The following is a 288,358-nucleotide window of genomic DNA, read 5'->3' as shown; positions in this document are numbered from 1 at the left end:
ATAGATGTAGCGTTATAGTTTTAAAAATATCAATAAACAACAAAGCAATCCAGATTCCCTGGCCGCAATAGACTGAAATGATAACATTAAAAGAAATACAAATAAACCATGATAATATCTCGTGAATAATGTTGATTAAAACAGCTGTTATAGGGCTACAAATACCAATACTGCCACAAATTTTGAGTTAAGGGGCCGTGTTTTTTCTTTTGTCTATATCCAACGGTGAGGGATTAACATGAATGTCTATCTGACGGAGCCCCCGTCGAAAAACAATGCAACAGGTACACCTCTTTCATTGGAACTTGACGCCAGGGGTCCTTGACCATGGGTCAGACATTTGACGAGTAGGGAGTGAGATTGTGTTGATTGTGTAATACTCTTCCCATCATGGTTATTCTCAGTACAGCTGTGGCATCTTCATTTGAATTTCTTTTCTTTTTATCCTATGAAAGATGTGAATCATTATTATTATCGCCAGACCAAATCAGATTTCCCCTTCTAACAGTTTTTGTCCTTGTTGTAATTTATTAGTCTCTCGAGCAAGATTAGTCTCTGGAGTTGATGGCCTCCTTCTTCCTGAAGGAGTGATTTTGCTCATAGACAGAATGTAAAAGCTCAAAGACACACAACAATAGGTGTGTTGCAGTTCAGCGGCTGAATCCTTTGGACATGCTCTGCAAAAGTGAGCCTTTTGGAGGAACTGAAGGCCAGGCTGAACAAGAAAAAAGGTGTTACATATCGTAATATATTGAAATATATATATAGACTATTGCGAATGTATTTATTTAAGAAACTTAACTCTGGTACAATACATCAAATGGTGACAGTTATGTTTAATATTGTACATGGCCCATAACAAATAAAACAAATAAATAAAAAAAACAGCGTAAAAATTATGTCAAAAGAATATGACATCACCTGGGTCTCACTAGGCTCGTTTGAGATGAGCCAGGCCTGCGCAGAATCGATCGCCACCCAGTGCATGCTGGGTAGATTTGTGTCCGATGTGATCCCGACTTGCTCTGACGTCATGCACACGTGGGCAACGATATCAAGACGAGGTCAAGGCGGCCGCAGGTTTTAGAGCCGGGGATGGGAAACGCCGGCCTCTCAGCTGATCTAACAGCTGATTGGTTCAGAATCAACTCAACATGATGACGTTTTATATAAACCTTTTATAGTTTTTGAATTGGAGGGATTTTAATTGCTATTTGTCTGATTTAAAGGCTTATTATTATTATTATTATTATTATTATTATTATTATTAATATTATTATACACATGTTGTGTGGCTGATAGTGATGTTTAGAAGTCAGAGAGACTAAACCCGTTGAGATTACAGATCATCTACAGTCTGTTATTAACATCAGCAAAAGATCTCCTGCAGAGCATTTTAACAGCTACTCTGTCTTAATAAAAACAACCAGAGACTGCGTACAAGCTGATACATGTGTCTGATAACATTTTAATAAATCGAAATCGGACCCAACATGATGTGAGTGTTTCTGTCACTCCGTTCAGACTGAAGGCTGCTGGAAACAGCTGGAAACTGTCCGACCTGACCACACCTTTTTGTCACCGCCCCGGCTGCTGCCAAGTTGCATGAGACCCAGGTTTACGGTTTGTTCACAGCTGTGGTGTTTTCTTTGAACCTGCGTAATGGTTAACATATCCACAACTTCAATATATTAGCAACATTAGGCCAGCTAAGGCCATGATCAGACTGACATTAGTCCTGAATGAGAAAACTTAGATCTCTTATTCCTTTTAATGGAGCCAGTCTGGTGACACAGTGAGGATGCCAACACAGAGAGCTCCGACAAAAAACAACTGGTTGTCCTGTCAAAAATGTTGAACCAGGCTCTTTTGCCACAACTCAATGTGACATCATATGGCTAAATGCTGCGGTGGCCAATTATATGTGCAAGCGAAGATTCCTTTTAAAAACTTTGTAGCATAAATAACTTATTTATACGGTTTACCTCCCAATACAGCAGAAAGATGAAATAGATATGATATGATTCCCAAAGATGTCAAATCCTGCCTCAGAATATTCTAAACTTCACATAAAGTACATGAACCAAAAGATACGCAAACATCCATTAGTTCTGTGCTGGTGCTGGGGCAGAATTTCTCTAAGCTTTAAAATGGGGCAGCCCTTGTTGGCCTAAACTATTATTGTAAACTGTATTGTAATATTGTAAACTGTTGCATACTGTGAACATCACAGCAGGAGGGGAGTCAAAGTACATCCTTGTCAAAGACGTACGTCCACCTTGAACATGCAGGAGTGCAGACATAGCTGTCACTCTAACTCTGCAGGGACCAAATGGGTTATAGCAGCGACCCGGGCAGCTCATACACCCACAACACCTCCTACAGGAGCAGGGGCAGGTCTAGAGGGGGGGCCCAGGGTGGCACCTGCCCCCCCCGGTGCTCAACCAATCCATTGGGCTAGAGTGCTGTCAATCTGACATATTTGATTTCCATTGGCTCAGAGTAATGTCACTTTGCTGCGTGTTGTGCCAACTGCTGCCTTTCCATTTAGTAAATGGATATATACTTTAAACACACATTGTATGGCAACTGTGTACTTTGTTGAAATTTTGAGGCCAGTTTAGAAATAGAAACATATTGAACTCCCTGTAGAGCACTTGTTGCTGTAAGAAATAAATTGTGTATTGCACTTTATTTCTGTTCTGTTTCCTGTTATCTGAAAACTGTGTACAGTGAGGTTTTCTCTGTTGAAGTTTGAGGAAAGTTTATTGTAAGTATATTGCATTTTATTTTTTATATGGTTCTGTGAAAAAAAGAGGCCTTAAGAGCCCATAGAAAATGTGTATTATATTTGGATACACAATTTGTTTCAAACAAAAACAAGTGAAATTAATAACAAATGTGATGCGTTTTATTTGAGCAAAATTACATTGTGCTATCCTATCCAATATTTTTTATATTTCTAAGCAGATTTTCTATGCTGTATATCGATTATATCCCCTGAGCACCCCCTGACTGATTATTGTGACACAAAGTTTTCAGTGATTTGGGTATCATTTCACAATAGGAACGTTTGTAGATTTTTTAGTTTTGATGAAATTGTTTTAAGACTTAAGTGTTTATTGATTTTGTCTCCTGTTCTTAAACCGAAACATTATCGGTTGTGCTGACTGTACCTCATGTTGTGTGTTGCTGCCAAATATTGCAACCAAAACTGTTTCTGTAGCTATTTTTGGGTAACATAACAAACCCTAGATGACTAATGCAGTTGTTTATGCAACCTGGCGTGTCTAGATGACAAAACAAATGTCATCTGTGTCTGTACACAAGTGACTGAATTTCCTTCAAAAGTTGGGTGATGGGTACAAAACCATCCAACACACTGGAGGAGGCATGCATACTTGCAGAAAATTATAAAATGAACACTACAACATGCACACAGAATGTACTGCACTGCTCCTGTTACTCTACCAAAAATATTCTGCTCACAGTTTAGGATTACAGATACAGTATGATATCAACAATGCTCTACCTCCACATACACTAACATAACACATGTACACATGCACAACTTTGACTCAGATTTTACAAGAGGTGTCCTACATGGTGACCTAAATGTGAAAGTAAATGAAGCATAACTGTATTAATAAAATCAGATCACTCTGCCCTATTAACATTATTGTCTTAGTTGCATAATAAAAAAAGCTTTGATGTGGATGTCTATTGAATCTCTATTAGCAGCAGTGCGGACCCCTCTCATCTCTGTGAACAAGTACAAAGATGCTTACTGTACCTGAAGGAAGCAAAGGAAGCTAATTTTCAGGGTTTTCCAGTCCTCAATCATAAGAAAATTGTATTGATAAAAAAAATGCATTTAATATACATTGTATAAAATCCATTAGCCATTTTAAGTAATACAATTTATTTAAAACCATCTCATAAATCTACCTTACATTCAAAATATTCTATTCACATATTTAAAGCATTTTTGTAGAGGTTCATTATGACCCTGAAAAGTTGAGCTAGCTGAATGAAAAGTACTAGTAGTACTAATTATTGGTATTTATAAATGGAACAGAGAAATCAACTAGCTAAAGCCACTTTAATAAACAAAATGTAAATAACACATTTCCATGTGAATGCATATGCAAACAGTGTGCATGCAAATTACTTCACCTATGTATGTAATTTTTTATTCATGCAGCATTTGCGTTTTTTTGCACACAAATGTTTGCATTGTGTGTGTATGTGTATGTATGTGTGTGTGTGTGTGTGTGTGTGTGTGTGTGTGTGTGTGTGTGTTTGTGTTTGCATGCATGTCCGTATGTGTCCCCATCTCGTAAGTTAGACTATGTGTCTGATATCTGACCTGACAGTGGGTCCACGTGGATAGCCGATCACTCTTGCTTCGGTCTGTCTCCAAGGTTGTGATGCTGCACTGTACTCTCCCTGTGAGTAGCATTTAAGATTTGCTAAAGGGAAAAGGAGAGAGATTTAAACACTAGACGTTTTCACATACAGTAATTGTATTTGTCTGTGTGTTATTGTGGTCATGTGCTGTGTTGTTTGTCTACCATGCAAACTTCCCTATTACGGGCAATAACATGTTTAGCTTGACAGCCTTCAGAGGTAGTAAACTGCACACCTGGAATTGAAAAAAATGATGAGGTTGTATGTAGTAAACAAGAGACACGGCATCATGCTGATGTAGACTGTGACCTGTAGGGCGCAGTAGGCAGACAGGAAAGGACTCTAATTGAAGAGTCTCACACAATAGAAATATTGTCACATTTTAGATGATAAGGTCTGTACCCAACACTGGTAAAAGATAAAGTGAAACTTTACTGTAACAATGGTACTGCAAAATATGAAATTTAAATTTAAATTTAAAAAGAGTAGAGCAAAAAGGTGGATTACACAGAACACTGATGACACGTCAATAGAACATTTTGAGATGCCTGATGAAGTTCGACGTTGTTGATCCGGCATCATTTATCTTGGTGCCACACACCTTGCATGTAGCTGTTGGCTTACTGCCACTATTTACCAAGTTATTGAAAGCAAAACTAATGACAAAAGGCACAAATTACGGGAGGACTTGGTGTCCTCATCCTCAATGCATTTTTTAATATGTGAGTGCGCGCACATAGGCATAGTGCATGCGTTACGCTGCACATTATGGCAAAGGGCAGGGGACATGCAGCTCGTCATACGTTTCCCCAATGTATATGCACCAATAAAAGAAAATAGAAATACATAAATAAATTTAGATTTAAAAAGCAATAATTGCATGAAAACAGGTTGTTGACGAGTCTCAAAGCTTGAGTCCGAGTCAAGTCTGAAGTCTTTTGGGTCGAGTCACAAGTCAAGTCTGAAGTCAGCTGTTTGTGCGACTTAAGTGTGACTCGAGTCCGAGTCTCAGACTGGAGTCCCCATCTCTGGTGTGTGTGTGTGTGTGTGTGTGTGGGGGTGTGGGTGTGTGTGTGTGTGTGTGTGTGTGTGTGTGTGGGGTGTTCATTAAATGGCCACATCACCACTCCAAATGAATATTGCTCTGTGTGTGCTGAATGGGTAAATGAGTAAGTGTATGCTAACAACCTTGCTCAATCAGTTTATCAACTTTATAAGTTGATAATATACCAATGTTGTGTTTACAGCTTGTTTCCTCTGCCCCCTAGTGGCAAAAATATGTTAATAAAGGGGCAAGTTTTATCTATATCATGAAGTACAGAACACTGCTGAAGTTTGCTTAGGGGTCATGGCCTATGATTTTCACACTAGCCAGCTAGTACACAACAAATGTTTACACGAGTGCAAATGCAGAATGATACATATAGGCATACAGAATGTGATGAACTGTAGATTAAGTCTTTTTCCAACAAAAGTTGAAAACTTACATCCATTCATCAGTTCTACTCTTTTTTCATTATTCACATTATTTCAGTTCCCCCCGTTGTATTATAAAGTGTACTAACACATAACAAATGCAATACTGTAAACATATCTAGAAGGTTGAGAACAAAGCCACACCTACTAGATTTACATATGACGGCTATAATGTTAAACAGCAGGCCCAGAATTATAACAGAAACAGAAGTGCTCTTTCTATGATAAAAAGCTTGTTTTTAAGGGTTGAGACCCATTTGTAACATTCCCACAGTGTTAATGTATTCCTAAATTTATGAAAGATCCTTTAACTTTATTTAAATGTATGGCAAAACAGGTAATTTATGTCAAATTTGTCTGTTTCTGTGGTTTACCTCACACGTTTAACGACAGGAAGACTTCAGGCACCCTCTTCACATGACCTGACATGAAGCTATCCTCAGCCTCCGTTGTTGTGTGTTTTGTTTCCCACATTTGTGGAGATAATTGTACAGCAGAGCGAAGGAACAAGTCAGACAATATTTTCCTAATTAGGCTCTCTATCAGCCAGAGGGAGCTGAATCTGCAGCGGAAGAGATTTTACGTTTTTATCTAAGAAGTGCGTCTAATGACTCTTGGTATTTGCCCCGCGGTGTCAAAGCAAATGTACTCCTCCCTATTCAATTTCAAGCACACTAAGCACATTTCATTTAATGATAATACACATCAATAATCATTAGGGCGTGGTATAGTGCTAAATTATGATCCAAAATTGGAGGAAACATTTTGGCATGCAGGGATACTGTATGAGAGCAAGAATAGGACTATCCTGATTCTGGATAGTTCGAAAACTATTTATTTTCCCTGAAACATCCAACAGGTGCAGGCTCAGGATGATGATGCCTTGCTCAACACTTCTGTTTCCTGAATGAAATGTATGAGCAAAGAGCTCCACGAAAGCATGGCTCTATATATTACAGCACTTTTCAGTGCACTTGTTTGTGCATGAATTTAGCTTGTCTAATATGGTAATTGTGTTTATGCTTAAAAAAACAAACACACACATGTGCGCACTAAGAGAACCCAAAACAAGACCAAAAGTCTGCAGCCATGCTAAGAGCTTTGTGAGGCTTTATTTAGGCATAGTGCCACTTTGAGTTAAATGCCATCATTTTAGTTTAGCGTCAGCATGCTAACATTTGGTTGCTAGCACTAAACACAGTGCTGATGGGAATGTCATCAACTTTGCATCTACTTTGTCATAAACAGAAGTATTGGACGAATTAAAATTTTGACCTGATGATGGCGCTAGAGTGGTGGATCAGAGGTCACGGCACACATAATATTTTTTTATAATTTCTTGATTAACAAGACAGGATTATAATTACATTCCAGAGAATCAAGGAGGACACAGGGACATGTGATTTAGGGGGTAGTGGGACATCACAATGATTTTCCAGGTTATAAGGGAAAACAGGGACTCTGCTGACTAAACTAACAGCTGACAAGGCATCCAACTCTTCACTGAGAGTCACATTCACAGTGGGAACATTACACCCTAATGCATGAACTTACAATGGTCAGCAGACAGGGGCAGAGTGTTTTGCTCAAGGACACTCCGCCAGAACACATGGCTGTTGGACACGCTAAGTGCCACGGAAAGACAGAAAAGGCAGTGAGAACAGAAACAAACGTACTTTTGCCAAGCTGAGCCTTATCAAAGACAATTAGCTAGTTTTATAATTTGTCAGTTATTTCTCTTTGAGTTCATCCTCTACAAATGACATCCTAATTAATTGCAGGCGAGCTGATAATAATAATTTGTCTCTTTCAAGATTGGGATTGTTTGAAATGTTTCTGGACAAACTGTTGATGCCTTATCAAGATCAGAGCTTTATGGCTGATAATAATCCATTGTGTGGTGATGAAAGAGCGGCTAAATCTGGGGACTAAATACATGGTGAGAAAGTGGCATCACAAAGAATGGGATCTTTAATTAAGGGATTTTACACTAAAATCATTTTAATTGTGTTGGGGGAGGGGAGTAATCATCACTTTAGGTTGAAATTGATACTTTCTAAATACAATCATAATATTTTCTTTGTTTTTAACATTGTTGAAATGCTGGGTTTTTTTTTGCTTACCTTAAAGGCACCGAGAAAAGACCTGGTTATTAACTCTCTGTTGCAAACATCAGATTTTCTCTTGATTGTATAAAACCACTTCAACCTTTCCCTCCTCTTCCCACTGAATCATATCCCCTTATCATCTTCTTGTACTCGCTCTAATATGCTCTTATCTGGGTAGAATAACTCCTTTAGCTTTCTCAGTAGCTCAATTTCTTTTCCTGGAACTTCCCCCTCGCATGCTCATTCAAAGTAATAATGGAATATGCTATGACATCAAGTCCCTGATTATTACGGTCATGTTCTTGATGTAGAAATGAAGCACACTCTACTCTCCCACTCAACCACTTCAGATGAGAGTCAGCTACATGTCAACTGAAGATGAGCATCTCAGTCGTGCAGAAATAGACCTCTTTCTTGATTTGATTGTTTTCAGACTTATAGTCTCATAGTTTTTGATTGGTATGGCACAGTAAGGCATTCTGGTTTGAAGAAACCGTCCTTGTCCTTTAAAACATTTCAGTGTATTTTGGCCAGCCACAGACAGGTGTATCGACAAACACAACAAGCTGAGTTGGTCTCAGAGGAGCTTCCAAAGGATCTGTACCACACACTTGGTTTCAGTGAATTTAAAGCCCTTGAGCTAAGGTAAACAGAAGAGTTGAATTCTGTCCAGAATGTGGAAAACATTAAGAGCTAGACTCGGACATCCTACTCTATAAAGCTCCTGTTTTAAGAGGGCAGTCAAGAGTCAGATGAGAACATCGATAACACTCTCAAACATGACAGTGGTTATCAATCTTCTCATCTAACTTGCAGCAAGAAAAGTGAGTTAGCTTATTTCCTAAAATGTTAACTATTGCTTTAAGATTATTTATTTTTGAAAATTGAAAGCTCTTCATTACCAGACACTCTAGCTTCTGTATTTTTGCAGTCCTTGTCTTTAGTGGGCCCTGAATGGATGGACTGCCTACATCCCTTTGACCAAGAGTTGACAGAAGGAAAGTGGGATAATTTAGCACAGAATAATAAAAATATCAAGGTTGATTAATTGTGTTAAAAGTGTTTTGTTTAATTTTGAAAGTGCTTTAAAGTCATAATGTAGGCCTACTTGTGAAAGCCATAGGACATCATTCATTTCTAAATCATCAAATCATTTTTGAACTGATGATAAAGACCAGACCTGATATCAGAATCAGAATCAGAAAGGGCTTTATTTCCAAGTACGTTTTTGCACATAGAAGGAATTTGTCATGGTGTTGTTGGAGCATGTCACACATTCTCAAATATAAGAAAGATAAAAAGAATATAAACAATATAAGTATAAACATATACACACAGTATGTATTAATAACGATAAAATAAATGTAAATAAATAATAAAATAAATTAAACAGTAGTAAAAAGGAACGCTACAGCATAGTAGGTACAGTGGCATGAGGAGCCAGAGGTGGGGTGTGGAGAGAGTCAGGATGGATTCCGAGCCTTGTTGATAAGGCTAGTGGCGGAGGGGAAAAAACTGTTTATGTGGCGTGAGGTTTTGGTCCTGATGGACCTCATCCTCCTGCCAGAGGGGAGTGTCTCAAAGAGTTTGTGGCTGGGGTGGGAGGGGTCAGCCACCGTCTTTCCGAGTCCTGGTGGCGTATAGGTCCTGGAGCAGCGGCAGATTGCAGCCAATCGCCTTTTCTGCAGACCAAATGACACGCTGCAGTCTGCCCTTGTTTTTGGCAGTGGCAGCAGCGTACCAGATGGTGATGGAGGATGTGAGGATGGACTCAATGATGGCTGTGTAGAAGTGCACCATCATTGTCTGTGGCAGGTTGAATTTCTTCAGCTGCCGCAGGAAGTACATCCTCTGTTGTGTTTTCTTGACGATGGAGCTGATGTTCAGCTCCTACTTGAGGTCCTGGGAGATGGTAGTTCCCAGGAAGGGAAAGACTCCACAGTGTCAATTGTGGAGCCAGAGAGGGTGATGGGGGCAGGTGGGGCTGGGTTCCTCCTGAAGTCCACAACCATCTCCACTGTCTTTAGAGCGTTGAGCTCAAGGTTGTTTTGGTTGCACCAGGTCACCAGGTGGTCAGCCTCCCACCTACAGCCTACAGGCGGACTCGTCACCATCGGAGATGAGTCCGATGAGGGAGGTGTCGTCCGCGAACTTCAGAAGCTTGACAGACTGGTGACTGGAGGTGCACTCTAAAAGAACTAAATGAACCAAATGTTTTCACTTCAAGGACCTCTAAAATGACACAAATTAGACCACAGACCCCCATTTGATAAGATTGGGTCCCAGGGTTACCTGTCTTACCAGGATTTTTGCTTTGAGATGTTTTATTACAGGAAATGTATGAAACCCATGACCAAAATAGTCACACATTCTGTAATGCTGTTACTTATGGATGGAATTATACTGAAAACAAATAATTCCCCTTTTTGCCTGGCATCCCCTGGAACCCCCTCAAGGACCCATGGGGGTCCCCGGACCCAACTTTGAAAACAACTGCTCTAGAGAGTTGACATTTGTCTTGGACTTGTATATTGTGACTAGTGAACATCTCTGCTGGCTACAACATGAGAACAGAGGTAGTCAAAACCTGGACATCTACTGTATGATATATTACCAATTCCAGGCAAATACATGTTAAGAAAATGGCAACATGTCTTGTTTTTCTCTTCTTTGTTCTTGCAGTGACAACATTCGTATGTCTAAAATGTAAATTAAATGACAGTGGTGTTTTTCAAACAACCTGTAGAAATGGATAATTCACTTCCTGATAGATAAATGATACAGAGAACTGATTATAACTGATATCATTATTGCCTATGTCAAAAAACAACAAATGGTCTGCAGCTAAACACTGGCTTCATCAGCGGTCACAGCGGCAGATTTATGAATAAAGCATGGCAGGGTTAGCCACCCTCATTTTCATGACTACTGTTCCTGCTGGCAGCGGTTGCTCTTGCAGGGTGGTGAGGTTGGATGTGTGTGTGTGTGTGTGTGTGTGTGTGTGTGTGTGTGTGTGTGTGTGTGTGTGTGTTTTTGCGACAGAGTCATTCATCTCACTGACACACTGAACCCTGCTGACCTACAGCCATACAAAGGTTTTTAATAAGTGAAGCCATAATGTGAGCAATCTCTGCCAAGGGCTGCTAAATACCCATCACTGATTGGATGACCCCTTCAGATCTTTTGTTGTGTGACCTGTGGCTCACAGCAGTAATCATCAGGTTTGGGCCGTAGTCGAAGAAGCCTGTACTTTGAAACGCACTAAAACGAAGGATTCTGTCTTTATTATTACATCTGAATGTTGAGGTTAGGACAGCACATTTTACAGCACAGTCTGGAGTGTGGCTGTATAGTTTGTGACTACAGAAAAGCAGGAATCAATGACTGTAGTCCCATTGTCACAGGGGCAATAGTGAATAGCATTTCTACCTTATTTTGTGTTTGTCACAAATATTCCCACTTGTCCCTCTCTTTTTTTTTGTCCCAATCATGATGAAATCTTTGAGAGGTGAGGAAATTCAGTCAACTGTTTCAGCCAAGCCAAAAAGGTTCTGGAGACTGAGAGACGTGCTGCCGCTTTGAGCTTTGGGTTGAAGTCATTTCAGAGCAGTAATGTTCCCCTTTCTCTGTAAGCAGGTTACCTATATCCACTCTGTCAGCTTTCTGAAAAATCCTCAGCAGGGGATTGCCAGCTATAAAGTGTGCATTAAACAAATCTATCACGGAGCCAGATCATTTGCTGGGACTGGCACTGGTGTCCAATAATACAGTCTGCTTTCTCCAATTTCAAATGACAGACAGGGAAATGGGCACAATAAACACATTTTACCTCCCAACACAGACTCTCTCTTTCTCCCTCTTTCTCAGGCTTTCTCTTGTTACGGTTTAATCATCACATCTATCTCTTTCATATTGAACACGGAGAGTTTTCAATTTAGCCAAGCTATCATTATGTTTCCTATTTCGATTGTCATGAGAAAAAGAAAAAAATCATCTAAGTGTTGATGGCCTGTTTTGTTCTTTTATTGTATCACTGGACTCTCTCTCCACCGGGACTGATTTGCGTATGAATGTGTTTTTATGTTTCACCATTTTAATTTTGCAGCAGGAAAACCTTGGGCACTCTGAAATGGGTCGGTAGAACATTTATAGGTGTGCTTCTTGAACAAAATAAAGGATTTGCACAGGGGAGGACAAAAGAAAGGGCTCTTCCTTTCAGGTGAAAGGATGCAGGCTGTTAGGTTGCTTGGAGAGCTGTGGGATTATTTCACTGTTTCATGTTGAACGTTATCATGGGCAGGCAGACTGATGTGGGCTAAAACCAGCAATGCATCACAACACCTAACCAAGGTCAAGCACTTTCTCTTTGTCTGTCTCTCTCTGCCTGTCTCCTCCAGTCCTAGGGAGATTTGTTCAGGAAAAAGTGAGATGAAATGTCAAGAGCAGAGTGATTGCCTGGAAAAGAGAGATCCTAATTAACTCTCTTTGGTGAAGATCACCCTCTGCCTCTCTCACACCGGGTGTGCCCGTATGAATCTTTCATCTCATCCTCCTTGCCTTGCCTCTGAGGACAAGGCTCCGCTCGCAAAGCCAACCAAAGGACAGACGGATACAAGGAAAGCAAAGGTCAAAAAATAAACAGTTCGGCTGTGAATGACAGACTCTCTCTGGAATGGAGACAGACAGGAAACCAATCCCTGCAGGACTATATCCAAAAGCACAAGCAAGTTACACAAACACTGAGTCACAGAAGAAGTGACATCAACTAGTGGCCTGTTATGAAAAATAAATGATATTGACCATACTCAATACAAGGGATATGATGTGGTTTGTTTTAGACCTTATTTCCTGTATATTTAATACTTTACTTTGGGAAAGGAGTAGGCTACAAAAAATGAATTGTTGTGAGCTGAAGTGATTTGCTTGTCAATGTCTTTGAAATGTGTGTTTAATTGGTTGTCTCCCTTTCATATTAAATATACCTTTGGGTTTTCTCACTTTTCACTGAGTCGGAAAAAAACGCAAGTTTACTACATTAGTTGGTGTTATAAAGTGCTGCAGGAATGAGTCCTAAACCCCGGAAATTAGTTTTTGAAGTTCACGTTTGCACTTCCGGTTCCCTTGTGTCGAAGTCAATGTTTTTTTTTTAATGGGTTTTTGGTTAGATGCCTGAAATAAGGTCTGTGGTTAACAAAAGCCTAAGATATTTTCACATTTTGTTTTACGACCTAAAATACGTCGGTACCATACTGTGAATGTTTCATGTTGTACGTTTCTTAAAAAAGTTAGTGGTGTACCACAGAGCCTTTTTTCTGCAATATTCCAATGGAAAAATCCCACTGGCTTTTTGCTGAGGGAACCAGGGCGATGCTAACTTCCGAGTTGGCCTACAAAAATAGTCTTCCCTGCAGCACTCTATTGAGCTTTATTTAATATTGCAATATTTGACATTAAAGCTATAGTGCGTAGTTTCTGTCGCCCTCATGAGGAATTCAAAGTAATGACAACAAAAAGGTCGGGGCATCCACATGATACAAGCCTTCAGTCACACACCACGCTGCTGCTAGTAGCCAAGGAGGACACGGAGGATTAAAAAAAACATGACTGACTCTTCAGAAGAGGTCATTATCTTCAATCGAGTTTCTGTACGGGAAAGTCGCTGGACGCCACAATCTTCTGAGCATAGTCATACTGAGAAATCCAGAGAGAGTTGTGTGGAGCTGATAGTCTTAATTAGCTTTGTAGCAACAACTTGAATGTAACGGACGTTCACTAATGTCAAAAAGTTACACACTAAAGCTTTAAATGCTAACTCACAGATCCTCACATTCACATTGTGAAAAGCTCAGACTTAAGGAGAAAGATTTGTAAAATATTTTTTTATATCGAAAGAGTGCAATTTTCAAATGGTAAGAGGCAGGATTTTTATTATATCTTACATAATTAACAAGCGGTAGTTTACTCAGTTGCAGTTCAAAACACCACCAGAGTGATTGGGTCTTGTGGTAGCATAAATTAACTAGCTGTTTTTAGACAGCTAGCTAGCATGAAGTTTAAAGTGGCTATATGTAACTTTCAGTTTGTGTTGATTTCAGTGGCCCCTTTGGACAAAAGCTGTGGTATTTTTACCACACCTGCTGTCGTACAGATCAAGGAGTTAGTGTTACCAGGAGGTCATGTAGTTGCGATGAATATGTTGCTCAGACAGAAAATCATTTATTTATAAGAGAATAAGTTACAGATGCATCGTTGCATTTCAAGTGTTGCTACGGTAACTTAGCCTAGTTTGGATGTATCGTGAGATAAACCTGGGGCCTGTTTCACAAAAGCAGAATATATAAATCCAGGATAACTGATAAAGCGAGGCTTGACCTAGTCTAATCTGTGCATCCTGGCTTGGTGTGTTTCACGAAGGTCAAGCCAGGCTGAGGAGGAGAGACTAGGTTGAGTCAGGCTGAGGAGGAGAGACTAGTTTGAGCCAGGCTGAGGAGAGACTAGGTTGAGCCAGGCTGAGGAGGAGAGACTAGGTTGAGCCAGGCTGAGGAGGAGCGACTAGGTCTAGTCAGGCTGAGGAGGAGAGACTAGGTTGAGCCAGGCTGAGGAGGAGAGACTAGTTTGAGCCAGGCTGAGGAGAGACTAGGTTGAGCCAGGCTGAGGAGGAGAGACTAGGTTGAGCCAGGCTGAGGAGGAGAGACTAGTTTGAGCCAGGCTGAGGAGAGACTAGGTTGAGCCAGGCTGAGGAGGAGAGACTAGGTTGAGCCAGGCTGAGGAGGAGAGACTAGGTCTAGTCAGGCTGAGGAGGAGAGACTAGGTTGAGCCAGGCTGAGGAGGAGAGACTAGGTTGAGCCAGGCTGAGGAGGAGCGACTAGGTCTAGTCAGGCTGAGGAGGAGAGACTAGGTGGAGTCAGACTGAAGTAATTCAGATAGATGCGCGTCCACGGCTTTCCTCAAAAGACCGCGAGGTCGATCACAGATTTCCTGATGCCAAAATGGAGAATAATCATTGTTCATACTTTATACAGAGTGAGCAGCAGCTTCTTGTGGAAGTATGATGACGTGAAACACATTATTTGTATAAAAAGAAAAGAAACACGGCCGCTGTAATGAAACAGTGAGAGAAAGCGTAGCAGACGATCACGGACCGACTGAATGTGTATGTAGCCTAAATCTACATTAACTGACCACTGCTCTGAACTGACACCGTCATAATCATTCCATTCAAGGATTAGGCTACTAATCATTTGCACAAATTAACAGTTGTACTCTTTGCCTTAAAAGTAAGCAGAAGATAATGTTACTCAGGAAATTTACCATGAAGATCAATTTTCTACAACGCTAGAATATGATGTGTAAATATCTCTTTCACTCTGTTTCTCCCTCTCTCTCATGGGCTAAAATATAAATTTCCTAAGTCATATTAACTTCCACTGCTCACTTTTAATGCAAAGTGTACAACTGTTTGCTTTTGCAAATGACAGTGACTCATTGAATGGTTTCAGTTAAGAGCAGTAGTTCATAAATGTATATTTTTAGACTTTCATCATTCAGTCGGTCCGCTATTATCTGCCACGCTTTTCTTTTTTATAGAGGACGAGTTTCCTTCTCTACATATTATATGCCTTGCTCCCTTGTATATATGGACATAGAAAATAAAGACACTGAAGAAATTGGACTCTAAAATCTAGAAACTATAAAGATAATTAAGTGATAATCCCATGCACACTGTAAACATGAATGGAACAGAGTATATTCATCAGTTATTTCCCCCCCCCAGCAAAACATAAGGTCAAAAACCATTGGGGTGTCCTCTCCCTGTTGTTACATGAATGTACAGTAGTCTACATCACTAGATAGTTACTGGTCCAGTGAACTAAGACTATCATTTGGGAGGATTGTACAATTAGGATATGTTCTTAAAATTGTACAATCCTCCCAAATTATAGTCCCAGTTTACTGGACAACACACATTGTGTGCTAAGAATGCCAAATACAATGCAAACATGATCCTTATTGTTAAAGAATTCAAAAAAATTTATCAACTAAAATAATTCAAGGTGCATTGGTCAACTATAGAAATGTAAAACATTGTATGTGTTGCCCTTAGTAACAGACTTCATTTAAAACACATTTGAAATGTTATCAGCCTTTTCTAATTATCTCAACAACTGCCATAATATATTCATCAAACTTCTAACAACAATATGAACAGCAATCTTCATACAGCAATATAATAGTAACAATGACTGTCACATGAATAATTATTAAAAACAATTATGGTCACAACTTTAAATAATAACAGTACTTAAATGAACAGCAATATGCACCTGTTGTATTTTAATCCAGGCTGATAACAATAGGGTAAAACCACTGCTGGTGAGCCTGGTCAGGAGCAGGCTAGCTGTTAGCCTGGCTGTTAGCCTGGTCGGGAGCAGGCTAGCTGCACAGAATAAATCTCCATGGTGATTTATGTGCCTCCGCTTTCGTGAAACCGAGTCAAGGCTAAATTCATCCAGGATAACGGGGAAATCCCGGCTTAATCCCTTATCTTGGTTTTGTGAAACAGGCCCCAGGTATCACTGTCACTGTGTTATGAGCCAAAGCATTGAGAGATTGTTGTAGCAACCAACGTAATAATAACTTAATAACTTAATATTGCGCATTTCATGAAACCCACGGACACTTTACACAAGTACAGGAGGACAAGAGAAAAGAAAATAGTAGGCCAACACAAACACAGACTAAAAAGAATAAAACGTGCGTGCTAAATGGATTTAATACAGGCTACTGGCGTACAACCACATCGCACAATCTAAAGTTATCTTATGAATGAAATAGACATATTACATACCTGAGGGCCAATTCAGGGTCGGTTTTGAATCATTTACAATCCAGTAATTGTCTCCATCTGTTGAAAGTCCGACCAAGATTGACATTGGATTTTGCCAGTTCTCTTTCCCTCTCCCTTTTTATCCTTCTCCTGTGAGGGCCCTGCCCCAGTATCAGCCATAACTACAACAGATAACTTCTCAAATACAGGACCTCCAGGATTCAGATTTGTGAAGCAGTAGGCCTAAATCTGTAAAACTAACATCAACATTAGTTTAAGGACCTTAAGTACAGAGCTGACAACTATAATTAGGGTTTGTCAGTCAAATATTAAAGAGTCAGACATTACTTGGTATGGGACAGTAATTTTGTTCTATCAAACAAAACTAATAAATGGATTTTACCACTACAACTGACAAACAATTTAGCAGTTATCAACAAGTATAATGCTTACACAATGTTGATTATATGATTGATTATATTACATAAATATGATTGACTGATTAAGTACACTGCTAATATAAGATCTAATGAGGGATACATTGGTCAATTCTTTTTTTAGAAAAACAGCCGAGTTTACTTAGAAGTTGGCCTTTCTTTGGTTTGAAAAGGAGAACCCTCGGGGACGTCAAACAAAGCATGTTGTCTTTGACTCTGGTAAAGGATGAGAACCAGAAGGTTTCGGATCCATCAGAGGCCCACAGAGGAGCTTTCTCCAGGGATGGATCATAAGCAGCCTCCTGCAGAGATCAGAGCTCAAAGCCAACCAATTATATCTGAACTTACACCTCTCTCTCTATTTGCGCTCTGCACTAAACGACTGTAAGCCCAACATTGCTACTGGCTGGTGTATTCCAGGTACTTTTAATACAGTCCATCACCACTGACAATGTATGTACAAAAGCTTCAGAGGCTATGTCTGTACATTTACTTGGCAAATAAAGAAATGTGGATCCTCATTCTCATCCTCAATGGAAATAAGCATTTGCCTAAACAATACATTGGTTAAAAAATAATTGACCTGCATTTATCGTGGGCGTGAACACAGATCTTTTATTCATCTTTGTCTGTTAAACATTCTATTCTCTATCTCATTTAATTCATTTAGCAACATGCTAATTCTGCCCACATAAATCTAAACAGAGTTGAGGCTTTTGACGAAACCAATGATGTATTAAATTGATGGAGCCCTTCATTGCTCAGTATATTGAAGTGGGCCGTATCTGTAAAGGTCAAGTGATTCACTGAGATATACTGAGGTGCCAAGAAGTCATCCATCAAACACGACATGGATGTGGCATGCATGGTTAATGAAGGCAGGCCGGCCATCACATGTATCATCTGTGCTTTGAGTTGATTGATGGGAGCTGAGCAGATACCTGTAAAAAGCATCTCTTGTTATTATTATTATTATTATTATTATTATTATTATTATTATTACAGTGGGGATTACAAAGTAGACAAAGTATGAAAAAAGTGTCTTATTTATGCACAGGATTAGATTTAGTTTCCTTATCTTCATAGAATCTGGTAGGGTTCATTATATTGATCTGTGCCTGTTTGCATGGATTGGCAATAAGCTGATTGAGTCATGTTTCTAAAAATATGCAGAGATGAGTCATGATGAATGAGTCAATTTTTCTGTGCGCATATTACTTGATGCACATTAAGACAAAATAAACAGTAAAAACCCAGTAAATGACTGCCCAGCTTGTGGTCTGAGGTAGGACTTGATTGAATGAGATGGCGTCTGGAAAGCGAAGAGTCTTCCACTGATGTTTATCGAGGAGGATATTGAAATGGGAATGGGTTCTGTATTATTTGATTTTCTGACTCAGCCACATTTTCCCCCTCATGGTAAAATTGCATTTTCTGTAAATGTGCATACCTTATCGAAATCTTGCCTTTCAATTTGCTTCAATATCTATTTTTTTAATGGGGCAAAGTCTGTACATTTACAATAAATAAGAAGTCACATTCACAACAGTAAAGTGTGGTGACGGATGCCTTACCAAACCAAACGATGAAGCAGCACAGACTACATGTACAGACAAGGTGATATACACTATATTGTGTAATTTTATATTTCAATATCAATACTGTCCTTCTGCATTACAGTGTTTGTTATATGGTCTTTCCACGTAAAACTGCTTCTCTACAGCTATCTCATTTGAAATATCAACCTGCAACATGCACCTACCTTTTACTGTGATGCCTTGCAAACAAACATACTGGCTATTAGCATACACCCTGTGTTTTCACACTGCTGTGTGTGAGCAACACAGCAGTACTCTTGTACTGTGTTGACTATTAAATGACAGGAGGAAAACCTTCATACATAGCTTCAGTAGCGCATGTTTAAGTGTCTGCTGTGCCTTGTGAGTAGTTCCCACACATCTGCATGATTTAGGAGCATCAGCTTCAGACTTCCAGGGGATCTGCTTTTACTTTTGTATTTTTTAAGAATTCAACACCAACAGAAATATTAGAAGAAATTGTAATAATAAAATATTGTGTGCTACTTGTGTAGGCTTTGTTTACCTCTGTATATGCTTTTAGATCAAGGACCAAATATACTAAAAGAAACACCTTTTTATCTCTTAACAGAGTGTACAGTTCTTTAATGCTTGAAAAAAACATACTGCTTTTATAAAAAAAGGATCATTCTAGACCAATGCCAGGCCAATCCTTACTGTGCTTAGCCTTTAATTTGGTGGGTTCCCAATTCTCTCTGTGTCTGTATTAAATTGACTTAGTTAAATTCCATCTTCAATGGGGACTTACTGCAGATGCTGTTGTTTTGGCACTGTGCCTTCCACTTCATCGTGCTTGTAGAGCCCATTTTAAATTAACTTGAGTCAGACTGGTGAGAATGTCGCCAGTTGGGATCCACAGACCAGCTGGACAAATGTGGGTAGAGAAAGCAAATGTTACGCCCTTTTTCTCTCATACTGTTATCAAAGTTCCCAGATTCACTGACACCATATTGCTTTAAACCCACCTGTGTTATGTGTTACTGAGGTTTTGGTGTCAGTTAGGGAAGTCCCGGTCAAGTTTTTTTTGGCCCTGACTCTTTTTAATATTGGGTTTCTGCCAGTACAGAGTCTGATTGGATACTTATATGTAAAATACATACACAGTTGTTTAATCTGTACGAAAGCCAAAATGTAAGAACAACAAGTTGTGGTTTTGTGGAGAGTTATGTGCTGGAAATATTTCCTACACAGGCCTTTGACTTCCACGTGCTAAGATAAGCTACTCCTAGCTCTAGCTTCTTTTTTAGTGTAGGCTACAGACATGAGAATGGTATCAATCATTTAAGAAAACAAATATATTTCCCACAACTATACCTTTGAAATAGACTGTGAAACTGGCATCATCTTTTCCCTAACACGTTTGTGCTATTGTGAAATAGTTGCATATGAACATAATTCTTAGGAACTAAGGTAGCATGGCGGAAGAAGAGATTCCAGTTTCTCTGTAAAAGGCAATAATTCACTGCAGCTGAAAGAGATGTTTTCAGAAATCAAAACATAAAGTTCATAACTTTTCTATTGGCTGTGGAATGACATTCTGTGAAATGTAGAAAATAACTAACTGAAGCGAGGAAGAGTTGGTACATAATAAATGAACACTTCATCCCAACACCAAAAATGCGTTGGCCGTGATAACAAATGTGTCTCTGAGGCTGGTGCTATCCCTAAATGGAAAAACAGCATGCATGCCTGTCTGCTGCAATCACCACTTACAGAAGCATGTGGCTAAAATAAAATACAATGTTGCAACAAAAGGTAAAATGGGGTTTCATTGTGTTAAATGGGATTACAATTTAGACTGGTAGTCTAACCGTTGTGCTCTTCCCATCCCTGCTGTAGTTTCTGCCTCACCAGGGAGTACTGTTAAGAATCTGCTACTAGGTTTCTTCTCATCTTTCTTCCCTTCTTTAATCTTGACCTGAGTGTTTTGGTTTTACTGAGTGAAGTGTGTTTTTCAAGCCTTGGTGAAGGAGAGACAAGGTTCTTTGAGTCCCAGCAGATCTGATATGTTTCTGATGAGACCCCTTAACAAACTACACCCTTATTTGAAGCTCCACATAAAGTGAGATCTTGATGTCTGTAGGATACAGCAATATGCTTCTCCGTGAACTTTTGTGAAGGTTTTCTGCTGTCGACATTATCAGGCTTGGTTAATAACGAAATACATGGAATGGCCTTATGTAGTTTCGATAAAAAGGTAACTATACTCCATTAAAAGTTACAGGGAAAAAAAAATACATAATCAGATTACCAATATATTTAGTAAATGTGGGGATTATTAGCAGGATTAGAATTTTAAAATACATTTTTAAAATAAAGAAGGATATACTACATACACATCACGACAAAACTTCACAAGTCTCACACAACACAGCTCTGGTCTCGAGTGAAACCATAGATAGCAGTCAATTCATTGCCAACTTGTCTATGTAGTTTGGGGTGAGATTCGGTTTTGGGAAAGTCTGTGCATTTGATGAGTACAGCCATCCAGGTATCTGTTCCATCTGCAGTCTCTAACTGGAGTTATGGTTCACACCGCTAAGCCACAATTACACACGGCAGATCCCCTTGTTAAATGTTGTGCAACCAGCATCAGACTGTTGTAAAATAACCACAGAAGCCCCTGTCCTCATGTGGACATCAAATGTGTCATTTGGATTATCTAGGCTATTCTACAGTTTTGTTTTGCACAACAAGTGTGTTGGAGACGGACACATTGACATTACCAAAAGTGTTTTTGGGACGCTGCCGATGCACATGGCAGGGTGCACTTGACTGCGATCTGGCACACAGTCTGTATGTTATGTTTTTTTTCTGTTCAGTTTTGACCGATATATAATATTTTGATACTTTAAATTAGGGTACTGACTACATTTTTAACAGGTAATTGTGTCAGAATACATTTTAAAAGTAACACTCCCAACCCTGGTTATTATTATTGGTTATTACCCACAGTCAAGACAAAAACAACATTTAGAATGAACAACAATCTGGGCACGATTGCATTAGAATATTTTTGAGTTTTGATGTCATCACAAATGGCTTGTTTAATTTTCTAAAGACTTCAGTTAGAGCCACCTGTACAGTAGGTTTTGAGCATTTTAATTACGAATATTTGATTAAGCACGGAGGCAGAATGAAGCGTCTCCCAGTTGGACATCTGTCCTACCTAGTGGCTTATTGCTTTCCTTTATAAGAGAGGAGGTCTTACATTAATGAGGCCTGTGTAACCAGACAGCAGTGGAGTGAAGAGGCCTTGCTTAGTTCCATTATCTGCAATTTTAATATTAGAAAAGAAAGATGCAGGTGCCTTTTTGAGATCATTCAGGTGACTTATGTACAGGTCATAGTAAAGGTTAAGGCTCTTGGGAATAGTGGCTTCAACACAATATGGTTCATTTTTATGTTGGTTTTGAACAAAAACTGGCATCTGCAAAAAACAGGATGAAGCAGAGCAAAACAAATTAAATTAGAAACAACGTACCTGAACAGAACAGAAAAAGGAAAACAATGAATAATGTTATGTATAGTGCTCTAGGTAGTCATTCAGCGATGTGCTTTATAATGAACAAGTTTCCTTACTCAGTAACAAACCCTGTGCTGATCATAAATTCAGTTATGTCAAAAAGTAGGACACATTAAGTGCTACGTTTACAGGGCTGAACGCACCCCTTGTCCATGTTTGTATATAACCCCCTTGTTTGTCATTTGGAAGTTAGGTCTGTTTGGTAATGTTGCTTTTCCTTATTCTGTCTTATTTTCTATACAGCCATTTTACCATATTCAAAACATGTCAGAATCAAATTGAGAATAATGTATTGAAAGAAAATACAGGGGCTCAATGTGTGTTTTTCACAGGCATTTTGATTTCCTCCCACAGTCATGAATATCAGATGGAACATTTAGAACATTTTGGCCTGTGATAGACTTTTGACCAATCAGGATGTTTGCTGGGATACTTCTGACCACTGCTATCCCACACAGAACTCAAGCTGCATAGAATTTGGATTTCGGTACCCAGTAATTTTGTAAGACAATGTCAGTTTGATAACTGACAATGCCAATTTGATAACTGAGAACAGAACAGCACGGCGGCTTCTATACATACAAATTGAACATAGTGCAGCTTTGAATACTACAAATATTAGAAAATTTATCTGCTTTGATGTCACAGTAACAACAGCATTCGGTCATGCTCAGACTCCATGTCATGGAGAACATGTTTCCCTGGTTGATCTGTTAGTGGTCAATCCCTCGGGCGTCTTCTGATGTCCCTCTGACACTATCTGCTATACTGCAGTCAGACAAGCAGACTCCATGACTAGGAAATCAACCAGGAGACCCCCCCCCCCCCCCCCGATAACATCTCCCTGCCGTGTTGCTAGCCGCCATAGCATTCGGCAGCTACTATTCAGCACTCCATCCTATTCATTCACAACCCACAGAGGATAAGAGACAGACAGTGTGTGCCACATGCATGTGAAAGCAGCTGACTGTGAGACTCAACTGATAATCCTCTCAAAATGGTGAGGGATAGGCGGTATTTGGTAATACTATAGCAGGTACAGTAATAGTAAGGTAGAACTGGATTAAGGTAGACCACCAAGCTGACATGTGGTAGCATTGAAATTATGATAATACATAATTGACTGTCCGCAGACAATTATGTATTATCAAAATTTTTTGCATTTCTCCAGTATTTTGAATTTGTACTGCAGTAACTATTTTAAACACTAGCTGTCAGTATTACATAGTGCACCTTAATCATTGTTAGACATTAAAAAACAAATTAAAAAAACAGATCTTGGTAAATGCAGCTTTCTTTTTAGGGGGGGGGGGGAGGCTCCATGACCCTGTCACAGCCCTCTCTGCAGACCCTTCCTTTCAAACACATGTAAACTGTCTATCTCATCTATAACCAACACTCATCCCTTTGTAATTCAGCATGTTTATTCATGACATGACTCTCACTGTGGCACATCAAGAGGTTGCTGGAGGAAGAGTGGCAGGGTAATGTGAATTTCCACACTGACAACATGTCAAAGACAGTCAGACACAAAGGAATAAAAAAAATGCCCACATTCAATTGCAGTACAACGCCTGGGATTAGACGCAACTTCTAGGAAAGGCCCGCCCGACAAAGCAGCTCGATTGGTTAGGATTAGGCATTGACCTCGAGTGGTTAGGGACCTGAAGAAATCTGGTTACGTTATCTTGCGTAAGCATGGGCGCCTGGCCAATAGTAGTGTGTGAATGCTATTGAAGGGCGGCCTTTCTTAGAAGTTGCGTAGGTTCCATAATTACGCGCCTGGGATGGTGATATGAAATGAACACTCAAGGCATTATATTTGATATGTGCAGAGGCGGTGCATACAAATCACCTCATCCAGGTGACAGCTGTAGCACTGCACATTTCAGGGAAATAAACAGGCTCTGTTCTCCATCGCTGATTCACTGAGACAAGCCAACATTAAAAGACAAGTTCGTATTAAAGACGTGCAGAGCAACAATGTCACATCATGTAGACAAATATGGCAAACCCTGGGACTCTACTGCCTGTGGCAGTGCATGCTATCTGTAGCTTAAAGCTATGAAATCGTCCTTTTGTTTGCCGAAGGATGGCAGAGCAGGAAACAGAACATACAGAGAAGGACGACACATGACTCACAGTGGGTTTCCTCTATGTTGGGCCTGTGTTTGAACATGAAGAGCTGAGGAAATAGCTCTACTTCTCCAACGCTAATGGAGCCTAAGGTTCGACACGCTGAATAAGTAATATGAGGAAAGTAACTCCACCGTGGCCAGGGAGAGTCTTCTAAGCCTCTATACATAATTTAATCCAAAAAGGAAAAAGAGGCTCTTTTCTGCTGCAGAAGGTGCTGTCAGGTTGTTGCATTTTGTTTTTCAGCTAACTTTGGCAGTGACAGAAAGCAGTATTCTCTTTTCTAACAAAGGGAAAGCTGGATTGTAAAATGCAATCTCTGAAAGAAGAGGGCAGTTAAGAATAAAAGATAAAGAATCTGGCTGTGTTTGTGTGTGTGTGTGTGTGTGTGTGTGTGTGTGTGTGTGTGTGTGTGTGTGTGTGAATGAGTGAGCGGGTGGGAGGTTGGCTCTGAAGAGGGCGCTTGGCTCTTTGAGTCTGATGTACTGCTACTGTATACACACACACACACACACACACACACACACACACACACACACACACACACAGAAGTGAATGTGGGTAAGAGTTGAATTACTGAGCTGTGAGCTGTGAATTTAGAGCATGTCTAATCTGTATATCACTGAAAACATGAACCAGCACATTCACAGCCATACAGAGTGGGCAGTTTTGCTGTGCACAAACAAGCACATATACACACACACTGATATACACTCTCTTACACACACACACACACACACACACACACACACACACACACACACACACACACACGGCATGGCAGAACATCTAGCAAATGCCTGTGAGCTGCCTGAGAAATGATTTGTGAAAATCCTACTGTTAATGGACTATAGATCTTTAAAGTATTTGCACTAAGATAGGGGCAACGGTGCTCCACTCCAAAGAGGGAAGAAAAGTCTTCAAACATCATCATCATTCACAGCCCTCAAGTTAATTGGGTCTTAATCCTTCCATCACACATCCATAATCCCAGATCACAATGCCTTTATAGGTTGAAGGCCTGGACTTCTGCACAGCAATAAAGTTATGCAGACATTTAAGTGTAATTAGACTCCAAAGCTTTAAAGTTTGGTGCAGATACATATATTAGAAGGCCAAAATAAATAGAATAGTCTCTTATTCATGACCCTACATGTCAAGACTATGGGCTACAAGAGTCATATATAATCTACCGAATGTCCTGCTCTGAAGTGGAATATTAATAGTAAACTCATCTTCAGTCACCACTGTAGAGTGTCCTTAACACTATTTAATCCTCTGCTCCCCCATGACCTTAACTAAGATACACATACTCTATCATAAGTATTTTTAACATAAAATGAGTTCAGTCTTCCCTGCAGGGATTTAGTGTCAAACTTCCACTTCATGTCATTCACAGCGTGTGAGCAGCCAGTCAGCAAGTTTACAGCTGAGTAAATTCACTACTTTGTTGCAAAATAAGAATTTGTATAGAGGTGTGCTGATATGGAAACTGTAACAGTAACAAGGATCAGAATCAGAGTCAGAATCAAAAAAGCTTTATTGCCAAGTACGTTTTTTACACATACAAGGAATTTGTTTTGGTGTTGTAGGTGCATGTCACACATTCTCTAAAATAAGTTAAACAAACAGGTTAAACAGAACAAACAATAGAAGTATATATATATATATATATATATATATATATATATATATATATATATATATATATGTATATATATACACACACACAGAATGTATTAAAAATAAGAGAGTAAGAATTAAGATAAAAAGAGCAGATTAGTACATACAGTAAGTATGTACTAATCTAATTAGTAAGTACAGTGGCATGAGGAGCCAGAGGTGGGGTGTGGAGAGAGTCAGGGTGGTTTCCGGGCCTTGTTGAAAAGTCTAGTGGCGGAGGGGAAAAAACTGTCCTTGTGACGTGAGGTTTTGGTCCTGATGGACCTCAGGGGAGGGGAGTGACTCAAAGAGTTTGTTGCCAGGATGGGATGGGTCAGCCACAATCTTTCCAGCACGCTTCAGAGTCCTGGTGGCGTATAGGTCCTGGAGCGGCGGCAGATTGCAGCCAATCACCTTCTCAGCTGACCGAATGACACGCTGCAGTCTGCCCTTGTCCTTGGCAGTGGCAGCAGCGTACCAGATGTTGATGGAGGATGTGAGGATGGACTCAATGATGGCTGTGTAGAAGTGCACCATCATTGTCTTTGGCAGGTTGAATTTCTTCAGCTGCCGCAGGAAGTACATCCTCTGTTGTGCTCTCTTGACGATGGAGCTGATGTTCAGCTCCTACTTGAGGTCCTGGGAGATGGTAGTTCCCAGGAAGGGAAAGACTTCACAGTGTCAATTGTGGAGCCAGAGAGGGTGATGGAGGCAGGTGGGGCTGGGTTCCTCCTGAAGTCCACAACCATCTCCACTGTCTTTAGAGCGTTGAGCTCAAGGTTGTTTTGGTTGCACCACTTCACCAGGTGGTCAGCCTCCCACCTACAGCCTACAGGCGGACTCGTCACCATCGGAGATGAGTCCGATGAGGGAGGTGTCGTCCGCGAACTTCAGAAGCTTGACAGACTGGTGACTGGCGGGGCAACCGTTGGTGTACAGGGAGAAGAGCAGAGGAGAAAGAACACAGCCCTGAGGGGATCCGGTGCTGATGGTCTGTGAGTCGGAGACGTGTTTCCCCAGCTTCACATGCTGCTTCCTGTCAGAAAGGAAGTCAGTGATCCACTTGCAGGTGGAGTCAGGCACACCTAGCTGGGAGAGTTTCTCCTGAAGCAGAGCCGGGATGATGGTATTAAAGGCAGAGCTGAAGTCCACAAACAGGATCCTGGCGTATGTTCCTTTGGAGTCCAGGTGCTGGAGGATGTAGTGGAGGGCCAGGTTGACTGCATCGTCTACAGACCTATTGGCTCTCTAGGCAAACTGCAGGGGGTCCAGGAGGGGGTCAGTGATGGCTTTGAGGTGTGAAAGCACAAGGCGCTCAAAGGACTTCATAACCACAGAGGTCAGGGCGATGGGTCTGAAGTTGTTAAGTCCTGTGGTCCTTGGCTTCTTGGGAACAGGGATGATTGTTAAGGACTTGAAGCAGGCTGGCACGTGACGTGTCAGGATAACAGAGTGGGTCACAGAGAATTTTGAGACAGTGTTCAAATGCTGTAGGGTTTGGCATTACATTTATGGTCATCTGATATATCAGTTTTCAATTAAAAAAAATACCGATCCATGCTAATCATTACCCCATCATCATATAACCTAGTAAATTCAACCATACCATGCCATTTTCAGAGCTTCTCATAGAGCAGGCTGAGGAACTAATCACTGTGTCTGTGGTAATTTGGCACAATATGATCTACATTCAGCTGGCTAATCAGGGTGCAATCAACATGGCAGAACACTTGCTGCTCACAAAAGCATCATTAGGATCAGCAAATAAGTGTAGTAAAAAACAAGCACTGCCTAATAGTTTAATTTTAGCATTTTTAATGTATAATATCAAGTATAATATAATGCCTTCTGATCCATATCTCATGAACTCATATTCATACGTTATGTACTTAGGTGTGCAGTGTGTTTTTAAAAGGAACTGTGTCTTAAATTCTGTTTACCTGACCACATATTTAAAACAACTGTTATTTTTTCTGCGATTTCTTCACCTTTGCTTGTAGTTATTTAACTACCAAACACCTCACTTCAACACAGCTTGCAGTTGCTGTATTTTTGTTGCTGTTTGTTGTTCTACAGATAAAATAAAATATATAAGTAAATACATCATATATAACAAATACAAGGTTGTTTATACATTTTACCACAAAAATAAAGTGCAAAAATGTTTGTGAGATCCTGGACAGTCATTTCACAGCTTTCTGAGCGAGCTATAGATGACAGATAAACTAGCAGAATGACACACACCCATAGGTTTCTGAGGCCTGGATTTGGGGTCACTGGCCTTTGCCATCTTGACAGTTCAGTTACTGGTGACACTAAATCTAGAATTAGTGAAAAGGGATGAACTTTATGTGGATTGCTCCCAAATTTGTTCATATTATGAGTTATTGCAATAATGATTTACAAAATTGCCACAAATACATGACTCAAAAGACATTAAAGGTGCCCTGTAGAGTTTTAATTTATGTTTACTTTCAGTATTTCACATTGTGTGTATCTTTGAGGTCTTACAAATGTGTTAAGTGCATTTCCTTCCTCATAAAACATTAGCAAAGCAGATTTTTTGAATAATTTAAATCATTCATCATTTATATTCTTTACAACAGTTTTTTTCTTCTCCACTGCCTTTCTTCGTACATTTCAATGTTTGTTGGCACATTACTGCACTAAACTGTGAGCACTGTTGCCAGATTGGACTGACAAAAATAGCCCAATTAGAGCCTCAGAAAATGGTTTGTATGTACTGTATGTATGTATGTATGTATACATGTATGTATGTATAATACATTAATGAAGAAAAAGCATCAGTCCTATTGCCTCCAGCCTTCTGTTTTATCAGTATTAGGCAAACCCTAATATTGCATTGCCAGACCTATCTCTTCTGCAAAATAGTCTTGGGAAGGAACTTGTTTTGGTGGAACATTTGCATGTAACGTTAGGGAGGGAGCTCTGGAATGGCTAATTCCCTGCAAAAGAAAACGCCACATAAAAAATAAAATTAAGTTAGCTGTTCACATAATACAGTAATGTTAGCTATTCAAATTAGCTGGATACCTGGTAAATTGTCCTACATTTTCCATAATGCAACCAATATCATCATTTTATTTGACCCTCCCTGGCTGGTAAATTCCCATGTTCATCAAAGACCATGCCTCCAGTTTGTAACACAAGCTTGCTGCTACACATTTCTAGTCTCCTAGCTCACACAGAGATAACCCTGATGACATCATCAAGGTTATTTTTATCAGACATGTCAAAGCTAACTGCAGAGCCACAAAAGATAAAAGACATCTTACAAGTGTTCTAATGGGCTGAGTAGTACCAGCCGTGACAAGTGAACTGACCTTTACTGTATGTGTAAAATCAGAGGAGTTCCCCTTTAAAGCTACATTGTGTAATGTTTTGAGTTGATTCTTAGCAAAAAAAAACCTTTGTTCTTTCACAAATATGTGCTCATTCATGTGTAATTACTTCCATCAACTAATCAAAGAATTCTCGTAAGCATAGACTCTGCCATTTAGAATCATTCAGAATACATATGAGCGAGTCGCTCAAATGGCGGCCGCCATGTTGCAACTCTATCTTTAAAATACATTAGCCAAAGAGGGACATACCTCCGCCTTTTGCGCTTTTATACTCAGTGGCACCTTGACGAATACCAGGGAGGGGGAGAAGATTACTCGCGACTGCCGGCAGATTTGAAAGCCTGTTGAAGACGCAAGATCACACCTATTCTCGAGGACATGTAACAGAGTCGCCAAGGAGGTTAAAAAGATAATTAAAACGACAACACGACAGGAAAAGCAACAAGACCAAAGTTAATATTGGAGGGGCTTTTCCAAGATGGAAAGAGCTCATAAGGAGAAAGGATTTTAAAAGGGACACTGAAGTTGCCTGCTTTCTTCTTGACAGGTAATTCAGCCTATTTGTGTAAATTCAAAGTTTTACAGTTGCTTGGCTAACTATAGCATGGTTGATATCAGGATGGCCGAAAGCCTACACATCTTCCGCCGAAGGCTAAAAACGCATCTCTTCCGACTACACCTCGGATAAAAAAAAAAAAAAAAAAAATCTTGAACTTGCACTTTCGAACCTGCACTTTCATATGTCTCTTTGTAGCTTTGCCTATTTAAAGCTAATGTATTTGCACTTACTACTCGTGGTCTGGAGTTTGAACCTTCACAGTTGAAAGCACTTAATTGTAAGTCGCTTTGGATAAAAGCGTCAGCTAAATGACATGTAATGTAATGTAAAAAACATGTAATGTTGTGCATAACATCGTGATTTCCCTGATAGACAACTCACGTCATGTACAGTTGTAACACAGACTAGCTACAGCTAGAACAGCTGTGTGTAAACGATGGAGATACTAAGAGCTAATTTCGGTTTCATTGACAGTGTTCATATTGGTCAGAGAAATATATTAAAAACACAAACCTCTGTTGCTTCTCTCCTTTGTCTTTGAAGGGCTTCCACTCTCTCCTCGTCATCGTTGGAGAATTTCTCTTTAGTTTTTCTTTGCCTCACCGATCCACTGCCACCGGCTCTGTCTTTTGGTTTTTCTTTACCTTTCCCTCTTCCTTTAGCTTTCCCTCGCACCTCTGTCTCATCAACTGATCTCTGGCTCTGCTCACGGAGAAAAATATGTAGCCTACGCTGTAAACATTGTCTTACACTATTAATCTTGTACAATAAACAGAATAACGATAGCACTGATACTCGTACTGGAAGCCTTGTTAATCTTTGCATATGGCCACCGTAGGAGTTAAAACGCGCTTGGAATGGGAGGGGCTAGAAAGTAATATTCAGTTGGTTGTCATAAACAATTTCACCACTAGATGGAAGAAATTCTTACACAATGTAGCTTTAAGTTGCATTCACACACTCAGCTGTGGTGGGAAGTTAAAAGGAAAGGACGCACAGTTGGTTTCGTCTAAACTTTCATGGGTGCTTCTATTGCCTCTCACGTATTGTAACTCTATTCATTTACCAGTTTAAGCTGACAGTGTTTTTATAAGCTACCAGTGGACAATGAATGGTTACCATTCTCCCCTCACAGGAGGCATTTTTCAAAATCCTGATTCATGTATTGTGTCTATAGTTTACACATTTCATAACTTTTATTAAAACATTCTTTGTGACCTTGTTTTGAAAGGTATATTAGCTATTGCAACTATGTTTTATTCATCCTCATGTAGAGGGACAGAATGTACAATGTTGTCTATACTCATCAGGTCTAATCAACATCCCCCATCTGAAATCAGAGTTGCTATGGCAACAGCTTGTGTAACTTCCACTGTGGGACTTGTGAGTACCAGAGAATATTAATTTAGCTTTGTAAGTTAACATGTGTGTTGTATGCTGCAGGAAAATGGTATTTGGTCCATGGTGTTGGGTTAATTAACAGATAAATAGTTACATTATGGAGAAAAAACAAAGCTGATAGTCTCCATGGAAATGGCTGACATGTTGCTCAACAAGCTTATCACATTTGTGGGTGAGAGATGCAGAAAGGTCTCCATATCTGTCTGCACTGTTTGTTAATAATAAAACAGCACCAGGTTTATATTCAGTCTTTACAAACAAGTCTTATTTACGTGTTTCTGTTCAGGAACTGTGTTGATCAAATGATGGAAGAAAATAATATCACCTCAGCTAGTATTTCCTAATGCCTTGTTTTTATCATGTTTTATCATATACTATATATTATACCAATACATTATTATGTGTCCCTCATTATAAAATGGGTAGCACAAATCAAGCAATCTGATTGGATATTGGACGTAATAACCAAATACAGCGGATATGAATCGAATTCCTTTGCGCAATAAGTTTAAGAAAGAAAACTAGAACTGCAAGCAGTTATGACTATCCCTTTAAGTGTACGCTATATTTAGTATATTTTCTCCGCTTTACCTTGCCATCAGACAGCCTTTTACGGTGGGGAACTGAAGCCGTTAGCTATGCTTATACCTTGCAGAGAACAGTAGTTGCTCTTCTACCACTGCCTCCATCGGTTAGTTGCTTGTCTACTGCTGTCTAGATCGGTTTGTTTGTTTGTGTTATTGCGTGCCTTTATTTAGCATTAAAGGGATACTTCACTGATTAGCATTAAGTCTTTGTATCAGTAGAAACCCGGTAGCCGAAAGCCTCTGATGACACAAAAATCGCCATTTAGCATCATCGGAGGCATTTTTGCCCAGAGGCTATGGACTACAGCCAGCTAGTACCGCATGTTTTCAATCCGACTGTCACTATCCGATGCGAGACGAGTGTCAGCCATCTTGAAGCTAAGCTAAACAGTCTCTCTCTTTTCAGCAGCAAACTTTTACAACAATTATGTGCATTCAAACTATGTACATGTGTACCACCGGGATACATTGGTACAGATCGGAAAATATGCAGGACACTTTATTACAGACAGGATACTCGACACACTACGCAAGCTTTGCCTGCTACGGAGACCAGCACCTCAGCCTGCGGTGTCGCTCGATGCCGCTAGCTGGGTAAGGGGACATGGAAAGTGGTGTGTGTGAAAGCAGAAACATGGACCGAGGGCAGGAGTTCAAGCTAGGTGGAAAGCTAACGCTAGCCAGCCACCTGTTCCATCCATCCTGCTTGTAAGTGTCTGCTCATTAGACAACAAACTGGACTACATCCAACTTCAACGAAACTCCCAACGCGAGTTCAGAGACTGCTGTGCTTTTGTTTTGTGGAAACATGGCTGAACAACTGTGTAACGGATTCCGCTATCCAGCTACCAGGCCTGCTAGCCTTCCGAGCAGATGCTGCTCTGTCGGATAAGACTCGTGGTGGTGCAGAAATGGGGTGCTTTTATCCAACTACTACTAACCGCTGGTAGAGTTTGTGACTGTTAAATGCCGACCATTCTACATTACACGCAAATTCACAGCTGTGTTTATACTCGGTATTTACATCACACCAAGTGCTAAAGCTACCAATGCGTTAGCTGAACTGGTGAAACGTTGTTTTGTGTATATGGTTGAAATGACAATAAAACACATTTGAGTTGACTTGACTGCCTGGCGTGGCTTGGGAGTGGACTCGTAGGGAAGCGAAGCAAGTGCATTCTGGGAGTTGTTTTTCATCCACGAGAGCCAAAAATACATTTTCTAGCTTTTCTCGGTCTAGAAGGCACCGACTTCGAAAACATTTTCACATTTCTACTAATAAATTACACAATTTAATACATATTCATCTTTCCAGTGGTGAAATATTCCTTTAAGCAAAATAATTGCTGTGCTAAAAGTCATTGCTAGCTGCTAGTGAAGGCTATCGTTACCTGTGCTGCATTCCATAGCAACCATCTCAGTATGTGCAGACAGCTAGACCAGGAGGGTCTATTTTTATTGTGAACATGATTATTTATTAATAAAAATCTATTTAAATTGAAATGTGACTATAACATACTTTTCACTGCGCTACACCAGGAGGCGCTGTTGCTGGATAGGGAGTATGGACGGCCACAGTCTGAGGTAACTTGCTCTGCAATTAACAACTCACATGTTCCCCCTAAACAGGACACCAATTTAAGGGAGATGTTGAAACAACAGATTATGGAGGATGAAGGGATTTACCCAGGAACTGGTGAAGGAGATCAGGCCACTCCATTCACCCACAGCTGACTTACTACCTCCAGTGCAGGCCAGAAGAGATCCCCCAAAACCATCCTATACCAATGAGCAAGACGAACATGGCCGATTTGTCGCCAATGTAGACGAGCAAGGCATATTGCCAGGTTTTGCAGGAGTAGAACCACAGTTTCCCAGCCAGATGTAAACTAAACCTCCCTGCTGCTGAGTTCCAAGGGGCAGCGGGGGATGGCTTGTTGGGAGAGTTAAGGGCCACTGAAGCATTCGTCGGGCAATGCCCAACCAAAAGAGTAGCTATTGAGGGAGTACAACGGGTATTAGATTCAGGGGTCAGAGGTAACCTTGATGAGGCAGAGCTTATTTGAGCAACACTTTACTCAGTAGTAGATTCTAAAGTTGAGAGCCACCAATAATCTTGAGATCCCATGCACAAGCTATGCTGTGATAGACTTTGAGAGAGATAGGATCAAGAGACCAGGGTGGGGCGTTAACGATGAACACACTACTAAACCCGTCCTTATTGGAATGAACGTAGTAGCGGCCTGCTGGAGTGCACTCTTTAAGTGTCCAGGAAGAAATGCTTTCTCCCCTAGCCAGCTAACAATCCCGAAGATCTGGAGGGATGCTTTGCGACCTGTCATCGCATGGAAGCGACTGTGGAAGAGGATGGGACACTGGGATGTGCCCGGCTGGCTGGCCACCACACCATCAGGGTTCCCCGAAAGAGCGAAATGTTGGTGTAGGCACGCACTTGAATGGACATCAACGGGAACGATTACTGCGCCATGGTGGAGGCGCTACCAGAGACCAGCAGCATGGGCGTGACGAGGACACTGGCAGTAGTAAGTAAAGGATGAGTCCCTATACGTGTGTGCAATCCTCACCCCTACAGCCTGTCTATAGGTTGACATCAGCGACTAGGGAAATTGTATTGAGTGGACGAAGCTGATGTACATGGGTCCCGTGGGTGAAGACAACGTCGTCGAAGTGGGACTGGTGGATGTCACCGCACCGAGCGGTAAAGTCGAGAGCTACCAAAAGAGGTGAGCGATATAACTAATCAATTCAATCAATCAGTACAGCAAAAGGTAGAGCTTCTTTGTAGGGCTATATTTCCAATACAATACTTACCAGAACATTCTCGTTTCTTTTGACTTTTTTACGCATATTTCCTGGGCTCCCACCCACGATCAGACCGCTCAAACTACAGAAAGGGCTTTATGGACCCATGTAATACAAACATTTGGCTGCCCGGCCCGGTTCCATTGTGACTGTGGCCCCAATTTTGAGTCTACCCTGATTAAGCAGCTGTGTGATTCTTACGGTATAACCAACCATTCCGTGGGAAATGTCACACTTTAACCAAACACTACTAAATATTCTCCGCTCCTTAGTGTCAGATAAACAACACTGTTGGCTTGAATACTTGCCTGAGTTAGTTCATGCCTATAACAATACCCCACATAGTTACTGATTACACCCCCTCCTATCTTATGCTTGGGCGTCATCTGCAACTCCCAGTAGATGTAGGACTAGGTGTAGGCCCCCAACAGCCTAGGTACGACTGGGGTAGCTGGCAATGCATGAAAAGTGGGATTTGCGTACCCATAAACGCCCGTAAACGCCTGTAAATCTCCCTAATTTTCGGCAGTTAAAGACAATTTACAGCCTGTGAACGTCGTATTCGTCTGTGCCAGGTATTGACGGAAACGAACCATGCCGTATGTGGAGAGCTCCCGCGGAGGTGCGAATGGCTCTAATTAGCATATGAATAGCCTGGCCAGAGAATGTCTGGAATTTCCTCACTCAGTATTGGATGAAACCACTCCTTTTAAACAGGAAAAATCACTCGTGATTGGTTGGTAGGTCTGTCACTATGGGTCATTATAATATATACTGTATATATATATATATATATATATATATATATATATTTATTTATTTATTTATTTATTCATATTCATATATGCTATGTTGTGTATTCATGTCATTGTTATCCTACGGAAAATTATTTGCCAGGACCGTGCAGTTTATTCAAAGAAAGAGCTTTATTAGCACAAACACAAACACACAACTATGTACAATAAAGTGTAGGAGATCTGCCCACACAACAAATGGCCAAGCTCACGAGAAGCCCAAAATCCTACAGCACCGTGAAGCATCTGTCTGCCGCGGCCGCCTCGGAGCTGTAGGTAACTGGCGGCATTCTGTCTGAATTCGGTCCATTTTGCAGACGTCTGTGGTGTGTTGTCCTGTACTTCGGAATCGCCTGTAATCTCGACTACAGCGTGGGACAGAGCTCGTGAGCTCCTGGCTGCACAATCCATCCAGACACCCCACCAACGATGCCGTCTTCCTCACTGCGTATGGACACAACACATCTATTAATGCACTTGAAAAATAGTCCCATTGACCAAAGATGGATCTAATCTAATAAGTCGATCGACTGCGTACTGTCTCGTAATGTCTTACAGGCAGCTGGAAAACAATTAAATGAGAGTGGTATGAATAAAAAAGCGTATTATTAAACAAGAAGGAGAAAACAGTAAAAGTTACTTACACACAATGGTGTCATTATCAGCACCATGTAGCCTAAATCTGGACTTCAGCTGACGGTAAGGTAAAAATGGTACAAAACAGCTAGTTAATATCGTATTAACTTTGAGAAAATAAATATTGAAGGGTCACAACACAATTTTCAAAGAAAACAATGAAATAGCGCAGCAGCATTTTACACGCAACCTACCTCAGCAATACAAGACGGTGTTGTAAGGAGGAGACGGAAGCTACGGCAACTTAGGAGGGACAATAGAGGCGCAGTGCAGCAACAACATCTCCGCAGGAAAAAAATAGCAATATGATAAATAAATTACACTCAATAAGATACAATTCACAAATACCCAACAAATCATTACATGATGATTAAAATTAAATTAAATATAAATTGGAAATAAGAATTAATAAAGTGCTATGACCAGCCATTAAAAAGTAGTTTATAGTTGTTAATGTTGTGTCAAAAGGTACTGCATTCAAACATGTTATTGCGCAAGTGTCCTGGCTTCATCCCCATCCGGACAGACATTTTTATGGAAAGCCAATAGAAGTTTGGAGCTTGCAGGGAACAGACACGTCATACCCAACATAATTTCTGACTGTTGAGTGCATTACTGGGAGATGTGTGGTTAACACATCCACTGTGCATTTAAGCAAGACCAGTGAAAAGGTCACTGTAGTGCTAAGCAAGGCCCATGTCAATTTCTGACAATTCACGGCAGTTTTCTGTGTTGCCTGTAAATTGCTGTGTGCAGTCGTAAACCTGAACTTTGCTTACTGACGAAAATCCCAAATTACGAATGGCTCCTTGACACAGTGTAATCCACTCATGTCCTGCCTCCTGCACGCTCTATCCAGGCGCCACCCCTTGATCAAACGGAGTATTTCCAGTAGATGAAAAACGCATCTGACACAGACATTCTCCTGTTGTGTGCTACATGTGTGAAAGGGAAACTCTGGACTAGGTTGGGACCTGATTCCTCGGACATAGTCCTGAGTTAATTTGTGAAAACAGCTTATCTGTGCCCTCCACTGTAGAGCAGCAAATAATTCAGAAGCTGGATTCACTGTCTGGGTTCAGCTTAAGAAGAGAAGCTAAATCATTGGATAACATAATGATATTTCTATTCCTATGTGCAACACAGTGGAATATGTAGGAATGTGTGAAAAATACCCAGGCATGTAAGGGTGAAGTTACTTCATACATGTGCTGTTGCTCCCTCATGAATGAACTTGAAAAGCTCATGTAGGAGCAGTCAAGGTATCAATCCCCATCTACACCTGCTATTTAAATGTAATCTGTGTCAGCTATTGTTGGGTTTGAAGTCCCAGCTAGCCTCTATGTTTCCCATGTCCCTGCAGCAATGCTCTGACCCTTTGACTGACAGGCCAGTGAATGCGGGGCAGTACCTGGGAGCCTGAGAAGCCAGGGATTGGACATGAGCTCTGTGTGTGCATTCTAATAAGACACTGCCTTCCAGAAGGATTGGACTCACAGCAGTCCAAGGTTAATCTAGATGTCAACACCTGCTGAGTGTGCAGCGGATTGCTGTGGGGTGACATCCCCCATCTTACCCTCCGCTGTGGAAACTTAATGCGGCAGCTGATTTCATCCTCCCTCCCCTCCTACTTGTAGAGGTTGGTACTTCAATGTTGCCGTCCATGACTGTTCCTCCTGGCACTTTGGCTGCTGACCTGCTTACTTGCTTGCTTGATTGCTTCCTATCCACTCTGGCCACACTCCCAACCTCCTCTATGACATTCTCAAACACTTGAAGTGTTCATCTTTTACGATGGCATACATGGGGGGGGGGGGGGCATCAACAGTATCACCACTTGTAGTTTATTTTTTTTTTTTAACTATGGTCATTTCTAAAAACGTTCCACCATAGTGAAAACATTGCGTCTGTAAAAAAAAAGAAAAAGAAAAAGATTTGTGTGCACACCATTCAAATCCAGCCAGAATAGCAGACTCCGTCACAATTATATAACTACTATATAGAATTGTAACTAATGAGCGTGAATACATTCACAGCAGAATACATTCCAGACATAAATAGTATCAAAAATTTGATTTGAATCATCAGGATTTCAACTTAAATAAATTGTCAACCACAAGTTGCCCAGTAGTACTGCAGGGCATCCATGTTGTTAATATGCACTTTGATATACATATCTAATATATATATATATGATATACAGATATTTTCCAAAATAAATGGTTTAATCAATATCTAACTTTACATTTCCCATCTTCTGTCAATGGAAGGACATTCAAAGCAACACAAATTAGAACAAAATGTTTCTCTAAACCAGAGTCAATTAAGTTACATGAAAATTACAGCTAGATTTTACGAAATTGTGGCTTAATTGCTGCCTACTTATTCACAGGAAAAAAACTTTTATATAGATTTATAATACTATATATTTGCAATAGCAAATAATAGTGTAATTTTCCTCTTTTGCTCAAAGGCACTCCAACAGCAGAGTGAGGGAGAGATCCCATGCAGATTCCTCTTGCTGCTTTTTAAAGGCAGTTTGTTATTCTAATCAGCATCAACACAAGCCCTCTAGACTACCATCACCCTTTAGGTATTCAGTTATAATAATTAATATAATAAAGCAGCAGTTAACGAGCAGCCTGAAACAGTAGTACACTTTTAATACTGTACACACTGTAGTTTGTCTGAAGTTCAGGGGTTTATTAAGAGATGCAAAAACAGCCAAAGCATCATCAATGACTATCACCCACTTGACCCTGAACAATTACTTTGACCAAATGCCGTATTTAGGAGGCACCTAAAGTCCCAGATTCTCATTTCAGTGGTAATTGTCACCCATTCCCCAACAGTGGACTCACTTAACCCCCAGAAACCTTCTGAATCTTACCCCCTTTTCTGCTGTCAAACTCTCTTATCTAATCCTCCCAGCACACTACCCCTTCGCATTTTGTCAAAATTCATTTATTTTCTCTCCAGATCAACCTAATTAGAAGGAAGGCTTGTGGTGAAAATACGTCTTTATTGCTGTCATCATCAATATCACACTCCTTATCTGGGTCACTGCTCACTGATTGGCTGCATGGCAAATGGAGTGGAAATTTCCCATTTGGTTTGGAGCCTTTCATGTTTCAAATGCACGTGCACTGGGGAAACAATGTGCATATTGGAGGGTGCAAACAGTTAACAGGTCTCCTTTTCCTACAATCACCTTGTTGTGGAGAGAAAAGAAAGAGATGCAGAAATAGAAAATAGGCAAGATAAAGGTTAGCCTGTCTTCTGGGGACTGAAGGCTCTATTCAATCACCCTTGATAAGAAAGCCCTGGGGATTAGTCAAAGGCATTCTCCCTGGGTGGTGAGAAGGCTGCTCTGGGTTCAGGTACTCAGCAAAAACACTGTTTACAGTGCGATAGCACCGGAAACTGCTTTGAGGCAGAACAGAAGATTATCATTTCTCAACTTATCAAACGGAAGGAACTGTTTTTGATCAAATAGCGCTAGGCAATTTTGCATTCAGGGTCAGTACAATGTCTGCGGGTAAGAAAACAGCAAGGTATTGGATTATATAATGAGCTTCAGTGTAGTTTCTCTTTTTGTTTGTATAACCACTTCCTCACAAATGAGCTTGCCTCCTCATCTTTCCACCAAAGAGCAGATGCAGAGAACCCTCAGCCCCCGTTGTCTGTCCTTGTGTTTTCTATTACGCCGGCACAGTTATCAATGAAGTTCAATACCTGCTTATCCAAGGCAAGCTGACACAGCTGAATACAGTTGAGGATTATTTTGACAGTATGAGACAGGCCATCTTCAGTGTGGAGAGTGCATCATTTCCTTGTAGTCATTTTGCTTTTGAAAGACACAGATGATGGTGAGTCAGACTGAAATACTTCAAGGTGAATACACTCTTAAAAAGCAATTTCAATATAACCCCTTTTCTGTATATGTATATGATATGTATATTTTGCTCAAATGGCTTGGCTGTGTTGCTGCACTTGACAAATGATGCTGGAATACCCCGAATCAATCTGCCTGAAAAACACAACAATATATTAACTTTGAATACACACTCAGAAGGAGCTTTCATTTCACAAACATGAGAGAATGTTGAATGGTTGACCACCACCAGGAAGATGGTAAACCACCAGAGTCAGCTGGTGTGTATGATATGAAAATACACACCAAGCAGCAAAAAATACTGTTTGGCAACTGGAGAACCAGCAGCAGTTGCAGATTGTCTTCCTTCTATTTGGTACAGAATCATGCTCTAAGTTTTGGAACTACAGCATCCATACAGACTGTCCTGACCCAGAACACGACCATATAGGTTGATTGCGCAAGCAGGTCAAAACAACCCATGATTACATTTCTTGTTATGTGGCGACCTCTCATGGCTGTAGTAATTATTGCAAGAGAAAACGAGGAAGCGAGTTGACTAGTATAAGAGCGCCAAATTCTGCCTAAGGAGGTAGATTTGGGTGGTGGCTGGAATAAACAAACACAGGACTTTCACTGTGGAGACTGGGGTTCCTGTCCCGTGTGAAACCATAAGGTAACGCTCCCTCTTAACAGTGAGTTTCATCGATATATGATATGACTTTTTTCAACATACTATTCAATGACTATTTCCCACATAATATACTATTACTTTTTATCACTTTTTTAGCATACTATACTGTGACGTTTTTCGACATGCTATTCTGACTTTTTTCAATCTACTATACTTTGATTTTTCGACATACAATCCTATGACTTTTCATGACTTTTTTTAGACATACCATACTATTACTTTTTTTATCACTTTTTTCGACATTGAATACTACAACCTTTCGATATACTATATGTTGAATTTTTATCACTTTTTTCGACATACCATACTATGACTTTTTTATCACTTTTTTGACATACTATTCTATCACTTTTTATCACTTTTTATGACATACTGTGCTATGGCTTTTTCCCACATTCTATATTATGCCAATTGACATTATGACTTCTTTTGACATACTATACTATGATTTTCTATAACTGCTTTCAACAAATGTTATTCAGTGGCACGGTGGCTCAGTGGTTACCACAGCTCCAAATAGGAGCTGAAGGCTCTGAGCCTTGGTTCGATAGCCAGTCTGTGTGGACTTTGCATGTTCTATCGACATACTATGCTATGACTTTTTTTAATCACTTTTTCGACATACTATGACTTTTTAATCACTTTTTTCTATATACTCTACTATGACTTTTTTTCGACATACTGTACTATGACTTTTTTTATCACTTTTTATGACATACTATACTATGACTTTTTTATCACTTTTTTCTGTGTTCTGTGTTTTCAACATGTACGCAATGGCAAAGTGGCTCAGTGGTAAGCACAGCTCTGAGTAGAAGTTACAGCCTTTGATCGTTGGTTTGATCCCCACTCCCATCTGTACCTTTCTGTTTGGACTTTGCATGTTCTCCAGACTCTTTCGACATTCTATGCTGTGACTTTTTTATCACTTTTTTTGACATACGATACTATGACTTTCTATGACTTTTGTCGTCTTACTATACTATGAGATTTTTATGACTGTTTTCAACATATTTCATGTGGTGGCACCTTTGCTCAGTGGTTAGCACAGCTCCAAATAGCCACTCTCTGACCCCGTATTCGATCCCCAGTCTGGGCTCTGCCTTTTTGTGTTGAATTTGCATGTTCTTAGAGACTTTTTCGACATACTATACTATGACTTTTTTATCACTTTTTTTCGACATATGCTCTACTGACATTTTTGAACATACTATACTATGTCTTTTTTCAACATTCTATACCATGACTTCTTTTGACTGTTTTCAACATAGTTTATGCAGTGGCACGGTGGCTCAGTGGTTAGCAAAGCTCCAAATAGGCGTTGCAGGCTCTGACCCTTGGTTCGACCGCCACTCCTGGCAGTACCTTTCTGTTCGGACTTTGCATGTTCTTCCAGACTCCTTTTATCACTTTTATTTTACATACTCTACAATGACTTTTTTCGACATGCTACTGTACTATGACTTTTTTCAACATTCTATGCTATGACTTCTTTTGACATACTATACTATGACTTTTTTTATCACTTTTTTCAACATACTATACTATGAATTTTTAAGGGCGTTTTTCGACATGCTATACTATGACTCATTTATGACTTTTTTACCCAGGCGCCCTACTATGACTTTTTATGACTGCTTTCAACATTTATTATGTGGTGGAACAGTGGCTCAGTGTTTAGCACAGCTACACATAGGCATTAAAGGACAATTCCGGCGCAAAACAAACCTAGGGGTTAATAACAGATGTGTACCCACTCTGTTGCTCTCTGGGACATGTTTTCATGCTAATCGAATGTGTTTGTAGCTTGAAAGAAGCTAATGCGGAGCGCTGATTAGCTTACAATGCTAGTATTTGGGGCACAGGGAAAGTAAAAACAAATAGCTATTTTGTACCACTAAAAAGGCTCAAAATATCACCACACTTGAACGGTAGCATAATGAGGGACCCTAAATGTTAACTGAAGCATTGAGAACATTGTAAGTGTACAGACAGTTTATTAAAAAGATAGTTTAGAAAGACAGTAGCTCCCAAGATGGCAGCCACCTGTATACGAGAATGCGACTGTCTTTATAATCTTTACTTTTTTATGACTTATACTATGACTTTTCACGACATACTATACTATGACTTTTTTTGACATTCTATACTATGACTTTTCACGACATACTATACTATGACTTTTGTCGACATTCTATACTATGACTTTTTAATGTTCCACAAACTAAAACAGAGTTTGAAAAAAACTGCTTTTTGTTACAGTGCTCCAACTTCATGGAATGAGTTACAAAATCAGCTAAAATTGCAGGTTTTAATTTCACATACTGAATTCAAGTCCCGCCTACATCGAATATATGAACATGTTTGCGCAAGACTTTTTTCGACATACTATACTATGACTTTTTAATGGTTTTTCTTCAACATGCTGTACTATGACTTTTTATTACTTTTTATTACATACTATAGTATGACTTTTTATCACTTTTTCTGACATACTATACTATGACTTGTTCATGACTTTTTTGGACATACTGTACTATGACATTTTTGACATACTATACTATGACTTTTTTGACATACTATGCAATTACTTTTTTATGAGTTTTTCTACATACTACACTATGACTTTTTTCAACATACTACACTATGACTTTTTCATTACTTTTTTGACATACTATACTATGACTTTTTATGACTTTTTTTGACATACTTTACTATGACTTTCTTATGACTTTTTTTCGACATACTATACTTTGACTTTTTTATGACTTTTTCTACATACTACAGTATACTATGACTTTTTTTCGACATACTACATTATGACTTTTTTATCACTTTTTTCGACGTACTATACTGACTTTTTTATTTATTTTTTATTTGACTATGACTTTTTAGTGGTTTTTCTTCAACATGCTGTACTATGACTTTTTTTCGACATACTATAGTATGACTTTTTGTCACTTTTTTCGACATACTGTACTATGACTTTTTTCAACATTCTATATTATGATTTTTTTGACATGCTATACTATGACTTTTTTGACATATACTATGACTTTTTTTCGACATACTATACTATGACTTTTTTTCGACATACTATACTATGACTTTTTTATGACTTTTTTTCGACATACTATACTATGACTTTTTTATGACTTTTTCTATATACTATAGTATACTATGAGTTTTTTATCACTTTTTTCGACATTTCGACTATGACTTTTAATGGTTTTTCTTCAACATGCTGTACTATCACTTTGTATGACTTTTTTTCGACATACTACGCTATGACTTTTTATCACTTTTTTTCGACATACTGTACTATGACTTTTTGATATACTATACTGCAACTTTTCTATCACTTTTATCGACATACTATACCAAGACTTTTTTTCTACATTTTTTTTCACACTTTCTTTTTTAAGATTATTTTTTGGCTTTTATTGCCTTTCACGATAGGACAGATTAAGAGAGGAAGTGGGAGAGAGAGGGGTAATGATCTTGCCAACCAGGCAAACCCGTACTATATTTTTAACCTATTTTATTTGGTGGCATTGTGGTTAGCCTATCGATCAAAATATGGTCAACACCAGAGACAGAGATGGCTACTAACGTTACGTTACTAGGTAAGACACCTAGTACAGACACCTTGTTTTTTCGATAACGTGTAATAGCAAATACCAAGCAAGGTTGACAAATGTTCTATTTGGGGCTGTGTCTCCTTTTGCTATTGGGGTACGGAATTTCTCGTTTCTGTTTGTGTCCAGATCCCAGCTGACAGGCGTTACACCGAAATCTGTGACCCATCAGATACCCACCAAAAGGTGGGTATGTGTAAGAGTGTGCATTGGGCGCACATATAGGCTGCAGCACCCCCCAGTATGTTCCCGCGTGCATGGATAGGGAGAGCTAACTTTATTGTATGTCCCCAAGCAGTGACATAAATTCTCCTTGGACAAGGCCCATGAATTTGTGTGTTCTCAGTGTGATTACCATAGACTGCATATAAGAATGGACCAACAGATCCCGTTGCTCTGGGCGGAGACCAGTGAAGGCCGCTAGAAGCACTTTTCTGGTGATGGCTAGGGTTACTGCGCAGCCTCCAACTGAGAGAGACGACGTAAATGTGCCGTGAGCAACGTGTCTGAAAGTTGTAAGTCTTCTGGTAGCTGTGCCAAGAGAAATCTCAATCATTCCCAATCTAGCAGAGACGGAGAGCGTAGGTATATGTAAGGAGATAACATAGGCACAGGCTAATTATTGCTAACTAAAATGCTAGTTAACATTAGTAATTACACTTAAACAGCTAATGTGAGACGAAACTGCCTGCGCGCTTCTCCTGTACTATACGGTAATTCCTCTACTATGAGACAGTAAGTCTCGTGGTTATGACCCAATCGTTAGCCTATTTTTATAAAAACGTCTGCTACGGAGCCATAACGTGAGGTACAAGGTAATGGAGCCTTTTATACATTGTCGTGTTTCTTGAGAAATAAACAATGGACAAATAGAGTCTTTAAACGCTTCAGATGTAAAGTTATTTGCTGTCAAAGTGGCGCCAAAATGAATGGCAGTCAATGGGATGCTAACGGGAGGTGATGGCTTTGTAGCATCAAAATGGTGCCATAGGAGGTTCGCGGTCCGAGGAGAAGCTGACCCCCTTGGTGATTATGCCTGTACTTAGAGCTGTCTATTTGTGATCCGATCACTAAGGATTTTAATACCAGTTCAAAACGGAGCCTCTCTCTCTCCATATGTATATGTTTGTCTTTCTCTATCAATATGTCTGTCTGCTGTAAATAAGTAGTGGCACAGATAGGCAAAACATTTGAAACCATTCATTTCTTACTCTTTATTTTTCATCCTTCTTTCCCACTTTTGTAGCTAGTTATACTGCTTCAGCTGCTTTCAATGTTAATCAAGTCATATTTAAGAATTCCCTTTTCCTACTATTCTCACTTCTTCACTTTCTTCTTATGCAATTAGGCCAGCAATCCAGTTTAGCTTTAGCAATTTAGCTTTTCAGCATTCACAAGCATTTTCTCCAGGAAATGCATTTTCTAGTTGTATTTATGTGACTTTTAGTTAAAATGTTTGTGACGTGCTTACGATTGGCTACCCTGTACATATTTCTCAGCTGATGTTCCAGGCTGCAGTTATAGAAGTTGAAACTGGACACTGGAGACACTTCAGACTAAACCACAAATATGAGCATGCACACACACACACAGAAACCTAAACACACAAAACACTGTGTAATTGTAAATCAATAAACAATTAATGTAGCACCATTATAACACACTGCTTACTGACCTCAAATCCCTCGGCGCTGACTGCGTCTCTATTTTCTGTTGTTTGTAAGAGGGCAACTGAAGCAATAATGGAATGGCTGTCCTCTCATATGCAGACACTCCTACAAGTCTCCAGAACCACATGACGATAAAGGTTGTTAATTCCTACCACCTTATATGACCCTCAGGAGTTTTTCATAAACTTGCGCCCCTACAGGTGGCAGGAAATATGACCCACAGGAGCATTTTCTGTCCTTACATCTAAACCCGAGAACATAAAGCTCGCAGTTTTAAATACATTAACGTTGTTAAACGGCCGCAGTTTGGTTAGGTTTAGGTACAAAAAAACTACTTAGTTTAGAAAAACGTTGCGGTTTGGATTAAATCATCTGTTATGTAACTTAACTTCTGGTTACGCACGTGACACAGAACATGAAGTAGTTCTGTTTATTCTGTAAAGAGAGAAAAAGAAAAAAACTTACTATGCTGTTGACTTTTTTAAATGGGCCACGAACCCTGGTCTCTTGGGTAAATGTCCTGCATTTGTATGACCTATCCAGCACCCCAACCTACCTTTTTGTGCAGAATTTGGCACTCTTATACTCACCTTACTTCCTGCTTTGCTCCCTTTATAATTACTGGTGGCCGCTAGAGGGCGCTGTCATTATAAACGTTAATATGAGTCGTAATTGCTGCTTGAACAAACGACTTATGGGAGCGTTTTTCGGGGGAGGGCAGAGTCGGACACTCGCCAGTGAAGCCTCAAAGTATGTAGCAACCATAAAGCTGAAAGTCTTTCTTTCTTTTTCAGCATTGTCAGACTGTGATGTTGTTTTCATTTCACTGTGATGGACTATCTTAAGCTATTTGAAACCCTGAACACAACACATGAATATATGTTCATATGTATAGGCATAACATGATGTTATTTTATTGCAACGTCATTTTTGTTGCTCTCTCTCTCCTCATTTCCTGCCTGGCTCCATATTATCAGCTGACCAATAAGGTAGTTTATTTTTTATTCTTTTAATAGGGTTGTCAAACAATCTGTTCTTTCTCCTCAACACGTTATGCGCCTCTGAGAAAGGCACTTAATCTGCAGTTGTTCCAATGCTTGGTTAGCTGGTTAGCTTCGTTAATTAGACACTGCCTGATCTCACTGTTCCCTGGATACATTTTACTACTGGTGTTCAATAACTGGTGTTCGACTAAATGTTACTAAAAGTTACAGTATGTTGTTATTTTTTATTTTGAGGAACAGGTGTTATTGGATCAAGACCACTGCATTGGTGAGGCAGGGAGGGCTTAATAAGGGCCTTTGGCAAAAAAAAATAAAAAATAGGTTATACTGGTTCAACCTTTGCTGCAGCACATTCTAACCTCTTCTGACAATGCACCGAGCTGGCCAATTGAATATATGAAAGTGCACTTTTTTTAGGTAGAGAAAGGTAGTTCAAATGGAACACATGATTATCTTTCACGAGTGTTTGATTCTAGTGTCTATGAATATGAATATTAACAGTATAATATAAAGTTAAAAAACAAACAAACAATACCATTTATCTTTACTAGATAAACAGACATGGTGGGAGTACTTTTTTCAGACTGTCTAGTATGGCTTAGGCTGCATACATTTAGGTGAATCTGCACTATGAAAAGTCATGCTGCACTAGCTAATAGAAGTTCCTGCTGTTATCTTTACAGACATATATGACCTGGATTACGTTTGATACTGAGGAAGATCTTCAAGTTGTAGGGAAGGTTTTTAATGAGTTGTCAGCAGATTTATGGACGTATATGGAATATATCATCGTGACTGAAGAAAGTAAAGGTTTTCTGATTTTGGAAAAATTTGTTCATAATTGACCAACCACAATAAAAAAAATAAAGAACACATTGATTGGGCCACGGAGCTGCCATGCAAGGAGGTGGTCTGTCCATCTTTACGGACACTCTGACATGTGGATAGAAGGAGCCAAGGATTGAACTGCTAACCCTGTGATGGACCACAGCCCCCCCTTCAATACACGTTGCTATCTCTTCAGAAGTGGCTAGAAGAGCAGCAGACGCACACTGAACACATGATGTTCAGCTTTGTGAGAGATTTAGATGAAGACAAGATTTTGTCAAATTTACACATCTTTATAAGACAGGACAAAATGGAAAAGGAGATCGTCTGATTGTTTGAAGACATTTTCTTAAGAGAGTCACATTAATACAAAGATCTATCATGGAATACCAGTACTTTATATACTGCAGTTGTTATACCACATTTTTATATTCTGTAACGTGTACATGGTAATATGCCAACTTTGCTTCAAAAAGTGTTCAGTTAGTTCATCCAAGAAAAGAAAAAAATAACTTTTTAAACAATATTCAACTCACCATGAAAGGATTACAATACCCTGCAAATGCTCACGGTCTGTGTCATAATGTCTTTAAGCGTTTATCTTTACCACAAGAGAATACACAAAAACTCAATGCTTTGGGTAACTCGTTGGATTTGATCCTGCTTTTCATATAAAATACTTGAAATAACTGAATGCTCATTAATGATTTACATAGTCCCAAGGGGAACAGAGACAACACTGTGATACTGTGAGAAGTCATGTCAGGATAATAAGGAAGAGATGTGAAGAGTTCCACTCCAAAACGCTATATATCCAGATACAACATAAAATAAAATTGTTGCCTGAGGTTTATCATTCAGTGTCTAAGAAATCTACAGAATTCACTCAGTAAAAATGAACTCATTTCGAGCACTTAATTAGGAATGAGTCTTTAAAAGTAATTTCATTTGGTTTTTTTTTTTTTTTGTTGCTGTTATGCATTTTAGGGGTCATGTTAATTGCCACATTTTGGAACAAAACTCTTCATGTTTTCCAGTTCATTAAATACTAATTATCAAAAATATGGAATGCGCAATACCACACAGTTAGCTAATCTGCTTCAGTGATTATTATTTCTGATGTACCTGCTTCAGTGGCTCCTCTCTGGTCGTAGCAGAAGGGGTTTTTAACAAAGCAATAGATGCTAAACATGCAAAGGCCACGAGTGCGAGGAAGAAAAAAGTGACTGCAAGTCATGTACAGTTGATGGAAAAGAAATCAGAACAGTAAAAACAAAATGTTTTTAATTATTTAGTTGTTCTGAATGGAATGTGAGGGGGAAAAAAGCTCGTGCTCCTTTTCGGCTTGTGAAGTGACAGGATCCTTATGGTATTAACCTAAAAATTAGAGTTAGATGACAAGATCGATACAACTCTTGTGTCTGTACAGTAAATACTGAGCAACTTCCAGCAGCCTATGTGTCCAGTCTTTATGCTAGGCTAAGCTAAACGCCTACTGGCTATAGCTTCATATTGATCTGACAGATAAGAGAGTAGCAGCAATCTTCTTCATAACTCTCAGCAGGAAAGCAAAAAAGTGTATTTCCCAAAATGTCTAACTATTTCTTTTAAGTTACAGATTTTCTTTTTGTATGCGAGGCAGCTCACCTGCAGGACAAATGATTCATACTTCCAGTTACAAAAATGTTTTCTTTAGAGTGGAAAAGCAGTTTCACACCAAAACGCCTAACAATGACAGAGCAGTTTTTCAAAGCGTGTGTATGTGTTTGAGGGGTGTGGTGTAAGATATTACTTATCAACGCATTATTCTTGCAATAAAAAGCAAATGAACTGGAAAGGAATATGAGGCTTCATCACCTCTTTGGAAAAGTGTCGTGTTGATGGCTGCGAGTCGTCCCCCATTCTCCAGAGTCTCTGTGATTCGGTGTCAGCTGACTTTTCAAACTGTATTCACTGCCATTCACCTTCACCACATAAGACAACCTACCATCACTGACACAGGTAATTCCCAAGATAAATCTCCTCTAGATTAGGATGAAAACAAATACCATAGCTTTATACTTTAGCCACCCAGATCACAGTCAGAAGAGGAACCAAAATAACACCCGGAAAAATAAGTTAACATAATTTTGACACATAGAATTTTACAATATGTACATTATTTTTTAAATTAAAATAGATTTGTCGGTTGTCTGATTGGGTAGGTCCTCTACAGCGCGCTCCTTTTTTTCCCCAACCCTCCAGTGTTATTCCACAGAGGAGTGGAAGAGTTCCCATTAAAAGCTCCGTTCCAGCCAGTCAGAGTGCAAGTAAGGCTACCATCGTCAAGTCCCTGCCAATAGCTTGTCGGTGACGTCTTCGGACAGGGCCGAGCCCTTAGCAACACACATGGCAGACCCTTCAACACCCTGACAAAAAGAAATAAATATAAAATATATGTAATATTTCTATATATATTCATAAAACCAAACCCAGGATAGATTTTAACTCTGATGTATTCTCTCCATAATATAACTGTGGCCATTTTCCTTTTGCCAGTCCACTGTACTTTGTATCCATTTCTGTGTATTTTTGCAGTTTTGAGAAAAAAAAAAGAGTCTTCTAAACCTGTACATTTTATACGCAAGTAAACAAAATGTAAAAGTGCGTGTTTTTTGAATACGTTTTATCCACTATATCCAAAAGTGTTGCAGGCACTTAAGTCCTTCCCAAACATTGTAGGTGTTTTTCGACAGTGGAGTAGGTTGGTTTGGTTATTCCTGGATTGGTGTGGGTCGGTCTGTCTGTATGTCTCTGTCGTTCTGTCTGTCTGGTGAAGAACGGGCCACCCCAGGCCACTGCTAGCCCAGGATGTCCAGGTAGACCGGCGTGGCTTTCCCCATGGCGAACAGGACCTTCTGAATGTCCTTAATGTTCAGTCGCTGCTGCGGTTCCCTCTGCCAGCAGCCCAACATGATGTCATATACCTCCTTAGGACAGATCCGTGGCCTCTCCAGAACCCGACCCTGGGTTATGCACTCAATAACCTGCAGAGGAGACAGGGCAGTGGAGTGAGACAGATGATTTCCACTGACTGATTGCTTTGGTTTGGTCATAATGAGAAACCAGTGACACTGAGCAGACTGTCCTTTGAGGTTTGAACTAATGAAACTGAGATGAAAATATAAACTGTATGCATTCATTCTTAAAATTGTCCAATAATAAACAGGAAACAAGATTGTTTTTTTCTGTGCCGCAGCACAACATAACAATAATACTGACTATCCATGGGGTGGATATTCGAGATGTTGCTAAAGGAGGGATTGATCAGTTCTTTGTTGGACTTGTGCTCTAATTAGCCAGATGACTCATTGCTGTTGTGACAATTTGACTTCATTTTGTGTGTCAATTCCAGGCCAAAAGCATGGATGGGGTCTATTTGTGTGTAATCACTGTGGCTGCACTGAAGAACTGCACAGAATTTTGTATTTATTTCTTAAAGCATTGTCACTTCATACAATGTATTTTCTTAGGTAATGAAACCAGCTACGACATATTTTTCTTTTTACAAAGATTTTCACTTATAAAGGCGTAGAATAATTACCAATACAGCTGAAGAGGAAGAATGGAATCTCTCCCCGTAAGACCTATTATGGTGTCATGCAATTTCATGCTCTTGCAAGCTAGCAGCACAACAACACGGTGTCAGAGCAAAGCATTTGATAATCTACTGCTATCTGAAGCCTAATTTTCAGGAAAGAATGCACAACAAACCTAATCTGTGTTTACATAAATATGATTTCACTGTTTTTTACTCAAGAGTGTCAACAACAGTAAAAACCAGAAAAAATACTAAATATTACAACAACCAACTGGGAAAACCCTATTCTATTGTTCTTAGACACTCAACTATACCTTTCTGTTATTGTGCCTAGACTCTTTAAAGAGATTGGGAGGCAAGCTTTAAAGTTAAAAGAACCATCAGATTGCAATACTGTGCCTGACTCACTCAGATCAAATTACTTGTTTCTTCACTTAAAGACCTCTATGCTTGTTTACACTAAACCTTCTTGTTTATGATTGTATGTAGCTTCATTTGAAGTCTATGAGGACTCAGTATTTTGACATAGATGACTCTTGTAGCAGATTTAGCAGATGTGGTTTTAAGGTGTAGGGACAGCCCTTATGTGTATGTCCTTATTGCTGTTACTGTGTTCATTGTTCTGTTTTGTTGGATTGTTCAATTCATTATCATAATTTATATTCATATTATTATTTATGTATTTATGTTTAAACGTCTCTTAACGTCCATGTTCTGTGCCTGAGGACCCCCTTGAAAACGAGATGGTGCATCTCAAGGGGTTTATCCTCTTATTCAATTTTTAAATAAAAACAAATGTTAAGAGGGAAAAAAGCACTGCTTTCTCTCTACTGTTACATTCTGTTTCTCATGTCTTCTTTACCAAAGGATGAGAGGCCTGGTAGACAGACTGCCTTGAGACTTAGACTGCGGGGATATAGCATCAATTCCTGCAAAGACATATGGCTCCTCTTTGCAGAAATTCCCAGATCTCAAACATTACAAACAACCAGTAGTAAAGGCTGCAGTGGTCATGGCAACAGCATCCTGCCAAACAGATGTTGAAGAAAATGATCGCTAAAATGAATGACAGAGAATCTTGCTAATTTACAGCTGTAATGCTGTTGTAACCTATAGAAACGTGTTGATAAATTCACTCCCTAACAACATGGTGATGGTTATGTGGTTGCAGAGGAATTTCCACTGATCCACTGATTTAGCATTGCACTCCTAATACATTGTTGGTCTCATGATGGACAGTTAAAAAAAGTATTAACAAACAACAAACTTTGAGTATTGAAGAAAATTTGGATTGTGCAATAAGGCAGGCCTGCTTGGTTCTGTCGGGGAATAATTGTAAAGATTTACAAAGAAAATGTTCACGTCATTTACTAACTGGACTTTTTGGAACAGATTAGTGGGATTGCTGTTGACAACATACACACGGAAAATTACGTTTAACCATGTATCCAGCTGATTTAAATAGCTCATGTTACTGTATTGTGTGAACAGTTAACTTCATTTAATATTGTATGTAGTGTTTTCTTTTTCAGATGCAAATGTTCCACCAAAACAAGTTCCTTCCCGAGGCTAGTTTGCAGAGCCAGCGTCACTGTATACAGAGTTTAGCGCCGCCCAAGAGGACTGTGATTGGTTTAAAGAAATGCTATCCTTGGGCGTCCAGATAGCTCAGTTGATAGAGCGGGCGCCCGTATATAGAGGTTTACTCCTCGACGCAGCGGGCCAGGGTTCGACTCCGACCTGCGGCCCTTTGCTGCGTGTCATTCCCCCCCTCTCTCTCCCCTTTCATGTCTTCAGCTGTCCTGTCAATAAAGGCCTAAAAATGCCCAAAAAATTATCTTAAAAAAAGAAATGCTATCCTAGAATGTATGTGTGCTGTAGCCAGACATTACTTCACAGCGCTGTGGCGATAGGTCTGGCAATGTGAGGCTACTTAAAGCCTGACATGATGGAGTTTTGTGTGATTTTTTCTCCCACAATTCTCATGTGATCTCGTGATATCGCTAGTGCAAGGTAAGGACTATGTATGACAACAGGATCAGCTGCTGCATAGAGAGCCAGGCAGGAGGGTCACTGCTGAAGTTGGAGACTAGTTCATCCTTGACCTCTGGTAGCTCAGGTATCTTAGCAAAATGTTAACATGTGATGTCCCCTTTTATTTCATCTGAAGTAGCTTCAGATTTGTTACATTATCGTCTTCTCTCACAGCCTGGCAGAATTGTATATATTCTGTATCAGCTTGTTCCAGCTCTTCATAGAAGCTTTGTGTTTACACTGAGTGATATATACAAACCCATGTTTTAGTTTTTTTTTTTTTATGGCTGCACTATTCCATCAAATGTCTTGTGCATCATTGTATACACATTCAGCCTGACATATTTGGAAATTACGCAATCTCCTTTAGAATTTAAAATGAAGTTCTGTGGGTTTGAAAAATGTTTGCCAGCATGGCAGTTTGTAATGTCTTTTTCTTCCCTGGATAACAGTATTGGAAAGCAGTGGAGCCTATAGAACCTTGTGGAGAATGAGGCCTGTTTGAAACAAGTTCCCACAGTACACAGCTGATCATTTATCATTGTCACTGATACCCATTTCTAATTGTTGCTGTAATGTATCATTGCGTAACTTGTGCAAATCTGAATAACTGAAAAATAAGTACAATATTCCAGTCTAACATTACCTGAAGACAAAATTGCAATAGCTAAAACAGCTGATGGTGGCTTTTCACTTTTATGACTATGACATAATACGGTGCTCATCTCATTACATTGTCATAAGGTTTTGGCAATGTAGTTTAATCAGCTGAGTGTTTCATTTAGAGTGTCTCAAAAATCTTTCAGCTCAAGATGCACAGAAATGTGGTTATACCTATTTGTGTCAAGCCCAAGAACATATTGATGTTTCAATTGAAATACTTTTAAGTGCAATGCATGCCAGGTTATTCTTTTAGGTCAATTTAATTTTCTCAATTTGCGCGCTTTACAGGAGTAATCCTAATTGAATTTTATTGATTCAAAGCAGAGCTTCCAATGAAAAAACAAGCCAATCATAAGTGTTATGTAATGCAGCATCTTGTCTGGTGGCATCAATTTATCACCTCGTTGGGCCAGCTCGAGTCTCAAAAAGAGAAGATAAACAACACGAGGCAGTAGATTAAGATCCAGAGTGGCAGCGTTCATTTCAATCTGATATTAGACAGCTCATGCGTTCCCTTCAGCTCTTGATGCTCTGTGAAGGAACGCCAAGCTATTTGATTCCTACTTTAAAAACAAATCAATTAATTTACTGTTTCTTTGTGATTTGAAATAGACACATTTACTTGAACGAAAAAAATAAAAATCCTTTAACATTTTTGCAAGTTGGATAACCTGAGGCTGTAATTTTCAGTGTGTGCGTGAAGGCCTGCAGTATGTTCTTTGTTAATAAATAAGGTTTATCTAAATGCTTCAGGTGCGTTGTACCTCGTTGTTGCCCAGCTGAAACCAAGGCTGCTTCCCATAGGTAAAGATCTCCCACAAGATGACTCCAAAGCTCCAGACGTCGCTTTCCGTGGAGAATTTCCTGTACATGATGCTCTCTGGGGGCATCCAGCGAATAGGTAGCATGGTATGTCCTCCAACCTGAGGAGAAGGGACAAAAAACAGAGCAGAGGAGATATTTATTGCAAATGAAATGTTGTACCTAAAAAAACAGATTAGAAAATTCAGTCATCAACACAACTCCCAGGCGTCTGGGGATTAACTGTCCTTGCATGTAACTGATACGACGGGCTTAACATCTCATGAATGTCTGCTGTGCAGTTGGATGTTGACACTGACACAATACAGGAAAATGCCGACTTATCGGCCACCTGCTCTGTATGTATTGAATCGCAGGATGCGAAATTCTTAAGGTTATGATATTAAACCTCCCCTTTTGTTCTAGATGGAAAATAGCAATCTGCAATCCCTTCTCTGTAGAAGTACTAGCACAAAGCAGAGGATCAGAGTCTCAAAGCGTGGAATTGAATGTGTTCTAATCAGTGTTTCAAATAATTCAGTTTCAACCAAGGGGTTAAGAAAACCGCCGAATGCATGCTCACATGGATCCTCATAGTAAAGAAGTTCATGTGGCTGCTAATGTAAATGTGATTAAACTCTACATTCCAACATGTAAACCTCCTGCATTCATATGAAGGCTTGCATGTAGCAAAGTGTCAGCTGAGATGGTATACATCTAGCCTGGTCCTACCAGACTCTGGTACTGTAGCCTGGTCCATTTCATTTGTACAGAGTCTGGCCTCTCTCCATTGACAAGTGTTAACTTCCTTGAAGGCGGGTACTCTGTTAAAGTTTAAAACTATTGGATCTGCCCAGAGCCACTCTGGATCTGCCATAACCAATCTGCTAACATTTGGTCGTGACATCAGCTTAACATCGCTAGCGTTAGCCTTTGCCAACTCATTCACCACTAACGGAGCGAGCTGGAAAATCTAACTTTTCCCGAACCCCGTGGGGAGGAGGGCCACAACATCATGGCCACCAACACAACTCAGCAAAGATTGTTCTTGCTCGGGCTTTAACTTCTGGATATTCGGCAGTGTTGCCACAACGGACCGAATGCCTTTGCTCGCATGTAGCGCACAACCTCAACATCATCGTTCTCAGCCACTCCGTCTGTTTGCTGATTGGGCCGCCAAATATTTGGTCTGAGAAAACCCAAGAATACACCGCAAACCCAGACGGAATACTGAAGGAAAATGAAAACTGAGCGGAAGTACGTAGGAGGGCGGAGCCAGGCTAGTATACATCTGCTGTAAGCTCTCTAATGTCTTCAAACCAGCAACACATGAAATGAAGTCTCCCTTGCTGTAAATCCTCTGAGGCTGGATATTAATCGATTAAACAATCCTCCATTAATCATCCTTGCTCTCAGCTTCCATTAGCAGGCATTGTTTTAAAATCTATTTCTCATTCATGTCGCTTACAGTGTTTTAATGAGCTGGACAAGACTGATGTGGGAATGAGCAGCAAAGTATTGCAAGTTTCAGCTCAAAACCCTCGGACAGTATTAATTACAGTGATGATTGTGAAGCTCAGGAGTCACTGTTGGCAGATAATGTTATTAACATGCTGCTGTGATTTGGTGTGACGCTTGCTGCAGAATGCCGAATTGCTGCTGTGATTACTTTCCATCCTAAGATAATTGTTTAATAGTACAAAAGGTCGTCTTGGGTTAAGTTGTTTTTCTTCCTTTTTTGGTCAAAGTTAAGCTCAAAATCAATTTCCATATACTGTACAATAAATATGATGGTTGGCTACTGACTTAGGACACATTTAGTAAAACAGTCCTACAAAAAATAGAATATGTGGTATCTAAAAAAAGCTGGAGTAAGTACAACAAAAATGTAATGGAAATAATGAAATCGGGAGTACAAATGGAATACTACAAAGAACAAAAAAAAACTACAAATGAATTGATAGGTTTGAGTAAACAGTTAATAAATAGCCAATAGAGTATATCTTGCAATATACTGTTAAACCTAATACACACTCCTACCTGATCATGTAAATACATTTAAACATTCAATCAATTTAATTCCAAGTGTCAATGTCAGTTGTTTTATAATAACACTGGGAATACATTGCAATATCTACAATAACTATTATATGGATTTTGTTGTCCTAATCACTTCCTTCCTTGGTGATTTGTGCTGCCATTTAGTTGTTATCTGATGGATATTTAAGCCCCTTTGAGTTTTTCTTTTAATCTCTTAGTCAGTGAAAGTACTCCTGCAGCGTATCAGGTCACACATCCATCATCGCAAACCAGCCATCCATCCATTCATTCACGGATCCATCTATCCAACCAACCATCTATGCGCCAGCTATCCTTCCCAGCTCTTTTCTGTGCTTAAGGGCACTACTTTAAAATACCATCAGCTCTGAAATCATCATTAGGACAACCTCTTACTGTAGCTGCATTCGCCCTCACACGGCTCCTCTGGGTTACAACACAATCACATTCATTTAATCATAATAAGCTCTTCTCCCAACTCCATTTACCAGCTCCAACATCTGTGTGCCTTCAGCTGTGAGCATTGCGTTGCATTTTAAGTATCGAGAAGAGAAGAAAAAATCATCTCAAGTCTTACTAATTACCTCCTAGTTCCATAGCGCGCTCATTGCACATTTCCTTTGAAAGTCCAACACAATCTCTGCGTGTCAGCTTGACACGGCAGATGAATCTTCTGGATGTTTTTTAAGGAAACATGAGATTTGTCATTTGCCAAAAGGCTGCTACTTCCTGGGCATTCATACGGAACGTCCTCTAGTTTGTTTGTACACTTCATCAAATTTAGTTGCTGAGTGCGAGGTCTCTGTTTGATTGCCTTTACTCGTCCTTCATCTATAACCTTCTCCGGGGTCCTGGATTGGGCCGCACCAGTTATTTGTAAATTATTACTATGCCGCCGTTGCTTGGTTCTGTGTGAAAAAACAAAGCCGGCACAGCAGACCTTCATTGCGACGCTGTTGTGGAGTTTCTGTGTGAAAGTGACTGTAGCGTCACTTTAAGAGCAGCTGATGCCACCGGCTCCTAAGAGACCTAAGAGTCCACCATTGACACCTAAAGTAAAGTGTACTCTTTAAACAAAGAGCTTTGAATAACTGTTGTTAAACTCAGAGAGCCCAAGACATTGCCTTGAAGAAGTGCACCATTCATGGTTAATATGTCTTAGTACAACTTCAAGGTTCTTTATCCTCTCAATATTGGATCTACACTATGGTTCTAGGTTAGGGTTATGGGTTAGGTGTGCCATATTGACCCCCTGGACCTCCTCAGTGTTACCCCTTGTTATGAGTGTCTTGTAGAAGTCAATAACTGTGTGTAGCGTAGAGCGTTTACTGCACAGTCATATCACAAGACTGCATGCCTTGCTTCACGAATCGATATTTGTACACATAGCCTGGAGGTCAACAAGACCATTAGAGACAGTTTTCTACAACACCTATATGCTGACTGTGAATCAAAAGCACACTCCATTAACCTCCAGAATGTCCAACTTTTGTCTTAGAAGTGTTTCAGAAAAACAAACGGAGTGCATCATTTCACTTCCATTCCTCTGTCATTTAATGCTGTAATCAGTCTTTAACTCTTTCTTCTCTTTGAACAAGTGATTAGATGAAAGTGGAACTAAAGCCGTGACTTCAAAAATAGTCTTGAAACGTTTATCAAAATAAGTGGACTTTGGATTTTGAATTCCTATTTAGTTATGACAGCGACATTTTGTCATGTTGAATCGATTTACTCCTGAGCACACTGTGTTTCAAAAACTTTTTATTTTCTCACATTTATGTAAATGGTCTGCTGAGCAAACACTTATTTTTCAGCTCCATCTTGCTTCACATTAAGACATTTACACACATTTATGCCTCAGAGCCGCCCAGTTCAACCCCAGTCTCCTACTAATCCCACCAGGGGTTGAGTTCCCTGCTCAATTGCATCTCAGTATATCTCAAGGTTGTAATCTGAGGAGAGAACACTTTTGTGTTGTTTTCCCCGGATCCTCCAGTCACATTTCTGCTTCTCAATAACTTGTCCGAGGGCATTTAAGGTGTTGGCTGAATCTCAAAGACAGACACATCCTTTACCTCCTAATTTTTCAAACTCCTACCCTGTCAGCTCCCTCTCCCAGATTACACCAGTCTGATCCACCACCACCACCCTGGAAGCCAATCGAAGCGGTTGGTGTTATCCTTCAGTGATAAAATAGTAATTCAGGTAAATATAAATTGAAGAGGTGTTTCGAGTAAGGTTCCCTTTCTCTACATCTTGAACACACACAGTATTTATTGACAGCCCCAGAGTGAATTTCTGTGGTGGGTTTGCAGTAGTTTTCCCTCTCGTTCAACCTTAAACTCATTTGCTGGGGTTCCGCTGCAAGCTAATGGCCAAATGAACACTGACTTATACTCCACCTGGTCTCATTAGACATGACATGTTTAGCATTGTACACAACATTAACTCAATATCTATGCTGAGACCAGCCGCCCCCGTTGTGTAAAAGCTCTGAGCCGAGCCTAGCTGGGTGGGCTGAAAGTGAGGTGAAGGAGTTGGCGAGGGGCTGTATACCAATCTGTCCCCCTGTGGAGCTTTAGAAAGATTAAACAAAATTAATTAAGTTCCTGTTAGTCTAAATGACTTAACTGAGGTCCACCCAGCCCATTGCATGCAAGGCTAAAGCTCATCAGATGCATACTAATGATTAAACCGCTGCTGCTGTGGCGAGGGCATTAAAACTGGCTGACTCTCTGCTTCCCAAATGATTGCAAGCTATCACCTTGGGTTTTTGTCACAAGGCCATGGCAATTAGCTTGGAACATGGAGGAAAAGGAAAAAAGGCTGAACACATAATAAAAATAAAATAATTGCCCCAGTAATTATCCTCATCTTTCTCACTCAATGTCACATCGAGAAGCTGGCAATGCTCTGCGGGGAGTGAGGAATGAGTCTGGGGCTTTTTTGTTGTTGCTGTGTAAACTGGATTAGTGCTCTGCCTGTCCCACCGTAGCAGGGGAGTGATTGGATTAACGGCGTGGAGAGCACAGCAGCATGGCAAGGGGATAGATTACTGGCCCACTTGGGCTCTTCGATGGGCGCTCTGTGGCCTGCAGAGAGCCCTGGGAGGCCCCAGACATCTTAAAGGGCCCCGATAACCATCTAGACACACTCTCTCTCCCTGCTCTAACCACATTGCTATCTCTGCTCTCCCAGCTCAAACAGCAGCAAACACAAGTTCCATTTTAGAGGCTATGATGTCCATTAGGTTTCTACCTGCTGCGCTGCTGCCAAGTGGAGATAAAGTGGCATCTACTCTTTCCGCAGCATGCCAGCGGGTGGTGAAAGTTTCTGAAGATTTTCAAAACACACACACACACACACACACACACACAATTGCTTTCATGCAATTTCACATTCACATTTTTAGTATTTAGCTCTCCACACTGGGTTGTGCAATTCAATGTGTGGATGAGCTCCTTAGTGTTGCTGACTTTGTAACTGCACTCTGTGATGCCGGTAAATTAGACGATAATGCATGGGAGTGCCTTCTACATGGGTTCAATTTGGTGATAAATGAATAACAAGACTAAGAGTCTACAGACATGCTGGTAGCTCTGTGAGGCTAAATTTAGGCACAGCAATGCTTGTGCTAAATGCTAACATCAGTGTTCTAAAATGACAATGCTGAAAATGTTACACTTTGGTTTTTGTATGGATTACAACATGTAACGTGTTCATTGGTGAGCTTTGGGGGTTACCTTTGAACAGAGCCAGGCTTGCTGTTTTCCTCTGCTTCTGCTTGATGCTAAGCTAAGGTAACCAGCTGCTGGCAGTAGCTTTATATTTACTCTACATGCATCATCTAAGTCTTGCCAAGAGAGTGACTGAGCATATTTACCAAAATGTTGAACTTGCTCAAAAGAACTGTATTTCTTACGCTCTCTAAAGGCAGACTTCCTCTAAAGTCAACAGTAGCGCCTTCTTCATTTCTTAGATGTATTACTCAATAAGAGAGTGATCATGTCGGGAGGCAGGAATGCTAGGCTAAGAAAAAAAAGAAAGGCCCAAGGAGAGAGGCAAAAAGAGTTTTTTTCATCCCTTCATGCAGAAGTAATACATATGGCCTGTGTACTCATTAGAACCAAGCTGCACTCAGTTTTGAGGAGCTTGTGCTTGTTAAATAATGCAGCAGAGGAATGGCTGTTTGATCCTTGAAACAGAAGAAACCTGGGGAGCATTTTTCTTCAAAGCAAAGCAGTACAGGTAAGTGGAGGCTTCCTGGCAAAGTCACAAAGAACACTGAGTCCTTGAAATGGAGTCATTCAATTATAACATTGTTACTGTGTTTGAGTGTCATTAGTCTGATCCACAAATATTTATTTCCGGGCCAAATGTTAAGATTGTATTGCTGTTGCCTTCTATTATCTTACTAAGGTTAGCTGGACACAGGCTTTTGTCTCAAAACCACCCTCCTTTACATTTAGACAATCATCACTCATGGAAATAAGAACCATGAACAAACTCATGCCATTGCTAAATGAAAACACGCAGGATGCAAGCAAACATTTGCACAAAAGTCTAAAGATTTTTTTAATATTCTCAAGCAAAAAAGTAGAAACTGGAAGCCTCTACATATTATCCTCGTTGTATCCTCTGACAGTGAACTATAAGTCATGATATAGCTGTAATGAGCTGTTTTGAAGCCATTTATCTCCTTGTCTGGAACATTTTCAGAAAGTCAAACTGAAAAACCTTTGTAGTGCTTTTTTATGTCACCAGAAATTGAATTTAACACAAATTACAAAAATGCAATTACTGTATAAAATCAGTGAGCAGCTTTATTGGACCCCTGATTCAACATAACCAATGACTATTGTACAAATACTACTGGGTATTATAAGAAAAATGACAGACATAAATTAGTAGAGATGCACCAAGCAATCTTCTTGGCTGATTTTTTTAGACCATATTTGACATCATACACAAACATTTTTGTAACTTTTCTTTAATAATTTCATATTAGAACATTGAGTATTAAATAACTTTTAGATTGTCTCCAAAACTGCAACAGGTTACAAGACTTTCTGTCACTCAAACAAATCTTACAATAATAAGTGCTACCTAAAAGTAAATTGCAATATATCCCACTTTACCTAATGGTCTGAATAAGTCGCTAGATTTGCCACTAGTCGCTTTTTAGAAATAAAGTTGCTAATAGGGTCTGAAAAGTCTGAGACAAATGTCGGTTACTGTCTGATGTGAACCATCGCGAGGTGCACGTGTGTAAATTTGACTGGCACAGAATGGGCTATAGCTGAGGCTGGTCACCGGTCATGGCCCATCAATCAGTCCATCTCTACAAATTAGCTGTCAAGGGCCATCATGTTTACTGCAATGCATATTGTACTAGTAACTCTGCTCTGTATTAAAGAAGACATGCAATACTGTAGAAAGAAAGCTGCCATTACACTGTGAGAAAGTAAAACATCTATTAATGATATTTGAGAAGACATGGGCTCCTCCATCTGTCCCCTAGATGCTGTTCCTGAAACATTTCTGGTAAAAAAAAAAACAATATTTCACTCAGTCTTCCTACTTTAATGCATAGGCATCTTTACTGTCATTTATACCTTTCTAAACATGCATAATTCAGTGCTTCACTCTCTGAACTCAGGAAAACATTACCTGACATATCGTGAGGCAATGGTATAAAACACCTACATAGCAGATGCCAGTGCTGCCGGTGGCCGGTGCAGGATCTGCAGGTGTCTCTTTTGAAACAACACAAAAGCGCATTCAGAGCAGGCGGAGCAGGAGGATATGACAGATGGGTGTGATTTAGGACAATATTCATCTCTTTCTTTAGGTTGTTCCCTCCTGCTGCAAAGTGTCTCGGGAGTCCCAGAGGGCAACAAGCATCAATGCGACTAGTCAGCGATGGGAGGATTGTGTACTTGGCAGGGCGCTGCTATTTATAATCACTCAACACAGGGAAAGTGTCCAATACGGTTAGGAGCTCTTATCTCTGGGCTCTGTCAATATTCCTCTGTGTAGGCGGGCAGTGATGCTATCACAACGCACCAAACAGCAGCGTGAAGCTGGGCAAGGCAAGGCCACACACACACACACACACACACACACACACACACACACCCACACACCACCTTAAATTTAAACTGACACTTTTTTAACAAACCATTTCTCTGGTTTCTGACTAATCCAGCATACATATTTGCAAGAACTATTCCTCACTGCAGTGTGTGCATCTGTGTGTGTTGATTCATTAAATTATTCAATAAATTATTCAAACGTCTAAACCTGAACCAATGCAAATTCTTTGGATTTATTTTTTATTTTTACTATGTATCTTGCTGCATATTCCCCTTTTATCACACTGCGGTCCTTTTCTCTGCTAACTCCGTTGTTAGCCAGTGCAGAGAAAGTGTAGATACATGTGGAGTAACCAGCTGCTTCTTTTCACCCGTCAGTCTTATGTGCTCGGAGGTCCAGCCCGCACTACACAGACACCCTGAGCTACCAGCACGAGTCTTTAGTGTAGTGTCAAGGACATGGTCCCTCACTGGCTTCCTACTTATGAATATGACTGAGTCGGGCAGCTCAGTACCCCACAACACCCTGACACTCCCTTATTAATATACTGTATCTTTCACTCACAGTCACTTACATAATCTAAAAGTATAGACATACATATGAATAAGAATAGAGTACAAAACCCAACTAACACAGCTTCTTATTTCCCTGTTAGTTCTTATATCTGTTGAAACCTCTTGCAGCTACTCTTTGTCTGTCTTTTGACTGAACAGTTGACTCACAGCACTTACAGTATACTAGGCTTATAAGTGTTCAGACAAAAACAATCTGCTGAACCAATTAATCTTTAAACTGAGCAGTGAGTGCCTGCTAAATGAGCTGTGACTCGGTCTTTACAGACAATTAGATGAAATGTTCTTTGCGCCAAAACAAGGAAACACAGTTTTGTCCTGTATTTGTCCAGAGGGGCCCAGTACGCCCACAGTTGACATCATTTGGTGATCTTAGCAAAATTAAATAAATACATAACAACAAATTTACCTGACCTGCTAATATACGTGTTATTTGGCTGTTCTCTCTATTTTATTTACCAATTTAAACCATTTTTACTGGTATGACAAATATTAAATGATGTACAGTATATTGCCATAGCAAATGTTTTGTAATGAAAACATTAAAAACTTAATTAGATTGAATTAGACACTCATGAAAGGAGGGAGAAATATGCCAATATAGCCCAAGAAACTCCTACTCAAACCTAAATATATGTCTCGTAGACTAACTTTCTCCTGGCAGAAGTAAAACATTTTTTAGAGGGTTTTGTTTGTATGTGCATCTCAGGCTACTACAGTGAGCCCAAACATGAATTCATAAGCCTCCGTGGAATAATAATTATTCAGATGAAACACACACAAAATCCCTGTGTGCATACTCCTATTATTGGAACAGGGAGACTTGATGCTGCACAAACCTACATGCAAGATGAATAGCATAAGATCATAGTAGTAACCACAGCTACCATAAAACTGGCCTACATGAAGCCGCCAGTGTCTAAACATTCAATTATCCTCCTCCACAAAGAGCTTATTAGTGTTCAAGACTGTGAGTAGAGTATTTATATGGCATTGATGCTAAACCCACAATAAGGTTGGACTATTACATTTCAGGAGTGGGGCTGGAAAATAAATATATGCCATTAAGCTATGTCACAGAGCACAAGGAAAGTCTGTGATATTCTGTAATTTAAATTGTTTCACATGAGCACAAAATTTAATTCGGTTGAGAAACTGGTCTTAGATTAAGAAAATGTTGGAATTTACGTATGTTTGAGTTGTTAAGTTTTATGTTATTTGGTCTTAAAAGCCTCCCTCCCACTGCTCTGCTGTGATCAGAGATCTTTAAACAGAAATATGAATGACCATTTTTAATAAAGTCAGAGTACGGATTTGTTATATTCCTGTCCTCATTGACCACCTAAAACTTGTCTATCCACAGGGCCAAAACACACACACACACACACACACACACACACACACACACACACACACTTTTGCCATAATTCTTTAACAACCCAAACAAAATATTCAGATTTTAATAATATACACACCACACAGATGGTGTGCATGGAGGAGCAATGTACCAAACACTAAAGACATCTCACTCAAATTTCCTTACAAATCATTTTATGTGTGCAGAGCTGCTCACCCAGCAGGCAAGTACTTCATAACTGCTGGCGTTGCCCCCAGCACGGTCCGAACTGGCCCAGCTGCCACGCTGGGAAAACAAAATCAGACGCACCTAAAGTCATTTCACAAGACCAGGCTGTTCAAGGGATCCAGATATGTAGCAGCCATCATTCCATAATTTCCACTTATTTATTCAGCAAAATGCTAAAATCTTCAGCCCAGCAGTAGCCGCCTGGTTTGCAGTGTTCAGAGTTGCTAATAGTGTTAAACAGTAGAGAGGACATGAATTGGAAGCTATATAAACAAGCCTCCAAGCATCAGGCTGGAGGCTCCTACCACACTTCTGAACCTCTTCGTCCTCACAGGAATGTATGAGGGCTGGTGTGGGAGAGCTGTTAACTCGCCGTAGAAAAGGAAACAAAAACGTATAAACAAAAAAACAACCCAAAAAAGAGCAGCAGTCTTGACCCCTTAGAAATATATTTTTAGTTAGCAGGCCCAAAGGATTTATTTAGGGTTGATTTGGACTCAATTACAAACAAAGTAAAAGTATTGTGAACATCCATAACTAAAATTTCCTTTTTTTGGTTCAGGTGGAGTCTAGTAAGGCGTATGCCTTACTGCATGTGCCTTGTGTTAAAATGTACAGGAAGGGACATAGTAGGGATGTAACGAGACCCGGTACTTCGGTAACAAGTCTGTACCAAAATTCTCAAAACGTGATGGCACTCTACAGTACCGTACATACCGGGGGATACAATTCTTCCGGACCTGACGAGGGCAGTATACGCCTAAGTGTTGTAGTCTGCCGCTAATTGCTGGAGATGAAAAAGAACGACCACCAGCACAGAAAAACAGAGCACCTCATCTCCGCTGCCGTGCAGAACGGCTTGACTGCAGACAGAAAGTAAAGTCTGTTTCTCTCTGCTGTTGTCTGTCACAACGTTAGCTGCGATAGCTGACATTAGCTAACTTTAGCGCTTGTTTTAGCCGACTTCTATAACGTCAGTAAAGTTAACTTTAACCTGCACGGTTTTATATGAAAAAACTACGGTGGCCGACAGGGGCAGACGCCCTGCAACTTAAGAAAACACACGCAAATAGACAAAACACAAGTAAATTAAGAAAACAACTTCATTAATTTGACAACACATGTGCAGCATTCAGCAAACGCACTGCAAATACCACAACACAACCAAATACATAAACGCACTGCAAATAAAAAACGATGCAAAAAGAAAAGCACGCAAACCCCGAAAAAAGAAGCGATGCAAAAAGAAAAACAACTTCATTAATTTGACAACACATGCGCAGCATTCAGCAAACGCACTGCAAATATCACAACACAACCAAATACATAAACGCACTGCAAAGACACACAACACAACCAAATACATAAACGCGCTGCAAATATGAAACGATGCAAAAAGAAAAGCACACAAACCCAGAAAACAAATGCAACAAAAAAACGCTGCATCCAGATTACACAACGGAAGTTCTCCAGGCCTCTAGAGGGAGCAGCTAGGGGAACAGCTGGATTTTCAACCCCACGGGGAGAGAGGGAGGGAGAGAGAGAGAGAGAGAGAGAGAGAGAGACTGTAAATATTAAATCTATGTTTGAGATATGTTTTCTCTGGTTTGGTGGGTGTGTCTCGGCTCAGGTCCCAGCTGATACTCAATCAGCAGAGACGTCTGTAAACTCGTGGTGATAAAACATTAAAACTGCATCAGCGTTTAACGTTGACGTTTGTTTAAGCCATATTACATGAGAGGGTTTCATTTCGAGGTCCGAAATGACTGAAGTGTAGGCCTCCTCAAGTGTAATATTGTGATTATACAACAACGGTTACCAACAAAATAAGTGATCAATCTGTATTCATATTGTGGAGCAATTCACTCTTGAAATACAAAAACCAGACAGGATGTATAGTCCCTCCCTGTTTAGTAAACCAGCCAATTTACCGTGGGATTTATCAAACTGAATAAATCCCGCCCGCACATATAAACACAAAACTGCTTTGCTAACTCCAACGTGTTGTAACTAAGACATCTGCTGAAAAGGTTATTGTATCATCAGTATGATTGCCGTACTGTTTAGTTCACAAACATCCAACACACCAAAGTACAAACACAGAGCGGACCAGACGTGAGCTTTTATTTTGAAAAGCCGAAGCTCGGGGACAGCACCAGCCGGGAGGGCATGAGACGGGAGCATACACTGTATATTAATAATATATTATGTTATTAATAATAATAATAAAAATAATAATATGAATTTCATATCGGTTAATAACAGTCGAAAATCCAGCTGTTCCCCTAGCTGCTCCCTCTAGAGGTCTGGAGAACTTCCGTTGTGTAATCTGGATGCAGCGTTTTTTTGTTGCATTTGTTTTCTGGGTTTGTGTGCTTTTCTTTTTGCATCGTTTCATATTTGCAGTGCGTTTATGTATTTGGTTGTGTTGTGATATTTGCAGTGCGTTTGCTGAATACCGCGCATGTGTTGTCAAATTAATGAAGTTGTTTTTCTTTTTGCATCGCTTCTTTTTTCGCGGTTTGTGTGCTTTTCTTTTTGCATTGTTTTTTATTTGCAGTGCGTTTATGTATTTGGTTGTGTTGTGATATTTGCAGTGCGTTTGCTGAATGCTGCACATGTGTTGTCAAATTAATGAAGTTGTTGAAACAAAAAAAACTGAAAAAAGAGTGACATGAGACTGCCCCCCCCTCCCCTCAAATGTATAAATAAAGGAATTAACGCTCAATTATTTTTCTTTTATTTATTTATTTTTTTACACACCGTGGTATTGACTTTGGTATGGAGTATTGTGTACTTTTGGTGGTATCGGTACTGACTACTATATTCATGGTATCGTGACATCCCCAGGGCATAGTGACATTTTTTCCATTTGAACATAGGTGGAACATAGTTTCTATGGAAAACATATTTTAAGTGTGGCAAAAATGAACATTTCTTTCATCTTTATCACTTTGGGGGTCTGACCTCTGAAACGTCTCTAGCCCCCCAGTATTTTGATGGAAAAGACAGGCATAAATTAGAATGGTGGTGAAGTCTTACCCTGTAGTAGTCACTGCTGTAAATGTCCCTGGACATGCCGAAGTCTCCAATCTTAACCAACAGGCCATTGCCCACCAGACAATTACGGGTTGCAAGATCTCTGTGGACAAAGTGCTGTGAGCCCAGGTAGACCATGCCCGAGGCAATCTGAGTGGCGATGTGCAGCATCTGGGAAAGGCCCAGCTCTCCGTTAGACTGCAGTGGCTGGCCATCTACCAGGATCATGGCGTCTGGGCCGTGGGCTCTGGGTTACAAAAAAAAAACAACACACATTGATTTGATTTGAAGAACTAATATTGATGATGGAGTCCTCTCTTCTCTGTTTTTAAAGTGAGACTAGCGGCCACTGTGGCCAGAAGTGGAAATTGCAGGCTAACTAAATGTTCTGAAACAGTCACAAGTAGTGAAGAGTCCTAGCGTTACTGAACTGACTCAGCAATGTCCGTCATGAAGCAATATCTATCTAGAGTGGGCTAACATTAGCCACAATACACCTGTGGTTATAGACCAAATAAGTCTGCATCAGCCTGTATTGACTTGTGGTATGTTTTATTGCTTAGGAATTAAACATTTAATTTCTCATGGAATATTAATATAATATATTTGTGTCATGTCTTCCTTTATTTTATTACATAATCTCACTTTAACAACTGGAAGTGGGAACCTTTAGAGCCTTTTCAGCACGACAGACTGTGACATCACTGCCCCTTTAAGAAGTAACCCAAAGCTCCTTAGAGTCCTAATAAACCCTTGTCCTGGCAGTGTTGGTGCTTCTTTGTATTTTTTGAGAATAATTAACATAACAAAGACAGACTGCAAGAAATATTAACACACTAACTATACCCTGCAAGTACCCAGGCAGCTTTATTTGCAATGATAAACTGTTAAGTGTCAGTTTCTATTATTTTTGGGGCTGAGTCTTTGGTGGTTTGGAGCAGTTTTTGCCACAATTTTGCATATCCCAGCCTGTCAGGAATTTTAACCAAGGCTCAGGAATTTCATCAAGGTACTCTAAGTTGTACATTTACCAGAGCATTTGTGGGTGACAATGAACAACTCATTTCCTGTGAGAAGGTCCTTCTCGTCACTGTGACTACAGCTGGAATTTCTCCCACTCTCTCTCTCAGGCTGTCTTTCTTTTACCATCTCGGTGTGGAATAATTCAGCCTTACTGTAGAGGGATTAGTAGTACTCTTCCTTAGTGTGTCTTTCTACCTCTCTTTTACTTCAGAGAAATCTACTATTGGCTGAATGAGTGCAGGTCGCCCTCTTCCTTTATCTGAAGGTTGAGCTGGACGCGCACATCAGATACTCTATTCATTCCTACCGATTCCCCACACATTTCATTTGTTAAATGTGACCAACAGGACAAATAGACCAGAAATCAGCTGCGTCTTGCACCTTGCATGAAAGAATTTCATCATTCGCGACATTGCCTTTCATTTCAGGAATGATTTCCCAACAGAAAGTCTTCACGCACTCTTGAATCACATACACACTCAACTGTAACATGTCATCTTTTCAACTATTGCACAAACTTCAAAAACAAGATAGACCACACACACACATACACACACACACACACACACACACACAGCTGCTGTCAATGCACTTGAAACAACACACTTCTGTCCCAGACTCCTCTTGTACGCACTGACATCAACTCCAGTGAAGCTTCCCATTACCAAAGGGCTTGCTGTACAGGCATCATGTCGCCTTTGTTGAAGCTTATCAGAGGTCACTTCCCTCGGTACAGACTGACATTACAGAACAAAAGCTAAAGCACTCATGTTTGCTAACCCAGAAAGCTGTGAAGTTGGCTGGATATTGCATCGTATCAAGTTTTACACTTACTTACTGTTAATACGTTGGTGGACAATTCTTTCTACAAGTCACACCAGTACCTTGAGTGAATATGCCACCCACACACACACACACACACACACACCAATTAGGCTTTCACCCACTATAGTTTGCTACTGTCTGTTCATATGATGAATTTCTAATTTGCTCCACCAGCATACCCTGATACATTACGGTTAAATTGACTTAACCTTCAGTGAAGAACTGACCTGAGGAATTTGTTGAGGTCTCCATGCTTCATGTATTCGAACACCATGATGAGAGGATCTCCGTCTACACACACTCCGTAGAATTTAACGATATGGTCATGCTGCAGATTGGTCAGCAGCTCTGCCTCCCTCTGGAAGTCCTTTCTTGCCGACAGGTTGGGATCTTTCAGTGTCTGAAAGGGAAAATACAAAAGTAATCTTAACGCATGGAAATGGATGGTGGCCTGTCACAGTCCAAGTTTGGCGAAATCAACCAATGTATCCATTGTAGTCCTTAGCTCATTACAGTCCATTGTGTCAGTCATTTGTCTAATGGTAAATTCCAGTGATTGATGATGGAAGCCAGGTATAAAACTATATATACTGTAACTCCAGATAAATGTTGTACGTTATCATTATAATTATACTGGTACATAAATTGCTTGTTCATTCTTTGAAGCAAAACATATGAGGGCAACTTCCTGAACATGAAATTGAAAATGTTTGACTACAAATTGATACATTTTAATCATGGTGAGGTTTAAGACCAAAACCATGTCCCCTGTAGAGAAGGCATATAATAAACCCTGTCCTTGGTTTAGCCTAGACGTCCGGCCCTTCCAGGAACACACCTTAAATTTGTCCACATCCTGTGTCTGGCCCCAAACGTGTGCAACATTGTAAGTTTTACCCTGTGCTCTTCATCTTTTGCCTACCTTTCTCTATAATTCAATTAGTTAACTCCTCTTTGGTTTGAATCGTCCATTCAGTACACCCAAATTGTCCTTCAATTTGGAGCCATGCTAAAGGCGTGGACGTATGGTTGACAATGTCTGTAGTTCGTCAGTCCTTCACTTTGGTCCACACTGAAATATCACAACAACTATTGGATGGATTGTCACAAAATTATGTACAGACATTCATGGTCCACAGTGGATTATTCCCACTGACTTAATCACCCCACTTTTCCTCTAGCACCACAATGGGGCTGGCAGATTTGTTTTTGAGTGAGATGGCTCATCAACTGCTAATTGATTTAGCATGAAATTTGGCATAGATATTCAAGGTCCCCAGTAAGTTCTAACAATTTTATGGCTGTAGACGTCTCATGTTGTTGGCCTCACCATCGTCTATTAATTCCTGATGATGGACATTTCGTCAGGCATTAACCCTTCCATAGTTTTCTACAAGATATTTAGATAAAGATGAGAGGCCCTATGTGAGGGCTTAACACCACAATATACAAGGTTGGACGTCATACAGTATCTTTGGAACTCTTTCTTTATACCCAATCATCTGTTCCCTTTTGTTACTGCTTCCAGCTCATGTTGTCGATGCGCTTGTTTGCCCACCTCCTCCTTTTATCCTACCAGCACAAGCTTGACTCCATGGGAATAGAGAAGATAGCAGGGGGAAAACAGTTGCCGTTGGATTTTTGGGTTCGTCAGTCAATGGTAAACACAAGATTGGGCCTACACAAAATTCTGTTAAATATAAAATAAAATATATATATATATATATATATATATATATATATATATATATATATATATATATATATATATATATATATAGGAAATATATATATATATATATAGTATATATAAAGCTTTGAAAATGTGAAGTAGTCTGTCCTGATTGAACAGCATTTAATCTGTTATTTAGTAATACAGTGTACAGTAGGTGGATATGCATTATATCCACCTAATAACCCTGTACATAGTTTTTAGGCAGCTGGCTGAAACAACTTTACACAAAACAAATTGATCTGATTGGTTCACGGATCAAGCAGGGAGTGCCTTGAACTCCTTTGAAGTGGAGTACACAACAAATCTTGTAATATGTCAATTGAAGGTGCCAGTATCAGATAAAAGGAAAACAAATCAAATAACAGTAATAGCATGCTTTATTGCAGCCTCTGTTGGAGAAAAAAGACTCTTGACACATCATCCGTAACAAGAAAACACAGCAAGTTGCCTCTCTTGATCTCCTTGGCCTGGAGTCCTGCTTTCTCAGCGTGCTGCTGACGTTATTACAGATGGAAAGACCTTGGGATGGAAATACATTTATTCATATGTGCTGTTCTTGCAGTGAAGTGCTGGAGGTGGTTGAGATGTACGGCAGAGTAGGTAAAATGGCCATAAAACTCTATTACCAAATCAAACCGCACTCTTAAGGAAATGTTTTGTGTCTGGGCATCCCTCCAAAACAATACTGACTACAATAAATTGAGGCAACGCGCTGCAATGAATTTTCCCTTTGTTGACCTTTAAGTGTATTCAGAGAGCCTCTTTCTGCTTTATCACATACAGGAACATGTCCAGATGAAAATGCACATTGCATTGTGTTGCGTTATTGTGCAAATAAAGAAGTCATTGTAAAGGAGGCTTATTATAAATGTATTCTGTAATGCTAAGAAAAGGAAGTGACAGCCAGACTCTCCATCATCTTCATCTTAACTCCTCCACTAACTTTTCCTGTCTGGAATGTGATCGCCTCTTTTATTATTTTCCACAAAACACTCACTGTCAAGGTCAGGGCGGTTTTCTGACTGAATTTTCTTTTTCTAGGTTTGCTGAGTCTGCAACCTCATACTCAGTATCACCCTGCTTCACATTCATACAGTGGATGCATATTCACACTGGGAGCTGGCAAGCACAACCTAATGTTGAGCACTTTGAAAGCATTGAGAGCCACCACGCATGTGCAATGGTTCTCAACGCTTTAAGCTCTTCAAAACAAAGCATCATGTTCACTGGAGTATTAACTTTGTTTGACAGTAATTGCAGGTCTCTTGGCTGATAGTTAAACAGGTTTTGAATGGGTACAAAGACAGGTAAAGACTGGGGAACCCAACCCCCGGTAGGAGAGCCCTTAGCCACCAAACCAACCACTTTATTTATTTTTGTCTACATTGTGTCTCAAGTTAAAGATGCCAAATCTCCCTACTAACAATATTCATTCTTGATTTTCGTATTAGTAAATGTCTGTAATGCCAACCTTGATCAGTGACAACTATTGTGTAACATGGTAGTGATTCAACCTACTGTACACCATGTTAATGGGAGCTAATGGCCTTTTTCCATTACATGGTACCAGCTCGGCTCTACTCTACTCTACTCGGCTCGACTTGACTTGACTGTGCGGTGCCCCGTCCTCCTTGTTCCATTGCAGATTTAGTACCTCCTCATGCCTGAGGTGAGCGTGGCTGGTCGTCATAGCGATGCCGCAGGAAACTGCCGTGACCTAACGCGACACACACACACACAGAACGTGGAAGGTGTGTGTTGTTTTTGACTCTCAGCATGTGGCTGTTTGCCAGAAGACACATTTAGTTTCTAAAGAAGCTGGAGGCAGCAAAAAAAACACCGCTGGCTAAACTATTTAAAAATGGCGGGTTTGTTCAGGACACCCCCGTCTGTCTCTAGCAATGATGACGCAGTGATTAGTGAAGATTCTCTCTGACCAATCAGTAGTCTGCAGGTTTTCACCTCACCTTTTGGTATCGCCTCAGCTTGCTTGGAACCTCAATGGAGGTGATACTAAATAAAGTACCTGTTGGCAGATACCAGGGACTTTTTTTTGTAATGGAAAACCAAAAAAGGCGAGTAGAGTCGAGGCGAGTCGAGCAGGTACCATGTGATGGAAAAACACCATTAGAGAGAACAATGGTAGGGATTTTCTGCGATCCCCCGCTGAACCTTTTTTTCCTCCCAAACTGTCATTTTCAGTAATAGTTAATAGAAAATATGCTTAATCACATTCTTGCTGGGAGTTAGAAAAGAAGATTGATGCAACTCTAATATGTGTCCATTAACTATACAGCAACAATCAGGAGACAGTAAGCTTAGCCTAGCTTATGTGCCACACTCCAGTCTCCCTATGTAACACTAAGTAGTTTACTCCATAGTGAGCAGCAAATTGGGATTTTGGACTCATACTAATTCTCATAATTTTGCGTCATCAGTAACAGGAGTAGAGTTGCAGAGTTGCTTGTGCCAGAAGGCTTGCTAACTAGTAGTCTCGCATTGCCAGACCTTCCTCCACAGCACTGCAGAGGAAGGTCTGGCTAGTCCACACAACATTCCTGGATAGGAGAAAAACGTGGTCTAGCATTTCTTTAAACCAATCACAATTATCTTGGGCGGTGCTAAGCGCCAGACGCAGCAACGGTGCCTCTGCAAAATAGCCTCATGAATGAACTTGTTTTGGTGGAACATGTGAACGTAGGGAGGCGAGCTCTGGAATTAAAATGGCTGTCGAGTGTGTAATGAGAATTCTACTGGTGGTCAGTTGGCTCGGAGGGTGTTTCTCAAATCAACCGAAGTTTAGGATGCCAATACAAAGAAAGTGGGAGGTGAGGGACATGCCACCACTGGTGGCACTGGAACAATCCCGTAAATGAAACGTTGTCTATATAGACTAGCTATCTAGTGACTATTGGTAGGACTAGTGGAACCAGCAGATGTATAGGGTGATGGTTGTTGGACTGTGGAGTAGGCAATGACATTCACATTAAACTGCTTATCAAGCAAGTTGGGCCAGCCACTGTAACCTAAGCAGATACAGACACAAGGCCGGGTTATGCCACTGAGTGTCTTCTCTTTGCTTGGGTAAGAGTAGGATTTAAAGGCAGCTTAAAGGTAAGTTAGCTCAGAGCTAGAGAATGGTGTCAGAGGGCTCACTAGATTTATGATGGCACAGCCCACTGCAGGACCTAGTGATAGGTCAAAGTGTGATTCAACATGCCTACTGGGCTTACGTAGGAAGGCTCACCTAACTTTTGGCCCAACTGCACGTGTGCTTTTCAAATCTATAAAAAGAGACGCACTGCATTGCATTGTGGGGTTGCTAGCAGTAAGTAGTGTACATGAACACTACTTGTTTTGTTCCATTGTGGAATTATTGAAAGCACTATATTGAAGATAAGGATAGATGTTCCCCCTGTTTCCAGTCGTAGCTTCATCATATTTTCATATGGATATAAGTGGTGATCTTCTTCATCTTTTCTTATCCAACTCTCACAAGAAAGGGAATTGAGAAAATGTATTACCCAAAATGTCAAATGATTCCTTTTGTGCTTTCACAACACACACACACACACACACACAGAGAACACATACCTTGACAGCTACCAGCATCTTGTCCTTGGTGGGGCTGAGGTTGTAGCACTCTGCCAGGAAGACTTTTCCGAATGCTCCTTCACCCAACTCCCTCTTCAGGATGATGTCTCTCCGCTTTATATGCTGGACAACTAAACCACAGGCAGGAAGGTATTAAACTTAAGTCAATTATTATAGGACTACAAAACATGCTAGATATTAGAAAAATATATTTAGAGGGATAATTTCACCCCACATGAATGTCATCATCTCTAAAGCAGGAGAATTGACACATGCAAAAGAGAAAAAAGAGAGGCAAAAAGGAGACCGAGAGATTATGAAGCAGTGAAAGACAAGAGAAGCAGAGAGAAAGAGAGAGAGAGAGTACTGGCCTCTGTATGTGCTGTACTGTGGGTGCAGCTACTTTGTACTATTTTAAATTCTAGTCAAGATCTCAAGTTTCTAAAGACGCAGTATTAAATATATCATGCAAAATAACAAGAAAGGGATTAGAAAATGATGCACAACACATCTTACATTTTCTTTTTGATGTAATCGTGAATCCATAAAATAACATCTTGAATATTTGAATATTTCTCTCAATACAAGTGTGATACAGCTTCAGTGAAGCAGTTACCGAATATGTGACATTGTCAAACTGCAAAAAAAAAAAAAATGTTTATTTGACTTTGAAGCTACTTAAAAGAGAATATTGGGAACATTAGGGTTCAAGTGGTTTTAAATCTCCAAAGTGAGATGACACTGGACCTGCAGAGCTGCAAATCACTTATCTGGATTCCTTGTTTTTTTTCCTGTTGGCATTGAAACAATACAGGGGGACTTTTTCTAATGAGAACAAAATTGTAAAATGTCTACTTCTGAAAAATCTCTGTGAGGTAAAATAAACAACTAGCTAAGCTCTCTCTCTCTCTATATGTCATATTCTATTCTTTCCTAATAACTCTCTCTAACAGGATCATTTTAGAGTTACAGGATATATATATATATATATATATATATATATATATATATATGCATTTAAGACATTGTGACCTTCAATCTTTATTTTTATTAACTGCAGTCTTTGTGATCATAGAACTGAAGCGTCCTGTCCTATTGATTAGCCTAACAAAACTTGCAAGTTGACCACAGTCATGAGAGTAAGAGGCAGGATAAGTGAGAAAGACAGATAGAGGAAGAAAGAGAAATAGTAAGACAGAAATATGGAGCCTGGTATGTTTCAGGGGTAAAACTTTAACCCTGATATCTGCCAAATATGAAAGAGTTGAAAAAGTGTAGGATTCGCTGGCTCCTGATAGAACTGCTTTTTATGCCTTACTCTGAATAAAACATGACAGCTTGTAGGTTAACCATTAAAATTCAACTGCTTTTATAATAGTGTACACATAAACACACTTATATATTTATACATACAGTATAGCATAGTCTGGGTGAATACTTGATTATGATTGGCTGCAGGGTGTACATTAAAAAGTGATACAGGAGACCTAAGTAGTTCCAGTGAAACTGTCTGTTTACTGTTCCAAATGAATGCGCTACATAAAATAAAATAAAAATCTGAATATATTATTTGCAACACTAAATGAAGTCCTTCAGTGCCTCTTCCTCTGAACACTACAGGATGTTAGTAAGTTACACCGCCGGATCTGAACTTACTTCACATTTAGAGATCATCTCAAATCCCATTCATTCACTGTTCAACTCGCTACTTCAGACTGCAGCCGACAGTACACATGGTGTATCATTTGTTGACAATGACATGGCTTGATAGCTAGCCTCTCTTGTTGTTATACATACTGTCAAATTATATTTACTGATTGTCAACCGTGCACAAGATTATTCACTTTGAATCTTGCTAGCATCACATTAGCTTTCTGGCTAAACTCTGGCTCATAGCTGAGCCAAAGGGGTGATTTAAGCGGACTAGAAATAACTCCCGTTGCCAGGTCGTATCCAAGGTCTGTTTTATTTACTGGAGAAGTGGACAACGTTTCCATTGCATAAGAACCTTAAGGGATGGGAATGATTGTTCCAGGTATTAGTCTGAACCTTACCAGGGAAACAGAGTTATTATTTAAAATAACTGGATTTTAATTGCAAAATGCATGAAAATATAAATTAATGGTCATAAAAATGTTCTTTGGCAAGTGACCATGGTATATGCCCTTTAAGGTGTCCATAATCAGGAATTAATGGCCTACCGGTTGTCCATTAATTCCTGATAATGGACATCTGGTCAGGCATTAACCCTTCCATAGTTTCCAGATAAGACATCTAGGTAAAGATGTGAGTGCTTGTACACTGTAGTAGTTATCTCTCTGCCTAAAGATATGAATGAAATGAAACAAGCTTGTTTAATGCTCTGCAACAGGAGAAAGAAAACAGGTGAAAGCACTAAACAAAGTTATTAAATCAAATCATGATTCAGAAATTAAATTAAATGTGAACCTTTGGAAATTCTAATGGTTGCAAGCAATCGGTGTCCATATTTGTTTAACCATAATTAATTATACAGTACATGAAGGGGAATGCCACCATTTAAAAAGTCATGTTATTTTTCATGTCCCAGGACAGAATAGTCAGTGTTTGTGTAATGCTTTCTCTTTATCTGATCTATACCATAATGAGCTTAAGATTTCACTGCAATGTAAAACAGAATGTGGCGCCATTGTACAACTTTGACCTACAAGGCCTACAGAGTAGATGTTCTAGGGGTCTTTTTTTAGTAACCACACAAATTGTAGTATGAATTGCTGCTGGCCTTGGAAGTAACTTTGGGTAGGGTTTCTACTGTAGGTCGTAGTCTAAGCTAGTTAGCCAGGCATGCTAACATTCACAGCTTACACAGACAAACACACCGTCCTTAAACTTTTGCTGCCGTTTTTGGTTTTGGAGAGGGTAAAAAACACTATCCAAACTCTTTACACACACATATATATATATATATATATATATGATACAGCCCCATGCACAGCGCTTGACAAGCTGCACTGCCAGTTATGCAATTGCTAAGCAATAATTGGACAACTGCTGTTTGGGGGAAATGGTTTAAGTCAATGTACTAAATACAGTATACAGTAAGTACAGCAGACTATATCTTAGGTGTAATTGGGTACCACACCATGATGTTTCAGTTCATTTATTTGAAACCTGTGATCCCGTTATACAACTTATATAGGATTTTTTTAGTAACCACACAAATTGTAGTATGAATTGCTGCTGGCCTTGGAAGTAACTTTGGGTAGGGTTTCTACTGTAGGTCGTAGTCTAAGCTAGTTAGCCAGGCATGCTAACATTCACAGCTTACACAGACAAACACACCGTTTAATCCATTCCTTAAACTTTTGCTGCCGTTTTTGGTTTTGGAGAGGGTAAAAAACACTATCCAAACTCTTTACACACATATATATATATATATATATATATACATATATATATATATATATATATATATATATATATACATATATATATATATATATATATATATATATATATATATATATATATATATATGATACAGCCCCATGCACAGCGCTTGACAAGCTGCACTGCCAGTTATGCAATTACTAAGCAATAATTGGACAACTGCTGTTTGGGGGAAATGGTTTAAGTCAATGTACTAAATACAGTATACAGTAAGTACAGCAGACTATATCTTAGGTGTAATTGGGTACCACACCATGATGTTTCAGTTCATTTATTTGAAACCTGTGATCCCGTTATACAACTTATATAGGATTTGCTGCTAGAGATAATAAATGGGAGGCAGCGGCTCCATTTATTTCTTGCAGAGTTTGCTGTAGCTTTACTTAAAAGGAGTTCACCATGTGGCGTAATCTCTAGAATGTTTCCTTATTCATAGACACCGATTACTAGTTCAGTCGGACCATTCCTCTGGGTTTTTTCTTCTTTTATGTCATTTCTCCAGAGTCACCATCTGGTCTTCTGTTGAGAAGGCGATTGATATAAAAATGTCACCTGCTCCTGGTGTTTCCGTCAGACAGTATCTTACACCCTTTCTGAAATCAGTGTTAAATATGAAGACATGTCCCAGTTTTAAAGTAGATCACAATGCAAGTGTCTGCAGAAACTGGCAGCCAGTTTGCCGGGTGAGAGCCCCACCAGGGGCACTCACATCACTGCTGTCAAAGCTTCATCCTCTGAAAATCTGCTTTCCATGAGCTGAAAAAAACATGTTGATACACATTCATTTTAATTCAAAATGTGACTGGATTTTGAAAGCCAAATGTCTTCACACTTTCTCAGGTGATAAAGAAACAGAGATATTTTTCACAAGTCTCAAGAGTTTCCAGACTTAACATCTATCGCCCACTGAATCCTATCTCTACTTCTCCACTAATGTACTTTCTTTAAGACATATGAATAATCTTTTACTTTAATTCTCTTCCGTGCACTCCTCCATCGTTCATGATCGTTCAAGGATCACTGTTGGCCTTATTATCACTTGCCTGTCATGCTGATGATCCAGGTATTGAAGCTTATACTATTGTTGCACCCAACATTAAGCTTTTCTGGATGAGATAGTTGTTGAAATGCCAAAAAATGTGAAGGTTTTCATCTATCAGCAGGTGGAGGCTCAGAAACTGTTTTAACCCCACAATGCCAGAATATAATATGATTTTTCTAACTTTTACTTAGAAGTTAGTATTTGAGTGTTTTCTTGACTTTTACTTTTCCTTTGCAGTGAGGTGAGGTGATTTTATAGAATGATTTCTTTTTATCTCACAGCATCTGTTTTAATCATATCTTATCACTTTTATTACAATATCTACACTTTTATATTTGTCATTATGCAAAATAACTCAACTGAAGCACACTCATTGGAACACTTACTTCACTATTTGAACAATTCACTCTTCTGTCTGACATGTTTGCCTACTATCCACATAGTCTGTCCTCACTGGGTGCTAGATTAATTTATTCTGCACTTTTACTCCATGAAATGTAAAAAAAAAAAATAGAAGTTACAAACTGTGATCTGTTATTACCGTTCAGTCAGAAAACCAAAATGTGCCTTAACTGTAGTGTCAAAATGTGTCAAGAATGAACTGCAACTGAGTAGAATAACTGATGAGAACTCAACTTATAGCTTGACAAGCTATGTGGACTCTTCATCTGGTAACAGAACACCAGTGTCCCTTTTCATCTGTTTAAAAACATGTAATCTTGTATTGAAGAAAAACTGTGTAAAACTGCTTTTACACATAAAAGGTGGCTGACAAGTGTTAGAGAGTGCTAACAGTGTGATTACTGTACATCAGAATTAAAGAAAATAAGTTCTCCTGGATAATGAAAATGAAAATCACTTTTCACTCATGCATCAAATGCAATAAGATAAATATTCCGCATCAATAACCTCCCTAGTTGTACCACCATTTCTGCAGTGGAGCTGCCCCCTCTGACACATTCAATTAGCCAATGCAAATTAAGAAGTGTTTCAGTCTCATAACATTAGTTTGAGACTGAAACATAGCTTGACAAGCTATGTGGACTCTTCATCCGGTAGCAGAACACCAGTGTCACTTTTCATCTCTAACAACTTAGCAACTTTGTCACCAGATTTGGAAACTTTTCAAACCCATGTAAATACTTACATGGAGACTCTATTAAGCAGGCTGATACATTGACATACATTGCCTCCAATAATATAATACATTACAGGGACATATTGTTATACTGTAAGAGTAAGACTGATGTTGACATAAAAATGAACCCATCCATCAGTACATGGTGATTGCGCTGAGAGGTTTACTTATAGACCAATTCGGGTAGAGGAGGGACGTAAACAAGCTGCCGTTACTGCGCTGGCATCTCACTGTTATTTATGATAATTTACTGTTTAGCTGTTTTTGCCAAGAAATATGACTGGGAGATACTGTGAAACCTGTCACATGTTGAAAAATATAGTCACTGAAATGCTGTTGAAATCTACTTTATAATTTAAAACACTGTAGCTAGACGGGTTTGAATAGATCTTCTCTCCTGCAAATCACCAAACACCAATTACTGGTCGTGCTGTCGTCAGTTAAGGAAAAAAACCTCTGATCCCAGAAATTAACTTTAATTCATCTCCTGCACTCTCTCTGTGTCCTGACCAACATTTCACTTTTACAAAAATTCACATTATAAAACAAGAAATTGTTGATTTATAATCATAAACTTGCAAGTAATGCTGGCATGGTTGCTACACAGAACGTCCACATCCAGACGGGAGAGACTGGCCAAAAACACATCTTTTCACTCTCAGAGGTTGTGTAACCATTTACAAACTAATGTTATGAGACTGAAACACTTCTTAATTTGCATTGGCTAATTGAATGTGTCAGAGGGGGCTGTAATCAACAGAACAGCTCTATTTTCACTAGATGCATTTAGCTCAATTCTTCCACTGCAGAAATGGTGGTACAACTAGGGAGGTTATTGATGCAGAATATTTATCTTATTGCATTTGATGCATGAGTGAAAAGTGATTTTCATTTTCATTATCCAGGAGAACATACATTCCTTAATTCTAGTGTACAGTAATCACACCGTTCACACTCACTAACACTTGTCAACCACCTTTTATGTGTAAAAGCAGTTTTACACTGTCTTCTTCTTCAAGACAAGATTACATTTTCTTAATCCTGAGTGACTGTTCCCATTATTTCTTTCCTCCCCTCATGCAGTTAAAACAAACTTGTTTAACTTATGTGGACTATAATAATAATACTACTTAAATGTAAAACAAAAACAAAATAACAAAAAAAACAAAAAAACAGAATATTATCATCACAGCATGGTGGTTGGATTGGCCTTGTAATGTATTGTTAAAGGACAATTCTGGCGCAAAATGAACCCAGGGGTTAATAACGGATGTCTGTCTCTCTCTGGGACATGTTTTCATGCTAATCAAATGTGTTTGTTGCTTGAAAGAAGCTAACGCGGACCGCCGATTAGCTTACAACGCTAGTATTCGGGACACAGGGAAAGTAAAAATGAATCGCTATTTTGTACCACTAAAAAGGCTCAAAATATTACCAAACTTCAACGGTAGCATAATGAGGGTCCCTACATGTTAATTGAAGCATTGAGAACTTTGTAAGTGTACAGACAGTTTATTGAACAAAGAGCTGCGGGAGCTCCGTGAAAGGGCTACGAGAGAGAGAGCGAGCTATCAACACAGCCTCGTACTTCAGGAAACTGGTGGTGTACCTGAGGACATTGTGAAGCTATGGCCACCCAACAGGAGTGTCTGCGTTGCACGGAGTGGGACCTGTTGCATCGCGACACCCAAGAGACGCAGTGTTTGGTACAGTCTGAAGATTTCCCCTCTCTGATAAATAGGGCTGTACATGAAACTTTTTTCCATGTCCCGAAAATAAATTGGGGACGGCGACCCAGACTGGAGGGACCAGATGGACAGTTATCCACTGAGTAAGTACACTAGACAAGTTTACATCGGTGCAATTATTTCAGATATATTGAGCAAATTGCTTTTGATTTTAGTTTGCATCGCCAGCTGTCATGACTGGTTTCCGAAGTACGAGGCTCTGTTAGGGCTAGGGTTTACTTTCCCTGTGCCCCGCAGCCATTTACCCAGAGTAGCACGCTGAAGAGCCCTGAGATTAAATCTCCATCCCCCAACTTAGCATCATTCATTTGTCCTGGCTCACCTGAGGCCTAGACGCCAGCAAACATTCTCCCTGGAAGCTGAGAGACTGCGAAAAATTTTACTGAGCTAATCAGGTCAGGCTGCTCGGAAGGGACAGATGTTTAATATGTTGTTATTATGTTTGTTATGTGTGTGTGTGTGTGTGTGTGTGTGTGTGTGTGTGTGTGTGTGCGTGTGTGTGCGTGCCTGTGCGTGCGTGAATGTGTGCGTGTGTGCGTTTGACAACAACTACCTGCCAACTTTCCCCAGTTTCATTATGTGTGTATGTCTCTGTGTGTGTATGTGTGCGTGTGTATTTATGTGTGTGTGTTTGTGTGTGTGTGTGTGTGTGTGTGTGTGTGTGTGTGTGTGTGTGTGTGTGTGTGTGTGCGTGCGTGTGTGTGTTTTTCTCGATCTAACTGCCAACTTTGTGCATTCATGTGTGTGTTTCTGCCTCACAGGTGTGTGCGTGAGTATTTTTCTGCCTGACAGCTTTCCTGAGTGTGTGCGGTGGGTCGATCGATGTGTGCCTCCTGATCATTGACAACATGTCTTTTGCAGGGTGTATGCTTTAATATTGAATTTATACTGAGGACATCCTCACAAATGCTCATTTCCTGCATCAGCTCTACATTTTAGTTAGTTTGTATATACAGTTACAAGACACTGCTACATTAGGCCAGCTGTCTTAAAACATTACCACTTCAAGTCAAAACGTATTAAATACATAAATCATACATTGTCTGATTAATGCTACAATTATAAGAGCAATTCTTTGATAAAAAAAGATATATTGATAATGATTATCTTCTGAGGTTTTATAGTCACTGTGACTTACAAAGGAAAGTAACTTCACTGAGATCACTGTAATGTACTCATAGTTTAGTTTGCCTACAAAACAAGCACCACAGGGAGCTAATAGTTAGGTGAGAGGTACTCATCCAGCAGCTAATAGCATACAAAAAGCTCTCCGCCATTAAATTCACTGCAGCACAGGGGCTCTGTGTTTGTTGGCATCGTTGTGCGACTGTGACATGAACAACCAGCACTTACTGTTGACTCTCAGTGGGTATCTCCTCCTAACCTGCTGTGGCTGGCTGACTCCCAGCCTGGGTTTCTGCTGCCTGGCCTTAATGAACACTCTGGCTTGTGTGTGATAACCACCTATGCCTAGCTTAGCTACACTAACAGTATAATGAAAAAGCATCTCCCATAAAATCATCCTGTTTACATTTATTATGTCAAAATTCCCTGAATCAAAGACCAGGCCAAGCCCATGTACTAAGCTACTACTGTAGCAGCTAGAAGCACAAAAAGTGTAGCATTTCATAAAACATACAGAAGACTGCGTCCAACGATATGGAGTCCCAAAGTGTTCAATACATTTACAGCACAAGCTAGTTGGTTGATTTCGAGTCTATATCCTTCGCGTTCCACTTCCCGGGATTGCTCCGGTGTTGCAGAAAATTCCGCCGGATGCATGTATTTTCCGTTTCCTTCCGCTTTCTTTGTGTTGGAATTTTAAACTCTGGTGGATTTGTGAGGACTATGGTTAACTGCTCCTCAGATCTCTGCAGGGTAAATCCAGACAGCTAGCTAGACTTTCTGTCCAATCTGAGTTTTCTCTCACACAACTATTTTACAGCGGCTCTGTGCGGAGCTTAGCGCTGCCCATGACGATTGTAATTGGTTTAAAGAAATGCCATTAAACCAGAGCAAGTTTTCCTCCCATCTCTGAATGCTATGTGGAGTAGTCAGACCCTTCTTTAGCGCGCTTTGGAGGAGGGTCTGGCAAAGCGAGACTAGTTGATTCCCAGTTACTAAGGGCATTGTTGATGCTCCCACTAACTAACTGGCTAAATGTAGTAGCAGTTGTTGAGCTTGCTTAGGAGGGCCAGGGGGCATGTGATTGGTTGAAAGATGAGGCGATGATTGGTGACAACACCGTCTTAAAAAGTAGCATTCATGATTTGACCTTTGAACATATTGATTTATTTAAATAAGTTTACACAATTTAATCAAACTGTTATTTCATAATGTCTTACTCATCTAATTAATATTCAACACTTAGTGGCTCCATTCTACAATGCGTAAACATAGAGATATAATTGTGTATTGATTTCCTTTTGACAATGGCTTCTCCCAAAGCTCAACCTCAGTGTTATTATGATTAAAGTTTAAGCATTAGGTACACTTAAGCACTAAGTACTTTACACTTGCTGCTCAGGGGAGGTTCTTTAAAAGTGACTACCAACACAAAGTAGCTATATTTGACATCTTAGCGGAGCTGTTAGTCCCCACGGATACAGTGTAAAAATCTTCCTATAAAGGCTGAAAAGTACATTTATGTAAGTTTGTTTTATTCTACTGCTGCTCTGTGCAAGGAATTAACTAATTATATTAGTGCTGACCTGTCAACACTCATGAGAGTGTGCTTTTAGGTTTACAGCTTACTTTAATTGGCAGCACTTTGGTCCAGTTTTATACTGAATGTGTTTTTGTACACAGCACATGTTCTCAGAAAATAGGTCTTATATCTGTAATCAAATTACACGTTTGTCTTGGCTTACAGTGGTAGGAGCCAAGAAATGTATAGAAGTGGTTTGGTATTTTAATTGACTCTATGCTTGTTTTTAGCATTTCACCACTAGATTGCAAAAGGTTTGAAAACCAATTAAGCATGTCTGCAGAAGCAAACACTTTTAATTTACTCTTTCATTTATTTCATTTTCATTGCTTACTACTCATTCTGTGTCGTTGTACTGTACATGGACTGGAAACGGCAGTTGCATTTGCACTTTGTACTGTGTCTGTAAGTTTGTCTGATGATGGGATCTTCAGTGAATCTTAATGTGGTTTCGGTCCATCTGGAAACAGTTTTCATTAGATTGCACCTGGCATCAACAAACATCCTTTTTAGAGCTCTTTCTACCAAGAAGTTTCTAGTTTGCTCCGTTCTGGGCTGAGCTGAAAGGAACTCATCTTGGACTTCTTGAGTAACTAATTAAAGTAAGTTGTTTAAATTCACAACTGGCAAGCCTGTGGGGCTTTTCTGTTTCTAACTATAATTCATGGAATCATAGCCTTGGAGCATGATAACTGCCTTTCAATCAATCTGCTCTACATTTCAATTCATTTGCTGAGCTTTAAGGCTACCAAATTAGTCACTTCTTGTCTCTGCTGGAAACATTTTAATCTTCAAAAACGTCACCTTGAGCATAAGTATGTCCCTGTTACACCGAAAGCAGAGGGGACAGAGTGGTGGTAAGTCCGAGCTATGCCCATGTGTGACATCCCTAATAACATGGATATAATGAAAGGCTACACACTATACTCCAACATCAAAAGCTGTTGTCTAATTTTGGCCAGCGGGATGTGACAAATCTGTAATTAAAATAGCAAGCTGAATGATAAAACAAAGCCACTTGCTGGGAGACAGCGAATTGGGCTAGATATGGATCTGTCATTAGGCTAAAGAATTGTCCTTTGCCTTTTCTGCCTTTATCTCCCTAATGCGGCTATACTTCCCCTGGATTGGTCTTTTTCAGCCCCAGTGAAAAAAATAAAAAGAGCTGATCTCAACGAATATTCTAATCAGTCACGGCTTGCCTGTTTACCGCAACCAAAGCTGAGGCCACCGGTTCATCCAGAAGATGAACCAATTGAATGACAGCACTTCATGTTTTTAAATTGGCATCACAATGACAACTGTGCTAACACTTCTCTGGTAATGCTCGTAATATCTCAAGCTTGTTTACAACTGAAAGTGTACAGGTTGCCGGTTCAACTAGAGGGCAAGTACAATTTGATCATATTTGTTCTTTTTTGTGTTTTTGTTCTGTTTTTATGTGCCACAGCCTGACAGCCGAGATACTCTTCGCTCAGGCTTTCCTCTCTCCAACTCTGTTTGGTGTAACTAGAACTATTAAACTGATGGTACAATTTATAGAAATATATACTGTATATAGTATTGACTTGAAGATGAAACACTCATGAATAATACATCTGGTAAGGCACACTGGAATCACTGGTGTGAGCTCTGCAGCAGGCAATTTCCCATCACATGCAGCTGTTTAAACAGAAGCCAGCATGACAGCAACAAACTGTTCCTCTTCCTCCTCACTGTTATTGATGGAGCTGGTTTCAAAATGCACAGCGCCCAACACTATACATTGCGCAGGAGACTGGTAGTGGAAGCAGACTGGGACTGACCATCACATTTGTGAACTCCTGATGGTTATAGGTAAGGAGAAGTGTGAGTGTGTTTAAATGTATGTGTGCCTAATGCTGGACTGTGTGTGTGTGTGTGTGTGTGTGTGTGTGTGTGTGTGTGTGTGTGTGTGAGAGAGCGAGAGACACACACTGGCAGCAAGCTATTCTCCTGGATAAGAGGCTTTCAAGTAAATGAATGAATATATTATGGATTGGTGGCCGAGCATCAATAAAGCTGCCACACTGGATGTAAGCGGAGTGAAGGTGCAGGACAGTCAGGCTGAGCAAGGCCAGCAGCACAATGGGGACCCAAGGGACCCCTAACTGAAGACACTTATTAAACCATAGTGGAGGTAGAGGAAAGTAAGGAGAGATATTGGCAAATTCATTCTACCTACAAGCCATACCAACGGTATGCCTACATCCACATACATGCACAGATTCATTCTCTCTGTCATACACCTACACACATACTGTATATATATACACACATGGATACACAGAGACATTTCCTTTCCCGAGCCTGTGTGTGTGTGTGTGTGTGTGTGTGAGTGTGTCCTGAGGGTAAAGAATACAATCATATTCAGTGAATGATCGGCAGAGGCAAAAGCCGTTCAGAGCCATTTTGTTTTTCCAGCCACTGGCAGAAAGCAGTGGCCATTATGACCTTGTGGTGAATTCAGGGTTCATTTCCTTTTTTAATGCACCCACATAGAATTCAATCTAAAAATAAGACAAGGGATGCAGCATTCAGAGAGGGAGAACATTCTGTAAAGCCCACGTCAAAGCTGCAATCGGGCACAGCCACGGTCTGACTTTCAATTCCAGGCGCACGGTAATCGGGAGAAACTTTCATTTGTGCTCACTGTCATTTATTCATTAGCTCGCAATCAGATCTCCTGTGCAAGGCATGAGACGTTATAAATCAGTCACCGACTGGCCATTAACAATTAATGCAATTCATAAAACATAAGACCCGTCATTTATTTATCACCTCTAAATGGGATTTCCTTCCTTCTCATTGGCCCAAACTCAGAAATCAACTTCTGTTAGCCTGATTGACGGCCATTTCGAGAGCGAGCCAAGATGTAAACTTTGCAGATCCAAGCTGAAAGGGTTCAGGGTTGCCTGATCTCACTCAGTCAGGTGGAGAGTCTTTTCTATGTTTAAATCCAGTTGTTTGACTGGTATGGTGGGGAAGGGAAGCAGCAGGCGCCAGGCTGTGGCTGGCTGCTGGCACAGTTGTTTTCTACTGATTCTCTTGAGCAGTTGATGTAATTGTGAGTAATTAGGCCTTAAAGTGGTCTTGTCTTTCCCCAACCTGGAACATGAGTCCCGAAGGAAGAGTAAATGAGGTGGAGGGGGGCTATCTGAACACCAGTAGCTGGTATACAGAAGGGTGATTTTGTCTGAACAGATCCTATATGAAGAGCCTGGAAGTGAGCCAGCAGATGCTAATACCATATGATCACACTGACTCTATAGACGACACTAAATTACACTATTGCCCCGAGGGCCCAGCCACTTTTCTCATTGTAAAGATAAACAACAAATTACAATGGAGATGCAACAGTTGGAATGAGCCTTATAAATATGTGATGTTTGATATCTGGCCAGATGCTGCACTTTACTATACAGTGAATAACATTCAGTGAGAGTTTGTGTTCCCTAAGTGCCATACAGATTTAGTATACTTAGCCTCATGCTTGAACAACTGTAGTTCAAGGGTCACTTTGTATCTCCATAAAATTGTGTAACAATGGTCACCACACAACAACGTGACAAAGGAGTGCTAACAAGTAGAAACTTTACAGGGACTTACGGGTGGTTGGCTTGTTACAGTTGTGTCCGTGCCTAAAGTACTGAGGATTCTCCACCACAGGAATACGAGTCATCCCTATGACAACTGCATCAGGACCCGCATCCAGAGTACAGGGGGTAATAATCCCATGGTTGACATGATGAAGAGGGCTGGCAGAGTCTTCCTCACCACTGATCACAGCTACAGGACCTGGAAGAAGAACATAAGAAGGACAAGCTATTTAACAGTTCAAAGTCCAAATGATGAAATTAAGTTTGTTGGATTTTTATGCAATACTGTTGGTCAGTGTCATTGTTATATGGGACAACATACATACATACATACATACATACATATATACATACATACTGACTGGAAAAAATAAGTAGCTGCCTGACATATCATACATGGAAGTCATGCATTAAGTCCCCCTCCACTTACAGTAAAAATATGAAATGTGCTCATTGTTACTTTCAGCCTGTTCTTATGAACCATTTGTTCAAAAAGCTATGAAAAGTTAAGCACTGTAATTCATAACCATTCCACTTTTTTTTGCTGTATTCACCACATTGACGGCCGCTGTATAGGAACGCGGCTGGCCACGAAGGGAGGTGGTCAGGGTGATGGGGGGGCGTTAACATACAGGACTTTCAAGCCAGAGAGTGGAGTCTGCATCCCAGGGAAAACTAAAGTCTATCACACAGGAAATGCGTGTTCCTTAGGAGTGTTTTAATCCAAACCACAATCTTTTTCCTAATCTTAACTAGTCGTTTTGGTGCCTATTCTTAACTTTTGTCGCTGCAAAATGTTCATATTTTGTGGACAAAATTTAACCATAACGTCCGCCTTAATGACCGGCAGCTTGTGGCGCTCTGTACCCAGCTCAAAGTCACCTATTCTTGGGTAACTGAACCACCAACTACCGCTGATACAACGGCTGTCTGTAGCCGGCGTCACAAAGCTTATTATTTAAAGCTTGGGTCACGTTTAATATGAACATCAGACATTGTAACATTATAACTATGACAGAAAATAAGGAACAGCATTCTAGGTCTCCTTTAAAACATGTCTGGAGGAGAGCTTTAACTAATAGCTTAATCATGTGACGTATGGGTAACTGTTGGGGAGGTAGGTGGTTTGTTTTCAGCTTTGCGCCACAGGCTAGAGAAAATGAGTTACAGCAGGGACAGTTGTTGCAGTTGCAGTTGTAGTTGTTGCTCAGGGTGCATGGTGAAAAATGACTTCATGTTTCTACCTGAATCTAGGCATTTTTCAATTTGAATTAAATTCTGAAAATACATTCATGTATTACAGAACATCTGGATCAAAAGGATATAATGCAAATGATAAGACTAAAACTATTACTATTTACTTGACAGAAAATTTACTTGCAACTATTTTGATGATCAATTATTCATTTCAGTCATTTGCCCAATGTTCTCTGGTTCCAGCTTGTCAACTTTTTTGGACTGTAAGTCTGATAAAAACAGAAAAAGATATTTTGCGACAAAATGATTAATTGATTTAATCAGAAAAACATTATTTGCAGATTATTCAATAATGCACACAATCGTTAGTTGCAACCCAAGTTCATCCATTGATTCCCTTTAACCATTCTTTAATGTTTAAGGCTACAAAATGAGTTACTAAATCAAAAATATTCACATACGTTTAAAGCATTATCTGACAGTTATGTGCTGGTTGAATTTATGGTGGCATACAACACATTCCTGTCAACTAACCATAACCTCCTTTCTTTAATCAAAATTAAAAAAAACGATCCCTGACTTGATTCACTGTCAGCCAATGTGATCCAGGTTCCTGTTCTGTCACTGCTGTGTCCAAAGCGACACACAGCTCTGACAATTGCAATCTTCATAGGGGAGGGAGGAAAGAAACAGTAAGTGGATATAAATTCAACAGCAAACAATAGCTGATTCCATGGTGCTGTGACAGTCAATCTGTTGACCCACAAAGTTGAGTCTCTCGCACACCTTGACAACACAGTAAATAGTAATCAAGACACAGTCATATCAAATGATAGACTGTGAGCCGCAGGAAGGTGGGGTGTGAAGGGGTGACACGTGAGCATCAATTTATTTACAACATTGGCTCTTGGGTTTTCATAAATGAGCACCTGCTTTATTGGAGCGATGTGCACAGCAGAGCGCAGGTCTTCACCGCGCGACTACCTACCCAACCACTGGGGACACGTGGCACTCTACAGCCCTAAATCTCTGATATATGTGCAGCATAATGCTTCAAACATCACTACACTTGAAATAAAACCATTACATAGAGAATACAAAATGAGAGAAGATACCTAAAAAAGGATCCTATTATGCTCTGCATTTTAATACAATATGAATTGGAATGAAACCCCATCTGGTCAGACTCCAGTGTCAGATCGATGAGGCCTCAAGGTATGCCTGGCCTCCCTCCAAACTGCTGCACTCAAAAAAACTACACAAAACCTCCCACTTGATTCTTTGGGAGATGAAGGTTTTCTGAGTAGTGAAGGGGAAATTGGACTTCTTGACTTCAGACCATCCACAAAAAAAATTGAATTTATGTTACCTGAGTGATGAAAAGGCCCAACGGCCTCTGAGAGGGTTTTTATCTTCTGAGACGTTGCCTGTGCACAGAATGGAATTGGAACAGGAAGTGGACATATTCCCCAAAACCTCTATCTGAGAGTAAAGTTCCTCTCTATTAAACCAAATTTGATTTATTCAGGAGAACTGGAAAATGAAATGAGCCCACTTTCATCTATTTTCCATTCTTTTCATCTCTCAATCCTTTCACAACTTTTTTAAAAATAGTAATATGGTTCATGCAAGAGGTAAATTCAGCCATGCACTACGAATTGCCACTGGCTCTAATTCAGACATTGACTAAAAGACTTTGGATGGTTTTTCGCTCAAATTACTACAGTCCTATGACGTGAGGTGTGATGATAAATACGTCAACGTCCACATTTACCATTTGTGTCTATTCATCTAAAATTCTATATTTTCATGATGTAAAGCATATTTAGATGAGGGGATCGTTACCAGTCTCATGTAAAAATGTGCAAGTATTACATTTTTACACTACAATTATTGTGGCCAAAAATATCAAGGTAAACAGTATCATCAATCTAACTACTTATAACTTACGTTATATTATAGTGAAATGCCTTCGATTTTATTGCTCCTTAAAAATGGAACATTGAAACATATTGCAGGTTTGTTGGACCCATAAACAAAAGCAGGTGGGTTGTTAAAAGTTTAAGACAGTTGCCTAGAAAGGACTTTGAATGCAGCACAGTGTCTGTGTCTCTTAGATTCTATGTACCCATTCATGCTTTTTTAAACGATATGATGTCTTTCCAGTTTTAATAACCAAAGAAATCTAGCACACTGTCCATTAATTGTACTCACGTTATTCACGTTTCCGTCTTTCAACATTACCTAAGGACATAGAATTCTGTTTATGAGTCGACCCACTCTCATCTACAAGACTTTCTGGAGTGCTACAAACTTTCTGGAATGCTAGAATTTAGCAGCAAGTGTATGGACCACCTGTTTGCTCCGGTTTCCAGCATTTATGCTAAGCTAAACTAACCCTCTCGGCAAGAGCATTAAGCAAAGTGTCAATCCTTTGAGTATGTAACGTTGTAATGTATAGAAAATATCTAAATAACTCAATGCATTCATTTCTCTCAGAAAAAATCTGACTGGTTGCCCTCTCCATATCCAGCCTCATACACAGCTGCATCTTACACACAAGTTGGCAAGAATGCCATTGATCATCAAAGGACATGCTACCACCGGCAAACAATCAATCAATCATTCATTCATTTAACATGTTCATAGTAACAGACAACAGTTTGTTCAGTGATTCCTTCTGGCAAAGTCTCAGATCACAGTGGCGGACCGTCGTTTGAAGGTTAGTTAAATCTCATTGCTCACATCCTTCTACGCTTTTCCACCCAATATGTTTCTCCAGCAAACATCCTTTTACTTTTTCTGTGGTAAATATGTCTCTCCAGATGAAATTCCTCCATAATTTTTAAAGAGAAGTGTCACTCCAGTCCGCATTACTCAGTGTTCCTTCGCATAACATTCTGCAGTCCCGCCTCGTGGCGGTGCAGCAAATGCTTTATGTTTATGTAAGGTGTGGTTCGCAGGTGCATTAGCTAATTCAGCCAAATGCATTGATCAAGTGTGACATTTGCATCATCTGTTTCTCTGAGTTTAGAAGTCAATCTAATTTACTGTGCAGGAGCAGATACAGCGGCGCCTTCCCCTCCTGGGTTTTAAAATGGACTCATTCATTAATGTATTGTCAAAGTGCTGGGCCGGCAGGTCCGTCTGTTGACTAGGCCTCAGTGATGAATTAAAAGAGCATGCAGACCTTTGAACTAGCCACCTTCCAGACACAAGCCAACTTTTATCTCCAGGCTTTGTCCCCTTGTAAGCATAATCACACTAACCTTTTTAAGAATGCTAAAAAACAACCTGCAAGTGAACTCATGACTACACAGTTTATTTATTTGCAGATTAGTAGCTATTCATACATTTTACTATTATTGGATAAAAAGCACCCTTATGGTTTCGTGGAACCTCATACAATCACCATCACATTTAGCATGCTATAGGTTGTCTATCAGTGTGCATGTGTGTGTGTGTGTGTGTGTGTGTGTGTGTGTGTGTGTGTGTGTGTGTGTGTGTGTGTGTGTCTGTGTGTATGCCATGACTTGTCACAGTAACCCCCAGACACACCATTAATCCCGTGGCTGATAATGTTAAATGCCAAAGATTATATAAGACTGTATAAATCATTTATTTCTCCTTCTGAATATCTATGAAACATATATACGTAGCTTCTTTTCTTTTGGACAACACAATCTGATTGGCCCTCTCATTCCCTCTCTAAAGTAACCAGGAGGACATACACAAAATGACATGTTGGGATTACACCTGGGACAGGGGACATGTCCAACTCCTATATTTGCACCCCTCACTTATGTTTTTACTTTGTTCTCTGCCACCATATTCAAGGTAAGACAAGATCTGAGTCAATAACAATGTTGATGGTTATTTGAGTTGCCTTCAGTTATTACTGTGTGAGTGGAGGGGACTCCCTAAAACAGAGCAGTGCATGCCTCCGCCAGCTCTGAGACCATGCAGTGAGGGGCTTCTCTCTCAGCCACTTAGTTTAGGCTAGGCTACTTGATATGATAACCTGTGTGCACCTTTGTAAGAACAACAATCCTTATTTTAGGTTTAAAATGAGAAGTTGGACTGAGCTAGTTTTATTTCTAAAGCTTGGAAAATTAGGCAAACTAGACTGAATAATATAGGCACACAATATGAGATCAGTTTTGTTAATGCATGCAAAGTAAGATTAGGTAAATAAACAACTTTTTAGGTTACGGTTTTGCTAGCTTATCCAAAAAGAGATGAGACGACCAAACGCCAGCCGATGAGAATGCGCATCAGACACAACACTCTGTGTGACGCAGGAAGTAGGCCTAAGGCAAGGCCCCCAGGTGAAAAACAAAGCTTTTAGGGAGCAGCAAGAGCCTTGTGTGCTTTGTTTTGCCCTGGCTTTCGCCTTTCAGGCCACATATACTGTAGAAACTGCCGTATCTATCTTATTATTAAAGGTCTGTGAGGTTGTATGTAGTCGAAAATAATATCTGCAGACACCGCTCTGGGCTGAATAAAAGAACTAAAGACTTGATCTTTCGGGCTATACTCTTAAATATAAATATATTCTCCTAAAAAAGGCGCCAGAGGTGAACATCAGACAAGACAGTAAATGTACAATATCCATAGCAATAAAGTAATTTTTTAAGTAGGGTTAGTGTGTTTAACAATAGGGAGCATTACAGTACGTAGCATTTCTGTTATTTGGTACACTGCCTGTGCCCCTGCTTTTGAAACTGCTGCTGCTGCGTCTCTAGATCTGGACCATATTGGCCGGGTCTGGGATTTAGGTGCTTCAATGCATCAATGACACTGTGTGTCCTTATTTATGCTCTCTTCTCCTCATTGGTGATATTAGATGTTATTATGATGTCCATACCTCATTTATTTCTCCTTGTTCCCTGCTGCGGGAGCTGTTTTCCACAACAGCCTCTGGCTTTTTCTGTTTATTTATTGCAGATCTCATTGTTTTTATTATAATCATTATTTTTACATAATGCCACACCAGACAAAAAAAACTCAGCTGGGGTGTTTGTCTGTGGAGCCACCTGAAAGTTTTTTTGTCTTGACTTCTAAAGCAAGTGTTGAAGGTGATTGTAATGACAAAAAATAAATACATTTTAAAAATGTAAAAAAAAGCCAGCGGCTGACTTTCCCTGTGATGGGGAATAAATTGTGCAGAGTGTGATTGCTTCCATTCCACCTCCTTGTGGTAATTATTGCACAGATTCCTTTCAAAGGTAGTTAATTAGGACTGGAATTAACTTGAGGACATGTAAAATGAACCATAGAACACAGGAAGGATAACTTACTGAGGCAAGGCCACAGACATAGTTAACGATGGATTTGAAACAAATTAAGTCCATACGTGGGAAGTGTAAGAAAACAGTTAAATCAAAGCAAACGTCATGCTTGTGAAGAAGGAAACACAACATTAAACAACTGTCACAGGGCTTATAGCTTTTTTTCATGAATCAATCAGAGATGATATTTTGTCATTCAGTGCCGTGACTGCACCACTAAGACCTATATCAAAGAGACTTCAGATACAGTATTAGGGGACCACTAAGGTCTATATCAAAGAGACTTCAGATACAGTATTAGGGGACCACTAAGACCTATATAAAAGAGACTTCAGATACAGTATTAGGGGACCACTAAGGTCTATATAAAAGAGACTTCAGATACAGTATTAGGGGACCACTAAGACCTATATAAAAGAGACTTCAGATACAGTATTAGGGGACCACTAAGGTCTATATAAAAGAGACTTCAGATACAGTATTAGGGGACCACTGAGGTCTATATAAAAGAGACTTCAGATACAGTATTAGGGGACCACTAAGGCCTATATAAAAGAGACTTCAGATACAGTATTAGGGACCACTAAGGCCTATATAAAAGAGACTTCAGATACAGTATTAGGGGACCACTAAGGCCTATATAAAAGAGACTTCAGATACAGTATTAGGGGACCACTAAGGCCTATATAAAAGAGACTTCAGATACAGTATTAGGGGACCACTAAGGTCTATATAAAAGAGACTTCAGATACAGTATTAGGGGACCACTAAGGCCTATATAAAAGCATCCAAAAAGCAGCATGCATAGGATCTTTAAGACAAATGGCCTCAACTGGCTCACTCAACCTCCCACTTACAGACAAGCACGGTCAACATGTTACAGCTGTATCCAAAACGCCACCTCTGTACAGTGGAGCACCCCTGGACTGCCTGTTTGCCTCTCCAGTTGATGGTGACCAACTGTGGCAAATATTGGGTGCTTGGACAGCTGATATTTATGGTCCTCTGCAATGTAGGTTATCGACAATTTACAGTCGCCCTGCACAGCTCAATGTGCTCCCTCTTTATTATGGTATAAACAACGCCGAACACTGCGGGGAAGGACACCCGAGTCGAGACAGAAAAAAACACGCAGATCAAATCAGTCATTGCATCTGAAACCACTTTGTGTTGTACGTCCTCTAAAAAATGAAGTGCCTACACCGTGCCAAACATTATCTGCAATGACACAGCACTGAACCAATTACAGTTTGTGTCGCTGTATATCTGTGATCTTGATGCTCACAATGATAATAAAGCAAAACAGTGAGATTGTTATTCTGACTCTGCCCTATCAGCTTTTACATCTTTGACAACACATTACTCTGTATGTAAACTCCCTGAAGACTGAGAAAATCATTTTACACAAGTATGAAAAGTGATGGAAAATGACATAATTCAACAGCCTAGCTGTCAAGGGTCTGTTCCTTGATTTATGACTACGACAGATTTATGATCCTTACTTAAACCGGGTCTACATTTTATTACCTGTTATGCGCCCAAACACAAATTGAAAACTAAACATACAGCAATCTGAGAATATATTCGGTGGCATACAAGGTTTAATTTTTCTCTTACGGAAATGTAATCAGAAAGGGCCAAATGAAAAGCTTGTGGTGGCATTGTTACGGAACTTGTTTGCATCATAAACTCAGCACTAAAGGCAACAGTGCATGCATACACATACACACACACACACACACACACACACACACACACACACACACACACACACAGCACAAACATATGCACAGCGGCAACCACACACTCGATGGCTATATTTCTTGTCATGGCATTAGAATATGAAACGATTCCCCAGCGTCGAGCATCTGGCAGAGTTAGCATGGAAATCACAAAGGAGGGCCACATTCAGCCACAGCAGCTCACAAAAACCACTTGATGATTGTGCACATCAGTGCTAGGGATAAAGCTACTGCATGCTAATGTTTCCCACCATTATATTGGGATGAAACAAGTGTTTTAGTGGGGGGATTATTTGAAAGATAAATTATTAGTCAGAGGTAAGATATTTCTTTAATGTGATAAATTCCGGTAAAATGTGGTGAACGTTTAGGAAGAGGGAACATAGGGTTGAGGCAACATAAACACACTTGCCCACGAATGTCAGAAATTAGCTAGATGAGAACAAATTTGGATTTCCAAAAAACAAACTTTGTTTAGTTTACCAAACTTCATCGCAATCCATTTAGTATTTGTTGAGATAATTCACACAAAAAAAATAAAAAACTTGTCAACCTCATTATGGCGCTAAAGGAAACATGGAATCACCAAAGTCATCAGGATTCATCCTTTGGGAACCACAATTATATGTACAAAATTGCAAGGCAATCCATCCGTTGTTGTTGAGCTGTTCAAGTCTGGACCAAAGCGGTGGGCCGACCAACCCACATACTGTAGCAATCCTGCTAGTGTGGCTAAAATGCCACCTTCCCAGGAGAGAAGGATTAGACTCTTGTAATGCTGAAGTGAACGAGGCAATGGCAGTTTAGAATACACCAGAGAAAAGCTGATTTATCAGAGGGTTCCCCAGCTGGTTAAGGTAACATAGGCAAGCACTCTGTGAGGGCCTGGAATTAATTGGAGGCAGCACATTAAGGTCATTGTTAACTACGTTTTCTGCACGTGGGTGCATTCAGGTCCCATTTCCTTAGCATTCATTCAGTCTCAGTTACACACACACACACACACACACACACACACACACACTTGTTTCACTATCTTTGTGGGGACCCGTCATTGACATAATGTATTCCCTAGCCCCTTACCCTAACCTTAACCATCACCACTAAATGCCTAACCTTAACCCTTACCCTCACCCTAACCATAACCTAATTCTAACCCTAATCCTAAAACCAAGTCTTAACCCTCAAACAGACCTTTAACCTTGTGGGGTCCAGCATTTTGGGTCCAACAAGGCTGTGTAGACCCCACAAGTATACTGTATTCCCTGGTTTTTGGACCCCACGAATATAGTAAAACAAGCACAATCAAATCACTGACCCACCATGGGATATCAATCAATCAATCAATCAGGTGTCATTGTTCTCCTTTTTTTCTCCAGTAGCGCCCCCTTTGCCTCTCTCTCATGCACTCTTTCCTTTGTTTTCTCTCCTTGATTACTTGATGTCCATTCAATAGCCTTTATTAGGATGTTGAATATGTTGCCAAAGTGAGTTGAAATACTAGCACTCATACTAATAATGATTAGAAAATAAAATGCCTCCAGAATGACAAAAACTGCAATTGCTCAAAACCTAAATTCTTATATCAACATGTTTTACTCGAGCAACTGCTGTTTCATCACAACGTAAAAGCAGTTTAAAAAAAAAGACTCCCGTCATTTAGTTCATCTCTCTCTATTATCTCCCTCTGTCCCTTTTTCCCTTTATCTTAGTTGTCTCTTGCCCCAGGGGTCTTGGTTGCTGCCTCAGTTCTTTTGCAATTGACTCCCTCCATTGGAGGGTTCTCTACCAAACAGATTTGTAAGCCTTGGAGGTGGAGGAGGGAGAAGTGAGCAGTGGAAAGTCACTAACTACATTTACTCAAGTACTTTACTTAGGTACAAATTTCAGCAAATTCCATTGTGATTGGATATCCTGCTCTCCATTGTCTTCCATTGTTACTTTATACTTCAACTCTAGAGGGAAATATTGTCTTGTATTATCTTTTACTCCACTATATTTATTTGATTAATTTAGTTACTATTTACTTTGAAGATTCAGGAGGACATGAGTGGGGATGCTGGTCTGGGTCTACTAATGATTTTTGAGTATTTTGTTAGAAAAGAATGTGCATGCGTGTGTGCGTGCGTGCGATCACATTGCGATTCTGGAATCTATTACCCTTTTTCCACCCAAATTCCATTCGCATGTATATGCAAGAGTTTTTCAAACACTGGTAAACCTGCTTAAAAAATTGCAGATTAACTCCTTTCCCATTGCCAGTAGACGAGTATGCCTGTCTGTTTTTTTCTTTTTCTGGTGTGTCACATTCAACGTCACGAACGTGCCAGGTGCTGTTAACTTTTCCTGCTACAGCTTTCCAATACAGTGCACAAAACTGCAAACTCTGCTATACATTCCCTTGATATCTTTGCTAATGAAGTTAATCTCTCCTCTGCTCACACACACTTTGATTGGGTGGAGATGGGCGGAATTTGTGACTGAAATGACACAAGTTACAGACGGAGCCCACGCACATCACGGCATCGCGCCGGAAAAGGGACGAAAATTACCGTATCTACCTGGGTGTCCTGTTTCCATCACTGCCGATTGTAGCTAGGGCTGAGAAATACCCAAGCCTGCTGCAGAGTCATTTTTTACCCGGAGTGAATGTCCATTGTAACCTTTCCCAATGCAGACAAAAGCCAGAGTTTAGTAGGTGTGAGTGGATCTTTTGGACAGTGGGAAAGGGATATATAACTCATCAGCACATAGTTTCCCAGATTGAGAATTAGATCATAAACCAGAGACTACTGAACTACTGAACAGTCGTGTATAAAGTACTTGGACGCAATACTTGAGTAAAAGTACAAGTAGTAGAAGATAAAGTCTCCTTTTAGAATATTGCTTGAGTAAAAGTCCTAATGTCTTGAAGTAATAAACCTCTTAATTACAGTTTAATGTAATGTTAACACATAAAGCTAAATAGTTTATTAAAGTTTGATAATTGGGCCAGTCATGACATATTTATGACAGATTATGTTGTCTAGGTTAATGTCAAGTTGTCATTATAAAGACAACTTTATAATGAGAAGGTCATCATGGACCAATGTCAAACGTCTATGGAGCCTGCTGATCCTTCTGGCTGTAGTTGTGAGTCTACAACCGAGGCAGAAAGTGAGAACCAGATCTGGTTGTTTGTTACCCTGCTGATGGTGAAAGTGATGACCAGGTGTCAGCGTCTCCAGAACCTCAGTCAAGAGGAGTGGGTCTCCCACATTAAGAGACTAGTACACCAGATGATGGAGGGACTCACCATCACTGAAGGCTTCTGCCCGGACGTGAAGTGCACCAAGAAAGTGTGCAAAGCTGTGCTGAAAGGCCTTCAGCGACAGGCACCTGCTGGAGTCTGTAATATTATTACATACAGGATCCAGTTGTGGACGTAGCCATTGTCCAGTCTGCAAGCCCACATCAACGAGCTCTCTGCTCGGCCTGCAAAGAAGGCTACCTCCCGCTGTAGGTGGAAAGATGTGATCCCGGTTATAGCAGCACACCATTAGCTGCATGTGGAGGAGGCGTGAAGCAAAGCAGAAAAGTCCATTATCAGAAGTCTTTAAGGCTGCACCGTGGCTCAGTGGTTAACACTGTGGCCTCGCAGCAACAAGGTCAGGGTCACACCAACCTCCACTCCTGTCGCTGTGTGGAGTTTCTCTGTGTGTCGGCGTGGGTTTAATCAGGTTTAATCAACTCTGCTTACTCCAGTTTCCTCCCTAAGTCCCAATTTGGACAATGCAAATGTTGAATTGTATTTTTTCTTAAATGAATTCAATTAGAGTTGAGACAGATTAGCTGACACACATATATTATTTCTAGTGTGGTATTGCTACTTTTACTTAAAGGTGCTCTAAGCGATGTTGGGTGACGTTACTTCTTGTTGACGTTCAAAGTATTTTCAAACAAAACGAAGACTAGCTTGCTCCTCCCTCCTCCTCATCCCGTCCCCTCCTTCTGTGCTTCAGCCCCCCCCCCCCCCCCAAATCCTTCTTGTCCGTTATTGGCTGAACACTGGAACACGGTTTGTGTATGTTTGCATGGTCCAGGATGGACCACTTTGTTTTTGTTGCTGTGTGTGGACCCTAGGCTGTTTACAGAGACCGTGTTTTTTTACAGTGTGTTTAGGGGACCGGCAGCTCGCGGATAGTGAGGAGATGTTTGCTGTATGTGACAAAACATGTTGTAGCCTAAAAAACGCGTGACATCGCTTAGAGTACCTTTAAGTAACAGCTATGAGTACTTCTCCTACCACTGAGAAGGAGGAGGCAATGTATGCATTTGTGTTTGAATGTGAATGTGTGTGAGGGGGTCATGCTAACTTACACATCTAACCAATACACATAAACGTTAAATCAACCTTCACACTCCTCTGCCTAAACACAAAATCACTTTTTGCCTCATTACATAAAGGACACACTACTTCCATTGGAATTAAATCACAAGGTGTAGAAATATGAGCTTAATTCCCAGGGATGCTGAGGTGTTCCTGAAATGTGTTAATATGAAGTATTGACTGCTGTACTACAAGCCGCCTATCAGGGGCGCAACTACCCAGTGTCAGAGGGGTATGCAGCAACAATTTTGGCGCCCCCCTCTCCCCCACAAAAAACAAATAAATAAATAAGTGTGCTGGACATCATCATGTATGGGCTTTAACTAAAAAAGGTTTATTTTAAAGTATATCAGCCACTGTAGGCCTACCAAAATTATAAATAATTATATGGTAATTAATATATTACATATTTATAAATACGGGCTTGACATTAACGGTTGCCCTTGGCAACCAAATTGTGACAAGTGGCAACCTAATCATCACCCCTGGTTGCCCCTGTGGCACACATTATTGTAGACCACTGATGTCATCACTGGTCTCATCTCTACCTGATGTCATCACTCATCTCATCTCTACCTGATGTCATCGCCGACCTCATGTCTGTCTCATTCACATCTTGTCAAACAAACATTATGTAATAGATTTTCTATATATACACTTCCACCTAGTGTTAGTCCTACATGTTGCCTTCCCCTGTCTTTCCTGATCCACCATCCTCACACCTGAATGAAATGAACTCACTGTTAAATATAGCAGCCTAAATTCAATTCTTAAATCAGCCTAGTGATGGCATCAGATAAGACAACTATTAGGCAGTAAGGTTGTGCTGCTGTTGAAATTACATTCACATTTTGGATTTTGAAGTACAAATATGGAGAGCCACTTAGCACAGACCTTTAAAGAGAGAGAGAGATGTGACCCTGTAATTACAGCTTCCATGTCACCCAACAGATGTAACTATAGGCCTAGACCTAGACAGCTAATGGTAAAACAAAATCTATTAATGATTCCATGGTAAACCAGAGTTATTGCATTAGTTATGTTTTCCAGATTATTGTCATTTATTGTACATGCTACCTTATATTTACCAGTTTTCAGCTCAGCAACCTCAGTTTTGCATATTCTAAGCTAGCCGTAAACCCCCATTTGGCTGCTACATTCCCAGTGTTAGCAAACGCTAGCTAGTCTGTTAACATGAATATTTGCAAGCCTCCAAGCACAGACGTCACACTTTAAATCCTACCTGTTGCCTCTCACCATCCACTTATTTAACTGCTGTCACATCCCTTGACATGCTATCTCCTTTTCCATCTTTCTTTTTCTATTTTTAGCCCCCGACAGCTTTTTTGCTTTATCCATCTTTTTCCATAGACGACAACTCACTAGACTTGTTTGAGTCGTGATTCACTCGGATCTTTAACCCGAGTCTTTAAATTGACTCACGAATCGCGAGTCTCTAGTATCATTAACCCGGTTCAGTTGAGTCCTACTACAATTCAATCTAAAATGATAACAGCATTTTTACTTTACTATATTTTTTTGTGGCGACTTTTTACTTTTACTCCTTACATTTTAATATGAATATCGGTACTTTCTACTCCTTACATTTTACAAAATTGGCTCGTTACTTTAGTTTTGTACAAGAGGTCGTCATGTCGGAGAATAGCACAGACGCGCCTCACACCGCGAGCGGGCGCGCGCGACACACGGAGCAAAAAGAAAAAGAGACCAGCTGTCCGGAGGATAATCAGTTGAGATGGTGTGTGTGCGTCCTTAAGAACTGTAAGTCGTATAACTTATGTTGTCAGTTCATTTAAGCCTGTTGTTGTATTGGTCTATAGTTCTTGCAAATTTAAAGTAAGTTAGCTAGTGATTTTGTTGTTTGTGTTCTTCACCTGTTACCTAGGTTGTAAGTTGTCTCCGTCCGTTTTTTAACAGACACACCTGGGGCGAAGTTGGAAACCAGAATCAGCTTTAAATACAGTCTAAATTTAGTCCTTACTAACAAGTTTCAAATAATTTCACTGGAGTTACCGTTATTTTCGCGTCATCAATACCACATTCAATCTAATTGGATGGGAATATACTGTACGTTGCACTTGACACACCACTACAAGACGACTCGACAGATTCGGCGGCATTCTGCAATCATTCGCTGCACATCATTGCGGCTTGATGGTGGTAACGTTAGCACATAGTAGTATGGAAGGTCGACATGATTGGAAATGAAGAAATCGGCAGACAAGCAGCAAGAAATCCTTGGCCTTATCTGAGAGAGATGTTTGAGATAGTAGGCATCAAGAATGACTCCTGGCCAATGTGCTGCGCAACTCTTAAAGTATGGGGAACTTCTTAATTAATGTCTGTTTAGTAATTCATATTTTGTCCTTTATTTTCTTTCCAGAAGCCATATTTGAGCACACACACATACATGTAGATTCCTTTAAATGTTAAGGGGAAGATTAAAAAAGAGAAACTCGATCTGTGAATTCTCACAGAATCACAACTGAATTCATAAATAGCTACTCAGTCAGGATCGTATTAACCTGGAGTCCTAGTCTCTGTCACAATAATCATATATGTGATGTTTTAGGCATATTGGCAGACATCCATTTAAAATGTAGGCAATGGCATATAAAGAGCCTTTTTTCCATGTCCACTGAAGTTTCTCAGCTTGCACTCTGGTAACATTTGTGTGGTCCAGGTAGCTTTGCATAAAAAATGCTTGTCATTCGCAAAGCTACTGTTACTTTTATACTTTAAGTAAATTTCCAAGCCTGTACTTTGTTACTTTTACTTGAGTAAATAAGTTAAATCAGTACTTCTACTTTTACCAGAGTATTTTTTAACACAAGTATCTGTACTTCTACTTGAGTATGGGAAGTGAGTACTTTTGCCATCTCTGCTACTATGCTAGCCATCTTAGCTGCAAAAAGCTTTATAACTTACAATTTCGTAGGCAACAGCAACTCCACAAGTCAACTCAAGCGCCTGAGTGAGCAGAGAGACAGTCCCGACCCGCAGACTCAGAGCCGGAAGCTCGCAGACCATGGGATTCACTCGAGAACTCACAAGTCAACGAGGGCTCGTGAGTTGTCGGGTGATTCATGAGTTGTCGGTGATTCATGAGTTCTCGCACGAATCAGCCGGCTATATGAGTGGATCTGATTCAGACGAGCGAGTGAAGTCTCTCCTTGAGCTCAGAGTAAAGCAAATCCACAACAAAAGCCATTCTTTCACTTCTGAATAACATACAATGTTCTGCACGTAGCCTAGCTAGGCCTACTGTAGGTTTTGGTGTATAAATGTAGTATGTTAAATGCAATTAGGTCGAGCAGACAGTCCGAAACATTACAAGCTCGCCTCGTCTTGGCTCACAGACAACTCATGAGTGGCCGACAACTCACAAGTCCTCGATGACTCATGAGTTGTTGATGACTCGTGAGTTCTCGCGGGAGTCAGTGAATCCCGTGCATCAGCCAAATCAGCCGGCTACGTTGTTATGAGTGAAACTGATTCAGACGAGCGAGCATAGTGAGCAAGTGAGGTCTCTCCTCAAGCTCAGGGTAAAACAAATCAACAACAAAAGCCATTCTTTCACTTCTGAAATAACATACAATGTTCTGCACGTAGCCTAGCTAGGCCTACTGTAGGTTTGGTGTATAAATGTAGTATGTTAAATGCAATTAGGGCGAGCAGACTGTCCGTAAGCTCACCCACTCGCTGACAACTCATGTTTTTTTTTGTCTTCAAAAATTTTTATTATTCAAGTACAGATACACATTGAAAACATTAAATGCATACATACATACATGAAAAAGGAACGCGTGGAATTTACCATAAAGAGGTTGTAAGTAATTGTGAATGTTCAGAGTCTGGATGGCTTTCTTAGTTGTCAGTCCTATTAAAGTTTCAAAATATAATTTCATGTCAATTTTAAATGAATATTCCGTTTTCTTCCAGACCATTTACATTTATGGACATAACGTTTTCCAAATAAAATTAAAAGATTCTAAATGAAAACATGGCATTTTATCCAAATCAAAAGCTCGCCTTGGATGTAGCATACAATACTGACTCAAGTGACTCAAGTGACTCGCACAACCCGGGTCAGTTTAGTGAGTGACTCAGAATAACCCGAATCCTTAAAAGGAATCGAGTTTGCCAGGCCTACAACTCACTACTGTACCTGCTCTCTCAGTGCTCATGGCGCCCTGCTCGCGATATTACGAATCCTACTATGGCCACGCTAAGACCGCCCTTCAATAGCCCGGGTCTTGCCGTGGCCATAGTAGGGAGCGCCCCCCGCTCCCTCTTCTACAGTATGTCAAAATTCTATGATGGAATCTTATGAAATAGGGCGCCTACTCTAGCCTGTTAGTCCTCTACAATGTTATGTAACATTGAGGAAATGCATAAATGATTTAGAAATGCACAAAAGCAGTTACATATAGAAAATACCCAAAAAATAATTTGTAAATCTTTTTTTCACTTTGGCGTCCCCCATGGTGCTGCACCCCTATGTGCCGCATAACCACTTTTTGCGCCACTGCCGCTTATCAACCAATACATGCATGTACTGTGTCTGCATGATCAAAATCAGAGCTGCCGCTTATGGAGTCTGGTGTGCTGGAAGGTGATCTACAGCAGGGCAAGGTGACTTTCATCGGGGTTTTTTTTTACCGCTGCAGGGGCATCGCTCCCATAATAACAGGATATATTTATACTCTCAATCTTCTATCAGCAACAAATATAATGTACTGCTGGCATGCAATGAATGTATAGATGGATGGATAAATATATCAAAGGACTGATGGTGATATGAGTGTCAACTAAATTGAGAACAGTCTTTCACTTTGGTCTCCATCCATTACATACCTACTGTACCTATGACATATACTACACCATGCACTCATGCTTGTGAGCAGACAGGCTCTTTAATATTTTAGTCAGCCTCCCACTAGACTGATGGCTTACAGGGCCAGCCATGCAGGGCACATAGCCAAGGTTAGCTGTAACATCAACCTCCCTTCATTTGAACCAGAACGCTGTACTACTCTGGCCAGAGAAAGGACGAGTTTTCGTCATGGGGTCCTTTTGGTTCGGGTAAGAGTTCCATAATCACATAATGCCTCAAATATAATACATAGCTGCTAAATTTTGGATTAACTCTGCGCGGTTCTTAAGAAACTTCCTTTTAATGTCTTTCTAAGCTGTTAAATGGGTCTTCACAGCACCATAAGGAGTACACCATTTCATCATTGCGGATATAGCATGTGTGACAAACTGCAATTAAGAGGAGTAAGTTAAGTATTAATTTATAGTTGTCTTTTTAGAAAATAGGTCAAAAATAAATTAAATGGAACTTCTACATTGTACATTAAATGCATGCAGTTTGTACATTTTGTGCTAGTCGGTTTCTCTTTTTATTAGCATCCAAAGGTCAGGATTAGATAGGTCCAAAAATTGAGATTAATTTGTTCTAGTTCAGTTTAAATGATACCTGACGTCAAACATATTTAAGTCTTTGCTATTTGTATGTGTTTCCATCAACGCTGGCCAATGCTTATTTTCTCTGCATAGGTTGTATATAATGTATAAATGTTCTTTATAGCACCATTAATGGTTCTACATTCTACACATATTTTCAGTGCAAAACAAATTCCCCTCGGAGCAATAAAGGTTTCATTCATTCATTCATTCATTCATACATCAATTAATGTTTACAGAGCATTTACATTTAATGCAAGGTTCCAGTACAGAAATTAAATCCGTAAAAAACAAAGAATTGAAGGAAAATGTGATCATTCTGGGGCCGATCAAGCCCTTAAAATGATTGATTTGACTGTCTTTCTCCACATGGAAGCTTCATCCAGCCCAAACATACTGCGGGAGATGTCACACTGGATGGAAAAGAGCGTATAGGCATTTCAAACAAAACAAACATCAAAACTTCTCCGAGGGCGACTGCTGTGGGCGACACATTGTGAAAAGGAACACATCGTTACCCATAGCGGGCTGTCAATCAGTGTCATGTGCATAGGGATGAAGATGCTAAATTTAACTTTCCCTGTAGTCCGTGGGAACACATCCATGGCAATGTAAAGCGAGGGGACGGTGGACTTGAGCTTGAAGACGTCTCATTGTCTGTTTTTCTTATACACAAATCAAACAACCAAAACTCATTTTAGAGCAGCTGGTGGAGATAAACAAGGGTTCTTCAAAGAAGCAAAAACACGACACGAGGAAGACTGGTAGCACTGAATCAGGAGTTGGGGGGGACAAAAGCAAAACTTAAATGTAGGTCGCCTAATTCGGCTCACTGTGACTGGGGGGCACAAAGAAAGAAGAGAAGCAAACCAACTAATGCAGCCAATTAAACTTCCCCTGCCCACCACAGCACCCCCCACCCCCGCCCTCCCTTAGCAAACACTTCAAAGTGCTGCCATCAGCGAATGGCAATAGAGTGAATGAGCTGGCTCTAAATGGGTGTGGATGCTGAGAATGCTGAGGCAGGGGACTGTCAAATGATGCTCATCACACTGATAAAACAATGTTCCCATGTTGTAAGAGCAAAATGGGTGTCCAACGCCTTCCACACAGAGGCAACAAAGCCCACTACGTCTGGCTACGCCGACAAATCCAGCAGAAAACAGCAGCTTATTCAGCGGATGGACATTTCCGTTGATGGCCAATGGGGTCGATGGCTGTGTTTGTGAGTGCTGTGAACAGAAAGCTACATTATTAACGCTTTGTGTGAGGATGTCCGAGAAGAACGAACAATCTTCCAGCAGGAGCTCTGAAATGACACCCTCTCCTAATGACTGAATCTAGGAAATCTACAGAACTTGAATGTTTTTGTAAAATGGAGGATAGGGCCCAGTGTAAGCCGAGAACAGCCGGCTCCATGGGGGACAGGCAAAAGGAGAGATTTTTATTTTCCAGCTCCAGGTTACGCCATCTCAAATAGCAGAATTGGGGCGTCTCATTACACAAAATACATTCCACACAAATCCCTTCCTTTACATAAAACCCTCAAGTTTTCTCTCCCTCTTCTTTTTCTTCCTCTGTCCTTTCAGAAATATTTATCTCTCTCACACTCTGTTTCCCTTCCAGAGCCCAGCTGTTTTGTGTCCTGCTGGGCATTCGCAACAGGACAATTTCCACACCGATCTGAGCGCCATTTAAATAAACATCAACAGAAGATGTCAAAGGGAGCCTGTGAATAACACCAGAGGCTTATCCACTTCCACAGCTTTAAAGAGGGAAGAGGAGCCATCCAGTCCCTTCATTTCTCTTTTTCTGTATGCTGTTTGAATAACCAGCATCCAGCCGTCACTGCTTAGGCTGTGTCCACTTTATGTAAGCCAGAGAGGCCAGACTTCATCTCCCGGTAGAGCTTTCTCTCTGCCTCTGCTCTACTGGAAGGGTTTCTTATAATATAGATATTTCAGCAGTCAGGTTAGGCTTGAACGTGTGTGATGCATTATGTTAAATGCAGTATGTGTGAGGATACTACACTATATATATATATACACTGTATATATATATATATATATATATATATATATATATATATATATATACTGTATATATATATATATACTGTATATATATATATATATATAAGGGCTGTCAAAATAACGCGTTAATGTCGATTAATTAATCTGAGAAAAAATAACGCAGATTAATCCATTCCATATTGACGTTTGACCCAGAGTCGTTCTAGCCTCCATTGGACTGTAAAATGAAGGAGGGAGACGAGAATGTGCTGCCTGGATCATTAACTGGAACATTCACTTGTAAAATTCTTCTTCCTGCCAACCCTGGCTACCGAAATCTGGAGCAACTGATATGTCTGCACTTCTCTCTGGTGCTCTGAAGACGATACAGGCAACACAAACACCGCTGCATGTGACGCTAGTTAACACTATACTCAACAGCAGCTAACGTTAGCCTACCGCTAGCTAGTTAACACTATACTCAACAGCAGCTAACGTTAGCCTACCGCTAGCTAGTAGCTGGATTAAACACGGTTAAAATGCTGACAGCTAACGCTAAACGGTGTAAAGTGTGAAAGTGTTTTACTGTAGAGGATTCAACACCAGGATGTAACAATCTGCAGCTGCCGTCGGAAAAACAACACAGACGGTGCGTTCAATGAAACTGGTAAACTACAGCGTCGTGGTGCATTTGAAGTTATTGTAAATGTCCTTTTCCCATCTAGTGGTTGTTTTTGTCGTTCAACAGCAATTTACTAGTGAAATAAGTTATTGTTATTGTTATACATTATTATTAAATCATTTAATTTTGACCATATGGCCTTAGCAATAAACAAGCCGTTCTTTAATGTCACCAACTGTTGTTTAGTACCCTTTTTTTTCTTTTCTTTTTTTACTTTCTTAAAAAGTATCGGTTCAGGCACCGTTAATTATGTATGCGATTAATTTCGATTAATTAACCACAGAGTATGTAATTAATTAGATTAAATGTTTTAATCGATTGACAGCCCTAATATATATATATATACAGTGCTGCTCATAAGTATACATACCCATGCTAAAGTTGACTAAAAAGAGGAATAAAAAAATCATCTTTTGGAAATTCATCTTAATGCCTTAATTAAAACAATGAGGAAAAATCCGACCTTTTAAGGACACCAATTTGTTTTGTGAATGAATAATGTATTGTAAATAAATAAATGTTCTTCCTTAAAATACAGGGGGCATAATTATACATACCCCTATTTAAATTCCCATAGAGGAAGGCAGATTTTTATTTTTAAAGGCCAGTTATTTCATGGATCCAGGATACTATGCATCCTGATAAAGTTCCCTTGGCCTTTGGAATTAAAGTAGCCCCACATCATCACATACCCTTCACCATACCTAGAGATTGGCATGGTTTTATCTCAGTTAGCCTAATAGCTAACTGAGATAAGATCCATATCAATGCAAATCAAACCAGCTATTAGGCTAACTGAAATAAAACCATGCCAATCTCTAGGTATGCCCCACTAATCTCTCTTCTTTCTATTTGCATTGCCAAGCTGTTGGCAGTGCTTGTCATTTTGTTTCATAAGTGATAGCAATTACTATTCCAGCACCCGCGATCAAAGAGACACCAAAAAGCAGCTTTTAGACAGGAGACAACACCAGACTGCTTCCCCTCTTCTGTTTCCACTGATAGAGGCTGAGGCCTAGGAGGCAGAGTGGCTGTGATTGACGGAATGGGAATACACCTCCTGTTTAATCCTGAAGAAAGGACGAGGAAGGGAAGGCGGAGAGGAGAGGAAAGGTTTCTACAAAAGGCAAACTGTCCCTTTGACCAGTAGACTCCATCCTGCTTACACTGGATTAGTTACATTACCAAATATTTTTCAGGAAAGCTGGAGGCATTGAACCAAACAATTACAGCACTCATAATGAGACAGCAGGGCCTTGACTTCAAATAACGAGCCTCTCCGAGACGTCCTCTTTGCAAAAACAAATTTTAATCTGTCCACGTCATCTACAGTATATGTTCCCACACGCCTGCAGGCTTGTAGATCTCTTTGTGAAACTCAGAAACCTAGAAGTTACACAGGGAAGTGGGATAATGAAAGATTGTCCGTTTACATCCCAAACAGAAAATGGGAAGTTAGGGTAAAGGCAGGGAATATTTGTATGGGGAAAAAAAAATGTGAATCATTCTCCCATTTCTCCGAAAATACTGCTGGGGGACAGACGAGTTGTTTTCGATGCCTCACATTGTGGTTGCACTATGAAAAAAAAATGTAATAAAAAAAAAAGGGTTAGGGTTAGATAGTTATAATCACCCAAATATATATAATGTGCCGAATTTGAAAATATCTGACTATGTGGCCCCCAGTAGCATTGAACAAAAGTAAGAGTCCACAGCAATGCTAGCAGTTTCGTGAGGCTGTATTTAGACACAGCAGTGCATTGCGCTAAATGCTAATGTCATCATGCTAACATGCTAATGTTTAGCAGGTGTAATGTTTACCATCTTAGTTTAGCATGTCAACAAGCTAACACTTGTCAATTTGCACGAAACACAAAGTAAAGCTCAAAAGTATTAGTTTTGCGGTCATAGGCACTAACTCTGGTATAACATTTACGTTTAATATTGTACATAGTCCCTTACAAATAAAATAAATAAATAAATAAAATAAACCAAATTATTAGACAAAGTAAAATATTGATCTGACGATGGCGCTAGAATAGTTAAGGAATCGTTAGTCTATATCCTTGATATTCCACTTCCGGTGCGGCAGGAAATTCGGTCGGATGCATGTATGTCCGTCCCCTTCCTCTGTCTCTGTGTTGGTGTTCTAACCTCCGGTGGATTTCTGAGGACTATGGTTAACTGCTCCTCAGATCTCTGCAGGGTAAATCCAGACAGCTAGCTAGACTATCTGTCCAATCTGGCATGGAGTGAGTTTAACTTATCCAGCTTGTTTGAATTAGTATTGCACAGCAGTGGTTCGAAGGTATGTTACCTCAGTTCATGACCTCCTGCTGGAGACTTAAAACACATCTGATGGTCAAACAGTGAACCTTCAAGCTAAACGATTCTTATCTTCTGTTTCCAGGCTACTTTACTTGATTAATTAAAATGAAGGAACCTGCAGGCTGCAGATATTGCACATTTTCACACCATAAATCATCTCACTGAAAAACTAAGAACCAGCTACTCTATAGACGGGGTCTGCTGTGATTTCTTGATTTAACATTTCAGCTGGTAAGCTCCTGTGTGTGGTGAAGTAACCACATTTGACACCAATAACAATGTGTGGTCCTGCATCTCCGTTAGCTGTGATAGTGTTGCTCTTTTAATAATGCACACAGCCTTTTAATGTCACCTGATAAGACAAATGTACCATTTCCTAAAAGTCATATTTGGGTTGTTTGCAATGGTGATGATGTAATAGTTGAGCCATATTCCACTGTTGGAGTTACAGTGACTCTACATATGGCATCAGTTAATAGCCTTAAATGTAAATTAAAATGTTGTTGCCCTGGTCACAATACTTCTTCTTGCATTGTGGGAATAATCTGCAGCATGGTGACATTCCCAGCCCAACAATGTGCATCGGCTGCCCTCTCCTCCCTGGACAATTCTCCCTGACAATCAGAGGACAGCTTCCTGGCCCTCCTCCTCTCACTGTAATGGAGGTCGGATGCTGCTTTTTTCCGCATTTCTGCCCACATTAGCATCTCTAGTTAATTGGTACCATTTGCTCAAAGACATCGCTTGAGTTTGTAAATTACTTTTAACATTGTCACTAATTATCAGGCTCGATGAGTGGAATTGGCATGATTGGTCCCCAGTGGAGCAGAAACACAACAGGCAGAGGAAGGATTAAGACTCTGGGGGCAAGAAGACGAGCTGGCTAGCTGAGATATACAGTAGCGCTACATGCTAATGAACAAAGGATTACGTACAGATGGTGCTGCCATAGCACTGCTGCTCCCTGCTGCATGCTTGATTAACTTCTGATGCCGTCTCAGCTGACTCGTTTTAGGACGAGCAACTTTTAAAAGGAGTCTCAAATATGAACTTGATGGCTACATATGATTACTGTATGCTTAATCTCTAGAAACAGATATCTGCATATGACAACCCGTTCTCATTCCCAAATCGTCAAATACCCTTGGTCAGTGGCTCTCAGCATCAGGTACTGACGCAAAAATATGTATGGGACGCACCAGGCATAGCAGCATCTCGATCGTGCTGCGTTAAGATGACGTAAAATTAAGAGTGACAACAGTAGCGAGTAGTATGCAAGACCGAAAATCCGCATAACAAGTATCGGAGGGGTGGTGGATGGGTCAAACAACACAGGGCTTTCACCCAGGAGACCGTTTGTGTTCTGCGTGTCACTGAAACATAATTTTTTTAACCGCACCCACAATCTTTCCCTAAGTCTAACTAAGTGGTTTTACCCTGCACATTGAAAAATTACGCCAAATCGTTCCCGACCCAGAGTGCCAAAAACTGACGCCAAGAGTCCCGACCAAGCGCGTTGAAAGAATGACGCCAAAAGGGAAGCCCCCACGTAAGACGTTAAAGGAGACTTTTTGTGTCAATAACAAACACCAAAGGCACTGGGAGTGAGAATGTGTTGCATATGAATGCAGAATCTGTAGGCGACGGGACAAGATATTAGTATCGGAAGCATTCTGGTTTCTGTTTGTAGTCCGAGGAGTATTGACCAATCACATTTGAGCTTTGATTGCATGCAGGTAAACAGTCCGTGTGGAAAGCAAAAGAGGCAGAGCGCATTGAACAAAATGCAATCACAGAACATTGGCTATCGTCTGACGATGATTTAGCTTTTTATTAGCGTTTTCTTTTAAATATGTTCTTATATGCAGATATCTGTTATTGTCTGGACCTAAAACACCTACAAAAAGTATCAAGTCGGACTGTTAACAATGACGGGAGCACGGAAGAGGAAGTATTGGTGCTGATATCCACTACACCGGATCCCCAGAAACATTGGCCACTGCTACCAGAGGCTAAATCGTCATCCGATGGATTCCGAGATTATTATTTGTTAGAGCAGACAAACATTCTTTACGCTCTTGCTTTTTTGGTTTTGAAGAAACCACCCTCTAAACTCTTTATATACAGAGTCTCTCTTACTACAGCCCCATGCACATTGCTTTAACATGCCGCTGTATGATGTTTTGGTTTGGTAGTCTCATGCTGACCTGTGAACAAGTGCTTCTCCCCACCCAGAGTGACACAGTGACAAAGTCCAGTAGCAAATCAACAGCCGAGTTGTAGCTGCACTGTTGGCCCCTCTGCTTATCTCCAGCAGTGACAGACATGCACAGCCGAGGAACATTCAGTTCAAAGAAGTCTAGTAATTGAAGATGGTGCAGTTATCTGAGAGACTGTTTTGTCTGTCTTGTCAGTATGAGCTAGACAGTCCAGCTTTCTGAAAGGCCAGACAATTTGCGCTCCAAATGTCATGTTGTGAGAAGGCAAACATGGCCTGGTGAAAGAAGGCAAAAGCTCAGGTTAAAGACGTGCCAGGCCTTTTCATACAATTATTCTGCCAAAAACCTACTCAGAGTACAAACAATGTATTAGCAGCTACACTTTGTCCTACTGGAATATGCAAAAGATAAATAGCCATCCTCTGCAAAGCATTAATCATTGATTCAAATTTTTTTTTTTGCTTTTCTCGTTTTGCTTCTCTTTCTTTTTTTCGCAGTGTGGAGGAAATTGGATTTTGCCCTCTGGCACGGCGGCAGGATCAGATTGTGGGCTGCAGTAGCGTGGATCTTATCTTAGCTACAGCTATGGTCCAAAACATATTACTGCAGCCTCTCTCTGTGGAAATAGCGTTTAACTGTGTTCTACTGTTGACAGAGCAAAGATGCGGGCCACATATAAACACAAGCACACAAACTAGACCCTGTCTCCCTTTTCTGTGCACACATAGTGTACCTATCCACATTCACATATGTGCATCTGTGTGTATGCGCATGTGTATGTGCATGCGCGCATGTGTGTGTGTGTGTGTGTGTGTGTGTGTGTGTGTGTGGGGTTGATATATAAATCTAACTGATGCCAGCTATCACATGACCCAGAAAGTGCCTATTGCTGTGGTTGCCATGAAGATGCTCTTAAATCAAAGCTCAGTCCCTTGAGGTGGTGTTAAATCAAGTGTGCCCACACACACACACACACACACACACACACACACACACACACACAATGCCTCTCTAGACCCATACATATGTAAAAATCTGTAGATGTGATGTGAATAAAAGGGCAGTCATTTTCACAGTGTATTCTCTCGTGTGCAATCCACATTGTGGTGTCTAATAAAATTGTCAACGCTGTGTGTTTATTTAGACGTCCGTTTTACTCACTTGTGTATGCTATATTTCTAAGCTGTAGTAATAATAACAAGGTTCTTATGCTATGTCCAACCTTCCACCTCTCAGGACTGGAGAGATTTGTTTTAGAGGACCTCAGCTGCCTCTGTGGAAAAAGGAATTGAACCTAGTATAGTGAAATGTTCATCCCAACAGTCACAGAGGAGAGTCAGCAGAGTAGCCAGTTAACCCATTAGCTAAAACACAGCTGAGCCAGCCTGTTAGAGTTCCCTTAACACTGCCTGCTGCTCTCTTCTTTCACCCCCCCCCCTCCTCTATTCCCTCCTTGTTCCTCCTCTCCTTTCCTACCTTACACCTCCTCCTCCTCTCTCTTTGCTCCCCATACATACAGAACATGCTGTGTTCAGCAGACTTTGTTGTGCTGTAGCGCTGTTAGCTCTGTTAGCCTGTTTGTTGAGCTCATCATCACCACGCTCCCATGGGCCACATGGAGTTTATCTCCCTGCCAGTTAGCTGCCATGAAGCCCAAACACAGAAATGAAGCCACTTTGCCAGGCAGCTGAAACACAATATTACAGCTACAATGCAATATAACAGCACCTATTCGATTTCAATAAGGTTCTCAAAAGCACAGTAAAAGGGTTATAAAAAGAAAGAAACTCCTACGGGAATGTTTGGAAAAAAAAACTCCCTCCGACAGAGAGGTCCAGGTTTCAGTTCTACAAAACACAGTGGGCACCATTTTCAGGAAAATGGACACAAGGACAATCAAGTGCATTCTTGTGGCACAAGCACATGTTGGTTTTCTTTTGTCAGATTTTGGTGACCAGAAGTAAAAGCAAAATCTTGGTGCAGCACTGACAAACCATGAATACAGTGTTAGCAACAGGAATGCGGTGACATCAGGTGGAGATCCGGACACACTTGATGAATGGGACAACTGGGAATACGCCAAGATGGAAAGAGATCAGGAGATGCCGTCTATAGTCCAGATGATTCACACTACACGCACAAATATCACGTGGTCGAAACGTTGACTGGTCTATTGGACAGAATATCTAAGTGAAACTCGCTGACTCTGGTCTCAGAAATAATGGAGCAACACCAAATGTATAACGTCTTGGGTTTTCTAGTTCTTCTTTAGTGTTTCTAATATTTTAGAAGAAAGCTAACAATGTGAGCAGCTGACAGACAGCGAGTGAAGGGGAGGGCGGGCATGATGCAAGAGAGATGATGATATGTTGTCACACAGACGACGAGCGATGTATGGCCATAATAGTTTATGGATTTGAAAGTAATCGTACATAAAAACATATATAAATCTGTAAATTGTGTGCAAGGTTGAAATAATATGCTAGTTAATACACTGTTTTTTTTTTGTTCAATTCCTATATTTGGGTCAAATTGCAATCTCACCTTCTCACCTAAAGTGAACCAAACTCTAGCGCACTTGGAAGGGAACCGAGACCCCCGTTTTCAAGGGGACCGGAGTTCAGTTGTTTGGTCCACACCAGAGTTCAAATGAGCTTTCACACCACCCCAAATGAACCGGACTATTCGACGAAACGCTCCAGGGTTTAGTTAAAACAGACCAAACTGCTGAAAGCAACTTAAAAGTCCAGTCAAGGACCCAAGTGCTTGCTTGTTAAAGCTGTTTTCAGACCGTCAGTAGCCCTGCATGACAAAACACTAATCCATCCTAGTAATTTTAACGAGTACAGTGTCTTGGCTGATTAGCCTTTAAATGCATTAATGTTACTCAAACTAGTCATGTTTCATTTTCTCACCGGTACCTTAAACATCATGCCACCCGCCCCCTGCACTATTTCTACGCAGGGCAGTTTTCACTATGAATCCCTCTCTACATCCCTGAAACTATATATGGCTCCCTTGCAGGGAAAACCTGTTTTCTGAGTGCCACAATTAATTCCGTTGCATTCCTATGCAAGTACAATAAAGGCTTTCTGATTCTAATTATGAGGTTGTAGGTCAGGGTCAGCTACAGAACAGAGCATCCGCTGACGGTGCTATTGAGCTAGCAAGATGCACAACCTGCTGAGTGTAGTCAGTCATTATGACACATATAGACACATAAAGTGACAATCTGCCAGGAGAGACAGAGCGATTGTTGCAGCGACTCCGAGCACAAGGAGCAACATCCTGATGCCATCTGGCTGCATCTCATCATCGCCAGCGACACCCGTTTAGCTGCCGTTCCTGAGCACCACAGCTCTAAATGCACATTTGAACTCCAGACACTTCTGGACTCATTATCAAGTGTTAAGGTGTCGCAGTGACGAAGATGATACAAAATGTGGTGACCCACAAGACTGTGACCTGTAAAATTGACATAATCTGCTGCATTTGAGGAGCCAGTAATGACCTCTCATCACAGTGTGACACACTCTCCATCTTCATTTCACACCCTCTTAGAGCAGCACAGATGGCCTTGGCATTTCCTTAACAGCCTCTGAAGTCTTCCGGGCTGCAGATCTTATGCATCTCTTGTTGCTGCTCACTGGAAAATATTGGAAAATGCATGGATATGACTTGTTATTCACCACACAGTCTTCGAAGGCTCGGGTAAGCCTGAGTCCATCAGAAGGGCCCAGAGCAACGTTAACACAGAGCCGTAACCATTTCCTTCCTCACATATTCACTCCCCATCTATTTTGCATTACTGTGTACTAACAACGCTTCTCTACGGGTTAATACACAGGTTAATGAGGTGGGACAAAGCCACTGTAAAATGCTACTAAAGCAGCCATGCAGGATAATTCGTCTTGCCTCACAAGTGTCAGCTACTGCAGCTCCCTGCTCCTTAATTCATTCAAATGAATTTTGTTTTAATTGTTTTATCCTTGGTGCTCACTAACTCCATTAGTGTGGTATGAGAGATGGAGAAAGTGAGAGGAGATCAGATGATAGAGAGACATACAGAAAGAAAGGTAGAGAGAGAGTGAGACAATTAGAGGAAGAGAGCAGAGATGCAGAAAGAGAGTCGAGGAGATTCACTTTGTGTGTATGTGCTCTGTGTAGATGTGTGTGTGTGTGTGTGTGTGTGTGTGTGTGTGTGCCTGTGTGTGTCTGTGTGCCTGTGTGTGTGTGTGTGTGTGTGTGTGTGGGTGTGTGTGTCTATATGTGTATGAATAATTAATCCCCCAGTTGTGATCACACAATTACTTTCCAGAGCTAAAACTTGAACCATCCTTATGAAAGATGGAGGCTTGTTCTCTATCTATAACACGTTGGAGGCTGCGGTCTGCCGGTCCCAGAGGAGTGTTAATGCAAACAGGGGAGAGGCTGATGGGAACATGAGCCGATGGGAATACGTGGAGAGGGAAAGTCCGGCTGATGAAAGGACAGCTCCATATTTAACAGAAGCAAGGCGGCCTGATCACGGTGAATTTGGTTGCACTGGACTGCTAGTCGGCTGTATGCGGTTCATCTATTACTGCGGTTTATGCCCAAGAATATTTGAGAATAACAGTGATTTTTGTTCTCAGATTGGTTCATTTGAAGTCTCTTTGGATGTCTAAATAGGTGAAAGTATGATTTTACAGTTATTACATTAAACATATACATGATACAGTAATATTTATAACTTTGGTCGGATGAAGCTGGTTCCCATTATTTCCTCACAAGCAATATAGCATTTAAAAGGCTATTTTTACGGACTCCAACACTCACTCCACATAAAACGCTACATTACATCACTTCCAGCAAACTTAACAGAGAACAATGAGGGCAAAACAGCATCATCCAACTGTTTTAACCGAATATTCTCTGGTGCAGCTCAGCTAAAAACACAACACAGAATCCGCCAGCACGTTAGCGTGTCGTTCATTACCAAGCCTGTTTGTAATCGTTACAGACAACGTTATCTTCGCTTAACCGCTTCAACTGACTTCAGCAGCTTTGTGCTGCTGTTACAGACGTGAGCTAACCACAGACAGTTGCCTTGCTCATGGACTCATGGCAGTGCGTCGCTGCAGAACAGCAGTGCGCCGCTGAATGAATATAGGGGAAACAATGAATATTTGGTGTTATTTTTGGCATTAAAAAAATATTTTTCTAGCCTTTTGGCCTTGCAGCCCATATATATTGTCGCTGTCGGGTAAAAACCTTGTATGTCCAAAACCGCTGTTTTTCAGGAAATGAGAAAAGGCTCATTTGAAACTATTTTATTGAACTATTCCTCTCAGACAAAATCGCTTCGTCACTGTTTAAATATTTGTAAAACCCACAGACAGACGCAAAAGGGGACCAATAGCATTGATTTATGAAAAAAAATGTAATGACGAAATATGGAGAAGCGATGATATATAATAACACGTGTAATAGAATTATGTTACGGTTTAATTTATAACAGATTATTGTCACAATAACACCCACAGTTCAATGCTGTTACTGTTAAACACATATTGTAGTACAATACTGTCATTATTACAGTTACGGTACTGAATTGATAGTATCATCTTTGTAGCTACTCTATACTGGAATACTTTTACTGTTATACAATACAAAGTAGAATATGTCAACATGAACCACAGTAGAGTATGCTGCTATCAAGTATAGTGCTGGGACTGTTCACTACTAAACCTATGATGCATGTTTGCAATATTGCCATGATTATTGTATTATGTTGGATATATATTGTAATAAAAACACTCATATACAGTATATGGAATGATGTCATTAGTAAACATACTCTCACATCATATTTGATTCAGCAAAGAAATTAATTTCAATGTCAGTATAAAAGATTCACAATCCTATCCAGCGTAGGAGTGAGCATGCGGCACCCTAATTTGGCAGTTACATAAAATGAGCTGTTTGCCAGGCCGGTGGCTAAAATTCACACTAACTTAACTAGTGGTTACAGTGGTGGCAGCAATCTCATCTCAGACCCTGAAAATGACCTTCCCACCTCTGAGTGGATGCTCTCCCGTGTGGTATAATAAGCAAAGCATCACCCTCCGCAAGTTGAAAATCCAAACTGGATTCATGCCAATGGTTTCTGCACGGGAACATGGGGCAAAAATGTTGAGCTGCACACACTGAAGGTTTATGATTGAGCTACACCTCTTCATTTGTTGGTTTTTGGGGCTAGTTTTACAGTGCAGGTTACGGTCTCTCCATTCAGTTAGCTGGTACATGAGGTGTTGTTAATAGCCCGCAGCAGTTAAGAAAGCAAAGTTTCTCTAGATCTCCAATTTGGGCCGGACCTATATCCTTTTTTTAGTCAAAACAGGGCTTGAACATGGCTTTTTTTTAATGATAACAACAAGAGCAGCACTTAAGTCGCATTCCACAAAGCAGCCAAGATCAGTTTAGTTCAAGTCGTTACACATTAGAACAGTTATTTTTACATTACAATTAGCAAACGTGTGTGTATGGTACAAATAGAACCACTCCATTCTTGGTACCACCTCAGCAGAGGTACCAAGCGAGCTGAGCTGATACTAAAAGGTGGAGTTAACACTGCAGACCACTGATTGGAGAATTGTCACTAGCACGACACAAGATCATGCACCAACAGCGATTTTAAAATAGCCAAGCTACCGTCAATAGCAACCGCAACATTTTTATTCACTTGACCCAGATTTTTAAAATTTAAAATATTTAGATCCTGTACTTAAGTAAAAGTACTAATACTTCACTTTACAAATACTCTGTTACAAGTAAAAGTCCTGCATTGAAAAGCTTAAAATGCACTTTAAGTATTAAAAGTAAAAGTACTCAAAACTGGAAACAATCAAAACAGTTCTGTCAATCAACTAAGTGTTGAATGGTCTAATCATTTCAGCTGGACTTGTAGGCCTGTATATTGTTGGGTATAGTTTAATTTATAATAAAATATCATATTTTATAAACTACATGTGTTTTGTGTGCAAAAATCTTAATGTGTAAAGTAACTAGTAACTAAAGCTGTAACAGATGAATGTAGTGGAGTAAAAAGTCCAATATTTCTCTCTGAAATGTAGCGGAGTAGAAGTAGAAAGTGGCATGAAAAGAAAAGACTCAAGTAAAGTACAAGTACCTCAACATTTGGACTGAAGTATAGTACTGGAGTTACATTCCACCACTGCGTAAACTAAACTATGGCATACAATTGACGAAGTGCAGACGTTCCTTTCCGATGACAGGATTCAGTGAGTGTCGCGTTGAAGATGATGCCCTGACAGATTCACGCAGTGTCGCTATGGCAATCAGCTGAGAATCCCGCCCACACTGAGGGGGTAATATCCACAGTGGAAAACAAAAAGAGAAAAGTACTGGTATCAAAACATTAGACCCCATCCCAACGAGGCTACTTAAAGAAGCGTTACCCATGGTTAACACTTCATTGCTAGATATGATAAATATGTCTTTATTGACAGGTTATGTACCGCAGTCATTTAAAGTAGCTGTGATAAAACCTCTACTGAAAAAACCCACCCTCGATCCTGAGGTCTTAGCCAACTATAGACCTATATCTAACCTCCCCTTTCTCTCCAAGATCCTTGAGAAAGTAGTCGCTAATCAGTTATGTGATTTTCTACATAGCAATAGCTTATTTGAGGACTTTCAGTCAGGATTTAGAAAGCATCATAGCACAGAGACGGCACTGGTGAAAATCACTAACGATCTTCTAACTGCTTCAGACAAAGGACTTGTCTCCGTACTTGTCTTATTAGATCTTAGTGCTGCATTCGAAAGTATTGACCATACCATCCTCTTACAGAGACTGGAACATTTAGTTGGCATTAAAGGAATCGCACTAAGCTGGTTTAAGTTCTACTTCTCTGATCGATCGCAATTTGTTAATGTTAACAATAAACCCTCCAATTACTCCAATTAACCATGGCGTTCCTCAAGACTTAGTGCTTGGACCAATTCTATTCTCCTTATATATGCTTCCTCTAGGCAATATTATTAGGAAACTCAATTAACTTTCACTGTTATGCGGATGACACCCAATTATATCTGTCAATCAAGCCAGACGAAACCAGCCAGTTAGCTAAACTTCAAGCATGCATTAAAGATATAAAATCATGGATGGCCTACAATTTCCTGATGTTAAACTGAAGTTATTGTGCTGGGCCCGAAACACCTACAAACCTCATTAGTCGAAGATATAATTACTCTGGATAGCATTGCCCTGGCATCCAGCACTACTGTCAGAAATCTAGGAGTTATTTTTGATCAGGATCTATCCTTTAACGCCCATCTAAAACAAACCTCTAGAACAGCCTTTTTTCACCTTCGTAACATTGCTAAAATTAGGAACATCCTGTCTCAAAACGATGCTGAAAAACTAGTCCATGCATTCGTTACTTCCAGGCTGGACTACTGTAATTCCTTATTATCAGGACGCTCAAATAAAACCCTTAGGACTCTCCAGCTGATCCAGAATGCTGCAGCACGTGTTCTGACAAGAACTAAGAGAAGAGATCATATTTCTCCTGTATTAGCTTCTCTGCATTGGCTTCCTGTAAAATCCAGGATTGAATTTAAAATCCTTCTTCTGACCTATAAAGCTCTAAATAGTCAAGCTCCTTCATATCTTGAAGAACTCTTAGTACCTTATTGTCCCACTAGAGCACTATGCTCCCAGAATGCAGAGTTACTTGTGGTTCCTAGAGTCTCTAAAAGTAGAATGGGAGGCAGAGCCTTCAGCTATCAGGCTCCTCTCCTGAGGAACCAGCTCCCAGTCTGGGTTCGGGGGGCAGACACCGTCGCTACATTTAAGAGTAAACTGAAAACTCTCCTCTTTGATAAAGCTTATAGTTAGGGAGTGAGGAGTTGCAGTGAACGCCTAGACCGGCGGGGCAGGGTGTATAGCTGCAGACACAGCACCCCTGCTTTTCTCTGCTTCTCTTTACAGTCATCAGATTTACCTATCGTATAATCAATAATATAGTGCCTCTCCTAGTTATGCTATTATAATTCCAGACTGCCGAGGAAGTTCCTTCCTTCTTATGACACGCTCTTTTCTTTTGTTTCCTTTTATGCACATCCTGTCTCAGAAGTGCTTGTTACTAACCTAGCTCTGGGGAGTTTACTCCCCGGAGTCCTTATGTTTCTTCTTCGCCCAGAACATCGCCTCGGATTAGGGTGACACCAAGATCTGGGTCTTGGGTGCAGCTGTGGCTATGGACCTGCTACACCCTGCTACGCTCTGCGATTCCCTGCAATGTCCGGCTACGTCCTGCTGCATCCACCGCGTCCACCCATGCTCTGCTGTGCCACGCTACATCCTGTACCGTCATAACCCCAACCGTCAGACACCGCCCAACAAGAGTCTGGGTCTGCCGAGGTTTCTTCCTAAAAGGGAGTTTTTCCTCACCACTGTCGCAATAGCCACTGCTAATGCTTGCTCTTGGGGGAACTATTGGAATTGTTGGGGCTTTGTAAATTATAGAGTGTGGTCTAGACCTACTCTATCTGTAAAGTGTCTCGAGATAACTCTTGTTATGATTTGATACTATAAATAAAATTGAATTGAATTGAAAAGTGAGTCGAGTCGACGCATTGACCCTCCCGCTGACACCATGTGCAGCCAACAGGGAACCGTCAGTGCTGTATTGCAAGATTTGAGGAGTGCTGTCCAAGCGGAGTTTGCTGTACTCCAAGTCTGGTGAGACTGAGTCCCTTAATGTTCATTAACCTGGAAGAAACTCATCAGCACTATACCGCATAAGTCTATTCCAAGGCCTCATGTAAATTGCAGAAAATATGAGTGCAATAACCATTAGCAAAGTCCTCCAGGATAGGGAAAATACTGTATGGTTGGGAGGTTGAATGAAAGTTCAAGGCAGAAATAAATGTTTTTATGATTACTTACGGAGCTAATAGAGATTATCTCGCCTCTTGCAAAAAAAAAAAAAAGACGACAAAAAGAAGGTAATACTGCATGAATGCATCTCTATCCAGAATGTGCCAACCATGTGGTTAACATGGTGAAGCAGCATCTCAATGGTTACACATGTGTTTCAATTCCAGTCACAGAGAGAGGTGTAGGCAGGAAGTTAATTATACAAATGTCCCCCTGTTAGCCAGCTGTCAATGTGAATTCAAGCAAAACCAAGGTCCTCAAAAGAAATATGGGCAGCAGTAAATGGCTGACAAAAGACTGTGGGAGTGCAGTGTAGGATCAATATTAAGAAATGTGCTGCTACAATGAGCTAAATACAAGGTTTTATTAGTGTGAAAATGTAAAAACGATTAAGCATTGTGCTCACTTTAAAAATACTAATATACTTGATAGGACTGGCATCGGAACAAAAGCATCGATGTAATGGTTAGATACACAGAACATTTTCCTCTATTTCAGATAAAGCACACAATGAAAAAACCCCAGTAGGCAGCAGCAGTTGAGGAGTTTTTCAGATCAATACTAATTGAAACATGGAGATGTAGAAGTTGTCCCTGATGCATTTTCATGGACCTGTTGTTCAGCTGCACTGAAGACAGTGTCCGTCTCCCAAATGGTTTACAGTGTGTTGAAGGCGAGTTGTAATAAACAGTGGCAATGAACCTTCACAAGAAAGAAGCTCTAGAGACAATGTCCCTAACCAAGCCTATTGAAAAATAGAGCTTACTGAAAACAAAATTAAAAAATAAAATAAAATGAAAACATAAGCGAGCGAATAGCATACACAGTCATATTACACACATGACATTGTCTGAAACCTTAAGTAATCACCCCTTCCTTCATATTATCTTACAACATTTTGCTTCAATTATTATTATTATTGAGCTATATAATTACATATACTCCTCTCAAAATACACACTCTTAAAGGGTGTATTAAAGTGAGCTTGTTTAGCAATTGCTTTGCCTTGAATATGTAACCAATTGCTTTAGAATAATATACTCTTAAAGTGTACAAAAGGTTAAATCTCTTTTATTATTTAATGAAGTATTACGTCACTGTATGACTCTTTTTAAAGTGTTGGATTTCACATAACCTATGCAGTATGTACTGAAAAGCCTGTTGTAGTCATCCTTGATGTTCACATGTTTCATCCAAGGCCTTTATTCATCCAAGGCCTGTGTAAAAGACCATTCCATATGTTCTGGCTCTCAGGCCATTAGAATACGAGGTGATTGATTGCATGGAAAACGAGAATCAAGGGTCTTACAGTGTAACTACATTTGTATTCATTATAAGACAAAAAGCTTATGACTCAAACACAGCGGGCTCTTGTAGCTTTCCATGGCTGAAAAAAGGAACAAACATGATATTTTCGAAATGAGTCCCCCTGGGGGACAGAGTCAAATTGCTGCAGCAGTTCAGAAAGCCTGCGGTAGAAGAGTGTGGCTTCTTCCTCTACTCCTTCATCTGTATTCTGCCATACACTGAAACTTTAAAGATGTTATATTAAGCTATTGTTAAACCTTCTGAACTATTGATAGCAAAGACTTAAAAGGAAAGACGCTTCCAAACACCCAGTCAAAGTGCATTCAGCAAGACCACTCTGCAAAGCCTGGCCTTTTACTGTGAGTTACTTTACAGTGCGTGGCACATCAGCGCAGTGCACAGCGCTGCAGAAAGATACCAAGAGGACAGAGGGCACTTAGCTGTTGGCAGTCTTATGCTCACCGTCTGGAGTCCAATATAAAATAAAACAAAAAAATAGCAATCCTATTTGTACCAGGAACACCATGTCCACAGCAACAACCCTAGGCCACCCTGCACTCTATATCCATCCAGGGACAGACAAGCACCACAGTCAAACTCCCAGGGAAGGCTCTCATGCAACTTGTTAGTGAGATAAATAAATAAACAGTCTTTTTTTTTTGTATTTTCATTTTCCATACACGGTGCAAAAAGAGCTAGGGAACGACAGTGAGACAATGCTGCGGCTGAGAGAGTCCTAAAATCCTTTTAGGGTTCACTTAAAATGCCGGTGATCTGTGGCATCAGCGGCAGAGATAGTCTAAAAAACAACACAATATGACGACAGACATGATGGAAGATGGACTTTACCTCCTGATAACAGCCTTCTTTTCTGGGAAGAGATATAACAAGAAACACTTCCCCGATGTGCCTGTTGCTGTTTTCTTGGCAGGCCCCATCTGTCGCATGCGTTCACAAGAATGAATTACAGTCAATTAAGATGGCTGGTGCTGTAGCAACTGAGCAAAGGGTAAACACCATTTGTGCAGGAAAGACAAGAGCTTTACGATCTGTGTATCTGTTAACAACGCAGAATATGTTTAAATGTAAGGTTTTTAAACATCAAAGAAAAATCTTTTTTTTAAATTCATTGTCATTAATTATGTAGCAACATGAATAGTGAATGAGTCTCCAACACCGTGGTTTCAAAAGGGGGCCTGAAATGTCCCTTAAACACCTGTCTAGAATGAGGGAAGTCAAACTATTAGTTGCTTCCATTTAAAAATCACCATCTGCACAGAGTTAATGTGTCTGCCCTCTGTGACTTAGTGTGATTTACACTTTTAATTAACTTTTTTTTTTACCTGTTTTTAAGACTTTGCTCACAGAATCACTATGACATATTTACACATGACAGCATATTAGGGACATTGTAGTTAAAAAAAAATGCATAGCTGGGGGAGTGGGGTAATATTCAGAGACAAAATATGTAGATTTACGAGAAAAAACCCGGATTTTTTCTGGAATAAAGTGGCACATTTATGAGAGCGTACACATTTAAGGAAAAAAACTGATATTCTCTGAGTCATACATTTGCGTGAAAAAACTCAGAGAAATTGTGCTTTTGTTTTTTCAAGGAACCACATCACTTCACTTTGCAAGGCTGGATCGACCTCATCACACTAAAGACGCCACTAGTTGCTGTGTATTAGTATGCCTGCACTGATGGTGGAACTAATATTAACTACAGTACTTTCTATAAGTTAATATCCGGCGGTTGAACCCTTAACAATGTATTAGTTTATATTCTAAGTAGAGATGCACTGATTGACCGGCCGGTGACCGGAATTGGCCGATTTTCACGTCATCGGCCATGACCGGTGACCTGCCAGTCAGTCTGACATATGCCGATTTTATGCCGGTTAAATGCACTCGGGCACCGCATGATTTACATCGCGCAACAGCAACACCACACGTGCACATGCAGGATTTCCGCTGTATGCATGTAGCAGCGGCGCACTGCCGCTCCATCAGCTGTTTATGAAATGTCATACAGTTGTAATTATACACGTCTCGAACAGTCAGCCGCTCTCTCTCTCCCCTCTGAGGCTGAAAAACTGGAACATTAAAATCGCACTCACGCGGGTCCCGTGAAATATGACAACTACAGTTTATCGGAAAATAGTGTTGGGCACACTGACCTGAGACGCTGTAAACAAAAACAAAAAACAAAACAAAAGAGACGCTGTAGTCCTCTGACACGCTGTATTAACGTTACTGTTTACGCTTTCCAGGTTAGTGGGGGTGCATACCACTCAAAACCAACATTAAAAATGTAGTAATATTTCAAGAGTTTAGTTTTGTTGTTAAATATGTATGTAAAATGAGCAGTGATGTTAAATCATCTGTTTCAGGTAACGGCACTCTAGGGTACCGTCTATTTGCTGGATTGTTCTGAGGTAACCACTGGTAGCTAACGTTAGCAGATAAGCCCGTTGACAGCAATGACATTGTTCATATTTATGCACAATGACACATAAAGCAAACTTGCTAAAAAAGGAACTACACGCTGTTTTCAGGTAACGTTACTGTTGACATTCAAACAGGCCTGTGTGTGTGTTTTGAGAAATATCTTTATACTGCATTAAGGCTATATTTATTTTATTTGTATTAGTTATATATATATATTATTTTATTGCCATTACCTGTTTTCCCTGTTTGCATACATACAGAAGTTTAGTTTGCTAAATTTATCACATTTTTTTAGTTGGATATTGGATGTGAAAAGAAGGAAATGGTTCTTCCGTAACATTGCACTTTAGATGTATGTGAATTTCCCACACCAGGAGTCATTTATATAGTTGTATTTTATAGCGATCGATTATCTATTTAAAAAATGTTCTATGTTCTATGCAAAATGTAACATTTTCTATTAAAGAAAAGATAGAAAATAAATATTTGTGTGTGCTGTAAAGTGGTTAGAAAAAATGAAATCGGAATCGGCTAAAATCGGTATCGGCTGGCCTAACTCAAAGAAAATCAGAAATCAGAATCGGCCTAGAAAGTTGTAATCGGTGCATCTCTCTAGTTCTAAGTCACTATAGGCAAGGGAAGGCAAGACAGCTTTATTTGTATAGCACATTTCAGCAACAGGGCAATTTAAAGTGCTTTACATAAAACATTAAAGCAGCCATATTATGCTCATTTTCAGGTTCATAATTGTATTTTAAGGTTGTACCAGAATAGGTTTACATGGTTTAATTTTCAAAAAACACCATATTTTTGTTGTACTGCACCGCTCTCTCTCACTGCTGCAGATCCTCTTTTCAGCTGGTCTCTGTTTTAGCTACAGAGTGAGACCTCTTTTCTTCTTCTTCTTCTGTACTATCTTTGATTGCACTTGCACATGCCCAGTAGCTCAGATGTAGATCATGTCAGCTAGCTAGCTCCATAGACAGTAAAAGAAAGGCTGTTTCTACAACTTCGGTCAGTTACAAGGCAGGATTAGCTGGGAGACTTCTAAATGAGGGCGCACATGGAAGTAGTTCTTTTGTAGATTATGGTGAACTTGTGTGTGTTGTAGCAGTGCTTTGCTATTGAGAACGAGGTAGCATGCTAGCGTTAGCATTAGCGTTAGCATTAGCGTTAGCATTAGCGTTAGCATTAGCGTTAGCATGCAAACGCTACGAGCTAATGGTTGCGGTTAGCCTGCTCGTTTCGGCTTGTGACGTCACAAGCCGTGCCGATTTTGAACAGCTCACCCAGAGACTGAAGGCAGGACACATTCAGAAACCGTATCTCACTCTAAACACCATGGGTGGATTTTTTTCAAAGTTTGTATATGTGTGGAAGCACCAGAGACACAAAAGAACACCCCAAATCCCAGAAAAAGTGATTTTTTCATAATATGGGCACTTTAAAGAGCAGTTAAAAATGATTAAAAAAAACAATCAAATTAAAAAAAAAACAAAAAAAAACAGGCAGGACCATATTTCTTTACCATCTCATCCACCACTATAGGTTTGCTGTGTAAAGTGCTGATCTGTAAAGTAACTTTGGTGTCAGATACTATAAATGTAGTGGAGTTAAAAGTTAAATGTTTGCCTGAAATGTAATGGATAGAAGTGGTATGAAATGGAATTACTTAGTACCTCAAAATTGTACTGTACTTGAGTAACTGTAATTATAATACAATGACTGTTTCATGTATGACTTATGCTGAACGGGCTATGCAAATCACATTTAATTAAAAGATTGTTGGCTGGAAATGTGCTTGACATTTGTACAGACACATAGCAGGAGTGTCTGCCTGTCCGTCTGTCTGTAGACGGACGTGTCTCACTGCGCGGGGGCAGAGCTCACTCTGGCCACTGGAGGCCAAGCCAGGCAGTGATGCGGTAAATACTGCAGTGTGTGTGTGGGCTGATCATCCCCAGGCCTGGTTCAGGTAATGTAGCGGAGAGGAGGGTAAGCTGCCCTGACACACACGCCTGGATCACAGAGACTAGCAAGCCGCAGTGGGGTACAGTTTATGTGTGTGTCTGTGTGTGTGCTGTATGTGTGCTGTATGTGTGCTGTATGTGTGCTGTGTGCGTGCGTGTGCGTGTGGGTGTGTGTGCGCTCTGGTCATCTCTTTGATTTACCTACATGTCTATCTGCATGTCCAAAAACCTGAAAACTGCCTATGTTGATTAAATCAAAACCCTAATGAGCGGACTGGCCTATGTCTTAAAAATGTCACAGTTTCAGTTTACACAACATGCTCTACTGCTCACTCAGAAAGCCCCACACCTGTGCACTGTAAGTAACAGTGTTGACTGGATGGCTAAATGTCATTAAATGAGAACAGTGTCTGCTCACCTTGACACAGGTAACATCCTGCCTGGCCCCTCTAACTCGCCTTCATCTGACCCTGACTTCTTGGAGTCTCAGCATTTATGAGTCAGTCATTTGCTTCGTTCAGCATTTTTAGCCTCATAGTATTTAATAGGGTTAAAGACTGAGGGCCAAATTTATTTCACATGCATTCTGCACTTACAGACTTGTGTGTGATTTATCCAACAGGCACAGTGGCCTGAAAGTGCAGTTTGTCCTTTTGGGAAATATGCTTTGTTGCTTCCCTGCCAAGAGTTAGATGAGAAGATTGATACCACTGTCTATGTCTGTATGGCAAATATGAATCTACAGCCAGCAGCCAAGTTAGCTTAGCATAAAGACTGGAAACGCCAACCTGGCTCTGTCTAAAGGCAACAAAGCCTGCCTGCCTCTAAAACTCTCTCCACGTTATATACACACAGACACACTGTATGTATATATATATATTTTTTTTTTTAATTGGTACAAAAAACCTTAATGTAAAAGTGACAAGTTGTGATTTTACCAACACATCGTCATACCTAAACAACATTATAGGTTAATTTCAAAAGAGTCTCAAAATGACACATATTGTTTATTATGATGCACATTGGCAGTTTAATCATGTGACTGTAGTCATGTGAGCGTTCTATTTAACGTAACGTTAACTCTAACATTTTAAATATTTAGTTAACGCTGTGAAACTGAACTAGTTAAGTTTAGGCAAATAAAAATAATTAGGTTTAGTAAATCAACAGGGATTGGCTTCAAATGAGTGCTATTTTCTGCCATCGAAAAAAACTATTATGTATCGAGCCATAACAAACTGGAATAAGTTACCCCTGAATATTCGGTTAATTAAATATCAATCATCTTTCAAAAAGTATATGCAGAGGCATCTATCTGGCATGCAAATGACAGATTGAATACTTCTTGTATGATTCTTATAGAGTGTTTATTAAAAATATATTTATATATTACTATTGTTTTATAATTGTTTTCTATAAAACATGTTTGTTCTATGCAAAAAGGTTTTAGATTGTGGGTTATTAATAATGTAATAGTTACTGAGTGTGACTCTTTTTTTAAGGGAAATGTACATGTGTGTATGTTTACGGGTGTACACCTGCATGTGTATGTATGTAGGCGTGGAACGCAGGTCTCCTGATTAAACGTCCTCTGTTTATTTGAGCCATCCACCCCACCAACATCAACAATTCCTACAGCTGGATTTTATGGCTGGTTATGTGCCAGACTATTTTTTGGCTGGTTGCAGTAAATTCCTCCTCCTGGTGCCTCCAAAAGGGAGCCGTACGGCTTTGCCCCGGTACATTAAAAGAACGTTTTAGAGAAAGAAAAACGTTTACTGTACTGAATTCATCAAAGACAAAATAGAAAACAATATGTGCAAAAAATAAGAATGATACACAAATACATCAAGTTTCTTGGTTCAGTAAAACATCCATCTTTGAACGACTGATTAATAACTACCATGGTCTTGCCTTCCTAAAATGAACGTCACTCACTACCCTTTCCTCCGTCATTTGTCACTTCCTCCTGACATGTCACCTCTGCCTTTGATTGTTCACTGTATATTTTCAGTCTAAACTCTGCAGTGACATGGAGCCAAAAATAGCGCCTGTATCATCTGCTCCTTATATAAACACACAGCAGCTGCCAACAACTATTGTGGATGAGCCACAGAAATACCCAGAATGCAACACAATGTAGCATTGATTCCAAAGCCCTATTGGGACCCTCAGAATTAGTTAAAAATGGTTATATTTCAAAATTCAGATCATGGTAAGTTACTGTGTTGTTATAATGACAGAGAATGACAGAATACCACCAGGAACGTGTCAAGTTTCACTTTCACTCTTTTTTGCTATTGTATAATAGCAATGTTATTCTATTATTATTATTCTATTATTTTTATCTAGTTCATGACTCCTAGATAAAAAAAATAAAATAATTCAAAGCCAAAAATCACTTTAGTCCTGGTGAAGTCTGTAACATTTTCTGTTTTTACAGTCCAAATAATAAAAACAGGTGCACCCAATAGGTCTAAACACTAAAAATATGGAAACGTCTGGCTTGGATCTCTGCTTTTCAGGAGATTTTATGTGGAAGACAGGGAATATGACACAATGATATACATTTCATTGTCTATTGGCTGCACTTACAGCAGCAGGGGTGGGGTAATTTTCTACCAGAATATAAGAAAAGACAACAGGGGAGCATAATACTTATTACTAACGTTGCTGTGTGTCTTTTTCTAAGAAGCATTATCGATTCCCTGCTGACAAAAATCTGTGTGAAAGACACTTCAAACCCACTAGTGTAAATCACAATGTAAAAGATGAGACTGCTGCTTAGACAGCAAGATGCTTTAGCTGGGAAGGAAAGTTGACAACCTATTGATCAGAGCAACAGGTTATGTACAGCGTACACATGTGCACACACACAAACACACACACACACAGGCAGGCACAGTAGCTTACATTAAACCACAATTACAACCACATAAACTGAGCTGAGTATATCAGTCAGAGCTGTAAATGCAGGGCAGCCAGTGGACGGACCTGGCGGTGGGCCTTGAAATGCTAGCAAATCAATTGAATGTAGCTCACACACACACACACACACACACACACACACACACACAAAAAGAAAAACAGAGTTTTTATTGGATGCCCAGAAACGGTCGGTGATCAAACTCAAACAGCCAAAAGAGCCATAGTGATTTAGTGGAGCGAAAATCCATTATGGCTCCATCCAGGTAATGACTTCTTCAAGCCTTCCAGCTGATTCTCCAGAACAAGAGTGGGAGGGGAAAACACACACACACACACACACACACACACACACACACACACACCAAATCAGGCTATTGTACCAAACAGCGTGAGGTCCTGAAAGAGTCCACACCGACATCACCTCTCTTTAAGTCTTTTATACCTTCAATCTGTCACAGTGACAGTGGAGGCGGCAGCATCTCTATTTCAACTGAAGTGGCTTATGTACACCCACAGTCTGGCGATACAAACTACTACCTGATAGAAAAGGAAAAGCCTAGATGCCTCTTATTTGTTAATCATTACATGAAGACATTATGGAAACAATAAGGTAGAACAAGGCTGAAACACACAGTACCTGCTCCATACAACACTGACCTTAATGTAAAAACTGGAAACCATTATCGGTAATGGCTCAAATGACTCTTGGGAAAAATGTGAGCAGAGAAATTTTTTATGAAAATATGGTTTTCAGTCTCTTGACGGAAAATGTTTTGGTGCCCTTGAGCAACATGGACAACCTTAACATATTGTAGGAAGCAGTAAGTCTTGCTGGAGAACCATGTGGCACTCAGTGAGATAGCCATGCAATGCAATTTTTTTAAAGAAGCCCCGCAGTGTCCAAGAGAACTTTGGATGAGATAGATTACTGCTTGGCGAGTAATGAAACTGCATTTGAAGAGTTGAAATAACTCCTACAGAAGTCTGGATTGACAGGAGTACATTGCCAGGCTAAGCCTGACAAAGCGCCCGTTACACACTAAAAATGGCAAGTTTTGAAGAAAATTTGGATCGTGCAACAAGGCATGCCTGTTTGTTTCTTTAGGTGAATGATTGTAAAGATTTACAAATATGTTTAGGGCATTTCCTCTCTAACTGGGACATTCTGGGACGAAGTACACACGGAGAGACACTGGTAAGAGACAATGAGGTGTAACCATGTATCAGCTAATTTAAATAGCTCACGTTACTGGATTGTGTCAACAGTTAACTTCATTTAATATTGTATGAGGAGTTTTCTTTTGCGGGCGCAAATGTTCCACCAAAACAAGTTCCTTCCTGAGAGTATTTAGCAGAACCACCGTCGCTGCATCAGGAAATTAGCACCGCTCAAGACGATTGTGATTGGTTTAAATGAAATGCAAACAACCCAGAGCATTTTTTTCTCCTATCCTAGAATGTATCTGTGGTGTAGCCAGATTTAACTCCACAGCAATGCAAGACTACTCTGGCTTTGACACTGGGTGCTCTGAGCATTGAAACATGCTAAGCTCTCAACACTGCAAGCAATATCAAGCAGTGCCTCCTTTTATTTGAAAGCAAGTGTAGAAATAAGGCAGAGCTGTAACACAGATATCAAAACTACTCTGTTGTGTGTAAAATGCATTGTCATCTACGTGCTTTAGATAAAAAGGAATAAGAAAGTCACTTCACGGTAGATGCATCATAAGCAAGCAGCTGTGGCAACAATTAAATTCTATCTCATAGACTGTATACAAACACAAAGGGTCAATCTACCTACAGTACATGTCATGGAGTTTATGATAATCTGTATGTGGTCTCTTACACACAAACATCTTGCATTAATTATCTTTTATTTCTTATTTTGACTTGACAACTTTTGTTTTCTGGGTCGAACCAGTTTGTTAGCACAGCATACATTCATATGACTTGCCATGACATTACAAAGACATCTGTAAAGCCTCATTAACTACTGTTTAAGACTCATCCTTGATAAGAGTCAGCTTTAGGCCAATGCAATAATTGCCACCCCCTAAATAATTACAGCGGAGAGTTTTTACCAAGGTAAGTAACAAACACTAATCCTATAAAGTAGCTAATTAAGGGGTGGCGGCGGCTAATGCTACTTTACACCATGCTTACGATATGAAATGAGGAAAATGAATGGTTTGAGGTGTTGGGTCACGGTGGCGTGTTATTAGAACATAGTGTGATGTATTTTTTCATAAGAAAAAAGTGACAAATGCTAGAAATTGACGAGTGAATCCACTGACCCACTGAGAAGAAGAAATGTATATGGGTTATGAGCAGGAGCTTGTCGCAAAGGGACGCAGGAGAGTGCGTTTTGTGAGCGATACACAAACTCACCCCCCACAGTCCACCAAACACGAGCAAAAGCCGCTACTCAGCTTGCCAACTGATAAGCTGCAGTTGGGTGGGCAAACACTTGAAACCTGAATCACAGGACCTGAGCCGCTACCGGTTCTCTTCTCTCTGCTCTCTGTTCCTAGATCAGCCCTATGACAGCTTTCGCCTCTTCCACAACGCCAACGCCACAGAGACAAGCAAAACCTGGAGCTGACACAAAATGAAAGCTCAGCATGCACAAAAGCCATGTTTAATCCTATTGAATTTCTCAGCATGATCGACAGCGCCGAGTCCACTAATTAATTCAGGATCCTTTCCACAATCGCTATAACAGACACGGTGAATGTGTGAGGTGTATGTACAGTGCATAGACCTCGTTTGCATGCACACTGCCCTTTAGTATTGATCTAGCTAGTCTCTACGTGTGCATGTGTATGGGTGGTTGCAAATGTATGGCCTTTAGCATGAAACGCAATATTCCAGTATCCTGTAACAAGCACCAAGACCATTAATAGTGCCTTCAAATGGGAAAACCCTTTCTTTTCTTTTTTTCAAATGAGTCCTCGTGGGATGTGACTAAAGTGTAGTAGTGGTTCTTTAAAAAATGCAGTAAAAAGTAGGACTTCTACAGTAGCTGCATGTGTACATTTTCTGATGAACAAAGCTTTTGAAGAGAATATTAGCTGGGGGAATGGATTCTGCACGATGATGCAACCGGCAGAAAAGAGAAAACAAAGCTAACTGTCGGCCTGCCTATCTGCCTGTCTGCCTATTTGCGTAGACTTACCTTTCATACCGAATTTGGAGCGCCGGCCGTATTTGTTGATGAGAACAAAAAGGACGAGGAGGAGGACGCAAGCGAAGCCTGCCAAACCCACAGCGATGGAAACCTGAGAGAAATGAAATGCTGTGTCAGACGGTGATCACATCATAATCCTCTCCACATTTCTGAACACCTTAAATACTGCAAATCAGAGTTTAATCCACTAAATTGTGAATACTGCTTTCTCATAGATTACAGCAGTCTGGAAAAAAAGCTACCTACAGCCAGACTTACTCCCATTGCAGTTCGGAGAAAGAACATGCAGTACAGTAGGTACTTCAAAGTCACAAGCCTGGCTTATCATCATCATAACAACCAGTTTTTTTTTTCTGAAACTGGACTAATTTGGATAAGTACAGAATAAATACTGTACATAATGAAAATATAGACAGCTGCTTTTTTCAGTTGACAAAGGACAGTTTGCTTGTTATAATCAAGGATTTAATGTTCTTATCTTTAATGCAGCTTATAAAACAAATAAAGTTGTTTCTTCTCTCAAAAAAAGGAAATATATGAACAAATTAAGATTTAAACTGAGCCATAATTAATTAATTTGTTTTACTTGCTTTTCCTGTCAAGTCAAGTCAAAATGTCTTCCATGAGAAAGGTCTATGGGCCCAGCAGGCCTGGGGCTGTACTGAGAGAAATACCTTCTAACACCAAAAAAACAAGCGCTAAAGTGTAAGGAATTCATTGTTCATGTGTTTATTAGGGCTGGGTATTGCCTACAACGTCACAATACGATACGTATCGCGATAGAGAGGCCAAGATATGATACGTATCGTTTTGAATAATGACCATGTCTCACAGAGAATTTACTACTACGGCTGCCTTTTATTATTCGGTTTACCAGCGATTGCACATGTTAAAACACGTAAAACTCAGGCTCACAGAGATCTTAAAAGTAAAAAACATTTTGTTTCTGATCCCAGAGTATTAATGAATGCAAATAAAATATTCTTTCATTTTTAAATCACATGCTTGAATTAATGTTTTTTTTTGTTTTTGATTTGGGATTTCTTTGCTTTTATTTGATAGGATAGCTGAAGACACGAAAGAGGGAGAGAGAGGGGGTATGAGATGCAGAAAAGAGCCACAGGTTGGACTTGAACCCGGGCCATTGCAGTAAGGACTGAGCCTTTCCCTATTTTCCACCGGGAGCGTCTGTGTTGCGTTCCGGATGCACCGCGGCCCCCGCGAGAAATCACAGCCATTCAAGTCAACGCTTGATATTCCACCAGCTGCGCCACGGTCCCTGAAGCTCCGCTAAAGATACGGGAAGACGAAGATACGTGAAACAGCGAGAGTATCCAGTCAAATTACCAGAAGAAACCCCCCCAATATCGTATATGTCTCCTCTACAACACCACAGACGACGAGAGATTCATCTTGGAGGTAGAAAAAAATAATAGACATCACCAATCTTTTTTTATAAGGACAACACCAGAAAAGAGAAGGCATGGAGTTTTATTGCAGGAGTGTTTGGAGTAGAAGGTAGAGACTAGCTTAATAAACACAGGATTGTTCTGTAAAGTACTTGTAGAGACAATAAAATCTGCCTTAGTCGGGCAGCAAGACGCTCTGCTTCTGAGACGCTCCCGGTGTGGTGTGGCGCGGGGCGGAGTACGGAACAAAACAGGAACGCAGCACAGAGGTGCCCAGTGGAAAATCGGGGTAAGTATATGGGGCACACTCTTATAAAAAGTTAGTTTTGAATTAAGACATGCACAGTTTGTGTAATGTGGATTGGCTGTTGCTTCTACCTATTGGCTTTATTGTGCACTGCACCATAGATGATATTTCTTTTTCAAAACTGCCGTCGCAGCATTTGCTACTATGTCGATATGCTAGCATCTGCATCAAATCCCATCAGCATGGAGTAGGTCATGATATATTGCCCGATTGTTTTTTTGAGCACAGCTCTACAGTGTTTTCGGTTTTAACGTAAACTGCAATTGTTTGCATGTCCGGCTAACTAGCTCACAGTAGTAACTGCCCATCATCATGAGGGGTGGCTTGTGGATCGGAGGTAGAGTTGCCCCATAATCAAAAGATTGGCGGTTCAATCCCAGGCTCCTCCGGCCACATTTAAAAGTGTCCCTGAGCAAGACGCTGAAATATATATGTCTACTGCTCCTTATATTCTTAGGATGGGTTACATTGCAGAAATAAAATGTCACTACATTGTACTGTGTGTATGTGACAATTAGGAATAAAGTTTGTTTGTTTTGTTTCAATGTTATTTATACCACCTATGCTTTTCCTGCTATGACATGTCAAAATGTCTGCCATTAAAAAAAGCCCATTAACAACGGTAGTGACAGCATCTCTTTCCATATACTGAACTACAGTGGAATAACACTGGTGCACGAGTACAGAATCCTCCATATTACGTACAATTTCAGCAGCACACACAGAAGTATAGTGTTACCATCATGAACATCATTAATGTCCAAACACACACCTTTGAAAAAATGTAGTCTTTGTGCCTCAGCGCTGCGTGTCAACACACAGTACAAACCCCTACAAGGGTCCTTTGACTAATAAAAAGCAGTGCAGATTTGAAACACACAGCAGCTCTCTGTTAGGTCCAGGGGCAACATCTTTAGCTGCTGTTTCATCAACATCATTAAGTCAGTTAGTTAAACTTCAAGCATGCATTAAAGATATAAAATCATGGATGACCTACAATTTTATGATGTTAAACTCAGATAAAACAGAAGTTACAAAAAGTTATTGTGCTGGGCCCTAAACACCTCCGAACCTCATTATTTAAAGATATAGCTAGCTAGCTGGATGGTATTGCCCTGGCCACCAGCACTACTGTCAGAAATCTAGGAGTTATTTTTGAGAGATCATATTTCTCCTGTATTAGCTTCTCTGCATTGGCTTCCTGTAAAATCCAGGATTGAATTTAAAATCCTTCTCCTGACCTACAAAGCTCTAAATGGTCAAGCACCATCATATCTTGAAGAACTCATAGTACCTTATTGTCCCACTAGAGCACTGCGCTCGAAGAATTCAGAGCTACTTGTGGTTCCTAGAGTCTCTAAAAGTAGAATGGGAGGCAGAGCCTTGAGCTATCAGGCTCCTCTCCTGAGGAACCAGCTCCCAGTCTGGGTTCAGGAGGCAGACACCGTCACTACATTTAAGAGTAAACTTAATACTCTCCTCTTTGATAATGCTTATAGCTAGGGAGTGAGGACTTGCAGCGTTTGCCTAGACCAGCGTGGGAGGGTGTTTAGCTCCAAACAAGGCACCCCTTCTCTTCTCTGCTTCTCTTCATAGTCGTCAGATTCATCTACCAACCCTTATAGAGCTGGCTCAGGTTTGCCTTGCACCAGCTCTTAATTATGCTGTTATAGTTTTAGACTGCCGGGGGACTTCTTTCCTTTGACACACTGAGCTTCTCTCTCCTCTCTCTTTCCATCTGTGTGCATCCATGTCCCAGAAATGCTTGTTACTAACCTAGGTCTGGGGAGCTTATTCCCTGGATCCCTTATTTTTTTGTCGCCCAGCAGTTTTCCTTGGATTAGGGTGGCACCTAAATCATGGTTGCAGCTGTCGCCGTGGTCCTGCTCCGCGCCCTGCTATGCCCTGCTACGTCCTGTTACACCCTGCTACGTCCTGCTCTGCCCTGGTACGTCCTGTAACGACCTGCAGTGCCCTGCTACACCATGAACTACTACAACTACTATTTCTAGTCATAGTTTCATTATCTTTATTGTGACTGTTATTGCCACTGTTCATCACACCCCCAACCGGCACCTTCAGACACTGCCTACCAAAAGCCTGAGTCTGTCCCAGGTTTCTCCCTAATAGGAAGTTTTTCCTCGCCACTGTCGCACTAAATGCTTGCTCTTGGGGGAATTACTGGAATTGTTAGGTCTTTGTAAATTATAGTGTGGTCTAGACCTACTCTATCTGTAAAGTGCCTTGAGATAACTCTTGTTATGATTTGATACTATAAATAAAATTGAATTGAATTGAATTAAGGAGAAAACTCACCCCAAATGTATCTTCATCTGGTCGGCCTGAATCCCCATCTGACGGCGTCGAAGGAACTGCAACACGAAAACACAAAACAAGCATCAGTGGCTGAGAATGAACCTTTAACATCTGTGCTTCACTCCCACACTGATTTCCAGTAAATACATAGAAACTGAGTTATAAACTCTTGTATGATTTCTTATTGCAGTGTGTTCTCATGCACAGTGGCTGCACTAGAAGTAGTCGACTCGGTTTATTCCACTGAATCTGTTTATGCACCTATTATCACATTAAAGCAGTGTAAGTAACACTTAACACGGGTTAATGCACAGCCTAACAGGCTAGAATAAGACGACCTGATGTGCTCTCTGGTGTATATCATTCAGAGAATATTTTTAGTATCTCCACAAAGCCAAGTGGTTTAAGAAATGTTGTGATAGTTCTCATTGCCAGTTGAAAATATTATTTTGTGCTTTCCTTATTCATGTGTCTCTCATTTTAAAAACAAACTCCTGCAATTAAGAGCGCTTGGCCCTCATATTTTTCTGAGTAATGAATAATGTTAAATCTCTCCACATGGATTGAAGTTGTCCTACTTAAACAGGAAGAACATTGCCACTGTATTGGGACATAATGGCTTGAGAGAAAATGTTAATGACACATTTTTATGTGTCGAGGCTGATAAAAGGCTTTTGATTTAGAAGTCAGTACAGACAAGGCTGACACCTGTCACAAGGTTCCTAACAAAGCCTGGAATTTGCTATCCAGTGTTTATGAAAGTAGCAGAAAAGACTGATTTATGATTATTTTTGAACAAATGCATGTTTGTGCTTACATACACAAAGGGAGAGAGTGATTAAAACACGAGAGTGATTAAAACATGTTGCTTTTAAATTATACATGATACAAGCAAAACAACAGAAAGGAAGCTCGTACGGCCAAGAGCACCAAATGTTAGATAACATTAAATGAAATCAGCTGAAAAATCCACCGCACCAACGCAAACTTGACATCTTTGTCCTAAAAAATCTGACCCACATTTTCAGACAAACTGGAGCCTGCTGGACTCAGCTCAGGTAGCACAATTCTACAGTCTACAGTAGTCACATCAAAACTGCATTGCAGAATGTGAAAAAACCCACCAGACTATAAGTAGAGTTTTACATCTTCCTGCAGCTCCGCTTTTCCCCTCACACCGGCATATGCATGAACTGAAGAGGTGCAAAATTCTAGTCTCCTCTCAAACCACTTGAATTACAATATGCTGTAAAATTATTATGGACTTTTTTGCCTACCACAGCTTTAATGTCTCAAAATGATCCTAAAATCATGTATTGATGTTAAAATGCTACATGTCACACCTCTACTAATGAGAGTTTTGGCAAACAGCAGAGGTGTGGGGAGAGTAAGGAGAAGAGGACGGATACAGAGCCATGAAACGAAATAAACTGGTGTCAGGAAAAAACTCTAGTCTGAGGCCTCCAGCCAGGACATCAGAGAGTAATTGTGGGCAAATTAATGGCCACATGGGAAACTGGCTGCCACTGGCTCAGACACACACAGTACACTAAAGTGTGTGTGAGTGTGTGTGTGCCCTAACTACCATCTCTCTGTCCCTCCTTCCCAGCCTTCATCCCTCTCTCCTCTCCTCCCTCTGCCCTCCTCTCTCCTCAGCATTATTAGTATCAGTCTGCCTGTCACTCTCCCTTCTACGGCTGAACTCCCTTACACACCGCTGCTATAATGTTTCACACTCTCATCATCTAAACACCTCTCCCTCACTTGCCTCACTCCCACAAGCTGTGCGAGTGTGCATGCATGTGTGGCAACATGAAGTTGTTGCCCGCCTAATGCAGCTCGCCACACAGTTGGCGTCCATCCGTCTCCATCCTGGGCCATGCTGCAGGCTCTATAATCCATGGCTGATTAGAAAGAATGGCCTCATATGGAGATGGAAGAAGACTCTGATGAAGGTCAGAGATCAGACCAGCCCACTTAGTTTAGGCTGTCAACAGTGAGGCTGTCACAACAGCCTGAGGCCAAACCACACATCACACACAGGAGATTTACGATGCAGTGTGAGAGCAGGCCAAAACATTGTTACAGTAATTTGACTGCACTAACCGCTTCACAAACATTCACACATCAGCAGCTAACAGGCTGGGAAACTAGCTTGTTTACACTGTGGCTGCTTAGTTAGGGGTTAGAGAGGAAGCGTTATACGTTGAGAACGTCAGTTATAACGGCCCACGTATTAAAAAACTGTCGGGTTTAAATCGGGCTCGGGCTCATAATTCCAGTTAACGTGTCGGGCCGGGCCGGGCTCGGACACAACGTGCACGGGCTCGGGCATGTTCGGGCATGATTTTTTGGGCCAATCTAAGCTCTAGTAGTGAGACCAATACTACCAGCTACAGTAGTAACTGATGAGCATTTCTTTCTCGCTAGATTTAGCGATTTTTCAGAACCTTTTAGCAACATTATTTCTAAAAAGCATTTAGCAACTTCAGACATCATGGGAAAAGGGAGATATATAATATTGTAATTCGTTTCCACGCATGCTGCTCAGAGTAATCACAGTCCACAGCTCTTGAGCCAACAGCAAGACGTCTCGCTCCCTCTTCTCTTGCAAATTGAGCAGCAGGCAGTTAGCCGACACAAACACTAAGCCTTATGCAAATGTGATAACGTCACCAATATACAAATGACGTATGACATCATATGGCGACTTTTAGCGACTTTTGGAGCTAGTGCTAGCTACTTTCATTAGAAAAGAGTTGGCAACAATGAACCCATTGTGTGGAAGCTGCTCCTGGATGCTGCTATATATATAGTTCTCTGTCCTCTAGGAAAATTTCACTCCAACGACCTCTGCCAGCGTTACCTGGGATATCATGCATAGCCACCAAGAGCATATAGTTCTCGTTTTAAAATTAGTCAGCTTGAAAGATTAAAAAGTTAGCTGTAGACTGCATTTTAACCAACTCATGGAGATAGTTAGCTTGAATAGCTAGCTAATATTATTTGCTTATTAGCTACAGACGATAAAATCTGATGAATTGATAGTTGTGTGCTATAAAGAGAAGTGTGTTTTGCCTATCATCCAGCATTGCTGAAACAAATTCTGAAGAATTTTGAATGGTAAATCTGCCACCGTTATCAACATTGTGGCAACAGTAACTAAGGGGAGCAGGGCTTAGCGAACCATTGAGTGAGGTATCAGCTGCTCAAGTAGAGCTGCTTACTAACCAGCAGAAATAGAGTGTGTTTGTACAGTTGACCTTACTGTGAGAGAGTGTATGGAAACGTAAGAGGTGAGCAGGGCATCACTAAAGCACCATCTGAAGCATCAAATATCCACTTTTCTAAAAATAAAAAAGGCAAAGAAGCATCTGGTGAATTTGGAAAACACACAGTGAGCGGCTGCTGCTCTGCTTTAGAGACCTCAAACAACTCTGAGGTTTAACTCTCTCGACTGCCAGGGAGCTCCATGCAGCGAAGGTGAATGAGAAATGCTGCCTGCACTCTCTCTCTACAACCTGAGATGCCCTTGAGCAAGGCATATGAATGAACATAGCATTCAGTATGAAAACTATGTTTAGCAAAGCCTTCCTGGAGATCAATAATGCTATCAGAATCCAGAAAACTGAGCAGCAATGCCTAACAGCTTTTTATGAACTGCAACACAAAGTGAACAAATTTCTCCATGGTTACTATCTTAACAGAAGCCTAAAGAAACAAGTAGTAAAAACCAAAACCAAAGAAATAACAGGGTTAAATTTCAAAATACAAACACTCACCTAGTTCCACTATGTCTGCAAAAGAGAAGACAGAGAAAGTTACACTATGTCAATAAACAATGACACAAGATATTAACTTTGGAATATTGACCATGAGGAGAAATTTGCCAGTCTTTGTGGGTTTATTCCCCCTCCCTATGCACTTAGGATGAACTGCTAGCGAACAATCTACCTGACTGAACTTTGGCTGAACCCTGGCTGTGATCCAACCAGTGGGGATCAGCTGCACAACCTGCACCCTGCGAAGGGAGATTTTAATAAAAACTAAAAGCTCCCAATAGTTTTTCCACCTAGGACGAAACCAGCAATTAATACAACAGGCACTTTAAATGAGAAATTCAACTAGTTGAAGACTTGTTCCAATCGTGATGCTCATTTCCAAAAAGTGGGCCATGCTAGCTCTTGTGGGAATCAGGGAGTTACTTGGCAGTATTTCTTCTTTTCTCCTGTGTTTTATTGTAATTTAAATCCAGAAAAATAAAGGTGATGTTCAGGCAGTAAAAAATGTGTTAATAACACTTGCATAAATTACATTTTACCCATGAGTATACTCTCAATTGTAATTATGGGGACATCAGTGCTGCCGGCTGCCAACAGTGCATCACTCATCAACCACAAGCACACTGAGAAATAGATAGTATAAATGATCCACTCACCCTTTTCATCCATGTCGGGGGCCATGAGGAAGTGACCATACACTGTCTTGGTGACTGTTCCCAAAGGGTTGCTGGCCTCAAGAGTGTAGTTGCCATTGTTGATGTGTGTTGGGTTCTGGAAGGTCAGACAGCCCTCCAGATAGTCCTGGTAGAAGTCCATGTCAGTTCGGATGTAATCGTTCTGGAGAATCTCCTTTTGCATGTAGAACCAGCGCAGCTTGGGATGGGGGTAACCCCGAACCGTGAACTCAATGCAGGTATCATGGCGCTGCTCGGGCTCAGCCAGTCTCAGGATGACTGGAGGAACTGCAGTGAAGAAGGAAAAAAACATGTTGTTTATATGACATAACCATTAGGCATACCGACACTCCATCCATAGTGTGAGGGAAAGAGCAGAATGAACAGATCCTGGATCACCTAAGTGTTATATTTCCCTCTTGAAATCCTCATCAGTTTGTCTGATTTTTGTGTTAAAGCGTAAGGTGAAGTATTGCAAAGACCTTCATGTGTTGAGAAAGTTCCACAACCCTTGGGCTGATGAAAGCCTGCCATTATCCCCACAAGGACCTAAAAAATGCAGACTAAAACACAAAGCTGTTTTGATTTCTTCTTGAAAGCATGACATTTGGAGGCAGGTTTCTTGCCAGGGAGTGGCAATGAGCCTTTTACAGTGTGTTATATATTGCAGCAGTAATTGGGATGGTAAGGAAAACAAAAAGATAGAGGGACACCTTTTGCTTGAAATAGACAGAGAAATCTCTTCTGCATAAACAAGCACATAGTCTCCTTTTCTGACGTGCAGCAGCACACCTCTAAATCCACAACGTCGCCAAGCTGAGAGGCAATTTATCAATTTAATACCATCAGATACATTTCATAAACAATTCATCCACTGATTTGTCTTTGCGATGAGTTACTCTTGCAGCTTTATCATCAAAAGGAAATATTTGGCAGATGGCATTACCTGGCAGTCTTTCTCTGTGTCTGTTCTACATACCAGAGAAAGACCCACACATACACACACACAGACACTCATAATAGACCATGTCTGAGCAATGCTATTTGCATTAGCTAGATCATGGTTGCATGTGCGTATTTATGTTTTCAGTCAGACAACCCTGTGCAATGTGCTACTTAATAGTACATGCTTTCCATTTATAATTTGAATTAAGAAAAAGGGCTGGGGTTAATGAAGTAATTTATTAATTAAATATAAAAAATATTTGATGATTACAGGACCCAAATGGGGGATTTTGTGTATTGTGTATGTACCCTGCAAGCCTCCAAGTTTCCATTACTGTAAGAGCAGTACTCTAAGCAGACTATGTGGTTGATTCATTGTTTGCCCAGACATGCAATCAGTAATACTAATTAGGCCCAGGTTTTTGGCATTTCAATTTGTTAGAAGCATTTTAATATAGCCAGACTTAATTTGAAAAAAAAACATGCTAACACCAACAAGTCAACATGCTCACGATGTCACTGTTAACATGCTTATGTTTAGCAGGTTTAATGTTTACCATGTTCACTATCTTACTTTAGCATTTTAACATGCTAACATTGGCTAATTAGTACAAAATACGAAGTCCAGCTGAGGTTGATGGAAATGTAGTGTCCAAATACTGCAAAAACTAAAGTATTGGACATGTTAAATTGTTGACCTCATAATGGCACCATATAATAGGTTGAGATTGTCACTCATGTTTATTCATGGGACATAAATATCTGAAGCTAATTTCAATCCATCTGACATTGGTTGAGAGATTTCACTCAACACCCCAAATGTCAACCTCATTGAGCACTAGATGAAAGTCAGAAGATCACCAAAGTCAGTAGGATCCATCTCTGGGTATGAATGTCTGTAAAAAATTTGGTGCCAAGCCATCTGGCAGATGACACAAACTTTGACCTAAAAACCAAAGAAAAGGTATCCCCTGAGTCATTAGGGTTCATTCTCTGGCGACCATGAATGCTGAACACAGTGTAATAGTCGTAGAGATATTTCAGTCTAGACCAATGTTGTAGACAGAGCAAAATTGCGATGCTGCTAGCATGGCTAAAAAGGTGTCTACTACACCAGGCCAATAGATGGTTATAACGCAGTCTGTCTCAGCTGATACTTTTGCAGTGCAATAAATCAAATTTCCACTTACTTAAATTAAATATAACCTTTTGACACCCATTGAACTTGGAGCTTTAGTGGCTCCTGGGGGTCCATGAGGGCAGGGCAGTTGCCCCCTTGGCACCTTTTGACCAGTTGGTAATCCATCGTGGGAGCTTTGTCAATTCCAGTGTGATTGCTTAGAACAGGTACAAACACTTTTCAAATGTGGTCAAACAACATGTTGTACAAACTACTTCTTTTCTAGCATAACCCCACCCTAATTGTAAACATTGCACTTGGGCTTTATCATTAATAGACAGTAATAGACTGATTGATTAAATTCATAAATGCCATTCATTATTGTTGATTGTGTACTGACGGATGTTTTTGAACCGAAATAATCATCCATTAAAATGATGGAAAAAAGTATGTATTGGTGCATGTAAGCTGTTATTTCATAAATTGCTTTGGTGATATTGTTCCTGCTAGACAATAGTGACAATAAACTCTGAATTGCACTAAAGGCTAAGGCAAGTGTATGTGTGAAAGTGCTGGTGTGGGGGCGTGTGCAGAGCTGTGATTGTGAGCTCAGGAATAAAGAGAAAAGACAAAAGAGAGAGGAGGGAGGAAGATTGACATGAAGTGAGGGTGGTATATAGCTGTACAGCCTAAAGACAGTGAGAGAGAGAGAGAGAGAGAGAGAGAGAGAGAGAGAGAGAGAGAGAGAGAGAGAGAGAGAGAGAGAGAGAGAGAGAGAGAGAGAGAGAGAGAAGAGAAGAAAAAACGAAATTCTCTTGTTGACAGACAGTTAGGGGCCAATCCATTTTCCCCTCAGCATGGCTGTCACCTCAGTCTCAGTCAATACAATACAAGTCATTACTGCGCTCCATACTGGTCTGTAACAACATGGTGTCCTTGTGGCACTCAGATAGATGACAAGCTTTGGTAACTACATTCCTTTGATCTGTGAGAACACTGAATACAAGGCTAGTTGTGCAATGTTATCTAGTGGTAACATTGGTGGCATATTTCAAATGCCATGTTCCAGCCAGATAAGACGTCATGGCTGACAGTGACAGGTGAGTATCATGGGACAGATATCGCCACATATTCCCTCTGGGTTGATCCACATTGTGATTAAGATTTTAACCTGTAAGAAGCAGCACAGCGATATTATGTCGAGTCTCTCGAGGGATTCAGTCACATAATTTCCTGATTAATTACTCATTGTTAGAGGTAATGCCTTCCTCTACCTGTAGAGCAGGAATAGAACTACTAATAAGAGATAGTAACATCATGCCTATACAGTAGGGCTAAAGGAAAAAACATGGTATGTGAGTCCACAATGCTGTAGAGCTGCTATTGTTCCACACAGCAGCAGAACAATGGGTCTGCAGAATTTTAAATTGTGGTTAATTACAGTTTCGCTAAAATCGGGAACTCATCTTTGAATGCAGAGAATGTTACTTGATGGCTGGTAATTTCGCTGTCAATCAGATTACTCCCTAATCAGAGCAGCAGTTTAAGCTATTTTATGACATTTCCAGAGACAATAGGCTGCACATGGGAGGAAATGTAATTACCATCGGAGCATGTGGTGAAAAATTAATATGTTAATTTGCAGCACCAGCAGAGAGTGTCAACAGAAAAAGAAATGCCCGGAGATGTACATCCATTGAGTGGCTGTGTGGAGGAAGCCCTGAAGACTAGGTGTTGCAAAGTCAATCTGTCATTCTAGCATGGTGCTTAGCAGCTCTGCTTCGGAAAGGAGTGTTTGAATTGGTGACAAATCTCCCCTGTTCTGTAGCATGATGCATTGCAAACAGCCATAATAGATTGTGCTTTACAGCCAGCTTGCTACAAAGACAAAATTGTCAGACAACTTTGATAAATACTGGCTTTGAATACAGTCCGTCCCAAATCTGCCCATGGACAATCCACAAGGTAAACTTATATAAGAGCTGACATACAGTGTAATTCATGGTCTGGACATCAGAGGAACAATCTGATGGTTACCAAATCATTGTTTTATCATTGCTGTGTTTTTTTTTCCTGTTCTCTTTCCACTCAGATCAAGGCAAACCTTTCATGTGGGCTGGAGGGTATATTATTGCTAATTGGCTACATCAATTTCACTTGGTTTGTTACTGTGCAACACCTCATTGCATTTTAGATGTACCTGTATAATTTGGATGTTCTGCTTGATAAAGGAGATTTTTTTTTCCTGTTGTAAATTATTCTCTTAGACTGTCAGTGTCAGTAATGCAAGATTTATTTCAGTTCCCAACATAAGTCCATCAAAGCTGCCACGAAAAAAACAAAGAAAGAAAAGAAGACTGGTGTTCTTGCCTCCAAGCTTTCGTACCAGCTACATAAGAGTTTTTTCTTGACTTACATTAATGGTCTTTGCTGACTGCCATTTTGTCCAGTTAAACTGAAATGCAGTGGTGACCATTCCTGTTATGATCTGCATACTGCAGAACTTTGGAAATATATAAGGAGAATGACATTTTTCTGTTACTAATATTACTAATAATATATCCATTTAGCTAAGTCCATTCACAATTTATATCATAATCCTGATCTAGCATAATGCAACAAGTTGTTCATGATTTTAGATAATATCAGGTGATTTAACAAAATCCCATCCAGCAGATTTACTGCCTTTAAACCCAGCTTGTCTGGCTATGACCTAATAGTTACAGTAGCTGTAGGACATTGATGTATGCCTCCCCTGACTGGCAGAAGACTAACAAAGAAGCTGTCAACTGTACAACTGTCATTTCATTACTTAAAGTAAATACCAGTATTTTCAAATTGTACTGTCTTTTGGTGCACTGGATTATTGAATCGTACCAGCCTGGCTGCCAAACCATGATAGTCCCCAGGTGATTTGATGGCCTCTAATGTGGATAAACCATTAGCTCAGTGGTTGGCTGAGATTTCATTCCAAACAATCATTACACTGGCAACGTTCACGGATTAGCACCTTCAAACACAGAGCAGTATAATTTCACATTTTAAGCATTAGAGTCTTATTCAGAGCATGCGTGAAAAGTTAGCAAATGAGATCTAATACCCAAGAAACACAACTACTGATGGAGACATTACAGATGTGGTGGTGAGCGAATTGATAAGATTTTTTTGTTATTGCACGATTGATGGAGATTGTTAGCCAGTACAGATGTTCACACTACATTTATCACTGGGGTAATCTGTACTGACCCTGCATTTAATGAAGAGCATACTACATGACAATCTGGCATTTCTGGGCTCACCAGCAGCTTAGCTCTGAGGAGGCAATATCGGTCTGCCAGTCCACCACTTTGGACTTTTCCTCCAGCGCCACTATGACGTTGATATATTTGGCATTAAGAGAAGTGTCTTGACTATTGGATGGATTGCTATGAAATTTGGTACAGACATTCATGTTTCCCTCGAATTGTAATACATTTCACCATCATTAGGTCAAAATGTACATTTGTCCAATACTTTGGTTTTACTTGCTATGCCAATGCTATTCCCATCAGCCTCAGCTGCACTTTGTGTTTAGTGCTAATAAGTAAATGTTAGCCTGCGAATACACTAAACTAGCATTGTTATTGTGAACATGTTAGCATTTACCTCAAAGCAGAGCTGTGCCTATGTACAGACTCACAGAGCTGCTAGCGTGGCTGTAGACGCTTGGCCGGTTACACCCTGGCTGCGTGGCGTGAGCGTGGATTTTTCTATGTCTTTACACACCAGAAACGTGTCTGACGCGGCGCTGCTGCTGCTAGCCTTGTCGGTACACATGTATGTTTCCCATTGATAAAATGAAATACCATGTTAAACATAAATATATACTGATTTGATTACAGCAAAGACAACGTCGGCAGTATTGACGGCAAAATAGGCTCCAGAATATTTGGTTCTGTATTGACAGGTGCAATATTAGAAAATCGATTTTTTTTTTTTATTACATTTATATCTGCATTTATATCAAAACCTAGAGACTTTCAAACAACATGTCATTTATTAATATGTATTCGTGTTAAAATGACATATGAACATCTTTTCCTATTCTATGTTGCCTGGAAACGCTTCCAACACGCTTGCGTGTCACGTGAAAAATAGGCGTCGGTTCTATTTCTAGCATGCACGCGTTTTCGGCGCAGTTCGGGCCGCACCTGAGACATGCGTGTCACGCAGGCAGTGTGCACGCTCTAACCTGTTACCATGGGAGCCGAAATATAAACAGACACGCCACGCAGCTGACACGCTCACGCGACGAAGGCAGTGTGTAACCGGCCTAAGTCTCATTAAAAGAAGATCAACATCTCTTAACTTTGGGTTGATAAACCCTGGACTAAAATACAACAGTATTAAAGTTTGTAAAGTAATTTTTACTTCCAAAAATATGCTAATTAAGCGCATTAGCCAACAATGTGACATCGTGAAAAATTGAGCACCCAGAAGAATCAATTCTTAACCCAGGTTTTGTTTTTTTCCTTATGATATTGTTGTCCTGGTGATATTACACTACAGAATGTGTTCAGTTTGGGCCAAGATACTAAATAATGCAAATTAGGAGATTGATTAACATTAACATAATTAACAATAATGTTTTCTTATTAACATTAACAATAATGTTTTCTTAATAACACGCAAATTTAAGCAACAAGATGCACAAGGTAATCTACGGTATGAGGAAAACCTGAAGTGTCCATTTGAAATGTGTGTTATTGTGTCCACTATGGGCTAAAATGTTGCTTTTAGCTCACTCCTATCCACTCTGCAGGGCATGGCCAGAGTTTTCCTTGATTGAATCGTAGGAGAAATCCAACTCACATTGTACGTTGAGCTGGATGGAGGAGTTTGTCATCCCCACCACATTCTCTGCAATGCAGGTCAGCTGGAAGTTGTTGTCATCTCGGCTTATGTTGAAAAGAGTCAGGTTGATAGAGTGGATGTTCGGCCAGTATACATTGGACTAGGGAAAGAGAATGAGACACACAGACAGAGAAAAGAGAGACATTTAGGTATGTGAAGGATATACAGCATATATAGTTATATTACTGGGGTTTTAAATATTTAATTACAAAATTAAAGTTAATTATTGATTGATTAAAATTGAAAGTGATGAAGTACACAATACCAGTGGGAATTAATTACTGCAGTCATTTAGTCATATTAATGTAGTGCTAGAATTACAGCAAAGAAGTGTGATGTATTGTACATGTTGGCACTAATGTGACTGATTCACAGATTTTCACCTTTAGATAGCCAAATACAATGCTTATGCTTCCCTTCTTGTCTTCAGTTGGCCAGGTTCCCCAACACCTCACTCATCCTGATGAGCTACAGTATTCGTCTACCCTAAAATATCGAGCCTGAGGCTAAGGTGACTTTCATCTGTAAAGTCACTGCAAGCGAAGACAGATGACAAACCGCATTGCCACACTGCATTTTCACAAACTGTTGTTCCCCTCTTCTTGCTGTTTATCTCTGCTGTTGTTGTTGCTGTGATGTCCCTGGGGCCTGGGGCCTGGGTTAGCAGGCACACTGTGGGTTCAACCCAGGTCTCTGTCTCATAAATCTAGCTTTTTTTGCACAGAGGTAGATCATCATGGTAATGCTGCACAGCTAATCAGAGTGCTGTACAAAGCCGGTTAAGCCAAGGCCCTGTTCTTCATATGAGAATAAGTGAGGAAGCTTGACTTAATTGTTGATGACATGACACAAGCCTGGATTCTTTAAAGGGGTGATAGAATGATTATATAGGGTATTTTACACTGTTCCTTAAGGTCTCCTAATAGGGTATGTAACATTGGTTGGGCTGAAAATTGCCCCAATGCTATTTTATGGGTCCTTAACTACCCTGTGAATATGGTACTATTTGTAACAAAAGCTTTTCTTCCTAATATGGTATGCTCATGAATATTTAGATGAGCTGCGCGCTGATTGGTTTGAGCGAACCACATACACATACATTGGAGATGAGACAGCAGGTCTCATATTTCAGACACTGCAAAGCTATACATTGTTTGTCGGGCTATTTCGTTATTAAATTCACTTCTGAGACTTTTTATTCAAGAAATCAACTATTTAAGCTCAAATATGGGCCGTTTTACGAAAATTGATGGCTAATTGCAAATTTGGTAAGACGGACTTTAGGAGCTCCACACAGTCTGATGAGAAAACGGCAACCTTCATACCCAGTGAAAGTCACCGTTTCTCGGTTACTGGACTACCGGGGCTCGGGACTCTTGGCTGCCAGCTGCCGGCATAATTAGAGTATATTTACAGTTTGAATTTCGTCACGCCACTTATATAACATATACCCCAAGGTCTTATAAAGCTAACAATGGTGTCCGATTTCAATTTAATGCATTTTTGTGAACATTAGGGATTTCGTTAGCTGCTACTGTCCCTTCAATCCTATCGGTAGAAATCCATTTGACCGTGCGACACTTCTGTCGCGCCGCGCTCCACTCTATTCCTATGGGTGACGTCAAGCGACTTCAACGTGCACGCAAAGCATTCCGGGAAGGCGGCGCTGCATTTGAAAAAATGCTGCATGTCCAAAAGCTGGCCGATGCCCATCTTTATGCAAATTAATCCGTTGAACGTGACTATCCAGTAGAAGTAGACGAAAGTCTTTTAAACTGACCTTTGTCGATCTGAAATAAAGACAGATTCAACAACTGCATGGCCTATTTCTCTCTTAAAATGTTTTCAGAAACACATTTCAGTGAACTATTTTCGTAAAATACTAGATCGTATTCTCAACGAGCCGCCATGACACTCTGTTGAAATTCTCGAGAAGCCAAACCCACGACACACGTTCGTCCAATCAGCTGCCGGTCAGGGGCGTGGAGCATCAACCATGGATGTATGACGTCGCGACACCACGCTTCAGTCGCGTCGGACAAATGGATCTCTACCGTCAGTGTACAGATCGCGGCTAGTTAGCTTCACTTTCGGCATAACTAGAGTATATTTACAGTTTGAATTTCATCACGCCACTTATAGAACATATACCCCAAGGTCTTATAAAGCTAACAATGGTGTCCGATTTCAATTTAATGCATTTTTGTGAACATTAGGGATTTTGGTAGCTGCTACTGTCCCTTCAATCCTACGGGTAAAGATCGCGGCTAGCTGCAGGCCCTGGAGTAGTCCATTTTGTAGTCCAGTAACCCAGAACCGGTGACTTTGCGCGGGTATGGAGCGCCGCTGGCTTCCCTTCATGACGGAGATCCAGCTAGCTCACAGCGAGTCTATGAAGTAGGACACGCCGGGCGGCGAGGCAGCACCGGCTGCTGTCACGTAGCCTGCTGAGCTCCTGCTGAACTGCGACACATAGTCGGACAAAATTTGCAATTAGCCATCAATTTTTGTAAAACGGCCCATATTTGACCTCTACATAGTTGATTTCTCGCATAAAAAAAATCTCAGAAGTGAATTTAGTAATTAAATAGCGGCCCTCTGGAGATCTGCATGACCTAGCTAGATTCAGAAGACTAAGCTGACCTCAGGTCAGTGGTGGAGCCTATGCAAATGTTGGGGCGTGACAAAGACTAGGAGTTGAGATGCTTACGTCAACTTTTAGCTTTGTTGAGATTCGCCCGTTTTCAGCGGCAGTTTCAAAATGTGAGATTTGCAGAGGATAGGGGTATCAATGGGATTTTGATCTTCTATGTATGTCCTATTTACCCACCGAACTGTCGTTATTCAGCTATGACAAGGTAAAATCGGTTTTGCATTCTAACACCCCTTTAAGTTTTTTAACAGCAGGCTTAAAGTGTATCTGGAGCTGTTGTCATAGCAACACGTTCTAAAGCCCAAACCTGCAAAGGTCCATGCTAATTCACAGTTAACTGGATTATGGTTTTTTAGGGATAAATGAACTCATTTTTAGATACAATATGATATAATTATGATTTTAATGGGAATATGCAGGTTATTCAGAAACCATTACAATCTGTTGGTGTAATTATCAAAATTATGTTTTCAGTGAAGTGTTACTTACTTATACATGATGAAGTATACAATAAAAATAAAATAGTTACACTAAAAAAAAAAGAACCAATCGAAATTTAGTTTTGGATAATATAAGCAAAAATGACATTTTGGTAAGTGCGTGTTCTGACAAGAACTAAGAAAAGAGATCATATTTCTCATATTATTAGGAAACACTTAATTAACTTTCACTGTTATGCGGATGACACCCAATTATATCTGTTAATCAAGCCAGACGAAACCAGCCAGTTAGCTAAACTTCAAGCTTGCATTAAAGATATAAAATCATGGATGGCCTACAATTTCCTGATGTTAAACTCAAACAAAACTGAAGTTATTGTGCTGGGCCCGAAACACCTACAAACCTCATTAGCCGAAGATATAATTACTCTGGATGGCATTGCCCTGGCATCCAGCACTACTGTCAGAAATCTAGGAGTTATTTTTGATCAGGATCTATCCTTTAACGCCCATCTAAAACAAACCTCTAGAACAGCCTTTTTTCACCTTCGTAACATTGCTAAAATTAGGAACATCCTGTCTCAAAACGATGCTGAAAAACTAGTCCATGCATTCGTTACTTCCAGGCTGGACTACTGTAATTCGTTATTATCAGGACGCTCAAATAAAACCCTTAGGACTCTCCAGTTGATCCAGAATGCTGCAGCGTGTGTTCTGACAAGAACTAAGAGAAGAGATCATATTTCTCCTGTATTAGCTTCTCTGCATTGGCTTTCTGTAAAATCCAGGATTGAATTTAAAATCCTTCTCCTGACCTACAAAGCTCTAAATGGTCTAGCACCATCATATCTTGAAGAACTCATAGTACCTTATTGTCCCACTAGAGCACTACGCTCCCAGAATTCAGAGTTACTTGTGGTTCCTAGAGTCTCTAAAAGTAGAATGGGAGGCAGAGCCTTCAGCTATCAGGCTCCTCTCCTGAGGAACCAGCTCCCAGTCTGGGTCCAGGGGGCAGACACTGCCACCACTTTTAAGAGTAAACTTAAAACTCTCCTCTTTGATAAAGTTTATAGTTAGGGAGTGAGGAATTGCAGCGTTCGCCTAGACCGGTTGGGGAGGGTGTGTAGCCACAGGTGCGCCCCCTCCCTCTCTCTGCTTCTCTGCAGCTCTTAGCTATGCTGTTATAGTTTTAGACTGCCGGGGGACTTCCTTTGACACAATGAGCTCCTCTCTCCTCTCTCTTTTCATCTATGGCCAAAAGCTTGTTACTAACCTAGGTCTGGGGAGCTTATTCCCCAGATCCCTTATCTTTTCTCGCCCCACAGTTTTCCCTGGATTAGGGTGGCACCTAAATCAGGGTTGCAGCTGTCGCCGTGGTCCTGCTAGTCGCCCTGCTATGCCCTGCTTCACCCTTCTATGCCCTGTAGTGCCCTGCTATGCCCTGCTACACCACGCAGTGCCCTACTACGCCCTGCAACGTCCAGCTATGCCATGCAGTGCCCTGCTATGCCCTTCTACGTCATGCTATGTTCTGCTACACCCTGCTACACCCTGCATGTTTATTGTGACTATAATTGCCACTGTTCATCATACAACAACATATGTTTTGCTCTCACATTTGTGAGAACCTCACCAATAGTGTAAACATCATCACTCATAGTGTAACTGGGTTCACTCAAAGAAACTGACTGCATACATAATGGAATTGTGGAAAACAATGTGGTGTACAATGCACAACACAATAACACCAATGACAATGCCGGAACAGACATCCTGTACATCAAAATGAATGTCCCTAAGTCTATTGCCCCAGTGCATGATGGGACGTTTCCCAACACACCTACAGTACCTTGTGTAAGTGCAAACCCATGATCAGCTCTTAGCCAGTGATATGAGTGTTGATCTTGTTTTTGACTCTTTACTCATGTTGCCTTTACTTCAAAATAAGAGAATCGTATTCTTTCATTTTTCTTCCCCTCTTCCATTAATCATCTCATCACCCCTAACAATTATCTTGTGAACCTTTGAAAGGGCCTGACCCACTAGAGTAAATTACCTGATAGAGTAGTTATTAAAACAGCCCAACCTCAACTACCTAATTGTGACCCCTAATGGTCCAAAATAAAAAGAAACATATGTGTATATATATAAATATATATGTGTGTGTGTGTGTGTGTGTGTGTGTGTGTGTGTGTGTGTCTGACCAGGTGTGTGTTGATGGAGTGCAGGCCGCTAACAGTCCAGTCCACTTCAGGCAGCGGTGATCCAGATCCATTGCAGCTCACGGTCACATTGTCGCCCTCCATTACCAACACACTGCTGTGGCTCACACTGATCTCTGGTAAGTCTGAAAACACACACATACAATTACACACACACACACACACACACACACACACACACACAGTGTATGTTCATGTTAATACACACCTGTCACTGCATGTGTCTACATATTTTCACAATAAATCAATTAATCACTTTTCATTAATGTAACAAAATTAGTACAAAGGAGGCAATGGGATACACACACATGCACTCACACACATTAGATGTCATAGGGATGAGTCACCACCAGGAGATAATAATGCAGAGTCTACAGCTTCTGTCAGAATCAACACACAGCTCCCCACATCAGATTCACCCTCTGAACTCTGTCACACCTCTGCCCCTTCCCGCCTCCGCTCGTCTCCCTGATCCTCTTCTCTTTCCTCTATTTCACCTATAACCCTTTCCTTCCTTCTCTTGCTTTTCCTGTCTCCTTCCGTCAGCCACTCATTTCCACCCTCTACCTTTTTCCCTCTCCTTTGCTTTCCTCCATTCTAACCCATCCATCCCCCCTCTGCTGCTTCCTCTTCCTTTCTCTTTACCTATTTTTTATATGCAGATCACACCCTCTTTCTCCTTCTCCTCCTCCTCTTACCACAGTTGTGGATGTACATGTTGTGCAGTCGTATCTTGGAGGCTCCGTTCTTGCAGTACAGCTGCTGTGTGTGGAGCCCGGCCTCTCCTCTCTGCTGCCACAGCTGGATCCAGCGGATATCACAGCCGCAGTCAAACACCACGCCTTCCAGGCGCCTGGAAACACACAATTAAGAAACAACATAATCAGCAATGACAATAACACTAGTCTAACCACTAGGGATGTAATACAAAGCTGCTATCCGTATCTCTTAATTTCACAGAGATATCTGGGGCCATACTTCATGATTTATCTTTAAAAACTGGAGTTTGTGTGTATAATGTGAATCTAAAGTTGGTTTGACGAGTCTATGATGAAAATTGAGAATGCTATTGACAAAAGTCTAAATCTGATGTTTAAGAGTCTGTTAGGCCTACTGCTGCTGCTAGATAGCTCTCTGTCTCTGCTCTCCCCCTTCCCTCTGTCTGTCATTAATTGCAGGAGTGAAGTCTGGTGTGCGGGAGTCAGGGTTCCAGCTGCAGCACATTCACCACAATCACCTCAGCTTTAAATACCCCAGTCAACTTTCCACTCATTGTCAGATCATAGTCAAGACGACCACGTTAGTCTAGCTGCTGACGTCACCGCTTTGTATTAAGTGCTTGTGTGTTTTGCTTGCTCTGATTTTTCCTGTTTTTGACCACAGCTCCTGGAACCTGACTCCTGCTGCCACTTCACTCCTGCTATCCACCATTCCTGCCATCCTCCATTCCGGCCATTCCCATTCCTCCTCTCCACATTGGATCTCAGGATTATTGGACACGGACCTTGGATATTACGGTACTTCTCCCGCTCTGTACCCTGGATCTGAAATCATTGGATTTGGACTTTGCTTTTCCGGTTGCTTTTTGATCTTGGACATTTTTGCAATAAACCTGTTAAACTTCCATTTGGCTCTGTGTTATTGTCTGCACTTGGGTTCAACCTTAGTTTCACTCATAACAGAGTCACCTTTTTTCAAGTTATGACTTTAAGAAAAGGTTTTGTTATGCGTTGTTAATTGTATTTTCTTTAGCACACCTACCATCTACCTAAAAATACAGACACCAAACACTTTCCACACTGGTATCTCGAGAAAACCTGCAAATAATGGAAGAGAGATTAGTATAAACGCACCAAGCTGCATTCAGTTCATATCTTCAGCAACATACATGTTACTGTAGCAGTGACACATCCGTCTACAACTGAAGGCAATACTATTTAGCATGACAGCAAGTCACAGACGTTTTGTAGGGTTGAATACGAGGAATTTAGATTACATTATTTCTCGGGAATTCTCGTCAACATCTGGGGCATCTGTGTACCCCTGTGTTTAAGATATCAAAACTATCATATGGTCCTCAGTTAATGCTACAACCAACCATCATAGCTATAGCCCAATCTTGAAATGCCGTTATTACTGTAAAAAAAGCTTGGTTAACTTATGTACGGTGGTTTCTTCTTGTTTTTCATACTTGAATGGCAGCCTACTGTACATCTAAATCAGGCTGAGTGGCATTCAACAGGTGAAGCATTGTGTACATAAATAGCCCTAATAATATAACTAAACACCCAACAATTATTTGTTATCAATTGTAAATATCATTCCTCAAACAACCAGTCCACACTGGTGTAGTTTGGTAGAGTGAAAACACAATGTTAATCCGGTGTGATTATCAGGCTAACTCCAACACATTAATAGTCTCAGGTCACACTGTAACCACTGGAACATTGTAAAAAAACTGATATTAAGGGGGCTGTACAAGAAACACCTGGGATTGTCTCTACACAGATATATACTGTATATGTATATCACTACAAGTGCATGACTATGTTTTATTAGGTTTTATCAGGTTTGAACTAGGGGTGTAAATCACACATTTTATCACGATACGATATTATATTGATTCTTTGGAGAAGGATCCAATATTTACTGATATCACAAAGTCTGCCACGATACAATTTTGATTCCATTCAGGGGCCTGTGGCCGATATGAGACGATACATGAGCCCATTTAACACAATCAGTTACATTTATATTTATTTACAAAAAGCAACTAAAATATGATTTGACAATGTCATTATTAAACTCTTCCAGACATAAGAATTAAAAACAAACTACTCTTTTTAATCAAAAAATAATAAATATGAAGTGGGAATTTCAAAATAAAGGCGCATTTTAAAGATGACGACATGCATCGATATCTTCACTTTGTATCGATAATATTGGATCGTTGATAATTTAATCGATAATTCGATCCAGATCGATGTATCATTACACCCCTAGTTTCAACATTGTTGGATTTATTCAAATCAACAGACCAGAAGAAAAACAATGAAGGACAGCACTGCGGCATTCAAATGTGAGCGGGTCAAAGGTCACGGCAGTGTTAAGGCTATCAGTGTCAGGCTTTATTAGCAGCAGGCAGGTATCATCAGGCTCCTCTGTACATGCATTTCATTCTCACAGCAGTGTGCCGTTTGAAAGTCACATTATTCTACATTGTACCCCACCTCTGCATTTTGCATATGCCCAATTTGGAGGCTGTGATTGGCCAATTCTGTCAAGATGAATGCCTGTCCAGATGTCCTTGACAGAGGTCTATAAGATATTGCAGAAAGCATGAATAATTTATGCGCTACGTCCACCATGCTATATGAAGTAATGAGAATAGATTTCCGCAGGTGGGTCTAGCTTATTATCAGGAGCTCACTGGATCTGATACTGTAGTTAGAGCAGAGTCTGTTCACAGTTTCTATATGGCAGCATACTCATTGAGCTATGGGATGGAACACCATATGCATCCATCCTATTCTCTTTAATTCCTGCAAAAAAAAAACCTCATTGACCTATTAATGACTTTAGCAGATATTCTGTACAGGTGCACTCTGATTGCAGTCAGTGTTGTAATTATTTTTTACCTCTGATGTGTTTTGCAGTGTGTTACAGTGTTGGTACAGCATGGCAGCTCAGTTCCAGTGCAAAAGAAAGAGAAAAAAACAAGCAAACAGGAACCATAAACCATTATAACAACACACCCAAAAAGGAAACACATGAATATAAAAATATACACTTCAATTCCCCAGATTTGATCTTATTGGTTGTTTTTCATCGTCATATACTGATGCACACCAAAATAATTATTTTATTTATGCAATAACTTTGAGTTTGATTTTGACTCTGATCATTAGGTTAGTATAAGTGTTTGACACTCCAGTGGGTCAGGCCCTTCCAAAGGTTACAAGATAATTCTTTGGGCTGATGATATGATTAATGGGAGAGGAAAGAAGAAAAAAAAGACATTTTGGATAAGTTGACCCCTTTGGGTCTCAAACAGTTATTCAAATGAAACCATCCGAGAAGTTTAGGGGAAGAAATATCTATTTGAAATCTATGACTCAAAGTAATTGAACATACAAATTATTGTTTAGTTGTGCATCAGTTTATGATCTCGGAAAAACAACCAAAAAGATCAAATCTGCAATGAACTGTATATTTTTACATTCATGTGCTTCCTTTTTGGGTGTGTTGTTGTAATGGTTTATGGTTCCTGTAGGCTTGCCTTTTCCCCCTCTTTCTTTTACACTGGAACTGAGCTACCATGCTTTACCAAAACATTTACCACCAACACTGCTGCATGGCGATCTAAAATCTAAAAGTGAACAAATCCATTGTGTCTTCAATTGCAGCAATTTGTGTATGTTTTGATTAGAGAACCTTCATTAGGCAAGGGAACCATTTTTCTTTTAAAATAAGCAGAAAATAGTACTTTTTAATGGAGAAAAATGAAATCACAACAAGTGCAGCAAAACTATTTTCTTCAGAACTGATCACACAGACCATTTACATGACTACTTTTCAGGTATTATCTCAGACAAAATGTAATTAACTCTAACTTCAACAACTGTCTCTGCACTTTGTTTCTATTTTCTCTGTAATTTGTAACAAAGTATATTTCTTTCTAGGAAACATTTTGGAAAATTATTGGGGAATCACAGCCCAGAGATATCAAGCATTACCATTTTATTTCCCAACATGAAGGTCCATATGGTTTCAAAGGCCTCTCCACTCTAACAGTTGGAGTAAAAGTAAGGGAAAGGAATAAGGATGAAGAATAAGGATGAATAAATACTGAATCTTATAATGACCTTTACTCATTTTTCTGGCCTAAAAGTAGTTAAATCTGGGCAATATATCGATATTGTGCTGATTTTGATATATGAGGCTAAATATCGTCTTAAATTTTGGATATCATAATATCGCAATATGACATACAGTCATGTGAACAAATTAGGACACCCATGCTAAAGTTGACTAAAAAGAGGAATAAAAACATCATCTTTAGGAAATTAAATGCCTTAATTAAAAAAATGAGGAAAAATCCAATCTTTAAGGACACCAATTTTCTTTGTGAATGAATAATGTATCGTAAATAAATAAATGTTCTTCCTTAAAATACAGGGGGCATAAGTAAGTGCACCCCTATGTTATGGAAAGTACCCCATGCCAATCTCTAGGTATGGTGAAGGGTATATGATGATGTGGGGGTATGGTGAAGGGTATGTGATGATGTGGGGGTATGGTGAAGGGTATATGATGATGTGGGGGTATGGTGAAGGGTATGTGATGATGTGGGGGTATGGTGAAGGGTATGTGATGATGTGGGGGTATGGTGAAGGGTATGTGATGATGTGGGGTATGGTGAAGGGTATGTGATGATGTGGGGTATGGTGAAGGGTATGTGATGATGTGGGGTATGGTGAAGGGTATGTGATGATGTGGGGTATGGTGAAGGGTATGTGATGATGTGGGGGGGTATGGTGAAGGGTATGTGATGATGTGGGGGTATGGTGAAGGGTATGTGATGATGTGGGGTATGGTGAAGGGTATGTGATGATGTGGGGTATGGTGAAGGGTATGTGATGTGGGGTACGGTGAAGGGTATGTGATGATGGGGGGTATGGTGAAGGGTATGTGATGATGTGGGGGTATGGTGAAGGGTATGTGATGATGTGGGGGTATGGTGAAGGGTATGTGATGATGTGGGGGTATGGTGAAGGGTATGTAATGATGTGGGGGTATGGTGAAGGGTATGTGATGATGTGGGGGTATGGTGAAGGGTATGTGATGATGTGGGGGTATGGTGAAGGGTATGTGATGATGTGGGGTATGGTGAAGGGTATGTGATGATGTGGGGGTATGGTGAAGGGTATGTGATGATGTGGGGTATGGTGAAGGGTATGTGATGATGTGGGGGTATGGTGAAGGGTATGTGATGATGTGGGGGTATGGTGAAGGGTATGTGATGATGTGGGGGCCAAGGGAACTTTATCAGGATGCATAGTATCCTGGATCCATGAAATAACTGGCCTTTAAAAATAAAAGTCTGCCTGCCTCTATGGGAATTTAACATAGGGGTGTACTGACTTATGCCCCCTGTATTTTAAGGAAGAACATTTTTTTATTTACGATACATTATTCATTCACAAAGAAAATTGGAGTCCTTAAAGATTGGATTTTTCATAATTTTTTTTAATTAAGGCATTAAGATCAATTTCCAAAAGATGATTTTTTTATTCCTCTTTTTAGTCAACTTTAGCATGGGTGTCCTAATTTTTTCACATGACTGTAAGTGTAGTCTTTTCCTGGTTTTAAAGGCTACATTACAGTAAGGTGATGTCATTTTCTGAACTTACCAGACTGTTCTAGCTGTGCTATTATTTGATGATTATTAATGAAAAATCTCATTGTGTTAATATTTTGTGAAAGCATCAAAAGTCAACCCACAATATCGCCGCAATTAGGTAAGAAATATTGTGATATTTTCTATATATTGCCCAGCTCTAATTTAAAGTATAAAAATGTTGGAATCAGCCTCAGACAGGTGCCATTTTTCAAAGTTTACATCTGAATTGCCAATAGATATAAACTAGAAGATGGACACCTGAACCAAGCCCGTCGGGACCGGGCCGGGTTCGGACAGATATTTAGAAATGATGTTGGGGTTTGGGTCGGGCTTGGTCACATCAGCGTGATAAGGCATTGAACATTTAAAATTTTAAAAAGCTTATTATGTAGGTGCGCGCCTGTGTTAACGTGAGCTTGTTGCCCCGTGTGCGCTGATGTGCTCATCTGTTGACATTTCCGAATGCCTTCCTACAGTTGCTAAATAAAAGCTTTCCATACAAACAAACGTACATGTGTCATTAGTATGAGAAAAAAATGAGATTTTAACTGTGTCGGGCTCGGGTCGGGCTCGGACAGAAATATCTTAATGCCTGTCGGGCTCGGGCCGGGTTCGGTTACTGCTCTGTCGGAGGCGGGCCGGGCTCGGACAGAAAAATGCGGCCCGATCCGCACTCTAATATAAACTATCCCACAGTACACCAAAGCAACCGTATGTGTACTATGAAACCTACATTGTATATAGCACGGAGGAGTTCATAATTGTAACACAAACAGGTAGCTCCCTACATGCCGGTGCAGAGGAGAATTCCACTCTTAAAGGTTTTCATTTAATGCTGAGCAAGTTCAACCACAAGGGATCAAAGCTCACCAGAGCAAGGCGGCCCAGGCCTTCCCACCTTTATTCTGTAATTATGTTAATTGTTAATAAGAACCACCACCTCCATACATTACCCACTATTCCTCTGGGCAGAGCTTATCAGGGCCAACATGCAGCTGCACAGATATAGAACATAGCCGACTATAGCAGGAAAATGCACATTGATAAAGCTGCAACCCTTCCTTTCAAACGTGTGCCCAGTCTGAGCAGTAGAGTAACATGGTTATGATTTTACAGCTCCACCATTATACCATAAACAAGCTATAACACAAACAAAAGAGGGGAAAAAACAGCAAACTGACAGCTGGAAGTTGATAAATGTCTGGAGGAGAGCAGATTAGACTTTGAAAAGAACAAAAGCAAACAGCAGTGTGACCCCAGATACAAAGGGCTAACAGCATGGTGTTTCCTTGAAGCTGGCTAACGATCCACCCAGCTACTCCAGAGGAGAGGTAATGATCACCACCGGAGGCTGTTTTTCTGGGAAATGTACACACAGGTGCTTTGGCTGAGGAGCCGTGGATCACAGGCAACGATGAGCTATATACCGCATTGTTGCTTGCGCGCTTTGATCTCAGCTTGAATGCACTGCTTCCTCTCCTTATACTGCTGTCGGGAATTATTTGAGGTTTTTAAAATCCTGTGTGTTTAATAAATCGCCTTATTTACCACAGTGCTACTGATCTTGGGTGTGACTGTAGGTTGTATTTCCTGTGATGCCTGGCTTTGTGGTAATTCAGCAAAAAGAAGTGTGCCTGAGGTGCTCTGCTTGTAACATTGTCACTTTTACTACAATAAAATACATCCATATGTTAATGCATATTAATAGGTAAAATCTATCTGTGGATATATCCCTGACTAGTAGTAAAATAGCTTTATTTCCAAAGAAATTGAGGAGTATTTCATTGGCTAACTATATTATTATGTGGGGTTACATTAAGGACAGAAACTCACTGTGTGGGAGCCAGGGTCAGCAGTGTTGTTAGTGGTATAGTTTTTACTTTGGAAGTGACTTTCCCTTTAATTTTCTCCAACACCGGTATAGTAAAATCTCTTCATGTGTTTATATTATCAATAACAATCTGAACAGGATTCCATTGGGATTTTCAGCGTAACTCTGAAGGATTTTTTTTTGTGAGAGTTCAAATGTGAAAGAAATATTACATGGTGCAATGCATTTTGACTTTAGATGTGACCTTTCCTTTAATTTTCTCCCAAACTGAATGACTTATATTATAACAGGCAAGGACATGCCGGGCAGAAATCCATTGGGATTTCCAGCTAACCCATTATGGAACCAGTTGTGTTATAGAATAGTTTAATATGATGAACTTTCTATGAATTACAATGCCTTTTTACACCAGTGATCAATCCACCCAAAGCTGCTGTGTCATACGTCAAACTTAATAGCGATTGACCGCTACCAAGCGCCACATTGAAAACATTGTAACATCATACAGGACAAACTTGAAAACTAGAGTTAGGCCTCACATTTTGAAATAAAAAAGGTTGGCTTGTACTGAGCTAAGACTAGCTCATAGGTCAGCTGATTCATTCTCTCCTCCATGATGCTTGCTGATAATGTTTTGTGGGAAAACACCTAGAACCCTGTTGGCTCACAGTCTGTAGGAAGCGCCACAAGTCGGTCCAGTTTACCATCCTGCTGGTCACAGAGAGAAGTTGCACACAGACACCCAATCAAGCTGAGATGGTGGCATCTCACTACAGGGCAAAAACACGCTGCTCTTCCAGTTACAGAAAGTCTCTGAGACGTATCAATATAGATACTGAAAAGATTCTAGCCTGTAGTAGTGTAAAGTCATGTCACTTTCGTTTAACGATGGGTCTGACTGTTCACAGTTGTCACCGCTCTGCAAACATATTGGAGAGGTTCATACAGGAGCATTACCTGCTAATGCTAAGCGAATTTTTACTGTTCCTGCTTCTTCAAATTAAAGGCATTCCACTGATCAGAAGGCTTTAGTTGTCAAGCAGCCATGGGAAATGCAATCGATTTCTCACAATTGCTATAGTTTGGGGCAAAGATACTCATACATAACCAGACATGGATATTTTGGTCACCTTTTGTAGGTGTATAAGTTTTGATAGTCACAGGGCATTGTAGGGGGCAGCATATGGGTTGGCTAGACTGGCCCCTGGCTCCACCATTCGCCAAGGTGCTAGTAGCCTATATCTGTATTTACAATAGTGTAGCACATCTGTCCTGCTTTTAATTTGGAGAAATCCACACTTCAGCAACTCCAAACCAAACTTACGTTAGCGTTACAGTGCGTTTGCCAAACTCCTTGGTTATTCCTCATCTGCCAATCCTTTTCTCTTGTAAAAACTAACATTAAAGGATACACCTAAATGGCAAACTAGGAATAACTAGCTTTTACCTGCAATACACGAACAATGTCCATGTCTTCCAAATGGATCAGATGTTGAGGATGCCTGGAACATCTAGCTTTAGCCTCAGTCTTTTTGCAGGATGAGGCCATCATGTGCAGTGTTAAAGCTTTAGCATTACAGTAGCTTACGTTTTTCTAGCTACAGCTGATCAAATCTGCCAGCGAAATCCATGATTTTCGGCCTGCTTTTCTGTGAAATCGAAAACCCATTGTTTCAAAAATCACTTTGTTGTATATCTGCCACCGTTTTCATTGTATACTGTATATAGGTATGTGCTGTACAAGAGGAAAGAACGACAGGCGTACTAACAGTAATTAAGAGCGGTGCTTAGTGAACAGTTAATTCTTTCTCTTTGACGGTATATTGAATTGTCTTTTTTTGTTGCCTGTTTTTTTAATCATATCAGTCTATTTTCTGTCTCCATCTTTGATACAAAGCACTAATGGGGGTCGTGTTTCTTCCCATAGATCACTTGTCAATCAACCAGTGTGGCCAGTAGCCATTATTATTATTGCGTGAAAAAGAGATAATCTAGCTGTCATGCCATCAGATTGGCTTCCAGAGTCTTGAAGCAATTGATTGACAGTCGGACATCTATTCATAAGCTGTAGGCTGAATAATCACATGTAGTCAAGAACTGGTCTCATCTTTTACTGCATGTTTGCTACAATAACTGCTGCACAGTTGTTCTTCCTCTGTCAGAAATGTCAAATTATGCTCAGTTGTCAATGTAGAGCAGCAGGTTGGAGAGATTAGAGTTTTGAGAAAAAATCAATGAGGGGGAAAAAATGCAGAAAAAGCGGAGAGTTGACTCAACCAATGTCAAATTTAATACTCTTCTCGTCAGCAACAGCTTTTACAACATAAGCATTTCCCCTGATCCTGCTAAATATGTTAAACAGCTGCTTTTACCAAACCGTACTAAGTGTGTATCATTGCTTCACCACACTCCTGGTTGTCTCTGGTCCCGCTCCATCATTCTCACACACTGTGTCTTTTGCTTGTGTCATGGAGAAAGCAGTATGCGGCAAATAAATAAGTCACTGTTTTGTCCCATCATTGCTTTTCTGTAAGTTTGCAGCCACTTGGCCGGTCAGCGTCCCTGCAGGCTTTCTCACTGCCTGACTTTCTTTCCTCCTCTTTTTTCCAACCATTATGGCTTTATTTGTCTGAGGAGCCAGACCTGACTTTGGCTTATCGTCAACACCACCTGCACTGCAATCATGTAGAGGAGAAGGGACACCCGAGTCAGGTCAGGGAAGGCTTCAGGCAGGAAAAATGGACAAAGTGAGCGGGAGCTTCAGGCAATTTCTTTTTCAGAGTCAAAGATTTTAGCAGGGACATTTCATGCACAGATACTTTTGGTGGTTATCTTTTAGAGGATTGATGTTGTTAGAGGTCCTTTATATGTGCATTCATATTGTATATTCAGGATGGATGATCTAGCGATAGGTGTACTATCCATTTATAGTCTAAGATATTTGGTGTACTCTCTTGTGCTGTGCATTTTCAATGTATTTCAGGGATAGGTGTTACTTTACTGTCTTTGCCAGACCAATTGTATATTTTTGAACAATTATTCTAATTAACTTCATCAAAGAGGTCATGTTTTCCATCTCGGTTGGTTTGTTTCTTCGTCTGTTTTCAGGATTACTGAAAAATTACTTGCCCGATTTCCATGAAACTTGGTGGATGGGAGTAGCATGGGCCAAGGAAGAATTCATTAAAGTTTGGAGCAGATCTGATTCACTGGGCGGATAGACACAATCATTTTTCACTTTTTCAACATTGTGAGATAGGGCATTTGTGCTGCATTCATGCAATGTCGGAATAATTGGACAAATGAGTTCCCGATCATATTTCATGGCTCGCCTAATCCATTTCCTTTGCTCTTTGTTGTCACGCAAACACTTGAATGTGTTGTTTACACTCTGAACAATACATGTGCTCATAAACACAGAAATCGGAAGAACAACTTCCCAATTCAGGAAATTGGACCAATAGCGGAGGTCTGCACTCTCTGAGTACCATTCTAATTGTATATATTGTCATACTCTAAGTTTAGCATAACTTTTAAAACAAACTAAAAGACAAAGCAGCTGACTGTATTTCATTCAGTCATCCTTTATGAGTCTGTTACACCCAATAGGGCAGCAATAGCTCTCGAAAAGAGTAACTACACACAGGCTGCTTTTTTGTCATATAGTCTTGCAGGGGCCAAGCTGGCAGAGGCGCGAACATGTCAAAGTGCAACTCATCTCTTCTCTTTTAGTGCCTGTTTGGTAAGTGTGTGGCTTCATTCAAGCCATGCTTCAGTAGAAGCATGAAGTGGTACACTGGGGGTTGTTTAATTGCAATTGCTGGGGAAGGTACGTTTTGGTATCCAGTTTTTGTCCTAACCTATGCATGGTTTTTTTGCCTGCTGAGGCAATATATTATCACAATCATTATCCTTTTCTTTCTAATTTTAGTATGTACTGCAGCTGCCCTTACAAAGTATGTACTGTTGCATGCAGTAGGCATACAAGTGGGACATTGTGGGTCACAATAGCCAGAAAAACATGCTGGTTTTCATACCACAAAATCTGACTGGACGCAGTGGCACATCCTGGTATTTTTGGCATACTGCATTTGACATACTATGTATTGGGACATACTAAATCTTTTTCTGGCATACTAAATAGTATGGTAGTATGTGTATCGGAACACAGGAAGAGACATTTTTGTGGCTTTAGTTACATTTACTGAATTCACATACTAGGCCTAGTATCTAGAGTGACTTAAAATACTCAATAGTAGTCATATCAAAGGTAGAGAGTACCTTAAACATACAATTTGTAATGTGATTATGAGCTAGGTTAGAATAATGGGTGCTTCTTAACCATATGCCATCCACTGCTGCTTGTACATGATCGAAGGCACTACTTTTCAGCTGGTTAACTCCCTGTTGCCTTCATATACTGTAGTAACAGAAATGAGTGCTCCATCTGTAGTCTCTACTTCTGGGCATTGTGCATATTCTAAACCCTGGACGACTCAAGTGAAAGGGATTATTATAGTGAGCTGAGCATTTCAACTAATTATTTCAGTAAACAAACATCATACACAAAAACAACAAAATATGGAGAAATGTGTTATTGTTATTGTACATGCACATTACTGTGGTTAATTGCACTCATATCTACTTATCGTGCAGACATCATCTAGAACTGGGGCCGGCAACCTTTTTGATATGAAGTGCCCTTTTCAAAATGTATTGTTTATTAGTGTGCCATGTCAACATTAAGTTTAATTATGACATCACATTAAAATTTAATATCCAAGGAATCTGTAATTTTATTCCATTGCAACATTTGATAACATTTATTTCCCATAATCAGGACATTGTAATTATTATTATTGTATATTATTATGGTTACGGAAACATGGTTGTAGTATGCAGCATCCTGATTGGTGGAAAATGCTTGCAGAAAGAAACGTCAGGTAAAAATGTCACTATCAAAGAGGCTGAAGCGAAAAGTTGACGTGGAAAAGCACCGCTTTAATGATAAGCAGGTCCTGTATGCCTCATTTGCAATTAAACGTGCAAAATAATACAACCAGCATCATCATCAAGAATGAAGAACGCGAACATAATGATTGCGTCATTCACGTGCATATTAAGTAGCCACATGCATCTGTTTTGGTCTTAATACGTCCATAGATTTACTGCTCCAGCGGAGAGGATGGTTTGTTCGGCCAGCAGTTAAGTTTATAAAAATGTGTCCAAATTTCAAGATTCCTGGCAAACTAAGATAAACAGTTAGACGACAAGCAGACAGCTTTTGTTTTAGCTTGTTTGTAAAAATTTGCTATTTGCAGAGTAGAGCTGTGTTTGCGTAAAACAGCGCGGTGGACAAGAGTGGACTGAGCAGACAGAGCAGATTGAAATATCGCTTTCTACATGTTTATGCCTGTCTATACAGGTGAGTGCACTGATAAGTAGCCTATTGGCTTTTTACTCACAAAGGTTTTATTGTAGCCTACTTACAGTAACGAGACTAGCGTGAGTTCATCTGCCCCAGCGGCCGTTGGTAATCCTCTTTGTATCGTTCCCAGTCAGAGATATGTTGATCCGAAGACTGTCAGCAAAGCCAGGTCTTTGCTGCATGCGGATGGGGATAGTTTTTATACAGTCTATGGTGGGGATACAAGTCAATCAAACTATTGTAAATAACAGGTCACGCAACTTTGAACGTTGTAATGTGGCATGCGGAGTGCTTCAGCATTTCAACCATGATTTCAACACATTAATAACTCTCTTGCACACATATTGCCAGCGTGCCATTGGTTAAGGTACCGTGTGCCCATGGTGGCACGCGTGCCTAAGGTTGCCGACCCCTGATCTAGAAGAATAAATTCTCTCCCTACTCCATAAGTATAACAGGGTGTAGAGGTATATTGCTTTTAAAGGGAAATGCCCTGTATTTGCATTTGGCCTTGTGGTTGCTTTCACAAAAACAGTCATTATAAGCAAGGGTTTCTTCTTCATTTCCCCTAAATAGATTGTGCCAGGCAGTCTGGGTTTTAGGATGGTGACATCTGCGATGTCTAGGCCACTGCTGCCCCCAATCCAGTCACTTCTACTACATTGAACATCTCCGTTGCAAGTCCGTTTCTGATGTCTTTAAAGCATAGGCGGAGTTTGACATTCGAGCCAGGGGGGGCACAAAAACAAACTCATTGTAGCAGCTGATACCAGAGGCCTGTACTACGAATCAAGATCAACATGTCCTGGATTTCTTTCAGTGATCCGGCTTCACCTAACCTAACGACTGCGGTCCCGCATAACCTGTATCACGACGCTGGTTATCAACTAGTTCAGTCAATCCAGGGTTTCCCAATCCAGCGGCGCGCGTTCACATAAAAGAGGCGGTGTTTGCGCAGAAAGGAAAGCTGGCAAAAAAGCCGACGCTGTTATGCGTAAATCACAACGTTTAGCTTATCAATATCCAGTGGTGTAGTCTACGTGATAGTAAGCTCCAGGATTCCCATATACTCACTTAAAAATGCACAATGACACGTAACAACATACTTTCCATTATATGTTTGATATATTTTGAATAGTCATCTGTGCTTTATTCTTCACATAGGCTCAATGGAGGTATTTCACCATAAATTGGTGCATAAAAGTGTATCTGAATGCAGGAAATGAAGTCGTTGATGCTTAAAACTTCCCTGGGGGAGGGCACCCAGACCCCCCACTATGATATGCCCCCCTCTTCCCCCAAAGGCAGATTCTGACCAATATACAGTACAGTACACCCACTACAATACATTAGACTAAACTGGTCACTTCCCCATCAGTCAGGCACAAGATCTGACCATATATAATTACACTTTTGCTTTCCATAAACTGTCGTTGCTTTAGGCTTTTATTTCAGTTGCAACCCCAGCAGTGGTACGCGATCGTGAGAGAAAATTAAAAAAAAACATAAAAACATAATTTAAACCGATGTGCGCATTGGCAACACACGGCTAAAGAAGGCAACAAATAGCCTATTTGTAATTCCCTCCGCTGAAAATCTATCTTTCATAAAGATACCCATCAGGGAATGTTAACGGGGTTGTCGGACTCTAAATGTTTTAACTTTTATGAGCGCACATCTCTCTCTCTCTCTCTCCACCGAGCTCCAGCTGATCTTCTAAGAACGGTGACGCCGTTATCAGTCGAGTATTGATTGGTCAGTAGGCGGTGCTTTTATACCGGTTGATCTCTACTCTCCAACTTAACCTGCTCCCGACCAGGTTAGGCGTTCAGCATAAGTTACCACGGCGACTGAACCCGATCACAAGTGATCCACCTTCGTAGTACAGAAAACCCTGGGTTGAGCCTGAAGTTAGCTCGTTAACGCCAAATCTCGCTTCGTAGTACAGGCCTCTGGCCTACCACTTGCACATATGGATTAAACAAACATGCTAAATAAACATATATGTTTATGTTTAACCCAAAGAAGAAGAAAAAAACAGTACAACAATACAATCATATTCTATTTGTGAACAGGTAGAAGCCACTTGACTTGTCGCATCTTCGGACACAATTAGGATCAAGGCAATGAAATGTGGACGACTTTGCACTGTTAAAATATTATCTTCAACCAAAATGAAAAGATTTTTAAAGCTTTTCTTTCCTTTTTTCAAAACACATTTTGAGGCAATGAGAGTGAAAAAACAACACAATGTTATATTTCAAATTTTGTTGTTCTTCATGAAACATTTAAAACATTTTGTGAGACACGGGGAAAAAAGAGGCCATGTGAGAGTCTACAGTATGCATAGATACAGATTTGCTTTTCTCTTGGTTTATAAGTCTGACAAGACTGCTCCTATCGTCAACCGCAGAGCAGTTCCTTATCCTCCTCATCGCAGAGAAGCTTCTCTCAGAGGTAGATGACCCAATCGGCAGAGTGAGAGCTAACTGTAAAAGTTTATAGAGATTTGAGTAGGTTGTTTTTTTTACAGCTTTTTTAAGATACTCCGTTACGTTATACGTTATATACGTTATACGTATTATAGATACGTTAGCAGAGGCTTTGACAAGCTGCATCTCGGCTGCAACAAGAAGGGGGTTAACTTTTAGTGCCAGAGTGTATTTTTGTAATAGTGGATCAATTCCATTTTCGTCGCATGTCAAAACTGCGGCACACGCACGTGCAAACTGAGAGTGTCCAGCACGGGAAAATATAGTTTCTGCTGATAGCCAGGACTCTCTGCTGTTTCTTCGTGGGTTGTTTCCCTTTGCCCTAAAGTACTGGTAATCAAGAACCCATCAAGGGAGGTGGGCGGATTTGAAACACGTTTAATTTTGGGTGCGGCGGGGTCTGCGGAGACGTGAATCTGACGGTCAGTGTTTTCTTCAGGCACGGCAATGTAGTTGTCCAGGCAGAACTGTTTGACTGACTTCCATATATCGCTTTTACACACAAAGTGAGCTTTCAGGCTGTCAGTAAGCGCTGCAGCTTCGGACAGTGTGCAGTTGGATGACTGTTGGGGCTTGTGCGTAACGTGGATCACACGCAGTAGCTCCTCAAACACAACGAGGCTTGTAATGAATGACATTCTCGACATGAAGTCATGGATACCACTGGCTTGCACTGACCACTTCTCTCCCTCTTCACTAATTTCTCTCAAACACTCCGTAATCGCAGAGTAGTGACTTTTCACTGATTTCACACATCTCCACTTGCATGCCCATCTAGTCTGGGCTGAACTACTTCAGTTACTTTCACATTCAAGGATTTTTGGAGTTCAATAAATCTCTGGTGGTTTGATGGTTCCGAAAACAGTGACAACACATTGTCAATAATGCTCAGGAATGATTTCACACATCAGTTCACGGAACAGCACTCCACAAGCACTAAATTTAATTTGTGCGCTAAGCAGTGTATGTAGGCTGCGTAGGGGTGAGTCTCTTTGATGCGCTGCTGCACACCAGACACATGACCTGACATCACAGACGCACCGTTGTAACTCTGTGCCACAATTGGGATGTTGTTAAGACCACACATATCGAGCCCTTTGTAGATGGCCTCCACTATCCCAGCCGCGTTGCGAGATGCAGAGTAGTCCATAAAACACAAAAAACGCTCCTTGATTTCCAATTCCTCGGCACATCGTATGCACAATGACAGCTGCTCAGTTTTGGAAGACCTAGCCTCGTCCGCAATTATAGAGAAAAATCCAGTTTGCTGCACCTTTTCACCAAAGTTGTTGTAAAGCATGTGTGCACAGATGTCAATTATTTCATTTTGAAAATCTGGGCTTGTGGCATTAAAATAATTGGATTGCATGTTTTCAAAATCAGCATCATATTTCGATAAAAAACTGAAAACCTTGAGGAAATTGCGCAGCGATTCGGACTCTTCTCCCTCCTTGTGTCCACGAAAGGGCAATCCAAGTTTAGACAGTAGCCTCACAACATCCACTTTATACTTTGCATTGATAACCTCTGTTCTTTTCTACTGTAGTTTTATGGCTTTCAGACAGTTTAGCTGCAATAGATCCATTTGAGGATGAGATGGCTTGGAAGTTATTCTACTTAATCATACAGTTCAGATGGGCCTGGCTTTTTCCATGTTTCTCTAGTTTACTGCTCAGTTTTTTCCAGTCACTCATGCCCTTTCTAAATGTGTCCTCAACGCAGCTTTCAGTCTGGAAATGGCGACAAGCAAAACAGCAGACTGCATCCTTTCTAACGGAATAGAAGTAAGTGGAAAACGATCGTTTTGTACTTCCAAAACATTTTGAGGGGAATTGGGGCAGAGCAGGTTGCTTAGGACAGCCGTGTTTTTCTCCAAGATCATCTGTGTTACCTAGTGCGGCTAGTGCATCTGTGGGGTGAACGTCAGGACTGCTTGCGGTTGCTGCTGATCCAGAGCTGCTCGGTGTTCCCTCCAAGTTCACAGCGATGTCTGTTTGCCTATCGTCATCATCGGTTACTGTTGTTTGTGTTGTATCCCTGTTAGATCCCCGATGGCTGACTATTTGTGTCATTTGGAGCTCGACGTTTTAAAAATCTCCTTATGTCCATATTTTCGTGTAACGAGTCCAACAGATAACTACAACGGTATTACATGCTAGCTGGACTTATGTTAGCCTGTCACTTGTCACATGACCCAGAGCCCTGAAAAAATATTTGTTTTACTAAAGCAGTATATGAAATCATATGTATTACCACCATTTAGTTGTTTTGTGTTATTTAAAATATTTATAATTATGAACAATTTTTTAAACATTGCAATTAATTATTCCACTCTTTTTTTTTTTTTTTAAACACAGGGGGCAGTGCTCCCCCTGCCCCACAAACTTTGCGCATGCTTTAAAGAATGTGTAAATGTCATGTAATTTCAGCGAGAGTCTGCTCTGAGTGCAATTGGACCCCAGTAAAATGAAGGTTCAAATTTAGTAATTTACCTGTCATGCAGCCCATGGAAATGTAATGTTTAATCCATCCTAATCCACTGGGAGTCATATCAGAAGATTACAGGTCTGATCTATTCATATTTCATCCATATTCAAAGAAAAATTCCATTTTGCTCTTAGAGGCGTAAATGTTTGACTTTGCATCGGCCCCTGCTTCCCAGAGAGCTGGGATTAAAGTGCTAACAGAATAAATGGATTCGGGATGCACATTGCCTCAGGCGGATCGCTTTAGTTAGCTAAAGAAGGAGAATATTTTCCTCTTTTTGTGGACCAGACAGAATGAGCTTCCTCGAAGATGCTTGTATCGGTGATGACCGCTAACTCAGCTTAAAATAATATCCAATATTATCACCCTGGATGCCACAGCGGCAGATTTAGAATTTCGCTGCCCCATTCTCCCTGCTGCCGTTCTCTGGCTTATGATTGGCTGGGCTGTGCACCACACTGCAGCAGCTCTGGTCCTTTGGCTAAAGGGCACACAAACAAAGAGGCAGAGCCGATTATCTGTGTCTCATCCAGAGGCAGCACACAGCAGACATCTATTGTAAGGCTTCAATGCGATGTTGGGGCCTTTTCACAGGAGCCACAAAAGACTTGAGATTATTGAGATTTCACTGATAGTATTGTCATTGTCACTGATATTAAGATATTGCAGGGAGTGTAAAAAACCCTGCAGAACAAAGCTGTTTTGCAGTTACACTTCACAAGGCTTGATAAGGTGTGCCTGATAACGGAAAAACAGACTAAATGCACATTGACTGATAGGAGGTACCTTACTGTTGCCTCATCATACAGGATTTCTGCTGTTCCCAAGTATGATTTTAATTGTGGAATCAGGTACAAGAATCATCTCCTCTAAACCATAGAAGGCGACACCTACGACCACATAGTGAGTGAGCACTGGACCACACACTCAGTGACTGTTGGAGGTTAACAAAGAAGTCCTGCCTTCATGGTAAAGTAGCTGATTAAACAATTCTTTAATGGTTACCTACCTTTTTTATTGTGTACAACATGTTCTACACCTAATTAATTATGTGCGAAGTAGCAATTAAAAGCAGGAAATGTAGCATTAATTCCAAACTTGGCCAATCACAATGATTTGATGAAACTACATATTTAATGGTGATTTCAGTGTTGTATCTAGGGCTGGGACGATTCGTTGACATAGTCGATGTCATCGATTATGTAAATGCGTCGACACAAATAATTTGCGTCGACGCGTCACTAAATAAAATAAATAAATAAAACTTGCGCGCAAATTAATTAATGTAATGCGGAACTAATGTAATGCGGAACTACTGTTAGATATGCGGGTTCTAGGAACACCTAATCTGTAGCTCGCTTAGCTCTGAAGCTAGCCGAGCTCCGCCTACATCAGGCAGGTCGGCGGTCCAGTGAGTGAGTCAGAGATCCACAAGAGTTAGAGGACCCGCCGGCCTCTTTAAGAATGCGAGTTTGGGAAAACTTTGAGACTGTATGGCTGCAGCCTGGAGCCTCCCGTGTCACGCCCTCCCGCCTGGTTGTCTTCCAAGTTTATTCATTATTTTACCTACTGTTAAAAAAAGCAAATACAGGCTACTCTTTTTGCACTTGCTCTGTTTACTTTAAGTTTTTATTTTTGTATTTCTCCTGAAAGTGACTTTATTTTGTGGTTGGATTGATAGTCTACATCTGGCTTCAGGTTGCACTACTAATTCATTTTACTTGAACAGTGCAGTGTTAAACAATTTTAATAAATAGAGATTTGAACCTTATTGAAATTTGTTTTGTGTAAATTGTTAATAATTGAGCAATGGGAAAATAATCGCTAATTGAAAAATTAATTGAAAAATGAATCGTTAGATTAATTGAAAAATTAATTGTTAGATTAGTCGACTAATCGAAAAAATAATCGCTAAATTAATCATTTAAAAAATAATCGTTTGGGACAGCCCTAGTTGTATCACTTTGTTTGTATTGCCTTTTTGATCAGCATGCTTGATATGTACAAATTACCTCTTTTCTTCACAGTCATTTCTATATGCCACAGTGTGCACTCATTTCTCCCCTTAATTTCATTTCTTTTATTTTCATTTCTTTACAAGAAGTTGTGGAAGCAATTCAAGTGTAGCAGTGAAATGAAACAATGGACCTTGATGAAATATACAATTAATTAATCCATGAAAACATTGGTATTTTAATGCTTTTGTAAGGTTTTTCCAGGCTTACAAAACTATTTTTACATTTCCTATTCATTGCAGGTCACTGTCACCGCATCGCAGCTTTGAAATTGGAACTCTTTCATTGTTAAAGAACATGAAATACAATTACAGTAACAGCGCCTAGAGTGAGTGAGATAACACGGTGTAGCGACAGCGTCATGGCAAAGGGCCATGCTCTCCGTTCGCCACATAAAACAGAAATTATTTCAGCTGGTTTGATCTTTCTCTATTAACATAATATCAGAGTGGTTCTGCAGCACGGGTGGGCACTTATCATAGATACTGCATTGTGTATTATTCTAATAATTAAAGGCAATAGCCGCCCGATGAGCATGCTTCATTTGGCATGATTGAATGATTGGCACTTACCAAGCTAATATGGTTTGGGCGAACACAGACACAGTGAAGAGAGTAATGATGTCAGGGGCCACGTCGCAGACTCTGCCCATGATAGAGTGACTCATTTCCTATTAGCGAGGCCTGATTCCACATGGCTTCCTTCTCGCACAACGCCTCAACCCACGTCGTTGCCGCCACGCCACTCCAACTGACACCTCTTAACCAAACCCACCAAATGGAATAGACATAAACCTCACTCCTCATCAGCATTCTCTGGGAAACACGGGCATCACCCTGGCCCTGCTTTTCATGTAGAACAACAAAGGCTCCATTTGTACACATCTAAAATGGTTGCTTAAGAATAAATAGGATTGCACATCAGAGCAAATTGTGCTCTGTGAGCTGTGATGGTGATTCGGTTAAGGAAGTATACTCAAGTATACTCAACTCTAATACTGTACTCTGTAGGCAACATGGTCCTGATCTAGTTTTTCTGATATAAAGTATTAAAGCTACACTATATAATGTATGCAATGGTGAAACAGTAACTGAAGCATATGATCGGATTATAACATGATACATCATTATAGATTAAACTACTTACTCCATCTTCACCAGATACAACATCAATATGCTGCTTACACCTCAAATCGATAATCCAATAATAAAAAAACATATTTAGTTATTATTTGAGTTATACACTCAAAAGATAATCTGCTTCAGGGCTGTATGGGGATTAGATTGATCGACAGTAAAACAACCCACCATCAGATTCAAATGTTGCTAAATCCTGATTGGTGCATGGAAGTAGCAACATCACCTTTTCCTAACTCGCCCACGCTCACTACAAACCACTGGTGAGTACAGAAAAACAGAAATCTCTCATGTAAAATAACCAAGGCTGTTCCAACTTTGGCAGAAGGCAGTGTGTTCATGCAGGGTGCTAAGATGTCGAATGAGAAAACATATTTTGAGGGCCTTCAGAAAGCTACATTTTACTTGTAGGAGTATTTTTACACCGTGATATTGATGCGCGGTATTGTGAAGTGAAAGATCTAGATAACTTTTTCCATCACTAAACACATTACATAACATACTGTACCGTACATATGGAAGCATGGGATAGAACGCTTAAACAGAGCAGCAGCAGCAATGAGAGACGCTAAAGGCCAAACTAGCTTCAACAAAAGCAGAATTGGACAGCTGGTAAGACAAACAAAGTACAGAACTTGTACAATCCAGTGAAGAATGAAATTCACAACCCAATACCAGGCACAATGAGGGATTCAAAGACCCATCTGCCTCAGATGAGGGCCCATAGTGAGATGACACTTGTGTAGCACTGGTATGGGGTCCTCTGTGAATTGCTTCCTACGCAGGATGGATAAGAATGAGCGCTCTGTAATATCGGTGGGTCCTGTCTGTGTGAGGGATAACTTTTCCTTAGGATGACAACGTAAGTTAAATGCCAAAAAAATGCAAAGCTATACTGTCAATGTAAGCAGGGCTTTTCCTCTACTTTGCTGCCTGGAGTGTACAGCAGCCGGACTACCCCAGATCAGCATTGTGCCGGGCTCTCAGAGGACCTGCCCTGCTTCTACCTCTGAAAATAGCACAATAAGGAGGCCTGCTTGAAATACATCTTGCAATACCTCAGCTTTATATGCCAGGAGGCACAGGAAGCAGCGGCTGCGTTCTGCGCACAGCGAAGGCTCAAATGATGGACAGCGCTGACACTTGTAATGATGTGTAAATTACAAAGCGGGTCGACATCACAATGTTCACCCTGGTGGTGAAAGAGCAAACTCATTTCATGAACACAATGATCGCTAAAATATTCATAACAAACAAGAAAATGGGGTGAGACTGCCGCCTCCTTACAAGACCATTATACATTTCCTATGTGTGAATTAATTAAGGCAACAAATGACTTTCGAAAGATCACAGTGCCACCATACTGCCCATAGGTTCAGTCCTTTACATGTGCTCAGACAAATTAGAGGTTTTGTACAACAAAGATGAGAATTATAATGGCATGCAGTGAAGACAATTTGTATTGAGGCAGATAGAGTGCAGGGAGCGATGATAAATGGCTCTAATAAAATACAAACAAAAGCCAACGAGAGAGATCAGACGAGGGAAGAAGACTTACAGCTCGGAGATTTGGAGGTGCTGGAAGAGCTGCCATGACAGAGTGCTGAGAGGATTCTTTGACAAGTTTCTGCAGAGGAAAGAAAAACAAAGCGAAAGTTTAATGGTTTTATTTTATATGAATTATTGTATGTCTCTTGCTTGATGTCGTGTGTGTTCTGTTTTGTATCATTTCCCTCACTTTTATGTTTTGATGTCCTTTGGATTCAGAAACCCAATTAGCAAATCTTTCTGTGGGTCATTTTGATATTTTATCTGTTGCTTTTGAAGTTAAATTGATTTTTCAGTCTCTTTGGGTTTTCTTATCCCAACTTCAAATCATTGTGCACTTATATCTACAGTGCAGTGGTGTTTATCTGCATGTAAAATAAAATAAACTAAATCAGTAAAATTCAATAAATTCAACTAAACTACAATAAAATAGAATAATCAAGGGAAGAAGTGGATGTATAGGCCTGCAATAATGACTGGAAATAAGGCAAAGTACTATTGACAAAGACAGGGAAACAGGCCTGGTGTGGAGCTTCAGGGCTCAGCCAACTCAATAAAAGAAAGTTGACCGCTTTCAAGTCAAATAATTCAATTGACTTAAGGAACCCCTCCGGCTCAGGAAGCCACTAAATTCAATAGCAAATAGCCAGAGACTTACAAGTGATTTGACCAGAACCTCCAATCAGTTTAAAAATGAACATCAGACATGTTATTAAGAAATACAAAATATCCATGAGAGAAAGCTTCACTATCAAATCCTATTATGACTCCATGTATTACATCATGAAAGAAAAATTAAAGAGTAACTTTGTTTTCTTTGATGTTTTCTTTGTTTTGCCTAAATACGGGGTCATAATTCACATACTTTGCACATTACTGCGACTTTGAACACAACACATGACATCACATCTGGGCAGCAAGGACTCATATAACCAGCCACTAATTGCAGGATTTACACGTAGCACATACAGCATGAGATAAGAGACTCAGAGGCATTTTAAATACCAATAAAATATAGCAATGAAAAATTTAATCAGAATACAAACTCAAGATTATTGTTGACTCAGGTATTCACCCTATAACATGCTATGACTTTGTACCAAAAATTTGATACATTTTAAGGGTGCGGTAGAGGTAAGTTACAAAGGCATAAGACAAATATACAATAATAAAACTATATATATATATATATACACATACATACTGCTGATCACTTATATACCGCTGTATATTAATCGATATTGGCATTTTAATTATTTGTTTTTTAAAATATATATATTTTGTATAGTATTTAAAGCACATACTGTACATACATACTCTATGGCAGGTTAATTTGTATGGAAGACCTATTAGATGCTCCTGTTACCAGAAGTGTCACCATGGCAACAGGGAGCTAAGGATGTTCTTTCTTATTTCCTGTGATATCTCACATGCGCACACACACACACACACACACACACACACACACACACACACACACACACACACACACACACACACACACACACACACACACACACACACACACACACACACACACACACACACACACACACACACAGACACAGACACACGCACACAGACACACACAGACACACGCACACAGACACACACAGACACACGCACACACACACACACACACACACACACACACACACACACACACACACCTGGGGAAACAAAGATGTGCAGACACACAGCTAAAACCCACAGAAGTACGTTTGCAGGAAGTCACTCACACACTGGTTAAATATTTTCACCTTGAAATGTATGCTTGTGCAAATGCACTGCTGCTCTGAATACAGGGGATGTGTGAGAATGTGTGAAAATGCTGCATGAAATTTCACCTCGCAAAGAAAACCTGTGGTCCCAAAGAGAGAGAGAGAGAGAGAGAGAGAGAGAGAGAGAGAGAGAGATGGGTCAAAACACAGTTAAAATGCTGACAGCTAACGTTAAACAGTGTAAAGTGTGACTGTATTTTACTCTAGAGGATTCAACACCGGGACGCAACAGTCTGCTCTGCAGCGCAGCAGCTGCCGTTGTCGGAAATACGGTACAGATCCATTTGTCCGACGCGACTGAAGCGTGGTGTCGCGACATCACACATCCATGGTTGATGTTCCATGCCCTTGACCACCAGCTGATTGGACGAACGCGTCCTGGGTCTGGCTGCTCGAGAATTTCAACCAAGTGTCATGGTGGCGCATTGAGAATACGATCTAGTATTTTATGAAAATAGTTCACCGAAACGTGTTTCTGAAAACATTTTAAGCGAGAAATAGGCCATACAGTTACTGAATCTGTCTTTATTTCAGATCGACAAAAGTTAGTTTGAAAGATTTCCGTCTACTTCTACTGGATAGTCACGTCACGTTCAACGGATTAATTTGCATAAAGATGGGCATCTTGCAAATGCAGCGCCGCCTTCCCAGAATGCTTTGCGTGCACGTTGAAGTTGCTTGACTTCACCCATAGGAATATAGTGGAGTGTGGCGCGACAGAAGCGTCGCACGGTCAAATGGCTCAGCGCCGTTAAACAACACAGACGGTGCGGTCACTTAAAACAGGTAGCCGCGTGGTGCATTGAAAGTTATTGTAAAATACCCTTTTCCCATCTGGTGGTTGTTTCTGTCGTTCAACAGCAATTTACTGTTGAAATAAGTTATTGTTATAAGTTATAGTTATTACATTATTATTAAATCATTTAATTTTGACCATATGGCCTAGCAATAAACAAGCCGTTCTTTGATTTCCCCGACTGATGTTTAGTACCCTTCTTTTTTTCTTCTTTTTTTAAACTTAAAAGTATCAGTTCAGGCACCGTTTAGGCAGCAGCACCATTTTAAAAGTATCACTTTAGCACCCTATTTAGAACACAGATCTCATAATAAAATGGCTGTCGAGTGTGTAATGAGAATTTTCGTCAAAAAAAGACAAATATAATTTGATAGCTCTAGCTCGGAGGATGTTTTCCAAATCGACCGGAGTTTAGAACGCCAACACAAACAAAGCGGAAGGTGAGGAACATCCGTCCCAAAATGAGGGAAATCCGGCGGAATCTCCGAACAATCCTGTAAATGAAACGTCGTGGAGATAGACTATTATCCAGCTAATATTAGCCGAGTCGCCAAAAAACTACAAAGACCACTAAATGAATTAGTAGCCTTCATGTGAGACTGTCCTCCAATGAAGAACGTCTTCATAAGTCATTTGCAAATTAACCCACAATTAGATTTTTTTGTTAGACCCTCTAGTGGCCATAGTAATTATGATGGGAGCAAAGTACAAAAGCACCAAATTCCGTGAATGGGTCAAACTATCTTTCACTCAGGAGGCAGGGGTTTGGGTCCGCTTTGAAAATTAAAGTAAGTGGCAAGTTTTGTTTTACTTTACAGAACAAACAGAACTGCATTGCATTCTGCATCACATGCGTAACTGGAAGTGAAGTAAAGTAACTAATTTACAGTTTTTAACCCAAACCATGATCTTTTTCTAAACTTAAGTAAGAAGTTTTGTTTCCTAAACATAACCAAACTGTGACCGTTTCACAGCGCTAACGGCATGTTCCAAACTGTGGCCGTGAGTCCTGTGGGTCGTATTTCCTGCCAGCGCTAGGGATGCTTATTATGAAATATTGGCTCGTATTAAACGGTAGGAATAAATGACTGATATCGTCGTATGGTTTGGAGGTCTTGTTGCTTCATTTTAAATACGCCCCTCTTAGATACATTTAAAGCAATAGTTCAACGCTTTGGGAAATATGCTTATTTGCTTTCTTGGAAGATTGATACCACTTTCCACATATAAGACTGGTTTCTATCTTCTCATCTGACTCTGTAAAAAATACGCCTACTTTCAAAAATGTCAAACTGTTGCTTCAATTTTACAACTTTTTACTGTTCCCTTTACCCTTTAAATGCTTGTTCAAATCACATGTATGCTATTTACATTTATGCCAGTTTCTTTTGAAATGCTCACTGAGACGCTGAAATTTAAGTTACAAATGTGGCTAATAAAATAAATGTTAGTTACTACTTGTAAAAGCAAACAAATCTACTTAAAAGATGGTAAAAGCGTTTTAAATTAACTGACAAATGTTAAAGTCTCTTCCACCTTTTGTTATTGTATACAGACCAGTGAAGAGGAGGAGTGTTTTCTGAGCAGGGAGTGAGACCTCCTTCACATCTCTGGCAGGAAGTGTTTCGTTTTCAAAGGTCATCCTTCGCATCTCGACAAGAAATGTCAGCTAAAATTGGATTGGGAGGAGTAAATGAATTAAACAAATCAGCAAATAAGCCATCAAAGCCGACAGAATGCCAAAAGACGGGAGGTGAGGAAGGCCAAGCACTGTGGAGGGGGGGCAATGATTATTAAATTTAAAAAATAGTAGTGTAGAAAAATAATCTATTAAGAAGCAAGGATGCTCAGTTTCCAGCCAGTGAAGGACATGTCGCCCACCCAACAAACACACGTATATATATTCACCCAGAGATCTCCACCACTTGCTGTAAAACAGACACGGCAGCAGCATCCGGCTGCTTTTCACTCACCGTGCCACGACAAATCATCTCCAGACAGCACTCATTTGAATAAGGAATTATAATTATGGGATTCACATGAAATTTTCATTAGTTTGGGGCAAAAAATATGCGTTACAGCAACGGATGTATCTAGGTGTTAATATTGATGACAGCGTCGGCTCCCCAGCCAGAGGGCGACGAAGTGAATGCTAAACTGAAACCTGGGTGTTTGCTCCTTTGCAGAGGAGGTGCGACTCCTCCTCCCTCCTTCTTTAATAATTCTGTTTGGCACAGATGCCATTGGGAGGGCTTGGCTACTCGAGAGGGTTGGCTAATTAGTGCAGCATCACTGGTAGCTACTGTCTGAGTGTGGGGGAGCGCTGCAGATTGACATTCAAGACCACAAAGAGGAGAACCAGACAGCCACTGAACGAGGCGTCGCAACGGATCAGCAGTATGGACGTCCTGAAATCTAGCCGTCATCTGTCCAGCTGTGGAGAAGCTGCTAATATTTGCTGCAGCAACATAAACTAAATTCCTTCCTTTTCTCAGTTCATTTTATTTATTTTTTTACAGCATTTTGTTTCCTGGAATGCCTCCAAGCCCTTTATGTTATAAGTAACTCTGACGACTGTGAGATGCATAAACACACCTTTCAAAATGTGATGTCTATCTTTAAAATATCATGGGTGTCAATCTTAAAAGAAAGCTTTTAAAAGAGAGCTGACATTTTAGAAAAGGGAGCTTTCTCTTACAGTACAGCAGCCATGTGCAGTTTATTAAATAATGTTGCGTTAATAATTTAAAAAGGTAGAAGTACTTTGATCTAGACTATCTCTTGTCTCAAACAGGAAACTGGCAGTTCAGTGTATATAATTCAGATTTCTGAACAGGGTAATTACAGTATTACATCAAATACATCAAATCCAAACCTGTTTTGTGAAAATACACATTCACTCTGCTTCTCTCTATCAGTGACTGATGCAACACAACAGTGATTCAGCCTGCAGTCAAGTTCACATTCAAGATCCTTCTTTACCTGGAAACATTCTCTCCAAGAATATTAAATGTCAGCATTCAGTTTCAATGATGTCACGTATTCTTTTGCCGTTTCTCTATTTATTATGACATTATTATTTATTATTTATTATTATTATTATTATTATTATTGATCCAGTAGGCTACCTAAAACATCAAAGCATCTACCACATATCACCAAAGGTATTCCCAAAATTAAATATTTCCCCTCATTTGAAGAGGTTGAATGTACTACAGCCCTGAGACTGTTCTATAGCTTGAAGGAACAGTGAAAAATGCAAGCATAAGCTACTAATAACTGCAGCCTTCTGAATGTGTTAATATTCACAACTTATGTCATGCTTTTCATCCCACCCACAATGCATCTCATGGTCCAATGCTCCATCCCCTTTACAGCTGAAACCTATGTATCGTGCCTGAATGCACATAGTGATAGAGTATCAACTGTATGTTGAAATACAAATTGCAATGCCTCTGTCACAGGCACAAAAAGCTCATTTAAAGTGCTCATATTATACTCATTTTCAGGTTCATAATTGTATTTAGAGGTAATGTCAGAATAGGTTTACATGGTTTAATTTTCAAAAAACATATTTTTGTTGTACTGCACATTGCTGCAGCTCCTCTTTTCACCCTGTGTGTTGAGCTCTCTGTTTTAGCTACAGAGTGAGACATCTCACTTCTGTTCCATCTTTGTTGGGAGTCGCACATGCTCAGTAGCTAGGTAAGGACTACTAACCAGTCAGAAGCAGAGTATGAGGGCGTGCCCTGACAGTACCTAGGTAAGGACTACTAGCCAGTCAGAAGCAGAGTATGAGGGCGTGCCCTGACAGTACCAGGTAAGGACTACTAGCCAGTCAGAAGCAGAGTATGAGGGCGTGCCCTGACAGTACCTAGGTAAGGACTACTAGCCAGTCAGAAGCAGAGTATGAGGGCGTGCCCTGACAGTACCTAGATAAGGACTACTAGCCAGTCAGAAGCAGAGTATGAGGGCGTGCTACACTAGCAGCTAGGCGAGCATTATAACGTGTGTTCCAAAGTGACCACGTTTGTCTCTGAAGTAAAGGCTGGACTACAATAGAGCTGTTTAGAGCAGTTTGTGAACAGTGTTTTCTGTTGGAGATGGTAAGTCCCTTTGGGGGGGACTTTGGGCTTTTTCACTTTGTAAACCTATAACGTGCATAATATAATATGAGCACTTTAAAATATCTTAGCCTTCCTAGTTCACCTTCTCAGCTATTTGGAGATATTATCATAGACTGTAAAAAGAAATGGACGAAGCTTCCGAGTCTGAAAAGTGAAGCTAATGCGAAAGTGCCTAGTTGCATTCTATCAAATTTCCAGCAGGGGGCAACTCCACCGGTTGCAAAAAGAAGTTTGTTTCTATAGAAGTCTTTGGGAAAATGACCCTACTTCTGCCTTGATTTATTATCTTAGAGCCACATATTTCCCTCAGGAGTTGGTGGAAACCAAAACAGAGCTAATAGGAGAGTGAGTATTGGACTTACATTCCCCAGGCAGCCAGAAACAAGCCTGTTTTCCCAAGAAAAAGGACATTGTTTATATTTGAGACCAGAAACACAGCTGCAAATGAATGCTAATGTTGCTCCGTGTCTGCTGGATGTGTAAGAAAGCATTTGTTTGCCAACATGTTGCGCGTTGGTGAGTGTTGTCGCTTGTTGTGCCAAGTGGCCAAAAAAATCAATGCAGGTGCAATCGGTGAACAGAGCTGCTGTTGTTCTTAGCAAATGGTGAAATTCAATGTAGACTAGATACTGTAGGCTACACTCATTAAGAACTGTCTGGTTGAGCTTGTGATCTCTGTACTAATGATATTCAGGCTATGATTGTTAATTGTCTTTAACCTTTAAGACTTAAGTTGACTATACTTGATTTTAATGATCATTTAACCATTTTTCTATGACACTTGGTACTTTTTAGTATACAGCTCAGATTCTTTGACAGCTCCTTCAAGAGCAAAGTCTTTTCACACAAATCTAATTGTAGATAGTTGTATAAACACTGAAAAAATAAAGGTAAATTACTTGATCAAAGTTCCTCTCACTGAATTGTAAAAGGTACAGCTTTATTTCTAAGGTTAAAAATAAGTTCATATAGTTATTCATATTAAAAATGAACACTAGCTGTAAAGAGACAGGACACTAAATCAGGTTCCTATGCCCCCTAACACCCTGACCTTCACAGGTTTACTTATTACTGAGCTAAAATAATGTCCAACTACTTCCTGAATTTGCACTGGGCATAAATACTGTACTACTGCAGAATCATCCCAAATGAATGTAATTCCATAAGAGACTGGGCTGAGTATATAGTGTTCAATAAAAACTGTACCAATTTCTCTCAAACATGTCCAGGACTTCCTGTCATCTCTCTACAATGGATCAAATGACTACCAGCCATGTAATCATGCAATGACACCAAAGTCTCCGACTCTGGCCCCCTCACCTCCCAAGGTTTTTTTCCAAATCATGTTTGCCTTACAGTAAAGGATCAACTGTTCACTTGTCCTTTTTTATTTGTGCTATAAAACAATCGTTTTTTTCATGTTTAAAAAAAAACAAAAAGAAATCCAGATGATTTTGGCACAATTTAACCTTGGGACACTTTATGTAAATGCAATGCAGAAGAAGTGAAGAAGTGACAGGTGACTATGATTGTCTCATTTGTTTACAGTCATTATCCAAATGTATCAAAGTCAATGAGGTACTGATTTATTAAAAGTGAAACATAATGAAAACTTACAATAATTTGCACAAAGCAAATGCATTTTTACTTTACGCATATCCCTCCCTACTTAAACATTCAGGACATGGACTCTCATCCCAACACTAGAAGCAACAGATTGCAGCGTCGGCCACAGTGCAGTGCCCCTGGAGAGGTCTTCGGGGGCTAGTACACAGGTGGAAAACAATCATCTGTCATCGCTGGTAAACCTTCTTTAGGTCAGCTTTCACTCTGACGAAGCTCATATATTTGGGAATTATCAGTATAAACAACACACTCTTAGTACTAATATTTATCTTCCATTTCAAACATCCTATCAAAACTCCTCAGATTGGTCTACCATTAATCCACCATGAGCTAATGAGGCCAAGCCGTAAATCATGTATGAGAAAGAATAAATACATTGCACTGATGTATCTTACTGATGGATGTGCTTCAGTGAGACAGTGGTTGCATAGGATTATCAACAAAGGAATTAAAGTGAATGTACTTAAAATCTCCCTCCATAGGCAGTTCAATCACTGGAAATACAAAGAGTGAGAGGGCGAGTGAGATCCATTAATTGTGTTGGAGGTACCATATGGAATTAATTTAGTCAAAACAGGCATGGAGAAACTTCAAACAGCCACCACTTCATTATAAATCGAGAATATTATTCGCCCTAAATCTGCATCAAGCATAGGTAAGGTTGGCTCTGGGGAAAAGGGATAAAAACAGTTGATTCTTTAATCTCAGAAAAATCCTCTGGTTGTGGTATATGTGTGCATGTGTCTTACTAATCTCGCAGCAGAATTCCTCTCTTCTGCTTTTAAACTGGTTTATTCCTCCTCCACATCCAACCAGGTTAAATAACATGAAACTGGAACTACTATCAATGCAGTCTTGAGCAAGGTACATAACCCTCAGCTGTTTTAATGAGTCCAACTGTTTGTCAAAAACTTATAATAGCAGCTTTGAATAATAAACAGTATAGCAGTCTGTATTATGGCTGTACTAGAGAAGATTCATAAACCCCACGGGTTAAACACAAATCCTATTTCATTTAAGTTGATACGTTTCCAACTCTTTATGCAGTTTCTCTCAGTTTACGCCCCAGGCAAATTCACATTTGTGTCGTTCCATTGAGTTTGTATGCATTTGTATTGTGTCACCTATAGTGGTCTGTCTGAATATACAGTACAGCTACACTAGCGAACATGCTCAGAATTACAATGTTAACATGCTGATTATTATCAGATAACAGTTAGCAAAATTTTCATTAGAAAATTGAACTAACATTCAAACCTCACAGCTGAGGTCTATGGGCTAACGCTTGTACATTCATTATTTTAGTTTAGTTGGTTAGCATGCTAACCTTTGCTAATTTGCATTAAACACACTTAGCCTATATGTTAATCATCTTTTTAATGTGTTAGCATGCCAACATTTGCTAATCAGCAAATACAAAGTACAGCTGTTCCTAATTAATCTGTCATCAGTGTGTAGGTATTTTGTCATAAATCAAATTATTTGGACAAAGTACAATTTTGACCTGATGATGGCTATACAGGGATCACAAAAGTTGTGCTACCTGAATTAATCACAAATTGAGAGTAGATGATTATCTTCAGCCCAATAACGTCTGTAAACAAAGGCCTTATGGTGACTCATAACATCTCATAGCATTAATAACAGCCCCTAATATCTGTTACTTTCATTGTAGCAACAGCTGCTAATGACGAGGAATGATTACCTTTAATAAGGGCTTAATCCTGCCTTTTCAGTATCTTTTTATGAATCCCCCTGTAAGGAAAGGCACCTTACATCCAAACTCACTGAGCCATTTAAGTCAGGTTAGCACTATTATGGTCAAGGCATAACTGGACTATATCCCTGCAATGTCATTTGAGGTTTCAGTTTGCCAGTGTAATTAATGCAAGACAATATTGTGCAGAGTCATCCGCCTACGCTGCTGATGGTAAGGGAGAGATGTGAGACAACGTTCCAAGATTCAAGAAAACGAAGCCTTTAAGCCATGATTCTGATTATTTTTCCAGATAGGGATGGAGATGTTAATATAGACTGAGTAATGTAATGAAAATTGCCATTAATCTAATGAGACAAGCAGAGACAGAACGGCCACTGGGCTGACAGCATGCCACAGGTAGACTTGAACCTTTTAGCCATAATTCTGATTGTGTTTGCTAATTATGAAGAAATGAAATATGAACAGCCTCTGACAAAATGCAATGCAAACAAATGTCTGTGTTCTAGGAGAGAAACAGCGGGGAGAGAGGCAGTAGTGGGCTGCGGTGGAGTTTTGTGATAGTGAACCGGAGCTCATGGTTCCCATGGAGAGAATTTTGCAGCTTGTTTAGCTGAGGGTACACACTGCCAACCTGTTCTGGCCTGCTGCTTTATGAAATGCCTCTTGCTGAAATCGATAAAATGTTAGAGTTGATTAAAACACCAATAAAGACACCCGGGAGTATTGTTCTTCAGATGACTGCGAGAAACATTTTCAGCCTGTCTTCCGGCCTTGTTTCTCAGAGTGTTTTTCCAGCAAGCAAGTCAACACAGCTTGCTTATAGTAAATACAATCCCTATTCGTATTTGTTTGCTACATAGTAAAACGTCAACGTCCATAATTGAAAAATTCTCTCCTATGTGTTCGAGCAGAGGTAATAATGAACCTCAAGACCAGGTGATTTTTGTTATTGGGTTCAGACAATATTGGCCTCCAATAATTTCCATCCAGAAAATAAAGATATGAAGGTAGTCAAAGGGAAGACATTGAAGAAGACCGTGTGACTTTGGCATCTTTCCCAAAAGCATAACCATTTAAATCTGTGAGTGAGTAGGCCTGTCGCGATAGTCAATAAATTAATTAATCGCACGATAAAAAAAATGAGCTCAATAATTTTTCCGGCCGTGATAATTTCCATTTGCATGCTTGTTTGTTTTCCTTGTCTTTCTCTCTCTCTCTCTCTCTCTCTCTCTCTCTCTCTCTCTCTCTCTCTTTCTCTCTACCAAAGAGACTGGAGGACCACTCTCGGTTCCGTAGCGTAAATTAAGTTACGAGTGAACCCTCTTGTCAGTCTCATGGTCTTTGTGTTGGGAGGCGGGACTCCTGGCGGAGAGACAGAGACAGAGACAGAGAATACTAGTTGAGAGTTGGAGCAGGGTTTCCCGCAGCACTTTGCAGTTAAGGCGCCGTCAAAAAAAACCTATATATATATGAGCGATATCCGCCGTGTTACTCGGCGTCCTGTTTTCTCCCTTTCATTCCAAACCACGCAGTTGACAACCTGCAGGTGGAGGCGGTGGAGACAGGCTCGGACATACACGCCGTGGACTTGTCAGTCTCGCAAGCAGTTTCAGGAAAGTGGCTGCATGTGTCCGACAATGCACAGAACATTAACCGGTACAAGCCTACAGCTGTCCGCGGACACGGAGTGTGGAAAGTGTGTCAGAGTTATGCCAGTGTTTGTGTGGGTGTGTGTGTGTGTGTGTGTGTGTGTGTGTGTGTGTGTGTGTGTGTGTGTGTGTGTGTGTGTCGGCCCGTTCCCGCGAAGCTCCGACCTGCCGACAGCAGAGGAGCAGAAGAAAGTAGCTCCACCTTCGCCAAAATGAAGACTGAAAAACGGAACTATTTTGGTACAAACATTTACTCGCCATGTGGCAGATAGCCACATAGATATAGATATAATTTATTAATTATATGTTATTTAAATGTAATATTTAGTGTTTAATAAATAATTGTTAAATGTAGTACAGAGTCTGTAGTCTATCGCACAAACGAGGAATGCTGCAAACATTTGACAGCCGGTATGAATTGCCTGGGAGAACATACGGGTCACAAACGGCAATTCCACAACTGTCCAACAGCGTGAAAGACGACATACTAAAGGAGATCAAAGACATATGTGGATATTTAAAATGTCTTCCAGTTCCAGTGTTAAATATTCTTTAGAAATAAAAGTTTATTGAGCTTTGAAAAGGTGTACCTGCATTATTATGCCATTATGATTATATTAGATGAAAATGGTCTCGGAACGACAATATTATCATTTATCACAATAATTTCTGGGACAATTTATTGTCCAGCTAAATATGTTATCGTGACAGGCCTGTGAGTGAGTACTTTTCAGTCATAATCCAGAGATTTCAGAGAAGTCATTCATATGAGGTGGACCTGAATACAATTCCACTGCTGCCTGGAGTGGGCAGCCAGACCAGAGTGCAACACTGGGCTTCTGCAGTGCTCATTTGTAATTCCACAGTCCAGAGGAGTGGATTAAGCATTGTTTCAGTTAATTAAAGCATTTCTACCGAGCCACAGGCCTGGCCCTTGTTTCTGTCTTTGCCACAATGATTGTTTCTCCCCGCCAATAACTGAGACAACAGCCATAGGGGCTGCAAAAAAATGGACATAACTCTTTAGAGCACTGAAGGCTTGTGCAATCAAAACTCTTATCACCTATATGTAGAGCAGGGGAATCCTGTGCCCCTGTCAGAAGCTGCAGAGTGAACTATTGCAGAAATCACAGTTTATATTGCAGACTTGCTGAACTCCGAATACACTTCCCCAAGAAAAATTGTTTGTAAGAATCTAATTTTGTTCATTGGAATTGTCTGAAGTGGATTCGGAGTGTCTATAGCTGTAGAACATTAATAAACAGTTTGCAGTCATGTTTGTACATATATGCACCACAGCTACCAATGTAGCTGTGGTGCAACGTCAACGTCAACCAACGTCTGCATGCTAGCATGCTTACAGTAGTAACGCTAACATCCTGAGAGTTAGCCGGTTTAATATTTACCAATGTAAACATCTTAGTTTAGCATGAGCCAGTTGGTTATTAGCATTGAACACAAAGTAGCCTACAGCTCAGGCTGATGGGCATGCCATGAGCTTTGCTCGTATTTGGTCCTAAAACAAAAGTATTAGACAAATGCTGGTAGATGATGGTAAAGGGATCACCAAAGTGATTCCAGTTTATCCTGAGGAGGACATGGATGTCTGGACAAAATGTCATAGCAATGCATCTATTACTTGTTGAGATATTTCAGTCTGGACCTAGATAGTAGACCAACAGACTAAAAATGTTACTTTACAAAAAGCACAGAAGTATTATCAGCAACATTTACATGTTAGTATATATACATATGAAATGATTATAATGCAGAAAAATGGCTGTACAGTGTTACACTTTATCACTCATAAATGCATTGTTATAAGTAGCATGTCATTTTTGCAGTTGAGCCAATTTTATGTACACAGTATGTTACATACTGCTGAGTATTTAAAGGGGTGATTGAGTGATTATATAGGGTATTTTACACTGTTCCTTAAGGTCTCCTAATAGGGTATGTAACATTGGTTGGGCTGAAAATTGCCCGAATACTATTTTATTAGGCCCTTAACTACCATGTGAATATGGCTCTATTTGGAACAAGAGCTTTTCTTCCAAATATGGTATGCTCATGAATATTTAGATGAGCTGCACACTGATTGGTTTGAGCGAACCCCATAGAAACACATTGGAGACGAGACAGCAGGTCTCATATTTCAGACACTGCAAAGTTATACGTTGTTTGTCGGGCTATTTCATTATTAAATTCACTTCTGAGACTTTTTTACTCGAGAAATCAACTATATAAAGCTCAAATATGGGCCGTTTTACGAAAATCAATGGCTAATTGCAAATTTGGTAAGACGTGTCAGACTTTAGCTAGGAGCTCCACACAGTCTAACGAGAAAGCGGCAACCTCCATAGCCAGTGAAAGTCACCATTTCCCTGGGTACTGGACTACTGGAATACTCGGGGCTACGCAGAGCTCCGTGGAGCTATGCGGAGCTGGCTGGCTGCCAGCTGCCGGCATAAATAGAGTAGCTATATTTACAGTTTGAATTTCGTCACGCCACTTATATAACATCTACCCCAAGGTCTTATAAAGCTAACAATGGTGTCCGATTTCAAGTTAATGAATTTTTTTGAACATTAAGGATTTTGTTAGCTGCTACTGTCCCTTCAATCCTATGTGTAGCTAGCTACAGATTGCGGCTAGTTAGCATAATTTTCGGCGTAATTCCAGTATATTTACAGTTTGAATTTCATCACGGCACTTATATAACATCTACCCCAAGGTCTTATAAAGCTAACAGTGGTGTCCGATTTCAATTTAATGAATTTTTGTGAATTCCAGAGGAATTCTAAGAGGAGGCTAGCTAGCTCTCATTGATAGAGCTCCATCCAGCCGCAGGCTCTATCAATGAGACTCGCGGACAAGAGGCTTTTATTTCCCCGATCATTTGTTTAAATAACTCAACACATTATAATTACACACATTATAAGATTAACTGGAACCTGTGGTAAGAGATTGCTGGCGTAACAAGCTCGCTGACCGCGCTCTCACTCACACACACCAGCCATTTAGCAGGAAGAGGGGCGCTACAGTCCCTGGAGCTCTGTCAGGGCAGCGGCGTTTGGTAGTCCATTAACCCAAATAACGGTGACTTTACGTGGGTATGGAGTGCCGTGGGCTGCCAGCCGTGACGGAGCTCCATCTTCCTCACAGCAGGCCGGGGTCTGTGAAGGAAGGCAGGCCAGGCGGCGAGGCAACAACACAGGCAGCACCGGCCGCTGAACTCCGACACATAGTCGGACAAAATTTGCAATTAGACATCAATTTTCGTAAAACGGCCCATATTTGACCTCTACATAGTTGATTTCTCGCATAAAAAAGTCTCAGAAGTGATTTAGTGGTAAAATATCAGATTAACAATGTATACAATTTCTGAGATCTGCGCGACCTATTCAGAAGACTAAGCTGACCTCAGATCAGTGGTGTAGTCTATGTAAATGTTTGGGCGTGACAAAGATAGAGACTAGAGCCAAATGAGGAGGAGCCGCCGACTTGATGTCAACTCGGCGGCTCGTTGAGATTTGCCCGTTTTCAGAGGCAGTTTAAAATTGTGAGATTTGCAGAGAAAAGAGGTGTCAATGGGATTTTGAGGTTCTATGTATGTCCTAGTTACCCACTAAACTGTCATTATTCAACTATGACAAGGTAAAATCGGTTTTGCATTTAATCACCCCTTTAAATCTGCAAAAAAGCATTATAATGTTGATTGTATGATTTGTATGGTGAAATCTTAATCTGAAAATGTACTATTAGCTATAGCTGTCGAATAACTCTAAAGGAGTATGATGTACAATATTTCTCTCTGAAAGTACAAGTATGAATGGAAGAAAATGCAAATATCTCTGTAAAGCAAGTACTGCAGTAAATTTACTTAGTTACTCCCAATCACTGCTGTATACTATCCAGGAGCACATATTATGTTTTTTCTTTTTTCTTTCACAAATTACACCCAGACACTAATATACAGGAGAAGGTTACAGATGATCCATCTTTTGTAAATTAGACATCAAAGCCTGTGAGCATTACTGTCCATGTTATCATTTTGTTTACATCATCAATACACAAACAGCAACTTTATTTCTGGTTATTTTAATGCACTATAAGAAGATGAATGCACCCATCAACTATTGAGGCTTGTGCTTGGTTGCTTTCATCAGGAATGTAATACTAGTGTCATGTCAGTGTGAGACATTGCCAACATGCATACTGCCAGCACTTTGTGGTAATGGAGAATCTTGCATTAATTCCAAAAGAAGCCATCCTTCTATGGCTGAAGTGTAGCTTAGCCTTAAGAATGTGTGAGTACTGGTTACTGTGGAAACCAGGAGACCAACTGCAGCAAGAACTGAAACTGTTTAAATTTAAATTTGTTGAAGCAGTTCTAGGACACAAAACATTCATTACTGCCCAAGAGAGACAGACAGATATAAAAAAATAAGATGCACTCATTACATAAAGGGTTATGTCATAAAGTACACTCCACGTTTCTTCAAATCTAGCTGTTTTTATGCCAGACTCGAGTATCTTTCTATAGTAGATAGTTATTATAATGAAGTCAGAAAGCTTATATGCGTCTTGCGAAAGCATCCGCTCAGTGTGCACTTCCTATTTAATGTCCAAACAGCTCGTTAACTGCATATACAGTAGTGTGCAAGAGCAAGACAGCCAGTGACCCAGGGTGTTGTGTGTGTATGCTTTAGCGCCTTCAAGTATGTTAACAATCTGATGCATGAAATGAGGACTGTCTCCACTCCATCCTGTTTCATAAAAAAAAAAAAAATATATATATATAAAATGAAGAGCAGTTTCTTCTTGACGGCTCAAAAACACTAGCCTCAAGGTTGTCAACTTCCCAATGTCCCATGGAAATGCAGGTATGGGTGTGCGGTATGAAGATTTACCGTCTAAGCATCTTCTGATAATGTGTCTTTATATTAAAGTGATGGCCTGCCACCCACATTCTTTACAGCTACTGCAGACACATAACATGGATATGTAATGGGTGGCGGGGGGCTCAGAAAGCTCAACACTTATTATTCATGTTATACAGGATCACACATATATGAAAGAAATGACTAGCAAGGTGATGGATAATTTTGCCATAAAAAGCAAGGAACAATTTTGACAACAACAACAACAAAGACCTGAATTTGACTTTCAGTTTTACTATATACCGTAAAAATGTATTATGACATAGGACTGTGTCATTTCTGTGAACAAGCTTTTCTAATGTATACTGCAGACCTTTAAAATGGGGCTAAAAAAAACCATAACAACCCCAGTAACTGCACTGGCTGTGTAATTAGTTATAAGTATTTAAAAAAAAAATGTAAATGAATTTTCATTTCAGTTACTGAGACCCACAGCTAGCCTTAGCTAAAATTAAAATTACTTGTTTTGTTGATTTTTGCTGAAAAATATCCATTTTGATAAACTGACCTCTAACTAACAAGATAATCCACATTTTACCTATATATGATGGAGATTATCCAAAGGCAGAGTGAAGTATCTGTAATCTTATTGATCCAATGTGTAGGAGCAGTAGTAACAAACAGCCATGCCAATTGTTAACATAGACCGTAGTAACAAAAAAAATAACAAGTCCTCCAAACCATATGACAATATAGGTAATTTATTCCTACCCTATAATACAATATTATATAATAATATAATCCCACTCCCCTAGCAGTGGCAGGAAAGGCAACCATATATCTAAAGCAGAGGATGTAACGGTCGTGGTTTTAAACATGTCGTTAACGTTGTGAAACAGTTGCAGTTTGGTTGGGTTAGGGCACAAAATCTAGTTGGTTATAGAAGATATAAAAGATTGTGGTTTGGGTTAAAAATCAGACATATTAGACGCCATTAGAAATAGAAATATAAGTCGGAATTGCTGCATAAACAAACAACTTGTGTAGGCGTTTTTGGGGTGAGGACAGTTTTCAAAAAACACAATGAGGGGTTATCCTGAAAATGAGCTACTGTAAATTATTTCAAGCGAAGCAACACTTCTGGAATTCTACTCAGAAGAAATAATCATATTAATCCAGCAAGAGCCATTTTCTAAAATTCACCAAGGAGCTGCATAAAAATTAATCATATTCCAGAGGCAGTCAATTGGAAGTAATTACTTGACCAATCCCCACAATAATGCTGAGAATTGCTCATAAATGCATAGCAGATTAAAGTGGTGGAAATAACTTTGTAATGTAGTCACTTCCTGCCTTACGCCAAAAGAAATATAAATATGAGGTGTTTTAGAGACTTCAGTAGCACAGAGTGAAAACAATAGTGATTATTAAAAGAAATGGCAGTTAATATTGCCATCAAGTGCCCCCTTGCTGAAGTGAGTCAATTTATCCTCCAAACACAAAGTGTTTCCTTCTTAATGGTCAGTAAATATACATAGAGATTTAGTAAACCGCAGCTGTTTGTCAGCTCAACCAGACTTGTTGAGCTGTCATGTCTAACATCTGCACAGCTGGCAGCTTCACTGAAGAACTGAGGTTGTGAGCTGAATGACAATGATAAAAACAGGTGGATGGACCTCATGTTTCAGAAACATAACCCTAGCAGGTGACATCCAAATCATTCCCCACTCTCAGCGGCAGAAATGAGCACGGCGACATTCAGAACATGAAATACAGCTCTGCCGCCCAGCCGGAGAGGTTTCTCCCAGCTTGGTTGCAGCTGACTCCACTCAGTAGGCTGCAGGTTGGGCCGCCTCCCTCCATTACCCTGGAGGATCCATTTATGCTTTCATCAAACTGCACTCAATACACAATAACACCATCGCCTTGCCATGCATCACACATCAGGGCAGCTTTGGCCAAGTGGCGGCTTCTCAGCGTTCCTAGTAATGAGTAATGGTTTAAAGAATCACATCGACTCAGGTGCGCAGGGTTTAAACTCCTCCTGAGCGCGACGGGAGCAAAGAAGGGTGTAAGATGGAGGGATGCAAGATGATAATAGTAGACGTTGATGACATCACCTGTGAGGAAATTTAGCATTTAGGGGAGCAGTTCAACCTTTTTATCTCACACCTGAAACTGTCAACTTCTCACCCTGTTATGTGCAAACTGAAGCTGCAGAATATCTACTACCACACAAAATTCTTTTTGGGTTATTTTTAATTTATAAATTTGTTATATGAAGAAGTTAGGGTTTTCTTGCACAACAAGTGCTGTCCAGGTACAGTAAAGGCAATGAATCTGTGTTACCTTATTTGACAGAAATATATGCATTTTCCTGTTATTTCTGACAATTTGATGAACAAAAATATGTATTATATGTCTGAGTAATTAAAACCCCAATTAACAAAACAAAAAAAAATATTTTAATATTTAAATAAATTCCTGTGAGAGTCCGGTACAGCCAGACTCTGGAGACAAAACTGAGATTAGCTCTCATATTGAAGTTATGTTATAGTTATATTATGTTCTGCTTGTTCAAGGGTTGTTTGGTAAATTGCTCTTAAACATATTCGGAGATGATCTGAATTGCTGTTTTTATTCTCAATTCTTATCATTTTGGTGCTGGTCATTTTCCTTTGGGGCTGGCTGAAACTCTTTGGGGGGGGCGCCAAAAATTCCTCTAACTCATTACTCATAATCATTACTAGTTTAATTTACCTCTTCCTCTTAATTAGGTGACTTACACCGGCCTACATGGTCCAAACACACAGTATCAATTTAATAACACCACCGCTGGTCCATTCTCAGCCCAGACAATTTAGTCTCAGTAAAGCAGTCGATCAACTAGAGCCAGCTGTGCTCCTTCAAGTTTAGCACGTGGAAAATGTTTAGCATGTTTTAAATAGCCTCCATAGAGAGCAATCGACTATTTAACAGCTATACAAGCAACATATAGAATATTAAGTTTATAGCACAATGGTGTATTGTACAGTCACTACACAATGGTGTAATCATTGGTTAAATTAATTTAGGTATATAATCTAAATGTAGGGCCATAAATAGATGAATTTTTCAACATGTCCAGAATTGTCTCATAACAGTTGCCACTCTCCACTAATTTGAATTCAGGACCATTGAAGTTTTTTCCAGAGCGTAATGCTTAAACTACAAGAAACAGAAACGGAGCAAAAGACAAAACAGCAGCTTAGGAATCAAACTTTGGCAGTCCAAACGTTCCAGAGTAGAGGCAGCCTGCCAGCCCCTTTGAGCTAACTTAAAATCCCTAGCCAGAGCTCTGTCTGGTGGAGGGGGCAGCAGGTTGCTACATCACTGTTTTGCAGCTGAGAAGGTGTTGAGGTGGTGATACGGTATAACACCAGCCGGGTCCTGCCTGGATGATTGCCACTACCGCACAGCAGTTCACAGCATCTCCTTGCATCCCCTCTGCAGTAGCTGTCATACACAGCCACCTGGGGCCGCCATCCTGACTTGTTTTGACGAGGCTGGCTGAGTGGAAGGAGGAGCAGGGGCAGATGGTACCGTTAAACTGGCAGGGGTGACGTGGCTGGCATTGAGCCGGGCATCCCTGAGAGTCTCAGACAGCAGGAAGCCACCTTGATCCTGCCGGGTCCACCAGATCTTAATTCCCATCACCCCACTGGAGACAGAGGACCGTGGGCCATGCAGATCCAGGCCCAGCAAAGACCGTTCAGACAGCCCGGCCTCCCAGCTGCCCCTAGGTCATTGGCTAGCACCCTGCCAAACATCCTATTGGGGGCAATTCTGTTTGTCTAAATACAACAACCTAATTGTAATGCTGAGTTGCTGATGTTTAGCAGGGATAATGTTTACCATGTTTACCATCTTAGTTTAGCATGTTAGCATGCTAACATCTTCTGATGTCAGTTTTGAAGGTATTTTAGTCATACACTAAGGGACCGTTCGGTATTTATGGAATGGATCACCGGAGGAAAATAGGGGAGGGTCATGTCTTTTTATTTTATGCTGAGGGGAAGGTCATCCAACATTTTTTAGTCTGGGTGGGGGGGTCACCCAACTTTTTTATTCATGAAAAGAGCAAAATTTCAAAGTGGCTTGTTTGGTGCATATTTATCCATGTAGCGTTCAGTCTCGGCCCCCTAGCAGATGGTCTGACCCCTTACGCGGAGTTTGCTGGGGGGGGGCAGGAGGAGCACTGCCCCCCTGGTGGCTCAAACAGGTAATTGCATTGTTTAAAAAATGAGTGGAATAATTACGTCTGGGATGACCAGATATTAAATAAATATCTTAAATAACACAAAACAACTAAATGGTGGTAGGTAATACATCAGATTTCATATACTGCTTTAGTAAAAAAAATATTACCTGTCTGACGATGGGAGCAGCAGGACGCAAAAAACGAAAGTTACTGTTGCACTAGTCTGGACATGTTGCCGTGCCAACCTTGCAATAAAGGTTTCCTAAATGCCCTGTATATAAATGTGATGTCAGCTTACTAATTGATTGCGGGTTTTGTGTAGATTTGGACTTTTATACGTTTATTCCACTTTGTTTAAACAGCGAAGTGGAGAGGCCTCGTTCACCTGTTTGGAGCTGGCTGGGGAATGTCACGCTCGTATCGGCCTTGCTGGATACACCGTGACTCTGTTTGTGGATCTACTGATCGCTGTGGATTACTTTTTTTTCGTGTCATTGGATTACGGCAAAATAGGGATCTTTTTTTCTCAACGTGTCTCAAGGCATCTCAACAGACTGGAGGTCCAACACTGATGACAGTTACATTTTAGTTGAATTTAAGCGTCTGTCTATTGCGTTCCAAAACAGCCGTGCCGTGATTGGATTTCATAAGGGCGAATTGTTAAATTGTTACAATGTAACTTAAAATCTGCTTTAAAAATAAACATATGTGTTTTGGAATATAATGTTCAGCTTCGGCAGCTTTACCTATGTTCTAAAATATACAATGACGAAGCCTAGTGACAAGTCCATAGCAACCAGTGTTGATTGGTTAGCCTATATCCCAGTGTCCTTTGCTGAATGGTCTCAATGTTTTATTGTTTTATTTCATGTGAATACTAGTTTACTAGAGGAGTAAATTAGTATTTGAAGTAATGCAGTAATGCATGAAGTGTGCATTTAGTTTCCAGTGCTTATTGTGTTTCCACAACAATGTTAGTGAGTAAATCTACTGAAATGGCCCCCACACCATAACAGAGGAGAGGGATGTGTAAGATGAGAATGCAGAGGTTAACTCATGTATGTCATGGTTGTAAAAATCAAATGGTATCTGTACTTCTTTGCTAAGTGCAAACTTGCACGCAAGGGGAGGGTCATTCCTCTTTTTCAAATCATTTTGGAGGGTCATAGGAAAATTATTACTGATGAGAGGAGGGTCACGTCTTTTTAGGTTAGAGGCCACAAAACTCCTCCGGTGGCCTCTTAATTAAATAAAGAACAGTCCCAAAACCAAAGTTTTTGTACAAATTAAAATTTCCATCTGCTTGTGGCGCTAGATGAAGTCAAGTGGGAAGTCAGGGGATCATCAAAATCACCATGACATTCTATGCAAAATGTAATGGCAATCCATCCAGTAGTTTTTTGAGATATTTCAGTCTAGCCGACATTGCCATCCATGCATGACTAAATTGAATAGAATATTTGATACGTTATGTTTATCATTTTACATGTATAACCACAAAATTATGTTTGAACAATACAGAATGAGTACTCTGATTGACATATAAAGCCAAGTATTGTGCGTTGTGTGCAAAGCCACCGGCCATTTAATAATATAGTCAACAGCAACCCTTCCTGTTATTTGCCTTAAGTAAATGCAATTAATAGATGTTAAGCAGGCAAGTCAAGACCACATCGGTAGTTGCTCCCCTCAATTTCAATTTCTTGAGGAAAAAATTCAAACGGGCCAATAAAGTGGAAAGGAACATTCAATGTCTAATACCTGTCAACCGTAGCAGATGCATTTCCCATTTTCCATGATAGCCTTACAGTGACCTACTGCTCAATTTTTATATCATACTGTGCTGTTATTTATTCAATTTTTATATATATATATATATATATATATATATATATATATATATATACACACACACACACACACACACTACCGGTCAAAAGTTTGGGGTCATTTAGAAATTTCCATTCCACTCCATTACAGACAGAATACCAGCTGAGATCAGTTTGAGATTACATTATGTGCTTACATAATTGCAAAAGGGTTCTCCAATGTTTTCTCAGTTAGCCTTTTAAAATGATATCAGATTAGTGACCAGAATGTGCCTTTGGAACATTGGATGAATGGTTGCTGATAATGGACAATGTAGATATTGCATTAAAGATCAGCCACGTCTTTCTACAACAGTCAAGAACCCTTTAGCAATTATGTAAGCACATAATGTAATCTCAAAACTGCTGCCCTGGTTAAAAAAACAATGCAACTGATCTCAGCTGGTATTTTGTCTGTAATTGAGTGGAATGGAAATTTCTAAGTGACCCCAAACTTTTGACCAGTAGTATATATATATATATACACACACATATATAGATTAATGTGTTGAGCATCTATACACAGAAGCAAGCAGCACTGAGCTGTGCAGGAGGAACACTATTCAAACCAGAGGCCAGAGCAATGCTCTCCAGTTAGCCACTAAGCCAACTGGAAAGCCAAGGAAGGCTACGCCAATGTTTTACTCTCCGCTGACATGACTTAATTAAAGTGCCATAGCCTTTCTGTAACTTCTTCAGATTTAATTGGATCATTAGCAGAACAGATTTAATTACAGCCAGAGCTGAATGGTTTTCATTAAATCTGCACCTGGGAAACTTGGTCAAATATCAAAAGCTGAAGGAAAATGGAGCAGTTTGTCAAGGAAAGGCGGTGCAATGGACTGGTCCTCACATATCTTGAGGGAGTCCTGAGGGAGTTTGTTTGTAGTTGCCAAACAAGAAACATACTCAATTCTTGATGACACAAATTCATATTACCAACAAATGACATCAGAATAGTTAAAAAATAGATTCAAATTGTTAAACTTAGATTCTGATAAATTAATGCGCAACCACAGATCCAACCCAAATTCTGCATAAAAAACAAAAAGAATACAGCTACATACTACCTCAAACCTCGCTACTCAATTAAGAAGATGACGTGCACTGAGAGGAAAGTAACTGAGAAGTCATTCATTGTTGCAGTCAAGGTACGCTAATGGTATCATATACTGCTAATGCTGCAACTGCTTCCGGTAACTGAAGCCATGTGCTGTTTAATTTACAGTGATATGAGGTACAAGGGAGAAGAACTGAGGGAAGCAATGCCCAATCTGTCATGCCCCGGTGACTGTCTGGTGTGGGTGTGACTGTGTTTTTGTTTTATTTCCTCATTTTGTTGTGCCTGCAGTGTGGCTGGTGTGTTTTGGTTTTTCCTTTAACGTCATTCTCCACAGTGTGCGGACACGCCTCCTCCTGTTGCTCTCTTTCCGCACCTGGCACCTATTCCAAATCAGCGCACCTGAAATTCATCAGCTCATCACCCTAACCCTAACCCACTGACGGAGATTCAGGCTGGCTCTCAAGCCGCTCCTTCAGCGCTGGGACCTCCATGAACCATGGGTTTCTCCGCCCGAGAGGTATGATGGACATTTGGGAAAATGTAAGACTTTTCTCCTGCAATGTGGTTTGGTTTTTGACCTGTAGTCCCATGAGGTATTCCACCGAGAAAGCTAAGATAGCTTACCTGATTAGCCTGCTGTGAGGAGAGGTGTTGGAGTGGGCGGCCGTTCACTGGAAGAAACAGGATCCGGTGACATCCACCTACGCCAATTTCATCCATGAGATGAGTAAAGTTTTTGACCATCCTGTTCAAGGACAAGATGCAGCCAGGAGACTGTTTTCACTTCGCCAGAGGTAACGGAGTGTGGCCGAGTACTCCATTGAGTTCCGTACTCTGGTTGCCGAGAGTGGGTGGAACGAAGCGGTGTTTCACGCCGTGTTTGTTCACGGACTTAATGAACAATTAAAAGATGAACTTGTGTCACATCCAGAACCTGATACTCTGGATGATCTGATTTCTCTCTCTATCCGCATTGACAACCATTGCAGTGAAAGGAGGTGGGAGAGACGAGCAGCTGGCGGTGACATCACTCCTCGCTGAGGACATTGTTCTCCTGCAGTAGCGGTGTTTCATCTGAAGGAGGGGCCCGTGTCTCCTCTAAGACCCCAGAGAGCGACTTCACCGGAGCCAGAACCCATGCAGCTGGGACGGAACCGGTTGAACACGGAGGAATGTGAGAGCCGCAGAGCCAGTAACAGCTGCATCTACTGTGGTCAGCTGGGCCACTACATCGCCACCTGTCCTACCCGTCCATTAAACTGGAGGGCTCACTAGTTCAGGGAAAGATTCTAGCGAGCCGGACCACTTTACCTTTGTCTTCCTGTCTTCGTACCCAACTGCATGCTACTATCTGCTGGTCATTGGAAATTCTTGCATTAATTGACTCTGGGGCTGATTTATTGGAAGTTAGTTGGACTCTAGACTAGTGAATCAACTTGGGCTGCCCACTGAACATCTGGAGGTGCCACTGGAGGCTAACACCTTGGATGGAAGATTACTCGCCTAGATCACCACCAGAACCAGTCCTGTTCAGCTCCAGCTTTCTGGGAATCATCGTGAACAGATAAGATTCTTTGTCATTGATTCACCCCTTATGCCTCTGGTTTTGGGTCACTCTTGGCTTGTAAAGCAAAATTCTAATATTGACTGGACATCAGCTAAGATGATTAACTGGAGCCCCACCTGCCATGCCAGTTGTCTGCTATCTGCTCTGCCCCTGTCTGTCTCCAGCCAGAAGTCCAGTCTGGATCCTCCTGACCTATCCCTCGTTCCCGCTGTCTATCATGACATCAGGGAGGTTTTCTGCAAACAGCAAGTCCGCTCTCTGCCTCCACACTGTCCGTACGGCTGTGCTATAGACCTGCTGCCTGGTTCCACTCATCCATGTAGCCATCTTTACAGCTTGTCTAAACCAGAGCAGGGAGCCATGGAGGAGTACATCAACGGAGCTCTTGCTGCAGGCCTTATTCGCCCATCATCTTCCCCACTTGGAGCTGGATTCTTTTTTGTGGGGAAAAAAGATAGGACTCTCCGCCCCTGTATTGACTTTAGAGGATTAAATTACATTACTATTAAGAACAAGTATCCTCTTCCTCTTATGAGTTCTGCATGTGAATCTCTCCAGGCCTCATCCTTATTCACCAAGCTGGACCTTCGCAACGCCTACCACCTGGTTCGTATCCGTGAGGGGGATGAGTGGAAAACGGCGTTTAACACTCCGCTTGGACATTTTGAGTACCTGGTCATGCCTTTCGGCTTAAGTAATGCTCCAGCAGTATTTCAATGCTTGGTGGATGATGTTCTAAGAGATATATAGGGAAGATTTGTGTTTGTCTGTCTCCATGACATTTTGATCTTTTCCAGAAATCCTGCCGAGCACACTCAACATGCTTTGCCAGGTTCTTCAGCGGCTGCTGGAGAACCGCCTATTCGTCGAGGCTGAGAAGTGCGAATTCCACGCCTCATCAGTTACCTTTCTGGGATACATTGTTACTGAGGGGCAAGTCCTGATGGACTCTAGCAAGGTGAGAGCGGTCCAAGAATGGCCTAGACGCGAGAACAGAAAACAACTACAGAAGTTTTTGGGGTTTGCACATTTTTATAGATGCTTCATTAGGAACTACAGCTGTGTGGCTGCCCCTTTAACTGGTCTCACCTCCACTAATAGACCTTTTTCGTGGACACCTGAGGCTGAAGAGGCATTCTCTGGACTTAAGGAGCATTTCATTACAGCACCCATCCTCACCCAACCTGACACAAGCCTGCAGTTCATGGTTGAGGTTGACGCCTCAGATGTGGGAGTTGGAGCAGTTCTATCCCAACGGAACCCAACTCATAATAAACTTCACCCTTGTGCCTTTCTGTCTCACCATTTGACCCCTGCAGAGGAAAACTATGATGTCGGTAACCGGGAGCTGTTGGCAGTGAAGTTGGCCATCGAGGAATGGAGACACTGGCTGGAGGGAGCTGGACAGCCTTTTCTGGTTTTGACTGATCATAAGAACCTTGAGTACATCCGCTCTGCTAAACGGCTCAACTCTCGACAGGCCAGGTGGGCCCTGTTTTTGGGCCGTTTTAACTCTGCTTTAACTTACAGACCCGGCTCTCGGAACATCAAGCCAGACTCCCTTTCCCACCTGTTCGTTAAAGAGGAGAGTGGTTCCTCTGCTCCAGACACCATTATACCTGGTACCTGTGTCATTGGAGCAGTTTCATGGGGTATCGAAAAGGAGGTGAAGGAGGCTCTGCAACAGGAACCAGGTCAAGGGTAATGGTCCTATGGGACGCATGTTTGTCCCTCAGTCTGTCAGAACATCTGCGTTACTGTGGGGACATTCCTCTAGACTTACCTGTCATCCTGGAGTGGCTCGCTCTCTCTCATACCTCCAGAGACAGTTTTGGTGGCCGACTATGGAGGCGGATGTAAAGTAATTTGTCTCTGCCTATTCTGTTTGTGCTCAGAATAAGACTTCTAATCAGTCCAGTTCAGGTCTTCTGCGACCGCTGCCGATATCTGATCGCCCTTGGTCTCACCAGTCCCTGGATTTTGTGACTGGACTGCCACTATCCAAAGGTATGACCACCATTCTGACTGTTGTCGGATCGGTTCAGTAAGTTTGTGGATCGGTTCAGTAAGTTTGCTTGTTTCCTGCCTCTGCCTAAACTACCCTCTGCCAAGGAGACGGCTGAATTGTTGTTGTTTCAGGAGATTTACCTGATTTATGGACTCCCAGTGGACATTGTGTCAGATAGAGGACCCCAGTTCATCTCTGCTGTTTGGCATTCCTTCTGCCGAGCTATTGGTGCCACCGTGAGCCTAACCTCTGGGTTTCATCCTCAGTCCAACGGTCAAGCGGAACGAGCAAACCAGAAGTTGCTCTTCCAACTTCATTGAAAGGGAGACAGAGGTCTGTCTCCCTTTCAATGTGTGTTTAGTTTTCAAGCTCCTCTGTTCCTGTCCCATTAGAAGGAGATCTCGGTGCCCTCCGCCAGTACTACATCCGCAGGTGTCATCGGACCTGGCATTGAGCCCAGGCTACTCTGTTGAGGAATTCTGACCACTCCCAGTGGCACGCTAATAGTTGCTGCGTCCCTGCTCCATCCTACTCTGTGGGGGACAAGGTGTGGCTCTCTTATAAGAATCTCCCACTGAAGACTGACTCCAGGAAGTTGTCTCCAAGGTTCATTGGTCCTTTTGTTATTGAGAGACTTATTAACCCTGTTGTTGTCCGTCTGAAGCTGCCCCGCACTATCAGGGTGAATCCGTCCTTTCATGTGTCCCGGATCAAGTCAGAATCAGCCCACTACTGCCTCCCCCTCCTGCTCCTCCTCCCCCTCAGTTGATTGACAATCATCCTGCGTACACGGTTCGGATTCTCGACTCCCGTCGCAGAGGTCGGGGTATTCAGTACCTCATTGACTGGGAGGGTTACGGTCCTGAGGAGAGGAGCTGGGTACCCAGGCGGCAGATCTTGGATGCTACTCTTGTGAGGGATTTCCATGTTTCTCATCCTGAGAAGCCTGGTGGAGTAACAAGAGGCGCTCGTCGGAGGCGGGGTACGCCCCGGTGACTGTCTGGTGTGGGTGTGACTGTGTTTTTGTTTTATTTCCTCATTTTGTTGTGCCTGCAGTGTGGCTGGTGTGTTTTGGTTTTTCCTTTAACGTCATTCTCCACACTGCTGCTCTCTTTCCGCACCTGGCACCTATTCCAAATCATCACACCTGAGATTGATCAGCTCATCATCCACCTTTAAAAAAAAGTGTGACCTTCCTCTCCCTGCCGGATTGTTACTTACCTCTAGTATGAGACTACTGCAGCTCACGTTAGTTATTTCCAGTCCTGTTGCTTGCCGTAAACTAATTTGTTTGTTTCCGTGTTCCAGAAATACTCACCATCAGAAACTCCTGCCAGCTCAACCTTACCTCAGACCCAGCCATCTCAACTACCAGTCTCCAGCCAGTTACGGACCCGATTTCCCTCGTCACCTCTACTGCCAGTCTCCAGCCAGCTTCGGACCCAGTCTTCCCTCGCCACCTCAACTGCCAGTCTCCAGCAAACTACAGACCCAGTTTCCCCACTGCCAACTCTCTCACTCAGTACCTAATAAACATATTCTTTTGCACTAACTTCAGTTCTGCATCTGAATTCTGTTCCCACCCTGACACAATCAGCATTTTCGTGACAAAATGAATCCTTCTCAGGGACTGACTAAACACTTATCCAGTGTATCAATCAGTGTGTTTATAACTGTTTATGTGGCAGAAGATGTACTGTTTTTAAGCATTTTTTATTCAGTTTTGAACAAAAATTTAGGAAATAATTTATTCTTTGAATCACAATGTATTGCATTGTTACCAGCTCTAATGTGGACAGTGATAATGACAGCAGAATGTGAGAGTGTGCAGCACAGTACACTCATGGTGACATTTATGAGAGAAGGCTCTACTGATTATCAAAGGGTTCAGTGAGTCTTAAGCTGTGATTGCTAACATCACTTCAGAGTCTTTAAGACATTTCGAGAGAGGCAGGGCGTTAGCACCTCTGAGAATGAGCACTTACTCGAGCTGTCTCATCTCTGGGGCTCAAATACACTTTTGTTTCTGTGAAATGTGCTGGCTATTTTTAAGATCAATAGCTAGACCTAGTTAGCTAATACAACTAGTAAAGATAAATAGCTAGTAAAACCATTCAATGTAGAGTCTCAATAATCCATACATCGCTACTTAGCCTAGAAATCTAGATGCACCCTAGCAGCAGCAAATTTAATTTGCAGCCAGGGGGGTCTAGGCACTCTCTGTTGGCTTGCGAGCTGGAAAAACCAAACTCTGGTCAGGCCAATCACATCGTGTATAGAGTCAGTAGGCGGGCTTATGGCTGCTGCTGCTGGAAACAGCAGTCTTCTGGAAGACTTGGAGTTAAGCTTTTCTTTGAGAAAAGAACAAAGAACGGCACTGAAGTCATTCTTAAAAAAGGAAGATGTGTTTGGAGTTTCGCCGACCGGATACAGCAAAAGTTTAATCTATCAACTAGCTCCGCTACCTTCTTCGTTGATCTGCCTGGTTGTAGCGCTATCCTATTGCGTGCAGAGGGAATTTGAAAGACAACCGTTTATCCCACCCCTCGGATTGAGCTCTGCCAATGTTGAGTTCCCATACCCAACATCTGGATGTGGGTCTGGCTTGTCAGGCTACGCTCTACTGGCTTTAAGGGCACATTTCATTTGATTGCATTTTAAATTGTGTCATGATGCTACTAGGTTAAACTTAATGCTTTAAGGAAAATATCCAAGTGCATTCTTTCTGAGCAATATTGCAATTTAAATTGTGGTTATTTTGTTATAGATTACCTTCCAGGACTGCTTTTTTCAGTTAAAGAAAAGTCAAACTTGCCTTGCTTTTCTAAACAATAATTGACTAATTTAGCCCACATGCATGAACACATTACATCAGTGGGTTTACAGTACTTGGCATCAATTTATACTATTCCAACATAAATACCACATTCTAAAGTGGCTTTATTTGTATTGATAACAGCTACTTAGTCTCCCATGTACGGTAATGATGACACATTCTTATACATAACCATTAATGATACTGTTTACAGCTCTGTGCTGTAGCTGCTAAAGCTAATGTTTGCTTCAGAGACTGACCGGATGAGCTACCTCACAGCTCTGATTCTTTTATCAATTCACATATTTTACGGTAATGAACTTTTAAGCACATCATGTCATCATTTAAGGTTTAATGGGAGATTCTGTCAACTTATTACAACTGTTGGTATTTAATGTGCACTCAACAACTGCAGATCTACCTGCCACTACTGTAACTGTCTGAAATTAACACCTAGATTGTTTATGTATCATTTTTGAACAGCAAAAAACAGCATAGCCCAAACATCAAAATGATACAGAGTGAGGTTTCCTCTTTGACCAAACCATTTTTGTAAATGTTAAATGGATCAGACAGTGACCAGCAGAGAGCATTTTAACAAGTAAACAGTTAAGTCATTTTTGTTGTTTTGCCAACTCACAGTATTAACATTGACTAACGTTAATTATTTACGGAGACAGTTATTCTAGCAAATGAAATTAACAATTAAAGTGCAACAGCTTGTTATGACATTGTTATTTATGTAGGTAATAATTCAAATTGCCGCTCCCGCATTTTGAAAATTACACTTTTTCAAACCATGATTTGAATTTAAAACAATTAATAGTGCAGCCAAGTAAAATGAGTATGGCCAAAATTGTTTTAATAGATCACAGTTGTTATTCATGATTAAATCTGGGAACAAATTTATTGTTTTTCTACAATCTGTTATTAAAGCTGTGGAGTGTGGAGATGGAAACAGACTGCAACTCCACCGCTCGCAACAGCCATCTTATCAGCCTCCCTGGATACACAGAAGGGAAAAAACGTATTTCCTTTTTCAAATGATCAAAGTCAGTCTCCTATCTGTCTCTGTCAAGGGGAAATCAGACCACTGTTGCACTCTCACTGCACCGCACACTATCAGTGCATGAGAGGCCGGAGGCTCCATCCAGAGGCCAGGCATCGGAGCCACAGGGCTGGAAAGAAAAGGCCCGATCCCCCCCACCTCACCCCACCCCCCTTGGCACAGTAAATAGCAATCTACTCGGCTGAAATCCTCATCCTCTTGTCCAAACACATCTGAGGCTTCCTCGCCACTGTCATTTGATTGACAGTGCCTGTGTCAGAGGACTTGGCGCTGTGTACACCAAATGTCAGGCCTCAGCCAGACAATTGTCTGTCAGTTCACAGGTTGTGGCTTGAGTGGCGAGTGATGTGGGAGGATGGAAGAGGGTAGAAGTGAGCGGAGGGGAGGGCGGCCGGAGCAAAGTGCTGCCTCAGGTGTCAGAGAACCTCATCTGGCCTGTGGGATTCTGCTGCCTCAGAGCGAGGAGCTGCTGTTGCTGCTCCTCCAGCTTTTAGTCGCAGGCACTGACAGACAGGCACACAGTTATTTAACACTGTGCGAGTGGAGCATGATGAGACTGCATGTTCGACCCCTGCACCGCGACTTGAAAGCACTCCACCACCTTGGTTAAGAAGGACGGAGTGCCGCAGAGATGCTCCTTCACACCGCAAAAAAACAATCCCTCACCGAGATTAAAGCAACTATTTTTAGCCGTTCTGTTAGCTAAGGTAAAGAAAATGTTGTCTTGCCTCGATCATCCCCCCACCCCCTTTTGGCTGTTCAACACTCAAGAGATCAAAAGCGACGCTACGAAAGGGAAGGAAGCGAGGTGAGGATGCAATGAACTGTCGGTGGGAGGTTTGAACTTGAGGCGGGTAGGAGAGAGCTCAGTGTTACAGACACTATCGATCCAGTCACGGCAGTTGACATGGAGACCCTTGAGACTGAATGTCCTGTACTGCAGATTAACTGAAGCCGTTATTCCTGTGGCTCACCATGACCCACAACCACCCACCGCCGTCTCAGGACCAGCACAGCTGTCATAAAGCATTAGGCTCCGTTAAACTTCTGTGATTATGGATGTAAAGATCGCCAGCGCAGCCTGGCCACTCTCTGTCTCTCTGAATGGGCCTCGAAATGAAGGCTTTCTCCCTTTGTACTGCTTTCATGCCTAATCTCTCTGTCTCTTGCTCTTCCTTCCCGTCATTATCTACTATGGCCTATGTCTCAGTTTCTATTTCTGAATCTCTCTTTCTGTCTATCTTCTTTATCACTTCCCCGCTTAGTTTTCAGGCTCGGTTAGTACCAGTTTCTCTCTTCTGCCCACCTTTTCCTCTTTCTGTGATTTTCTCTCACTGAATCAGTCTTGCGATATTGCATCAAAGTCTGATTTAGTGTCAAATATCGTCAGCCAAACTTATTTGCTTATTTTAACTAGGCATAGAGAAAAATGATTATCCAAACCTAACTCAACTTTGACTTCTGCTGAAGTTAACAGGTTTGCTTCTGGCAAGTCTTCTGGCAAATAGTAGTCAGTACTCTTTATTAGGGCTGTCAGCATTAACGCGTTAATCGCGATGTGATTAAGGGCCGAGAATAATGTGTACGTTTTTTTTAATCGTATTAATCGCATGCCGCCATTCATTAATTTATTTTCACTTCACTCGGCTTCGCGTCATGCCTAACAGGCTACTATTTTGCCGTACTTCCTCGTAACACATCCTGCTGCTGCAGGAATAGCAACGCGAATTTCGGTGCCTCATTCTGGTGCCACTGATATGTCTGCTCTTCTCTCTGTAACGTCTGTTTCAGAAAATGCCCTTTTCCCATCTGGTGGTTGTTTTTGTCATTCAACAGCTATTTACTAGTGAAATAAGTTATTGTTATAGTGATTACATTATTATTAAACATTTAATTTTAACGATATGGCCTTTCTTAAAAAGTATCGGTTCAGGTAACGTTAACCGTTTTAAAAGCACCGCTTTAGCACCGGTATCCAAACCAAACAATACCCAACCCTAATATTAACTCTAGATTCAAATGTGTGACTAGATTAAATATATAATAAACAAATACAAATCTTAAAATCAAGTTCATAGAGTCATTTTCTTTGCATTCATTTGATTCCCAATCAAGATACACTGGTAAGAATGGCTTTCCATTGTTAATATGTTCTTAAAAACAGTTCTGAAATGCAAAATAATAGAATTTTAATCATGCGATAAAACATGCGATTAATCGTGATTAACTATAGCAATTCAACGATTAGTCGCGATTAAGAAAATGTAATCGTTTGACAGCCCTTACTCTTTATACATCCATTCGAAACAGTAAAATGGGATTGGAGCAGTCCCTCATTTGCCTTGTCTCACAAAGAAAACATTTGATCTTAACAGTCACTTATTATCAATCAACTTCATGCTGGGTATCAGATTGTGAAAGCTGTGAAAGTATTGGATTTATTGTGGTGTATTTGAAAACAAAACACCTTTATATCTCAAATTACAAATTTTCAGTCAATTTCCTTTAACTTCAGTTGGCTTAAAAGGTTTTTACTGATAAGTCCTGGGTGTGGTGCACAATCCTACTACTACAACAAGCATGCAGTTAAATGCTGGTATGCCTGTAAAACAAATGGTGATAATGTCTGAAGTCCAATAAAACAGGAAGAAACCCTATGCACAAAAAGCAGCCTTTGCCATGTCTGACAGGGCTTCCTGTTTGACAGAACACTGGAGCCACTTGTCTGCATGTTGTATTCTGAGATGTACTCCCTCAGCATCAGTCTATTTAAGCTCTGTACAATCTCATCTGGCCACAGAGCTCATTCTATAGATAAATACAACCAGTATAGACCTAGAGCATGGAATTGATGCATTCCATTCACAGCCAGCAAGTGTCCCAGTGGTCAAGCTGTGGCAGATAGTCGGCCGGTGACCAGCCGAGCATCTCTCCCTGCAGTGCACACGGCGGGCAGATACCATGCTCCATGACACCACTATCACAAGGCAAGCCTCCATGTTTGTGTTTACAGTGAGATTAGCCACACGCACATCCAAGCACCCGAGCATGAGGATGGATTGTAAATTTGAACTCAGTATAAATTTATGAATACGCTGATTCAATTTGGAATGCTTGTTTGCTCTCCCAAACCTCCACGTCTGGGAAATAAGCCTTGCTATATGCCCTGTTTAACCACCGCCTCTAATGTGTTCTTCTCTGTTGTAGAGCTGCAGTTTTGTTTGTTCAAGTCACTTTTTTCTACATTGAAAAAAAATCCATTACTGCCATTCCAGAATAATACCTTGAAAACCAAGCAGTCTGCATGATCAAACACCAGTTTGGTTTACACACTGTAGCAACACAGAAGCTGGCACAGCAACATGTTCGATGGTCCGTTTCCCACACTAAAGAATGATTTCATGTGGTGCATTGTGGGTGGTAAGGTTGTTTTTTTTTAAATGGCGGGGGCAGTCTACTACAAAATCTAATGTTAGAGGGAGATCCTGAAGTACCCTACACCTCCTCATCAGCTATCCCCCACAGTCACATGGCTCCAGCTCTGGCAGAGCAGAGCGGCAGGCCAGCCTGTAGGAGGAAATCAGGTTCACGCAACCTTTGCCTGCAGAGCACTGCCAACTTTCAATTTACCACACTTGGAAAGCAGGAACGCGACCACACAGAGCACAGTGGGCAGGAACCGAGTGTGAGTATGATTTCAGCTGAATTACTGTTGATTCAAGGGTGGATTCTGCATTGCTATGTGCATCCAGTGCCAGTATGTATAGCATACGCATATGCATTATTTGATGATAATGAAGGCTCGCTGGAATAAACAACATTGGTCATCAAAGGGCATAGTTTAGGAGGTAGTCCTCCTCCAGGGCAATGCCCAACTTGAGAAAGGGTAGAATAAACAGCCGTTATGCATTTCTTAAAGAATCAAAAGTCATCCGGTGACTCCTACAGAAGCAATATATTTATGGTAGCCGACATTACTGAATAGCGGGCCGTGGTATTTCAATACATTAATGATAATAAATAATAATCTTCATGGTGCATTGTTTTTTTTCCCCTGACGGTCGTAACTATAGACTGCGTGTGCAGCTAATCCAGTTAATACAGCAATAACTTCAGCCAATCAAATTGATTGTTTACCGTGCTTAGACAGTTTGCAAGAGAGAACAACAGCATAAGAGAGCACTACGGCTGGCCACGGAGCACCTACACATGTGCATGAGAATGACACTAACTCCATTCAAACCAAGATTCAAACTAATAGCAGGGCAGCCAGAGGCCCATTTCTCTCACTAGGAAAGGAAGTAGCAATATATATTTAAAACATTATGAGGGGAAAAGGAGCTGCTCAAAAGCTCTGTTTGCACTTTTCGTTATTTAGAAGATTCTGTCTTGTTTTCTTTTACTTGAATATAGACCATCGGTTCATTGGGTTAGCATGGCTTTTATTCATGGTAAAGATAGCTATTTGTTTTTCTATACAAGTTCAATGTGTCTGTATGTTAAAAGTATCCTATCCTACGAATATTAACAATATTGTTGAAATGCTATACAAAAGTACATTGTTGATTTTATTTGACAGACGTAGGGGTTGGCTAGAGGACGCCATTCAGACTACATGAGGTTCAGACCAAAGCTGGGAGAAGATTTTAGTAACCGGACCTCTGTGAATTTTCATTGAATATCACTGCTGTATTCCTTTTCAGAAATCCAAAGACAGATGGATATATTTTCCTTTTGGAAGAGGTAGATCCCTCGGCTATTTTAGTTCTCTAACATTTACTTTGATGGAATTAATGAATCACACTATTAGATTTTGATTTCAGAAATTGTAATTACCTTCTTAAAAAGAGACATTAATGCCTCAAAAAATAACTGCTAAAACTAGACTAGAAGTTTGGCCTTGCTTTAAAAGCTCTACATGCATAGACGAAAAGGCGTCTTATAATAACAAGGCTTTGTTCACATCTACATTCATATATTGTAAATTAAAGACTCTCCAAGATACCCAGTGACAGAGTAAAACAGCTTTAGTAATAGCAGGTACATTACTTTGTAATAAAAGCTCTGAAGAGGTACATTTTCTTTTTTTCTAACCAAAGAAGTTATTTATTTTTTGCAGAAAAGATTAGCTCAGTGGATTCTGTTTCTTAACAGCATCCTGTTTCATATTCATACTGTTACATACACTCACCCTAAGAGCTCCTCAGTACAACGGAGCATCTCTAATGAAGCACGTAGGTTACAGGAAATATATGTCTCATTACTTTTTCACAGATTCAACCAGTTTGTTTGGGTTTCAAAATAGCACCTCTCCAGAATGGTTAGTCCACTTTTCTAACTACTGGGCTATTGCCACCTCAACTTGTTTCATACAACAGTGAAGGGTTATGGTGTTCTTCGATTGATTTTTTTTGCCTTTGAAACCAAGTAAAAGAAAACATTGAATACACACTTAACAATTGACCTGTCTAAGCTATGGCTGCAGAACTCGTCTCATTAAAAAGGTCTCGATTTCAGTCCCTTCAACGGCCAATGAGTCAACATGCACTGTTTGGTTAAAATGACCTCCAGCATTACACTGGACCCCTCCTGCTTTCTCTGGAATAGAGCGTCACCTAACTGCTTTGAATGTGAATGTAAGATGCTTGACACAGACAGTACATCAGCATTCATTCACACCTTTAAGATCACAACTCTATTTTTACGTGCTGGTGGAAGGGCCAGGCAGAACACTAGAGACTGCAGCAGTCATCGGGATAACGGTTTCATCTCCCAGGCAGCCAGCACCTGAAGTGAATAGGCTACCTAAAGACCTGAACCAGTAACTCTTTCAAAAAGACACAGAAGAGGAAGGAGAAAAGGAAGTTATTTTTAAAGGAATGCCAAAGAAAAAGCAGAGTTTAAAAGCCTCAACAAGGTAAACCGAGAATAATCAGACTTCTAATTAAAAGGTGGTTGCATGAAAATTGACATTTAGGAATAAAAAAATAAAATAAAATAAAATAAAACAAGTAGCCGGGAAGATTTAATGAGAGTGTGTCTCTCCACTTCCTTCTCCCTGTGGGGAGTGACCTTTCCGACTCCCTGGTGACAACGTTCCCTCCAGATTTATTGTGCTTCTCCCTCGGCTGTACTGGAATAAAGGGAGGAGTTGCCTCACCATCCAGACGCTGACCTTTAAGTTGACACAGGCGGGGACAAGCACAGCGCACGACGCCTGGCCGGCCAAGAGCATCAAATGGAGAACTGGACCCAGCAGTGGCAGAAATGAGTTGAAAGAACAAGAGCTTGTAGTGGTGCCTTTGTTTATTGACTACATTTCCACCTGGTACTTTGAGTGCAGGATAAATGTGTGTGAGATGAATGTTGTAGTAGGAGAGCTAGAACACTGAGTCTTCACACCCAGACACAAGGAGGGATCAAAGGGAGCAGCAGAACAGGAAGTGACTGTTAAAATAACGCTAGTCTATATCGACGACGTTTCATTTCCGAGATTGGTCGGGTGCCTCTGGAATTTCCGCCGGATGTCCCTCATTTCGGCCAGATGTCCGTCACCTTCCTCTTTCTTTGTGTTGGCGTTCTAACCTCTGGTGGATTTGTGAGGACTATGGTTAACTACTCCTCAGATCTCTGCAGGGTAAATCCAGACAGCTAAAAAACGCTTGAAATTCCATGCTTTTTGGTCTAAATGTCATACCCAAATTAAAAGTGGTACAGCTCCCATATACTTTGACACTCTGGGGTGTGCTTGATATCATTGGAAAGGTAACACTCAAGGTTTTGTTACAAGTTGATTCTAAACCTTACTGACACAGAGTTACAGAGGCTAGAATGGAGGTTTTTTTTATTATTTATTTATTTCCATCCAAGTCATACATCTGTAAAATGACTAAAATACACTGCTCTTAACCACATCTGGTGAGATACAGACAACACAAGGTCATAGCCACACGTCTCAGCTTACTACAGAAACAATTTGAAGTCAAAAGACTCAGAAATGGATTTTATATGAATTTTTTTCTACAGGTATGTCTGTCAGTTTTTCTTAGATCCATTTGGAAAGTTCAAAGAAAAAAGCCAAAAAAGTGCAAAATACAAAACTTCTCAAATACAAAAACACACCCACATCAATCACACACATACTTGAAATAAATATATACATAGATATATAGAAATAAATAATTATAAATGGTTCAGGGAGTGCTATGCATTAAAACAGTCCCTGTTTGTGCTTTGAAACAGCTACAGCCATTACAGGGTTAAAAATTCCATCATGTTGCATGGGCTCATTTGAATCGCCTCCTTATTGGCTAAAAAGGTAGTAGGGTCTCGTAACATGAAATTGTAACTGGCTGAAGCAAATGTCGATCGAAACCCTGTGACCGAGATCGACTGCCGACCTATCATTGGGCTTTCAGCTGGCTATCTCCGGCTCCCGGAAACTTGTTTGATTCGCAAGACTTCAGAGAATAGAATGGATACCCTCATTGGCCGTTAGAAGTCTAGCGTGAGGAGAGAGACAGGATCAGTGTGACTTTCTGTGTTTCTCATCACACTTTGTACAGTGTTAAGTTGACTTGCTGGTCGCCCAGAATCTTTTCTTGAATCCTCTGCAGTCAGCATTGAGTTATGTCTGTTATGTTGCATTGTCACTAACCTGCTCCGGCTAGCATAGCGGTTGGCGTGACCTGCTGGCGCTGGTAGCAGAACTCCCATAGGGAAACAGCTAATTTAAGGCAACTACGATTCAGTAGACTTGAATATTAATTGTTATATTATTTTATCTTTTTGTGAATAATTGATATTTGTTGTTGCATATCACTGGATCGGTTCGCAGCCGAGTGTGAAGCGGCTGGGATGATGATCAGCACCTCTAAATCTGAGGCCATGGTTCTTCATGGTTCATGGTTCACGAGTGAGGGGACAATGGAGCGGGACGAAAAGACGAAAAGTGACGAAAAGAGAGCTGTTGTGACGAAAAGAGAGCTGAGCCAGAAGGCAAAGCTCTCGATCTACCGGTCAGTTTTCGTTCCTACCCTCACCTATGGTCATGAAGGTTGGGTCATGACCGAAAGAACAAGATCCAGGGTACAAGCGGCCGAAATGGGTTTCCTCAGGAGGGTGGCTGGTGTCTCCCTTAGAGATAGGGTGAGAAGCTCAGTCATCCGTGAGGAGCTCGGAGTAGAGCCGCTGCTCCTTCGCGTCGAAGGAGCCAGTTGAGGTGGTTCGGGCATCTGGTAAGGATGCCCCCTGGGCACCTCCCTAGGGAGGTGTTCCAGGCACGTCCAGCTGGGAGGAGGCCTCGGGGAAGACCCAGGACTAGGTGGAGGGATTATATCTCCAAACTTATTATTATTATTATTTTGTATATTTTGCAGTCTTATATTGATTGTTCATTTCCATTTGTCAACATTTTTTTCTTCTGCTTTTATAGGTTAAAAAAGAATCAGATACGAAATCATCTGTCGAACAGCAAAGAATTACAGCTGTCACAGAATGTCATGGAGGAGCTCAAAAAGACAGTCTGCAAATCATTCAAATCAATCATTCTGACCACATCAAGAGTCTGACAGGAGAGTGTGTGAGTATGTGACTTACAGTATTTACTGAAAGTACTTAATGTTTCATTTTTAAGAGAGAAAAGGCTTTAAGGATGAGAATTTATCCTGGACTAACGGTATCTCAGGGCAACTTTCAAAACAGTACTACTCTGTATTTCAAATCTTCAAAAATTACTTTTCCAGAAACAGGTGGTTGAAAATGGGGATCATGTAGTAATCAGCGTCTTAGTATACAGACCAATATGGTATTCCATTAAGGTCCGAGCAACAAGCAGGCCACGAGTCCCAGTAAAGTGAGTGGGGCTATGTAAAAGGTCAATGGTCAAGTAAACATACAGTTATCACAGGAAAAAAACATTTGTGGAAAAAAGTATTTGTGGCTGCATATCCCGACCCAAAGCCTTGATGAAAGCGTTGCATTTTAAACTGCTGATGCACAATCCTGCATCGTGTGACCATTCTTCAATGGCACGCCTTCTCTGCCTGCCTGACCAAGCAGAGCAAGGTCATATTACCACTTCTCAGATGCTTGTAACTGCGAGTGTGTGGGAGAGACCGACACGGAGCAGGCCACAATGAGCAATAAAATTAAGGATGTAAATGATAATGAAGCTAACCCAGTACAGTCCCATCACCATACTGAGATAACACAATTTATTCCTCTAATATAAATCTCCATAGCAGCAATACACAAGATGATGTCCTTTAGATCATTGGCATGGCAGCAATGCAGTAGCCTGGTCCTACCAGACTCTGGTCCATTTCATTTGTACAGAGAGTCTGGCCACTCTTCATTGACAAGTGTTAACTTCCTTGAAGGCAGGTACTCTGTTGAAGTTTAAAACTATTGGATCTGCCCAGAGCCACTCTGGATCTGCAATAACCAATCGCTACCGTTTGGTCGTGACATATATCATGCGCATGTGCAACAATATGGGAGACCGACAACTATCGGTTTATATTTAGCATTAGCATCGCTAGCGTTAGTCTTAGCCTTAGCCAACTCCTTCACCACTAACGGAGTGAGCTGTGTGTGTGTGTGTGTGTGTGTGTGTGTAATCTCAAAGCACATTCTGAAGGAGATGAAGGGCGTTTTCGCACATGTAACTTGTTCGTTTTGTTCCCATTCAGGGGCTAAAATTATACAATTGTTGCATTTGTCCTTTGGTCTGTTTGTGTTCACAACGTTCAACAGCGGTCCAAGGCGTTCTCAAAGTCTTGAACAAATGCCATTTGTGTTCTCACATTGGTCAGAAATGTGACCGGAATAATTCACCTCAGGCCAGATTTCCCTCTTATTTTTTCTTCCGGTTGTTTCCATTGCTGGGTTTATTGCGTTCACACTGCAAATAAACCGCTCCAGGGATTGATTGGTAATGAAAAAATGTGCGTGAGGCATAAATACTTGAACATATTACGAGTAATAGTTATTCCCACATTTACTTTCTGCAGTCTGACTTCAGTTAACCACCTTACCATCTGCGTCGCCAATTCCCATTGTTTCCCAAATGTGCGTACGCATGGCTCAGAGTTTGCGTGGAGGACCGCACATTCTGCTGTCAAGTTTGTTTTTTATAAATCACAACCTTTGCGTGGGAAGTGGCGTACGCACATTTTCAGCCCCGTTTTGTCCGTACGCCACGTTTATACATGAGAGCCCTGGTACCTACTAAGTTAAACTAAAATTAGAACTATGCTTGTCTAAACCCTTCACATGGCCCAGACCACAGGAGCAGTAATGTAATAAGGCCACAAGTAGTGTGTTCAGTCCGACCCTCACAAATAGTTCAATTGCCTGCCTGTAATATTGTAGACTACGGATTACTCTGGATATTGTTTTAAGCGTAGCTTTTTCAATGTTTTTTGGCCTTTCGTCCACAGACAAACTTATTTTAGGTCACTGAAAACAGATCTTTTGGAAAACTCCTGCCAGGGTGAAGGTTTTTAGAGACTCAGTTTTCAATGTTGTCATGTTGATGGGGAAAACTGAGTTTTTGGCTTGTAATGTCAGAGTGTGCGCCATTATCTCCTTTGTGAGGCATCACAAATGAGCCAACATTACGTGCAATGGCATACATGGCCAAAATAGTGCTGGCTCTTTCCGCTAACAGGACTTTTTACATGTTTACACATAAATGTACAGATACTCTTCCACTATATTGAGAAACAGAGGCACTGGAATGTGCTACGGAGTGTCTTATGTGCCATTACAGACAGGTAGTCTTCCAATAACACCTTTTTTCAGGGTTGTGATTGGCCAACATCTTCTTTGCGTGATTTGTCTTCATGGCTTTAGGGTCAGGGTTATATCACCGCCTGTTGGTCTGACATGCTCTTGACAGCACTTCAATGCTTTTTTAAAACAGTGCTTGTTTGGACGGGATAGTTTTTGAGAACAAAAGAGGGAAAAACCTAGACTGGGTAAACCCAGCCCGATCTGCCGGTGATTTAATTTCTCCTTGCAGCTCAGGCTGGAAACCTGTACATTTATCTATCATGCTTTCGTTACAATTTTGCAGGGACCAATCACAAACTGGCTTATCCACCTGGCGCGCTATTGGCTGGTGTAACACAATGACGACAGAGAAGCGACCAAGCAGTTTCTTGTTTACATTCAACATGGCGGTCACTGAAGCGCAGCAACCGGTTGATGCTGCTGTCGCTGCTACGTCACCCGGATCGTTGGTCTGATTGGTTGAAGGACTATCCAATTGTGTACAGAGTCATTTGAACTATGCCCGTTGATCCCGCCTCTTGTGCAGTAGAAAATACAGAGCAGACTCCCCAGACTAATGTTCAATCTCAAAAAATTGAGCTTGGTCTGCTGACAGCCAGACTAGGAAAAGCCCTGTTTTCCTGGGGACTATAGACCCTAATAAAATAGTTCCTTGCATTACAGGCATTACCTTCTATCTACATACAATTTGTTGTTGTCAAGTTTTTATTGGTTCTTTGAAGTAAATATACAGCATAAAGCTCTATACACTGATATACATATCACATTACAAATGGGTGATTACATCAACAATCAGTAATATGGACTTTTTTAGTTGTATGTAATAGCAGAAAGTATAAACTAATGTATTGGCAATCGTGTCTCCTCTTCCAGCCTAAAGTCTATAACCACCCTGTTCCCATGATGCTGAAGCCTGCAGATAACAAAGAGCTATAACTGGAAAACAGTCTTATTACATTTTGTTTTGTGGTGTTAAATTAAGATGTGAAACTGCCAAAGGAACAATTTTTCCTTGTCATATGGTAGCTGTATGTTCTTCCACAAATGTGCAAATAAAACTGAGCAAAGTTTGGTGATACACATTCGGGGTAGTCCAGGGAGCAGAGGTTGGACATGCATGAAGTACAGAAAAGACAGCTTCACATCTCCCCAGCCATTGATGTAATTGTGGACTTAGCTGAGTATAGTCATTTTCTGCAAAGAATGTGCAAAATATTACTGATTGTTCCTTTAATGTCCCCTTATGGTACTAAAGAGGTTCAAGACTGTTTCATCAGTTTTATCCAGCCACAACAATTGGTGAGATGGGACTTGCTGCTGAGTCACTGGCGCCAGTGAAACAAAAATGCGAATATATTAACTTGATGAGTGGTCTGTTTTAAAGCAGCCATATTATGCTCATTTTCAGGTTCATAATTGTATTTTAAGGTTGTACCAGAATAGGTTTACATGGTTTAATTTTCAAAAAACACCATATTTTTGTTGTACTGCACCGCTCTCTCTCACTGCTGCAGATCCTCTTTTCAGCTGGTCTCTGTTTTAGCTACAGAGTGAGACCTCTTTTCTTCTTCTTCTTCTGTACTATCTTTGATTGCACTGCACATGCCCAGTAGCTCAGATGTAGATCATGTCAGCTAGCTAGCTCCATAGACAGTAAAAGAAAGGCTGACTTCGGTCAGTTACAAGGCAGGATTAGCTGGGAGACTTCTAAATGAGGGCGCACATGTAAGTAGTTCTTTTGTAGATTATGGTGAACTTGTGTGTGTTGTAGCAGTGCTTTGCTACTGAGAACGAGGTAGCATGCTAGCGTTAGCATGCTAGCGTTAGCATTAGCGTTAGCATGCTAACGCTACGAGCTAATGGTTGCGGTTAGCCTGCTTGTTTCGGCTTGTGACGTCACAAGCCATGCCGATTTTGAACAGCTCACCCAGAGACTGAAGGCAGGACACATTCAGAAACCGTATCTCACTCTAAACAGCATGGATGGATTTTTTTCAAAGTTTGTATGTGTGTGGAAGCACCAGAGACACAACATAACACCCCAAATCCCAGAAAAAGTGATTTTTTCATAATATGGGCACTTTAAGACAAACCCCCCAAAGAAATAATAATAATTATTAGTTAAGTTAGCAAACATTTTCCTCACCCTATCAAGAAAAAAACAGCCCTCTCGGACAAACGAACAGGGTAAACTCAGAGCCTTTAGAGAATGGTTATATGACTAGATATGACTTGAATGTTAACCTAGGATGAACTGTATTAATTAGGGCTGTTTATTGCTACGGCCATATCATTAAAATTAAATGTTTAATAATAATGTAATCACTATAAAAATAACTTATTTCACTAGTAAATAGCTGTTGAATGACAAAAACAACCACCAGATGGGAAAAGGGCATTTAACAACAACTTTGAATGCACCACGAGGCTGTAAATTGTTACATCCCGGTGTTGAATCCTCAGTGAAATACAGTCACATTTTACACCGTTCAGCGTTAGCTGTCAGCATTTTAACCGTGTTTAATCCAGCTACTAGCTAGAAGTAGGCTAACGTTAGCTGCTGTTGAGTATAGTATTAACTAGCTAGCGGTAGGCTAACGTTAGCTGCTGTCGAGTATAGTGTTAACTAGCTAGCGGTAGGCTAACGTTAGCTGCTGTTGAGTATAGTGTTAACTAGCTAGCGGTAGGCTAATGTTAGCTGCTGTTGAGTATAGTGTTAACTAGCTAGCGGTAGGCTAACGTTAGCTGCTGTTGAGTATAGTGTTAACTTGCTAGCGGTAGGCTAACGTTAGCTGCTGTTGAGTATAGTGTTAACTAGCTAGCGGTAGGCTAACGTTAGCTGCTGTTGAGTATAGTGTTAACTAGCTAGCAGTAGGCTAACGTTAGCTGCTGTTGAGTATAGTGTTAACCAGCGTCACGTGCAGCAATGTTTCTGTTTCCTGTAACGTCTGTTTCAGAGCATCAGAGAGAAGAGCAGACATATCAGTGGCACCAGAATGAGGCACCGAAATCCGCGTTGCTATTCCTGCAGCAGCAGGATGTGTTACGTGTAAGTACGGCAAAATAGTAGCCTGTTAGGCATGACGCGAAGCCGAGTGAAGTGAAAATAAATTAATAAATGGCGGCATGCAATTAATACGATTAAAAAAAATGAACGCATTATGCTCAGCCCTTAATCACATCACGATTAACGCGTTAATGCTGACAGCCCTAGTATTAATGATTCAATAGGTTTTAATTATTTAGACCATTTTATTATATGTCTTTGCACTTTTTGTAACAAATAACTCCATCTGAGGTGAATGGACTGTACAACATTGGGAGGGTATTATCCATGAACCAAATATCTGTCATTTACCCATATAACTCATTTTGAAATTAGAAATATAGTTTCTGGGGCTCCAGCTTAGTCTCCACTGTTTTCCTGGCAACCTCACAGTGAATTCAAGACCAAGAATTAGTCTGACACATAACCCCACATAAAAACGCCATAAAAAGCCCAAAAAATAATCTTAAAAAAAAAGAACAGTTACTAACCTATGCTAACCTATGAAACAGCATTGCACAGTGGTTTTGTGGGATAGTATAGGATTACCCGGTTTCCATTTATGAGGTGAGAGTGGGACAAGAGATGGTCACAGACGAGGTAGAATCGTATGTGTCTCAGTCCAGGGGTGGGTCAAGAGGAGGGGCCCGAGGTGGCATCCCCCCCTCCCCCACCCCCCCTTAAATTCTGATACCAACCGCTGCCTTTCCATTTAGTAAATACTTTAAACACACATTGTATGGCAACTTGCTGTAAGAAATAAATTGTGTATTACACTTTATTTCTGTTCTGTTTCCTGTTATCTGAAAACTGTCTACAAGGTTTTCTCTGTTGAAGTTTGAGGAAAGTGTATTGTAAGTGTATTGCACTTTATTTGTATACGGTTCTGTCAAAAAAAAAATCTTCCCAGCCCTTGTCACATGACCTATTAATGTTTCCATGACTATCCAAATGTTTGCCTTAAGAGCCCATAGACAATGTGTATATTTGGATAGACAATTTGTTAAACATAAAAACAAGTGAAATTAATAATGAATGTGATGCATTTTATTTAGCAAAATTACATTGTGTTGTTCTATCCTATCCAATATGTCCTTTATCTCTAAGCAGGTTTTCTATGCTGTATTCTTATCAAATCCCCCCCCTGACCACTGGCTGCTTGTAGTACCTGTGGTCTTGAAATCTCAGCTTGTCACACTAATTGTAAATGATTCACAAAAAAGCATCAGCAAGCAGTAAATATAACAGTTTGTTGATTTCCTTCTTGCAAGCACATTAATTCTGAGTGCTGCTCAAATATTGTTGTCATGAGTGTATGTTACACAGATTTAGTGCTGGAGAGTTAATCACTGTCTGGGGCTTTGCACAATGTATATTTACCTTTATGTCATTCAGCTGAAACTCATCTGAGTTGTCTTGAAAATTAGAGCTTCTGTGTCTCGCTCAGAAGCTCAAGGTTATAATAGTTTTGAATTTTAATTAGTTTTTATTTCATTGTTATTTCAGTTAGTTTTCAGAGTATGTTTTCTTTCAGAAATGTTTAGGTTTTATTATTATTTAGATTGAATTTGTTTTGTTAGAGCCAAAAAATAATTACTCAGAAGTATGCAGTTGCATTAGACATACAAAATACATGGTTAGAAAAAAGCCATAATGTTTAATGTTCAACCTTTGCACTACTTTAGTGTCCGATGTGAAGCAATTACGGCACAGCGCCATCTCACGTCAAGTCCGTTCAATTTGTGGTTCAAGAGAGATGATGGAAATTCATGCCATCTCCTTTTTTTCAGTAGTAAAATACTATAGCTAAAAAACTAAAATGATTTACATTCATGTGTATCTTATTTGTATTATTTTTTTTTCCTGGCAAATATAGTTTCAGTTTGATTTAGTTTCAGTTTGCTAAAAATATTTTCCCCTGCTTATATTCATTTTAGTTTACTATAACAACCCTGAGACACATCAGCAGAATATAGGCTTATTGAACATATTGGCTGCTGCGGGGATTCAATCTCTGCACCTCCTTTATGCACCAACATCCTGCTGATAACAATAAAGAACTCCCTCAGGATTATATGTACACTGTAATTAGTTTATACAGGTATACTGTAATTAGTTTATACAGGTATACCTTAATTAGCTTATACAGGTATACCTTAATTAGCTTTATTTTGAGCTCAAATAAGGTGGCCCCATAGAGGTCACCTCATAATTACACCACTAATGCTTTGACAAGAGCTGTTAGGAAAATAAACAACAAAGGATATTAAATATGGCCAAGTTTATTTCTAATGAACCAGGCAGATGTTTTAGTCAGAATATCCAGGCTGGTAGAGCTTGTAAGCTGTGTACTGTACTTCGACATCTGTGAGGCTGCTGTCTGTGCTGTGCTGTGTTTTACACAGTGTTCTGTTGTTGTTGGTTTTACATTTGTGTCTGAATAGTTCATGTAAAAGCTTTACTTTTTGTTTTTTTTGTTTTTTTTGGTTGATTATTGAGGTGTTACCATGTCGACCTTTTGTTTGTTTTTTCCATTTACTCCAACTTCCAGTCACTATTTCTGGCTATAGTAAATAAGTAAAAAGTCATGGTCCTGATTGGCTCAGTCAACCTCCTATAAATGTGGGTTAATTCACGTCCACATTTATGAGGAGTTCATATGACCTGACACCATCACATCCACTGCAGGTATCGCTTAGCCTGATGGTGAGAAAATGAAAGAGCACTTACCATTACAATGATGCACGTTATTAAGTTATTAACATTATTTGCAGTCACCACAAACGATCACTAAACTGATACTTGCTATGATGTCTGGAAGCTGATTCATATCATCAAATAGGAATTAAAAGAGCATCTCTCTCACTACAGCCCCGTGCACACAGCTTCAACATGACAGGCCTGCTGTGCCTAGTTACAGTTGCTAACCGGTGATTGGACAATTGCTGTACAATTGTCAAGTAAAAAGGTATGTACTGTAACACAGTAGAAGAATATGAACTGAAAAGAGAGTGTGGGAAAAGAAAATCAAAAATCGTATATATTGTGATGTTTCTGTATCACGATACAGCGTATTTTTCTTTCCCCTAGAATCAATGTATTTATACGTATTTAATGATTCACCTAAATATTTTTTGTTCATACTGTACCACTGACGGCGACTACATCATATCTGTTTCCAGTAAAACAGAGTGAAAGCAGAAAATCCCCAAAAAAATACATGTTATGTACTTCTTTACAAATGAAATAAATGTCTGACTGACGTGTGTGTGCATTCTTCTTAGAAAACAATATTGTTTTAGAAATGTCTCTTGATATATTGTCTCTAGAAGTGTATTATTCAACTTTTGTTTTTGTTAAAGAAGGAAAATAAAATCTATTGTCCCAGCCCTAGTTTACTCTATCTTTAACATGTCTGAATATGTGATCATGAGAACAGCTTTAATTCTCCTCACAAAGGAGCAACCAGTTGAGCATTTGATGGCCCAGGCTTTGAGCAGACCTGTCTGACACAAACATCAATGAGGTCGGCCTTCTGAGGCTAAGCTTAGGCATAATAATTAATCTTCTTTGACATCATCATCCTCTGTGTCACCTAGCAACTGTCCATCTGCATTAATGAGACCACAAAAGGAACCTGTCATGGACTGTCTGGGTTAGGGCTCTCACTGGTTACAATGCAAATGCCTCCATGTGGGAGACGTGAAGATGAAATGAACTCACTTGATTTATGTTTTTCTTTCTATTTGTAGGACAGCATTCATCAATTTATTAGCCTGAATTACATACAGTTACAATACAGAAATATAGGTTGTTTTTTCCCTCTAATACACCCACAGAAGCGTTTCATAACTTAGCATTAACATTAACCTAGCAGTGGCAGGAAATACGACCCATAGGATAATTTTGCGTCCATACAGGAGCGTTTTGCGTCATGGTTTTAAACATGTTAACGTTAAGACACGTTCGCAGTTTCATTAGGTTTAGGCACCAAAACTACTTAATTAAATTTAGGTTAAAATCATGAACATTATATACATTACTATATACGTGATTTCACTTCCACATGTGACGTAGTTCAGTTTGTTCCGTAAAGTAAAGAAAAAACTCACCATTTACTTTTATTTTTTCAAAAGTGACACAAACCCCAGTCTCCTGGGTGAAAGTCCTGTTTGTTTGACCCATGCACCAACCCAACCAGCCTCTTTAAGTGGAATTTGGCGCTTTTATACTCACCTTACTAAAGCAGCTAGAGGGCGCCGCCATTATAAAATGTAAATATGCGTCGTAACAGCTGCTTGAACTAACAACTTATGTGGTAATTTTTCTAGGGAGGACAGTCTCCCTGAATCTAAAGAGAATTTCATATAACATGATATCTTTAGTTAAAGAGAAAAAATAACACTTTTGTGGAAATATTTTACTTTTGGTTTTGCTATAATTGTTTACATTCCCACTTTTATTTAACATTACAACAAAGGGAAAATGCATCATCACCCTCTCACCTAATCTTTTTTTATATCTTTTGCACATCTTGATTCTTTTTAAGTCACTAACACTGCACAGCAATGGTGTTTTTTAGTAAGATTAAGGGAGACAGGGATGAGGAGGTTACACTCATTTACAAAGTATTTCTTTGCAGTCTTGTGTTAGTTAATCCATCTTCTGGAGATACAATTAAAGAGAAAGGGGGATTCAAATAACTTTCATTAAATGTTGATGAGCTCGATTAGCTCTACCAGTCACCCAACTAGATAAAGAGACAAGCAATACTTTAAAAAAGTCTACACACATACTCCAACACCCAAAAGTCAGCTCATAAGACAATGACTCAGACTAGACTTGTCTGTGTTAAATCCAACACATTTTCACTCCCATCACCTAAAATACGGACGCTTGGGCATGTGCCTTTGGCGTTGTTATTGACGCTTAAAGTCTCCTTTAGTGTCATATCTAAACGCGCTGGGTCGGGACTATTGGCGTCACTTTTGACACTATGGGTCGGGACGTACATTTAACTGACATGCGGCACAACAACGGGACTGTTAGGTTTAGGAAAAAATCGTAAGTGGGGTTATAAAATGACTTTATTCAGTGACACAAGAACAGGACATGAACTCCGGTCTCCTGGGTGAAAGTCCTGTGTTGTCTGACCCATCTACCACCCCAAGCAAACTATTTTGGGCTTTCATACTACTCGCTACCGTTGTCGCTTTTAATACTACGTCATTTTACAGCGCCGCGGAGCTGCTGCTCTGCTGCTCTGCTGCTCTGCTGCTCTGCCCGGTGCGTTCCATTCACACGCTGAAGGGTGCTTTTTGTGACGTATCTGACGCTGAGAGACACTGACCAAGCATCCGTATTTTACGAGTTGGGAGTGAGAACGGGTTAAGTCCTCTTTACTTTATCATCGAGATTATGAACTGCTGCTTGCTATCACACACACACACACACACACACACACACACACACACACACACACACGTCTAACAGCAGTCATCCGCAGAAGAGGACCAAACTGCCTCTCAGCTGACAAATACAAATTGCAAATGGCAATGTGTTCAGGTAAAGAGACTGTGACTGAGTTCCTCACCGTGTTTACTCCTGGAAAATTGGAGAATAACAGGCTGTCATACGGTGACACATCAGCCTTTGTTAAAGAAATTACTTTGCTCTTCGCACAGCTCTCTGATGCTCGGCCTCCTGGACAAATTGTCCATTTGGTGAGTGCAGACTAAATGGAACTGCATCTTTGGCATGTTGCTCTACCAAAGCACAAAGAACCGGGGCAAATAGGAATCCAATTATCCAAGGCAAATAATGGAGGTCTCATTTAAGATGCGGCAGTAATGGCAGCGCCACAATCATCCCGAAGCCAGTCTGTATCAACTGCATCATCTTCTGCTCAACACTAACTCATCTATAGCCATATGCTACAAGCTGTCAAGCATTAAAGATAATAACAATTGTTTTGAAGGCACGGGAAACATGGTTGTCAAAGATAGAATATTTACTCACATGTAGCGTATGTGTGGGTTCTGAGCGAACGCTCGAGCCTGGATCACCCTCAGGTTGCAATTCATGATAGTTCTGAAATGGGAGAAAATGATAAAATACAGATGAAACAACCTAAACAAAGACATGTCTTTTCTTCTTAGTGTGGGCACATACAAACACATGCACACAGTACCACAGTGTTATGATCACCATGCATCAAGGCCATTTCCCTTCCTTGTTATTGTTGCATTTCACTGTGCCTCTCTGCTCCAGAGTTTGCTCGTTTTTCCCAAAAAAAATATATAAAAAAAATAAATATTGAATCCTTTTAACATTTTAATCATCGTTGTGTCCAAGTTTGTTTCATTATGTGTCTTTTCCCCTTTTGAAAATGTTTTGGCATTTGAATAAAATGGCAAATAAACTAGTTTTTTAATGCACAAAATGGTGGTCTCATAGTGCATTTCAAGCTATTTTTACATATTTTCACCTCTGCTGCGTCCCCTCTGTGTCTATTCCAATTATTTCTACTTTGATCTACAGAGCTGGCACTGAAATGGAAATTCACTTTGAACCACAACTTGATGAAAGATTTGTGAACTTGTGTATCTTTACTGTAAAGTGAGTGAAACCTTGGATTAGAGCATGCATTCTAACACATTACCACATTGTGTCAGCGTTGTAGTAATGGAGTGAAATAACTGTGAAATTGAACAAATCCTCATTTTGCTGGGGACCCCATGGAATCCTGTCAAGGAGTCCTGGAATTCCCAGAGACCCAGTTCGGGTGACTGTTCTGGGCTACAATAGTAATGACTTCTAATCTTGTAATCACAGATGTCTCTCTCCAAAAGAAGTCATTGACATCATCAGCTAGCGCCTCATAACGCAGTGGGCTGATTATATCCAGCTGTTGGTGCCAGTTTCCTTCTAAAAGTCTGATCACGCCTCTGTGGTGTTTGACTGGGATGTCGCCTTTCATCACCCAAAAGTTCTTCAAGGGTCCTAGAGAGGGTTTTTGGGCCTTTCTGATGGGTTCCCCAGAATACTAACGACAATAACTTCACCATTACTTCACTCTATAGAAATGTGGTGAACAATGTGAACAATGTGAAAAGACGACTGTTGAGCTTTGGTTATTATCCTACCAGCAGTAATGACAATTATACTGAACACAGTCATCTCTGTAAACAGCGTGATGCTTGCTGCATTTAATGTGAGCTGTTAAACAAGTTTTAAAGATTTGGAGGCTGGACCAAAACACATTTTAGTAGTCACAAAACAGGACCTTTTTTGATCTTTGTGTTATTAAGTTTTCCAAACCACAAAGAACCAATGAAAGGCCACAGCACTTCACCAAAACATTTTTTTACTTGAAGGGTGCTTTTGAACTACCCTGAAAAATATTGGCCAGATAGAAAAAAGCCAACTGACTCGAGCATGAAATTGCTAAATGCCAACAGCCTTAAATAACAACACGTTCTCACTCCCAGCGTGTCAAAAAGCAATGCTTGGTCAGGTGCCTTTGGCATTTGTTATCGATGCAAAAAGTCTCCTTTAGTGTCATATTTAGACGCTCTGGGAGAGGACGGACAATGAACTGACATGCGGCACAAGAAAGGGACTTTTAGGAAAATATGGTGGGTGGGGTTACAAAACGTTTGTTTCAGTGACACATGGGACAAGAACGGGACATGAACCCTGGTCCCCTGGGTGAAAGTCCTGTGTTGTTTGACCCATCCATCACCCCAACCAACCTCCGTATGTGGATTTTCGGTCTTTTATACTACTCGCTACCATTCTCGCTCTTAATACTACGTTATATTACAGCGCCGCGGTCGAGCTGCTGCTCTGCCCGGTGCGTTCCATACAGACACTGAAGGGGGATTTTTGCGTTGGTATCCGACGCTAAGAGCCATTGAGCAAGCATCTGTATTTTACGAGTTGGGAGTGAGAACAATATAAAAGGCACACGTTTTAGCACATGTTGGCACATTGATGCACCAAAACAACAGGGTTGAGTCTGTTTATATTCTATATTTTTTATTGCAAAAATTCCCATTAAAAGACCAAAAGTGGTAATGAACTGACCCCACTAACAACTACAGTATGTGCTGTGTAGCCAAAGTGTGATATACATGTCAGCTATTCAAAATCAATGAGTTGCAATGGGTGACATGTTTATTGCCATGAAAACACACATACACACACGCACACACACATACACACACACACACACACACACACACACACACACAGTAAACTAGTTTGTGATTCAATCCCACGTACAGCGTCATACTGCTGCAAATACTCACTAGTGCAACAAATGTGTATTAGTCCGTAGCTGAAAATAGTCCAAAACAAATGCACTGTTTACCCCTCTTAAAAAAAAAAAATGCCAAAAACTGCAGTGCCCAGCTGTATTAAGAAATGATTTAGCCTTTTTTAAATGAATTATACATTTGTGACCCGTTTTCAAAGATGCATGTCCCCAGTAGGAATCAATGGGCCTTGGGTTGAGTGATGCAGAAAGGCCAGGGAAGTCAGAAAGATTTGAGACATGGATACTATAATATATATAATAATAACAATATCCCCAGGCTTGTCTTTTAAGGTTTTTAATGTTCCACCTGTAGAACGGCAAAGATAATCTACTGTGGTCCTTATAGAATATAAAAAATAAAGTTGAGGAATGCAATCAGGTCTTATTCAGGAGATGAACTGTACTGTTTATAAAATATTCAGTAAGTCAAATGTTTATTTTAATGAATTATTGCATCGTTTTTCATTTGATTCATATAAAGATGAATGAGAGAAAATGTAAAACAAGGTGATGGAAGGTATCTTAGGGACTTCTTCTCACTCATCCCTCCACACTGTGAACAGCCCCACAAGGCTGCATCACACAAGCTAACAAGCCCTCACTAGGAAGGCCCGACTCCAGCCAGGAAGGAGCCAGCGTCCCCAGACAAGGCAGCAGGACAGAGGTGGTGGTAATGAGAAAAATGCTAATTTAGTTGTGGAGATATTGCACTTGGCCTCCCTGATGAGGGATCAAGGGGATCAGGAGAGAGGCCAGCTCTGACTTTGGAGGGCAAAGGAGAATATGGTTCTCTGCAGAGAAAGAGAAAAAAAATGAAGAGGAAGAGGAGGTCAGGCAGCAGCGGATGAGGGAGGAGTGGCGGGCTGAGAGGAATGTAAAGGATGTGGCCTTATAGTGTAAGGCAAAGCAAAGGAGCGTAACATTGCTTTAAGAAGTGAAGAGATGAGAAAAAAAATGACAACGCTACAGCAGGGACCCCTAATTCAATTTTCCCTGCTGCTTTTTAGCATTATTTGATCAGTGGCTAAGCAAAGCGAAGAGGATGTTCCACCGGCGTGACTGTTGAGAATTAAAAGCCTGTTTAAACATCAGCTTGTGTTAGGATCAGAAACACACCCTTCACTCCCTCTTCTCTCTTTCACAGCCTGACTAACACCTTGTCATCTCCTCTGAGAATAAGCCGGGTTTGTGTCACATTCAGAGAAGTATCGGACAATAAATCCCGATCCCTTGCTGGTGACGCCACATCGGCAGCCACTTGTGTTTCAGAGCTAAATTACTGCTCTCATCTCAAGGAGAAAACCGTTGGCCTCTCTGCAGTTAGCAGGCAGGCAATCTGATGGAAAACAGGGATTAACAGCAGTACAGGTTCCACCACCCGTTTCCATATCTGCAACACAGTGGGACTGAAATACAGTGAAGTGTCTCTATCATTGCCCCCCCCCCCAGATAATCAACACTCACAGCCTCTGTAGTCCAGTGTAGAGCTCCATATCGACGTCTCTCAGAGTCTGCAATCCCGTCCAGTTCTCTATGTGTCTGTAAACAGAGAGAAAGAGAATGATAAATGACAGGTTCCTGTCTATCTGAGGCGAAAGGAAAAACAAACAAGGAGATATGACAGGAGAAAGTCAGTCCCAAGTTACAGAACAACTGGCTATGTGTTGTCAACGTTTTTTTGAATCCATATTCATTTAAATTGCAATTATTGGAACAGTTCTGACAGAGCGCTCTCTGCTGCCCTCTGATAGATTTAATTGCCAAGAGGCGGCTGCTGAAGCTTAATCTATGTGCGGGGGGGATAGACCAAATAAATACTGTAGATGACTTTACTTCTTCCAATATCTTTAGACTCCCAGGGAAAACTATTTTCTGTGTGGTGGGATGCTGGTGCCTTTAAATTAGCTTCAGGACAAAGAGAGCATTTGTAAATGATTTGTTTGTTATGGTTTTGGAAATGAAATAGGCAACACACGTAGGGCACACCGGTTTCAATTAAGCCGGGGAAATGAGGAGATGTAGCAGTGGACATGACAAAGGCTTCATTGCTTTGTTTTGGGTAGAGGTAAATATCATTAAACGCTAAAAGGAACTTTATCCTAAATGTCAAATTTTAAATTAATATGATGAACACAACAATCAGTGATACACATACATAATTTTTTTGCATGACGGCTGATTGGCAGTTTGCTACAGCAAAATAGAGACACATAAATAAATACATATATACATGCACATATACACATACATCAATCTTGTAGCCTACGGTAAGCCCAAGATTTGCATTGCCCTCACATTTCATCGTTCAGAATGAGTTCTGCAATCAGATCAGTTTGCAGTTTGTATTTTATGACAACAGCAGGAAAATAACATTACTGCAATTGGTTTCTGGCAAACTTGCTCCTGTACCATTATATCTGTTGGCTCTAGTGCATCTGGTGTACCATCATGAGGCAGCTTCTGAGACATTCTGTTTATTTGAGCACTGCGCTCTGGGGTGCATCACCTGCTTGGGTGGAGAGGAGGATACAGGTCTGCCAAATGTAACCTGCACTGGTGGATCCCCATTGTGCATGACTTTACTGTTGGCAACTGGGTTGCCAATGTTTTTATGAAGGCTGGTGGGAGCAGTTAGCAGTACGAGAACATGAGTGATGCTGTTTCAGGATGTTTTTTCAGTAGATGAGTCTTAAAATATATGATTACAGAATACCAGCAATTCAGATCGTAATGTGAGCGGAGTCACAGGAAATTGAGCTCAGATTTGCCAAATGATTTGGTACATCCAAACTCAGTGAAGCTGTGACTGAGACCGTTTACCGCTGATCCACAATCGCTTGCATCAACATTTTGTAAACAAAATGCACCTGTTTACCAGCGTTTCCAGGAAGCAACATTGCCATCCATTTTGGCCCCATTTACATTTGTCATTTCGAGTGTCTCGTATCCGGATATTATGTATATAAAATACACACATACACATACATATATATGAGTTTCCATCAGTCAGACCACTGATCTAATTGCAATCCGGTTATAACGGGCCACATGCAAATCAATGGCAGCTCTACTCCAGTCCACAGGGTGATGGTAATGCATCTAAAGCCATCTGATGAAAAAACAGAAGAAGAAGAATAACTTGCGCACTTTAGCAATATAGTAAGAGGTTAGCAATAACAGCTAGCTTGCTAACAACTATCCGAACACAAACTTCAAACGAATCACTTTTATGAACTAGGAGCAAGACCAAAGTTTTATTGTCTTTCACGTTGCACTCTCACTCACACAGATCATTCAATGGTCAAACTGATCAGGGATCAGATAAATGCTACAACAGCTCAGTGTTGCTGTTTTTGTTGCATGTATTTTCAACATCTAGCCAAAATGCATCTACAATCAGATTGCGTCCGTCTGAATGCTTGGATGAATTAAGTTTAGCTTTTTTAATATATATTTAATATAGGATAGCTATCTGATCTGCCCAACATGCATGTGTTTATTAGAACTAGAACAAGCCAGCTAAGCTACATAAATACAAAGGTGACAAACTTTTAAATCTGTGTTGTAAAGTGGCAATAGTATGAAATGTAAGATTTGGGGCAGTTATTGGGTGCTTTTAAACACTGCCAACATTACCACTGTTTCATAAGCCCATTCAAACTGTAGGTAGTCTCTTATTCACAGAGAAAATCCTACAAACAATCATACAATAACTGTGAAGGCACTAAAGCCAAAGCAAAATGTGTGTGTGCAAATGTGGAAGTAAGTGTGGCTGAAAACATGGCAGCTGTACTGTAAATGCTTCACGCCGACATAGTAACATTGCTGACGTTGAGATTAGTGTTGAACTGAAGGTAGCTGATTGTGAAGGCAGGGAGCTGAGTCATTAATATGACCTGCAAGCAGACAAGGCGGATTCCCCTTCGCAATTTTGCTTACTCACTGTAATGTTATGTTACCCCAGCGACGGGAGAGCAGGCAGGTCTCATGTGCTATTAGGTAAAGTTGAGGTCTTTCAAAAGACTGGCAACATGGGTGAGGTTATATTCCAAAATTCTAAAAGTAAAAGTCCAAATAATGTAGCTTTTAGTGTTCGTGTTTTATGTTAAACATTTCCAGGTGGGCAAAAAAATACATCTCTCTGTTGATGAATCATTTGAAGACTGCAGAAGAGTCAACTGTAATAAATATCCAGTCAATTAACTTAAACTGCCAACCGCATATGCCTTTAACAGTGGGTGAAATGACACGTTTAAAACTTTGGCTTTACAGAATTTACTTTATATTCTTTTATTTACTTTTTATTTTTTTATCTATTCTAACAATATAATTGTACATTTTCAGGTCAAAGAAGACATGCAACACAAAAACTCAAGTCACAGAAAAGAGAAAAAGAGAAAGGCAACAAGAGCTGACTTACAGGAAGAGTCTGCACTTCATTCAACCAACACATCTAGCCACAGATCAAAGATACAGCATGGCTGAATCTTTGTCAATTATCCAATGAGGACTAAACACACATCTGGCCAGCCTCTAAAGGATGTTGCACCTATAATACAGAAATTTCAAAATACAAGTACTCAACAAAATGTTATCATTGAAGTGACAAGACAAACCACAAGATAATAAGGTCACCGAATTGTAAGTGGAGTAAAAAAAACAGCTACATAAGTTTGTTTTTAAAACTACAGAACTCTCTTTTATTGAATATCTTAAAAAAAATATGCTAATATACTAATGCTAAAATCCTCAGTCATCCTAGTCTTGGATGCAAGCATCTGAAAATAAGACAGCTTCTTTCCATTTCCTAAGGAACTTAGTGGCCAAAATTGACGTATCTTTATCTTGGGACCAAAGAGGGTTGATTTTTAGCAACTGAAAGTTTTTTTTATAGTTTTTCAATAAAGAGAGTTTTGGGCAAGAACTGTATATTGTGTACTGTATTTCTCTAGATGCCTCGATACAGGACTTCACTTGAAACTGCTCAACAGTGGCCGAGTTTCGGTACAAACCTTATTATTTTTGTTACTTGAGCATCTCAGTAGTTGACAGGTTTGGTAGCAACACCACATTCTTCCTTAAAACCACTTGAAAGTGATAAGTTTATCTAAAAATCTAGTACTATGAAAGATTGCATGTTTAGACAGTTTTTTTTCCTGAGTCACAGAAATGATTGCCAAATAAGAAACAGCTGAGCACTTTCCTATCATATTTAGCTTATACACACTGGACCTTGTTCAGATCTTAGCAGTTGTTTATATTCACACTTTATATATTATTATTATATTCACACTCTAGTATTTGACAGTTTTATATCGTTTATGTCTTCATTATAGACGTTTTAACAGGAATTTGACATCTACAGTGATTAAATACACAAGGCAATATGACCAGCTTGCATCAATGGGACATAATTTCAACAATATTGTATACCCTTGTGAGATACTGATGCAATATTGTGATATGAAAAAAAGTATAATTTATGTGAGCACAACATGTTTTCATTTGCAGCACCACTTTATGCTCTGTGATCGAATTTAGCACTATCCCAATTGTCATCAGGCTGCTGTCAACAAACAGCAGAGAGGAAGCAGGGAACAACCTCCCTGCGGACCTGAGCATGGTGTCGGCTCAGAACCTCTGATTGTCCGCGGCACATTGAATATGCATGTGGATTAGACTGCTGTGAAAAGATGGGTATGAATAACAAAGATGCCATGATTATACACGGGCATTTAATCTCTGTCCTGTTATTCCCACATCCTCGGAGGATGCACAAATAAAATGGTACAAAAATAAAAATCAACATAATTCCAAAAGTAATGGAGATGCTAAAATGTTACGTCTCAGGCATTCAAGTAGACACTCTCAGCCAGACTTACAATGAGTCTGACAGTGCAATTATTTAAATCGCTGCTTTGTCTAAATGAATATTGCACAGAAAAGAGGAGATTTGAGCAATGGAGAAAAGGGGATGTGAGGTTTCTTACTTGCAACGCGATTAGAATGAAAGTCTGGCTCTCTCATTTCTACCTTTTCTTCTTTCGTATCTCTCTTTAATTATTTGTTCTCTGTACATCTGTACAGTATTTCATAACAGCTCTGTTTTCGTAAAGAGCTTTCTAAATAAATTCGCCTTGAAAAGACTTGATTAATAACTTGTAAGCACAAAGGAAATGAGCAGGATACAATCAAAACAAATTGCACGGGCAGATCTACCAGCTTGCTGTCTAACGTACAAGACTATGAAATTACAGCCACCTTCCATCTGCTTTAGAAAATGGCCTCCAACCAAGTACAATCTGAACTGGGTGGCAGGGTGGTTCAGTGCTTGAGGAGAACACCCTGGAACCAAACAGTAACAGATTCGGTCTCAGCAACAGCCATCTGTTGTGTTGAAGCAGCCCTGGGCAACCCACTGAACCCCTACCTGCTATCTTGTTCTGAGCTCCTGTGAATATGAGCACCAGAAGAAAAGGAACAGTTTTTCATGTCTTAATAGGTAGAAACAACAAATAATAGTGCAAAGGCAGAATTCAAAAGAAGAGATAACAATCCGAGCACTACAAACTGGATAGCTCTGGATTGAAAGCCAATGAAAAGCTCTCTGCTCTCCTTTAGCAACTGCTATTGATGTATGGAAGTGTATTAGTGACAAAACTATTGAGCGAGCACAGAACAAATCTGAGCTGTAATGTGCTATTCAGAATGAGAGGGGACCACAGGAAGAATTATATTGGAGGATTTTTTTTAACAAACAGTGGGAGTTTTTTGCTTGGTACTATCTATGTGCATTCTCTCACACTGGCTATTTGTATGTTAAAGGCATACTATGTAACTTTTCCCTCTTCGGTCAGCTCGCGTGTCTCGCTATTTGTATGTTAAAGGCATACTATGTAACTTTTCCCTCTTCGGTCTCCCTACAGGTTGTGTTATTGGAACTGCTGTAGTTCCAATGAGACAACCTGTAGGGGGACCAAAGTGGGAAAAGTTACATAGTATGCCTTTAACACCAACTGAGAGCAGAGCAAACCCCATTGGAAAGGTCGTGGAAGTAAAGTGCCACTCGGTTAGTGCGCCTCTTCTACGTCATGCCAGGCTGTGGTATGCTCCATCAGCATGTTCATGTTTTTTTATTAAAATACTTCAACTGTGGAAAATGTGGTACCCCGACACATATGGGTTTGTCCTGTTAAAGCAGTAATAATTGAATTATTGGCACCACTTCAGGCAGTAGAACAAGCTATAAATACTTTGTACAACTGACGTATTAACTTTAAAATGTATATGGGGAACATATAAGCAAACAGTTGCTTATACACACGTCAGAAAGTCATCACACCTGCAAACTGTAAGCAACATTAGCATTCATTTGGAGTCATGCTTCTGGCCACCTGTTGAATGTAAGTCCAATATGTACTCTTAGCCTCTACCAACTCTTGAGGGAAATATATTTATCTTAAGCAACTCAATGTTCCACTATGTGCAATTTTGTCTACTATTTGTTTCTCATTCCCAACTAGTCAACATACTGACGCTTGTTCAGTGGCCCTCAGCATCAGATACCAACCCACAATGCAATCTGCCATGTCTGATGCACCGGGTAGAGCAGCTGCTCGACCCCAGTGCTGTGAGATGACATGGTATTAAGAGCGACAATAGTAGGGAGAAGTATTAAAAACCGATCCACGTAAAGAAGAAGGTTTGGGTGATGGATGGGTCAAACAACATAGGACTTTCACTCATGTGTTTAAACATACATCGTGACAAGTTAGGAGTGAGAATGTGTTGCTTTTTTAGAGTTTTTTTTGTCAAGAACAGCTGCCTGCTGCGGCTAGAAACAAGATTTATGAATGCAGTGAGACCAAAACGGCAAAGTTCTGGGCTCTGAAGTCAAAACAATGAGCTGAAAGACGCTGGAACGATTTGTAGAGCTGAGGGGAACTGTGTTTTCATCACAAGTGTCTCCCTTCACATTACCCATAGCCATTTAATCCATTGTTGATTTAAATAAATGATCAGTGCAGCTTTAAATCTCCTTTGGGCTCATATAGTAGTTTTGTCATTTATGAGCTTCTGTATCTTAGGAGACCTTTAGTAAGGCACTAAAGGTCTCCACATTGTCTAGTCAGTTGCAAACAGTAGGAAAGCATGGTTTGAATGGGCAACCAATGCGACCTAAGTCTGTCTTGAATAAGGTTAGAAACAGGTGATTAGCTTGTGAGCCATGCCTGTGACATGAAGATGTGTATTGTCCTGTGAAGAACATGATATGATTTTGATACTAGCAATACACCAATCCCTCAGCTTAAATATGTGGTAATACAAGAACAAGATACATGAGGCTCCCAGTAGCACAAACACCATGTATCTTCTGTTTCTTGGTAATCTCCTCTGATTCTGCCTATTGTTTCCAATACCGCTGTCTGCCTGTGATTTACGACTTTGTTGGGATGATCTACAACGATCGCACCACCGCCTTAATGGGAAAATGTTTAATAAAATAGAATGTCTCTGGTGTGTTTCTAGGATATTGATCTACATTCTGCATCCCTCTCAGTTTTATAGAGGCAGAGCAGCAGTCTTCTACAGCCCAAACACTTCAGGGTGGGGACGTGGTGGTGAAGTAGCACTCATCTAGATTAAAGCACACGCCTTACATCAATCAGATAACCTGTTTTGTATTTTTTTTATCCTTGACTCATAAGTGTTTGCAAGCTGCATTGTTAAGATGGAGCCTTGAGACACATTAAAAGGACACAGAGGAAGAGGCAATGATGAAAACCAGAGGAAAGGAAGTTATTTCCCTCAACATTTATTTGGCACTCAAAGCTTGTAAATAAGAATTAAGTATTAGGATCTCTCCGGTTTCTCACTGAGACAAACACACACCTGTTCCCTATATGCAAATGCAATCACACGCACAGGCAGACAGATGTAGAGGCTTCCTTCCTAATGTATGAGCCTATGAAATTATATCCGCCTTCCATCTGTTGATCAGAATCTGATTCATAAAATGGCTTCCAACCGTATTAATATACAAACCCAACTGAGGTGCACGGTGTACTTTCTTTCACCTTTATTTCTCCATAGAGGGATGTTGGAACCCCACTCTGCTTCATGTTTGTACAACTCCACACACTGATGGACACTGAGAAGCTTGACAGGAGGAGTCGGGTGTGGACTGCCTTTCAAGTGCACGCTCACAGCTTTTGCTGTGCATATGAAGGCTGTGGTGGAGAAAGGGATCTATAACTCTCTTATTTGGTCCCTGTGTGGGCCACAAGACATAAAATGAGCATGCATGCATTATCAGGGAGTTTTCCTTTGATAAATAAAGTTTAAAATTAAAAAAATGATTCAGTGTTCATATTGGCAGATAGAAACATCATGGAGACAAATGGGCACACTGTTCTTCTCCGCTGCACTTTTACTGGAAAAATATGAAAACTGGGCAAATTGTGACAATTTGTCTCAATTACATTAACAGCTGAGACTGTGAGCTGGAGAATATGATATCGATATTAAAGTGACAGGCAAAATTGACCAAATTACAGCTATATTAAAAATGATTCCCCTGCATAGAAACAATGGATTCAGCACTAAGGATGGAGCCCAATATTCCCAGCAACTGTATCTGAAAATCCATGGGGACAGATAAAATGGAGGGAGAGCCAGAGAGTACAGATCAGTACAAAGTGAAATGAAAAAAATAGCAGGAATGAACTTTCAATTGATTGCTTCAGTTATCAGAGGTTTCCCAGGGACTGATCCCCTAGGGGAGGGATGGCCCGAAATATGGACCGACCAGCCAAATAGGTTGACTAAACTACTAAGTGCTGGTTTCAATGGACCTGGCCATGATTTGGGCTACAGCATTCTACGGCCAGTTTTAAGAGGACTGCAAAGACTGTGTAGGTAGTTACTGTGTACTGATCGTAGTATATAGTTAATGATGCCTACCTAAACCCATATTCTCCGTTGCCTTCAGACCCCTTAACTGTCTTGTCAATAACAGTCACGCTGAGAATGCTGTAGCTGGTGATATCATTCTACACTTTTAGTTCTTATTCTCCAACATTCTTCAAATTAAACTTATTTTTTCTTACAATTGGTATAAAAGAGGATCATATTCTATTCCTGATTCTAATAATATTATTAAAGAATAGTATTGTTCCTGGTTATTAACTAAGTTGTTAAGCCATGAGAAACACATAAAGTCTTACAATGTTTGACTGTTCATTTTGTTAAGAGGGCTTTGCATATATACTAGACAGAACTATAGCCTTCGGGCTATTGCAGTGTGTGTGTGTGTGTGTGTGTGTGTGTGTGTGTGTGTGTGTGTGTGTGTGTGTGTGTGTGTGTGTGTGTGTGTGTGTGCAACAGCTAAACTACAGGATCTTGACTCCATTGAGTGAAAATAATGAACTATGAAACCCTGATACTTTATACTATAATTATTTATATATTTATTTTTATATACATATATATATATATATATAGTCTCTAAACTCAAAGTGCAGTTCTAGACAGTAAAAATAACTTTCAGCCAGTTTACCATTTAGTTTCCTTCCTACATGAGCTGTGCTGCTCTGAAGCCATGCCAGAGCCATCAGCTCAGAGTGTTTTAACGCTGCTAATATTCCCAACCATGATGCCGTCCCAAGGCTGCCCTCAGACTGTTCTGTGTCACTGGTTTGCCGATCCAGCCCTGGGTGGAAACTAAGCCTCAGAGTGTCAGTGTTCGCCACAGGCTCAGCCAATCAGCAGCAGACACTTGGCAGGGCTAAACGTCGTGGGAGCATTGGTCCATGCTCTGAAAGGTATCAACACTTCGCACATGACTAAGCTCAAGCCTTTCTGGCCAAAATGAAAATGACTATAATTAGTGTGCCATTTTGCCAAGTGTCATCAGGCTATGATCCTCTCTAGATTCAGCTCCATTCTGGAGTTACTCAGCAGTAGCTCAGAACACTGGATCTGCACATCAACGGATGTCTCCTTCAACCCTGTACACCTCCATCTGTGCGGGATAATAAGCAAAGTACGTCAACACTGTCAACCCAAAGTTATCGTTATACCATTAAATGCTCTGAATCTTAAAAACAGGCCATTTGAAAAGTGCAGTAGCCGCAACATTTAGAGGAATCAGTCTGCTTTGTTTTCATGGCAACCTAGAACTTAAAGCAGTAATAATTGATTTTTGGGCTACTTTTGGGCAGCAGAACCAGCTAATAGCACAACGTTAACAACAACAACATTACTTTATGAAGCTGTTATGTTAGCTAATAGTTGTCCATAAACACACACTACGTTGTGTTCCTGGCCACCTGGCAGATGCATCTCCAATATCTACAAGCTCTGTTTGGTCTCCACCAACTCCTGAGGGAAATATCTCGCTCCTTAGCTGCTAAATGCTCCACTATAGTCCAACTGGTTGCTAACTTTGTCTGTCTGCAGTTTAGTGCTGAGCAGGTAGTGTCGTAGGTTTATCAAAGCTTTCTTGCTGTAAACAGCTATCTACTGCGCCTAGAAACGTTGTGAGAATGGTGACAGTGAATCCAAACAGTACAGTTCAAGCCATAAAACCAAAACAATGAGTCAAAAGACACTTAAATGCAGTGTAGAGCTGAGGGAAATTGCAGAGCTGGGTGATAATTCTCTTTGGTTTTTGTCATAAGCAACTCTTTGCATGTATTCACTGAGCCATTAGTAGTCTAATGTAAATACGATTGAGATGCACAGCAACAGCTATTTCTAACAAAAGAATACAAATTAATGTACTACTTCTGCTTAGCAAATATCCTCCATGAGCACAATGTGGCATGGGCAAAAGCCAGAAAATCGAATCAGAACTCTGACTGGCTGGTCTTCAGACAACTGCGCAATGCATTTACTCTCAAAATTAGAAAGGCCAAAGCTGATCATTTTCTTTCTCAACCACTCATAATCTGAATAATCCATCAAAATCATTATCGGAAAACAATAAAGGCCAGGAGCTTCCCTCAAGCATTGTGATGGACTCTCTAAAAGTTACCGACAAGGCCAAAATGCTTGATTGTTTTAATGAACATTTCATAGCCTCAGGATTTTTATTTGAGTCATTCAGTCCTCAGCATGAGTGTGCCTCTACAGTTGAGACTGTTGGTCTAGATCCTTCTAGTCTGTCTTTTAGTTTCAGTCCTATCACAATTTCAGACGTAAATAAAGCCCTCAAGCATTTGGACACAACAATATCCGCAGGCCCTGATAAACTGGATCCCTACTTTTTAAAGCTAGCAAGAAATTTTATTGCCGTGCCCTTAACTAACTGGACCGGTTGCTGTCTCCCCATCCAGCTTGAAGCACTGCACTGACCAGTTGTCTCTAGTGTTCACAGACATTTTCAACACCTCACTGGAGATAAGTCACGTGCCAGCCTGCTTCAAGACCTCAGGTCTTAACAACTTCAGACCCATTGCCCTGACCTCTGTGGTTATGAAGTCCTTTGAGCGCCTTGTGCTTTCACACCTCAAAGCCATCACTGACCCCCTCCTGGACCCCCTGCAGTTTGCCTAGAGAGCCAATAGGTCTGTAGACGATGCAGTCAACCTGGCCCTCCACTACATCCTCCAGCACCTGGACTCCAAAGGAACATACTCCAGGATCCTGTTTGTGGACTTCAGCTCTGCCTTTAATACCATCATCCCGGCTCTGCTTCAGGAGAAACTCTCCCAGCTTGGTGTGCCTGACTCCACCTGCAGGTGGATCACTGACTTCCTTTCTGACAGGAAGCAGCATGTGAAGCTGGGGAAACACGTCTCCGACTCACAGACCATCAGCACCGGATCCCCCCAGGGCTGTGTTCTTTCTCCTCTGCTCTTCTTAATGTACACCAACAGTTGCCCCGCCAGTCACCAGTCTGTCTAGCTTCTGAAGTATGCGGACGACACCTCCCTCATCGGACTCATCTCTGATGGTGACGAGTCCGCCTGTAGGCTGTAGGTGGGAGGCTGACCACCTGGTGAAGTGGTGCAACCAAAACAACCTTGAGCTCAACGCTCTAAAGACAGTGGAGATGGTTGTGGACTTCAGGAGGAACCCAGCCCCACCTGCCCCCATCACCCTCTCTGGCTCCACAATTGACACTGTGAAGTCTTTCCCTTCCTGGGAACTACCATCTCCCAGGACCTCAAGTAGGAGCTGAACATCAGCTCCATCGTCAAGAGAGCACAACAGAGGATGTACTTCCTGCGGCAGCTGAAGAAATACAACCTGCCACAAACAATGATGGTGCACTTCTACACAGCCATCATTGAGTCCATCCTCACATCCTCCATCACCATCTGGTACGCTGCTGCCACTGCCAAGGACAAGGGCAGACTGCAGAAAAGGCGATTGGCTGCAATCTGCCGCTGCTCCAGGACCTTTACACTACCAGGACACTGAAGCGTGCTGGAAAGATTGTGGCTGACCCCTCCCACCCCAGCCACAAACTCTTTGAGCCACTCCCCTCTGGCAGGAGGCTGAGGTCCATGAGGACCTCAACCACACGCCACATAAACAGTTTTTTCCCCTCCGCCACTAGCCTTATCAACAAGGCCTGGTACCCACCCTGACTCTCTCCACACCCCACCTCTGGCTCCTCATGCCACTGTACCTACTCTGCTGTAGCGTTCCTTTTTACTACTGTTTAATTTATTTTATTATTTATTTACATTTATTTTATCATTATTAATACATACTGTGTGTATATATTTATACTTATATTGTTTATATTCTTTTTATCCTTCTTATATTTGAATGTGTGACATGCACCAACAACACCATGACAAATTCCTTCTATGTGCAAAAACGTACTTGGAAATAAAGCCCTTTCTGATTCTGATTCTGATTCTGATTCTAATATTTTTAATCTGTGTTTGAACACAAATGTCATTCCTCCCATCTGGAAATCAGCCTTTGTGGTTCCCCTGCTAAAAGGTGGTGACCCTACCGTCTTAAGTAACTACAGACCGATCTCTAAACTGTCTGTCCTGGTCAAGGTACTAGAATCACTTGTCAGTGATCAGTTAAAGGTTCTAAATGACTTTGTTGAATCCATGGACAATAAGCAGCATTGTGCAGCCCTTTTTATTGACCTTTCAAAGGCATTTGATACAGTGGACCACAAACAGAGGCTGAATAGGGCTGGACTTTGTGAAAAAATTGTCGGCTGGTTTGTTAATTACCTTACAGACAGAACTCAGTGTGTGCAGGCAGAGGGCAGCACTTCTCGCTATCTCAAAATAACAAAAGGCATGCCTCAGGGGTCATTCTTGGGGCCACTGCTATTCATCCTCTATATCAATATCATTGATCATAACGTGTCTAATGTAAAATTACATTTTTATGCTGATGACACTGTACTGTATTGCTCAGCACCCACCGCAGACCAGGCCCTCTCCCAGTTACAACTTGCTTTTAACACGCTTCAACCGAATCTTTATGATTTAAAACTTGTTTTAAATGCAAAAAAAAAAAAACTAAAGTCATGCTTTCTTCAAATTCAAAATCTAAATAAAATCTGCCTTCAATCGTCACTTCCCAGGGTACGAAAATTGAATGTGTTTCTAAGTACAGATATCTTGGTATTTTAATTGATGAATCTCTTTCTTTTACCCTTCATATTCAGCAGCTAGCAAAAAGATTAAAACTTAAACTAGGGTTTTATTTCAGAATCAAATCCTGCCTTTCATTCAAATCTAGAAAGAGGCTGGTCGCTGACACTTTTATGTCTGTACTTGACTATGGTGATGTTTTATCCCTTGTGTTGTCTTCCTTTCAACCTTGAAAAAAACACTTTTTTTTCTGACATTTGTGACGCCTTTATTCACAATTTGTTTTTGCTTTCCAACGTTTTAAATTTTTTAATTTTTCTTCTACACATTTTCAGCGCTTATTTCTACATCCAATATTTTCTGATATAAAACAAAAATTTAAAACGGGCCAATGTGACCCGAAGTCAACACAAGGACATGCATGCTTCGTCTCAAAGTTTACATGCACTGGACACTGTATACCACGGATCTCTGAGGTTCATCACTGGTCTTAAAGCCCTCACTCACCATTGTGAACTGTATGAACGTGTTGGATGGCCTTCTCTATCAACACGGAGACTTCAACACTGGCATACCTTCATATACAAGGCTATTTTAGGTCTCCTTCCATCCTACCTTCTGACCTATATCAGTGTAAATAGTACCGGGACTTACAATCTCCGTTCCCAGGATCTTTTCCTTCTGTCTGTTCCAAAGGTTAGAACTGAGCTGGGGAAAAATGTGTTTAAGTTTGCTGCTCCCTCTACATGGAACAAGTTACAGAAATCGATGAAACTTAATGAGCTGGTCTCATTGGTCGCTTTTAAGAGGATGTTGATTGACTTGGAGGCAGCCACATCTGGCTGTAGGTTGACTTTGAAGGATTTGCTGTTTCAGTTGTTTTATGTTTTTAGTGTTTTTGTGTATTTTGTGTTTGTATGTACTGTATGTGTGGTTGTACTGCTGCCTGTCTTGGCCAGGACACTCTTGAAAAAGATTTTTGATCTCAATGAGTCTCTTCCTGTTTAAATAAAGGTAAAATTAAAATAAAAGTAAATAAAAATTAGAAGCGTTTCATTCAGTTTTCATCAGTGAATATTTCATTTTGTAACTGATTGGTGAAATTTTGGAACATTTGAGTCAAAACTTGAGTCAAAATAAAATACTTTGCAAACTATTTCAGGGACTGTCTGTTACCAATGTGAACAAGGCGAATCATAGATGAAACAAGTCCACAGCACAGCCTTTTCTGTTTTTGTTTTCATCTGTTAGACAGAAAAGGGAAGCTTAGAAAAATGAACCCATTAAAAAATGAACAAAACACTAAAAGGGAGGAGAAAATATAAAATGTAAGCTGACATACAAAACATTCACAATGATCCTAATCACAGTGAGGTTCAAGGTTATTGCACATGAGAAACTATAAGATGAAGAGCAGATCTTCCCATTCACTATGACAATAAAACCTTAGCATGATTCACAAGGCTTTGTGCTGCTGTCAGCAGTTATACCTCAACTCTTTTTAGAGCTCTACTGTCTTGCTGAGCATGATAATGTTTAATCAAATAAGTGATCCTATAGCACTGGATCTCTGCCAGAAAAGCCATACTGCATGCAAATGTGGGAGACCTTAAGCACACATATATGCAGTCTACTTAATATACATCCCATCTGGAGACATGCACAATTATTGGAATGGTATACATTGGATCTCGTTGAAACTTCTCTGCACACATTAGACAAAATCTCAAAAAGGTAGACTATACAAGTAAAGCATAAGATCAGGATAGGACATGCAATCTAAGATGGAGCAGGAGATAGAATTGGATAGAATAGATTCAAAATAAAGGATAGAATGGGCTCTAGGATAGGATCCTATCCTAAGATGGGATAGGGTAGGATAGGATACAGGATTGGAATAAATAGACTTTGGATAGGAAAGGAAATTAAATAGGATAGGATATATATTTGAATGATATAGGAAAGAAAATAGGATCAATACGAATCTTTAGGGCAGGTAAAATAACATTGCAATTGAACAGAATAGTATAGTAACAGGATAGACTGGGACAAGATCTGAATGCCACACATCTAATTGTTATCTCTCCTTTAGGATTGACTGATTACAGTGTGTCAGAGTAAATGGGGCCGTGTCTTCTCCTATTACTACTAATACTGGGGCTTCACAGGGTAGCACAGTTCCCCAGCTGTATTTACTCAAGATACAAATTAAATGAATGTAGAAGCAACACATCTGATCATGTTACAATTGAAATTTGCTGATGATTGGCAATCATGAGTTTGATTCAAGATGACGATGAAACCAGCCATTGTGTGTGAGTAGATCAGTTGTTGGTTGGTGGAGGTCCAGAAATCATCTTTGACTTCAGGACTGGAAACAACACTCACCAACAAATGGCTATTGAGGCTATTGAAGTGGTAGACTACAACTATTTAGGAACAATAATAGATGCCAAACTGTCATGGAATTCAAACACAGATGCTATCCTCCTCTTCTATCGCTCTTTTGTGGAGAGCTTTTGAACTTTCTATTGCCTGGTATTTTTCATTGTTGGTGAATATTAAAAACAAACTGCGTAAGATAGTCAATATCTCCGGTACGATTGCTGAACAGCAAAATTGCATGACGATGACCTGTGAGTCCTGAGGGGCGAGGAGAGGGCAGGCATTTATTAGAGAGGTAGTCTTGCATTGCCAGTGGAGTAAAGTCTGAAGGTCTGGCTACACCACACACACATTCTGGGATAGGAGAAAATAACGCTCTGGGTTGTTTGCATTTCTTTAAAACAATTACAATGGTCCAGACGCAGTGACGGTGGCTCTGCTAAATATTCCCGGGAAGGAACTTGTTTTGGTGAAACATTTGCACCCACAATAGAAAATGCCACATACAATATTAAATGAAGTTAACTGTTCACACAATACAGTAACATGAGCTATTTAAATTAGCTGATACATGGTTAAACGTAATTTGCTCTTACCAGCTTATACCAATGTATCTCTGTGTGTACTTTGTCCACAGCAAACCCCATCAATCGGTCCCAAAACCTCCCAGTTAGAGAGGAAATACCATAAACATTTCCTTTGTAAATCTTTACAATAATTTCCCCTAAAAATCAAGCAGGCCTGCTTTATTGCACAATCCAAATTTTGATCAAAACCTGCCATTTTCAGCATGTAGCTTTCTAGCTCAAAGATTGTTGTTTCCCGAAGCGAAGGGATTTTGAGAACGGCAACACACAGAGAGCGGAAGGTGAGTAACATCCCGTCAGGCAATTATCCTGGAAATGTACTTCCATTGATCCAAAATAATAGAGATGTATCACAGCCCCTATTTATTGATACGAGCTGTTACCATCAGGCACACGCTATAAGGTGCCATCCCTCCGAACCAACCAAACTTGCAGATCATATGTGCCTATACCACTATTGCACTGCTAAAAAAGCTGGATCTATGTGTGTGAGGATGCTGCACCCTATAATATGTAGAGCACTTTAATAATAGTGGTGAATGTTTCTATAAAACTGAGGTTGTCGGTTGTTTGGTGTCAGCACTGTTGTTGTCGGTGGTATTATAGTTGTCCGTTTATTTATCTGCTGATTGCTGTATGGCACATGATACATTTCCGAAAGGACAAATAAATATACATCTATCTAAATACTGAGAGACAGTTCTTTATGGTGTTAGTCATGGGATCTGCCACTGTGACATGATCCTCAACAATTTAAACAGCCCCCTGCAGATTTCCACCGTGTGCAACTGTCCTATAGAACTATCTCCTCTTTCTGATTCACCTACTTATCTGCAATCGATCTTTATGTTAACAAGACACCCCATCCTACAGTACATTTGACCACCTTCCTGATGAAGTGGCTTTGAAAAACAATCCTGCCAGTTATCTTACCTTTGATGTCAAAACCTTTCATTACTACGATGTAGAGAGGAAAGGAAAGGATATGCTAAATGTCTCACACTGCAGGGAGAGAGAAAGTTAGAGGTAAAGAGAAAGAACGACTTGAAGGGGAGAGAGACATATTGTGCCGTGAGCTGCATTTAAGGGGCTTTGATTACAGATTACAATGCCATCTGTTGTGAATGGTGGTCATGCTGTACATGACAGGCAGCATATTTGATATGGGATGCGTGCACCTCCTGCTGCAGCTCCTGTTCATCCTGGCCAACGCTGAATAAAGACGCCTCTCTATCAAGGGACAGACTGTAGACTCTGCTAAAACCTATAAATATCTTGGGACCATAGTGGATAACAAGCTCAAATTTACTTTCCACTCTGAAGCGTTACGCAAAAGAGGCCAGCAGCACCTGTATTGCCTGAGTAAACTGTCCAAGTTTCATGTCGACAAGTCCCTCATGATTCTGTTCTACAGATTGAATCTGTCCTGACCTTCTCCCTTCTCTGTTGGTTTGGAAATCTTAACATCAAGTCCAAAATTGCACTAAACAGAGTTGTGAAGATGAGCAACAAGATATTGGGTGTCCAACAGTGCACATTATCAGACCTGTTCCATGGACAGATAGTCAGGAAAGCTAATGCTATTCGCTCCGACAGTTCCCACCCCTTATTCCATGAATTTCAGTCATTGCCGTTTGGCTCCCATCTAAGATGTCCATCTGTAAGGAGTAACAGGTACAAGTATTCATTTATACCTGCAGCAATTTCCTTCTTGAATAGGGGTCAGGGGAGGAGTCTTCTTTGATCTCTTGGCTACCTCATTTCGTCCTCTTTCTTTTCTTTCTTTCTTTATTCATTGGTCGGTTATATATTCTAGTCTGTTGACTATGTGTTGAGGATGTCAGAAAGGTTGATAAAAGGGGTTGGTGTTGTAATGTAATGGATGCTGATGTTGTTGACGATGGTTGTTGTTGATTATATTGATTCAACTTTGTAGGCTGATATGAACTTTTTCCTACCCTGTGTAGGTTACTTTGATGCTGCTATCCATGCACCTTGTACTGGTATTTATTTGTCCTCGTACTGTTACGGTTGTGTTCCAGTTGGACTGTGTGTAGAACTTGTATGTATTTATGTGTCTTGTATGTGTTTATACTTGCTGCACACCTAATCACCCTTCAGGGACACAAATAAAGTTGAATTTGAAGTCTCTGAAGGCCAGTGGTCCCCAGTGTGACAAAGTCAAGTCCTGGCAGAGACCACGGAGCTTGGCTTACAGCATGAGGAGTGGATTAAATGTTCTGTGCACGTCCTTCATGGAGCTAGTCTCCTCCAATTTCAGGATATGATAAATCTGCAGCTGAGGGGCATCTTTCCTGGAGAATTCAATTAGGTAAGAAAAGAGAAGAGGATCACAGTGATATTAGAGAGCTGATCGGAGAGCTCCTCAGCCCTCCCAGTAATGAACCGCTCCGTTCCTCCACCGTGATGAGATTGATTTGACTAGCCAGGCTCAGAGTTCATCCTCTTTTTAAAGTCACTCTTTAAAAGGCTGGGTGTCATTGTGGAGAGGAGAAGTTTGAATTTAGAATAGAATTGAAATATGAGTGACGGTTTGGATTGAGGGCCGGGGAGTGAAGTGCCTGTACGCCCCAGACACCTGCCAACATGTCAAAATAAACTTTATGGAACTTTGTGATCTTTTCAAACTTGGCAAGACATGACAGATCCTTTGGACTGATCGATAATTCTGCTCTCTAATTACTTGACATCTCGATTACCAGTTAAATGTACTCTGAATGGCCTGTCTCGGATTTCTGTCCGTGCAAAAATGGAATTTATTCATGAATACAAGACCATGTCAATTTCTTCTAAAGGAAGTGAAATTTGGCTAATGTGACAGTTTGGAAAAATGTTGCATCTTGCAACAACCCAACTCTTTATGTCACTGTATTGTATGCGTACTATAGTGGTGTCATAATGTATACATTCTGCTCATGTCCACATTCTTCATCTGAAGTTGAGATCACTTTGCGGTCCTGAAAGTGAGTCTTAAGGATGTGCCTAATAGTGCGAGTATAAATAGTATAAGCTTTAATAGTATCTGATAAGAATCTCTATTATGAGATTACGTGACAAAGGCACGCCAATTATCACAATTATGAAACAGAGGAATTACCGGGGTTAAATGTGTGTCTACTTCTTATCTCGGTGTGTGCACCACATAGCATTTCAGCTTTTTCAACAATAAGTTATATTCAGAGTTGCCATAATATTGCTTTTTACTGCACAGTTAAAATAAAGCATTCTTCTGTTGACGAAGTCCCATTTTGATATAGGTTCTGGACACTTGGGGACTTAAAAGCTGTGAGCAGCCTGTCACTTTCCTTATCCAGGCAGTCCCATCAGCTGAGGAAGAAAAAAGTAATTACTGGGTTTAGGTTGGTATACACTCCACTGCACTCCATCGCAGCATTTTGGTCAGAATAAGGTCTGTCTCTATTTTCAAGTTTACAGTAAAAACTGACATTTAAAGATCTTTTCACTTCTCTGTTCATTTTTCATTTCTTTATCTGGCTGTTCTTTATCATCCATTTTGTTTTATCACCCTTTGCTGTCTAGATGCTCTAACCTCTTTATAACTGGCTGTTTGTTATGATCTGGAAAATGATGCTTGTTTCATTGTTGCTTTTTTTAAAACTCACTCAGCATAAAGCACGAGCTGCATGCCTAAAACGTAATCGGGACTCTGATCTAACAACTTTATTGCTCAGTACTAGAGTGAGACATCCCAGTGAATTAATGATGAATGAATGTCTTATTTTTCCATCCAATGTTTATGTTCAGAGCCTACTTTTGCAGTCCAAAGTTATCCATGTATCCCTGAGGAGTATAAGTGATTCATTAAAATATCATCATTATTTTCCCCTTCGCTTTGTAAGACAAAACTGAGCAAATTAATTAGACCACCTTGTGCCTGCCCTACAGGGGCAAGACTAAGCACATATAACAACAACACCGAGATGGAATCTAGCTGTAAACTCAACGCTATCATTACATGTAAATTTCAACATTTTGATGACACTCTTAGCCTGAGATTTACAGGGTTCACAGAAGAAAAGTCGTTTATTTCCTAGAACACAATATTGTTTTTTTAATATTGGTGCAGGAGCACACCCCGATATTCACTGATTACACACTGACACACTGATGATTATAGTACTCATTGACTGCAAGGCATTGCAATAATTGGCTAAAATGCTAAAAAGTGGTTAGAATGTAAATATTCATATGCATTTCAGGGTTTCAGGAGCACCAATGACATATTTTACACCCACTACTGCAGGTGCAGACTGGACATCTGGTGTAACAGGGCAGCACTGAGTCCTAGCACAGTGATACAGTATGAACAGATGCAGGAAATATGGGAAAGGATGTAAGAAATTCTGTATTACTGTGGCTAGTCTACTCCAGAAAGGTAAGTGCGTGTTGAGGAGTTGTACATTCCGTACTCATCTAATGAGCCAACAGGTCTACCCATTTGCTTTACATTGGTCCATTCTTACAGCAGAAGTATTGAGTCCTAGATGACCCGGCGCCAGTTGCAGTGGCTACAATAATATGAGCGATATAAATGATGATCTCCAAATTGCCAAATTGTATGATCCAACCATATCTGTAGACAAAAATGTGGATATTGGATGATTCTGCAAAAGATTTAATTCTGTGACCCAATCACATCATTATTTGATATATGTGTATAAATATGTGGTTATTAACTATAAAAAAAAAATGGAGAATACTGTTCCAAAATGATACACAGTGATATGACATAGCTTCAGAACCACAGGTGCAAACCGAATTGTTTTCCTGTGAATATAAAAAATAAGACTTAAGGGAAATCAAAGCAAAAGGTTAAGCTGTATCACGTGTGTGACACTTACCCACCTCAGTCATTGCGCTAATTAGAGCTCACGATAAATTAGCATTTCCATGTAGACGAAGGACTCTGACAGGAGGAATTTACACATGCAGCAAAGGAACGAGGCTCGCAGCAGGAATTAGATTCAGCTGTGGTGATATTTAGCCAGGTGTCAAAATAACAGAATGCTATTTTTGCAAGAACACAGACACTGGTTAACAGGGTTGATAGTGAGTGAAGGTGTCCTGTTTCAGGGAGTAAAACACACTGAGGTGTAGAAGGAGGGTGAAAAAAACAAACAGCATTATCATGTCCTTAAAGTGCCCATATTATGAAAAAAACACTTTTTCTGGGATTTGGAGTGTTCTTTTGTGTCTCTGGTGCTTCCACACACATACAAACTTTGAAAAAAATCCATCCATGCTGTTTAGAGTGAGATACGGTTTCTGAATGTGTCCTGCCTTCAGTCTCTGGGTGAGCTGGTCAAAATCGGCACGGCTTGTGACGTCACAAGCCGAAACGAGCAGGCTAACCGCAACCATTAGCTCGTAGCGTTAGCGTTAGGCATGCTAACGCTAGCATGCTACCTCGTTCTCAATAGCAAAGCACTGCTACAACACACACAAGTTCACCATAATCTACAAAAGAACTACTTCCATGTGCGCCCTCATTTAGAAGTCTCCCAGCTAATCCTGCCTTGTAACTGACCGAAGTTGTAGAAACAGCCTTTCTTTTACTGTCTATGGAGCTAGCTAGCTGACATGATCTACATCTGAGCTACTGGGCATGTGCAAGTGCAATCAAAGATAGTACAGAAGAAGAAGAAGAAAAGAGGTCTCACTCTGTAGCTAAAACAGAGACCAGCTGAAAAGAGGATCTGCAGCAGTGAGAGAGAGCGGTGCAGTACAACAAATATGGTGTTTTTTGAAAATTAAACCATGTAAACCTATTCTGGTACAACCTTAAAATACAATTAAGAACCTGAAAATGAGCATAATATGGCTGCTTTAAAACAAGGATCAGAGAATGTTGGTGTTGACAAACATTCAGTTGCACATTGCAAATGGGCAATTAACAATTTATACAAGCATGCATGTTCTTTAACAAAATTATATTAAGTCTATCAGTGGACACAATTTGTTTTTACATTTCAACTTGTGGATTAATTAAACTGATGAGATAGATACTATAGAGAGACTGGTAGGTGGACTTTTGAGCCTAGCCACCCTAGCTGTTTCCCCGTTTTCAATCTTTATCTTTAAAGGTCCTACGACATGCTGCTTTTTGGATGCTTTTATATAGGCCTTAGTGGTCCCCTAATACTGTATCTGAAGTCTCTTTTATATAGACCTTAGTGGTCCCCTAATACTGTATCTGAAGTCTCTTTTATATAGGTCTTAGTGGTCCCCTAATACTGTATCTGAAGTCTCTTTTATATAGGCCTTAGTGGTCCCCTAATACTGTATCTGAAGTCTCTTTTATATAGGTCTTAGTGGTCCCCTAATACTGTATCTGAAGTCTCTTTTATATAGGTCTTAGTGGTCCCCTAATACTGTATCTGAAGTCTTTTTTATATGGGTCTTAGTGGTCCCTAATACTGTATCTGAAGTCTCTTTTATATAGGTCTTAGTGGTCCCCTAATACTGTATCTGAAGTCTCTTTTATATAGACCTTAGTGGTCCCTAATACTGTATCTGAAGTCTCTTTTATATAGACCTTAGTGGTCCCTAGTACTGTATCTGAAGTCTCTTTTATATAGACCTTAGTGGTCCCCTAATACTGTATCTGAAGTCTCTTTTATATATATCTTAGTGGTCCCTAGTACTGTATCTGAAGTCTCTTTTATATAGGCCTTAGTGGTCCCCTAATACTGTATCTGAAGTCTCTTTTATATAGACCTTAGTGGTCCCTAGTACTGTATCTGAAGTCTCTTTTATATAGACCTTAGTGGTCCCTAGTACTGTATCTGAAGTCTCTTTTATATAGACCTTAGTGGTCCCTAATACTGTATCTGAAGTCTCTTTTATATAGACCTTAGTGGTCCCTAGTACTGTATCTGAAGTCTCTTTTATATAGACCTTAGTGGTCCCTAATACTGTATCTGAAGTCTCTTTTATATAGACCTTAGTGGTCCCCTAATACTGTATCTGAAGTCTCTTTTATATAGACCTTAGTGGTCCCTAGTACTGTATCTGAAGTCTCTTTTATATAGACCTTAGTGGTCCCCTAATACTGTATCTGAAGTCTCTTTTATATATATCTTAGTGGTCCCTAGTACTGTATCTGAAGTCTCTTTTATATAGACCTTAGTGGTCCCCTAATACTGTATCTGAAGTCTCTTTTATATATATCTTAGTGGTCCCTAGTACTGTATCTGAAGTCTCTTTTATATAGGCCTTAGTGGTCCCCTAATACTGTATCTGAAGTCTCTTTTATATATATCTTAGTGGTCCCCTAATACTGTATCTGAAGTCTCTTTTATATTGTCAAGTGTATTTTAACTGTGAGGTGCCCACACTTGAAAAGGACCAGACTTGGGATTTCACTCAGAAGAATATTTATTTTGATCAGTTGAAGTAGCAATGTAATAGGATCAGGATTCGAAGTAATAGGTGAAAAACCTTTAAAGAGAAAAAAAACAAACAAAAGAAATCACAAAAAGCATTTTAAATAAACAGGTATATTCCCAACACAGGAAAGGTCAAATGCATTTTTTCCCTACAGGCAACAGCTTGGTTTTTTACCATGCATTTTACTAGATTTTCCATATAAACTATACCAATCTAAACATTTGATCTTATCAGTTTAACACCTCTTTAAACCATGCAGTAATAATTTCTTTCAAACTTTACCTCTAACATTTAACACATTTACCACATTAAATACAAAACAGACAAAGGATCCAAACGAAAATCTATATGAAACAAGAGTCCACATGAGCTTACCGATAGCCTGTCATAATCAGAAAGTCCCAATTCCTCACAGTGAATGCGTTTGTGCCTCTGCTGACCTCTTTGTCCGTCGCACTCCAGTCAAATGAATGATGCGCGTATTTGAAACACTATTTTAACTGGGCGCAAGCTACTAATCACCCCAATTCAATTCACCTGGTTGAGCCGGCACCAGAGCGCACACAGTCACGTGCGGGCTGGCATGCAGGAGGAAAAAGAAAATGACAGATACACGGAAGAAGACTGCCACACCTCCACCGAGTTAGCGCGACATATATAGACCTTAGTGGTCCCCTAATACTGTATCTGAAGTCTCTTTTATATAGACCTTAGTGGTCCCCTAATACTGTATCTGAAGTCTCTTTATATAGACCTTAGTGGTCCCCTAATACTGTATCTGAAGTCTCTTTTATATAGACCTTAGTGGTCCCCTAATACTGTATCTGAAGTCTCTTTTATATAGACCTTAGTGGTCCTCTAATACTGTATCTGAAGTCTCTTTCCCAAAATTCAGCCTTGGTGCAGAATTACAGCCACTAGAGCCAGTCCCACAATGAGCTTTCCTTAGGATGTGCTATTTCTGTGTCTGTAGCTTTAATGCTATTGAGGAGGAGAGAGGGGGGGCAAGGTGGAGGGTGGGGGTGTGGCCTTGACCAACTGCCATGCTTCGCTTGTTTGAAAGCCATGATGTCTCTCTTTCTCATGGGTGGGCCAAATTCTCTGGGCGGGCAAAGCAGAGAAAGGGGAGGTAACCTTTCCCCTTATGACGTCATAAAGGGAAGATTCCAGATCGGCCCATCTGATCTTTCATTTTCTCAAAAGCAGAGCAGGATACCCAGGGTTTGGTTTACACCTATCACCATTTCTAGCCACTGGGGGACCATAGGCAGGCTGGGGTAACTCATATTAATGTTAAAAAAAACTCATGAAGTGAAATTTTCATGCCATTGGACCTTTAAGCAGACCAGCTGCTGATGGTAGCTATATTACTGTTCAAAATCAAGACTGGTACTGTATCAATCTTCTCATCAAACTTTTGGTAAGACAGCAAAGAAGTTAATTTCCCAAAATGTTGAGCTACTCCTTTAATTTAGGTTGACCAAGGGTTAAAACATTTGGAGTTTGTTTTTTCTCTAAATTAAATCGTATCTATGCCAGAACCGTAGAACAATAATTCTAAATGTACCATCTAAATTCACACCAAAATGCTTTCACATTTTGAAACATAGGAAACTCACAGACCAGAAAGCATTTAGTTTATGTGTGCGACAGTGGTACCAGATCACTTGGAACTGTCTTAACAATCCTGAGAAGTTACATTTTAGGCTGGTACATGTGCTAGTGCAGTCCTAATAATATTTCAAAAAGGTGGACAGAATAGATGCAGTTGACACTGTCAGTGTTTGGCAGAAGAATCCTTTCATTACAACACAATACACAAGAACTAAAAAGCTGCACTTCTACAATTCTATCTTTCTGGGCAAATCAATAAACACAAACCTTCTTTGATTTAGTGAAACATGAGCAGAAAGGGAAGTCTTAGAAGGTTCTTGTTAAATTCCTCCCAAATTTGCCTTCTTGTTTTCTGACTGAGATGTGAAATACATTAACATCTAGTCCTCACATACTACAGTTCTCACATAAGTCTACAGTGTCAAGCAATTACCTCCAGAATGAAAGATGGAACTGGAGAGAGATATAGCTCAAGGTTGTTGAATATTTGATTGTTTGCTATTTTTCTCCCTGCTTCCATTTAGGAACTGCTTCTCTCAGACAAACACGCACTCTGTCTTACACACATACACACTCAGTAATTTATCAAAATGGCGGTCTATGAATCTGTCCAGCCAGACAGGGCAACCAAAGGACATCTCGTCAGTCTACCTCAAGACATAAAGCCTTGGCAGTTGGCCATCACATCTCTGTGCATGTTTTACTACTACTGAAGTGCTACTGAACATTTCATGGGTGATAAGCTTATATGTGTATTACATACACATGTATGGATTATTCAACGGGCCTACCGGGCATAGGCCCTGGGGCCCAAAGGGTCAGGGGGCCCCGGTCCAGAACCTTTGTCATGAGTGACTATTAACATTTCTTGTTGGAAAGTGATTTAGAGGAACGCAAAGAGACACAAAACAAGTAGGAAGAGATGCAAAACGACTATAAACAGATGTAAAACAACTAAAAAGAGACATAACATTACTACAAAGAGGTGCAAAAGAACTACACAGAGACACAAAGCGACTACAAAGAGACGAAAAATAACTACAGAGACACAAAACAACTACAAAGAGATGCAAAAAACTACAAAGAGACAAAAAATGACTTCAAAGGGACGCAAAACAACTACAAAGAAAGAAAACAACTTCAAAGAGACCCAAAACCACCGTGAAGTAACACAAAAGGACTTACAACAGGGAAGTCGTTTTGTCTATCAATCGGGGTGTCTTGCTCTTATCTAGGGGTGGGGGCCCAGGGGCCCATTGTCTCATAATCTATCCAATCACATATATCAGACTGAGATGTTAAAAGTGGTTATTTAGGAAACATAACTTTAAGGCTCTAAAAGAATGCACGTCAACAGCATGGAAAACTGCACTGAACATTGAATCACTGACACTCCTACTGTCTCTTCCCTAAAATAACCAGAGGGGAACAAGATGATCTTTCCAGTAACAATAAACACATTAGTGATGCTTGACAGGTGATGGTTTCCTCTGTAAACAAGAAGCCTTCACAGTTCACAGTGTCAAATGTAGACAGCTGCCACCGCAAGTCATTTCCCCTGACTGACGTTTCTCCATCAAAGTCCTGTCAAAGAACAGATATCAGTTTTCCACATGGAGGCTAATTTAGCTAAAGCACCAAATTAGCTTAACTACCAATAGTAATATATGCACTCCTGGTTGTTGTTTAGCCCTGTTGACTCTGTTGACATTGACTCCCATGGTGACCTCACATGATTAATAAATTATAAACCAACCTGTGTTTCATGAAGTGCATGAAATATGGGATGATGAAATTTGCTGAAATTGCCTGTGTCCTGATTTTAGCTGTATGACGTCAACATTTGTCAAAAGTTTGTCTGTTAGTGATTTAGCATTGGGAAATTGTGCATATAAAGGTATTTTGTTGTATTATCATCAATATTAATAATTAATAATTATTCAAAATAAATTTAAAAAAAAGCAAATCAATGCTAAAAATGTATTATGATCAGCTGTTAATACATGAGGTACTTTTGCTGGGACATTTTTTACTTAACAACAATCTCAGCAGTCAATGCAAACGCCATATGCTCCCTAATGTCAATTTTGCGAAAGGCTATAGCTATAGCTAATTTGGTCAAACAATTCCGACAAACATCCTTACAGTTGAAGCTTCTGCTGTCACAACTCATTTGTCCCTAAAGAACATCTGAGTCATAGCAGCAGCCACAACAATGTCTCCATTCCGCTTCATCAACAATGCAATGCTCACTCTCCCAATCCACTTTTTATTTTTGATGTGCAACTGAATAACTAATTTCCAGATGACTAACTGAAACATTAAATTCATCAAATAAAGTGCACACTTCAGAGCCACAACACCCCTTCAATTATTTTTGCATTTGCAGCTGAGAACCTGATTTGACCAAAAGAACTCCAATCAGACTTAAAGTTACTTTGCTTACAGCTTTTCGTGGAGAGAGGAACTGCAGCGAACAAATGTCAAGTGCAGCAATGATACCAAAGAAGCTCAGGAGACATCTTAAAGGGAATACACAGCAAATATACTAAATACTTCAAGCAACTAGAAAAACAGAATCAGAAAATGTGTGTGTGAAATGTGAGTATTCGCTTTCTTGGCGAGAGTACTGTGATAAGATTGATATCAATATTCTCATGGAACTCTCAGCAAGAAAGCGAATAATAATACTTACTGTAAGTTCAAAATGTATCTGCACAGATGGACTGCAACACAGCAACATAAGAGAGCACATTTTTTTATTTATCCAGAGCTGTAGGCTGTAGCCTTTTATAGGCTCATATTTTATTTATTATAGATATTAGCTCATATATGCATGTGACATTTATGATGCATGTATATGTTTGGGGTGTATGTGCATGGAGGGGGGCCAGGATTTTAAAAAGTTTGTGAACAACTGGACTTGGTATTAATTCCTAATTTTAGGAATGGAATATGAGATTTTTTTTTTTTACTTCAAGGAGAGAGCATATTAGAGGAGGCAGCTCAGCAGGAAGAGAGGGTGATGTCAGGTACTTCTTATAAAGATGAGTTTTTTAGTCTATGAAGGAAGATGGAGAGTGCCTGTAATATTCTGACTGGAGTAGCAAGGTCATTGCACCAACAGGGAGCCAGTAGGAAGGAGAGGTGAGTCCCAGTGGACCATTTACTTTTAATGTGTTCTCATCTGCCTCCACACAAAGCTCTATCGGGGTCCTAAAAAACCCTCCTGGTGCTCTTGACTACCGCCACCGAGAGTCCTCGGCTCACTGAGAATGATCAGTGAGTATAGCTGAATGGCCTGCCAGCCAGGTCCATAATGTTTTGATGTAGTGCAATATGCACCAATAATCCACAGAACCAAGCAAATACAGATATCAGAGCATCTGAGGTAATCAATAAATAGAGGCTGCTCATATATATATAAAATATAGTATATCTTTCTGCTTTCTGGGAAATATGAAAGTACGTTTGTGCTGCGATGCTTTAAGTCCTCACCGCTTATCCTTACCATTAATAATGCTGGGATCGAAGCTAAACAGCCATGATTGTAGCGCTATTAATTAATTCTGAGTGTTTACCGCTTAAACATCAGCGCACATATTGCCTCAAACAGATCTCTCTCATTTGTACAGATGGGAAGCTGAAGGACGGATGAGGGACAGCGGCTCACTGGGGCTAATGTGTTGCTTTGTTCGATCAAAGAAAGGCCAAACACCACAAAGCAACTACTTTTCAGGTTTTGAAAGAAAGTGTGTTTTTCTAGTTCAGAGCTTACCAAAATGCCATGGCTTTGAAAATTGATGAAACATGAATAACAAAAGTAATAATAGTCTAGTGTAAAGCTAGGTTAAGAGATTTTGATGCAGACAATCATACACGATACAGGAGTGCAGGCGCACAAAGATGAACAATTTGTTTTTGTTTCAAAATAGGCATTTCCTTTTTCACAAAAAAGAAGAGAGATTGCCGTTGAATAGCATCCATCAACATGCACACCATGTAGGAGAGCATGGCTGAAGCTCAGTGACAACTGAGAGAGCTGCATTATTCACACAGCTCTGCCAGTCATTGCTGACATGGAGGACAGTGGGGTGGCTCCTCCTACTTGATAATACATGATGATTGATGTTTTTTGGAACACAAAACATCCCACATGAATAATAGGCAGCAGGAGCTTTATTAGGGTCCCGGGAGAGAAACAAGGAAGGTGGGGTCTCGTGTCTGTGATGTCTGGTGGGAGACGGCACACAGTGATGGACACCATGGAGGTCAGAAACACATCCTCACCTGGGAAGAAGTTATCGTGGATGAAATTAATGGTGTGTGTGAGAGTGATGGACCGACAGAGAGGAGAGAGAAAGAGATCAAGAGAGAGAGAAAAAAAGAGTTTCTAAGCCACCACCATCACACATTATGAAGAAGGATGCAGAAAAAGGAATACGCTGTAATGCTGCTTTCAGTGTGGCTTCGCTGAGCCTACAGATATCATGTTTAAACATGATTAACTGTAATAAACCTTCAGTAAAGCTCATGCTACCTAATTAGACATATAACGGCCTGCCTTCTGTTCATCAGTAGATATCTTACAGCAGCAGGTACTTGATAATTGTTCCTTACTAGTGAGCAATCACATAGCACATAATAAGAAATACAAAAATCCAGCAAAAGGCAATGCATGTAAATAGATGTAAATTGATGGATTATGCACAAGGGACATTTTTCAGTCGGTTTTTCCATGCCACCATGGAACAAATTGCAGTTTAAATAGGTGGATACATGATTTTTTCTGCTCCCTTCAATCTCCCAAATTTGACATGAGAAACTGTTGCCCACAGTAGCGGCACTGACTCATAATCTGTATAAAAGCAGAAGCTCAACTAAATGTCAACAGAAAGCCCCTGGAGTGCCGCTGCAAGGCTTTAAAGGGTTTTTCTAATCCTGGGTGAAACAGCAGAGCCTTCAGTATTTCTCACCCCTCGATCCTCAATGCATCGTTTGATTGTTAAGGGCTTCATTAGTATGCATCTTTTAAGGGAAGACTGCCTGCGGATGCGGGAGTTGAGGTGGTGGGGGCGTGGGAGAAGCTGGGTCAGTCACATGGCCGGGACATCTCACTGCACCCCCGCATGTAGAAGATCTGAACGAAACTGTCGCTCTCTCCTCCTAATTCTCAGATGGCAGCCATGACCTACTTTCCACAAAGACAGGCTCATGAAAACTTGATGATATGCTTATAACAGAGGAGCCTGACGTGCACTGCCTGGGGTGAGCCTCGCACTGCGGCGGAAGCTGGGGGTCTGTACGGTGAGGACCAACACAGGACGTGTGTTAGCTACTCCGTCCTGGGTGGTTAAACGACAGGGGACGATGGGACAGGAGACGCAATGAGGGTTTTAAAGGTTGTCAAGATCAACTGAAACCAATAAGAAAAGCATCTCATTTCAAAGTAGTTTAATAGCCTGAGACAAGCCAATAATTAATGAATGAATCTGAATAGCTCTCTAATGAAACTACAATGGCAGACATAAAAAAATTCCTCCTTGTTGCATCTCTTCACATTAGCAAATACTGCAGCTACTGAAGACATTTTTTAAATACTGTAGTCATAAGCAGATTGCCACAAACACACTATCTAATCATGTACTCTGCTATTTCTTACCAAAATCTTTGAAAATTATTAAGGCATAAAATTGGGGCTGCATATCCAACCTCATTGTTTTAGTTTTTCAGATGAAATGTGTTTAGTACAGAGAATCGAAAACTGGTACTGTACTAAAAGTTGCCATCAAATGCCTGGCCAGAACTAATGTTGTTTATTCATTCTAATAATTTTGCCAGTTTATGACAATTTTATTGAGCCAGAGTTCTTGTGTGTCTGCCAGTGTTTAGATGCCCTTTAACATTTGAGAACTTCAGTTACCAAGCCCTACTCAGAAGTTGTTTGATTGGTCGTTAGCCATAAAAAAAAGTCCTATTGCATTTCCAAGGTATTATTCATTTTAATTAATTAAAGGGGATGTACTTGACATTCAGAATATTAATATAGCAGCAAACAAATATTTGCTATGTAAAGATATAGTGGAGTATTGGCATCCTGAGCTGAAAATGAAGTCACTCTCCCTCTGTGTGTTGTATACCAAGCTTTGTTCTTTGTTTTGATAGCCGATAAGGCCAAGCGTGCATGTAACCATGGAAAAAACGTTGGTATTTCACGTATTGTGGAAAAGGTCTGTGAGAGCCGTGTGGAGGCAATCCCAGCCCACTGTTGTTTTTTTTCAGTATTTAGAGTAGAGCCCATTTAATTTTAGTAAATTGAGGTAGCAAATTATGATGCCATTAAATCTAGCATCCACCTGCTTCTTACAAAACCATTCTTTGCAACTTCTAAAGACTAAAATGTAAGGCTGGTGGTGGCCGGGTTGGTTCAGTGGGTAGAGCAGGCGCACATATACTGAGAGGTTTATGCCTCGACGCAGAGATCCAGGGTTAGAATCCGACCTGTGACGATTTCCTGCATGTCTTCCCCCTCTCTCTCTCTCTCCTTTCTCACTTAGCTGTCCTGTCAAATTAAAGGTGGAAAAGCCCAAAAAATAATCTTAAAAAAAAAAAAAAAAAAAAATGTAAGGCTGGTTGTCAAACCTCAATAGGTCTTTTGTATAGACAAAGTGTGTCAATTCAAATTTTGTGAGTATGGAAAACCGTCATAATAATACCAAAAGTTATGTCTGGTCAAAATTAAAATCTCATTTATTTATTCTTTGTTCAGATATTTTCTGATTCAAATCTAAATTTTTCCAGTTTGAGACTATTTTATTCAAGTAAACTCTTTGTACGACTGCTTGTGTTTGACACTAGCCATTTAAGAAGTTTGACTTTTTTGTTAAATGATACAAAATTTAAACAAGGTTGGAGAAAAACATTTGTATTTCTCAAAATGAGGTTTAAAAAAAGTATTGTTTTGGTATCAGTACCAGACCTCAGAGGCCTGTACTATGAATCCAGATCAACATGTCCTGGATTTATTTAGTTCCCTGGCTTCACCTAACCTAACAACCGCGGTCCTGCATAACCTGTGTCACGACGGTGTTTAACAGCTAGTTCAATCAACCCAGGGTTAGTTTACAGACAGACAGACAGACAGACAGACAGATTCCCAATCCAGCGGCGCGCACGTTCACATAAAAGAGGCGGTGTTTGCACAGCACGACCAATCACAAACATCTACCAGAGCCGCATATTTTACATAAGAACAACAAATTATAATTCTACATAAATATGAAGAACACAGACACGGTTTTACAGGCAAAACGCAATACAGTCGCTGCTTCCTAAAACAGGAAGGAAAGCTGGCAGAAAAATAGCCGACGCTGTAAATGCGTAAATCACAACACTTATTAATATCACTTCCCCATCAGTCAGGACCAAGATCTGACTATAATTACACGTGTCCTTTCCATAAACTGTCGTTGCTTTAGCCTATTATTTCAGTTGCAACCCTGGAAGTGGAAGCGATCGTGAGACACACACGGTTCAAGATGCCGATAGCCTATGTAATGTATGTAATGTAATTCCCTCCCATTAAAATCTATATATTTCATAAAAATACCCATCTCTCTCTCTCTCTCTCTCTCTCTCTCTCTCTCCACCGAGCTCCGCCTGATCTTCTAAGAACGGTGACGCCGTTATCAATCGAGCATTGATTGGTCAGTAGGCGGTGCTTTTACACCGGTTGATCTCTAATCTCCAACATAACCTGCTCCTGAACAGGTTAGGTGTTCAGCATAAGTTACCACGGCGATTTAACCCGGTAACAAGTGATCCACCGTCGTGGTACAGAAAACCCTGGGTTGAACCTGAAGTTACCTTGTTAATGCCAAATCTCGCTTCGTAGTACTCTGGTATCGTATCAGTGCTCACGTAAGAAAAATGGAACACTACCCTGCACATCCACTGCATTTCCTGTCCAATGCCCTATCACCTCACCCACAACCTCCAGTATGCCTCAATCTGTCACTCACGACAAATCACAGCTGTGAAAAACTTCCTGCTGCGTAGTACCAGTGCCAAAGATTCTGCATGCCAGGACCTCCCCAGCTAGAGGCCGGTGGCACTGACACCACCTGATGAAGACCCTGGTAACACATTCTCACAACAAGTCTCCTTTAGCGTCTCAGTCAGACGCAGTGGGGCTTCCTTTTTGGCATCATTTTTCGACGCACTTGGTCAGGACTCTTGGCGTTACTTTTTGACGCTCTGGGTCGGGACCAATTAGGCGTAATTTTCAACTTGCAAGGTAAAACCACTTGACTTTACAAAGATTGTGGGTGGGGTTAGAAAATGTATGTTTAATTGACATGCGGCACAAGAACGGGACAGTAAGGTTTAGGAAAAGATCGTGGGTGGTACGTTTCAGTGACACGCAGGACAAGCTCAAGCTGTGTTGTTTGATCCATCCACCACTTCAACCAACCTCCTTACGTGAATTTTCGGTCTTTCATACTACTCGCTACCGTTGTTGCTCTTAATACTACGCCATCTTATAGTGCTGCGGTCGAGCTGCTGCTATGCTTGGTGCGTCCCATACAGGATGCTAAAGGGTGATTTTTGCGAGTTATGAATGAGAAAGTGTTGACCCTGGAGAGGCTGGTCCATCAATGGACCCTCTAGAGTTCATCTATCAACCTGGCATTGGTGTGGATGACGCTGTCATCTACCTCCTATATAGATCTCTCTCTCATCTGGAAAAGGCTGGGAGCACTGTGAGAATCATGGTTTCTAATTTCTCCAGTGCCTTCACAGCCCATGCTTCTTAAGTACAAGTTGGAATGCACAGAGGTGGACCAACACCTCACAGGATTGATCCTGGACTAAATCACCAACCAATCTCAGTATGGAAGGATCCAGAACTGTGAGTCCGACATGGTTGTCTGCAGCACGGGGCCCCCGCAGGGAACAGTTCTGTCACCCTACCTTTTCACCCTCTACGTACACTGCAGACTTCACGCACAACTAGTACCTGGGTGTTCACCTAAATAATAAACTGGACTTGATGGACAACACAAATGCACTGTATGAGAAAGGACAAAGCAGACTCTATCTGCTAAGGAGACTCAGATCTTTTAGAGAGCAGGGGGCACTCCTGAGGACCTCTTTTGACTATGTGGTGGCATCAGCCATCTTCTACGGAGTGGTCAGCTGGGGCAGCAGCTCGGCTGCTAACAGGAAGAGACTTAACAGACTGGTTAAGAAGGCCAGCTCTGTCCTGGTATGCCCCATGATGGAAAACATGTTTCTTATGTGCAATACTGTGAATTCGACATTCAGTCTGTCTACTTATTTTTCTTTTTACTGCTTTTTTACTTACTTTTTTATGGGTACTTTTGTTATTGCACTATTCCCTTTGCTGTTGTAACACTGCAAATTTCCCTGCTGTGGCACTAAAAAAAGATTATCTTATCTTATCTTATTTTACCAAGCCCTGTTCAAACAGCAATGCATTAACCAGTTTCCAAAGAATTCCTCTCAAATACAGAGTAACGGTGCAGCAGTGTTGCATTAGAACATTACAGAGTGTGATTTTTGATTGATATGTGCTTAGATATGAAGCAGATATTAAAGGTTGATGTCAGACAGGTGTAAAGCTTTGAGCTACGTTCCTCATGAGCAGCTAACAGAGGGTAAGTGAGGTTTAGGTATAATGTATTTGTGCCTTCAAATGAAAATAACACACCCAGAACTGCAGATCACACAAAGAAACCCCAGCAGCCTTGTGAAAACATCTCACCCATAAAGAGCAAAAAAAATAATAAATAAACTCAATAAAATGGAAACGACAGAGAGAGATTTCAAGGTGACAAAGAAAAATAAATCAAGACGACAAACAGATACAGGTCAGGTGGGCATCAGAAACCCAGACATCAAAACTCCACACAGCTGAGCAGAGAACAAAGACAAAGATATGGATAAAGAGCAGGAGGGAGGAGGTGGGGAAATAAATACTGTATATATGCTAGCAGTGAGGCAATGAAGGTAGGAGTGTTTCAGGCAGAATCAAAGTGTCTGAGTTCTTGTGGATGGAGGGAGCACACCATTCTGTACATCAATCTAACATCCCAGATTAGGGGGCAGAACAAAACCCTGTCACAGGGTTCCGGAGGCGAGTGACGCTGTAAATACATAGCAGGAGGAGGCCTCCCAATATGGAGCTGCATTATAGGGAAAATAGGTTGCAGCATTTTTGTAGCTTAACCAATTACTAGGGACTCTGCCTGCGCTGCTTCAAGTTCAACCATTTTTTTTGTCCCCACCTTTATGGAAATGAAATACCACATTGTTGGAGCATCCCTATAAATACATGATCCATATGTACAAAAGATCTTCTTCATTGTGTGGTGAACTAGTACTCTAGCACTTTAGCAAATACTCTCAGTTTAACAGGGAATACCACACTTCCGACGTCAATTTCAGTTACATTCTATAAAAGTTAACTTGTCAATTCCCATTCAGAATACTTATGCAAGAATTATAGAGCAGATATTTGGATTTGAAGTTGCTATTGGCCACAGTCACACACTTATGTGTGCTGCACAGGAGTTTTGAGAGGTAGAGAAAACATTGAATTTATGTAATATAGTTATGCTCAGCGTCTGAACCAGGGGACACTTGCAGCCCACACAAGTCACCGATAAGCAGACCTTGGAAACATTCCTGTTTTAAACAGGTTTCTCTGGCAGCATCAGCTAGCTGGCAGGTTTCATATAAAATGTGTATTTGAAGGTGTTCACAGATCGATAGTTTCAAGCGGAGCTGAGCTGTTTTAAAATTTGAAAAAGAAAAAAAGAGAGAAAAAACTTCCCAAACAACTTTTTAAGAAAGCAACAGCAGTAACTGGCATGCAGCCGGTAAAGCAGTGGATGGATGTGACAGCTTTGATTTGTTTCTTTTGCTCTTTTTCACAACATAACCTGTCCTGTGGAATTATATCAGACACTAATTATTATTCAAAGTAGTGTTTTATATGTTTTAAGAGATATCTGGTGGGGGGGGGTCTTGTATATAAATCCCTATAAGGTGACAGGCATTATAGTACAGTAATTTTGGTGCAAGTGCTATAATTTTACTAAAAGTAGTGCAAGTTTACTGGGAAATTGTGGGACATAAAAAATTAACTTGTGCTTTCCCTCATTTTTTTTGCCAGATGTGGAGATAAGTGGAACACACAATTGTACACTGCTAACTTCTAACTACTTCTAACTAAAATCTGCATATTTTAAGGACAGCACGTGGAACCTTGTAATTATTTGTAAAATTTAGATTGTATTTAAGTTTTGGTTAAAGATGGTGGCTTGATATCCTGAAAGATAAATAAAATTCCATCTTTCCATTTTAGTTTAAGTACAGACAAGTGTAGAATCATTATGGTGATATTACATTATATGGCCGTTTTATTGTTATATTACCTTCTAAAAGCACAGTTTAAGATTGATTATTACTATTGTAGGAGTTGAATGGAAGGATGTACTTAAGAGCAGAGGAGATGAGGAGGACAGAGGGGTGATTTTATTTAATCTATGTTGGAGACATTTAGAAGGAGCCACCACAGTAATGACTTGTACAGATTGGTCTGATGTTTTAGCTTCTCCTTACAAATATGCTCTCAAAGGTTACAAAAAGAAAGGGAAAACAAAATGAGGCCAAACATCATCACCAGAGGTGGAAACGCTGATTGGTTGCTGCAAAGAAAGGAGCACCTGCAGTCAGAGCTGCACTTACACAAACCTGTCAAACGCTTCAGCTGCTCTCAGAAAACCGTTCTTTTCTTCAAGTATCACAGCAAGGCCTTATCTTATCCACTCTGAACAGTGATGCCTCTTGTGATGAATCTCTAATGTGAGAGAACTGGAAAACTATTATCTGGACTTGGCAGTTTTGTTTGGCTGGCCAATCATCCCACACTTGCTGCTCAGAGCCCTCACTCTAGTTTTCCATCTCCATAAATTGTCCCCATCTCTTCTTGTTTCCCTTGTGATGAGTGAAATAGACCTCTCGTTAGCAAAACCCATGCATCTAACACCTTACAAAGAGAGAGGGCCGAGGACAATTTGTGCTGCATGTGTCCTCGATAACTGACTGCTCTGTATTACTATGGTTACAGGCTATTATTTTTAAAGAGTATGTTTTCTGGCCACACAAGCCATTAGCTACTATTATTAATCACACTTCATTTATATGTTTTCATTAGCACAATATATATTTAGAAATATGTTGTAAGTGATAGTGTGCTATTCTTTTAAGCCACATAATTAACTGTGTATAATATGTATGCTTTTAACTATAATTACCACACACATAACTGCACATGTATAGTTGATTATGAGATTATACACAACATATACAAATCTCTGTGGGATGTGAATGTATCAATTCCTATCGGATATGTGTAAACCAATGTGTCATTGGGAGCTATTGCGTCTGATAAGCTGTCATAGAGCGGCTGGTGGTGCTGGGTGGAGGTTGCTGCTCATGCTAAGCAGCAAGAAAACAAGCGGCCTGCTTGGCAGAGGGGCCATGAAATGCACAATTAGTCCTGGGTCAATTGCATTAGGGTTTCTCAAAGGCAAAAAAGCAATCAATGTGTGGCTTTGTGCTTATTATAAAGTGAAATTGGGCATTTCACAATGAAAATCCAGCAAGTAATGTATTCTACTGTTGATCCCAATAGAGATAAGAGATAAATGACAGGAGGTTTTACAAAGAGGAAATCTATATCCGAGGTTCACTCTAGGGTCACACTAATCACTGGTAGTGTGACAGTGCTGTGATCTCTGGCCCTTCATCTCTTTACCATCCTTTGCTTTTAATGCTGCTTAGCTGTAAACTGGCGCCTGGTGTGACTAAACACTCTCTCTGATAAAACAGTCACGTAAATGACTCCAGTGTTAAGGAGCACTTGGTTCCCAGTGTATAAAGGGTACCAGGCTACCCTCTAGTGGCCCAGGAAAGCGATGAACCATGTCACAAAATAAGTTGTTGTCTGCCTCAAACGGATAAAGGGTAACAGGGATACTAAAACTGATGTGTGGGGGGGGGGGGGGGGTCCTGTGTGGCGTGAGATGAGGCGGAGGAAGCCGTGCGGGGAATTCCAGTGCGTGCACGGGAGATGTTTACTTTATATGCAAATCAGCCTCATCGACACCAGAGGTCTTATTTTAAGGCCCGAGCTCTGCTTTTTTCCTGACTTTTCAAGAAAGAAAGCTTTGATGTTGGCAGGAAGGATCGATGCCAGAGAGAGAGAGACAGAGAGAGAAAGAGAGAGAGAGAGAGAGAGAGAGAGAGAGAGAGAGAGAGAGAGAGAGAGAGAGAGAGACAGAGAGAGAGAGAGAGAGAGAGAGAGAGAGAGAGAGAGAGAGAGAGAGAGAGAGAGAGAGAGAGACAGAGAGAGAGAAATAGAGAGAGAAAGAGAGAGAGAGAGAGAGAGACAGAGAGAGAGAGAGACAGAGGAATGCAGAATGAAAATGTAGCCTACTTATGGGGGTGTGTGGGTAAAAGGGGGGGGGGTTCTAGAGCCTGCCGTCATAGCTCCTCTGTCTTAAGCAAACCCTTTATGAATCCTCTGAAACCCAAGCATCCTGCATGTCCATCTCTTTGGGAGGGGGGGGGGTTTAACACCCCACTTCCTCTAGACCCCCACCCGCATCATCGGAACATAATAAAGTTTCGGTCGGGTCGCATCGGTCTCAGAGGATGCGAGCTGAAAGGGAACTGGTTGACCTTACTGCACCATTTCTTTCTGTTTCATGTAGCCCAATCTGTCGGAGCAGTAGCTGACCACAGGACGGAGAACAGAGGTTCTCTCGCCGCAACATCCCAACTGTCATTTGGCCGTGTATGGGCCTGCGGAGCCGCTGCGGAGGAGCAACTTTATGAGGACACACACACACACACACACACACACACACACACACACTAACTAAACACACTAACGACATTCACTACAACAAGGTTCAAGATGAAGGAGTCTGTCGTCACGTCTGAAAAGGTTGCAAGGGATTTGTCTTATTTGTGCATGGGTAGACAGAAAAGCGCATTTATCTATATGCTCCATGCAAGACCGATTACCATAGAATCATAGATGGTATTATCATAAAATGGCACTTAAAAGACTGACTGAAGTGCAAAAAGTCTCAAAATAAGGGATAATCAGCCAAGAAGTCAGATCAGTGCAAAGAAAGCAACAGACACCCTGAAAGCACAGACACCTCACTGAGGATATGTTCAATTAACGATTCAAAAAAAAAAAAAAAAATAACCGCACGACATAATCCGCATTTACTTACATAGAAGTGATGTTTTTGAATAACTCTGCTATGTCAACACTGGTCCCATTGCTCCCAGTATCTTGCAGGGCGAGTAAAGGGAAAAACCTGCCGTTGTCGGACTTATTGCAATAGATCTCTGTTTGAGAGCAGCTGCAGGTCGGCGGGCAGTCCAGCATGGAGCTCAGATAGTCCTGGAAAACACTCATCAGAAACAAAACCCTCCACCAGCAAATCCGGATCGAATGAAACCATAGATCCATGTCTCCGGGCAAACGGGGGGGAGAAGAGGTCCCGATGTCCTCTGGGTTAGAACAGAACAGGAGAGAGGAGAGGAGGAGAGTGGGAGGAAGGAAGGAAGGAAGGAAAGAGGAGGATGGTGGTGCGTCTGCACAGAGGGGGCTCTATGTGAGCGTGTCTGCCGTGGATGGATGCTGTAGTGTCCTTGCGCGTCAGAAATTGGCTAAAAAAGGAGAAACAAAAATATACGGAAATCAAAAATAAGAAAGCGAAATGATGTTAGGCTCCAGTCGTCTTTTCAGCATAAGATGCATGGTGTTTCCCCGGAATGCCGTGCTGTTGCTGCTGATGCCGTCGTCTCTCTCCAAGCAGGACCAGGACGACTGGCTGGAGAGCACACAGACACAAAATGAGAAGTTGGAGCATCAAGTCCCTCCTACCGGCTACACAGTCATACTGACACCTGCAGAAACTGCATGCAATCAACAGTGATCACAACTAGACTTTTCATATGAGGATTGCTGTGCTACAAAGCAACAGAGTGTATTATCAAAGACACAAATAAACATATAGATAAAGAATAGACTAATTCCTTTGATCATGATTAAATAAAAGCCAGAATAATATAGGCCTATAAACTATTTGAATAATATATTTATAGATACATGCAAAAATAATCTCAATAAAACATCACTTAATCCCTACAGAACAAATATACATAGGGATAAATGATGAGGTACATGTAAAATTACTCTTTTTTTAAACCCAATCAACAGAAAAAGAATCTTTAATGTCAAAGTGTAAAAAGATCTCTAAAATGTGATCAAAATTAATTCCAAATATAAAATATAAATGAAAAATGAATGACAAATACATGTAGGCATATGAATGCACCCCCTCACATCTTATTAATCACTGGTGCAGCCATTTGGTTGTGGAAGTCACATAGTTGGTTAAATGGAGATTGTAGTTTTAATTGATTTGAATAGGCAGTAAGCCATCTGTCGTTGTTTTAAAAACAACAGCGTTAATGTCTCGGGGCGGCCGAGTCAGAGTCCGAATCTCAATCCAATTAAGAATTGAAAAGGCTGTTCATACATGCTTCCCATGCAACCTGACAGAGCTCAAGCAGTGTATGTAAAGAAGAAGGGGGGTGGAGGGATGCAACAAAGCTAAAGGAGACTTAAGGCCTCTTTACAGTCGCAGCTCCCGACCTGTCGCACGCCAATGTGACGTCAAAATGACGTAGATCTCGCTGGCGCACCAGGATTTAAAGTGCGCGACCAGTGTACTCTATTTTTTTCAGCGGTGCGCGACAAAGAGGAAACAGGAAGCATGGCCGAGCTCGAGGGGAACGTGATGCCAGGACTCTCAGAGTGACTGCAGGTCTCTCTTGTAAACTTACTGGTTAAGATGAGTTATTTTATGGCGAATGAAAGGCTTGATCACACCAAGTAGGTCATTGAATCGTTGTGCAGACATTCTGAAGTATTCAAAGTGCTTCTCTTCTTCTCTTCGCCATTGTTTACCTTTTTCTTCTTCTTCTAGTCCGTAGAAATAGCAAAGTCGGTAGCCTTTCCTCATTAGCGCCACCTCTGTTCAGGAGAAGACTGCAGCTAGTGTCGCAACCACCACACGCCAGTAGAAACAGTTACGAGGCTCCCATGACGTCACACTGGCACACGACAGGTCGGGAAGGGCGAGTATACCGGACGTCTTAGCCACACAGACTCAAGGATGGAATTGCTGCAAAAGGTGAATCGAAATATTGACTTGGAAATGGCAAATAGTCTACTTATGCAGACATGTATTTTTATTTTATATTTGTAAAAAATGAGGTGTTCTATATTCTAAAAATGTATAGAAGCTTGTTTGTTCAATATGAGTATTAATGTTGTGTTTTTGATTGCGGAATTTACAGATTTTTATTTGACTATACTGTATCACAACTGGAAACTCTAAACTCATTGGTTAGGATGTGAAGTTAAAAGTGGCTCAACTATAATGATGATCAATATCCAGCCCTGTTGACATTTTAATGTCATCATATTGTCATGTTAATTAGACATGTAAAGAGAAACATTATGGCTCTGTTTGGTACTCTGCGTTGGATTCTGTGAAGTTCTGACAATGAGGAAACGTCCACTTCAGTGGGAGGCTGAATCAAAATGATTTAATGTTTAAATGTAATTATCGAGGCAGTTTTGAGATTAGATGGCATCAAATTAAATTATCTTTCTTCCTGCATTGTTTATCCGACAGAGACCAGCAAGGCACCATTATGGATGCATAAGTGCTTTCACATTCTACAACTTTTACAACACAACTTATTTTCATTTTAACAGTACCCCCTCTATTGAAATAATGTACACTATTTGCAGCAATTAACTGGTAATACATGCCTCTATGTATAATAATCAGATTGTTTATATTAAAAGATAAGTTCACATTTTTAAAGTTTTTCTTGCTGTAATCACTTCTCATGAGCATTCTTTAGCGTCCCATTTCCCCAACCACCTTTCCCCTCTGACTCTCTTTTCTACTCTGCTCTGTCGAACTTTACTTTACTTTATTATTAGTAATAATAATAATGTGCAATTTCATTGTGTAAAACTATGCCATTACACAATTCCCCCCAAGCATGTTCATTCAACTTGTAATATAAAAATAAAGCTAATAAAATCTGAAAGGCAATAAAATATGAAACCCTTGAAGAGAAGAGTAGGTGGCACTCACTGGAGTGGATACCTGAGTCTAAATGCTAGTCCACTTCTACTTGTTGGAATTTTTACTAAATTTTGATAATTCCCATTGACATATACTGCTATATGTCAGGAGGAGCCATCACTTTCATTACTGCACCTCTTTTTCCAGGTCTGTCCTGGCCAATATTATGTTGAAGACAAGATGTGACAAAAGTATAAAAAAAAATTATATAAATAAATAAATGATTAAGTGAAATAAATTCAAAGTCAAATGATAATACATATATTTCCCTGAATTAAAATATAAAACAGACAATTCAATAATTATGATGGGATACTATATATGTGAAATGAAATATGTCAGTATCACATTTTATATTGAAATATATTATGTTGATTTTATTTAACAAACTCCATTTTTTTTCATAAATGTGTCATTAATGTAATACATATTATTAATAATAATTATTATTATTTCAATGTTTCCATTTCATCAATATATATCATGTATGTATTTAACTATTTCACCTTTAGTTCACTGAAATCATTTTGTCATATTTAATATTCCCTTAAGTCCATTTGAAAGTCATGTTTGAAATATTCTTATTCTCTCTGAAAGGTTTTTGGGGCAGATATGCGGCTGATAGTAACAACCACCTGTCACAGTCCCTCTGACCTAATCTGAGATGAAGTTTCATTTTTAAAAACCAAACATATGAAAGCCCTTCGAGGTCTTTTCAAGTGTCATCCAGCGCTCTATCAAAATGCAATAGGTTCCTCCTCATATGCCACCCAGCTGATTGAACTCATCCTGAAGTTCTATTTGTCCTTGTCTTTGAAATATTTCCAAAAAACACACAAAAGACTTCATCGGGCACATGACACCTTTCTATGTCCAATCAAATGAGAATGAGTGGAGTCATCACTCTCTTGTTCCATTTAACGTCTCAGAGGCATCACTAGATTTTAAAATCTCCGGGCCATCAGGTGATCTCTTTCAAACAGGCTGCCATTACTGTGGTTGTCACCCATCAGTAAAATGCTAAATGGACTGCATTTATATTGTGCCTTTCTACCTTACCAGTTAAAGCACTTTACAATTTGCTACCCATTCACACATTTATTTGTACACCGATGACGCAGGGCACTGGCCTGCCCATCAGGAACAACTTCAGTGTCTTGCTCAAGGACACTTTGTCATGCGGGGGTAAAACCGCCAACTTTGTGATTAAAGGACAACCCGCTCTACCTCCTGAGCCACAGCCGCTCAACCTCTCTGAGAGAGAGTAGCCTACACCTGAAGCCAGACCACCTGCAGCCTGACGCCTCGGTCTAATTCTTCCTGCTTGATCAATGATCACCCTTCGTTGGCTCCTCTACCGCTCACAAAGCATGTTTCATTTTAAATGTGTTTTTGCCGTGACATCCACCTCCCTTCAGTTCTTTTCCAGCTCAATTGGTCTGCTAGAATCAATCAGGAACACCCAATAGGACTGTACAGCCTTCAAAGGGTCGAGCTGAAGATGAAGGGCTGCATGAGTAGAGCATGGAGTTGTAGAGGACTAATTAAGTGGAGGGAGTGTTCTGTGCCATTTCTCCAAACTGAGCAACTTAAAAGACGACGCTCAGATCTCGTGTGCACCAGTGAAAAGAGGAATAGGCAAGTCTGTGTTGCAGAAGCACATGATTTAGCAGAACATTGTGCTTCCAGATATTAGCTCTCCCAACAAATTGCTTCTATAGAAAGAATTACAATACTACTGTTTCTGGAGAGTTCATGTCCACAGACCCAAATACTTAAAATAAAATATGTGGAATGGCAATACAAGATTGTGAATTTTAGTATGCTTTTTAGCAAAATTGGAAACAGTTCTGCACCACACCATACATATGGATTTGCTCATTTGTAGCTTTTTATGTTTTTCTTTCAGCATCATGTTTTCTTCTGCGGTCTTCAGATGATGAAGGATGCTACGATGCAACGGGAGCGTGTCTATGTTCCCTGGGTCCTATGTTCCCCTCTTTGTATGAGACTGGGAAACATAGGACCCTTTTTCAAAAAAAGGGTCCTATGTTCCCCGGTCTGTTACTTTTTCCACCATTACTGCCAAATTCCATGGCTAACCCTAACCCTAACCCTACCGTAAAGATTGATAGATTGCGGGGAACATAGGACCCTTTTCCAGAAAAAGGGTCCTATGCTCCCCGGTATGTATTGCTACAGGGGAACATAGGACCTTTTTTGGGAAAAACAGTGAACATAGGACCTTTTTTCTAAAAAAAGGGTCCTATGTTCCCCGAGCGGGGAACATAGGACCCGGGGAACATAGGGATGACCCCGATGCAACTATGTCATTTTGAACACATTTAGACAACTTTTAATGACACCAGAAAGTCACAACCACAAAATAGTCCGACACAAACCTCCCTGTGCAACAGCAATTTGTGTATGGATTACAAGATATAACGTGTGAATTAGTGAGCTTTAGAGGGGCTGGTGTGCAGATCTTGTTACCTTAGTGCTAGCTGTTTCCACCGGTTTCTAGTCTTTGTGCTAAGCTAAGCTAAGCGACTGCAGACTCTAGTTTCATATTGAATGGACGAACATGAGAGTGGTATCGATTTTCTCATCTAACTCTCGGCAAGAAGTGAAATCACAGTGGTGTTGCACATGAAGTTCTTTCCTCTTCTTAGCCTTAAATTTTACAATGGTATTTTTGGGGTTTTATATATCCAAACAAAGATCCTGAAAATGATTTGGCATTTCACTGATAATATATTGTATCTTGAGTGTTGGCTGGAAAGAGTTTTACATCATGTGCTGATCATATTGGCAATATAGTTGAAGAAGAAGCTGACTAGTGCTTGAGAGTGTCTGAAATTACAGTATGTTTTAGTTATAATACAGGAAATGAAGGAAGCACCCACTCTAACTGGTCTGCAGAGTCAAATAGTAGTTAAATAACCCACAAATGTCAGGGTGGGTAGGTGAATGGTGGACCCAAATAGCAGAGACGGAAGCAGAGGATAGTTAGATGATTTAATCAAACATAAAATCATACTAAACCAAAGGAGTCCAGGAAAAGGCAGGGTAGCCAAGGGTAGCCAAAATAAAGTCCAAGATAAATGTAGAAACACCGGAACACGAAGACTAACAGGGAAGACTAACACTCAGGAAAACTACTGGAGACGAAACACACAAACCCAAACACATACAATGATCCGACAACAGACAAGGGAAAGACAGAGACTAAATACAAGAGGTAACAAGGACTAACAAGGGACAGGTGATACAACAGGTGGAACACATCAGGGCGGGGCAGAACAATCAGACAGGCGGGAAAACAGAAAACAGGAAGTAAACTGGACAAGACAAGTGAGAACAAACAGATTACAAAATAAAAACAGGAAACAAAGCAAAACAGAGAAACAAGACTACACAATAAAACAGAACAAATACCAAAACCCTGACAACAAATGCACTAATGGCATTTCCATATAGATTTTCATACTACAGTTATGGATTGAATCTTTACAGCACTACACAAATTATTTCATTCAAATGGAATCTGGTTAATGAGAATAGCTAAAAAAATTGCACCAAGGCTATCTCTCTATAGTTACAATTTTTACTTAACCAGTAATGCAACCATTCAAACCATAGGGTAGCTTCTGTAGCTGAAAATGTGTTATACTGAGCAGTGTGTCCCTGGCGGATGGACAACTTACTTTTCTGAACTGCTCTGAGGAATTTCGAAAAAAAACCCTGAAACTCTGTGGCTCGGCCTGTCTGTTTGCAGAATAAACTACAAACTTAAAAAGTAGTTTATCCAGGTCTCAGTTGGCTTGGCATTTGACCCTGCTGGCTGACTACTTTCCAGATTATATAGAGAATAGTTGTTGCTGTTTTTTATACTTTGCACACTGAACTTTTTTTGTTTGTCAAAATGCTGCTTTGCTGGGCTTGCCTTTTTGCAAAAGAGGCTGTAAATCCCACTAAATAATTGAGACGAAATTTCTCACGAAATAACAGATTTATTGCCATGTATGTTTCCACTTACAAAAAGATTTGCCTTGGTTTTGGTGCATACATAAACATAAAAAAAGAAACAATAAAGCAAAGTTTTGCAACAGACAAGAACATAAATATAAAATGTAAATATTACAATAAAATGTATGTAAAAGACACCATGATACATACTGTATGTACAATATAACTGGAATAAGAAAAGATGTTTAAAGTGCTCATATTATGCTCATTTTCAGGTTCATAATTGTATTTAGAGGTTATATCAGAATAGGTTTACATGGTTTAATTTTCATAAAAACATCATATATTTGTTGTACTGCACATTGCTGCAGCTCCTCTTTTCACCCTGTGTGTTGAGCTCTCTGTTTTAGCTACAGAGTGAGACATCTCACTTCTGTTCCATCTTTGTTGGGAGTCGCACATGCTCAGTAGTTAGGTAAGGACTATTAGCGAGTCAGAAGCAGAGTATGAGGTGGTGCCCTGATAGTACCTAGGTAAGGACTACTAGCCAGTCAGAATCGGAGTATGAGGGCGTGCCCTGACAGTACCTAGGTAAGGACTACTAACCAGTCAGAAGCAGAGTATGAGGGCATGCCCTGTCAGTACCTAGGTAAGGACTACTAGCCAGTCAGAATCGGAGTATGAGGGCGTGCCCTGACAGTACCTAGGTAAGGACTACTAGCCAGTCACATTCAGAGTATGAGGTTGTGCCGTGACAGTACCTAGGTAAGGACTACTAGCCAGTCAGAATCAGAGTATGAGGGCGTGCCCTGTCAGTACCTAGGTAAGGACTACTAGCCAGTCAGAAGCAGAGTATGAGGGCGTGTCCTGACAGTACCTAGGTAAGGACTACTAGCCAGTCAGAAGCAGAGTATGAGGGCATGCCCTGACAGTACCTAGGTAAGGACTACTAGCCAGTCAGAAGCAGAGTATAAGGGCGTACCCTGTCAGTACCTAGGTAAGGACTACTAGCCAGTCAGAAACAGAGTATGAGGGCGTGTCCTGACAGTACCTAGGTAAGGACTACTAGCCAGTCAGAAGCAGAGTATGAGGGCGTGCCCTGACAGTACCTAGGTAAGGACTACTAGCCAGTCAGGAGCAGAGTATAAGGGCGTGCCCTGACAGTACCTAGGTAAGGACTACTAGCCAGTCAGGAGCAGAGTATGAGGGCGTGCCCTGACAGTACCTAGGTAAGGACTACTAGCCAGTCAGAAGCAGAGTATGAGTGCTAGCAGCTAGGCGAGCATTATAACGTGTGTTCCAAAGTGACCACGTTTGTCTCTGAAGTAAAGGCTGGACTACAATAGAGCTGTTTGGAGCAGTTTGTGAACAGTGTTTTCTGTTGGAGATGGTAAGTCCCTTTGGGGGGGACTTTGGGCTTTTTCACTTTGTAAACCTATAACATGCACAAAAAAGATATATAACACAATAAAGGAAAGGGAAAAAGCCAAAACGCAGAATATGAGCAGTTTAAGAATAAGATGGGGTACATAGGGAACATAGATGCGCTCCCCTGACATTTGGCGACAGCGTGTCTGTTCTTATATTGCACAAAGATGGACAACATATTGCCGTATCAATATATTGTCGCATCCCTATTTCACCCTTAAGTCCAGTTTTTGTAGTAAGCTACGCTAATTATCTCCTTGTAGCTTCATATTTTCTGCACAGACACACAGACTTGTATAAATATTTTGCAAAAAGGTCAAACTATTTTTTTAAAGTATCAGGATAAAAAAAAACAAAAAAAACTGAGCCTTCTGACTTTCCAAACAAGTAATGCTTTATCAGTTACTTTAAACATAGACTCGAGCTAACCACTTTGTTCAGGAATAAGCATGCTTACTATGCACTGAAGATGCCATTACGTCTTCTGGTACCACCCTGTTTTGTGCATGTGCAGGGGTTGTCTTGGATAAAACGGGACCAAATGTTAAATCACTTCTGGTTTCTCTATTCATGGGGATAGTCAACCTAAGAAGTCAGTACTGTGAATCTTCATATTTTGAGCTGGGTAAGTAAATGAAAAGTGTTGTATTCTCTTTCAGTAACGTCTATAAGCAAGGTATGTAACCTCCAGCTACTCAAGAGGATCTGCTCTGTGGTAGCAGAGGATGACCAGGCTGCTCCCAGGGGCCGACAGCTCGACACTGACTGGAATTGGCAGCATCATGGGGCCAAACAGACTTAAAACTCCCCTGGATAAGCACATGAAAGAACTCCAAAGTCAGAGTTAGACAAACCGTGTTTAACTTTTGCTCCCCTGGAAGTCGATCATAGTTTCATCTGGTCAAAATCAAATTTCCATCAAATTTAGTCAATTTGGAAATTGCATTAGAAGGATCATAAGGTGTTTTAAGAGATTAGGGAATCCATCCTGTGTACTGCTCAAGACTAACAGAGGAACTTACCACATTCGATCAGTACACACACTGAAGAGAGGTACTTGCTTTGGAAGGTCTCAACTCAGAGAAAGCTCTCACTCACGTCTCTCTTTTCGGTTAAGTGATTTGTCAAGACGTCATTCATTAAGATCCTGTTGTCCTCAACTGTATTGTATCCTGGAAAGGGAAGCATGCCCAAACGTAGAGCAGACACCCCTGTTCAGCACAGAGGTATAAAACTTCTCCACCCAGTGCTTATTATATGTATTCATCTTTAACTTTATTCTATTTCAGAAGGACAGATTGTGTCAACAAAATCATTCAAAAAGTAAAATCCCTGCCCTCCTCCACCAGATGAAAGAGGAGAGGAGTGATTAGCGACTGATGTTTCACTGTTTCAGGGAATTTGTAAAAATAAGAACGCTGTGGACTTCGTAGAAGACTTTCACCCAGGAAACGCGTGGCTGTTCCTCGGGAGTGTTTTAATCCAAACCATGATTGTTTTCCTAAATTTATAAAACACAGCGCTTTCAAGTCACGGAGCGGAGTTCGCAGCCCGGGGAAAACAAAAGACTTTCACCCAGGAAACGCTCACTTTTTGTCAGCTAAACTCAGCAAGCAAGGCGTCACGTGACCAGCCGACGGTCGCCTAATTTTGTAGGATATCAAACGAATTGGTGTGCATACATTTTCGTTCGATATCGTACAAACCCGTTCATGCAAATTAGTTTTTAAAAAGAAGGGGAAGGTGAAAAGGAAAGCAATAAGGACAAGGACAAAAAATGAACATGAGAATTGAAAATGAGGAGAGTGGGAGGAAAGAGGGGATGAGTATGACGGGACAAAAAGGAGGATTTGGAAGAAATAAAAAGTTTCACAGTGACAGGATGGGTGGAATGTTCTTTTCTCTGAGCCACTCCAGCTCTGTCAAGGAGGCAATCAACACGCCCAGCAGTCCAGAAGCTACAGTAAATACACCCCACCTTGCTCCACAACAGCCCCTATAGTTTCTTTGTTTTCACATCCATTCAGCTCCTGCCATTCAAAATGCTACAATCAATTAGTCAAGGTGCATTAGACATTTTCATCCTGACCTGAGATTTACGCCCCTCAGTGCCTCTGCCGTGAGAAGAAGGATGTAATCCCCTCAGACTGATGACAGTTTTTCATGTTTCTTGGTGGAAATGGTGGATTTTATGATTTTTCTTAGATGTGAATTTATATCATTGAGTACCATTACACTGAACTGTAACCAGCTAGTTAGCTAATAGAAATTCCAATGTATTTGCACAGCAGCCACACATGACTCATCTGCCCTCTTCTCCAAAAGAGTCAGATTCAGATAGAAACTAAGACAATATGGAATCATCAGCTAAAATATCAACATTAGGATATTTACCATATGTTTGTGAATCATGATCAACATTCTGATTTACACCTTTAGACTAAGGCTGTTCATTAAACCTTTAACCATTACACAAATAATTGTGTTTGTCTGCTGTAACATTGGCATGCCCAGCTAACTATCCACATTAGTAACCAAACTTTACTTCCAAAGTAAAGGAGCACATCATCAACTAACATTAGTTTGTGGGGTCACGGGTTATGTTTGCCAAACACATTAGTTAGTCCTCATCCTAAAGTGAATCATTAAAGGGTAACTACCATTTTTTTCAACCTGGGACTTCTGAGACACATGCTCAGTATAATTAAAGGGTAACTAACTTCACCCTGTGCCCCATTTCCCCATGCATTTATGTCTAATAGACTGATGTGACCAAAAATCTTTGAATTTGGGCCAGTATTGAGCGAGTTCGCAATGACGAGCCGACGCAAACCGAGCTACAATGTAACTTAATCGGGCAATTGTGGAGCCTTGCTTTTTGTCCAATAAAAGTGTTTTTTGTTGTTGTTGCTACTGACAGGCTCAGATTGTTACTAAAAGTGTCTGACATCATTATCGATCTCAGGATGTGACTTTTTGTCCGAAGACAGCGGTGTGGAGAGTGAAATGCAAGACGAGAAAAAGGCGTTCAGGATGTTGTTACGGAGTAGGATATAGAAATGATATGCTCCTGTTATCTAAAAGATTTTCAATGTAATGGCTCAATGTTTAAATGATTTCGACAGTGTGAATAAGGTCATTATAATTGGATGGCCGCCTGTATTCATTTGAGCCAGAGTATAGTCTATGGATGAAGTATACGGATGAAGAGTGGGAGAGAGAGTGTGTTTCGTGCGGCCAATAGGCTATAATAAATCCATGGTTTCGTGTTAGCTAAAAGATTTTCAATAAAAACAATGGTTTGTATTTGCTGATGTCTCACAGCCCTGTTGATTAGAGGGGGAAATCCTCTGATGTGGTAACGCAGCGTTGTGTATATCACTGGACAGACCACAGATATCTGGCAGCAACAGGTCCCACTCCTCAAAACATATTATTTGGGCATACAGGGGCACAGCACCCACTGGAGCACTACCAATATCCCAAGCCCCGCAGCCCCTGCAAGTCACGTTACTGTTATGTCCACATCTTGTCCACAAATTGACTGTCAACTGAGCGTCCACGGTGTTTGACACCACAACGAGGAGAGAGCTGGCCACCGAGCAGAGGAGGAAGTGTCGCCAGGAGTCGACGATAAAAAATGTAGGCCTCTAATCCTTAACTCCAGTCTTGCAGTCTAGCGTTAGCTTCTGCAGTAAGCCCTAGACATAATGAGAGTAGTAAGTTTCCTCAGGGTTGTGGTTGTGCCGTGACACGTTTTACTGTTGTAGTCTGTTGACGCCTGAAGCAAATTGACCTCTGTTCTATACGGGTGGATAGATTAAAGCAAGCAATGATTCAATAACACAATCTTCTTCACAGGTTTAGTTAGGAGTTAGTTAACCCTGAGAGGAGGGAAACAGAAAGAGAGGTTAATCAAACCTGAGAGAGAGGGGGAACTCCAGCCCTTCAGAAAGAGAGGGAACTTAACCTCAGAGTCAGTTACTATGGGAACTTAACCTCAGAGTCAGTTACTATGGGAACTTAACCTCAGAGTCAGTTACTATGGTAACTTCACCTCAGAGTCAGTTACTATGGTAACTGAGCCTGTGAACCTAACCTGGTCAGGAGCAGGTTTTCTTCTCTCAGTCTCCTCCCTCTGACACAGCTCTCTTTCATTTCCTCATTCATTCATTCAGTCTGTATCAGGCTCATTTTAGACCAGTTTGTTATCTGCATTAATAAATAAACAGGGTTGGTTTATTAACCATGTTAGGCAGATTATAAAATGTTTTCTTTTCTCAAAACGTGGCATTTCCTTGTGTCGACGATCCCGTTGATGAAGAAGCTGTATTACTTCACAGGGAGTAAAACATACGCACGTCGGGAGATGATATTGAGGCCCCGACTATAGATGTATTTTCATTTCCAGATACTAGCCTACCTATTTGAGCGGTATGGTTTTTCTTCCCAGTCTATCAGTTATGTAGCCTATATAACCTTATCCATCCTCATTCACTAACGTCACCCATCGTGGACATGCTCTACATCCCAGCAGATTATTTGTGTCACATTACATTTTTTTGCAAACGGCAGTTTTCTTTACAACATTAGTGATGCGGAGCATATCAGTAAAGCCACTGTAGCAAAGCGCCGTCAGAAGAGTGTGACTCGCTCTGAAACGTATTTTTGTAGTGTTCCCTGGACACAAACCAGTAAGAGCCATTAAAAAGAAATAGATGATTGTAAATCATAATCATGTTAATGATGGTTCTGCAACCTCAGAATGGGATTAGTAGTAGCCTAGGCTAGTTTACTTTTTCACCCGCAGGATTGCACCTAAATGAAATTATAGGTGTAGCCTACTACCATTCCAGTTTTCACCAGTAATATTATAGGTTACCTGTGATTAAATATGATATTAATACACTATATTGGAACATACGCATTGACTCGAGCAGCAATTTTCTCCCACGCAAATTATCGCTATTTTATAGCAGCCGCTGTGTTGCTTTTTTTAACTAAATACATGTTCAAACTCGCTGTATGTGCGCATGAGTATTTCCGCTCACCAGTTTGGTTGTGGTTGTTGCCATGGTGAATCATAGTACCATGGCTCCATTCATGCTGCCTTTTTATTGTGGTGGTGCACGTGCTTAGCTC

General features: G+C 40.5%; 1 protein-coding gene and 2 long non-coding RNA genes across 7 annotated transcripts; 1 reads left to right on the top strand and 2 right to left on the bottom strand.

Moving 5' to 3' along the window:
* Nucleotides 1-48,381: 48,381 nt before the first annotated feature.
* ntrk3b (neurotrophic tyrosine kinase, receptor, type 3b) lies at nt 48,382-275,508 on the bottom strand. Of its 5 annotated transcripts, none has more exons than XM_031309581.2 (18): nt 274,874-275,507; nt 235,403-235,477; nt 231,637-231,708; nt 180,574-180,642; nt 157,922-158,076; nt 157,206-157,348; nt 151,867-152,008; nt 144,933-145,238; nt 144,277-144,291; nt 140,495-140,550; nt 136,451-136,553; nt 89,350-89,538; nt 75,659-75,789; nt 70,557-70,729; nt 68,485-68,728; nt 65,431-65,499; nt 55,095-55,253; nt 48,382-51,079 (listed from the first exon to the last, which is right to left on the bottom strand). In XM_031309581.2, exons 1-18 carry the CDS (start codon nt 275,113-275,115, stop codon nt 50,894-50,896), a joined length of 2,529 nt encoding a protein of 842 aa, XP_031165441.1. In that variant the 5' UTR covers nt 275,116-275,507; the 3' UTR covers nt 48,382-50,893. The 5 variants fall into 5 exon arrangements, with proteins under 5 accessions (XP_031165441.1, XP_031165442.1, XP_031165449.1 ...); XM_031309582.2 differs by having other exon boundaries at nt 50,830-51,079; nt 136,460-136,553; nt 274,874-275,508; XM_031309589.2 differs by lacking the exon at nt 65,431-65,499 and having other exon boundaries at nt 50,830-51,079; nt 274,874-275,115.
* Nucleotides 87,575-99,871, top strand: LOC116057207. Its single transcript, XR_004106765.1, has 3 exons — nt 87,575-87,586; nt 91,391-91,395; nt 99,771-99,871. It is a non-coding gene; the product is annotated as an uncharacterized LOC116057207 (long non-coding RNA).
* On the bottom strand, nt 248,531-249,362 carry LOC116057218. The gene is made up of 2 exons (XR_004106770.2): nt 248,935-249,362; nt 248,531-248,723 (listed from the first exon to the last, which is right to left on the bottom strand). It is a non-coding gene; the product is annotated as an uncharacterized LOC116057218 (long non-coding RNA).
* Nucleotides 275,509-288,358: the final 12,850 nt, after the last annotated feature.

Source organism: Sander lucioperca, chromosome 3, assembly GCF_008315115.2.
Source record: "Sander lucioperca isolate FBNREF2018 chromosome 3, SLUC_FBN_1.2, whole genome shotgun sequence".
Lineage (NCBI taxonomy): Eukaryota > Metazoa > Chordata > Actinopteri > Perciformes > Percidae > Sander > Sander lucioperca.
Note: the sequence above shows the minus strand (reverse complement) of the source record. Positions and strands in the feature narration are given on the sequence as shown.

Excerpts from the sequence above, each read along its gene's own strand:
- ntrk3b (XM_031309581.2), bottom strand. The coding sequence starts at position 275,115 with ATGGATCTATGGTTTCATTCGATCCGGATTTGCTGGTGGAGGGTTTTG. Across the intron at positions 145,239-151,866 it reads CATCCAGCTCAACGTACAAT|TTCCTCCAGTCATCCTGAGA; the intron begins GTGAGTTGGATT and ends TCTTCACTGCAG. Across the intron at positions 75,790-89,349 it reads CTGTAACAAGCCAACCACCC|TTGTCCAGCATATAAAGCGG; the intron begins GTAAGTCCCTGT and ends CCTGTGGTTTAG.